Here is a 288358-nt window from a genome sequence, read left to right on the forward strand (position 1 = left end):
GCAAATTTTACCCAAACACATGACCTTGTGAAACAGTGGTGAAGGGTCCCGTGCAGGGCCTGTGGAAGGGGCCTGTGCAAGTGAAGGAACCCGAGCTTTTAGCTTCATTAATGTCACAGTAAATCTTCTGAGAACAGGGAGCTCACTAGCTGCTGCTCTGCTGAGACTGAGTCTTGTGTACCCACCTTAACTCAGCTGGTGAGGTGGCTACACGTCTGCTCATCTAAAGCAGAAGACCCTGACTCTGAAATAGTCATTTCTCTCTTATTATTTTGGCCACACTGCACAGCATGCAGGACTTTAGTTCCCTGACCAGGGATCAAACTTGTACCCATTGCAGTGGAAGTTCAGAGTACTACCCACTGAGTTGCCAGAGAAGTTGCTGAAAAGTCATTTCTCCATGAACAGTTATTTGCTGTGCACCTTCTCGCCCAGGCACTGTGCTGAGGGTCAGTACAGAAAGAAAACGTGGACCCCTGCTCTTGAAGGGGTCACTGTCCAGCCAGGTGGATTTCTGTACTCAGTGGCATGTGCCACATGTGAAAAATGAACAGCAACTTTAACGGCCCCCTAGAAGAAGCATGAGCCCCTCCAGATGTGAGGGTGTGGCCGAGGCAGGGAGGGAGGGATGGTGTTGGGGAAGGTAGGGGAGATGATGCCTGAGTTGAGTTTCAAGGTGAGGAGGGTGCAGGTGGAGATGCAGGATAGCAATGCCCTTCAGCCTTCTCCCTAGGCTGTGATAGGTCATCCTAAAGCCTGCAGGTGGATGGACTGGCCAGGTGGGTAAGAAGCATCCATTGTGCAGAAGGAAAGGGGGGAGTATGTTCACAGAGCCCTCACTACGGCCACACAAAGGAACTGAAGCAGTCCCTCCAGTCCATTTTCCCATGAACACACCCCTGCAGAGACCTGGTAACACATGTGCATTCAGACTAAGTGTTCACTGGCCCCAGGCTTTTAAGCCAGCAACTCTAATCTCACGAGCTCTAAACTTTTTATCTGCATATTTTATTTATAAATTTTGGAAAAGAGTTATAGTATTGATGTATTATGTACTTTATTAAATATATGCAGATATAGAAGTTAAAGATATGAGATGTCAGGAAGCATTTAACAGGAGGCTTCCTGTGTGCTGTTTTGGATCTGTCAGGAATTCTCTGTTCCTTATTAATTCTTGAATATTCAGGAATTAAGAGGAGAGGCAAGCCTTTCCTGGGGACTGAGAAATCCAGGCATTTCCTTCGTTAGTTTTTCTATATGGTGATAAGTACCCTCTTCCTTTTTCTGAACTATATGGTAAAAGTGATTATTTACAACTCTCTCTCTCTTTAATATGGATCGCCTATGTTTTGTAAGTCTGGAATTTTAATCTTTATCTTTGCTGAAAATACCTACAGTATATATGCCCACACCATGTTGATTAAAACACCTTTGCTCCATCAGAAGGAGAAGGCAATGGCACCCCACTCCAGTACTCTTGCCTGGAAAATCCCATGGATGGAGAAGCCTGTTGGGATGCAGTCCATGGGGTTGCTGCGAGTCGGACACGACTGAGCAACTTCACTTTCACTTTTCACTTTCATGCATTGGAGGAGGAAATGGCAACCCACTCCAGTGTTCTTGCCTGGAGAATCCCAGGGATGGGGGAGCCTGGTGGGCTGCCATCTATGGGGTTCCACAGAGTCGGACATGACTGAAGTGACTTAGCAGCAGCAGCAGCAGCTCCATCAGAGCTTTGGTTCCCGTGTCTTTCTTTCTTTCTTTCTCTCTCTCTCCCTGGATATTTTCTTTGGAGGGCAGAGGTCCTCTGTGTTCATTTTCCTGCCCGGGCTTCTAAGACCTTCTCGAGAAGGCGCTCTGCACCTTCACCCCATCGAGAGGGCACTTCGTGAACAGAGCAAGCCCGGTGAAGGGGCTTTATTGGCTTTCTGCTTAAACCAAGGAATATCAGCCTCTTTCTCTCTCCTTTACTTTCTTATCAGTCGATTCCGGACCACCAGGTTCCGGTCCATTAAAGGACCTCAACAATGAGATATAAAAAAAATGTGAAATTTGACAAGTTTAGTATTTCCCCTTCTCACCCACTGGGACCATCTTGCATACTCATGGGGTGTACTCATCATTTTGGAGCCTTCTGAAAAGCAGCGTGGTCAAATTGTTCTTAGAAGCAGTATCCAGAGAGTGGTTAAAAATGTAGATGCAGGGACTTCCCTGGTGGTCCAGTGGCTAAGACTCTGCACTCCCAATGCAGGGGGGCTCAGGCTTGATCCCTGGTCAGGGAACTAGATCTTACGGATAAATAGTATATTCAAAAGCAGAGACATTACTTTGCCAACAAAGGTCCGTCTAGTCAAGGCTATGGTTTTTCCTGTGGTCACGTATGGATGTGAGAGTTGGACTGTAAAGAAGGCTGAGCGCCGAAGAATTGATGCTTTTGAACTGTGGTGTTGGAGAAGACTCTTGAGAGTCCCTTGGACTGCAAGGAGATGCAACCAGTCCATTCTGAGGGAGATCAGCCCTGGGATTTCTTTGGAAGGAATGATGCTAAAGCTGAAACTCCAGTACTTTTTTGGCCACCTCATGCAAAGAGTTGACTCATTGGAAAAGACTCTGATGCTGGGAGGGATTGGGAGCAGGAGGAGAAGGGGACGACAGAGGATGAGATGGCTGGATGGCATCACTGACTCGATGGACGTGAGTCTGAGTGAACTCCGGGAGTTGGTGATGGACAGGGAGGCCTGGCGTGCTGTGATTCATGGGGTCACAAAGAGTCGGACACGACTGAGCGACTGATCTGATCTGATCTGAAAGGAACCCATGTGCCACAACTAAGACCAGGCACAAGTGAAAATGTAGACTCAGGGGCCAGCTGATCTTCATGCAAACCCTGGCTCCACCACTTCCTCCCTGTGTGATAATTTCGATATCCTTTTCTTTAAAACACAAATAATAAGAGTACACACCTCACTAAGTTCTTGGGAAGGTTAATTAAAACATTGACATCAGTGCTTGGCACATGGTAAGCACTTGTTAAATGTTAATTATTATTTTTCTCAATTCCCCTATTGAAAACAATTTAAAATATTTTGCTTTACATTGTCCTTAAAACAAAACAAAACAAAAAAACCCAGATGGGAGGAGAAGGAGAGAGAAGCCTGGAAAGACTTCCTGAAAAAGGTGATCTCCAATCTGAGTTGGAACTTTCAGAAGCACACTAGCTTGCTGGGTGAAGGTAAACAGGAGTCTGCTCAGCCTTTTCTTAGGTAAACTGTACATTTTATGGACACTTTTTCCATGGATGCTATTCTTGTCTCTTAGGTCTCCTTCCTGTCGTTCTTCGAAACTCCTCTTCAGAACTCTCGGTTGTTTCCAGGGGCTTTTTCACCTAGTGCCTTAGAGGAATGTCAACTTAGTGCCTGGCTTTTGCTCACTCTCCCTTATGCGTTCTTGATTAATTCCACAATCAAACAGTAAAACCAACCCCATTTCCAGCCTCCATAGCTGTCAGAGGATGGCAGTAAGACCCCTTTCTGTCCCAGAGGGGTAGGCAGAAGTCCATGCGCCTGCACTTCTTGTTTCCTCTAGCTCTGCCCTACTCTTTCTGCCCCAGTGAGCTCACAGAGCCAGTTAAGGTAATGCCCGTCTCAAAACCACAAGGATAAAAGGATCTCACTGAGGCTGAGAGGGAGCCTGGTTAACTGAGGACTTCCCTGAGCAGCTACACCAGCCCTGGACTTTTATATTTAAAATTTATACACTTCCCCACCTGCTGAAGAGCTGCTGTTTTGGGGGTTTGTATTACTTGCCGCCAAATACACTCACACGTCTGGATTTACCATGTCAATAAGGGATGTCTAATAGACATTAATGAATAAAGGCCTATTGGAAAGGATAGGCTCCTTGAGAAGTGGGTTAAATCCAAACCGTTTGAAACCCAGGAATTCAGACACTTCAACTACTCTGGTACTGGTTATTGCTGCCATCTAGTGGCAATATTTAGGAACTAAAATTCCTTCTGGCCATGAACTATTTTCACCTGCAGATTTTTCTTCTTTCCTCATTCAGTTGCTCATGTTCAGTCTACAAATATTTTATGAGGAAGTACTATGTGTGGTGAGACTTCTTAAATACAGTAAGGAATATGATAATGAGTAGAGGAAATCCGGTTTCTTGCCACTTTAAACATACACATCTGGGGGAAGATGGCCATTAATCAAATTTAAAGATGAAAAGGTATTGGGAATGGCTATAAGAGAAGACTCTGATGCTGGGAAGGATTGGGGGCAGGAGGAGAAGGGGACGACAGAGGATGAGATGGCTGGATGGCATCACTGACTCGATGGACATGAGTCTGAGTGAACTCTGGGAGTTGGTGATGGACAGGGAGGCCTGGCGTGCTGTGATTCATGGGATCGCAAGGAGTCGGACACGACTGAGCGACTGATCTGATTTGATCTGATCTGATCTTGTGAATTGTAGTGACCACAGAATTACTTTATCTGAGCATGAACTTTAAAAGGAATCAGCTAACACACAGGCCTGTTAGCTCCACCACCACAAACAGAATACATATTCTTCTTCTCAAGAGCACATGGAACATTCTCCAGGATAAACCATATACTAAATCATAAAACAAGCCCTCATAAATTTAAAAGAAATCATACCAAAGTATTTTCTCTGACCACAGTGGACTGAAATTAGAAATCAGTGGCAAGAGGGACTTCCTTGGTGGTCCAGTGGGTAAGAAGCCACACTCCCAATGCAGGGGGCCTGAGTTTGATCCCTGGTCAGGGAACTAGTGGAGAAGGCAATGGCACCCCTTTCCAGTACTCTTGCCTGGAAAATCCCACGGATGGAGGAGCCTGGTGGGCTGCAGTCCATGGGGTCACTACAAGTCTGACACGACTGAGGGACTTCACTTTCACTTTTCACTTTCATGCATTGGAGAAAGAAATGACAATCCACTCCAGTGTTCTTGCCTGGTGAATCCCAGGGACAGGGTAGCCTGGTGGGCTGCCGTCTATGGGGTTGCACAGAGTCGGACACCACTGAAGTGACTTAGCAGTAGCAGCAGGGAACTAGATCCTGCATTCATGCTGCAACTAAGAGTCTGGATGCCGCAATGAAGATCCAGTGAATCACAACTAAGACCCAGTGCAGCTAAAATAGATTTAAAAGAGAGAGAGACTAAAGAAGGAACAGATTTTTTTTAAAAAGATGACAAAGAGTTGGACGTGACTGAGCAACTGTAAGTGTCACTGTCTAAGGGAGAAAGGGTATTAAGTGCAAACAAATAGCAAATCAGGAGCTAAAGAAGGAATCACCGTGTTAAATAGATATAATGTGGAGGGGAGAGGGTGACACTTTTGAGTGTTTAATGAACGCCTCACAAGAAGATAACCTTCAGACAAATCTCCTGGCATTGTATCTTCTGGGGAAGGGCATTTCAACAAGTGTAGAGACAAGAGCACAAGAAAAAGTTTGGCCTGTTTCAGAAAGCGAAAGGAGACCGGTGTCCCTAGAGTGTGTTTAGCCTTGAGAATAATTTCATCTCAGGCTGAGATTTAGGTGCCAGATTTAGGTGCAGCACGAGACTAAGGGAAGGCTTTCTCCAAATATAGGGCATCATTTCAGGTTCACGTCTCTCTTTTGATCGGTAAACAGCATGAAAGAGCGTGTCTGAGGCTTCCGGAGGATACCAACTAATTTGAAGTTTATAAATCGACAGTTCAAGTCGACTAAGTTTATAAGTCCTCCTTGTTACTAATTTTCGTATAGGCTGGAGCAAGTAATGGTTGACCTCAACAAAGATGGCGGTGACGGCTTCACACCCAACGGCGACCCCGACACCATTCGTCAACAAGGGAGATAATGTAATTTAGTTCCGGCCTGCCTGTTTGACGTCACTTCCGGCCCCCGGCCGGCGCTGTGCGCGTTTTTCTTCCTGTTTTATGCGTGGATGTGCAGAGGCAAAGCAGAGGGAGTTTCGTGGAAGGAGTCGGAGAGAATGTGGGGCCAGCAACATGGAAGGGGCAGGCGGGAAGCCCACGGCTGTTGTTGCAGTTGTGACTGAGCCTCGATTTACTCAGCGATACAGGGAATATCTCGAGAAGCACAAACTCCTGGATAGACAGCACCGTGTGAAAAAGCTGCGGGATGGCACCGTGGCGCTACCGGTTCTGAGAGAGGCCCTCCTTGAGCAGCATCTGCGAGAGCTGAGGAATCGTGTGGCTCCAGGCAGCACCTGTGTGCCGACGCAGCTCCTGGATCCTGTTCCTTCAAAGAAGGCCCAGAGTTACTCACCTGCCCAAAGGCTGTGTCTTGAGGTGAGTCGCTGGGTAGAGGGCCGCGGAGTGACGTGGTCGGCCGAGTTGGAGGCTGACCTGCCCCGATCTTGGCAACGACACGGTGATCTCTTGTTGCTGAGTGAGGACTGTTTCCAAGCCAAGCAATGGAGACATCTGGAACCAGAACTCTGGGAGACGGTTGCCTCGGCACTTGGCGCCCAGCGTTTGGCCAAACGAGGGCGGGTGTCCCCGGATAGCACTCGGACTCCAGCGGTGAGTCTGCTGCTGGGCGACCACGGCTGGGTAGAGCATGTGGATAATGGGATTCGGTATAAGTTTGACGTGACCCAGTGCATGTTCTCCTTCGGAAACATCACTGAGAAGCTTCGTGTGGCGTCGCTGCCCTGCGCCGGAGAAGTGCTGGTGGATCTCTATGCGGGAATTGGTTATTTTACTTTGCCTTTCCTGGTTCATGCCGAGGCTGCTTTCGTCCACGCTTGTGAGTGGAATCCCCATGCGGTAGTTGCTCTGAGAAATAACCTTGAACTCAATGGAGTAGCTGATCGATGCCAAATACACTTTGGGGATAACAGAAAACTGAAGCTATCAAACGTTGCCGACCGGGTGAATCTGGGGCTGATTCCCAGCTCTGAAGAAGGCTGGCCCGTTGCCTGCAGAGTGCTAAAACAGGATGCTGGAGGCATTTTGCATATTCACCAAAATGTGGAGTCTTTCCCAGGGAAGACTCTCCAGCCTCCTGGAAGCAGTGAGATGGAGGAGCATTGGCCTTCTCCTCATCAGATTATCAGCAACCAGTTGAATAATGGAGCTACCAGTGATTCTAGGAGGAAAACGCTGTCAGTGGCCACCAAGCCAGAGTGGCAGAGGTGGGCCAAAGCTGCAGAGACTCGAATTGCCACACTTCTTCATCAGGTGCATGGAAAACGGTGGAAGACACAAATCTTGCACATCCAACCAGTGAAATCCTATGCTCCCCACGTGGATCACATAGTCTTGGATTTGGAATGCCGCCCCTGTCATCTAGTTGGCTAGAGGAGGTGGATCCTGAGATGGGAGGATCTACTTGTGAGTGACCCTGAAAGCATCAGCTCAGGCCAGGTCTCACCCCTCTTGTCTCCTGGTAATCTAATATTTTGTGACCCTGAAAGCAGGCCCTCAGTCAATACATATAATTTCAGTTGTCTTCCATTAACATGCTAACAGAATGAGCCACATCTCTGGGAGAAAGCAGTGTGGCTTACTGAAATGAGACCTGTCTGCGCAGTTACAAGGTCTGAATTCTGGCCTCGGTTCTGTCAAGTGGAAGACACAGTGCAGTTTTCAAGATCACTGCAGCTGTAATATGGAAACTTGCCTGGAGTGGTGCCAGAATGGAAGCAGGGAGATGGGTGAGCAGGGCTTCTGTGGTTATTGAGGCATGAGATGATGGTGGCTTGTACTATGGTGGTGGCAATGGGAGGAGAATGGACTTGAGAAATAAAATCTGTCTAAGCAGTGGTGTCCAAAGCAAGACAGAGTGGTGCTGTTTGGTTATTATGACTGACTAAATTAGGGAGGGATGAAGACAACACTTACTCCAGTGTACTGACTCCATTCCCTACTTTAGCATTCCTAAATGAGTGTGTGGGGAGCAGGGTGGAGAGAGTGTGTCTTATGTTAGGTTTATTGTGGCAGAGAAAGTGTTAAAGAATGACTACATTAAATGATAGGAAAACTAGATTTCCAACTGTAGCTTGTGCAGTAGCTGCCAACTGCTAGATATTTTTTAAAGTTTGAGTTAAAATCAAGGATCTTTACAGGCCCCAATTCCCTTTCCATCTTCCTTCCTGGCAACATGAGGGCCAACATAAGGAGCCCTAAGGAATGTCGGAAATTGTGAGTTTTCCAGGCCTCACCTTGGTTTACTGTTGAAATGACTAATTATAGGGAGTCAGTTTACCTTTGGGGTGACTAATAGTCAAGAATCACCTTTCAGAGCTTTGTTTTGGGGCACTTTGAAGCCATATGGGCCTGTTTGCCTGATGAAAGAAATACAGAAAAGTGTGGCTTGGGAATTCATGGTGGCCTAGTGGTTAGGATTCCAGGCTTTTACTACTGTGGCCTGGCTTCAGTCCTTGGTCAAGGAACCAAGATCTCAAGAGCTGTGTGGCCTGGCCAAAAAAAAAAAAGGCAAAGTGTGGCTTTCTCAGTATTGTGATTGTACCTGGCATTGGGCTGGGTTGCCTGTCCTTCTCTTGCAGCAGTGGCAGTAAGGACAGGATTGCTGCTATGTGTGTTATTCTGCAAATATTAAATGCCTGCTGTCTACATGAGCCACAGGAAATATGAAGAGACATTAGATGCTGTCTCTGAGGGTCTCCCAAGCTAGCAGCAGACCTAACAAATGGAGAGAGTTGGGACACAGTAAGTGCCACGTGGGTGATAGTTGTCGTCGGAATGTGAAAGTGGGGAAGAAAAGCTCTCTCAGGGAGGTCTTCAGAGAGGTAGTGTTTGAAGTGGGTCTTAAAAACTGGGTGAGATTTTGTTAAGTGGAGTTGGTGTGGAAGCAGGTGCTGCTTGAAGAGACTAACAGGTGCCAGTTTGCTCAGAGAGTGTTTGAAGCGGTGCCAGTAGATCAGTTTGGAACAGAAGCAGCAGTGAGAGGCAGGCTGAAGATGAGTGTTGACGTAAGGATTAAAAGGAACAGTGTCTGGTGCAGAGCAGACTGTCATGTGATCCTGCAGAGGGAGCCTGGGTTCCATTCCCATCCACAGAGCGGCCTTCCTGTGTTTGCCTTCATCATTTCCTCTTTCACACACTGGGTTTCTTCTCACATGGGTGCCTACTGCTTTCTCTCCTCAAGCTCAAGATGGCAGGCTGGGGCTTGAGCCAATATGGGGAGGAAGGTAGCAGGGGGGGACTGAGGAACGAGTCAGGGAGCCACATGTCCAGGGGCTGAGGCTGCCTTCCTGCCGTAAGGTGTGGGAGAGGCAGCTCATGTCAGGTGCGCCCAGGTGAATTCACTCACCTTGTCCTGCATACCAGGCCCTGAGTGTTAGTGGGGAAGGGAGACATGTGGGCTCTGCCTTCATGGAATTCAGGTTCATTCATTCAGTTCCTGGCAGGTCTACACAGAAGTGTGACCTGAGGCAAATCGTCAATCTCTATTTTGTTTCCTCATCTGTAGGTTGGAGTTAACAACTGAACGTGTCCTGAAAGGAAGATGTTTGGGTTTAAATGAGTTAACATACGGTAACTGTCATCACAGTGACTGGTATATCTTGAATATTTCCGTCAGTCTTTGTATGAAGGTAACTACCATTTCCCAGTTCGCCTGTGAGTGATTGCTACACATCTGCTTTACTTATAGCAGAAGGTCCTTATTTTGAAGGCCATTAACTGGATAATGAGGATGTTCTGTGATTTCTGCGCATCAGGCACTGGGTAGAGGGCCAGGGACACAGGTGAGTGAAGCTGAGTTCTGCCTACATGGAATCACCATCTGGTGACATAGACATGGGGGAAGCAATGTCAGTGCCATGTACTAAGTGCACATACAGAAACAGATGGGTATTTACAGGCACACGTCGGGAGGCACCACCCACATTTGGGGATCTGGGTTGTGGGAGGTGGAGAGGGTGACTGGGAAGGTGGGAGCAGGGATGCCTAGGCTGAAAGTTCCAGAGTGAGCAGGAGTTGTGTGTGAATGGAAGAAAATAAGGGTCCCTTAACCTTTTTCTCCAGTTGAGTATATCCATTTACATTACAGTTTTCTCCAAGCACTTGCCGGATGGCCTGACCCAGAAGAGACGTCTAATGAAACCAAGGAAAAAAGACTAAAGGAGTCAGGAGGCTCACTGAGTTCCTTACAGATTCAATCTAGGAATTTGTAGAAGCTCTAAAGCTTTCCTTCGTAGGTGTCAGTATTAGTTGCTGATTAATGCTCCCATTTGATGGAGAAGTTGTGATTAAAAAGCAATAATTTTATCAAACTCTTAACTGTAAGCTGTATTCATTAACTCCATAATTTTAATAAATTATATACTTGTATTAATATACCAGTATCATGTATAATTTTAAATATGCAAATTTAAAATGAGAAACTAGTTTATAGAAAAGCATTTTTTTTTTCCAAGTTAAACCATATCTTTAGTGGTTTTTTTTTTTTTTTTAAGAAAAATGGATGGCATTAGGTTTTTTTAATAATTATTACATTTTGCATAATACATTTGATATACAATAATGAGCTACATGAATCAGGATTTAACTGGCAGGATTTAACTGGAACGGAAATATAGGGGTTATGAGGTCATTTTTCTCTTAGAAAAAGCATTTTTAATTTCAGTTTTTCCCACCCTGAACACGTGTGAGAAGAAACTCAATATATGTCATTCTGAACAGCCTCAGGGTGCAGCTACTTCACATTGGACAAGCCATTAAAATAGTCATTTTCAAGCCGAACTATTATTTTAAATGATTAAAACTATTTTCATATTTCTAAAAACATTTTTGAGTTTTGTTCTGGAATACAGGTAAGTTACTTGGAAACAGTTTGATCTTTTTGAAACTTGTTTTGAGCATTTGTCAGAGCAGTATTTAGTCATTAATTTTTTTCCATCATGAAGCAAGACCGTTCTTCATTCTCTGACTGATGCCTTGTGAATTAGGACATTTGCCGCTCTTGCTGGTAGGAACAGGAATTATCCACACCCTGTGTGTGTGAGCTCTGAGTATTGTTTCCTGTAATCCTTTCGGATGGTTCTTCTGTTGGCCTTCAGTAGTTTCCTGTCACGTGGGCTGGCCATTACTCAGCTGAATGCTTTTAGGGCCTGGTCAGCAGATCTCTGGAGTTCCCTCTGTGTGTGGCTCTCTGCTTCCTGGCATTCTACCCTGTGAACTCCACAGTTACTTGGGCTCCCAGGACTCCCAGCCCCATCTCCTCACCACAGGGAGTCTGCTGGCCTCCCCTGGCCTCTTGTGCCACAGCCTAGAATGCTTCTCCAGGCAGTGGGCCGAAGCAACTGTATGGCTCACCTTGTTTGTTTTCCAGCTCTCGTGGACCGTTGCCCCCTTCATTGCCTATGTCCAGTGGCTTGTGTTGTTTCATAAATTTTGTCTAGTTTTTTAACTATTTAGAAGTTTACAATAATTGTTTTGTACATAAATGTACAGCTTTCACAATCATTGAAGAAATTCACTCTAGCAATAATAAATATATATAATGCACTTCAGTTGACATGTTTCAATGTGTAAAGCACATAAGAATTTCTTGCTACAGTTATGTTTTAGCAGTGATATCTTTCTGATTAGATATGATAACTTGCAAGATTTATTGACCAACAATCACACATGATTTCAGAGAGGCCAGAAACAGTAAGAAAACAGGTATCTGCCTCTGGGTATTTAAGAGGTCAAGGTTGAATCAAAAGTAAGCAGAAAATATTGAATATGAAGCTAAAACTGAATTTTGGTATAACATGTTTAGGCAGGTAGATATAGATGGATAGACTTAGTAATTGAGTTTTATTTTAAAATCAAAGCTATGTATACTTATGAAAAAAAAAAAAAAACAGTTCTGAAGCTCATTTCCCTTCACTTTGTCTACTTTCAACATTCTCAAGTGGGCCTATGTGCCAAAGGAGATTCAGGACCTAACCTAATGTACCAACAGGAACCATGAGTCTGGAACTGGGCCTGAGGATGTGGGGTCAGAAGCAACTGCATTCATACAGGACAGAAAACAGTACCCACCTACCCTCTGTCATAATATAGTCTGGAGAGACCTGGACCATCTGAACCTTCCACAGAATGTCACTATTACATTCATGACATCATTACTACTTGGGCCAGATAAGTGAAGTCGCTCAGTCGTGTCCGACGCTTTGTGACCCGTGGACTGTAGCCCACCAAGCTCCTCTGTCCATGGGATTCTCCAGGCAAGAGTACTGGAGTGGGTTGCCATTTCCTTCCCAAGGATAGGAAATAATCACTAGTAGGATAGGAAAAAATCACTAGTAGGAACCAGCATCCTTTTTAACATCAGTGAAATTTTAGGGTCCAGGGTGGTCTGCTTGAATGTCAAGACGTCTCCACAATAAAGAATGAATTTTTGCATCTCATTCATTTTATCAGTATTATTCTGCCACCAAGGAACCACATCAAGCTCCAGCCTTAATTCAGAACCTGGGAATACTGCTCTGATTCATACACTGGGTGACTGGAAGGCTGCCAGTTTTCAATGGGATGCAGAGCACATAAAGGCTATGTAGCAGGTACAGGCTGCAGTGTAATTAGCGTTAATGCATGAGTCATTCGATACAGGAGATTTTCTACAGGACAGGGGTACCTGATAAGCAAAGCAGTCAGAGTTTATGGCAAGACTCCAATTGGAGAATCCCAAGGTAGACTTCTAGTTTCTGTAGCAAGGCCAAGGAATCTGCCGTGGAGAACATGTCATTCACAAATGGCTCCTTGCATGCTGATGGGCCTTGGTAGGAACAGCATCTCGTGGGGCATTAAGTGACCCTATAGCCCAAGTTGCCCGTGATGAGCTGTTTTGTCAGACGCACCAATCAGTCCATCATAAGGTGGAAACAGTACACCTGGGGTTGATGACAAGTAGGCCGGGGGAAAACAGGTGCACAGGCAGGCGGCCCAGGCTCCCACATCACACTTACAACTCTGGCACCATGGTCCCTCCCACGACTCACAACTAAGGCTGCTTGAGAGGCTCTTTGTTTAGCTGATGGAGGCCAAAAAAGCCCAAGCTAAGTTCACAGATTGGTTTGTGGGGATATGGGTTCAAAACAAAAACAGACTTTTGCTGCCCTATAGTCCTACTCAGTAGTTAAATGACAGGGGAGTTTGGGGTAGTATTCCTGATCATCCATTTTGTGTGGAAAGGGAAGTGGCTTGAAGTAAAAATAGACCTTCTTGGCAAGTGGCAAATAAGTTAGGGGATTAGGGGCCTGGAATGAAAATGATTAGAAGACAGGGGACAAGGAAGCCTGGAGAAGCAGCAGTAGAGACATCTATGGGATTGGGCATGTGAGTAAAGAACTTTGGGTTGTATAACAATGCCTACTGGGGACTCCACCACAGTAGAGGCACTCAACAACCAAGAAAATGGGTGTGGCTAGTTAACCAGCAGCCGTGTCACCAGCTAACCCAGTACTGGGCTCATTTATGTAGTCATGTCCAGGAATGCAGGTGAGAGGCCAGCAACATGGCCTCCACTCACCCACGGGCCACTCCCTCATGTTCAGCCCTGAGCACTTCATACAACATCATCTGCTTGATAGCATGTTGACTACTCTGGACTTCTATCCTGAAAGGACAGTGATTGACCCTGACTAGAATCTTGCCGTCGCCAGGTATGAGTTTGCCTTTCCTGCCCACAAGGTGTTGGTCAGACTACTTAGCCAATGATTTCCAAGTGTTTGATCCATCAATGTGTCCTGCATAATACTGCCTTTGACTTAGGGACCTGATTTACAGCAAAGGTGGTGTTTCAGTGGGCACATGGCCATGGGATTCACTGGTCTTGATAAGTGTATCTGAAATTTAATGAGAAAAACTATAAAGTAATTTAGGATCAGAGATTATTTTTTAATTAATTCCCAAGGTCTGAGATAAAGTTATGATATGTATTTATCCTTTGGGGAGGGCTATCAATCCCTACCCTTCAAACTAGCATCCCCATCTTTCATTCAAAGGAAAAAATACATAATACATTGGGGGGGGGTAGAAATTCTAAGTGCTGGTTTCCTATTTTCTTCCACTAAGGAAGCTGCTTGTATCCACCCTCTGCTGCAGCTTCTGTACAGATGCCTGTGTGCTGACGGGTGTCTGACTCTTTTGCAATCCCACGGACTGTAGCCCCCTCAGGCTCTCTATCCATGAGATTTTCCAGGCAAGAATATTGGAGTGGGTTGCAGTTTCCTTCTCCAGGGGATCTTCTCCACTCAGGCATTGAACCTGCATTTTTTGCATCTCCTGCATTGGCAGGCAGATTCTTTACCACTGTGCTAACTGGGAAGCCCTGGGTACAGATATATAATACAATACGCTTGACCAACTGCATGGTCACTCTTGGAGCTTGAAATCTTGAGGACATAATTAAAACAACTCTCTAACAAAATCTTCTTTTGCTTCAGATAGCCCAGAATCAGTTCCTGTTGCATGTAACAAAGACTTGGCTGATGAAAATATAAACTGAAAATTCAAATTAAGTTTTACACATTTGACATCTAAGGGCTCTTTAGAGCTACTGAAAAGGCTTTTGAACCACTAATGTCAAATGAAACAGATTTGTATTTTTGAACACTGTAATTTATTAATACATAGACACCACATTATTTTTCTGAGTAGACTCAGTTTACTATATACATGAGCTGTGCAACATTCAAACCAATGTAGAAGCCAGAGAGATTAGATTCAGTGAATTGCAGCTGTTTCTTTGAAAGTTTATCTTTTATCTTAAAAATTCCTAAAATTTTTCTAAAAACTACCTCACTCATATAATTTTAAGGTAGTATTTTAAAGTCCTTACCAGGATCTTATTCAAACCTTCATTTTTACAGATGGGGAAAGTGAGAACTAGTGAGTTTAAAGAGACTTGCTTGAAGTCATATCTGAGTAAGACAAGAACAACTGTGCCACCATCCTGAAAGTTCTGGTCCCAAGGTGGTATTTAGTTTTAATTAGAAATTCTTATACTAATAAAAATATGTGCATCAGATTTAAATCAGAAACTGCTAAAACATGAATAAGAAAGTGTAGGAAAGAGACAAACGCCTTTTCCTAGGTTCTGTGGCTGGGGTCCTGGAAATTAAACTGATAAAATAAAAATTAAAATTAATTAACAAGAGAAAAAGAAGAGTTTATTGACTCAAGTGGTGCACAGACGCCTGGGAGAAGCTAAGTGTCGAATAACTCAAAGAGGTGGTTACAGTTTGGAGCTTATACAGCATCTTAACAAAGAACAATGTATTGTAGAGAAATGGATACAAGGAAAAGGGTTTGTTTAGGCTTTCAAGGATGGCAAACTCTGGGAAGGTAAACATTTGGGGGAAAACTAATGGAAGAAAAGGATTAGTTTAATAAGGTTTGAGGGTGTTTGAGCTGTCCTCTTGGTAAGGGGGCGGTACACAACTTTTACCAATAGAAATTTACGTCTGATTTTTAGGCAAATGGAGGACTTCCCTGATAGCTCAGTTGGTAAAGAATCCGCCTGCAATGCAGGAGACTCCGGTTTGATTCCTGGATCGGGAAGATCCCTTTGGAGAAGGAACAGGCTATCCACTCCCTTATTCTTAGGGTTTCCCTGGTGGCTCGGCTGGTAAAGAATCCACCTGCAGTGTGGGAGACCTGGGTTCAATCCCTGGGTTAGGAAGATCCCCGGGAGAAGGGAAAGGCTACCCACTCCAGTACTCCGGCCTGGAGAATTCCAGGCAGAGTCGACACAACTGAGCGACTTTCACGAAATTAAGATCATTTAAGCAAATGGAAGGGGGGAAGTGCTGAGGTGGAAGGATTTTTGTTTGTTCCTGCTGTGTCCCAACTATCTTCAGCTTAAAATAATCATGTCAAAATGTCTTATTCTGGAGTCTTATGTTCTAATCCGCTACAGAAACATTAAAATGTATGGTCTCTTCCGCCTTGAGAAGGGATTGCCTGGGTATTCTTACCTCAAAGATGTGACCCAAATACCAAGGCCAGAGGTCTTGTCCTTGACATCCTAATGTGGCCAACTAGGGTCCGCAGTTCTGCCCAATCGGGTAGGAGACACAAGGATAATGTGCAAAGGGATGTTTTTCTCGGTATCGCTTACCACACCCTGCCCAAACCACAGCGTCTGCTCCATAGCCCGCGAGCAGCGACGCCTCCAACAGAACCCCAGGAGGCCTGGTAGCATCTTTGCCGGAAGGTCGGCCGCTGAGACCCGGCCTGTCGGTGGAGTTGAGTAGCTCTGGCGGGCGGCGCCTTTTGGCTTTCCAACTCCAGCAGCTCTAAATCATGTTTATGGGACGTTTAATGGGCTCTAATAAAGCAACTAGTAATTCCCGTCCGCGGAAACAGGGAAACCCGCACTGCCCCGACGCTTTTAAGGGTGAGGCGGCTACCCGGAGGTTGCGCCACTGGGTGGCGCCAAAAGCCGTGAAGGCGCCGAAACCATGGTAACGAGAGGGTCATCTGCTACGCCGAGCGTGATGACTGCGCCGGATTATGACGCAAACGTCGGCGCGCGGGCTCAGCGGTCTCGCGTGACCGCGGGCGTGGCCTCCCGGTCTGGCAACAGCAGCAACGGCAGAGGCGGGCAGGCGAGGTCAAGATGGTGGCTCCGAGGGCGGGGGAGGCGGTGGAGGGAGGAGGAGCCAGACCGTAGCCTGCCGGAAACACCGACACCCGGAGGCCTCCCGGGAGCCGCCTCAGCCGCCGCCTCCGCCGCCTGCTCCAGCTCGAGAGACGCGAGCGGGCGGCGGGGCGGGCCGTGAGAGAGACACGAGAGGGAGGGCGGGGGCGGAGTCGCCTGCCTTCGCCTCCGCCCCCGGCCGCCGTCCCGGGCCCTGCCCCGCGCGGCCCGCCCAGCCCCGGTGTGGCAGCGGCTCATGGCGGCGGTGGGGCCCCCGCAGCAGCAGGTGCGGATGGCCCATCAGCAGGTCTGGGCGGCGCTCGAAGTGGCGCTCCGGGTGCCCTGCCTCTACATCATCGACGCCATTTTCAACACCTACGATTCCAGCCAAAGCCGGTTCTGCCTCGGACTCCAGATCTTCCTCCGGCTCCTTGGTGAGAGGGACGGGGTAGGATGCGTCCGGGGACGGCTCAGCAGGCCGAGAGGTGCAGGAGGGGGAAGTTGGCCGTGCGCAGGTGGATGGGGGTGGGGGCGTGTGTGTGTCAACTAGTTTCGTTTCCCCCCCGAGTTGGAGGGGGGGGCGGCGTCTTTGTGGGCCGGGCGGGAGGAGATGACACTTGTCTCGGAGTTGACAGCAGAGCGGTCCTTCCAGCGAGTCAGCCTCCTGTTGGTTTTTGCCTCTTGAGTGAGGGTGGGGAGGAAGCAGCGATGTGCGAGCATGTGGCCCTGTGCCTGCTGCTCTCTTGGGGAGTGAGTCTTGTCTCACCGCGTCCTATGCGACAGCCTTGGAAAAACAGCACCTCTGCTTACGTTTTGCCATCTCGCCGTGTGTGACCTTGGGCTCTTCGTGCCGAGACCTGGGCCTCAGTTTCCCCCTTTCCAAAATGCGCAGTATTCGTGTGTTGTCATCTGAATGACATCCACACGAAAGAGAATGTCAATCAAACCTTGAGACTTGGCCAAAGACCTTCATGAAGAAGATGATACTTAATAATGAGTCCTAAAATTTTCCGTGAATAGAGGAGAAGGTATTGAGAACGGTTATAAAAAGGTGGCTAGAAACTGATGAGATTTATGAAAATCAGTATCTTCGTTGTGTAAGAGTGGAGTGTGAAAAGCATCATGTACTTCATTCCCCATTTTCTCTTGCATTGCCAGAGTGAGAAGCATTTATGTTTAAGTTTTTAAAGAACTGAAACGTGGCAGATTTTGTTGATGAGGTAGAGTGTCAGGTTTTAGTGAGGTAGTGCCTTTGAAGTGTTGCGGAGGACAAGCGGATGGTGAGATCTTTTCTAAGCCTTTCTGAGTTAGAAGCCATCTGTTGCTACTTTATTCTTTTTAAAAATGATAATATTGAGTTTTCTTTTCAGCGATAAATAACAACACTTGACATTTTTTGATACTTTACTTTTGCAGCGCATCTTCACTGGTATTATCTAAGCTGATTTTCAAAAATCCCTCAAAGGAGATTGGGTGGTGTTATGAATAGTTTCATTTTACAGATGAGGAAACTGAAAGTCCTAGAGGTTGATACACAGCAAGATCCTAGACTTAACGTTGTCTTAAGACATCAGGTGTGCCTCATTTTCTTCCTCAGTACAGCTGTAATCCAGATACAGAATGGTATAGTAATGATCATAGCACTACATCTTAAAAACTAACAGATGTGAATGTGATGTTCCTTAGCACAAGACTTCTCAGTAACGTAATCTCACTTACCACTGCAAAAATGTGATGCCCTCATCATTTGTAGCAAAAATGGAGCTGTGTGATTTCCTGTATATAGAAATAGCAAATCATTATATTGGTCACCTGAAACTATTATGTTTTCTACCACAATATAAAAAGAGAATTAGCAACCTTAATGTTTTGTACTTAACATATTTTGTTTAATCCTGATAGTTGCGGGGGGCGGGGGATAAAAATGAAATTAGTTAAATAATGTTACGGTGAAATTAATAAGAACAGGAACCTGATGGGAAAGCATTTTTTTCCTGTCATTTAGAAGTTCCTCATCATAATAAGGCAGTTGCTTGTCTCATTATATAAATAGAAAGGTGGTCCCAGCTGAGCCCGTGACTGCCAACCCCTCCCCCCCCCCCATACACACACTCATCCACCTTAAATGATGACATGATAACATACATGCCTGCAGTCAGTACCTGTACTGATTCCTGGAGTGGGGAGACTGAGAAATGGAGAACATTGATCGTTTCTATTCCTGAACCCCATAGGAGAAGAGAAAGTTTGCTAGAGAGTAGAAGCTAACAGACTCCTAGAGAACTTCATGAAATTTGAAATTACGCAGTTCTGTTTTGGGCAATAAATAACAAATGTAACATGGACTTGAGGGTGGTAGGAGGGGCTTCCCCTGCTTCTGCTTTGAGAGGAGGCAGGAAGAAGCCAAAGTGGAGGAGCCAAAAAAACCCACAAAACTGGGTTTGAGAGGATTCACAAAGTCATTCTGGCAGCGGTGTAGCCAATGCCTTGAATGTTCTGGCCTGTATACTACAGAATGCAGGGCGCTCACGGTTGAGCTTCAGGCTGCTGTGGCTGCTAAGTCGCTTCAGTTGTGTCCGACTTTGTGCAGCCCCATAGACGGCAGCCCACCAGGCTCCCCCGTCCCTAGGATTCTCCAGGCAAGAACGCTGGAGTGGGTTGCCATTTCCTTCTCCAGTGCATGAAAGTGAAAAGTGAAGGTGAAGTTGCTCAGTCGTGTCCGACTCTTGGTGACCCCATGAACTTCAGCCTACCAGGCTCCTCTGTCCATGGGATTTTCCAGGCAAGAGTACTGGAGTAGGTTGCCATTGCCTTCTCCGGAGCTTCAGGCTAGGGAACTTTAAACGAGTATTTTCTTTGATTAACTCTTTTGTAATTCAAGAACACTGAACTAGTATTTTCTTTGTACTATATCCATGCTGCTTATTTATGTAGCAAATCATGGAAGTTAGTATTTGACAGGTTAAATAAGAATGTGACTCTGTCAAGTTACTTACCTGTTTTGTGCCTCTTTTCTTCACCTTTGTGAAGATGAACCATAATACTGTATTTCTCTTATAGAGTGTTAACGGCAATAAGTAAGGCTATAAGCTCTTATAACCGTATCTGGAATCTAGTAAGGAACATGTCATTGTAGCTACTAGTAAACATGGTATTAATAGCTTTTAAACAAAATTTTTATACTTCAGTTAAGACCATACTACTGTGTTACAGATATTTTGGTTTTTGGAAGTCATTAGCAAAATGTTGGTGCTGTTTATTTGAAAATTTTGATTGCAGAATGTTCTCTGGGTCAGATTTTAATGAAAAATACAAAATATTTTCCAAGTCTGTCTCTTGACTGCTCCTCACATTGTGTGTGTTAGTTGCTCAGTCATGTCCAACTCTTTGCGACCCCATGGACTATAGCCCGCCAGACTCCTCTGTCCATGGGATTCTCCAGGCTCAGAATACTGGAGTGGGTTGCCATTCCTTCTCCAGGGGATCTTCCTGACCCAGGGATTGAATCCAGGTCTCCTGCATTGCAGGCAGATTCTTTACTATCTGAGCCCCAAAGGAAGCTCCTCACATTATGACAATGTAATTATACTAATTTATCATATTTGTAAGAATAATAAAATTATTAAAAACTGGTTTTGGTGGGGGAAAATTTCACCCTGAATAAAAATAAATGTGCTAAATATTTGAGGATCATTCATTGAAGGACAGGAGAGCCTGGTGGGTTGCAAAGAGTTAATCACGACTTAGCAGCTGAACAACAAAACAATGAAGCATCTTGTTTATTATTCAGAGTGAGGGTTTGTGTGTAAAAGATACCCAAAGATGGTTGAAGTCAATTGTTCTCCCTGGGTAGTTTTTTAATAATTGTAGACCTCTCTGTACTACTGAATATAAATCTCAAAATTTGTCAATCTCACCTTTTTCTTAAAATGGAATTGTCAAGATGGAAATCTTTTCTGCATCCAGTTTTATTTATAGTGTCCAAAGAATTTACTCTCCTACAAGAAACTATTACTACTATACTTTTATTTGTTATTAAACTAATACGAGAATTCTGCAGATCAGAATATAAAGCATCTCACTTTGGAGATCCAAATTAGATCCTATCATAATATATATAATTTTTAAGAATATTAAGCTATTCTTAGGAGGTGTTAAGTGCTAAATGAAATGTAACCCAGTGCAGTGTAATGCTGAATTAGCAAATCTAAATCCAAGGCAGAAAATGCAAGCATAGGAGTTTGTTTTAATAGTATTACTCATATAATGACAATTCATCGACGTGGAAAGGCCTTTCTAAACATAGGAGAAAATCCGGAAATTACAAGGGAAGTTTTGATAAATTTGAGTACATAAAAATGAAATACTTCTTGATGACAAAATTCTTTTTTACAAAGTTTTTTTTTTTAATGACACACCAAGGGGGAAATATTTGTGTCATATTTAGTTGAAGTACTAGTAAGAGTTTTACTCTGCCGATAAGAAAAATATTTACTCCCGGAGGAAAATAGGCCCCAGGATAAGCATATCAGAGTAAATAAAATGTACAAGGTCAATAAGCAAAACAAAAATTACTCAGCCTCATTTATAATTAAAGAAATGCGGTTAAAATTTTACTTGCAAGATTGGTAAAAAATTCAAAGTTTGAATAAAAACTAGTTTGGCAAAGGTATGGGGAAATAGATGATGTTAAACAGTTTTGGTAAGCTGTTGTTTTTATGTAAAGCCACTTGGCACTGTCAACTGAAATAAAAATTCATTAGACCTTTTGACTCACAATTCTAGTTCTGAATATTTGTCCTGAAGATACAGTTTTACAGAAAATGTGGGCAAGAATATTCGTTGCAGCATTGTTGGTAATAACAAAACAAAAATTGTTAATCTAAATCTCTGTTGAAAGAGAATCTATTCATTGTGTATGTGTACTAGTTACAGCCATGCAGTGAAGTTGTTGAAAAAAGTGACTGACTTTTGGTGCTGTAGAAGGAACTCAGAAAACCTGTGACTGTAAAAACAAAGTGAAGTGATTGTAATGATTGACTGCATTGGGATAGCCTAGGGAGTCCGAGCAGATACCGTTGACATTTTGGAGGAATAATTCTTTGGTGGTGGGAGTGGCGGGATTGTGGCCAAATGATTGGTGCAAAATCTGATCCTGGTTGAGAACCACTGAGATGGACAAATAGACCAATAAACAGCATAGAGTTCAAAGCCCAGAAACAGACCACCTATGTATGTGGAGAAACTTGATGTGTTTCAGAGGTAGAATTGAAGTACAATTGAGGTAAATTAGATTATTCTATTTGTGGCCATTTGGTTACTTAAATGGAAAAAATTATATTGAACCCTACCTCACATAAGTATATAAATAGTTCAAAGTGGATTAGTATCTTAATGTGAAAAGCAGAACTTTAAAAAGTTAGAAGAAAATGTAGAACTTTTTTTTTTAATCTTAGAGTAAGGGAAAAGTTCTTTAAAACTATATAAAAGCAAGTGTATGAAATAATAAATTCAGTGATATTAAAATTAAAAACCTCTGTTAATCAAAGGGAGCATCAGAAAGAAAAAAGAGCAGTCCTACATCTGGAGAAGATGCTTGCATTACAGATAGCTACAAAGAGTCTGTAGTCAGAATATTTTTTAAATGACTATATTCAGCAAGGAAAAACAGCTCCATAAATAAATGAGCAAAAGATAAACTGGCATTTCACAGAGGAAGAAACATGAATGGTCAATAAGTAAGAAGATGCCCTCTTTGAGTATTCAGAAATGCAGTTTTTTGAAAAAGTTAAAAAAGACTCCATTATTATAATGGGATCTCCTTTGGGTAAAAAGCAAAAAGAAGTATTTATCCATGAGTGTGTTTATTTATGCAAAATTTGGTTAATTCTTCATTTAATACCTATGGGATTGGACTTTTTAAAAAATCATGTTCATATGTTTTTAATAAAAACATACTTGTTAAAATTTAAAAGCAATTTATCTTATTAATAAAGGACTTAGTATCATTTTTTTAAGTTTGATAGAAAAAATTTATCCTATAGTTTGTCAGGTACATCTACAGATTAACATTTCAAGATGTTTTATTTGTTCTACTTTTCATTGCATAGGTTTCCCTTGGGAGTAGTAAGGCAGTTATGACACTTATTTTAGTACTGTTCCATCTTTATTCTGTCAGGCGTTGAAATGTTTTTCCACAGCTTGCTTTAGGTTATATGTTATATATTAAAAGTATTTAAGGTACTTGGAGAGTTGTATTATTATTATTTCCTTCCAGTTTTTAGTCCCGAACTTCCAGAAAGGTTGTGAATGGACTTTACACAGAAAAGAGTTGAACATTGTGTTGTATAACGTACATGGTGGTTTGTTTTTTTGGTTTGGGTTTTTTTTTTTTTTTTCTTGTCTGCTTGTTTTGTTTGCTCACTTTTGGTAATCCAAATTGAAAAGGCCCTGAACTCTTTTATGAATTGAGTTCATATATATCTTCAGAGCGCCTGAATTGGCTTGGATTCCTGCCCCTTTTCCTGCCTTGAGCACTTAAGTAAAACTCGAATTACTGGAGAACCAGATCCCTAAATTGTGATGCTAGTTAGTTCTATTTGCCACTGTCCCAAGGTGCTTTTTCCTTGTAAAGCAGCATTTATATATAGCCTTGATTACTCATTGCAGGTCACTCTTAAATCTTAACGAGGAAACTTCTGTCTAGGAGCTAAATTTTCTTAGGCCTACAGGTTAAATATCAAGAGTTGAATGTCTGGAGTTGGGAAGATGAAACCAAACTTCGGTGTTATTGCCAACACTTCCTGAAGGCCTTGAGAGGGAAGAGTACTTGAGAGACTTGGAGAGTTGACTTACTTTTTTGCCATGAAAATGACAGCTGATTCTGTATTCCATACACAGGAACATGAGTATAAAGGAAAAATTTAAGGGCCTCCTATGCATACAGACTTTGGGTAGGAATTAAAATCATTTTATACTATTCTCAAAATGTTTGTGGTGGCATGCATGTGCTCAGTTGTGTCTGACTATTTGCGACCCCATGGACTGTGGACTGTAGTCCACCAGGCTCCTCTGTCTGTGGAATTTCCAGGCCAGAATACTGGAGCCGGTTGCCATTTCCTACTCCAGGGGAGCTTCCTGATCCAGGGATCAAACCAGTGTCTCTTGCACTGGAAGGTGGATTCTTTAACACTGAGCCACCAGGAAATTCTGGTCATTATCAAATCTTGGGAAGTGATTTTAATCAGGAAAGAGATAATAGTATAAGATTGTTACTTACAAGGAGATATCCAGTCTTTGAACTTGTAGTCTCACTGCCTTATTTGCCTGTCATAGTCTCTTTTTTTCTTTTGGTACATTTGCACAAAGCAAAATGGCAGTTTTTATCCAGAAGTATTTCTAAAAACCCAAATCATTCCTTAATCTGTGTGTAAAAATAAGCTTTAGTGGTGGGGATAAAGCTATTAGAATAAAGTCTGGTTATAAGTTATAGCAAAGTTCATCAATATTGACGGGTAAAGATTAATTTACCACTTTGTGAATAGCAAGTTAAAAATAATTTACAGTTCCTACTTAACTCTCTCCTTTTAAAAAGTGGCATAAAGTAGAACTGAAGTTATCTTGATTTAGTTTTGACTTATTTTAGATTAAATTTTGTCTCAGGAAAAAACTACTGACTTTTGTTTTTCTATTTAGAGAAATTAAGATTACATATGGCAGCTGATTAAATTCCATTTCCTGTTACCTTCCATGGAAGGGGTTTCTAATCCTGTTCAAAAAAAAAAAAAAAGCCCATTTTCTATTGAAAGGGCCATTCCCAGCTGTCAGCTTTTGGGGAGATTATTAGTGGCCCACTTGCTCAGAAAAGCAGGTAGTTAGTTCTTGCACGGAGGTTGCTGTATTTATATCTTCCAGGTGATTGTTTCCTTCTGTTCTGTTTTTCACAAATGACCTGACAGATTGGCACAAAATAAAATTTGTGGGCAGTCATCATTTGGAGGAACTTGGTTCTTGCTTCTAACTGCAGTGGATTGTGAAATGCCTCCATTGTAATGTGCATTATTGGTCTTGGTTACATACTGAAGTCACATGGGAAGATGGGTGTTTAATTTGGAGTTTGTCACTTTTTCTGTACTCCAGGGTTTCATTTCTCAGCTTTGTCTTGTCATAGTTTTTCATTTCCAAGTGGGCTGTGTTTCATGGATGCCTTTAAAAATATAATTCAGAATCCAACAGAAATGTTTATTTCCCTAGTGAATACTAATTGCACTTTATTTTCTACAAAATATTTTGGGATCCATAGACATAAAAGTTCAGATCCTTGCTTGCTATCAAGGACATATTACATAATCAGTTCAGATCAGTCGCTCAGTCGTGTCCGACTCTTTGCGACCCCATGAATCCCAGCACGCCAGGTCTCTCTGTCCATCACCAACTCCCAGAGTTCACTCAGACTCATGTCCATCAAGTCAGTGATGCCATCCAGCCATCTCATCCTCTGTCGTCCCCTTCTCCTCTTGCCCCCAATCCCTCCCAGCATCAGAGTCTTTTCCAATGAGTCAACTCTTCGCATGAGGTGGCCAAAGTACTGGAGTTTCAGCTTTAGCATCATTCCTTCCAGAGAACACCCAGGGCTGATGTCCTTTAGAATGGACTGGTTGGATCTCCTTGCAGTCCAAGGGACTCTCAAGAGTCTTCTCCAACACCACAGTTCAAAAGCATCAATTCTTCGGCGCTCAGCCTTCTTCACAGTCCAACTCTCACATCCATACATGACCACAGGAAAAACCATAGCCTTGACTAGATGAACCTTTGTGGGCAAAGTAATGTCTCTGCTTTTGAATATGCTCTCTAGGTTGGTCATAACTTTACTTCCAAGGAGTAAGCGTCTTTTAATTTCATGGCTGCAGTCACCATCTGCAGTGATTTTGGAGCCCAGAAAAATAAAGTCTGACACTGTTTCCACTGTTTGCCCATCTATTTCCCTTCTTTCACTCTCCACTTCCACCTTCATCAAGAGGCTTTTTAGTTCCTCTTCACTTTCTGCCATAAGGGTGGTGTCATCTGCGTATCTGAGGTTATTGATATTTCTCCTGGCAGTCTTGATTCCAGCTTGTGTTTCTTCCAGTCCAGCGTTTCTCATGATGTACTCTGCATATAAGTTAAATAGACAGGGTGACAATATACAGCCTTGACGTACTCCCTTTTCCTATTTGGAACCAGTCTGTTGTTCCATGTCCAGTTCTAACTGTTGCTTCCTGACCTGCATGCAGATTTCTCAAGAGGCAGATCAGATGGTCTGGTATTCCCATCTCTTTCAGAATTTTCCACAGTTTATTGTGATCCACACAGTCAAAGGCTTTGGCAGAGTCAGTAAAGCAGAAATAGATGCTTTTCTGGAACTCTCTTGCTTTTTCCATGATCCAGCAGATGTTGGCAATTTGATCTCTGGTTCCTCTGCCTTTTCTAAAACCAGCTTGAACATCAGGAAGTTCACGATTCACATATTGCTGAAGCCTGGCTTGGAGAATTTTAAGCATTACTTTACTAGCATGTGAGATGAGTGCAATTGTGTGGTAGTTTGAGCATTCTTTGGCATTGCCTTTCTTTGGGATTGGAATGAAAACTGACCTTTTCCAGTCCTGTGGCCACTGCTGAGTTTTCCAAATTTGCTGGCATATTGAGTGCAGCACTTTCACAGCATCATCTTTCAGGATTTGGAATAGCTTAACTGGAATTCTGTCACCTCCACTAGCTTTGTTCGTAGTGATGCTTTCTAAGGCCCACTTGACTTCACATTCCAGGATGTCTGGCTCTAGGTCAGTGATCACACCATCGTGATTATCTGGGTCGTGAAGATCTTTTGGTCAGGTTATTATAAACTGGGGCTTCCCTGGTAGCTCAGCTGGTAAAGAATCTACCTGCAATGTGGGAGATCTGGGTTCTATTGCTGGGTTGGGAAGATCCCCTGGAGAAGGGCATGGCAACCCACCCCAGTATTCTTGCCTGGAGAATCCTCATGGACAAAGGAGCCTGGCGGGCTACAGTCCATGGGGTCACAAAGAGTCGGACATGACTGAGTGTCTGAGCACACACACACAACTATAAACTACAATATTAGGTGATGTCTCAGTGTCTGTAGGATGGGTAGGATTTGGACAGTCAGGGATTTGGGAAGTTGAATGGGGCCATCCTGCCAAGCAAAGAGAAGAATGTAAATACAACTGTAATTACGGCAGAGAAGAAGGGGTGTGTTTAAGAAAGAAATCTGGAGTGTTGGTTCATGTGTTTAGAGGAATATTATTGATACTTTAAAGCAAATTGGGTCCTTGAATGTTAGAACAAGACCTGTAGATTTTAATCGGTAATATCAGAGCTGCTGCAGTATTTTGAGCAAAGACATGAAGAAAGGCAGTTTGGTGGCTTGTAGATGAATTTGAATGAAAGAGTTTTTGAGACAGACTAATAGATGAGTGTCACTGAGGGAAAGGGGAGGTATAGATATTAGTAGAATTTGTCACTAATTTTCAGAGTTTGAGGATGGGGGTCTAAAGGTACAGTTAAAAGAATAATAATGGTATCTCTTACTGAAATTGGAAATCAAAAGGAAGAGCTGTTTGAGGTCAGTTTAGGCTTAGGTTTTAGAAATTCTGAGTATAGTAGTTGCAGTGCAGAAGTAGAAATAGATGAATATTTGGATGTGGTTTCTATAGTTGAGACCTTGGATAATAATGTTTATTGTAGTCTCACTTAAAAATTTGTCAGAGCACCAAGAAAGAAGGTGCTGGATGCACCTTATGAGACCGTATATTGGTGCTTATAGTGTGGGAGAGGGGGAAACTTACTAAAATACGTTTTGGTTTTCTGAATGCTGTTTTAGTTTGAAGAATTAGAAGGATGACTGTTTGAAGAAAGGGCTTCCCAGGTGGCGCTAGTGGTTTAAAAAAAAAAACAAGAAACAATAAACCCACCTACCAATGCAGGGATATGTAAAGAGATGCGGGTTTGATCCCTGGATCAGGAAGATCTGCTGGAGGAGGGCATGGCAACCCACTCCAGTATTCTTGCCTGGAGAATCCCATGGACAGAGGAACCTGGCGGGCTACAGTCTGTGAGGTCACAAAGAGTTGGACATGACTGAAGCAACTTGGTACACACAAACATTTGAAGAAAAAGATTCAAAAGGAGAAAGGAAACGTGGAGGACATATTTGGTATCTGTAGGAAAGTATATACAGAAAAAAAGTGAACTTGGACCCAAGGGAGAATTCCCAAATTCAAGCAGCAGGAAAAATAAGAGCCAGCAGGAGTTCACAGTTTGAGTAAAAGGAGGAAATAGGGGTAACTATAAATGTAAAACTTAAACTTGACATTCTAAAGAACACTTTAAGAAAAATGTCAGATTTAATAGGAACAAATGTCCATTTTGCTTATTTTTAGTGTTTTTGTAATGAAGTAATCTTAACTTTTTTTAAGGTTTTCTTCAAAATTTTTTACATTATCAAAGTATGATAACACATATACAAGAGATTTGGAAAATACAAAACAAGGTTATATATAGTTCAGTTATATATTACAATTAATTTTTAAGTAGATAAATTAAGATTTTTAGTTGGAGTTTCAATATCAAACTCTCAAAAAATAATAGAATTAGTATACAGAGAAGTAGGATATTATAGACCTGAAAAGCACTGTGAACCAATTCAACATAATTCAGATTTATACAGTTTTCACACAATAACAGGATACAAATTCTATTAAGTTCCCATAGACTGTAAACTAGGAGACACTGGAACATATGCAGGGGCATAAAACAAGGTGCAAAAATTTCATGGTCCAAAGATATTGAGATCATATAGAGTCTGTTCTCTTATCATTGTGGAATTATATTAGAAATCAGTATGAAGGGATATTTGAAAATAACCCACATATTTTCAAGTGCAGTGTGACATTTACCAGGAGAGACCTTCCATCTACCCATTGAAAGCCTCAATAAAGTTAAAGCTGAAAAAAACACGGAGGGTAATTTCAGAGAAGAAAGCATTTAAATGCTTTGGTATCAAGATGAGATATTAATATTAAAGATACTTTAAACAAAATCCCATGTATTTGGAAATTAAATGTCTACTTTTAAATGACAGGCGTATCTAAGAAAACTAGTTTTGAATAACTGAAATTATAATATACATTCTTTCAAGTTTAAAGCTTGTTAAACTGTATTATCACAACAATCTCATCTTGGAAATATTTTAGTAATTTGGTTTCTGGAGATATAATGCTACTTGAATTACTCTGAAAATTAGAAAATAAGGGGTAAGATTTTAAGGATGTGTTTGATCTGTCCTGGTGAACTCTGATTTTACAAAACACTTACGGGCCTTTAAGCCTAAACTGTCTTGAGGCATAATGTTCATCAGTTTGAAAATGTTCACGCTTATTAAAGGAAGAACATCATAACTTTTAGTGGAAAAACATGCTTTAACAACGTTTCGTTCGAATGACCTCTTTCTCTCTCTTTTTTTAGGTATTTTTGTATCCAGTATTGTTCTGATCTTGTCACAGCGATCACTTTTCAAGTTTTACATGTACAGCTCCGCCTTTCTATTAGCTGCGACTTCAGTGTTGGTAAATTATTATGCTGCTTTGCACATTGACTTCTATGGTGCCTACAACACATCAGCTTTTGGAATTGAGCTGCTTCCTCGAAAAGGGCCCTCGCTGTGGATGGCACTCATTGTTCTACAGCTAACGTTTGGAATTGGATACATCACACTACTCCAAATTCATTCCATCTATTCACAGTTAATTATTTTGGATCTCTTGGTTCCTGTAATAGGCTTAATCACAGAACTACCGTTACACATCCGAGAGACTTTAGTTTTTACTTCTTCCTTGATTCTCACATTAAATACAGTGCTTGTCTTGGCAGTGAAACTTAAGTGGTTTTATTATTCCACCAGATATGTTTATCTTTTAGTGAGGCACATGTATCGAATTTATGGATTACAGTTATTAATGGAGGACACATGGAAGAGGATTCGTTTCCCAGACGTCCTGCGAGTCTTCTGGCTAACAAGAATTACAGCTCAGGCTACAGTATTAATATACATTTTAAGAATGGCCAATGAAACTGATTCCTTCTTTCTCTCTTGGGATGATTTTTGGGACCTCATTTGCAATCTCATAATTAGTGGATGTGACTCTACACTCACGGTACTGGGCATGAGTGCTGTAATTTCCTCAATAGCCCATTATTTGGGTCTTGGAATATTGGCTTTCATTGGGTCAACTGAAGAAGACGATAGGCGACTTGGCTTTGTAGCACCTGTTTTATTTTTCATTTTGGCTCTTCAGACTGGTTTAAGTGGGCTAAGACCAGAAGAGAGACTTATCCGCTTAAGCAGAAACATGTGCCTTTTATTAACAGCAGTCCTGCATTTCATCCATGGAATGACAGACCCCGTATTAATGTCGCTCAGTGCCTCTCATGTGTCATCTCTTCGTAGACATTTTCCTGTGCTCTTTGTTTCTGCTTGCCTGTTTATTCTTCCTGTTATACTCAGTTATGTTCTTTGGCATCACTATGCACTAAATACATGGTTATTTGCAGTTACAGCCTTTTGTGTGGAACTCTGCCTAAAAGTAATAGTTTCTCTCACTGTGTATACGTTATTCATGATTGATGGCTACTATAATGTCCTCTGGGAAAAGCTTGATGATTATGTCTACTATGTTCGTTCAACAGGCAATATTATTGAATTTATATTTGGAGTAGTAATGTTTGGAAATGGGGCTTATACTATGATGTTTGAGTCAGGAAGTAAAATCCGGGCTTGTATGATGTGCTTACATGCCTATTTTAACATCTACTTACAAGCAAAAAATGGCTGGAAGACATTCATGAATCGTAGAACTGCTGTAAAAAAAATTAATTCACTTCCTGAAATAAAGGGGAGCCGCCTACAAGAAATAGATGACGTATGTGCAATCTGCTACCATGAATTTACAACATCTGCTCGCATCACACCGTGTAATCATTATTTCCATGCACTTTGCCTTCGGAAGTGGCTGTACATTCAAGATACTTGTCCAATGTGCCATCAAAAAGTGTACATTGAAGATGATATCAAGGATAACACAAATACATCTAACAACAATGGATTTATTGCACCCAATGAAAACCCAGAGGAAGCTGTAAGAGAAGCTGCTGCCGAATCTGACAGGGAATTGAATGAAGATGACAGTACAGATTGTGATGACGACGCTCAGAGAGAAAGAAATGGAGTGATTCAGCACACGGGCACAGCAGCTGAAGAACTGATTAATGACGATACTGATTAAAATAGCATTTACTGATCATTGAGGTATTTGTTTAAAATTAAGTTCATCCAAAATGGAGTAATCTGCTTCACTTCGTGTGTAACCAAGCACAAAAACAGTATCAATGTTGAATCTGTGAATGGTTTTCCGTTTACTGTGATGTGCTACTGTAAATATACCTCTTTAATTACTTCTGGTCTCTTTGGTGACCTATTTAAATTTGTGTACATTATTGTACATAGAATAAAATGTTTTCACATTTTTATGACAAATTTGAACAAATAACTTTTTAATAGATGTAATAATATGGTGCGTCAACTGTGCCAAAGATTCCTCAATGAAAGTCTGTGATGTATCCAACTCTGGACCCTAGTTTTTTTTTAAAATGGGTGTGAGAGAATAAAAATGCAAATCAGGGGAAACTATGTTAAATCAAGGAAATAAAACAACTTGGACCAGAGGATAAATTCTATATGTATATAGAGTATTTTGCAATTAAGGGGAAAATAGGCTGTCAGAAGTGACTGAGACTTTTTTGACACTTGATATTAGCATTGTAGTTGAGCTGGGTTTGAAAGTAATGATTCAGATCAGAGACTGAGAGAGTTCAGAAGTAGGCTTATTTATATCAACTAAACTTTGGTATAAACCAGGATGTGCTAATGGTTTTAATTTTGATGTAAAAATCAGTATATTTATTAGCCATTCTGTGTTTGCAGCATTGTCATAACATTGTCCTTTTGAACTTTTAAAGAAATTACAAAATGAAATACTTTGGGGGGTTTTCACTATTTTAAACCAAAACATTAAGTGATTTTAAAAAATTCTGATCTGACTTCATGGGTGGTATGCAGTGATACGATACCTCTTTAGACAACTTCCAGCGAATTCCTTTATTGAAACTTCAGTTTATCATGAAATTTTATATACATGGTGGGAAAATGGGAGACATATCAATTACATATCAGGAAAAAATATTTTAATAGTGTTGTTATATAGTGTATTGGCTAGTTCCAATGGATCTTCATCTCTTACTGCTGACATTATCTCCAGTATTTGACTAAAACAAAACAAAAACAGATAGTTAAACTTCTAAGTACATATTCTGTTTTAAAGATATTTATCTTTTTCCACATAAATGAAAAGATACTGTTTTAGCATCTTTAGCATAAAAAGCCTAACAGTATGTATTAAACTTTTCAGCAGTGTTAACAGAAAAGTTTAACTGCTAGGATATTTAAAACAAAGCAATTACAGATAGATTTCTGGGACAATCTTGCATGTCACTAGAGCCAGGAACCAGGTTCAAGTAAATTATAAAACCAGCCCACATGTGTCCCACAATTGCGGAACTAACCAGTGGAAATGAAGAGTCCTTTTAAACTGGGGGGTCATTACACATTAGTGGGTCATAAGGAACTTTTAAAAAATTAAAAGTACATTTGCATTAGTAAGAGAAATAGTGTTCCATTTTTGTTCAGGTTATATTTATATATGCAAATATGTACCAAGTCACACTGTGGTATTGTGGGGATAGCAGTCAGTTTGAAAGCCATTGCTTAGAGAACTAGTTGTAAAGGGCAGCAAGAAACTGCCGCATCATCACCAGCACAGTGACAGCAGAGGAAGTTAAGAACACGTTACTTGGAAGTGTACGGTTATTGGGGGGAAGGGGGGAGGGCGGGGAGAGAAGTGCTTTCTCTTCCTGTAGGTTTTGCCCTGCAACAGAAAGGTGCCAATCTTTCACTTTCTTTGCCTAGAACGATGGTAATTATCAGTAGTATTTTCTAGCAGTATTGCAATGTAGACAGAATATTTCTTATGCATGAATCAGAAAATTCAGTCGAATTAAACATTAAATATTCTTTGTCTTAAGCTTTTTGTTTCCCTTTATGGGTTTTTAAAATATGAACACCTAGAGGAATCAGAGACAGAGATTAGAGATTAACTGGAACTTTTAAGTTCTATAATAGGGACAAATGCTTTGTTTAACATACACGAAATGAAGTGACTGAAACTTTTATCTGACAAAGTATGCTAAAAGCAAATCTATTAACATTTAAAGTGACACTAAAGACCCAGTTTTCTTAGCAAATTACAGAGTTTTCTTCTATTAACTACTTGGAATTGGAAATTGACACATAATACTGAGAAATCAGTATGATTCCTGCCACCAGTCTCCCTTCCAGTCTTTTCTCCATACGGATTGATTGATACCAGTTCAGTAACTTTCCTGCTTAAAATCCTTTGGGTCCTGGTAAAATCTAAACCACAGATGGTGGCACACGAGACACACTCTCTGGCCTATCCTCCCTATCACTTACTGAGCATCCTACTTTCTGCCACACTGCGGTCACTGTTCCCAGCTCTTCCCCAGCCTGCCTTCACTCAAGGTGTGTGTGTATCTCGGTCTGGCCTAACTCCCAGTCCAGCTTAGAAAACAGTTGAAATGTCACTTGACTTAAGCGCTCTTATTTCCCCTCAGGGCAGGCAGCTGCTCTGTCCTGTGTATGTTCCTACCCCTATAACAGCACTACTGTCTTGGGTTATACTTACTGACTGCTTATTTGCTCCAGGAGGATCTTTGTCAGACTTGTTTAATGCCTTACCCAAAGTGCCTGGCACAGTGTACCTACTTATCTGGTGGGGTAAGGGTGGGAATGGTCTTCATTCTTTCGTGTGGCCTCAGTAACCTGTATCTCCCCTCTGATACTTGACAAGAGCTCCAGAATGTATTTCATGGAATTTACAATCTAAAGTGTGTGTGTATGTGTGTGTGGGGGGGAAATCTCTATTCAAATAATTAAAACAAAACTGTTAATAGATGCTAATTAGTATTTAGCATTAGACCAGAGGCATGTTTATTTCTGAAATGTAGTCTAAAATTTTTCAGTTTGCAAATGTTGATTTTCCCAAGGAAATAAAATTCTATAAAGTTCTGCACTTTTTTTCAGTTGGAAAAAGGAAATCCTTTCTATGATTTGTCCTTTTGTTCAGAGTCTTAAAGAACAGTGTTATTTCTTAGGTTTATTCAAGCTGTGAAATCATTTGGGTCTCCTGCTAAGATTGTGCTTTTATAACCATCAGCAGGAAACCTGCAAGATAACAGAACTTAAGCCAGGTACGGTAATTCTATCTATGGATAGCTTTAAGAGCTTTCCCCCTCCCTACAAAATGACAAATGACCAGAATTACTTAAAAAGTTCTTACTGCTATAATAAAACCACTTTGGGTTGAGAGGGTATGAAAAAAAAAAAAAACGAGCTGATACAAATTCCTCCAAATCACTGCATTACAATGGTCTTTGATAACTTCATTTGGATTTCACCTTTAATTCTGTCCCTTGAATTCATTTTGTACACAGTATTGGTGATTGACTTTAATATTCTGAAGGCCATGAAAACAAGACACTTACATTATGTGGCAGGGTTCATTTCTGTCTTTCAAACAGTGCCCGTTTTCCCACTTCTTTTTGGTAGGAAATGAAGTTTTTATATATTTTGATCCAGCATGTGTATTTTTGACTCCACACCAAGGTGCATCTAAAGGTAAGCAAAGATTCTCAAAGATATTTACCTTTTTAAATTATTTTTTTAGTGAATATTATCAAACTATTATATAACCTCTAAAAAAGATAAGCCATGATTCAGCTTAAATGGTAAAAGGCAAGAGAAAACAGCTTTAAGAAAAGTACAAGAAGTATATATAATATCATATATGAAATGAGTCACCAGTCCAGGTTCGAGGCATGATACTGGATGCTTGGGGCTTGGTGCACTGGGACGACCCAGAGGGATGGTATGGGGAGGGAGGAGGGTTCAGGATGGGGAACACATGTATACCTGTGGCAGATTCATTTTGATATTTGGCAAAACCAATACAATATTGTAAAGTTAAATAAAATAAAATGTTTAAAGTACAAGATAAAATCTTGAACTGTACAAATTCTTTTAAAACTTTTATTCCTCTTCCCCCACTAACAATATGCTTTTAAAAAAATGATCTAAAGCTAACTAAAACAAAATACAGTAGTAACATGAAAACATTTAAAACTTTTTTTGCCTCCACTGAATGTAAAACAGTGGCTTTTTTTTTTTTGGCTGCACAGTGTGGCATGCAGGATCTTAGTTCCCTGACCAGGGATCAAACCCACGCCCCCTGCATTGGAAGCATGGAGTCTTAACCACTGGACTGCCAGGGAAGTCCCCAACTGTGCTTTGAATACTGGGATTATTTACTTACCTAACTCTCTAATAAAGGATTAAAATAGTTTACATATTTTACAACCATTAATAATTTTCATAACTTCCCTAAGGAAATATACCTGATTTCTTCAGAATGCCTCAGTCTTGACTTATTTAAAAACTCCATGTGTATAAGAAGAGCCTCGAGTTAAGGCTATAGACAGAATTTTTAGCTCTGAACTTTGTATTCCGAGGCAACAAATTTCTAAAATTCTTAAACCCAATTTGATTTAAATGTTTGCATTACTTTAAAAGTATTGTACAATTAAGCCATTGTATAAAAAAATTCTGAATAGTTTTTGAACCCATTCTTATTTAATAAAATACCTCCTTAGTTACCACATAATCTCACATTTTTAAATGCTTAGGCTTAGTCAAGCTTCTAAATTGGAAAAATTGCTTGCATGAATATTTTTCCATTACAACTCCCCAAAGACTTTCTGACAGTTGTTGAGGTTTGAGCATGCTTTTCAAAATAAAATATTTGTTATTACTTTTCTCTAAGTCTTGGGGGTATGGTTTAATATGAAAATTAAGTTCTAAAAGCAAACTTACCAGTCTCAATCATTAATTTTTCACTAGGTATTGACTTTAGAACTTCCAAATTAGCCTCAGTTTTCAGTGAGCTTTAAAAAGAAAAGTTACTCATATATAAAAGTGTATTTAATGAATAACAACTTTTTCATACTATAAACTTGTCTAAAACGGATTACAAAACTAACCCAAAATCCTGAAGGACTTTGGTTGGCTACAGTGGAAGTGTACTTTAGAAAAGTGTGTGCACATCCTGGCCTTATAGAATCTAGATTAAGATCTGTTCCAAGCAGATCTGACTTCAGGGGATGAAATTGTGTGTGTGTGTGGGGGGGGGGGGATGAAATTTTTTATGTTTATCAGTTGGTCATACAGTAACTTTCTGTAACAGTCTGTTCATCTTTTAAAGATTTTGAGCTGCACCCCTCACTCCTCACCCTCCCAAATCTGGAAACTTGTACGATCTTCCATTGCTCTAGACATTCTGAAACTTGATAATGTGTTTGGGCATGAAACTGTTTCATCCTTTTAGGCAGTTGGAACCTTCTGATTGAGATTTCCCCCATGCCTAACTCAGGGAAAACATTATGGAAAAACAGGATGTTTCCTCTTTCATTTTCTCTCTTCCCTCTAGGACTTCTATTAGTCAAGTTTAGGACTCCTGAATTGGTCTCCTAGGCCCTGCTTCTTTCATACCTCTTTTTCTGGGGGATTAATTTTCATTTTCTGACTCTGAGACAGACTGGATTATTGGTCCCAGTTCTCTCTCCTTTGACAGAATTATATATCTGCACCTTTGCCATGATTTCTTAGTAGGAAGAAGGAACCTGAATCTGGCCATGGCCTCAAGACTTGCTTTGACTAACGGGATGATACGGCCAGAGGCTTGGAATGCACTTTTGTGATTTACAGTGGCACTCAGGATCTTCTGAGATAAGCAAGCACTAAGTAGCTGTTACCCGGGTGCCTAGGTGTCCGGAATGAAAACACAGGGTGAAGATCTGAACCCAACATGTATCCTGTGGCAGAGAGCTCACATTACCAATTAAACCCCACCTGACTCAGACCCATGTGTTAAAGTTTAATGTAATATGCCAATGAGTTTTGGGATGGTTTGCTATATAATGTGATGATGACTAATACTTTATGTTGCACTTTGTATTTCAAGACCTGTTATAACTATTTATGGAGTTTCAAATAGATACATAACTAGAATATATAGAACTCTCTGCCTGTATTTATTATCTAGCCCCATCAATTATCAACTCCTGATTAATCTTGTGCATCCACTTATCCCTACTGTCTCCCAATAAGTAAAGTCCAAATGTAGTATAGATTCAACATTTTAACACATCTCTAAGCATAAGGACTTTTTAAAAAACAATACTATTATGTTAAGAAAAATCCAACTCTCTATCATATCATATCTAGTATTCAAATTGTCATACCTACTCCTTTTGTTTGACCTAGGGTTCACATGAGGGACAAATATTACAGTTGGTCATCAGTGTTCTAAATTTCTTAACCTATTAAGTTCTGCATCTTTTTTCCCCCCGTAAAATATGTTGAAAAAATCCAGTTGTTTGCCCTGATAATCTCCCCGTCTTGATTTCATCTGTGCATTGTCTTTTAACAGGGTCCTGTGTCCTCTGCATTTCTTCAAGGAGCTCTAAAGTGCAATCCAGAATCTTGATCGGATTCAAGTTGAATTTTATTTTTTGGCAAGATTTTCATATGTATGATCTTCTCTCCAGAAGCACATAATATCTAGTTGTCCTTTAAGTCAGATGTGGATGCCCACTGCCTAGACTGACTAGTTCATAAGGAGTTGGCAAAATGATGATACGATAATTCCATCAGCCTGTCATTAATTAGCTAGAATACCTGTATAAAGCGAAAGTTCCTGACTACTAGGTACTCAGTGGTAGAGGTAAATAAAAAAGTCTTTTAAGTGTGTTGATTCCCTAGCTTCCTCCAGTGGTGCTATTATTTTTAACACATTAATTTTTAATCTTTTTTAAAAATTAAAAATGTTTTAAAGTTTTTCTTAATCTTTAAGAAGATCTTCTGTATTTTTCCTGTAGCATTCTGTTCATATTTTATGGATGCAACATCTCAAATCTTTATAGGATCTCTTAAAGTGCTTTTCCCTAGTTTCCTCTAATGTTCATTTTTCTGTTTATCTAGGTCTCTTTCTTTCTGCTGGTTCACCTCATTTATCTGATGGTTCCCTGGTTATGTTTAAGGAAGCCTGGGTTGCCCATGTTGGGTTTCCTCTGCTCTTGTGTAAATAGGACTATTTTACTGCCAGCTCTCTGAATGGAGATTCTTCCTGGAAGCTCCTTGTGGGACAGGCCAGAAGTGGGTATGTTGACCCACAATTTCATTTAAGGGTGCTGCTGCTGCTGCTGTGTCTGACTCTTTGCAACACGATGGACTATAGCCTGCCAGGCTCTTCTGTCCATGGGATTTTTCTGGCAAGAATACTAGAGTGGGTTGCCACTCCCTTCTCAAGGGCATCTTCCTGACCCAGGGATCAAACCCTTGTCTTCTGCTTAGCAGCAGGATTCTTTACTACTGAGCCACCTGTAATGTACTATAAAATTAATTAAATCACTGGTTAAAATATGAAAGAAGCATCTAGGACATTTACTTAGGTCTTAATTCTAGAGCAAATAATTTCATGTTTCTATTCTCAAAAATGGAATTTAGTAAAATAAAAATAATGAACTAAAACACTGAAGAGGGGAAGGAAGTCTTACTATTTTGCAATTTATTTACTGAGCTACACTGATATCCTGAGAAAAGACACTGGTAAAAACTCGCCAAATTAAAAAACTCATTTGGAAGAAATTGAGCCCAGGGACCCAGCATGCTAGTGGACTGCATTGGGTGCCTGAAGTTTAAGTGTGTATAAAAGCAGGAAGGTCACCAAGTGAGGAAGAGCATAAAGTTCTCACACTGAGTGACTTTACACCTGTATCCTAACTTCTCTGTGCCTCTGTTTCTTGGCCTACAGAGACGGAAGACGACTGTCATAGCGTGACCTTTCCCTCACAGATGGATATCACTCATGTATATGCAATGCTGGGAACACATACATGTTTTAAAGGGATAAAATGATCTGAAAATAAACTGCATTGCTAGAGAAAGCTAGCTGCTGACCTCAGCAGAAAATTGTTTTCCATCACTGGAACACAGGATGGCAGTTTATAATTTTCGAGCTTTAATTTGGAATAGTAACATACTATTTAATTTCTTACATTTATTACTAAAATGCACAGACCAAGATCAATGCAACACAAATCTTAATAAAACAAATTTAAATCTTTATCAGCATTTCACTATAACACAATTTAAGGAATCTGTTTAATATAAAAGTTAAAAAAAAAGCACTTAAGGACCTACCAACCATTGAACCCTATATAGAGACCCAAGTCCATCAAAGCAGCTGCTGCTTCCTTGGTACCATCAAATGAATGCACCTAAGGACATGAAGGCACAATTTTATTATAACACTTTTTCTTTAAAATTCTTAATAACCTTAATAAGCCTTTCTAAAAAAAAATATAAATGCAATACGGATATTTGGAACATGGGATTTCAAAGGTGGCCACTACAGTTTTTATTTTCAAATCAAATTGCACAATTATAACCTGTTGTCTCCAATGTGATGAGGAAAGGAGGAGATGGTTGCCTAGAATTTCTGTCTGTGGCTGTGCTGAGGTCTCTGTACCTCTAGGAAGGGGACTGGAGGAGGGAGCCACATTCTAGGCAAGGCATAAGTTAAAGCGACATGTACACAACTATTTAAAATTTTAGATGTTCATTTTTCTGTTAGAGGATACTTTTCTCCCTAAGAGAGAATTAAGAGACAAACTTTAAGATCTATAGAGATTGTAAGAACATCATTAAATTGTAAATTGTTACATAGTCTATATCAGCTCAAGCAAAATGGATTAAGATGGTCTTTTTCTCCTTCAAAGATAAAGGTTAAAGCAAAAATTTTCACACTTTTTGATATATTTGTTATTTATGTAATCAAAACAATACGTGAAATGACTTCTTTAAACACTAAACAAGTGATGTCATGTTAATACAGAATCTAGAGTCTGAACACACTTGTGGATAATGTGTTTCTCAAAAATAAAGAAAACTTAACACAGCTGTTCAAAAGGGTTGGTTCTACCTCTCAGCATTTTCAGCTGAATAGAAAGAAACAGAGCCTCTGATAGCACCAGATAATTTGAAATACAACCCTCATAAACCACTGTAGATTAGTTCTTTATTTGGCAATTTTTAAAATAAATGTCAAACAGGTTGGATTTGTTGTTGCTGTTAATTTTTTTAAACTACATCTGACCCTTTAACAACACAGGCCTGAACTGAGAAGGTCCAATTACATCTGGTTTTTTTCAGCAGTAAATTCTACAGTACTACATGATCCTTTGTTGGTTTAATCTGCAGAGGCAGAACCATAAGGGCCATGCGCATACACAGGGCTGACTAAGTTATACACGGATATCCGATGCACCAGGGTCAGTGCCCCTAACCACCACCACCACACTGTTCAAAGGTCAACTGTATTATTGTTGCTGTTTAGTCACTAAATTGTGTCTCACTCTTTTATGACCCCACGGACTGCAGTCCACCAGGTTCCTCTGTCCATGGGATTTCCCAGGAAAGAATACCAGAGTGGTTTGCCATTTCCTTCTCCAGGGGATCTTCCTGACCCAGGATCAAACCCTTGTCTCCTTCATTGCAGGCAGATTCTTTACCACTGTGCCACCCGAGTATCCAACTATATTATAAAATCATCCAAATAAATTCTATTTACAAATAAAGAAAATGGTCTGAGAGGTAGAGCCTGAAGGTTCTAAGTGCCATTAATAATCTTAAGGGCATTAATGAAAGCCTCCCTCAATTCCCAAGGACAGCTTCTAAAGGACAAATTATAGCATCAGTAAAGTACAGATGATGATGGCATCTGTATAAAGTACAGGAGATGGCAAGAGTGAACATTGACATTTTAGCAATCAGTGAACTAATGACCCATTATATCTTCTACTGTGGGCAAGAATCCCTTAGAGGAAATGGAGTAGCCCTCAGAGTTAACAGAAGAGTCCGAAATGCTGCACTTGGGTGTGTTCTCAAAAATGAAAGAATGATCTCTGTTCGTTTCCAAGGCAAACCATTCAATACCACAGTAATCCAAGTCTATGCCCCAACCACTAATGCTGAAGAAGCTGAAGTTGAATGGTTCCATGAAGACCTACAAGACCTTTTAGAACTAACACCAAAAAAAGATGTCCTTTTCATTATAGGGGACTGGAATGCAAAAGTAGGAACTGAAGAGATACCTGGAGTAACAGCTTAAGTTTGGCCTTGGAGTACAGAATGAAGCAGGGCAAAGGCTAATAGAGTTTTGCCAAGAGAACACACTGGTCATAGCAAACACCCTTTTCCAACAACACAAGAGAAAACTCTACACATGGACATCACCAGATGGTCAATACTGAAATCAGACTGATTGTGTTCTTTGCAGCCAAAGATGGAGAAAGCTCTATACGGTCAGCAAAAACAAGACCGGGAGCTAACTGTGGCTCAGATTATGAACTCCTTATGAAAAATTCAGACTGAAATTGAAGAAAGTAGGGAAGACCACTAGACCATTCAGGTATGACCTAAATCAAATCCTTTACACTTATACAGTGGAAGTCAAATAGATTCAAGGGATTCAATCTGATAAGAGTGCCTGAAGAACTATGGACGGAGGTTTGTGCCACTACAGGAGACACTGATCAAGACCATCCCCAAGAAAAAGAAATGCAAAAAGGCAAAATGGAAGTCTTACAAATAGCTGAGGAGGCCTTACAAATAGCTAAGAAGAGAAGGCAAAAGGCAAGAAAAGGAAAGATATACCCATCTGAATGCAGAGTTCCAAGTAATAGGAAGGAGAGACCATAAAGCCTTCCTACATGATCAGTGCAAAGAAATAGAGGAAAACAATAGAATGGCAAAGACTAGAGATCTCTTCAAGAAAATCAGAGACACCAAGGAAACATTTTATGCAAAAATGGGCACAATAAAGGACAAAAAACAGTATGGACCTAACAGAAGCAGAAGATATTAAGAAGAGGTGGCAAGAATACACAGAAGAACTATATAGAAAAGATCTTAATGACCCAGATAACCACAATGGTGTGATCACTCACCTAGAGCCAGACATCCTGGAGTCCAAAGTCAAGTGGGCCTTAGGAAGCATCACTATGAACAGAGCTAGTGGAGGTGACGGAATTGCAGCTGAGGTATTTCAAATCCTAAAATAATGATGCTGTGAAAGTGCTGCACTCAATACGCCAGCAAATTTGGAAAAAGCAGTGGCCACAGGACTGGAAATGGTCAGTTTTCATTCCAATCCTGAAGAAAGGCAATGCCAAAGAATGTTCAAACTACCTCATGATTGCATTCATCTCACATACTAGCAAAGTAATGCTCAAAATTCTCCAAGCTGGGCTTCAGCAGGACATGAACCAAGAATTTCCAGGTGTTCAAGCTGGATTGAGAAAAGGCAAGGGAAGCAGAGATCAAATTGCCAATATCTGCTGAATCACAGAAAAAGCAAGAGTTCCAGAAAACATCTGCTTTATCCACTACGCCAAAGCCTTTGACTTTGTAGATCACGACAGACTGTGGAAAATTCTTAAAGACATGGGAATACCAGACCACCTTACCTGCCTCCTGAGAAATCTGTATGCAGGTCAAGAAGCAACAGTTAAAACTGTACACAGAACAACAGACTGTTCCAAATTGGGAAAGGAGTACATCAAGGCTGTATATTGTCATCCTGCTTATTTAACATATATGCAGAGTACATCATACAAAATGCCAGGCTGGATGTAGCACAACTGGAATCAAGATTGCCGGGAGAAATATCAATAATCTCAGACATGCAGATGACACCACCCTTATGGCAGAAAGTGAAGAACTAAAGAGACTCTTGGTGAAAGTGAAAGCAGAGAGTGAAAAAGCTGGTTTAAAACTCAACATTCAAAAAACTAAGATGACAGCATCCAGTCCCATCACTTCATGGCAAATAGATGGGGAAACAATGGAAAAAATGACAGACTTTATTTTCTGAGGCTCCAAAATCACTGCAGATGGTGACTGCAGCCATGAAATTAAAAGATGCTTGCTCCTTGGAAGAAAAGCTATGAGAAACCTAGAGAGCATATTCAAAAACAGAGACATCGTTGACAAAGGTCCACCTAGTCAAAGCTATCGTTTTTTCAATAGTCATGTATGGATGTGAAAGTTGGATCATAAAGAAAACTGAGCACTGAACTGTGGTGTTGGAGAAGACTCTTGAGAGTCCCTTGGACTGCAAGGAGATCAAACCAGTCAATTTTAAAGGAAATCAGTCCTGAATATCCATTGGGAGGACTGATGTTGAAACTGAAACTCCAATACTTTGGCCACCTGATGCAAAGAACTGATTCACTGGAAAAGACCCTGATGCTGGGAAAGATTGAAGGCAGGAGAAGGGGACAACAGAGGATGAGATGGCTGGATGGCATCACCAACTCAATGGACATGAATCTGAGCAAGCCCTGGGAGTTGGTGATGGACAAGGAAGCCTGGCGTGCTGCAGTCCATGGGGTCACAAAGAGGTGGACACGACTGAGCGACTGAACTGACTGAAAGGACAGATCAAAGTGTGCAGGATGGAAACAGCAGAGCAGTGCAGGAAACGTGCATATCACTAGTAGTATGAATGAGGAAGCAGAGGCTAAAACCTTGAGAAAATATACACAAAACTATCAAAGCAATGCAGTGTGGGCATACAGTATGCGCTCCTTGCCAGCTCCACCTCCTTTTCTGGCACAGTATAACTATGGGATTTCATACACCTGGGCAACAGCTTTGCTAGAGATCAGTGAGTCTCCCCTAAAATTACATGTGAAAATTGTAGACATGAGCATTTTTCTGAGGCAATTTTCAAAGGAGTCTATGATTCAAAAAAAAAAAAAAAAATGCTATGGATATCTGAGCTAAGTGTTAGATAATATTATGGAACTGAATGACCACAGCTCACAGAAGTGAACTACATAAATGAGAATATGTCTCTAATCAGAGTGACAACAAATACAGTTACAAGAAATTAATGCAAAGCTGAAAACAGTGCTGAAATATTTTAAAATATTAAATTTATATTTTTGCTCAAAATTTAAATGGAAAAACACTGAGGAATGGCTGAGGGAAGAAGCAGAGAAAAAGATCATGCAGACAATTACAAAGTGTAGAACTAAATTCATGGGATTTTCTTGTGAACAGAATTCTGTACTCATTCTTGTACTCTGAACAAAGTAAATGCAACTAAAAAACTGTGGTTTATATTTATACCTTATCTGGTCCATAGATTCAACAGTAAATTTATATGCCCTCAATTTAAGAGAGAGCAGAATCTTAGTAACTTTATTGCTGACATTTAAATTACTTTGTAGTGGCCAACCTTAATAACCAAGGTGCTTTTGTGCATCATTAAAAGTAATTTCTATACTTACCACTCCACCTACACACCGATCTCTATTTCTTCTCATTATGTCTGTGAATTTAAAACAGAAATACCTTTTAGCAAATAGTTTGATTTCTGCAAATTCTTATATGATATTAGCTTTAGCTCACCCAAAAATTCAGCATGTGAGTTCCGACAATGAAGAAACATGGGTAATTTCGTTTGTTCTGACAGTTCAAACTGTTTTTCAAAATACCTGCATGATGCAAAAAAAAATTTTTTTTCCTCATTAAGAATTTTATTTTAGCATGAGAAAGATAATTGCCAAATGATTTTTAAGTTAAAGGACTTTTATTCTCTAGAAATTATAGAACAGAAATAGTGAATTCAGGCATTTAAAATACATCAGACCTAGCCAAAGGCTTTTATAAAGACTCCCTAAAGCGATACTTGATTTTCTGGGATTACAAAATTATTTTCAGAAATGTCTGTTAGTTTTTCCATTATAACTGCCAGGTAATTAGGTAGTTCTTTACCATCTCATTGCTGGAAGTAAAGAGCTATATAAGGTTTAAGTTTACAGTGATGGGGACTGTTTTCCCCCAAATAATTACTTTTAACTAGCTTTCTGACTAAATCCCAACAAATGAGGTGGACACCCCCCTAATACCCATGGATCCCTTCCCCCAAAGCAGGTGCTGGTGGCAGAAGAGACACGGCCAGCTCCTTGTCCCCAAAGCTGGCTGGCCACCTCCAGTGGGAATCAACTCATCCCAGGGAGCAGCCAGGTGTTACACTCAGTGGTTTTCACGTGCTGTTATACAAGAAGTTACTGCCACTGAGCAAAAAGGAGGAGTCCCTGAAAAACAACGCAGAGGATTTATTAAACGAATGAGCACAAAAACTGCAATACTCTTTCAGAAAAATGAAAACTACATGATAAAGTGGCAGTCCTGAACATTTTAGAGGACTTTAGAAAAAGGTTTTTCAAGCGCCTCATACCATTATCTCGTCTAATCCTCAAAGTAACCCTAGAATAGGAAAGAGCTGATGTCAGAGCGGGTATATGACCTTGTCTAAGATCACAACACAGAAGAGGCTTTCATATAATGACAATATCACAGGACATGACAGGGTGGAAGTTCATGTCTCCTTTCATTTCAGTGGTGGTCCCTCTCGATTTCATTAATGGTCATGCAATTTAAGCTCAACCAGGAGTTGCAGACAAGGGTTTAGCTTTTATTAAGGTGTTTGGAAGAACAACTTTTCTATTTAACTTAAATCTCCTTTGCTGTGTTTTCCTATATCCCATCTCCTAGAAATGCCAGACAACTATTTTACTAGAGCACCTCCTTTGTAAAACTCTTGACAGTCTTCAATTTTAAAATCAGAAATAGAAATGTGCTTCTCAAAGAAACAGTCATCCTGAAGTTGGTGGTCTATGTATTATCCATCATTTTTTTGTTTTTTGTTTCAGATTCTGCTGGACTAGAATAAGTAAAAATACTTTCAGTTAATTATCATGGTGCTGAAACTTCACAGTGTAGGAAATATAAACAAACACTTGGTAATTACTAGTCATTACTTCCATAACCTCTAAAGTAATTCAAATGTCAGCAGTGAAGTGTTCTCTAGTCATTATGTAAACTTCACTCTGTATCTGGCTTCTGGCTACACACAGCCACACAACCAAGGCACAGATTTACAGAATCTAATGATCAGCTTGGAAATAAGCCTTCCTATCACAGAGGAGGCAAAAGCACAATTTATGAAAATAACAGATGCCCAATATGCTTACAGGGATTTTATATACTTTGAGGAAAGAAAGGTTGATGTGCTCAAGCTAATAACTAGGTATTATATAAGAAAACTAAGAGGTAAAACAAAATTCCTAATAATACAAATTGAGGATAATTGGTACTTAACATCCTATGACTACTGGCTTTAAAGGAAAAACAACCCACAGTGGTAATGGAATAACAGAAGCTAAAGGGCAGGAAGTGGCACCTATTAAGAGACTTCTCAGCTTCTTTTATTTAGGGTTTTTAAAAATTCAGAAATGGGAATTAATCTTTACTTCAGTTAGATTTGCTCTTTTTAGCAAAGTTTTAATTTGCTTCTGGTTGTAGTACTGCTTCTTTGATTTCAGGGTCAACAAAAGCTAAGGACAAGAGCTTGAAAAGTTCAACTTCAGAGTACCAGTAATTATTACAGACATATCTTGTTTTATTGAGCTTCTCAGATACTGTTTTTTTGGTTTTGTTTTTTTTTTACAAATTGAAGGTTTGTGGCAACTCCACATGAAACAGGTCTATTGGTGCCATTTTTCCAATAGCATTTGCTCACTTTGTGTCTCTGTGTCACATTTTGATAATTCCTGTAATATTTCAAGCTTTTTCATGATCATATTTGTACTGTATTGTATTACCGTATTTTCATGATTGGATCTGTGACCAGTGATCTTTGATCTCACTATAATTGTAGTTTTGGGGTGCCACAAACCTTGCCCATACCAGACAGCAAAACTGATCAACAGTGTGTGTGTCCCCTCAGCTCTCTTCCTCTCCTTGAGCCTCTCTATTCCCTGAGACACAACAACATTGAAATTAGGCCAACTAATAATCCTACAACAAATGGCCTCTGAGTGTTCAAATAAAAGGAAGCATTTCGGGTCTCACACTTTAAATCAAAAGCTAGAAATATTTAAGATTAGCAAGGGAGGCACTTTTAAAGCCAAGACAGACCAAAAGCTAGGCCTCTTGAGTCAGTTAGCCAAGTGGTAAACGCCAAGTTAAAGTTCCTAAAGGAAACAAAATGCTATTCCCCTGAATACATAAATGATAAGAAAGCAACACAGCCTTACTGCTGACATGGAGAAAGTTTTAGTGGTCTAGATATTAGATCAAACCAGCCATAACATTCCCTTAAGCTAAACGCCTGATCCAGAGCAAGATCCTAATTAACTTCAGTTCTATGCAGGCTGAGAGAGGTGAGGAAGCTGCAGTAGGAAAGTCTGAGGCCAGCAGAGGGTGCTTTGTGAGGTTTAAGAAAACCTCTGTGTTATCTCTATAACATAAAAGTACAAGATGAAGTTTGGGGTGGCTGCAGCAATTCTTAACCACGAAGTCTGGTTTAAAGGTGGTTTAAGAGGGAGGGGACATATGTATATCTATGGCTGATTCATGTTGATGCATGGCAGAAACCATCACAATATTGTGAAGGAATTATCCTCCAATTAAAAATAAATTTTTTTTTTAAAAAGTGCAAGGTGAAATATCAAGTGCTCATGTAGAAGCTGCAGCAAGGTATCCAGAGATCTTGTGAAGATAATTAATGAAGGTCACTATACTCAACAACAGATTTTCAATGCAGATGAAACAGCTTTATGTTGAAAAAAGATACCATCAAGGACTTTCATAGCTAGAGAGGAGAAGTCAATGCCTGGCTTCAAAGGATACACTCACACTCTTGTCAGAGGCTAATGCAACTAGTGACTTTTAAGTTGAAGCCAATATTCATTTACCAACGTGAAAATCCTAGGACCCTTAAGAATTATGCTAGGACTTCCCTGGTGGTCCAGTGGTTAAGACTCTCTGATTCCACTGCAGGGTGCATGGGTTTGATCTCTGGTCAGGGTAGTTCCTCATGCCACGTGATGTCACCAAAACAGTGCGGGGGTGAGGGGTGGGAAGGGAAAGGAGGAAAAAAGAACTATGCTAAAAATCTACTCTGCCTATTCTCTACAAAGGGAATAACAAAAGCCTGCTGCTGCTACTGCTACTGCTAAGTCGCTTCAGTCGTGTCCGACTCTGCGACCCCATAGATGGCAGCCCAGCAGGCTCCTCTGTCCCTGGGATTCTCCAGGCAAGAATACTGGAGTGGCTTGCCATTTCCTTCTCCAATGCATGAAAGTGAAAAGTGAAAGTGAAGTCACTCAGTCCTGCCCGACTCTTTGCGACCCCATGGACTGCAGCCTACCAGGCTCCTCCGCCCATGGGATTTTCCAGGCAAGAACACTGGAGTGGGGTGCCATTGCCTTCTCCGAACAAAAGCCTAGATGAGAGCATGTGTTTACAACATGGTTTACTGAATATTTTAAGTGCACTGCTGAAGACAATGCTCAGAAAAAGAGATCCCTTTCAAAATGCTACAGTTCACTGACAATGCACCCGCTCACCCCAGAGCACTGATGGGGATATACAATGAGATTCATGTTGTTTTCATGCCTGCTAACACAATATCCATTCTGCAGCCCATGGATCAAGGAGTAATTTTTACTTTCTAGTCTTATTATTTAAGAAAAACATTTTGTAAAGTTATAGCTGCCATAGATAATAATTCCTCTGATGGATCTGGCCAAAATAAACTGAAAACCTAGAAAGGATTCACCATTCTAGATGCCATTAAGAACACTCATGATTTGTGGGAAAAGGTCAAAATCTCAACATTAACAGGAGTTTGGAAAAAGTTGATTTCAACCCTCATAGATGACCCTGAGGGGTTTAAAACTTGAGTGGAGGAAGTAATTACAGATGTGATGAAAATAGCAAGAGAACCAGAATTAGAAGCAGGGCCTAAAGATATGACTGAACTGCATCATCTTATGATAAAACTTTAATGGATGAGAAGTTGCTTTGTATGGATGAGCAAAGAAAGTTGTTTCTTGAGATGAAATCTATTCCCGGTGAAGATGCCGTGAAGACTGCTGAAATGACATGACATAAACTGAGTTTGATTAAGTGGTGGCAGGGTTTCAGAGGCCTGACTCCTATTTTGAAAGAGGTTCTACTGTGGGTAAAATGCTCCCACACAACACTGCATGCTACAGAGAAACAGTTCGTGACAGAAGAGTCAATCAACGCAGCAAACGTCATCGTTGTCTTATTTTAAGAAATTGCTGCAGCCACCACCCTGGTCAGTCAACAACCATCTACGCTGAGGCAAGACCTCTATCAGCAAAAAGACTGGCTGAAGTCTCAGATGATGGTTAGCAGTGAAATGCTTAGCTTCATTTTTCAGCAATGAAGCATTTTTAAAGTCTGTATATTGTTTTTTAAGACATAATCCTATCACGTACTTGACAGACTACAACACAGTGTAAACCTAACTTTTATATGCACTGGGAAACTAAAACATGCCCGTGACTTGCTCTGTTGTGATGGTCTGGAACTGAACCCCTGATATTTCCGAGGAATGCCTGTAATTTGGCTTGATGTAAATCCAAAACCTAAGCATTCCAGCAGGACACCTTAATCCAGTGTTAATCCTGCCTCAGCCAAATGGGAGAGTAAGACACTCCATGCCATCAGCCCTTGTGTTCCTTAATGCCCCAAATGATTATTTTGAAATTCTGTCTGATGTCTGATTAAATATGACTGCACAGTATCAACATTCTAAAATCCCAAGAAAAATGCCCAAAGCAAATTCCTCCCACTCAAATGAACGTAACTCTTAACCTGCAACAAAAAAGGAGTGCAGCACCAGGCAAAGCAACCGAAAATGCAGGGTATGCTTAAAGGCTAATCTTTCCATATCTAAGTCAGGCCTTTTCCTATCTACTTGCTTTTCAAAAGCCCCAAACAAAAACTATAGCCAGTGTCTTCTTTTAGCATGGCAGTATTTCTAACACTTATTCAGTACTGACTCTCTGTCGGGCACAGCACAAGGGACTTTACACACCCAGTGTTAAGAAAGGTAGGCACAGTATCCCCTTTTTGAAGACGAGGATATTGAAATCTACGAAGGAAAACACCAAAAGGCAGGTATGATTCAAACATAAAGATCTGCTGACTCAAAAGGTCTTATTTTTAATACGACGTTATCTATTGCCTTTTTTTGTTTGTTTTTTCAGGTATTTTGTCTAGCATAGTAGCAGGTTTGTTTTTTTTTTTTTTTGATCTTGCCTCCTCCTTAATCCATTATACTAATTTATTTTCTATTTGTCTCTTCTCATACATCATTTTCTTGACTATACATTTTTACTTTAAACAGCAAAACAATGACAAATTGCACTCTAGTAATTGTGTCAGGTGGACAACTGGAGTATGTAAGCACAGACCAAAGTCTAAATTCTTCCAACAGACTCAACAGTAAAAGCTGAATTATAAACTTTTTATCCATGATGCTCTATAGGCATCAGAAAGATGCCTCCCTGATTAATAAAAATTCTGTGCCCATTTACATCATGCTCAGAGTACTGTGCTAGGTGGCATAGGAACTAGAACATGAGGAAGACTTGGTCTGTGCCTTTGAAGAACTCAGACGCTAATGCGTTGTGGGAGTGGAAGGGGTTAACACAAACCCACTTATTACAGTGTGAGAAATGCTGAAACAAGGACAGAGTGCTATGTGGCAGAGAATAGGGGTGATGCCGTCGGTACACCTTATGGGAAAGGAGGAAGCAAAGGTAGATAACATAGCTATCTGTTTCTATGACGACAATCCAAATACAATCACTACTGGTGAGTTTTTTTTTTTAACTGTCATTTGATGTTTTATAAGAAAATGAAATCTCAAACTGAACTGCCCATCTATTTAAAATTTCTACGGTACTTTAGTTTGTCCTTAGCTTCACCTGCTCTGGAAGAGGCCTCGGTCACATCCTGTCACCTCAGCAAAGCCATCTGACTGCCCCAGAAAGTGAGTCCTTCCCTCTGCTGTTCACATACTTTCTGATAGCTTTTCCAACCAATTTAATTATGTATGTCCTCTATTGTCTGTAGAGGCATAAGAACCAACTCTTTTTTAAAAATTTTATTTATTTTAATTGGAGGATAATTTACAATATTGTGATGGCTTTTGCCATATTTATTCTTCTTTGTATCAGACCGAGGAGACACTTGATAATCATTTACTTAACCAACGGAATTTAACTCTCTCTTACAGGACAGCACCTGGACAATTGGCATGTGTGCTGAAGCATAAACTATACGTTGTTGTTTAGTTGCTAAGTCCTGTCTGACTCTTTCTGACCCCATGGACTGTAGCCTGTCAGGCTCCTCTGTCCGTGGGATTTCCCAGACAAGAATACTGGAGAGGGTTGCCATTTCCTTCTGCAGGGGATCTTCCCAACACAGGGCAGCTCTCGAACCTGAGTCTCCTGCACTGGCGGGCGGGTTCTTTACCACTGACCCACCACAGGCGCCCATGAACTATGCACTGCTATACATATACTGTTTTTAAGTTCCAATCTCAAGATGATGGTGAAGTATCCACAGAGCTGATACTATCAGTGTTTTCATGTAACACATGCAAAAATCAGGTTTAAAGCATTTCGACTGCATATCAGAATCAGTTTATGTCATCTGGATAAAGTCAAGGGCAAGAAATCTTGGGGGACTCTGCCACTGCCCTTGATGATCACACCACATGATCTGTTCACTTCCTGAGGCTCATCTCGACCAAAAACAGCCATGAAAGTGGAGGTATTATGACCTGCAGGCTTAACCTAAGAAACTATTACAGACAACTGCTCCTCTGTTTAAGTGTGAATGTGTGAACTTCTAAGGTTAAGTGAACTGACCTACATGGTATTCAGGAGAGGTACAGAGATTTAGTAATCCTACCAGTAATCAGTCAGTGTCCCTGAAAAAACACAGCAAATAACAAGCTACCAACTAAACAGCTCTGAAAGGCTCTATTACCATGGAGCCTGAAAGGAAAGGTCCATAGAACATCACCCCATCGTGTCACGTGGCTATGGTCCTTCAGGAATTCTGGACCCTGGAGTCCAGGGTACGACAGACTCGCTGTCAGTCTGCTCCTCACTGCAGGCACTTCACGTGGGCCAGACACACTGGGGCTGTCGTGTGCAGGCAGGGGAGCGCAAGAGGAAGCACACTTCTGGCAGGCATAATTTACAAAGCCCCTTCAGGCCACCAAGCACTGGCTTAATCCAAGATCATATGACAAAAATGGCTATTAAATATTATGAGCAAGCTAGACAGTATCTGAAGAGAGAATCTGATCCAGACTCCTCTGTCTTGTTTGAGAACCTAAGCAGGATGAAGGGCTGTTTATTCTTAAATGCTTGAGGAGCAGATATTACACCTTATTTATAGTTCTGTATGCTATGAGTTCCCAGCAGGTTCTGGCACATACCACTCCATAAATATTCACTGAATAGATGAATACCTAAATTAGCCTCCTCCAGAAGCTCATTCTGTTTTACCATCTGATAAAACACTGTACCTGAAACTCAACAAAATGCTTAGGTCCTAAATTAAGCCCATGACACAATTTTTCTTTTCAGCCTTCAACACAACCCAACAGTCTGGCGACAGGAACTCCAACTAACAGCTATAGGCAATGGTATTATAGGAGGTCTCTGAAGCTTGTGAGCTTGGCGTTTTCTCACAAGACACCACTCTCAACATGGCTCCTACAAAAGGATTCGCAACTTCCAATCACAATATCCAAAGCCCAACAAGAGTGAAATATGCTTTTGTAGCTTTGGTAATTGACCCTATACTCTTTTTTAAAAATATCTTTTAAGTCATATGCCCACAACTGAATTTATTTCACCGGAATTGTTCATGTATGAATGCTCTTATTATCAAACAAACAAAAATCAAAAGTCTAGCATGTAAAAATCATCCCTGTTTCTAATAAATTAGATGGTTAAACCAATAGGGAACCGCATTCTTCCACCCCTCACAAATTCCATACAAGCGTGCATGGAATCTGTTTCGCTTAACTTCTTATATACAAAAGGGGGAAAAAAAAACTCTGAAGCTTAACCTAACTACATTCTGAACTGATAAAAACTGTTTAAAAACCACCCTTAAGATTTTACAAAAATTTCTAAAGACAATAAATTTCCTTACTTGAGCTGAGTATCTTTGGAACAAAACTGTAGTCGGTCAAAATCTTTAAAAGATAAAAAAGAATCAAGAATTACTCATGACTTGTAAAGAACAAATCAGCTATTTTCCTAAACTGAGTCACGCGAACGGGATGAGTTGACACTGACCAAGTCCACATTCCCCTATGGCTACAACTTTCCCCTTGTTGCTTTCAGCAAGATTCAGCAACTCCATCAGGTAATGATCAGGGTCATTCTTTTCGAATTCATCACATCTTGTAGGATGACACCCAACGGTGCTGAAAAACATATCTAGCACAAAATAATGCTTAGGATTATTTTCAAAGTATTTTTTCCGTATTTATATTTAATATGAAAAAAGAATATCACATAATTTCAACTGGTCCATTTTTAACAATACCCATAAACTAGTCAAACTATCAGAAATGCACTAGATTAATCATAAGAATTTTTGGAATACTAATGCCAATTTTGGACATGAATATGAAAACTGCTTTAACATGCAGAGGAGTGGAAGAACCGAGAACTTTTAAAAGCCTATCTGTTTGGGGATAACAAGGAAGGAAGGTACTATGGAAGTAATATTATGTATGGAAGGTAATATTCTTATACACATCAAAAGCCTCTGGGAAGATGTTTTTAGGACTTTAATCACTAAAGTGTCAGTGAATCCTAAAGTATGCATTTTCAAAAGATTTTAATAAATAACAGCTTTTAATGAATAAATCAGTATTTTGAAAAATAACATGGAATGCCTAATTCTTTAGTGTCAAGCACATGAAGTATGCTCCTGGCCCCTCCCCAGCAAAAACAAACAACAAAAAGGTTAAGTAAATAAACACCAGATAAAGGAGGGTGTTTTATATAACTAGGGTTCTTGTAGGAATCAACTCCAAAACTTTATGTTCATATGCCTGTATTTATTTAGCCTATAAAGTGAGCATATGAAGGGTTATATACTAAATTATTACTTGCATTCCTGGGGTCTTACACGGTGTCTCTGATCTGAATGATAAATATTTTAATAAATGATCTTTTGTAGCTTAAGTTAAAGAGCAAATAAAAAGCAACTCATATCTTAAACATATTACAGTATACACACAAAAATTCTGTATCGGGAATATCTGAGGTTAAATTCTATGCCTAGTGAACTTAATTCTCATTAACTGAAATCTTAAAATAATCCTTATTAAATACAAGAGGGCTCATCTGATATGACAATGGGCACTTTGAATCTTTTCATCTTAATCAGTCTATCTTCCTGCTGTGTCTACAGTCATGATCTGCTGTATCTGTACCTGAGGCAGTTCTCAGAAAGACTTCTTCAAAATAACTTAATTCACATTGTGGGAGGTAAAAGTAATATGAGGATACCATTTGTTTGTGCCAAATGCAGTGCATCTTTACTGTCTTGTAGATTTCCACCTGTAATCATAAACTGAAACAGAAAGGAATAAAATAAGTCCACTTTAACAGAGTGTCAACAAGTTTCCCAAACATGCTTTCCTGCTTTTTTTCCCAAAATGCTTCTCTCTCTTCGACTGTCACACACCAACCTGCAGAACTCAACTGGTCACTTTTTAAAACTGAGGTTTATTTAACTTACAAGCAGTAGCTACTAAGTGCCCTGATATCACACTATGGAACTTAAATCTTCATATATATATGTCTCTGTGTGTGTATATATATGTATATATATATAGTTTATTTACTCATTATTTTTATTTTTGGCTGGGCTGGTCTTCATAGCTGTGCGGGCTTTTTTCTAGTTGTGGTGAGCGGGGGCTGTGCTCTGGTTTTGGTGGCGGAGTTTCTCATTGTGGGGGAGTGTCTTGTTGCAGAGCCTGGGCTCTATCTAGGGTGTGTGGGCTCAGTAGTTGCGGCTCCCAGCTCTAAAGCACATGCTCATCCAGTGGTTTAGCTGCTTCACGGCATGTGGGATTTCCCAGATCAGGGATCGAACTTTTGTCTTCTGCACTGGCAGGTGGATTCTTTACCACTGAGCTACCAGGAAGCCTTATGGAACTCAAATCTTATTCCCTGTGCTCATGTGTGGGCTAGCTTGCTACTTTAAAAAATGCCAGTTAAAGAGAAATATCTATTCAAACAATTTGACACTGAGCTAAAATTCATTTGCTTAGAACTCTGTAAAAGTAGAATTCTCCTGATTATCAAATTATTACCACAAAAATTAAAGTGTTCTCACAGTTGCTTGAAATGTTGTACATAGTATAAAAGCTAAACACAGTGATTAGAGATATATCTTTTTGATGACTGCTTGCTGCTGCTGCTAAGTCGCTTCAGTCGTGTCCGACTCTATGCGACCCCATAGATGGCAGCCCACCAGGCTCCCCCGTCTCTGGGATTCTCCAGGCAAGAACACTGGAGTGGGTTGCCATTTCCTTCTCCAATGCATGAAAGTGAAAAGGGAAAGTGAAGTCGCTCTGTCATGTCTGGCTCCTAGCGACCCCATGGACTGTAGCCTGCTTACTTCTAACCAAAGCTAAATTATGTTATAAAATCTACTAATAGTTGCCCCTTAAGAAACCTAGTAATTCAGATGGATTTTAAAAAACTTCTTCAAGAAGACTTGGCCATTTACTAAATTTCTGATCACATGGAAGAACCACCCACAAGGTGTGTGTCACTTAAACTGATGAGAACATAAAATTTTGACATTTTATTTCATTAACTTGCTAATATAACAATACATATCACAAAATGCTAAGTGTGGCATTGGCTCTTTCTCATTGCAGTATTTTAACCAATATTTAGGTGTTTTTTTTTTTTTAAATCATAATAACAAAAATGAAACGTTACCTTTTTAACACCAATCTGAACAGCTCTCTCTATTACGTCCTGTAAGTCATCTGCAAGAGATGAAGCCCACATTAAAATCTGGTAAATAAAAACTCACTTACCTATAATTTAATTATCCTATATTGAATACATAGAAATCACAGTTACTAAATCCAAGTGAAATCAATACTATTTGATAAGTGCTTATCATATAATAAGACCTAGCAATACCTTAAGAAAAAAAAAAAGAAACCCATATAAGGCAAAATAGGTGAACTGTACTTCTGTTTTGTTGATCAAAAGGGCGAAAAGTCTGTTTGGGTTTACGGTTTGCTTTTTTTTATTTAGAAGCTTTTATTTCAATGATAGTAAATGGAAACTATACTGATTTATAATAGGCCTGCACCTCTACCTGATACTGCTGTTAGTTTCTAACTGGCCCAAATCTTAATTTTCTCATTTAGGCACATCTTTATAAACTTTTTTGGACCCTGATATTCAGGGTAAGTTAACTTCTTCCTTGGGGCAGTTTAGTATGAAAATTATGTTCACTGGCTAGCTTCCTTTAACTAAAGGCCTCTAGACTCTCAGGCAACCTGTCCTAGCTTGAGACCATACTTTATATAGATATTTAAGTGAATCACAGTATAAGGGAGGGAGGTAATCCAGCAAGTTGGAATGTACTGTATGAACATACCATACATTTCTGCCATCACACATAGTCAAACACTAGATAAGGAGGCCTACAGTTAAGTACCAAATTACTCTTCCCAGACTGCTGCCCTCAGACACAAAGATGTACACTGGTATCCCCAGAAATCTGAAATGAACCCACACAAAAAGCAAATTAACAGATTATTACCTATGTGGTCCCACTGTCAAATTATAAAGCAATTCCACTATTAAAATTATAGGAAGCAGTTAATGGGACTACGAGAAAAGCTTCGTCCCACATACAGTAATATTCATCTAGTTTTCCATTCATCTATCAGCTGTTTTCACAAGATTAGCATTAAAAAAAACACAACCCCAAACACATCTAACCCTCAAATCCCCGCCCACACCAAATACTGGTCTTTGTCCATTCTGAGAGGACAGGATGTCCCAAGAGTGACGGAGGTGGGAGCCAATTCCCCTACAGCCTTCTTCAACCACCCCATCAACTGCTCTTCATTTCTCGAACTACCTTTCTTTTCCAAAGAGGTAATGCTGAGGTCAGTCAGAAAGGCTTTCTGAGAAGCCTGCCCTGGATTTCTGCGTCTGCTCCAGTCGTTTCACGATGAACCGGCTTGTATCAATGAAGCGCTCAACGCAGTTCACGAGACAGGCCTCAGCCCGGCTGTCCAACCTTGGTCCAGGCTTGTCCACGCACTTCTCCCAGCAAAGTTCCGTCATCTGGTGCACCAGCTGCTGGAAGCGCTGCTTCTGGGTCTCCACCTCGATGAAATGCCGCAGCTGCGGGTCGACTGCGCCCATACCCAACGCGGAGGAGGACGACGACGAGGGATCCATCCCAGCGCCGCCCCGCGGCCGGAGACAGACGCCGCGCCAACTCACGTGCCTCCGCGGCGGAACCGGAAGCACTATGGCTTGCCTTTTATGCATATGGTTATCTCAATTTCTATGTTCAAAGTTTTATACTTTATAACATTTTGTGACAATAGCTAGTTTACACATGTTCATGATCGTGGTTTACCAATATAGCTGATATGGGTTTCACTTCGTTTACAGTTTTATCCAAGACGCACAATAAATCCTTTAATATTTCAATTTTAAGGGTGGGTTAAGCTTTTTATGCTCTTGAGTCAGAAAATGTCTTCATAAATAGCTTAACAAAAGAAAAGTTTACCTTGATGCTTTTGAACCCCCCTATAAATTCCTCTGAACATAGGATCTGTCAAGTTGATACCAATATCTGTGGAAAGCAAAAACAAAACAAAACATATAATCATGGAGGGCCTCTATTTGAAAGTTTTACTTTAAATAAAAGGTCCAGTTACTAACTTTTTCATTCACACAAAATCTAAGTGCCTATTTCTTGTCAGTCACTGTGCTAGACACTTGGGATACCAAGATGAAAGCCAGTAGTCCTGCTCTCAAGAAACTCACTGCAGAACTGGGAAGGCATACCCCTTAATAGCCAATTAAGACATTACAATTAGGGGACTTCCCTGGTGGTCCAGTAGTCAAGAATCTGCCTTGCAATGCAAGAGATGCAAGTTCGATCCCTGGTTGGGGAACTAAGATCCAGCATGCCATGAAGCAACTAAGCCCACCAGCCACAACTAGAGAGTCCAGAGATTCAGGGTGCCACAACTACGATCTGACACAGGATCTTAAATATTGAAATAAACAAGTTGGTTTTTTTAAAATAAATCACAAGAAGATACTAGCACTGTGGGACACACACGAGGACCACCCAACTTAGTCTGCTAGTTAGTCCAGAAGAAGCTTCCAGAAAGAAGGACTTCTTGAACTGAATCTTCAAGGATGAGTTGGGGAGTTACCCAGCAGAAGACAGGAAACTCCAGATAAGAGGAAGCAGCAGAAACAAAGCATCTGGGGTCTGAAATAGCACAGTGATAGTGAAGAGATGGGAGTGACCAGAAAAGGGCAGACTCAACCATGTTACAGATACTTGTCTTTAAAACACCAGATGCACCAAGAAGCGCTGATGGCTTCCAAGACTGGAATTCTGGACCTCTCGTTCTGGTGTCTTTGTAGAAGGTGGGATCTGAATGGGGCAAATGGAGTCAGGATAGTTCATCTGGAAACAGTCAAGAGTTCCTACTTGCAATGAAGAGAACCTGAATTAGGGTTATACAAGTAGAGATGCAGAGAGGGCAATAAATTATTGTCTTTATTCACCAAATAGTTATGAATACCAATACTATGCCAAATATTATGTAAAGAGTTAGGGGGTACAGAAATGAACAAGACCTGTCACTTGGTCCCAGCCTTCTAGGAATTTACAGTCTATATAGGAACTGCAAATAACATTTGTGATATAAAATAAAGTGGTTTGACAGAAAACAAAATTATGTAATACAATTATCCTTCAATTAAAAAAAAAATAAGCTGGACTGTAAGCAACATGAGGCGAGACGTGTTTATCTTCTTCAGTGCTCTATCCCTAGAACCTAGCATAACGGTTGGTATATAGTAGGAGCTTTATATACTTTTAAGCCTATAAATAATCACTTTACAGCTTTGTGCTTCAGAGCGCCAAGAAGGAGCATAGTTTTGGCAAGAATGATGAAAAGGCTCCACAGAAGATCGAGATCTTGTAGAAAGCTAAAGCTTAAACGCTGACAGACAGAAAGGGCATCCTGCATACAGGGGTGTGTAGAAGTCTGGAAGAGATTCACTGTGCTGTAGAGGTTCACAGTGGAGAGTGATTTTACAGTCCCTCTCTTCTTTTAACCTCTCCCCTCCCTGCCAACCCCTGCCCCCAACATCCAGCAATGTCTGTATTCATTTCTAGTCGTCACACTGAGGGGAGCGCTCCTGACAGTTCCTAAGAGCCCCAGCTGGTTGACCCCCCAGGATCAACCTGAGGTTGAGGTAATTGTTATTAATTACTGCCAGCTGCTCTCTCACTGGTTCATCTGATGGGAGTGAGCACAGAGGCTACTAGATGGGCATCTTCTAAACCTCTGCTTTTCAAACGAGGGGTATTCCAGAGTATGTAACACCCTGAGATTTCCTGGAGTATCCATTTTACTTTGGAAAATCTTGGGGATAACATAGCCTTTAATTTTAAAAGGGCACTATATTATTTCAAAGTTAAACACAAGACATCCAGAGAAGTTCTGTAAATGCATCAAGATTTACATACCACTGCCGCCACCCCTATCACCCGGAGGTATATCCTTCACTCTGGGTCCTTAAGTGACCTTTGGTGGGTGAGTTTTAGAGCAGGAGGGCTTCCCTGGTGGCTCAGCTGGTAAAGAATCCACCTGCAATGTGTAAGACCTGGATTCAATCCCTGGGTTGGGAAGATCCCTCGGAGAAAGGAATGGCTACCCACTCCAGTATTCTGGCGTGGAGAATTCCATGTACAGAGGAGCCTGGTAGGCTACAGTCCATGGGATTGCAAAGAATCAGACTGAGTGACTTTACTTTTTAGAGCAGAAACTCACCATCATTGAAAAGGGAGCTTCCACTCCATTCCAAATTTTACCACTTTGCAATGATTAAGCATAGATTCTTATTGCTATTCAGATTGAGAAGACGGTCACTTGTGGTATGATATGCAGACAATGTCACAGAAATTAGTCTCAAGTATAACCTAAGACACAATGTTGAAGTGTCTCCTAGGAGGGAGCAATATTTCCCATAAAACACAAATACTTCTGCTTCCTTCCCTCCTTCCCCAGATTAGAAACACAGGCAGCCATTGGTTGTGCAATTTGAAAAGGGGGTAATGTAGGATTACAACCTGGGGATAGTTAGCTGTCCTAAATAAAAATCTAAGGTTGCTTTTATAACACTGGTTTAATTTTTCTATTATTAAAAAAAAAAAAAAAGTTGGCCATGCCGTTTGGCTTATGGGATCTCAGTTGCCCAACCAGGGACTGAACCTCAGCCATGGCAGTGAAAGCGCTGAATTCCACCCACCAGACTACCAGGGAACTTCCTCCACGGGTGTAATGTTTCATGCAACTGCTACATGTAGAGCTTGTTCATGGAACAACTGTCCCTGGGTCTAACAGGTTGTTTTCCAAAGTATTGCTCATGAATACTACAGGCAGAAATTTGTGTAGTGGGTCATAGGCAGAACTTTTTAAACGGCATGGAATAAACTCACATAACAAAGACAGAATGCATAGTATGATCCCATTTTTGTTATAAAAAGACACATCTGATATGTTTGCCTATTTTTATGTCTCTGTATAAATTTAAAAATTATGGAAGGATATAAACTTTAAACATTGTTTACCCCTGGAGAGTGGAAATGAAGAGCATACAGAAAGAAATATGTTTCAATTAAACCCACCTTCTGTAAGAAGTCTTTTCTAGCTTATCTGGTTGAGATTCCTTTATCAATTTTCTTACCACCTATACTAAAATTACACATCTTTTACCCACTCATTCATACTTCCACTGAACAGTCACTGTACTAAATAAGCCCCTGGGAAACAAAGACAAATACCACAAATACCACCAAGTATCTGCCTTAAAAGAGTGTAGACTAATGGGAAAGGCAGATATATAAGTATTTTAATTATAAAATAATGTGGTAAAGTAAAGGGTAGGTAAAAATCAACCAGGCAAGAGGATGTCAGAGACAGAAGGGACATTATGGTCCCAAACTGCCACTCTAAAACCTTTTCAGAAGGAAGAAACAGCACCTCCAAGTGTTTACAGAGCATAAAAAGGATGCGGTTGGAAAAGCGGGCAGGCCCAGACCACAGAAAGGCTTTGTATGCTATTCTGTGTGCTAGGTCGCTTCGGCTGTGTCTGACCCTTTGTGACACCACGGAGTGTAGCCCATCAAGCTCCTCTGTCCGTGGAATTCTCCACGCTAGAATATACTGGAGTGGGCTGCCATTTCCTTCTGCAATGCTATGTTAAGGCACTTCAACTATGCTGAGGACAGTAACTAAAAGATCTGAAGCAGAAGAAACATGTAGCTGACTTTTTATACAGACCACTCTGGAGGCTAGAGAAAGGATTAAAGAGACATAACTCGAGGCAAGGATTAAGTTTTTATTACAAATGCAAAACTTTTAAAAAGTGTGTTTCCTTTTCTTTGTGGAGGGTTTCGTGGCTCTCACCCCATCTACCCCATCAATTATATCACAGATTGTAATAAAGAGGCTGAGAGACACTGCACCTGCAAAGTGTCTCCAACTTCTGAGGACCTACCTGTCCCCCACCCCAGGCTCTCCCACAGTATTTTAAGAAACCTCTTTCGTGGCACTTTAAGGTGCCACTTAAACACTCTCCGCTGCATTCACTTTGACTGTACATACCTCTCCAGCCTGAAAACTAACTGTACCACTAGATTCTTTATAATTCCACATACTTAGCACAATATCTTTGTAAAAAAAATGCTGCCCAAAACAACTCTTAGATCTAAGTTTATAATCCTAACCTCTTTGAATGCAAGACATTTCCAACTGACCAGTAACTGTCTCCACCTGATGTCCTGTAAGATTCTCACATTTACCTAATACAAATGGATTTCCTTACGTCTCCCACCCACTTCAGGCTTCCATTTCATATTGAGGTATTTATCCCAACCCTGAATCATGTTTACTCTCCCTTACTTGTAAACTCTCAGCCACTAAACGCTGCATCTGTACCTCTTCCCCATTTCTCTCTCCCTTTTCCAATGCCCTTGCTCAAGTTCCGATATGCTTCCCTGCCTCTCCCTGTGAGCTACCAAACCTACACAACAGCTGTCATTTTCCCACTTCAAGTGGCTAGAAAGTTCACAAAGAAGGCACATGCCCTGCTTTACCCACTGCTGTATCCCACAGCCCAAGGCTCCCAATGTGAAACTGGCATCCAATGATTTGCTTAAGGAATGCTCCTTGTCAAAAGCCTCCAGTGAACCTCCACTCTATACACAGTAAAATTAAACTCAGCAACACATTCAATTCCCAAGTCAGCTTTCCAATCCTAGCTCACAATATCCGTGCCCTCCCCTCGCCCCCGCCCCCGACCTTTCCTGAGTGCGTGGTACTAAATACGCGTACTCCTTTAGTTCCTGTCGAATTCTTCCTCTCTTGTTCTACCGATGCTGAAAGGTTAGTGTACTTGCCAAGTACACAACTTGTTTCTCTTCCCATTGTCTTCCAGTTTCCCCACCAGATGGTGATGCCAGCAGATTAAGGACAGATCTGTGTTCCTAGGACGATGCCTGGCCCACCAGAGGCGCTCAGTAAATGTTATATGAACTATGATACGAATACAGTGAGTGAACACGTCCCTCGAAGCCATACCCGTCCTCCTCTCCGCCAAACAAGCGGGAAGGGGTGGAAGGTGCACGTAGGCTAGAAGCGAATACAAAGTCTGGCTTTGAGTTTTTTAGTGGTTGTTCTTTTTTTCTTTTTATTGAATACAACAACATATTGGAAAGAGCACAAGTCATAACTGCGAAGTTCGTCAATTTTCACAAATAAGTACACCGGTGAAGCCAGCACCCAGACTGAGCACCAGAACATTACCAGCACCCAGAGGCCTCCCCGCGCCCTCTTGCGCGGAGCGCACGTTCAACCCGGCAAAGAGCTGGAGAGCTCACGTCCTGGGCCCTCTAGCAGCGGTGCGCGATGCCCGGGAATCGAAATGCCCCAAATCCTGGCAAACTCTTACCCACGAATTTGAAACGACTCATGACTGCAGCCCCAGGTTCTCCTCGGCGGAAGCGGAAAAGGCCCTCTACCGCCCCGCCCCCTCGCCGCTGACATCCGGTTTCCCGGGAGCCCCCAGGGCCGCTGAAGGTGAGCCGGCCATCATGGCATTTTTGTCGTCGGGGGCCTATCTGACCCACCAGCAGAAGGTGCTGCGGCTTTATAAGCGGGCGCTGCGACACCTGGAATCATGGTGCATCCACAGGTGGGAGATGGGGACCCAGAGTGCGGGGAGGTGACCCCGGGGGCTCCCACAGAGGCCGAGAGGCCCTGGTACCGGGCGGCTCAAGGACTTCGGGGACGGGGTGGGAACGCAGCTCCTCGCCCCCAAAGCCCGCCTCTAGACCCGGGTTCGAATGCGGAATTCATCGCCCACATCTGGGAGACCTTGAAGACTTGTTTATCTGGCTCGGGCCTCGGTTTTCTAATCAGGAAAACGGACGCGGTACCCACGCAGAGGGTTGCATAACAAGAGAAAGAAAGTACCACAGATGGACTGTGTTGTGCCTCCAGCGCTCACTCAATAATAGCTTCCTTCGTGACCGCGTTCCTAATATTGGCAGTCATAACAAGTGCGTTCTTTTCTTTAGTTCTCGCACCTCTGGGAGTTAGGGATGATTTAGCCTTATTTTATAGATGAGAAAAGGCAAGAGAATAACTTGCTCAAGGCCCTACAGCTGGTAAGTGGCCTAGCCAGGATTAAAACTCAGGTGTCTTAACTCTAAAGCATCATCACCCCCACCCCACCCCCATCAGCTTTCCTCTTTATAGCTTCATCCCACATAATTCTTTATCTCCCACATAATTTTTTTCTTTTCCTCTCTTGTCCATCTGGAACTAGTCTTAGAACACAATTTTAGAACCCAATCTTAAAACATGGATTTTTGTGATCTAAGTGCAGTGCCTGCTGGAGTAACAACCCAAGATGTATGAATGCAAGGGCTCTACTCCCTTAGCAGAATCCTAAGTCTAAGGAGAAGGGCTTCTGAGGAAAACTTCTAAGCTATAGGAAACTGAGTATGTCTGGAAAAGCTGTGAAGGGCATCCTTGAAGCCCAGATTTTATATATTTGGGATGATTGTAAGTCATCGGCTTACTTCTCTTTGCTAGGCAGCAGGATGGCCCGGTTCAAGGCTGTAGGGTTCGTTACTTTCCTGATTCTTTTTATTCATGTCAGAATTTGCCGTTCAGGTTCTATGCTGGCTGATGAATAAATAAATATTAACAAGGATTTTTTTCTCAGCTGTTGCAGTTTATGGATTAATGGGAAAGAAGGACATGTAAACAGCATAGAGAATTATCAGTTTTATAAGATGAAGGAAGTCAAGCCATCAAGAATTTAGGCAGTGCTGAACTACATCTGGGAATATTAATATTAGCTTTGGAGGAAAGGGTAAATGTAGTTACCATGATAACACTAACTCAGCGTTCCTTTAAATCTCCTAACGTCTCTTCTCTGTACTTTCTTGATTTTTTTTTTTATTCCATTTGCCCTCACAGTGCTATTTGTTCTGCATGGGTCCATCCTAGACGCTTGATTATTGCTGTATATACACTGTGCAGCCTCATCTATTGTTGGGACTTGTCTCTGGAGCTGTATTTCCAGCTATTTGTTAGATTACCTACAGTGCTCTGAAGCTGAACTTACTTTTATTTTCACTACCTCATTTTGACTCTTCCCAAATTCCCTGTCTCAGCTAATGGCATTACTAGTAATATAGTCACTCAACTTTAAGTCTTAGTATTATTTTCGGGTGCTCAAAACTTACCCCTCTGCCAGAGTCATACACATACATACTTATATGCCGTGTACAACTGGACCTTGATTTTTGTAAGTTCTCGTCCCACTGTAATAATATTAGTAGTTGACATTGAGCACTGAGGATGTACCCAGCACTGTGTGAAGTGTGTTTATATGTTTTAGCTTATCACATCTTTAAGGACAGCCTGAAGATATAGATAATGTTATTAACACTTTAATGGAGGAGGAACCCATGGCCTAAAGACTTTAAGTAATTTACCCTAGGTCACACAGCTAGTAACTGCAGAGCTAAGATTCAGTCTTAAGCAATCTGACTCCATAGCCTGCTCTCATAAATTTGTAGTCTAAATGTTTCTCTCCTGTCACCATCCGTCACTGTGGCTTGCTTCAGACCCTTATTATCTGTGGCCTGTATTATCAAAGCCCTGTTATTACTCAGCCATAAAAAAGACTGAAATAATGCTATTTGTAGCAACATGGATGACCCTAGAGATGATTATACTAAGTGAAGTAAGTCAAAAAGACAAGACTAATATGATATCACTTATATTTGGAATCTAAAATATACAAATGAATTTAATTACAAAACAGACAAAACAAATTTATGGTTACCAAAGGGGAAGTTGGGGTGGAGGTATAAATTAGGAGTTTGAGATTAGCAGATACAGACTATTGTCTATAACAAGGATCTACTGTATGGCACAGGGAATTATATTCAGTACCTTATAATAAGCTATAATGGAAGAGAATATGAAAAAGTATATGTATGAATATGAAGAGTATGTATAACTGATTCATTTTGCTGTACACCAGAAACTAATGCAACATTGTAAATCAGCTGTTGTTTTACAAATTAATTTAAAAAATTTTAAGCCCCATAAATGATCTCTGTATCTATAGCAGCCCACTCAAGTATCCTTGCCTGGAAAATCTCATGGACAGAGGAGCCTGGTGGGCTAGTCAATGGGGTTGCAAAGAGTCAGACACGACTGAGGAACAGTTTCACTAACACTTTCTAGAACCTGACCAGAACTTGCCTAAGGTCATGCAGCTAGTGTCAAATTCAGAATTTGAACCCAGGTGTGTTTTGAGCCACACTGTTGCCACCATGTTAATATCTGCCTTCCACATCTCTGTGTCCAGAGTTTAGATCAGTGTCTAGCACAAGGTAGGAGGAAGTTCAGTAAGTTGTCATTCAATGAATTGAATGATCCTCCTATAGAGGAGATGGGGAAAGAGGTTAGGCTGTGTTTATTAATAGGCTGTGTTTATTACTACAATAGTTTTTTGCTGCTGGTGTTTGGGGGGGACTGCCAAGAAAGCTGTCGTAATGATGCGGCCGCTCCATTGACAGGGTCCAGGGAGGGGTGGGAAGTTGCACTACTCACCTGGGAGGCATTAGTGGAAGTACCGCCTCTTGTCAGATAGTTCTACTGCCCGATTGAGTAGATTATATTTCTAATCTCCAAAACCATTTTGGTTTAAGGGATAAATACCGGTACTTTGCTTGCTTGTTGAGAGCCCGGTTTGATGAACATAAGAATGAAAAGGACATGGTGAAGGCCACCCAGCTGCTGAGGGAGGCAGAGGAAGAATTCTGGCATGGTCAGCACCCCCAGCCGTACATCTTCCCTGAGTCTCCAGGGGGCACCTCCTATGAGAGATACGAGTGTTACAAGGTAGGTGAGGACCACAGGTGTGTTGAATTTCAAACCTCAGCCCCGGAAACCACTCGCCTTTTTAAGAGCAGCTAGATTTCTTTTCTGACAGTTACACATTTTTTTCAGTGTTAAGTTTTCTCTCTCCCAGATGCCATCAAGACTTTTCTTTCCAAACTCAGAGCCAGGGTCTTGCAGTAAACTCTTTGACAAAGGAAAGTCTTTAAGGAATGGGTAAATAACTCATTTTTGGATCTGGAAGTTAAGCAGTTTCAATTGATGCTTCGTATTCTAAGTGGTATTTCCAAATAACGTAAAGCCACATTGGATGTTTAGAGAGCTCAGGTAGGGGAGGGACGATCCCAGTTCTCTTTGGACTGATCTTGCTGTTTTTCAGCCCTAGGTGGTTTCAGTCTAAGGTGTTCTCCTTTATTTTGGTCCTCTGCTGTATGGCTTAGTGTCAGAAGCAAGTCTGGTACTTAGAATTGTTATAAAAATGCATTGATTTTTATCTCCTGAGAAGGCCCTCCCTGTGACATGTAAATGTGTTCTGTGGAGTGATGCTGCGATTTCCCCTCCTGACAGGTTCCCGAGTGGTGCTTAGATGACTGGCATCCTTCGGAGAAGGCGATGTATCCTGACTACTTTGCTAAGAGAGAGCAATGGAAGAAACTGCGGAGGGAGAGCTGGGAGCGGGAGGTGAGTCTTGCCTGTACTTTCTCTTTCAGCTTGTGTTCAATACAACATTTACAGCCACCTTAGAAGTAGGTTAAACGTGTTTCCTGGCTTTTCTGTTCTTTAATTTTGCTTCTCCTCCTTCCCCTCCATAATCCTTTGCTTGACTTTCCTCTACTCTATAATCTTTTAATCTTCTCCACCAGCGCCCTGGGTATTTTTCCACTCATGATGACTGATATATATATGTATTTAAAACTTACTCATTTTTTGGCTGTGCTGGGTCTTCATTGCTATGAGGACTTTTCTCTAGTTGCGGCAAGCAGGGGATACTCTCTAGTTGCCACTTGCAGACTTCTCATTGCGGTGGCTTTTGTTGTTGTTGAGCGTGGACTCAAGGGCATGTCGGCTTCAGTAGCTGCAGCTCCCAGGCTCTAGAGCACAGCCTCGATACTTGCGATACACGGGCTTAGTTGCTCTGTAGCCTGTGAAATCTCCCTGGATCAGGGACTGAACCTATATCTGGTGCATTGGCAGGTGAATTCTTCACCACTGAGCCACTAGGGAAGCCCTGATTTTTATTTTAAAAAATTCAGTCTTGCTGTAGTGTGAAAAATAAATTGGAGAGGGCATGTGGAGAAGGGAAGAGACCGGTCTGGGTTATTGCAGTAGTTTTGTCCAGAGATTACACAGCTGGCACTAGGATGGGTACGGTGGGTGTGGAAGGAAGCAGCTCCAGGATATTGTTTGCAGGGATGTGATGAGGGATTGGATTGGGGTGGGGGGACTGTGTAGAGTGAAGGACAGGGGAGAATCAAGAATGATTTCCAGGTTTTAAGCTTCAGCATGTGGAGTTGCGTGGTGGTGTTTATTGAGATAGGGAAGAGAAGAGAAAACAGATGTCAGAGGACAATCAGGTGTTCAGTTTTAAATGTTTAAAAATGTTAAAGTTGAGAATGCTGTGAGACATCTGGTGCAGGTGTCAGAGGGTGACTTTGGATGTGCAGATTTGGAACTCAGAGGAGAGATTTGGGCTCAGAACAGAAATGGGGGCGTTATCAATTGTTTTAAAAGCCACAGCAGGGGGGGTGGGGGGCCTCTTCCCAGTTCCCTCTCCACAGCAGAGGAAGTGGATTAAGTGGAGGCTGGCGGAGAGCCACAGAAAGGTTTGAGATCCTTAGATCCAAGAGAAAGTGTTTCAGGAATAGTGGCTAGGGCCAGTCATCTTTGACGTGGACTAGAGTCCTGGAAATAATGTCAAAAGGTGTTAGTTACAGAAAAGGCATTAGTGGCCCTGACTTGAGCTTACCTGTCACACAAAGATTGATTGGAACCTGAGGAGAAAACGGGAGGGAGAGATGGCTCTTGAACATTTGCTGAGGAGAATGAAGAAATGGGGCAGTAACTGGAGACCGAGAGATTACTTTCTTTTAAAATAATAATGCATATGTGCTGGTGAGATTTGGGGTGAGGGAGAGTCTGGTAATGCCGAATTGAGATGGAACAGGTACAGAAGGAAAATTTTTAAGGATTCCGAGCCTGTGTGGGGGCCTTTGAAAGGAGAAGGGATTCTTCCTCCATTCTTATTGGACAGAAGCTGTAGGTAAATACTTTTGGGTTAGAAGTTTTGATAATGGGGAAATGACAGACTTTCATGTGCTGGCTTCTCTTTTTTAAGTGAAATAAGGAAAAGCCAGGGAGTGGGCAAAGCATGTTTGCAGAACATGGAAAGGGTGTGATAATTGTGGGCCAGAGATGAGCTGGCTGGAGAGGAGCAGGAAGATTGCCATGGGTTGCTGAAGGCCCGTGTGAGCCTGGGAATAGATGCGTTGTGACTCCAGTTTGTTGCAGATTTTTTTTTTCTCTTTAGCAATACTAAGCTGTACGGGTGCAGGCCTGCAGGTAGACGGTGTGGCTATTCTCTGTCAAGAGCGACAAGGAATTGAAGTTTACTCCATAGGGAGTGATTTTCGTGATGGAGTCTAGTCTAGCTGGATCAAGTAGGGAGGTACACAGGAGACTCATGCAGAGAAGGGCAAGTCATGTGGGAGAACGTGTGAACTGGTAGCCTCTATGAGTTCAAGAAGGCCCCTTATTTTCAAGGGGCCTTTAAGTAAATGAGCTGGAAGAGGCCACTGGTTACTGGGATATTGGGTTACTTGAAATCATGATTTTGTGATCAAGGAGGGCAGTGTTTTCCAAGAAGTATGTGAGCATTTGGCAACTTGAGGTGTGTTTGTTCATGGAGAGCAGCAGATTCGCTCTGCAGTTGACCGCTTTGGTAACCTCTCCCCAAAACCTTCCTCCTTTACTTATTCCATCGACATTATTAAACAGCACATGTCCTGTAGCCCAGGTTTGCCACAACCCAGAATTGGTTTTCTGTAGGGAGGTTCAAAAAATCATGGCTCTGGAATGTGGGTGCCTTGGGTCCCCTCCTCTGTTAGGACAGTGGTGGTCTCGGAGCTTCGCTGGAACAAGGGGTAGCTGGGCAGCAGAGGGCAGGACTGAACACGTTTGTACCTGATTGCTATTTGGAGGGCTTTTAAATTAACATCCCTAGTGTATTCAAATGGAGGTTTCTTAACAGTGCTTTTGGAGACCACTTTGCAGAGATAGGAGAACATGGAGGGTGGTCAGGTGAAGGGGCCATAACAAGGGGAACTTGGAGTAGTAATTGTCAGGGTTTCGCTTAATGAGTAGGCAGTAGGGTAGGAGGTTTTGTTCTCAGCTTTGCTGTTTTAAGAATGGGAAGACCTTGAAGGAGAACAGCTTTTGTATCCGAGTTAAAATATGGGCATAAAAATAATGCAGTTCTGTATAAACAACCCTTTTCTATAGTGAGGATCAGAGTGTCACGTGACACAGTAGAAACACCACTGACACCGCTCCACAGCAGAGGTTGGACCATCAGTTCGACTCCTTTTCTAATTGTTCTTCCTTACCCCTCTTCTAGGTGAAGCAGCTGCAGGAGGAAACCCCAGTTGGTGGTCCCCGAACTGAAGCTTTGCCCCCAGCCCGAAAGCAAGGTGACTTGCCCCCTCTGTGGTGGCATATCGTGACCAGACCCCGGGAGCGGCCCATGTAGAGAGAGGAAGATGCCTCACAGTCACACTCGCAAGTGAGATGAGTTAACGGGACACACACTTGCCCTAATAAAATAACTCCACCTGTATGACTGATGTGTTCTTCAGAGCAGTGACATGCCAGGCGACTGGGCCGCTGTCCTTTTCTTAGCGGTTACACATATAAAGAAAAGTATGTGAAATGTCGTCGGTCAGATGTGTTCTGTTCTTCCCCATTAAGTCATATTGATAAATATGCTATCAAGGGAAAACTACACAGCAGAACCGGATACAAGATTTACTTGAATAAACTTGAGTTGAAGGCTTCACTCAGCTGTAATGAGTGGAAGGCATAAGAGGCTAAGAGAAAGCACACCAGTAGTGAGGGTGTAAGATAACTTTTCTGTCCTAGATTCCACTCATGGAATTTTAGCTTTGATTAAGGGACCACTCTTAAGAAGCACACATTCAGCAAATAAGCATGCAGTTTATGGGGTTCTCAGGATTGGAGTTTGGTGTCTGGGGTTAAAGTGTTTGATCTGAACGGCACTTTTGTGACAGTCATTTCAAAGGCAGTTTCCCAGCTTTGCTTCCTCTACTGGAGCTTGGATTGTCTGCAGACACAAAGGTAAGGGTGGCAAAAACGAAATGAAGTTTTTTGGTTTTCTTCCTAAAGGTAAAGCCATTTTAGAAATTCAACCAAACCCTGCTAGTTGCAGTTCTTAGTAACTCACTGGAACTGTTAACATTAAACTCACTGGAACCTAACACTTAGGTCAGGCAACTAAATGTTCTTACACTTAGGTCAGGCAACTAAATGTTCTTAGGGTGCACAGAAATGTTTCAGCCCATCTTCTAACATTTGACCAAGACCTCAGCCTAAATTTTAATAAGACTTGAAATGCAGGGCTTTTTTTCTAGTGGTTCTTTATTTATAATGTAGGCTGAAGCAACTGTTACAAGGAAGAAGGGAGACACGTTACACAATTGTTATTTATACAAGTTTAGAACAAAAAACTGCACAGGGAGAGGTCAACTCTCAGTACAAACTAGCAACTAAACCACAATAATTTACCTTTAGAAACAATTTCTTTATTTTTAGCTGTGACACTGCTTTTACAATATGCAAAAACACAAACAGAACTACCCAAGGTGTTTTGTCACATTCTTTCTACATTGAATTTGGCAACATTTTATATTAAATTTATTCAGATTATACTAACGTTTAAAAACTAAACAAGTGAAAAGCTGTACCAAGGTACAGTTACATCCATTTATTTCAAAGGTTTAAAATACCACTTTTATCTAACGTAATTACCTTGCAGTGATTTCTGCTTTTGCAAAAACCATCTCAAGCATCATATGCACAATGCATCAGCTACTTTTAGTCATCAAGATTGGTGGGCTAAACCACAGGCACTACTGTTGCTTATATTCTGTAAAAGGAGCTTGTTTTTCAAAGAAAAAAAGCTTAAATAGTTTCTAATAATCATGCCTTTGCTTTAAAGCCATAACATAAAATGTCCTTGAGCGATCACAGCAGTGTTAAATGTTAATATATAGAACAGTGACTATACAGGTATGTTTCTTTCACATCCAATGCAGTTATGTATTAAAGCATAAGAGTATGTAGCCGAAGCTTAGCACCAACAGAGATCTGCAGGCCCTGGGGGACCTGCCAGGCTCTTTCTCCTTGAGAGGTTCGGTCCCAAATGAGCACTTTCAACTGACCCTACTAAGAGGCTGGCTTTTTTTTTTAAAAAAAAAAAAACACCGATAGAGTCCCCAGATGTGATCCCTTTAAATCTACAAATCTCTGTTGGCTTTAGGGGATGGGCATTATAACAAATTTAACTTTCACTTAAAAAAGAAAAGACAAATCCATTCCAAAAAACATTACCTAGAATACAAAAAAGAGGACAGTATAGTGGTCAGATTCCAGGTGACAAGAAAGAAATCCTCCTCTCCAATGTTTAGTATGAAGCCAGTTACTGCCACTTATTTAAAAGAAGATAAGAAAAACAAGCCCCCAGACTGGTAAACACATTGGCAAGTTGCTAGACTCCAAGCTGGTTACCCTTGTTAAATCCGCTCGAGTTTTTTCAAAATATTTGGGCTTTTCAACGCACCCAGCCTGCTGGGCACAGTTAAGTAAAAGGCATTTGCTATATCTAAGAATTCCCTGCTATCATTTTTAAATGTTTTCACATTTTTAAAACTGCCTTACCATTTTGGATGCATTTGGACTCAATGAAAGTGGGTATAACAGACGAGTAACTGAAGTGGGGGTTCTATGTCTACCCGGTGGCGGCCGCATGCACAGGACTGGAGGTGGGTGCTGTGTGCAGTCAGGAGGAATCGTGGGAGAAAGGAAGTCCTTAAACACCCTACAGAAACAAACACTGCAATCCAGTATGGCTTATTCGGATGCATTTACCATGAAGCTACTAGAAATTCAACCTACGAGGCTACCCTTAAACGTAACAGGATCGGCTATGTTGACAGTGTGCCCCTCCCCCGGCCCTCCCCCCAATCCCAACACAGTCTACCATTTCCAGAGTTACTTCACTCCAGATATTGCTCATCAACTGACTCCCGCATTTCTCATCCCGAAAGTAGTTTGCTTGGGTAAGGATTTTTACTCCTTATCCATTTTGTTTGTACATTAAAATAACTTGAATTTGCTCCTAAGCCAGACTACTACAATGCATCTACAAAAGCTTGCAGGAAAACAAAAGAAAAAAAGCTAAGTATAGTTATCCTTTCTTCTGAAATCACTAACTTTGTGGTTCCCCTGCCCGACCTCCCCCCGCCCTTATGCATTTAAAATTTTACAAAGACTTGTAAAAAAGTTAAATGGAATTTGGCACCTTCAGAAAAATCAAAAGGGAAACTTAAGATTAAAATGTGCAGAAAGAAAACTGTTGATATTTACAAATTAAAAGATCAAGGTTATGTCAGTTACGTATGTTGCTTTTAATTCTTATCTAAAGGTGTACTTTCAAAAGAGCTGTGTTCTGAGTTGCCTACAAAATCTTTTGATTATAGATTGGAATGGATCAAGACAAATTAGGTCTTATTAATTAGACAGTTCATTCCCCACTGGCAGCATTTCTTGTGAGCCTAAGAGAGCCTAAGAGAAGCGCGGGGCTGAGCGGTCATTTGTTGTGGTCTTCTTCAGTTTCACGCCCCTTCGGATGGCGTTCAGCATGTCTTCTCCTTGCGGGACGTCCCTCGGGCTCACATCTGCAGGGTCGCTCTCTGGAACCTGGCCTGGGGAGGCAGTGGCACTTGGGGGATCCCTCTCCTGGTCTTCGGCCTCACTTTCTGGAATCGCCTGTCTGTGCTCCTCGGGGATGCTCGGCTTTGGGCCTGGAAGAGGGGGGTTGACGGAGGCTTGGCCGCTCCACATTGAGGTGGGCACACTGGTGACACCTTGAGGGCTCTCAGCCACAGACGGCGACTCTGGGCTGTGCTCACCCCGCTCCTCAGGCCCATCTGGAGGGGCTGGCAGCACCCCAGGGAGGTCTGGGACCGTGGGGGTCTTAACAGGGATCACGGGTGTCTTGATGGGGATGGGACCGGCTCCTATGGTCCCCCGGCGGACAGAAGGCTTGGTGGAAGGGGTCCGTCGGATGGTTGCAACCCCTGGGGTGACCATAGCAGGTCCGAGGGTGGTGGGAAGGCCCGCGGTCGAGGCCGGGCGCTTGGCTTGGAACATCCTTCGATAGGACTGGCTGATGTCACTGTTTCTCGGGATGGTGGAGGATTTGTCAAACTCCTGCTGATCGGCCTCCTGGTCACCACTTACAGAGAAATAATCGTAATCTGAAACTGATTATAGGATCCAATTAGAAATCTCCGAGGTGGTGGCTGTGCTTTTTCATTCTCTGTGTTGGGAGGACAGAAGGCCCCAGAGGCCAGGGACTTCACCCGCAACTTCACCCCAAGCCTCCCTGGGTTTCCAGGCCCCCACCATCTAAGAACTCCTTGATGGGGATTGTCATTTTGTTCACTAAGGGAGCCCTGAGCACCAGAGAGCACTGGACACAACAGGCCTGCACTCAGATACCGCTGAGCTGGAAGGATGCAAAACTGGCTGCCTCCGAGAACCTCTGGGAGGAGTAAAGAGGGTGGAAGGAGGAAATAGCCTCTCCAGCCTAGAATGCGATGTGAGAAACAAACCCCACATGGACCATACAGACCTCCCCCATGATCAGCCCATTCGTGCAAAGACTAGAAAAACAACGGAACTGGCAGCGAGTCTCTGAAAACTATGCACAAGACAGGTTCCATCAGTGCAGTGTGCTCACTTCCTCTCCCAACACAGGGTCACATGGGAGGGGAAAAGCGTCCAGCCTGAACACCTCAGAGCACGTTTCTGAACAGCAGCACTCTGTCGTCTGGGCCAGGTCAGTTCTGGGGCGGGGTGCGGGGGTCTTTGGGCTGTATTATGGGATGTTTAGCAGCATCCCTGGCTGTCTACCAGATGCCAGTAGCACCCCCTCCAACTGTCACAACTAAAAATGTCTTTGCTGCTGCTGCTGCTAAGTCGCTTCAGTCGTGTCTGACTCTGTGCGACCCCATAGACAGCAGCCCACCAGGCTCCCCCGTCCCTGGGATTCTCCAGGCAAGAACACTGGAATGGGTTGCCATTTCCTTCTCCAATGCATGAAAATGAAAAGTGAAAGTGAAGTCGCTCAGTTGTGTCCGACCCTCAGCGACCCCATGGACTGCAGCCTGCCAGGCTCCTCCATCCATGGGATTTTCAGGCAAGAGTACTGGGGTGGGGTGCCACTGCCTTCTCCGAAAAATGTCTCTAGATGTTGCCAAGTGTCCTCTGGGGAGAAAGACGGTCCTCCACTGAGACCCACTGTCTGAGAGACCTGAATGAAGGACTGCCAGTGGGCTTGGCCAACTCTCACAGATCTCTCCTACTGGTTGGAATGCCATCGTGCTGGCCTTGGGCTGTCTGGGGAGAGGCATCAGAGAGGTGGGTTCATAGAAAATTTGGCTGGAACAGGTTAAGAATTTGGGTTTCAGACTCTTGACAGATCTTAGATTCAAACTCTAGCTCTGCTTATTACTTGTGTGAACCCTGGGCCTCAGTCTCCAAGTATGTAAAATGAGGATAAATATACACATGGGCTTCCCAGGTGGCGCAGTGGTGAAGAACCTGCCTGCCAATGCAGGACACACAAGAGACACAGTGTGATCCCTGGGTCAGGAAGATTCCCTGGAGGAGAATATGGCAACCCACTCCAGTATTCTTGCCTGGAGAATTCCATGGGCAGGGGAGCCTAGTGGGCTACAGTCCATGGGGCTGCAAAGAGTTGGAAACAACTGAGTGAGCATGCATACATGTTATATAAGTGGCTGTGACAAATAAATGGGACAATAAAGTGCTTAGTCTGTTTTTATCTAGTCGCTCAGTCATGTCCGACTTTGCAACCTTGTCTGTGGGATTTTTCAGGCAGGAACACTGGAGTGGGTTGCCATCCTCCTCCAAGGGATCTTCCTGACCCAAGGATCGAACCTGCGTTGGCCGGTGGATTCTTTACCCTCTGAGCCATCAGGGAAGCCCAGAGTACTTACTACAAAATGCCAAACACAAATGCTACAGTACCATTAATAGCATCTTGTGTTCATATGGGAACTGCCCTGAACCCTGAAGGTGAAGAACCAGCAAAGCTGTGAACGTCTGGCCACTTCCTTGGGTGGCAGCCACCTAACAATCACAGACGGATCCCCTCCCAAGAATTCCAAGATGCTCGATGGTGTCTGGACGGACTTCTGCCTCCTCCCAGCGGGGAGGCCCCCTGTCCTCACCTGGCACTGCTCAGGAAGCCCGGCTGGAAAGCCTAGGCTGCCTCCTACCTTGGGAGGGGATGGTGTCCTCAGAGCAGCAGGGGGTGGTGGTCTGGGTGCTGTAGCCACTGGAGCACTGAAGTGAATCCCGGCTGCTCCTCTGGGTGTCCAGCTGGAGGCCCCGAGACAGGGCCAATGCCAGTTCCTCACAAGCCTCCATCTCCTCCCCGGGCTGCAGGTGGGAGGAAAGAGACGAGATCCCGGGGCTATGAGTCCCTGTCTGATAACCCCAGAGCCTTTCTACTCTTCCAATGGGGCTTTGACTGGACTCCTACTCTGTTCCCATGACCACCACCGGGTCTGTGGGCCCAGGAGGCTGTCACCTTGCTTGGGCCCTAACCAGGCTCTAGAAAGTTCTAGAGTCTAACTCCCATATGAGACCTTCCCTGGGGGTCTTCTAAATGCCATAGACCAGGGAGTTGGGGAAAGGGGCTCAGGTCCCTCCAGCCGCTGGCCAGCACGTGGCCCCTGGCCAGGTGTGGAGGGCCCCGGCCAGCTGAAGAAAACAAGAGCGTTACCCTGGTGGCGGCTGATACGGTCATGCTCCTTGGCCTTTGGGCCTCCTCGGTAGCAGCAGGGGCACCTCCTGCTGCAGCGGGGCCTCCTCCGCTGGGGTCTGGCTCTCGCTTCTCTTTGCGGCGCTGAAGGGTGTTCACAAGAGGCTGATCATAAGGTCCTGGCTTGGCCCAGTCCTGAGTGGAGCAAGCGTGGTCAGGCACCAGGGCCTCGGCCTCCACTTGGAGGCCAGAGAACCCTCCAGACAGCTGCCCACCCACGGAAGGCGGCTGGTCCCCGCGGAGGAAGCTCACACTGGGACAGGCCAGCAGCCCCTTCTCCCCTCACCCAGTGCTAGCAGAAGGGAATGGACAGTCCTTTGGGGACCCCCTGGGTACCTCTCCTTTCCTCATATCTGCCCAAAGACAGAAAACACACAAACTGGGCATGGATCCTGGGGGAGACTCTTACAGCCACCAAACAGCTGACCAACTGCCTGCGGTGTCTAAAGGCACCAGCCAGTGGAAAGACATCTCCAGGGACTAGGCCTGATGTCTGAGGAAGACCCTGGCCTATGGGCTCAATTGATCGCACTTGCATAGCCTGGCCACCAGGGGGCACTAAAGGAACTTCAGACACTTTTCCTGAGGCTGAACCTCACTTCAGGGAAGTAGCCCCAAAGGGCACTTGGGGATGTGCCATCTGAGGTCCTCACAGAGGCAGGGAAGGCCCCTGGGTTGGAAGAAGGATTCTGAGGAGTCTGAGAGGTGTGCACCACTTGCTCAAAATGCAGGCTGCCTAGGGGCCTACTATTCCAGTTAGGGTCCTCTCAAAATATCCTCTGGGCATCTATTGTACTTGCTAGGAAATAATATAAAAACGTGTTTGTATATTTAAGCAATGTTTAGTGCTTTAAAGCAATGTTTATTGGTTTATATGTCTTAATATAAACCATTAAGACTAAAAATAAAGTCTGCATTTACTTTGAAGATTAAAAAAAAAAAAAAAAGCCAAAACCTATCTGGAGGCATGGTTCTATTACCATGGCCCGATAAGGGACTCAGGGGAACAGTCTGAGGTACACAGTCCTCTATATCAGCAACTCCCTCAGGAATCCCCCAGGAGGGCAGAACTGGGATGTACACTTTGGAACCAAACATCCCCACCGTGCTCCATCTGGGTCTACTGGGGTCTAACCAGGGTTAACTGGTGTCTCCTAAAGGCAGCCCCTCCAATCCCAGCTCCGTGTGGACATCTCTGTCTCAGAGCTGCCTGCTGGATTCTGGTTCTCCTCCTGGGAGAATTTACTCAGGGAGGAGGTGTTATGGGGAAGAAGGCAGAGTGTGAGAGGAAGGGGGTGAGGGAAGCATCGGGGTGAGAATTGTAGGGGGAGGAGGGGGGTGAGCACAGAGGCAATGAGGGAGGGGGGAGAGGGTGGAGAGACACAAACCTTCCAGCTAGGGATCTGAGATGACGGGAACATGCCGGGCCCAATGGTGTAATAATGAGCGTAGTCTGGAAGATGGACAGAGGTGACCCGAGGGAGCAGGCGGGAGGCGGGCAGGCAATGAGGGAAAAGGCTCGCCCCTACGGGCCCCACATGGGACTCACTTGATAAACTATAGTGAGAAAACCCGTTAGACAACTGGAAACAAAAAAAAGGGGAGGAAAAAAGGAAAAAAAATTAATATAACAGGATGAGTGTGGAGGTACAAGATGGCATTGACATTCAAGGGACAGGGGAGACCTGAGTATTTACAAATAAACATCAGGGACTCTGCTGCTCATGGACAGTCCATGATGCGAGAGAAGAGCTCCACAGTGCAAAGAATGCACGTTTATCTGACACCAAGCATTCAGTGGGGGAAAATACTGTATCTACTTTTAGAATAGTTTGGAAATGATCGGTGTCCCAGTGCTCAATGGTCTTCGATTATTTCACTAATAATTTCATAGTGATGGTGATTTGCTCATCTCATTATGCAGCTTTCAAAACTTAACACCATCAGCTGAAGCTGTTTGTTCCAGGTTTCCAAATCATCAGAGTGTTCAGGAGCAGATTCTAAATTGGGGCGAAGAAGTGGGGGGCTGCAAACGAAAAGGCGGGAAAGCACACAGCCTCTGACGCGGTGGAATGTCACATCCAACGACAAGGTGACGAGGTGGCCACGGTGGGTGGGGTGCGGGGGAGGGGGAGGAGGAAAGATGGATGACCATCCATGTCCTGGGAAGAAGCCTTCACACCTCCGAGTTCCCCATACCCCTTCCTCTCCCTCTTGATGACTGCAAGGTCACTGCTTCAGGAGCCAGGCACCCCTTCCCGAAAAATCCCTCAGTCTTGTCCCTCCCTCTGTCCCAAGAGGGTCTACTCTTGGAGATTTTGAGTTTCTGGGTTTCTGCGGCTGTGTGGGAAGTAGCTGGCAGAGGGGTGTTGGGGGAGAGGCTGGGACCCCAGCCGGTCACCTTCTCCGTGGACGCCCAGGCGCCCATGGTGGAGCCTGAGCTGACCGAGGTGGGCGAGCTGCACTCGCTCACCGACTGGCAGGTTTCCGAGGCTTCGGAGGAGGCCGAGCTGGACGAGTTCTGCAGCAGGGGAGGGACCACACGAGGGGACCACGTGCCACCAAAAAAGAACATCCGTAAAAAATAAAAAGATGGGGGAGGGTGGGGGCAGGGGGGAGGAAGGTCACGCAACAGAGAGAGAGAGAGACAGATGTGTACACAGAAAAGGGAAGGATGAGAGAAGCAGAGTTAGGGTTATTTTTTTCCCCCCAAAGCTGCGCCCACACAGAGGCTTCCAAGCCCTGGAAAGGAAGCGTGACACCCAGTGAGACCCAGACCCGCTGGACCGTGAGGCTTCCAGGACCCTGACGTTGGCATGTGTGTGGTGCACGGGCTGCGTGCCTGGCTCGGGGATGCCATGCCTTTTACACCTCTCAGGTGCCCGGATGTTATGACGTGAGGACTGACCCCCCAGCCCGGGCTTTTGCGCCACGTCTGCCTGTTGTCGTTTAGTCACTAAGCCATGTCCGACTCTTTTGTGACCCTATGGACTGTCGTCCGCCAGGCTCTTCTCTCCATGGGATTTCCCCAGGCAAGAATACTGGAGTGGGTTGCCATTTCCTTCTCCAGACGATCTTCTCCATCCAGATATTGAACTTGCGTTTCCTACATTGCAGGTGCATTCTTTACCGCTGAGCCACCACGGAAGCCCCTTGTCTCCTTAGAATAGCTCTAATTCCTGGATTCTCTCCCTTTATCACATGCAGCCTTTGGATCCCTAAGGGGTGGTTTCCAGCTGTGAAGCTGTATCTTCACAGGACATGATTTTAGGTCTTTCTGCCTGGGGGGTGATTTTGAGGCTTTGGGCAGTGAACTCCAGTGGTTAGGGCAATGTTTCTAGTGGCCATCATAGGGAGGGTGAACCATCCAGTGAGATCTGAGACATCACAGAACTGAGGTCTGCCTTGAGAAAACATCTCTTCAGGCTGATCTGATTAAACCTCCAGTCCCTACCCGTCTCCCAGTGCCAACCAGGCACCTGCTCCCAGGCCCTAACTAACCTTCAGCCGAGGCAGAGACTGCCTGTTAATTCAGCACTGCATCTTGACATTCTGTTCCTGTCCTGGCACGTGGCAGGTGCCTAACGGTGCAGAATGGATGAGTGACAATGACCATCTCTTCCATGTAACTGTGTCCTGCCCCCGCCCCCTCCCACCAGGGGGCATGCTCTGGGCCCACCCAGGCATGTGCTTTCCGTTTTCTTCACTGTTAACTGCAATCTCATCCCATCCGTATAAGCAAGTCTGAGCCTCTTTACTCTTTCCCTGGAAGTGTCCCTGTTTCACTGGCAAGGAGGCCAGATTCATGTTTCTGTCCCCCAGCTTTCACCCGCCAAAGGAAGGTTCCTCCAGCCTTGCTGTGTGTGTGTGGATCAGGCTGAATGAAGCAGGGTTTCAGCCTCCAGTTGTGTCGCGGGAAACAGAAGGTGGGCCTATTGGGACTGACTGAAATCTGAAAGCCAGTGAATCCTGCAACAGCAAGGAACCAAAAAGGCATTCCGTGTGCACGTGGCTCCTTGGAGCCAAAGCCAGGGCAGACCCCACAGTGGAGGTCCTGGCTGCTTCCCCAGCTCAGTGTTTGGTTAGCAGTCCAGGATCTGAAGTCTGAAAATTTGAAGTCCTTGTTCTGCCACTTCCCAGGCTAGGAACCATGGGTTTAATCTCTCTAAAGCCTCATTTTTCCTCCTCTTTAGAATAGGGATCAATAGTATCTATTGGATGAAGATTAAATGAGACTGTGTGTGTGTGTGTGTATCTATGTATGTAGTGCTTAACCAACTGTAAACAAAAGCCGGTTATCATTATAATTTACCAGAACTACTTATTGTGGCTCCTCTAATTAAAATAAGTTCAATCTGAAAAAGAAACAGTAAAGCAGCCCAGGACTACAGGTTCTTATTTCCTTTGACTTCTGCTCATTTTTTTCTGAAGAGCCCCTTGAGTGGATGGAGTGAAGGGTTCTAGGCAGGAGCCCCGTTGCAGACGTGGTCCCATCTCTCCTGGGCACACGTGGCACAACTTGTAAAGAGCAGAGTGGAGGACGCGGAGAATCCTGAATACATCCTGCCACGCGGCATTCATTTACACCCGTGCACCCGAGGGATTTCGCTGCTTATGGATGTGTGCTCCCTTCCTCCCACCCAAATAAAGGTAATAATACTTCCCCTAGAAAACCATATACCCTCTGGCCTGTGTGAGGTGTACTGCTGCTGCTGCTGCTAAGTCGCGTCAGTCGTGTCTGACTCTGTGCGACCCCATAGACGGCAGCCCACCAGGCTCCCCCGTCCCTGGGATTCTCCAGGCAAGAGTACTGGAGTGGGGTGCCATTTCCTTCTCCAATGCATGAAAGTGAAAAGTGAAAATGAAGTCGCTCAGTCGTGTCCGACTCGTAAAGACCCCATGGACTGCAGCCTACCAGGCTCCTCTGTCCATGGGATTCTCCAGGCGAGAGTACTGGAGTGGGGTGCCATCGCCTTCTCCGTGTGAGGTGTACAATCTCCTTAAATTTCCCCTCTGCCTTAGAAGTAGCCATAATGCCTTTTTCAAGAAAAACAGAATTCTCAATTAAATTCTGCAGCATCCCTGAGTTTACTCAAACTACCCTAGAGTTGCTTTGCCAAGCATTTATCTGAGGCACCAGCTTTCAGATTTAAGTAAATCCCAACAATCCCGCCTTCTGTTTCCCTTGACATGACTGGAGGCAGAAACCCTGCTTCATTTAGCCTGATCCACACATGCACAGCAAAGCTGGAGCACAAGGCCTCTTTTTTTAGAAAGGGGCGTCAGTGCACGATATTTTGTTAATGCATCAGTTGATTAAAAACACACACAGAATGACACTGCACATTAGAAAAGCCTTTGAGGAGCTGCAAATCCCTGCTCCCTCTCTACCACACTCACTCTAGGCTCACGAGACACACAGGTGCAGTTTAGTGCCACACAAGGCGGGACCTTGTAGAGAGTGAGTGAGCCAAAGCACCCAGCTAGGACAAGTAGAGGACTTAAAGCTGCAGCTCCCAGCTCCGAGCATTTCTGCTTAAAATTGAATCTCGACCCCAGGAAGAGAGAGAGAGGCAACAGCGCTCCCAGGGACAGCTGTGAAATGACAAAGGCGGGGCTCCAGGCTGAGTGGCTCTGCGTTCATCAGTGTCAGACGCATCACGTGAGTGGCTGTCTGGCTCCCAGAACATGACAGATGCTTCCTCGACGTGGAGTGCTCCCCAGAACACTCTGCTAGGGGCACCTTACGGCCAGGGTGGCGCAGAAAGGCCGCTGGACCAGTTGCTAGAAACCCTCGTTCCAGATTCCCACTGCAGGTCACATAACTGTGCCACTCGGGCAAACTGCTTTACATCTTAAACTGTTTCCCCCCAAAAAACAGGATAACAACACTCCAAGCGGCTGCTGGCCGGACTACAGACAACAGGCAGGAGATCCTAGGACGGTGCCTGGCACCCAGGAGATACTTGCTGACTCTCAGGCAAATTGGATACCTGGATGAACAAGACAAGCACGTGACCTTCTGAATCCAAAGGATCTTGGGCCAAAGTCTGTGACTGGTCTCAAAATGTATTATATTGGGTTGACCAAAAAGTTTGTAATGTCTTACTTTGGAAAAACCCTAATGATCGATCTTTTTGGTAAACCCAATATGCAATGGGCTCGCAGTCACCACGCTCCCCAGCAGATGGCGCTGAGGGGACATCCTGGATATTTCCTTGTTGCCTGTATGCTGTGCTTGCTAGTCTAGACGCCAACCCACTGACACAAAAAAGGGACACAGAGGAGCAGGTGAAGGGTGTTCGATGCCCAGCTCCTGCCTTCTGCTCTTCTGCAGCTCTTGGGCTGGGCGTTTAGTGCCATCTAACCCAATTGTATTCAAAGAGACTCAACACCTCCCCTTCTCCCAGGAGGAAGATGCCAACAGAATTACCTGCATGGGCTCTGAAGATACAAGAAGCTGAAACTGCCAAGGAAGGGCTCTGAGGCGTTGTTCAACAGCAGAATCTCTGTCCCCGTGTGCAAATGGGATAATGACTACATCATGCCAAGCCAGCCACAGGGACACTAGAGAGCAGCCAAGACTCTTGAGTCTGTCTACATACCTGTCTACACAAGTGTGAAAACTCTCCAAATCAATGGGGTGACAACCATCACCCACATGGTGATCATAAGCTTTGAGTGAGTGAAAGTCACTCAGTCGTGTCCAACTCTGTGAGACCCCATGGACTGTGGTCCACCAGGTTCCTCTGTCCACAGAGCAGTTAGCCGTTTCCTTCTCCAGGGGATCTTCCCCACCCAGGGATCGAATCCAGGTCTCCCGCATTGTAGGCGGATTCTTTACCATCTGAGTTACCAGGGAAGCCTGATCATAAGTTTTAACCCCCACTTATATTATCTCCCCCTAAAGGGAGATCAGCTCATCTAAAGATGAGAAATTAAACCAGAGGTTCCTGGTGTCAGACGACCAGGGTCTGTCCAAGCTCTCTGGTTCCCTCTCTGGTTCCAGCCATCAAGATTGATCCAGGGCCTCAGGTGTGGCGGCTGCTCCTGGGGCCAAGGACACCCTTACCTGGTTGGGGGCCTCGGGCGGCATGGGGGACGGCGACTTGGACTGGAAGGCGTCCTGGGAGATGAACCCTGAGTCGTGGGAGGACACGCTGGACAGCCGCACGGGTGCCTGCTGGGCCAGGCTGGAGCCGCGGTAGCGGTAGTGGGAGCTGGGCGAGTGCGAGTGGGAGCCGTGGGAGCCGCTGGACCGCGAGTCGCTGCTGTTGACGCTGTTCAGGCTGCTGCGGGGGCAGCGGGACAGAAGACAAGGGGGGACGGGGAGAACGGCATCACACAACCAGCCCCCAGCCCCAAGAGGCAGCACACACGGGGAGACATATTTTCAAAACACCCAATCATTAAGAGAGTAAACAAAAGGTCTTTTCTCTGTGAGCAAGGGGCGAAAACCAGCTATGGAGACGTGGTTCTCCAACGGCGCAATGAGGCATCTTTAGGATGGAAGGCTGTGATTTTAAAGAGTCAAGTGCTGCCCAGCTCTGCTGTGTCACCGACCAGCAAAGCCAGGGGACTCGATGTCTGTCTGAGGCACGAAAAAAGTTTATATCCTCTACTCACAAAAACCACAAGAAGGCTTTGGCATGACCTAGCTGGACCCAAGTGTCTTCCTTAGGTGAACCATCTGGGTCAACCTGGCCAACCATCACTTGGCACCAAGAGACTCCTCAAGGTGATTGCATCTTAAGTGTGCCTAATTCAAGATGCCCGTATGTGAGGCAACTCTGTCTGTGTTCGTGTATTTTACATTTTATTAATATTAACAAAGTTGGTGGTTTAATGAATGGCTTGACCCTGAACACAGGTACTTCTCTGTCCAACTATCTGTGAGCCCAGCAAACAGAACACCTGGCAAGAGGCAGGCAGCTTTCAGGGACTAAGGGTCGTCAATTGAAGCTGTTTGCTTCCAGGATGGAACAGTAAACAGGATGTCAGAAAATGACACTTGCCCTCTGGAGTTCTGCCTGTTCCGTTTCCAGTCGTAAGCAGTATGTCCTACACTCTGTCTCACCACTCAAATTACGAAACCCAGAAAACTGAACAAAGTCTCCTGGTCCAAACAGGCAGAGCTGACAGATAAAGGGCAGCTGTAGCAGCGTAAGAAGGCGCGAAATAAACAACCCAGACTGGGATTGGAAGATTTGTGGTTTCTGCTCCTAACTCTGCAAGAGATTCTCATCAGATTTCACAAACTCATCCAGCTAATAAGACAGTCAAGGGCTGACTACTGTGTTCTGGTGCTCTGTACTGGAATGATTTGGTGCTAACGTTCCAACAGATATAGCCAAGTGTGCTGGAGGAGATCAAGGATAATTATCATGAGTTTTGCTTCCCCGCCCCACCCGTCAGCCAGAACAGGGCATGTGGAGACTGACAGCAACGTTCATGGCAATTTCACTACAGCAAGCTCAGGGCTGGCGCTGTCCATATGACAGGATTTTCTGTTGACACTAAAACTGTAGTTTAGTGTCACGCAGCTTTGTTTTATACTAATGAGATAAAAGTTTTCTTCGTTATCAAACAAAAAGAAAAATCCTCAATAGAAAAAAACCTCAGATCAGAGAAATGCAAATCAAAACCACTATGAGGTACCATTTCACGCCAGTCAGAATGGCTGCGATCAAAAAGTCTACAAACAATAAATGCTGGAGAGGGTGTGGAGAAAAGGGAACCCTCTTACACTGTTGGTGGGAATGCAAACTAGTACGGCCACTATGGAGAACAGTGTGGAGATTCCTTAAAAAACTGGAAATAGAACTGCCTTATGATCCAGCAATCCCACTGCTGGGCATACACACTGAGGAAACCAGAATTGAAAGAGACACGTGTACCCCAATGTTCATCACAGCACTGTTTACAATAGCCAGACATGGAAGCAACCTAGACGTCCATCAGCAGATGAATGGATAAGAAAGCTATGGTACATATACACAATGGAGTATTACTCAGCCATTAAAAAGAATATATTTGATTCAGTTCTAATGAGGTGGATGAAACTGGAGCCTATTATACAGAGTGAAGTAAGCCAGAAAGAAAAACACCAATACAGTATACTAACGCATATATATGGAATTTAGAAATATGGTAACAATAACCCTGTGTACGAGACAGCAAAAGACACACTGATGTATAGAACAGTCTTCTGGACTCTGTGGGAGAGGGAGAGGGTGGGATGATTTGGGAGAATGGCATTGAAATATGTAAAATATCATGTATGAAACGAGTCGCCAGTCCAGGTTCATTGCACGATACTGGATGCTTGGGGCTGGTGCACTGGGACGACCCAGAGGGATGGTATGGGGAGGGTGGAGGGAGGAGGGAGGAGGGAGGAGGGTTCAGGATGGGGAACACATGTATACCTGTGGCAGATTCATTTTGATATATGGCAAAACCAATACAATATTGTACACTTAAATTAAATAAAATTTAAAAAAAGAAAAAATTAAAAAAAAGAAAAAAACCTTAGTAGACATGTCTCACACACACACACACACACACACACACACAGCACACAAAAGATGACTGGAAACCAACCACCACCCTCAGGCTGCAGAATGTCAGGCTGTAGCATCTCAAGTCTGAGCTTCCCGTTCCCTGTACAGTGCACAAGCTCAAACATGAAATGAAAGGCGCACACACACACGTGTGTAGAGAGAGGTTCTCACACACAGATTCGGCAGCTCCATCCTGTTCTTTACTCTCAACGCTAAGTCACAGGAAGAGGAAATCCATTCGGCTTTGAAAAGTCAAAGGAAAAGATAGGCAGGGAGAGTGTACCAAGAAGGACATGATGCATGAGGGTGTTTTTACCCTCACAGGAAGGGAATAATCAACTTGGCCATCACCAAGTCAAGAATGGTCTTGAACAGAATGCTGCCAGGGAACAGTGTTGCTGACCGACGGCAGAACTATTCCGATGGACCCTGAGTCACCAGGTTAACAATAACACCTAACAAAGCAGTGATGGTGGTGATTGTGGAGGTTAACAGACCAAGAATTCTATTCACTTTGTGAAGCCCTGAGACAAAGACTGGGGGGCGAATAGAGCAGGAGCCACGCTCACTGCCTTCATCTGTTCTGGCCACAGCGAGATGCGTCTGCACGAGAACCGACCCCGTTCACCCTTTGGGAGCCCATGTGGTTTCTACTCTGCTAAACAGGAAAATCCAGTGAGAATTCATAAAATGGGGAGATTTTGTACCATGTACCCTGACAGAGAAAGCTGTGTCCACCAATTTAAGGTGTGATGGGATTTTTCCTTCTAATCCAAAATTAATTCCAAAACTAAAGAGTAAGACCAAAATCATGAGGGATCCTTTCACCCAATCACCATTTCCTGTTTAAAATGCACTATTTCAGAGTCCAAGACTGGCTCCAACATTCACAATTAGTGTAAAGCAAAATGCCACTTCCCAAGGCAACAGCCCAGCCTGGCTTCACCTACCTGCAGACGCTTGACTTGCGGGACATGGTGGTGCTCGGAGAAGAGGGTGGGGTCTGGTACGACCAACTGTAATCAGAACCTTTCAAGTCCAAAATCACCTAAGGGGACAGAGCAGGAGGGTCAGCAAAGTGCTGAGAAGGGAAACATTATCCGTCAAATCTTAACAACTGTCATAACGTCGAAATTCCACCATCATGGAAGAGTGGGGATCAAAGAAAAACATGTTGTGAAGAAGTTTTCTTTTCAATGGAAGAATCATAGTACCAATCCATCAGTGTCATAATCCTTTTTCTGAGACAAGCAAAGACATAAATGGGGGAGAGGAAAACCACAACATACCTGTCAAAAAGAAAAAGATTTACAGTTATAATTCATAAGAGACATTTACACCAAGGTTAGAATTTATAGGGTTTTTGTTTATAGTACAACATAGATGATAATGCTTTTAGGATGTGTTGATTTTACACAATGGACATGAGTTTGAGTAAACTCCAGGAGTTGGTGATGGACAGGGAGGCCTGGCGTGCTGCAGTCCATGGGGTCGCAGAGAGTCGGACACAACTGAGTGACTGAACTGAACTGATCTTACATCTTAGTCACTTGATAGTTACTCATGCCCCCATCTGACCAATAAAACCTGACAGAATTAAGAAGAAACCAATTTTTCATAATTACTTCTACATCTGTCTCCCTTACTTAACAAAGAGCTAGTTGAATGTAAGCTCTACTTTCTATTCACATAGTAGGTGCTCAATAAATATCTGCTTACTGAGTGAATGCCTGCAGGCTGTAGTCTAATAAAGGCAATTTTGCAAGATGGAAAATATAAGCTCCCAAATTTGTCTGCTGAGCTGGCTTCCAAGGCAACAGTAAGAATTTTATACGGAAGGCAAAAGCATGTGATTTTTCAGCTGTTGCCCCACTGAACATAGTGTTAATGTCACATGAACCAAATGAATCAACATAAAGTCACCTTTTTCATAAGTGAGACCCTCATTCATTCCTTACTTAGAATGGGAGAAATCCAGAGAGAATGATTTACAGTGATGACCAAGACACCCCACCGTCATATTCCTAGAGGAGTTTATCTCTAGAGGGTCAGCGAACACATGATTAAGAGCATGGGCTGAGGAAACTGACAGCTTGGTTAAATCCCAGTTCTACCAGTAACTGCCTGGTTAAGTGACTCTATCTCTCAGTGCTTCAAGGTCCTCTGTAAAGTGCGGATATTGGTGGAGATTCACAGAAAATCTATGTAAAGAGCTCAGAGCAGAGCCTGGCACACAGTAGGTGCTCTGTGATAACCTGTGCGGATGATGGTCACATATCACAATGTAAAAGATGATACCATTTTAAATGAGAGATTACCGCAAGGAACCCTCAGGACTTTGAACCTTCGTCTCTTGGGTTTGTTGTCCTGAGTGCCTACCCCACGATGCCTACCTGTTCACTTGAGGAGGGCAGTTTGTGAGGGTCCATGGTCAGGCTTTTCAGATCTTCTGATATGGTCTGCAGGTGAGTGATTTCCCCCAGCATTGAGATTTCTTCTTCCTGAAAGTAATTCACAACCTGTTACCGTGCATGATTCACCTTACCATCTGGATCTGGCTGTTTTTATTAGGGAGACTATCTACACTTTCAACTTCTCAGAAAAGGAACACAGGAACTGGTTTATCTCTGCTGAAGCCATTTACCAACCCTTTCTTTGGGGAAATGGAGAACAAGGAATCAGCCATAACCATGGAGTGACTTGTGTGCTACACAACAAACACACAGGCCTTCCTAAAAGTGTCTGGGGGCCGGCACCCCTGCTGGGGGCGGAGAGGTCTGCCTGTGGGTGGGATCCTGCAGCACAGCCCCCTCCGCAGGCCAAGGCTCACCTGCCCCCTCCCCCTGGAAGTCAATCGACTTCAGCAGATGACACCATTTGGGGATATTCTGGTCCAGATTTGGCAGACCTAAGTGACAGCACATGTGTGTTCACTGGAGGTTCACTGCCCCTGTCTTTGTTTTTTCCATCAACTTAATCAATGGCAAGTGAGGCAAACTATGGGCTGCGGAAGAATGACATCACCAAAGCAGTAAGCTGGGGTTGTGGACCCAGGTAAGAAGGATTCACGGGAAAGCACTATGCTCAGGGGGACAACTCAGATCTGGGCATTTTGCCAGGGCTGAGGGATGGTAGCTGGTGCATTTTTATCAGCCTCAAGAAAAGCTCCAGCAGAACTTTTCAAGGCATTCAACTAACTGACTTCAAAAATAAGTCTGCGTTGATTCACTGAGGCTTTTCCCCTATTAACCTCACAGTCACTCCTTGGCACTCATCTCAGTCACTGGGTCTCAAAATCAGCTGGAGGACTTGTTTTAAAAGCCCAGATGACTTGGTGGGGTTCCCAGCCCCAGAGCTGTGGATTCAGTAGGTCTGGGTTGGGTCTGAGAATGCACATTTCTAACCAGTTCCCAGGTGATGCTGCTGGTCTGGGGACCAAATTTGGGGACAACTCTGTGGGGTCATCTTGAGGAGAAAAAGTAAGCGGAACCACCACTGCTCAGAACGCAGAGAGGGCCGTGTGGCCATCAGCAACTTGCAGACAACTACTGGTCCACAATCCTGACTCCATCATCATGATTCCTGACACACCGCAACTTCTCAGTGCCTCCAGATAAACAAGGAGGGTCTCCTCAGAACTGGCAGTTTAAGCCTTCTGGAACTTTCCACTGACTCACAATCACGGGCCGCAGCATAGAAATGAAGGTGCAGAACCGGCCGCGTTCTTCGATCAAAGCCTTCCGGACAGCCTGCTTCTCTGTTTCCTCCAACAGGAGATACTTGTCATTGACGTCTTGGAGCGCACTGTCCAGCTGGGGCTGGATGTCACCTCGCCCTGCAAGTGAAACAAAGCCCGGAGCTTGGCTTGCTGAAACAACAGCTCTTGGAAGCAGTGTCCTCCTCCCTCTGGTCCCTGCTGGACTGGAAACCACAATTCCCCAGGACTTCTAAAAAACCATTTATTTATACCCAGAAAGGATCTAAAAGAAGCTGTTTTTCTAGGATCAGCCATTTCCAATTTCTAGTGCCCAAAGGGGATGCTTATCCTGGTTTATTTATGACAAATAAAATGTTCTGGGGTAATGTCTCCTGACTTGCATTCTGAAGAGGCTAAGGTATGAAGAACAAGGTGAAGGCCTGTGGATGTTTCCAAAAATGGGCACAACCTGGTTTTGTTGGGTCATGCTCAATAAAAGAGCCTCTGTCTGGAAGAGAAGTATCTGTCCCAGAATACAATGGGGCCTAGCATCAGCTCTCCTGGCTCCGGGGAGCCCCCTGGGACTCCTTGGCAGCTAGTTTAACTCCCTAGTGGAGAGTCCTGAAGTCTCTTCCTGCAGGACAAGCTCAGCAACAAAAAGACCCGCAGTCAGAGCTCTGCTGGTGGAGGACTGAAGGGGGCCTGGGTATTGAGGCTGGCCCATGCCTGGGAACCACCTGGCCCCATCCACAGACCCCAGATACGCAGAGGCACCCATTTCTAGACTTTTCAACAACTCAAGAACTTGGTGAGGCTACTGTCTTTATAAATAAAGTTTTATTTGCACACAGTCATGCCCATTCATTTACAGGCTGTCTATACCCGCTCTCATCACAACTGCTGAGTAAAGTTGTTGTGACACACACCATTTGGCCCCTGGACTGAGAATATTTACAGAAGAAGTCTGGATAAACATGGATAAACATGGATAAACCTGGGCAAATAGACACTGTATCAGAGGGCGTGGCTATTGTAAATCTGATCTGAGGACAAGAAGGTGACCATCAGGAGACCAGCTCATGAGCTTCCACACTGGGCTCCCATGCTCACCTACCACCTGAACCAGAAAAAGAATCTCTAAATTCCTTCCGGACAGAGGCTTGGACTCTCCCAGCCTAGCCTGCAGTGAAATGCTGTCTGTGTATACAACAAGTACTCAATCGGTGTTTAACAGGTGTATACAACAGATACTCAATAGATGTTTAATAGGTGTATACAACAGGTACTGAATAGGTGTATACAACGGGTACTCAAAAGGTATTTAATAGGTACATACAACAGGTACTCAGTAGGTGTTTTAAACAGAATGTTAGCATGGAGGGGGCACTACGGGTTATCCAAACCAATCTGCTCCCAGTTCAGAGGAGGGGAGAAGGGGAGGACTGTCCAGGGCCATGCAGGAGCTGGCAGTCAGAGCGCACACAGCCTGACCCTCTGATGCTGGATTCCTCCTCCTCCTCCTCCTCCACCAGCTGCCTCAAGTCGAGGGACTGGATTCCACCCGCCACTTAGAAAGGGACCTGACTAGTCACCATGTACCCTCCTCTTTAAGAATGCCGCAGAGAACACTTAGATGCAATGTGTTATCTGGTCTGAAAAAGTACAGGGTCACGGAAAACTGCCTTGAACGTAGGAATATATTCTGTATTTTCTCACAAGCAGATGAGAAAGCTTCCTCTGGAGCCAAAAAGGCAGTCAGGCGTCAAGAACATCCAACTAGCAAAAGTCATTGGATTTTTGGCAGGGGTTAAGTTCTAAGTTAGCACAAAAAGGGAAAATCGGGGACAAAGGTCATCCCTGAAAATGCCTTAGATGGCATTCCAGTACAGTCAGTGGTCTGTACACGGAGTCCTCACTGGTCAGGTGAGCATATGTGCTGGGTGCAGCAAAACAGTGTTAAAGTCCATGCGGGGGGATTTTATCCAACAACTATGTGAAAATTTGCTCTGACAACTTTTTGGTGTTATCAGCCACCATCCCTCCCTGACCCCAATAATTCTACCTGTTCTTCCAGTTTCTCTGCCTGGGAGCCAGTTTCACACATTACCCGGCTGCAGAGTCATAGGTTTCATGAGTTTTGTGGACAAGAAACTTGTTAAAGCACCCTTCCATTCTCCAAGGGGACTTGCAGGGAGGCGAGTGTGCGGGCACTCCAGTCCCATGAAATTGAGAATTTTCCCTATTCTTTTTTTTTTGACTGGGTTGAACCGCAGGCAGGATCTTAGTCCCCCGACCAGGGATCGAACCCACACACCCTGCAGGGGAAGCACGGAATGCCAACCACTGTACTGCCAGGGAAGTCCCAGTGGTTAGGACGCTGTGCTTCCACTGCCAAGGGCCTGGGTTCCATCCCTGGCCAGGAAACTAAGATCTCAAAAGCAAGGCACAGCCAAACACTTTTTTAAAATAAGTAAACAAAATGCTGGCTTGGGCAGCTGAATCCACACCCACTGATTGTGTATATGATACAAGCCCTTTGGTAATGAAACTCCCTGTTTCTCTACCACCTGTCAAACAGCCTGACCAAGCCTGCACAGTGAGGCCATGTGGTTGTTTGTGGCTGGTCCCAAGGCCTTCTTGTAAGCCTCTCAATCTCTCCAAGGATGCTCCAACTAAGGGACCACGGAGGACCACGGACCAAGTCAGCATGTTCTTAACTCCAGAGACAAAAAGTTTAATTATGGTAGCAATTTCTTTCAATACTAGCCTATAATTATAAGAAATTGGGGAAATGGGTATCTTTACTTCCTTTCACAAGTTGTAAGGTGCACATCTATCTATGATTAATGACACTGAATTCTAAAAATACACTGACATAGGAAAGCAAAGTGACTAGAACCAAGTGTTACCTAATCTGGTAAATATAAATTTAAATCATTCTATGATTAGTCAAGTTATTTTAAATATGTATTATGTTATAATTAAAGGACTTTCAAATTATAGTACTCTAAAATAAGTATAATCTGTAAAGATTGCTATAATTATAGTCATAGTGAATACATTTCCATGTGGGATATATCATAACCTAGAAACACAATGTTTATTTCTTAAATTCAGTAACCACAACATATATTTATAAAAAAAAAAAAAACGTGGAAGAAATTATTCCATGTCTCAGTTGGATATACTGGTTCTTACAGTCATTTTTTTAGGTCCACAAATTTGGAGTTGTGTTAGCACTGATTTAATATACAAAAGCCCATTCATTTCCCTCCCATCAGCAATGTTGGGAGAGCCGCTGCCGATGACTGCAGCAGCTCCCGTGTGGACTTGACTCCGTCTCCTCTTTCGTCTCTGCTACTCCCACCCTTCCTGCGCCACCTTGATCTCTCACCTGGACGGCTCCATCAGCCCCTGATAGGTCACTCTGACCGCATTTGGACGAACTTGCCTGGAACAGCCCTGAATTACTTTCAAAATGCAAATCTTATCACTTTTCAGTAGCTCCCACTGCTTTCAAGAAAGTTCATTGGGGACTCCCTTGGCGGTCCAGTGCTTAAGATTCCACACTCCTAATGCAGGGAGCACGGGTTCGACCCCTGGATGAGGAACTAAGATCTTGGATGCCACCGCACTGTGCGGCCAAAACAATAAAAAGTCCAGCGTCGTGAACACGCCTCAGGCCCTCCCCCTCATCTTCCCTTGCTCCAGCGTCCGGCTCCACCCCCTAAACATCCCCTCTCCCTCCGCCCCAGCTGTCGGGCATCTGTTCATTCTCAGGTCACAGTTCTTCACAGAAGCCCTCCCTGAACCTTCTCACCAGACTAAATTCTCGTATTTAATTCTCAGAGATTCCTTCTACACAGCCTTCACGACACTCCTCCCAGTTCTCATTTCATCTTTACGCCTCCAGTTCTTCCACGGATGGCAGTCTCCCCTGGTGATCAGGAAACCCCACGAGGACAGAAACCACAAATATTTTTGCTCAGCACTGTGTCTTCTACCTCAGCACACCTGCCTGGAAGGCAGGTACTCAAATATTTGCAAATGAATAAGGCCTTGATAGGAGCTTCCCAGGTGGCTCAGTGGTAGAGAATCCCCCTGCCAATGAAGGTGCCACAGGAGACTCTGGTTAGATCCCTGGCTTGGGAAGACACCCACGGAGGAGGAAATGGCAACCTACTCCAGTATTCTTGCGTGGAAAATCCCATGGACAGAGAAGCCTGGCCGGGTATGGTCCATGGGTTGCGGGGGGTGGGTCACAAAGAGTTGGATGTGACTGAGCGCCATGAGGCACTTATAATAGCACAATGTGAGTTTGCTTACTGGTTCAACCATCATGCCCTTAAATGGCCTAACACTGGAAAACGAACAAATTCCAGGGCCGCCCATCAGCCAAAAGAAGAGAGGGCTTAAACAGGCTTTCCAGACAAAATTCCTCAGTAAAGCACTGCTTGTGGCCTTTTCTGTAAAAAGTCATCTCAGTCTCGAGAATTTTTTCCCCTGCGAGTTTCCAGGTTTTGGCTGGATTCATGCTGGAGAATTCTGGTGAATACAGCCAGCAGCTCCTTTACTTCCCCCAACAGGGGAAATCATATGATTATTCTCTTTACAAAAAAATGCTCCTGGGGCAAAAGCACTATTAATAGGCAGCAGGTCATGGACCAAAGCAGAACCCTCAAAGGAGAAAAAAAAATTTGATCAGTAGGTAAGGAGAATTCACAAAGCTTTCTGGAATGAAACCAAGATTCCATATTTTCCCAACATTTACATTTTCCTTAATCTTTACATAAACGTTCAAGGCAGGAATTAACACCCCCATTTGACAGAGGGGTAAACTGAGATTAGGGTGGCTTGCAAGAGCCCCTGAGCTAGGAATGGATGCAGACAGATGCCAATTCTCCATCTTTCCCATTCGGAAGCCTGGTTTCTTCTAGCTTCATGCTCATAGCACGCATAGGCCCTGCGATTAGAATCCCATAAAATGACTTCCATATGTCCCTGACACACTCATGCAAATACTGTGTTTCATCTGAAGATGCCTGATTTTTCATGTCTATACTTTAAAAATTAAGATATATCTTACAGTCAGTAGAAGTCATAGTTTACACGGCATTTAAAAAAATTTTTTAATCAGTGAGAAAATAATAATGCATCTTACCACTGATGGCATCTGCAGTCAATGCAATAAGGGATATAAATACTGAAATACGGGATATAATTTCAGAGACAGACATGCAAGGTGATCTGGAGATTAGAATTTGGAATGAAAAATGCCCCCTTTCCACCAAAAGGTAGCTGTCATTATTCCTACATACATCATCTTCTACTCTTAATATCCTGCAGCAGTTTTTGATTGATTTTTCCAAAGCAAAACCAACCAGGGATCAAAAGGAGGAGAGATTTCATCAGACAAGACTGGAAGCTTTTGGGCTTGAACACTTTCAAACAAACTCTATTTCTGCTATTCTTTCAACAGGCTGTGCCTCAGTTTCTACTCACATGGTTGTGAAAGCAGATGGATTCGTTCACATCACGCACTCAGCACCAGACCCAGCACGTAGTGAGCTTTAGGAAGTGTTAGGCGCCACTGGCAGGAACACAGCATCTTTAAAGCCCTCCTCTTAAACCCTGGGTGTCTCAGCAGGAGACAGCCTGCCTCTATAACCACTAAATGCAATAAAAACTCTGGAGCAGCGAGCTCCAATGAATACACTGACATGCCTGGCAGGGGCACGGAGACTGCACCCACCTTGCATCCTATGGAGCGCCTCACCTGGGGGTTCATTTCTTTCCTTTATAGTAAACCAGCAGCCCTAAGAAACACTGCTTTCCTGAATTCTGTGGGTCATTCTAACAAACTTGTCAAACCTGAGGGGGTTCATGGGAGACCCTAAATTTGAGGTTGGCTGGGCACACAGGTGGGTAGCTTGTGGACCCCACTTGTGGCTGGTGATTGAAGTGGAGAAAATCTTGTTCTTAGTGCATGGGGTCTAAGCCCACCCCAGGTAGTTAGTATCTGAACTGATGTGACTTGGTGGATACCCAGTTGGTGTTAGAGAACTGATGTTAGAACGTAGATGCCTTTGCCATCGTGGAAACGGCTTGAGGGCAGAGGCCACTTGTGCCTCCATAGCCGCCAAGGGGATCTAGCCCAGAGGAGGCCCTTGATACCTACTTCCTGAATGAGTGAAGACACGCTCAGCTCACCGGGCTCCTCTGTGGCAGTCATGGAGAATTTATGAATGAAAGAGAGGCACCAGAAGTGAAACAATTTAACCCTGTGAAAACTGTGACGGGCTCGCAACTCAAGAAAGGCAGGACTATACCCCCCTTTGCCCATCTAGCCCTGCACCACACCACCCACTCAGTGTTCTCGGGGTTAATCAACACCATGGCGTGCGGGGGATGGGTATTTCAAGCACATCCTCCTTTTTAGCTTCTGGCAAAACTAACACCAAGAAAAGCACTGGGCTCCTGCTGTGTGCTCCCCCTGCCCCTTAAACGCATCTTGCCAGCTTCTAAATGCAGCCACAGGGAAGCCAGGTGACTCACACCTTGACAAAGTCTCCTCGTGCACAGGGACATTTCTCCGCACCTTTTTCGACTCCTGCAATCAGCCGTTTGCAGCCAGAGTCACAAGCAAGACACCCGATGAGCTGTATCAGGCCAAGGCTTTCCCAGAGACCAGCTCTGCAAAGGAAAGGAGCGCACAGCTCTGGGCCTCGGGTGGATCTGCTTAGTCTGTTTATAACCCAGCATTCCCAGGTATGAAATAGGAATCCCCTGGCCTCCGAAGACTCCACACTTTTACCACATATGCAACAGTCCCCTGCAGGAGCTTCTTCAGTTAGATTCCCACATCTCTACTGACCACAGTCAGGGATAGGTCACTGAACCACATGGGGTCTAAAGAGGAAAGCCTGACCACTGCTGCTGTTGAGACGAAGAAGTCAGGCTGCCCCTTTGGTATGCTTTTCCTCATCAGCCTGTTAGCCCAGGATGGCACGGCTGGCTGCATCCACTGACCTCTCCCTTCTCCCTGCTCACTCTGCTGATGGCTTTACCTGGCATTTCCTGGGCCAGAACGTATGTCAGGCCGCAACTCTCCAATGATGACTCATTAAAAAAAAGTCCTCCCCTGTCCACTTGACACAGGTTGTCCCATTGAGTAAAACTGCACCCATTCAAATATTTCGCAGGCTCCTATCACACCTTTCCCAAGCGTGGAAAGCAGCAGTGACCCAACGGTCTTCCCTGCTGTGTCACGTGCACTTGCAGCTAAATGTCCAGAGAGAGCGCAAGGCTACACGTGGTCATACAAGCCCTGGAGCGTCTCAGTGATCACCTGTCTGCATTTACAGGCACCTCCTGCCCTCAGAGGGAACTTTTCCAGCTTTGGTTCCAACAGAGAACAATCACTGCTTTTTGCTCAAGGTACACGTTTCCCAATTGCACTGATGTGGCAATCTACCCCTTCCAGGGATGCTCACTGGAGGGAAGAGGAAGTGGAGAAAACAGCCTAGAACCATGGACCAGCTCTTTGAACCTCCTCATCTCAGCATTCAGGAAGGATTTTTCATTTTGGGGTGTCACTTTGCAGAGAGCTGACATGCATCAGAGGGAGGTGGTTAGAGAAAACATCCAGGGGAGACTTCTGGCGCTGCTGCCTCCTTCCAGGGCTGGTCTCGCAATCCGGATCACCAGCAATTCAGGGCAGGCCACCTCCAGCCCCATGCTCACTCCGGTGGCCCAGGAGGTCCTGGGGGGACAATTTCTGACCACACCTGGAGGCACACCTATGGCAGATGGGGTTAACCACTAGAAGGGTCTCTTTGTGTGGGCCACACCTCTTTCTGAGTGGTCTGCTCTTCTCTATCTCCCCTAACTCAACAAAGGGAACAGAGCCTCTGCACTATGCCCAGTGAGGAAGCCAGGTGACCCACTAACAGATAACCTGGACTTCAGATTTGTAGGTGGGAGGTCCCTCTGGGCAAGAGGGTTCTCAGGGCTACTCCTCTTTAAAAACTGAAGCACGGGGGTGGTTGGAGGGGGCTGAGACACCTCGGTTTTTATCACTGAGGCAGGGAGAACCATCCACTCAACGACTGTAGTTTCTGGGGCATCAGGGGTTTCTGCCAGTTTCATAAAGCATCGAAGAAACCAGCCAGGAAATGCAAACATTCACGCTGATGCGGCCATGGAAACCACTGAGCCAGTGAAAAGGATTCGGCATCACTCCAGCTTTCTGCTTTCTCCGTGTGGAGGAAAAGAACGGTGATGGGGGGAAAAGTCAGTCTAGAACGGGGTCTGATCAGAAATGGGGCTGAGTAATAGAACCATCTGGAGGCAGGTAGCCGAGGATGGGCAGTGGAGGTCACTGTGGCTCTCAGTTCACCCCTAAAGCTGACTCAGGGTCACACATTCCACAACCCCCACCCTGCAGCATGGTCACCCTTCCTTTTGGTTCTGATGCCCCGGTGTAAATGATGATGGCTCACACACTTCCCTGAACCTTGAGCAGCCCCTGCCCCATTCTCCACCAGCCAATCCCTTGTCATCTTCCTCATCACCTGCCCACACCAAGCGTAAACGGGTTTCTTGCGCCTTGCCCCACTGCTGCACCCTCTGCTGATACTCATCATGGCTCTGAGCACACCAGACTGAACTGCAGTTGACCCTTGAATAATATGGGTTTGAACACAGGTCCACCTGCACATGGATTTTTTTCAATAAATATAGAATTGGCATCCAAACTCATGGGTTTTGCATTCGCAGACTGAACCAACTGTGGCTCATGTACTGTTTACAATCCTTGGTGGAGTCCGTGGGTGTGGAATCGTGGATTTGAAGGGCTGACTATAGGACTTGAGCATCTCACAGTATGCGGCAGACCCTGGAACGAATCCCCGTGAATCCCGAGGGACAACTATAACTGGCTTGCCTCCACCAGAGTCTCCGTTCCTGGAGGGAGCAATGTACCCCTGTCTCAGTAGACTTCATTGAGTTATAAATGTCTTCCCTGTGGGGGCCCTCAGTTAATTGCTCAAGCAGGATTCAAGGTAAATACTTCTGAAGGAGTCAAGGTAAATATTTCTGACCTGACTGAAAGAAAGTTCCATATATATATATATATATTTCTTTTGTTAAACCAAGACATTTTAACTATCATGAAATGTTGTTAAAATATACATGTCCAAGTTCAAAAATGACTTAAAACTTGTAAAATAAAATTTAATAGGGCTTTAAGTCAAATAGCTTTCTTACATCTTTACACCCAAGTTCACTGTTATGATCCTATGTCACTGTGGCTTAGCTCTGGGAGCTGGCCCCTGCAAGAGAGAGAACTAGAGGGGGCTGCAGGGACTCTTCGTAGGATGAGCAGAATCCAAGTCACAGAGTCAAAAGGCTGTGTGGTTCCTTCACTCATCCCTAATCCCACTACCCATCATTTAAAACAAATAGCATGCCCCATTTATTCCATAGACAACTCACATCAAGCTTCCAAGCAAAGGTTTTAATAAAACTCTGTGTCCTCAAAAGGCCACGTATTATATGATTCCCTTTATAAGAAAGGTCCAGAATAGGCAAATCCATACAGACAGAAAGCACATGAACGGTTGTCAGGGGTTGAAGGGGAGGGAGAATGAGGCATGACTGTTTTAAATGGCAGGGGACGTCTTTCTGGGGTGATGAAAACATCCTGAAATTAGACAGTAGTGATGGCTGCACAGCACTGGGAATGCACTCAAGCCAACTAAACGTACGCTTTAGAGGGGTTTAAATGGTACATTTTATGTTATATGAATTTTATCACAATAAGCAGAAGAGGGACTGTCTTACCTTCCTCCCAAAGGTACACTAAGTTGTGTCATAACCACAGCATTGAAGACTGGAAAGGATTATCACTTTAAAAAAGTGGGGGACATTACCCCAATGTCACCATGACGGGAAGGAGGCAGAGTTGTGTCCCCCGAGACAGCAGGTCATCCTGGCCCCACCTGCTAGAGGGGACCCATGTGGTTTGGGTTCCTTGTAGATGACAGAATCCAATGCAAAAATCTCTTTAGAGCTGTTCAGTGCAAAGGCTCAGAGAACACTCAGGCACACTCAGGCAAGATAAACCACATGGACAGCCCACAGACAGACCTTTCTGAGACAGAGGGACAGCCACGAGACGCCGAAAGCGACCTGAAGTTTTAGCGCTGTTGCCCACAGACTGAGGGTCAACATTTAGTCAAGAAGAATCACTGTGATGATTGAATTTGAAGATCCGATACCCTCGAAATGAAACATTCCACAAACTCTGCTGAAATAAGAAATACTTTTGATTTTTTTTAAAAATAAATGATTGGTTTTGAAAAAACCAAATGGTCCTGGGAAGACTAAGTTAAAGATAGTTGGCAAGCTTAATAAAACCAAATCTGATTTGGGAATTATTTTGAGAAGTTATTAAGTATAGCTCTCCATGTTTTGTCTGTGATGTAAATACACACATATACACTTAGATATGTATGTATGCATGTATTTTTTTCCTGTGGAAATCAGGGTTTAAGTCACTCTGTATTTCTTTTTTCCATGAGTCTAATACTGAATTATGAGGATGTAAAGACTCTTAGAATGTTAAGCTAACCCGTTAAAGGGTCAAACTTGAAAAAAAAGAAAATGATTGGTTGAAACACACGCACACACAATTTTCTTAAAATTATGGAAAATTAAGTAGGCACCGTTGATTGTTCTGAACTGGGAGGGAAACTGGAGCAACTAGCGTAGGTCTGGACAACCACGGAAAGCCCACAGCAAGGACCACACCGTGACCAGCCACCAGAGATTCAGGATGACAGACTTACCGAGAGCGTCCACTGGCAGGGGGCACACGGTGAGAAAGTGCAGGATACACAATTGACACAAAAAGGAAAATAATAAAGTCAAACTGGGATTCGGGCAGCAGTCTTACCTGTGTTAAAACAGTCCATGGTTTGCCACGGAATTTTATATTAGGGCGATTAAACCCACAGCCACTGAGAGCTGCAACCCAGGTTCCCTCCCCTGCCTTGCTAAGAGTCTTTACTTCCCATCTAAACAGACATCTTCCTAGTTTGTAACTGTCAGTCCTAGAGAATGCAACAACGTTTTCTTTCCTTCTTCTTCTTCCTTAAAAAGAGAGATGAAGAATATATTCCTGTAAGAAGTCAATTAAGATGCTTTCACAAGAAAAGCTTTTAGGTGTAATTTATTGTAACTTGGAAAGTCACTAAGGAAACAAGAATCCAAAGTTCAAGCTGGGGTGAAAATGAAAAAAAAAAATTTAAAGACCTTAAAACTTACATATAACAGTGAATAATATGCTGATATGGGACTCTGGGAGTCTGTTTATTAGGTTTATAAATCAGCTCTGCAGTCTCGGGTGAAAGATGACACGTTCAACTATTTCAATGGTCAGACTCAAGGGTTAACATATTAAAATGTTCCAGCAGTTTCCTCCCTCAATGTCTCTGATCAAAGTAGTTATAGATGGAAACGGAAGGCTTTACCATAATTATTTAAGTGAAATTAATAACAATATGAGAATTAATTAAATGAGAAATAAGGCTGCTGACTGCATGGTGAGGGGGCAGAAGTGGGCAAATAGTACAAAATGTTTCCTATTTCTGATCCACTCTTACTTCCCCCAGTTGGGTTACAGCCAACTCTAGGACTTCAAAAGTCACGAGCTGATGCCAAGCAGCAGGGCCTGATGAGGGTTCAGGAGACTCCACTCAGAGCCTGGGCTTCGGGCCAGTCCCACGCTTCTCCACCCTCCCGCTACCTCTGTCCTGTCGCCCTGACCTGTCAGCAAGACTGACCCTGCCCCACGCATGGACCCCTGGCCCTCGCCTGGTCCCTCCAGCCCCCAACTCCCCACCTAGGTTTATGCCCCCTAGGTATTCAAGAAGCCTGCCTTCCACAAAAATAGGTATATTCACCCATGGCTGGAGCACATGTCAAGTTGTTTTAAAATGATTTTCAGATAAAGTCTAATCAAACTCCAAAAAACATTAAACACTTTTTGACAGTGATATTTAAATACCTTTAGGCTATAAACTACCATTATCTATAGGATAGTAAAAAGTGTCAAATACAGAATGTGGCAAAAGGTGATACAGCTGCAGAGTGAAATTTAAGGTAAAATTAGTCGCAAGTGAAAATCACATCCCATATGTGTCTATGTCAAAGGGAATGCCAAATCCACAGTTAAATGCATAAAGGCATTTAAATGTTGGAAAGAATAATCAGAAGAATTTTTAGATCAAAGATCACAGTTTTGAAAAAAGGAATGACAAGGAGCTGCTCAATAACCACCTGAAAACGCATTTAAAAGGAAGTGATTATTGGGCTGTATAAACCAAATTTAGTTCTATCAGGACCAAAAAAAAGTATTCAAACCATCCTAACACATGGTGCAAATCTCAGAAGGATCTACGAACACGTTATAAGCCAAAGTCTAGGAAGCTACCACTTGAAGGAGATGAACGCGATAGACAGGCATCTTAGCAAAAAGGGAAACTTCAGCTAACCAGACCCCCCCAAAATAACTGGGAGCCTCAAATAACCAGATTTCCTCCAGCCCTTAACTGGCAGCGCTTCTAGGCCATTCTCAGGCCATATACCTTCTAGAAGAGCACTTCATAATAAGAATTCACTCAGAAGGATGACTCTGGTACCTCCTAGGAAGCTCCAGTCACCCCAAAAATACACCAATGTGAGTTTTTAAAAGGCACTTACATAATTTAGAAGAAAAAAAATTTTATAAAAGAAATAAATAAAAATAATTTTCTAGTTGTTCCCTGGATGAACTAGAAAATCATCAGGAACACTCTAAGCTACTGATCTGACTTGGCTTGTAGACGTCAGAACACCGTCATGGCTCTCCTGTTTGGAAAGAATACGGTGCCCAAGACCATCAGCTATATGACTGGGGTTGACAAGATGGATGCTTCAGAAGCCCCTGATCACAGCCTCCACTGTCTCAGCCTTCAGGTCCAAGTGCCTCACAACCAAAAGCTGATTATTCCCCAGTCCCAGGACCAGCAGCGTCTTCTCACGTAATACAGTCCGGCACCCCATGTTTCCTGACTTTTTCCATCCGGCACCTTGATGGGGAGTTTGTTTCCCTCTCCAGACAGCCCAAGCAGTGCTGGGCAAGTCTAATTGCCAGAAACTTCCTTTTATGTTGCATTGCAATCCACCTATCAGGCATTCCCTGCAGGTCCAAATTCCGCTAACTGGACAATGCCAGTGACTTTGAGTGACAAAGACTGTTTCAGTCTCCAGGCAGAATTCAGATAAAAGGATTACCACTGCAGCCAAGAACTTAAGGCCTCTGAAAAGAAAATTCTGGAAGAGAGAAAGTAAAACAGCTACTTTTTTCCTTACCTCAAGCTTTCCACCAAACTCCCAAATCTTTTTCAAGTCCATAGACTTGGACCCTCTCTGAAAACCCATTCATCTCTTTTATCTCAAAGCTGGCATGGTATCAATTAGGTAGAGCTCAGCTCCAAATTTTTACCAGCCTGTTCTTCCGTGAAACCTCAGATACAATGGAGTAGGGTGGCAGTTTTATTTACATTTGCCTCTAGACTCACTAAAATGTTACTGGCCACAAAGCCTATTCCACTTGTGAAATGCTAGCTCCCAGGTGCCTAAGTTAGAATGTAAACTGCAGAAGCACCAAAAACAGGAAAACACCATCCAAAAGGAAAATGGGGGCCAATACCAATGGAAAAACTGATCGTGGGTGAAAGTCCTGCTGCCTTTATATCGACATGGTCTCCTGGTTATTATAAGAACTGGGGGGCGGGGGGTGGGGGGAGAGATGACACTTAGCTTGAAAAGTCTGTCCTATCCTCACTCCTCTTCTATCGACGTGTCCCATCTCTCCAGATGTTTCTTTTAATTCCAACTGAGAACCACTTGCTTAGGAAAGGGGAACTTTGGTTTTGGAGATGTCTACCTAAAAAAGTTGTCTCAAACAAACGCTAAAGACTACCCACCCACAGAGCATCCTGATAGGGGCGGAGGTCGGGGGGAACCATTTGCAAATTCAAAATCGGGTATTGAGAAGAAGAGTCTAGAGGGAATGTTACATTCTCAAGTTCAAGAAAAGAGTCCCTATATCTTGTTAGGTCTTAATAAAATGCTTCCAAAGTGGATGTAGCTAGATTTTTTTCTCTTCAAACTCCCAGTTCAAGCCGGAAGAGCAAAGCTGGCTAGCGGATCTGGTAATTAACTGGTCTGTAAATGATGATCGGCTAGGGGGAGGGGTCTTACACCAGCAGTCTCACTTTCCTTACCTGGCTCCCACCCTTAAGAACACCCATGAAAAATCTCCCTATGCAGGCATGATTTCCAGCTCCCACTGCAGGCTTTTCTAACATTTTCACAAGATTTAATAAAGGGTTTTGGAGATTATAGGCTATAAAGGATGGAGGAGAAAATTATATAATTTCTGCAATAATTACTATAGAACATTTGCATAGGGCTTTTATGTACTATCCCAAGGCTTCCAAGAAATTTATAGGTCTCATCACAATGCACAATAGACATGGAAACTGTCAAATTTTGGAGATCAGGTTGGGGGAGGGAACAAGTCAAGTACCACTTTGTATCTCAAATTAATAGATATTCTGCACTTGGGGACTTTGGTTCTGATAGATTCTATTAGCTCCTATCTGTTCACAGGACCATTATATGTAAGGAAGTCTGATTGAAGACTTTCTATTTCAAAGAAAAATCAAGCACGTGTTCATTTTCCCAAAGCAACATATTAATGGCAGAATTTGTACAGTTACCTTTTTTGGCTTTCTTCTGCAGTTTCAGTGTATCTGAGGACTTCTTTTTTATCTCTTGGCGAGCTTTTTTATATTCTAAGAGAGAGAAAAATATTGAACAATCTTACCACTTAGCTCAACAGAAAACATTTTAGCAACAGCCATTACTTTTATCGCTGAAAGCATAAACTCTGATGTGCAATAAATACCTTTATTGGAATATAAAATGGTAAAAAATCTTCTGATGCATTTTACAGCAAAGGGGTCATGAACATGAAAACGGACAAAATGTACCAGGGTCTTTTCCGCCAGCATTCATTCATACCAGCTCTGAGAAAAGATGGCACTTGGGAAGGCTTCAATAAAAATGTTAAAATTCACAATTTCTCAGTGTAAGTAACAGGAAATATTTCCAGTATTATCTACTTTCCCAAGGCCCAAATCTACAGGGCTTCACTCCAAGAAGAACCCACATGGTTAGATGCTGGCCAGATGCTACAATTCAAAAATGAGCATCTCAGACTACAGGAGAAACTAGACCACATGGCAGAGAAGTGCGAAAGGCCTGGCTGCCTTACATTCACATTAATACCGAGGCTGGACCCTGTGGACCCAGTGGCGGGGCAGCCCACATGGCCACAGCCCCACCAACACTTCTCTCTGCCCCCCTCAGCTCATGCCCACCCCAAACTTTCCCATTTCTGTTGCTGGCATTTCTGTCACCCAGGCACGAACATCTGAAATGACAGTTGGCTCTGATACTTCTCTCCTTTGCTACCCTCATAGTCGATTAATCACCAATTTGACCAGTTCCCACAAAGCCACCCCCATCCTTTCCCTCCCGCCCGCCCTGAGCCTATCAGAGCTCTTTTTATATGCTCCTGGCATCCATCAGAGCTCTCTTTTATATGCTCTTGGCATCACTGCCGGCCCACACGCTTTCCCTCCACCACATTCACTGCAGGTTGTACGATGCTGGGAGCAGGGTCTCCTGACCATTCCACACCACCAGCACCCCTACCCTTTGGTTCCAGGAAGACTGACGGGGTGATGTCCGTCTGGACCACTCAGTCCCTAGAGCCGACACGTGAGGTTTTGAGACCCACCGGTTGAAGGTATATACAAAGAGAATGGCCAGTTCTGGGCAGGAGACCGAAGGCTAACTTACATCATTAAAAGTCTGGTTTTCAAAATGTGCTGAAACGCCTGAAGTGCGAGTCTCTAGCATTTAAGCGTAAGGTTACAATCACTTTGAATTCAGCTGATCGCAACTGACGCCATGGGACAATGACGGCATCCACTGAGTGACGCTGCATGCCCCAAACCCAGCACTGAGTCCTGCGGTGGGATCACTTCCCACCCTTCATCCTCCAACACGTCCTCCAGGTGACACCAGGGACCCCAGCAGAGGCACAGGCAGCAGCCGGCGACCTGCCATCTGAGACTGACGTGCGTCAGCCACCTCGCCCCGTACCTTTCGCGTGGTCTTTATCCAGCTGGTTGGCCACTTTCTTCCATTCTTCCATCTGCTCTTGAAGTGGGTTTATCAGACAGTCGATTAAAGCACTTGCACAAAAAGACAAAGAGAAGGAGAAATTACACAGATATAATCTGTTGTCAAGGTTTACACTCGGTTGTCAAAACACACCCGAATCATAATTACCTGAAGCAGGACAAGGCAGCACCCTAAGCCCAAGTTCACCTCCAAACCCCCCAATTTCACAATGACCGTGTCCTCAGGATGCTTTTCAATGACTGTTAAGAAGCTGTACACGTGACTGGTTGGTGTGACCTCTTCTCATCGCCTTTTTAAAAAAATTCCAACACTTGTATTCACAATCAAGGTTGCAGACCAAAGGGGTCATGCCCCTCACTGCATAAGGGAACTGGCTGGAGAGCTTTATAAGAGAAGACACCTGGGCCTCACCTAATACTTGATAGAAACTTGGGGTGGGGCCCCAGAATTACTTTAAAAAAAAAGATCCAAGTGATTCTGATGTGTATTCAGGATAATGAGTCGTGACTGCAGATTGTGGACAGCCTAGAGAGGATCAGAGGGATGAAGGCTCTCCAGGTACACCCCTTCTTATTTTGTGCAGGTTCCCAAACAGATCGCGGTTAGACAAGTGGAAAGACAACACCCCATGGAGAGAAATCATGAGTCAGAGGACACAGGGTTTTCTGTACAATGGAAGGAAAATCAACCCAAGCCTACTTTATAGAGATGTTGTCAAAAAATTAGAAAATACCCATAAATTGTTTGAATGATGTTGGTGAGAACTATGACAAAGGCAGTTTTCAGACTGCTTTTTGATCCTGCTGCTGCTGCTGTTTCTGCTTCTGCTAAGTCGCTTCAGTTGTGTCTGACTCTGTGCAACCCCACAGACGGCAGCCTACCAGGCTCCGCCGTCCCTGGGATTCTCCAGGCAAGAACACTGGAGTGGGTTGCCATTTCCTTCTCCAATGCATGAAAGTGAAAATAAGTCGCTCAGTTGTGTCTGACTCTTAGCAATCCCATGGACTGCAGCCCACCAGGTTCCTCCATCCATGGGATTTTCCAGGCAAGAGTACTGGAGTGGGGTGCCATTGCCTTCTCCGTTTGATCCTGAGCCTGCTGAAAATCTCCAAATTCTAGGTATGACCTCCCTGCTTTCTTACCAGGGTCTCCTGGCAGCTCCCACCCTCATATGTCCTCCTCCAGCCTCACTCCCTCCAGGTCTCCACTCAGATTTTTCTTCTGAACAGAGATGCTCCCTGACCAGCCTGTATCCAGCAACCACCATCCACCCCACCCCAAGTGTTTCTCCTCCTGTCTTTCATTACTGCCTGACAGTCTGGCAGGTTTCTATTGTGTCTGCAGTGTAAGCCCTGTGAGTGCAGAATGTGGTCCTAGTCAGGGCTATGCTCTGTACACCTGAGATCGTGCCCGGCACATAGTAGGTGCTCGATGCACGGCGGCTGATGGAACTGGCGTCTCTTCATCATTACAATGGGATGAGGGTCACAAGACTGGCCCGAGGGTAAACAAGATGATGGGTGTGGGAAGAGGTGCGGGGGGCGGGGGGGGGGGGTGTGCCATCACAGGGCGGACTCCCCAGGGGCAAGGAAGGGAGGAGGAAGTTCGATTTCGTCACCAGCTCCAGTGAGTGCTTTCTGCTGTGTGGACACTGTGTACATCTGCACAAGAACCCTTCAGGGATTCCTACACCCATCTGCCAGGGGCCGAGACCCCAGCCCCATACTGTAGGACACTTATGGCCAGCCAGGGATTCAAACCCAGGCCCAGCTGACTTCAAGACAAGGCGTGTTTGCTGCTACATTTGGCAACCTGAGATGGCCCTGCAAGAGGGTCAGAGGGCTTCCACCTTGCCAGCCTCTTACGCAACTCGCAATTCACAAAGCAGACTGAGGACAACTGATAATTATGCTGATCTGTTTGGAAGGACATCCCACTCTCGCTGGAACACTGGTGACTCCAAATCCCCATGCCAGCCACTGTCATTTCTACCCATTGTGGACGCGCGTGAAACAGACAAGAGGCTGGCAGCGTGGAAGGTTCTGCGAGCCGCCAGTGCCCTCCTAGGTGGGTCTGGAGGATGCACTCAGGGCCCGGGTAACAGGAGAGCAGTGCACACCCCACTATCCAGCATGGCAGCTTCTCCTCCTAGGAGGTTCCTGTAGGGGTGGGGCCCAGAGGTCTCAGTGGGATGCCCGGCTCCCCACACTGATGAGACACATAGAGAAGATCCCAAGGTGGGGGGTATGGGCTCCGCAAGGCAGGGACCCAGGCCATCCGGTTCTCCACCATATTCCCAGGGCCCAGACCAGTGCCTGGCACACAGCAATGTTAGTTGCTCCGTCGTGTCTGACTCTATGCGACCTCATGGACTGTAGCACACCAGGCTCCTCTGTCCATGGGATTCTCCAGGCAGGAAAAGGAAATGGCACATAGAAGACGCCCAGTGAAATACTTCCTTGGGGACTTGCCTGGTGGTCCAGTGGTTAAGAATCTGTCTGCCAATGCAGGGGACACAGGTTTAATTCCTGGTCTGGGGAGATCCCACCTGCTACAGGGCAACAAAGCCTGTGCCCCACAACTACTAAAGCCTGCGTGCCTAGAGCCTGTGTTCGGCAACAAGAGAAGCCACCACAACGAGAAACCCGCACTCCACTGCTGGAGACTAGCCCCCGCCGCTGCGACTGGAGAAGGACTACGTGCAGTGACAAAGACCCAGAGAAGCCAAAAATAAGTAAATAAACAAACTCGTTCGGTGAGCGAGCAGCGTGACAGGCTGTGATGAGAGACGGGTTGTGGGGATTTCATGTCACCGGGAAACCCGCGCTGCTCGAGGCGAGTGATGCTCCTCATCAGCTTTATAACCTGAAGTCATCAGGGCCGTCTGAGATCTGGGAGAAACATGGTCCTCACCTGGAGAACTGCCTCAGCTTGGCTTCTATGCTCCGATGCCTCATGCACATCCTGGTCAGGGCGGATCCGATCTCCCTGGTGCCACCTGGGAAAGCAACAGAGGCAGACGTGAGGGACAGGAGGCAAGTCAGAATCAGGAAGACCCTGAAAAGAACGAACAAATGGAAAAACCATCCAGATTTCACTGTGCCATAACCCAAGCCACTGTCTTTCCAACTTCTCACCAGGCTTGTGCACACAGACATAAATGTGTGTGTGTGTGTGTGTGTGTGTGTCCACGCGTGCTTAGTCGTTCAGTCGTGTCTGACTCTTTGCTACCCTATGGACTGTAACCTGTCAGGCTCCTCTGTCCATGGGATTTTCCAGGCAAGAATACTGGAGTGAGTAGCCATTCCCTTCTCCAGGGGACCTTCCTGACCCAGGGATTGAACCCGGGTCTCCTGCATCACAGGCAGATTCTTTGTTGTCTGAACCAGCAGGATATATATATGGCTACACATCTTGAAATAATCACCAAAATAAAAGCTACCTTTACCATATAATAATATCCTCTAATATTTTCTATTGTTTTTTTATTATACTGACTGTGACACAGAAGTTGATTTTACAACCCACAGGGTCAAAAATACTTCTCAAGGAAGATGATTAAAATAGTATCTGATATTTAGGGAAAAGCTGTAGTTTTGTTTTGTTTTCCACTTTTGGCAAAATCCTCCTTCTAGCGTTATTCAGAACAGCCAGTGAAGCTACTGCATGAAGTCGCATATTCTAGAACGCAAGCAGTGCAGAGAAGGGCAGGGCTAAAGCAAAATGAAAAACAGGGAATTTTTTTTTTTTTGATGGGTTTGGGTAACACCAGTGTGAAAAGTCCTCAAACTCAGCCAATGTCAAAGTATACTGAAATACGGCTTGGTTTTTCCCAAAATTCTTGTCGTACTTTTCCCTTCAGGCACACCCTTCTCTAAGATTATTTTTGAAGTTCCTTTCCTTCCCCCTCTTAGAAACGTTTATATCAGCATTTACTTGGGCTTGGGGGAGGGGGGGGCAAATAGTAACTACAGATGGTAAGTCTGCACCAAGCCTGCACCAAGCACTGGAAAGCACAATTATCAATGTTATGAAAACACTGGGGCTCACGAAATCAGAAAGAAAAGTGTCCCAAAAAGCACTCTCTTTTTAAAAAAAGGAAGAGACAAGATCTTCAAGGGAAAGCCGCAGAAATTTATTGCAGGTTTAACCAAGTCAATTTAATAGGAAAACAATCCCCTCCCTCATTAGTACTCATGACGTTATTTATTATGGGCTGTATTTTCCGCTCTGCCTTCTCTCCTAGAAATGCCAGTGTGCTGCTTCACTTCCACCTATTTTCCATTTTATTCTGCAAAACTATCAGGTTTCCAGAACCAAAAAATAGCAGTGATGGTGATAAATATTTGATATTTCTATATTTTATTTTAGCCTGAAAAGAAGCCTCTGCAGCCATTCTTCTAAAACAGGGTTTCTCAGTCTTAACACTATTGATACACAGGCGCAGGTCCATTCTTTGTTAAAGGATGGTTCACGGCATTCCTGGCCTCAGCCGACCAAAAGCCTGTAGCAGTGGCCCCAGTCTGTGACATCCAAAAATGTCTCCAGACAGTACCGAGGGCTCCCTCAGAGCAAATTCTCCCCTAGCTGATTAAGTACTTCTGCAAAAGAACCTGAGTGAGAGTTACAGCTCATCTGAGGCTGACTTTCTAAATGGCCAGAAGGGTAAAATACTGCTCTGTAGTTCCTGGCATCTGAGTTAGTGCCAGTGGCAACCTGACCGTCTACTGCCGCTCGCGCTGCTCCACCAGGCAGAACCAGTAGAGGGCGCCGTTTTCACACGCGCCACTTGCCTTCTGGGCTTCCTTCAGATTCTTATGAGCATGGACTAGGAACACTTGATCCCCGGAGAAATCTCTCCTATTTTTCCAGGGCCTTCATTTGATTAAAAGTTAATAACTCGGCGACGCAAGGAAACTGGCGCACTCACTCACAGCTGGTAAGAGTGTAAACTAGTACTTTTCTGGAGGAAAATCTGGCGGCATTTATCAAGACATGTCTTACAAAAAAAAACAAGCTCCCATTTTGACCCAGCAATTCTACGCTGAAAATTTTACCCGAGGAAACAATTAAGGGTGAAAGCAAATCCTTACCTATGAGGATAGTCACTGAAATGTTGTTTACCATAGTAAAAACAAGAAACAACATCTTGTTCTAGGGAGCGGGCTGAATAAAACCCTAGGATGCAGCACATGATGGGAAAAGCATGCAGTCAGCCAAAGTGCTGGAGAGCGATGCTTCAGGTCCCAGGAAGGAAGTCGTTTGTTAGAGCTGAGGAAGTGCTGGGCCCCAAGATGACTGCTTTGCACATATGAATTCATTAAGTCAGCTCACCTGTTGTGCTGCCGTTCCTATCACCCCCGTCTTACAGACAAGGAAAGCACCTTTCGTAATCTGACCAGGGTCACACTGCTAGTAAGGTGGATTCCAACCCAGGCCAAACCTCCAGAGTCTGTGCATTTATCCATTCAGCACACGGCACTTATTACAGACAAGGGGAGATGGGAAGCAGAGCTAAGAGCCCAGAACATCCTGCTAAGCTAACTTATCTACACACTCTTACGGGTATCAGGGCTTCACAGTCCAGCTCTCTTATTTCAGTTCCCAAGCCTAGAAGTGTCCACAATTGAGACCACGGGGACTAAGCTCCAATCCTCGCTAAGCTGCTCCACATGTGACCGAGAGCTGTGTCACTGATTACCCATGCCTCAGTTTGCTCAAAATAGAATGCCATGGTTGGAAAAGATCACCTCGAAGCCTGGTTCCCTAACTCCATTTCTCTGGTCCTGGATTTCTGGTAGCTTCCCTGATATTTTCACAGGTCACCACTGGACATATATCATCCCCGGGAAAGCCCAAGGCTTCCCGGCAACAACTGAGCTGTGGTGTGCTAACGAGCAGCTCCACACAGACGTCGTGCACGGCTCCCCTGCTCTGCAGCAGCGGGTCCCAGCCCTTGGGCACCAGGGACTGGTTTCATGCAAGACAATTTTTCCACAGACCAAGGGCGGGCAGGGGGGTGGTTTGGGGATGAGTCAAGTGCATGACACTTATTGTGCACTTTATTTCTAGTATTATTACATCAGCGCCACCTCAGATCACCAGGCATTAGATCTCAGAGGTTGGGGACCCCCTGCTCTGTGGCACAGGGCTTCCTGTGAGAGGAGGAAATGAAGAACCACAGGGAAAAGTCCCAAAGAGCAGCTTCTCTGTCCAAGGGGCATGAGGGCAGGAGACAGGCAGCTAACCTCCTCCGTGGACGCCAGGACCCAACCGTCAGAATGACTGCGGATCTCCGCCACTCCGGGCCCCTAAAAATAGCTCTATCTGTGGATGTGCTTAACAATGTCTTCTGCTCTTCCTGACCCTCGCTAAAACTTAAAAACAAAAAAATCAGCAGGTCTGAAAAGCTTCAGAGGAAACTGGCTTTAGTTACAAAGCCAGAACAGACATCTGGACGAGCTCTGAGCTGACAGTGAGAATATTTATGGAATCAAATGACTGAGACGGTCTCGGCAGCTTGGGAGTGAGGACAAGATCTTACTTGTTTCTGCTTTCCCTGCACCCGGCACTGGGGCTGAATGACGGAACCAACACTGACCGTTTTGGAGGGCAAAATGGTAGCATTTTTGGCTAAGTAGAGGCAGGGTGAGGGAATGGGTTTGCCTCTTGTTGAATGCATAAATATTTGTGTAACTTCTCTGTGCATACAATAGAAGATTCAAAATCAATACAAGATTCTTATTATCTTACCAAAGGTCTATACTTCTATACTGATTCAAGGTCAGCCTGGAGAAACAATGGTGTATTCGCCTTTTTTTTTTTTTTTAAATTGGAGTATAGTTGAGTTACAATGTTGTGTTATTTTCTGGTGCACAGCAAAGTGATTCAGCTATGTGTATACATGTATATACATATATTCTTTTTCAGATTTTTTTCAATTATAGTTTGTTACAAGATAGTGAATGCAGTTCCCTGTGTGATACAGTAGGATTTTGCTTATCTGGTTTTCTACTGCTGCTCTAATAAATTACCACACATTTAGTGGTTTAAAGCAGTATCCATTTATTATCGTACAGTTCTGGAAGTCAGAAGTCCAAAATCAATTTCTCCAGGTTAAAATCAAGGTGTTGGGAGAGCTTCATTCCTCTGGAGGCCCTAGGGGAGAATCCTTTTCCTTGCCTCTTCCAGCTCCCACAGGCTGCCTGCACTCCTTGGCTCGTGGCACCTCCCTCCACCTTCAAGTCAGTAGTAGCGCCTTCACGCTTCTCTGACCTCTGCCTCCGTCCTCACATCTTCTATGATTCTGATCTTCCTTCTTCCTCCTTAGAGTTTTGTGCTGTACTGCTGCTGCTGCTGCTAAGTCGCTTCAGTCGTGTCCAACTCTGTGTGACCCCATAGACAGCGGCCCACCAGGCTCCCCTGTCCCTGGGCTGTATGGACCCACCTTAATAATCCAAGATAATCTCCCCATCCCAAGATCCTTAGCTGAATGATATGTGCAAAGCCCCTGTTGTCATGTACAGTAACATATTCACAGGTTCTGGGGTTGAAGGCATGGATGTCTTTTTTGGGGGGTGCATTATTCTGCCTACTAAAGATGAGTAGGAGTTGTTAATTTGGAGAATGTATGGGGCACTGGGTCCTCTGTCCAGAGTCCATTCATTCATCCTCAGATGATTAACTGAAACATGATCTCATTCCATCTGCTCTGGCAGTGGCTGGTTCAGGGACGAGACAAGAGACTGAGATGTTGCTGGGGAAGCCTTTGGGGAAAATATCCCTGATCTTAAGATCAACACCCACAAGAGACCCCACAGGGTGAGAACAGGAAGCAGGCTGCCCAGCTGCTGTGGTTAACCATCTTTACAGCAGTGGGGACTCCTGCCTTAGGAGACGGCACGTTCTGCGGGCGGAACCGAGAAGGAGCCCCAGTCTCCAGGTGAGCTCACAAAGCTGACAAATTAACACATTGGGAGCCTGCTCTCCTGAACCTGGGGCTCCAGTTCTGCAAATACACACAGTTCCTTATTTTTAAAGCCACTTTGATTTGGTTCTGTTTCTTGCCAGTTCAAAGAAGAGGGAAGGGAGCAACAGCCTCGTGCTTCCTCCCTGCACCAGGAAACACCCTGTGGCCAAAAGGCACAGTAAGTCCGCCACTCACTGCTGAGGGAGGCACAAACAGTTGATGGCAATAATTTTCATTCTTTTTTGTGTAATATGTCGAAGAACGTCCTCCCATAACAAGCAAAGGTTTTTTATTAAAAAGTAGCGCACAATCAGTAGGCGATTGAAACGGGGTGATCTGCAAAGGAGACAATCAGTGGAAAGAAGTTTCACACAACATGTGTGAAACAGATCACTAGCAGGAAGTTGCTGTATAGCACAGGGGGCTCAGCCCGTGCTCGGTGATGACCCAGGGGGTGGGCCGGGGCGGTGGGCGGGGGCTTCAGAGGAAGGGGATACATGTATGCGTGTATACATGTACGGCTAATTCACTTCACTGTACAGCAGAAACTAACACAACATCGCAAAGCCTCCTTTAAAAGCCTCCTATAAAGCCTCTAATAAAACATAAATAAAAATAAAATAGAAAGAAGTAAAACATCTAGAGCTTAGGCTATCGAAGTATGAACGTGGGGCACACGAAGACACAAATTCCACATTTACTCAGTATTGCCTTTGTTTCCTAGGCTGCTGTAACCAAGAACCCCACTGGTTGGCTTAAAACAACCAAAACTTACTGTCTCACCATTCTGGAGGGTAGAAGTCTGAAATCAAGGGGGTTGGCAGGGCCCTGCTCCCTCTGAAACTTGCTGGGGAAGGGCTGTTCCCTGCCCCCTCTGGTGGGTGCTGGCCCTCCATGGCAGATAGAAACATCACCCCAGTTTCTTCCTCCATCTTCACCTGGCAATTTCCCAGCATGTGTCTCTCCGCATGGGACATACGTGAAGGCACCCTCTTCTCTGTGTGTGTCTGTGTCCAAATTTCTCTCTTCTTATAAAGACACCAGTTGCACTGGACTAGGGTCCACCCTAATGGCTTCATCTTAACCTGAAGACACCTGCAAAGACCTCATGTCCAACTGAGGTCAGATTCACAGGGACCAGGGGTAAGAATGGCAACCTCTCTTGGTGGGATGGGGAATCACAACACATCCCCTAATAAGGATCTACCATGCAACAAGGATTAAAGTGACGTCAAAGATGCTAAAGGTGGACGGCCCAGCCTTGGAAGGATTCACAGACTGGCTGGGGGGGATAGCCATGAAATGGTGCAGGGAACGTGATCTTTGCAGCAATCCTAGGAAGTAGGTACTACTGTCTCCATTTTATAAATGGAAAAACTGAGGCTCTTGAGGGTGACAGGCAGACCCCAAGGAGCCTGCAAGCCCCAGCACACCCATGGCAGCTGCTTCCCACTGTAGCTGGTCTGGAGTCTTAGCACAATGTCCTTGCCGTCTCCAGAATTAGTGTGCGGGTCAGGAGGAAGAGCAATCAAGTCAAAGAGTTAAGCGCTCAGCTCCGAAGTCAGACAGCGCGAATTCAAAGCCCAGCTCCCCCGTTCGCCGGCTGTGTCACTGGAGAGTTTAACTTGCTTAGACTCAACTGTTGATGACTATATTCCCAAGAAATGATTCTGCCCACTGGTGTTTCCTGTCATCATACCCCAAATGCACCACCCATGGGTTCCAGTTGGGGCTTCTTGAGAAACAATGTGAGGTATCCTAGATTTTTAAAAATCATTTTTGTCCCTAATCTTTTACAACTGCCTCATCCCTACTTAATCTGATGGCGAGCTACATATTTTTTTGAAAAGCAACTTGCTTTTATCTTAGCTTTCCAAACATTCCACTTATTCAGAAACAACCAATCTTGATTTTTCACATTCATCCCAAAGATTTATATACCTTGTAATTAAATAATGTAACGCTGTACAACTGGCATATACAGGTTTTGGACACACATCTGACCCTTGGTCAAGCTGACAACTCAGGTAGAAGAAATGTATGTACCCAGAGAGAAGTCTACAATAAGTTGAGCTTATTGCAGGCAGAGGTCGGTACATTATCATAGAGAAAATAAAGAGCCCTGGTTACATCAATGGGCCACTTAAGCAGGGCTCTGATACAGCAGTAATCAGTCAAGTCCTACAAGAAGGTGGAGGCCAGAGTAATTACCTCAGCCCTGGCTGGAGTGTCCGCCCACAATGATGTGCTAGCCAGTATGTGACAGTCCCCAATTCTCCCACATCTAACATCATCCTTCTCCAAGGATCTGGCTGATGGATGAGGCACGGAAGGCAGGGTAACAGTACAAAGGAACAAAGCCAGAATTGTCCCATTAGGGCTCAGGGTGTGCCACCCCCAAACATGCCGTAAAGAACTTGAGAAACGGCGAATGCAAGAGGGACTCTCTCCAACTCTCCTTTCGGTCTCCCTGAACACAAGAATGGCATCTGCCCTGTGAAAGCTGTGCTCCCCACATCTGGAGATGGAAGGACACCCTTGTTGACAGAAGAGCATTCGGGCCAAGCCTGTTTAAACAAACCTTGTTACCTCTCTCATTAATTACCCCAACCCCAAACTCTGTTTAGATTCTTCCCTAATTGGGCACCAAACCTACATTTCTTTGTCCTGCCTATTTCTTACAGATGTACTGTTTCATCTAAAAGTCTACAAGCTGCTAAGTTTGACTATTTCCTTAGTCCCGTTTCTATGAGCCCTCCACACACAAGAATTAAAATGCGTCTTTTTCTCCTGCTCATCTGTCTTGTGTCAATTTTATTATTAGTCTGGCCACAAGAACTCAAGAGGGGAAGAGGGAGGAACCGCCAACTCCCTGACAGCTCCTTCTTCCCAAACATCTTCAAAGACAAAAGTTCAAAAGGGAGTGAGTGGACCAGGGACTTCCCTGGTGGTCCAGAGACTAAGACTCCGGACTTCCACTGCAGAGGGCATGATCGATCACCAGTTGGGGAACTAAGATCCCACATGCCATGTGGCAGAGCCAAAAAAAATTTTTTTAATAATAATAGTAAAAAAGGAGAGGTCCAGAAGGTCCGCTTGGGAAGGATCTCCTTGCTGTCAACAGTTATGCACCAACCAAGTGGTCGCTGGTAGAACTTGAAGCCGCGGGGCTGAGAGGTCCACCGGTCAACTGACTGCAGAGAATCTATCTCTTGGTGAACTATGCCTTCAAGACAGGGAGACAGGTTCCCCGGCTAACCAGCGCCTAAAGGTGTCTCCAGCCAGACATCTCTCTTTGCTGTTTATTTTTATGTCGCAAAGCTTGGGACAGTTGTGGCACCAGCCTTCTAACAGAGACTGGAAAGGAAATCCAGGACCGCTTCTGCAATGACCTGCAGCAGCTTGGAAAGCTGAGGGTTCAGTAAACGAGGAAACAGCGTGTCTCTCTCTCCTTCCTCTCAAGCCCCTGCTCGCTGAGCCCGGAACTGTGAAACGTCAGGTGTCTTTTCACCTTGAAGGCTGACTAGAGCGCTGTCTGAGCTTTGCACTACAGCAACTGCCTCAGCATTCAGTGGCCAATGCTCTGGCCAGCCCAGCGGGTGGCCCACCCGCCGTTCCGGGTGATGCCCACGGCTCTGCGCCCACCACACCAGCATCACAACTGACTGTGAAGCTTGGGTCACCCCTCCTGCACTTTCACTGCCATGTTTGGGACACTTTCATTTCACAAGTTTAGGTCTTGGTACAGGCTAAGAGGGCCTCCTAGGTGGCTCTGGTGGGCCCGCCTGCCAATGCTGGAGACCTAAGACACGCAGGTTCCATCCCTGGGTCGGGAAGATCCCCTGGGGGAGGACATGGCAACCCACTCCAGTGTTCTTGCCTGCAGAATCCCACGGACAGAGGAGCCTGGGGGGCTACAGTCCATAGGGTCGCAAAAGGGTTGGACATGACTGAAACAACTCAGTACACACACACACACACACACGCACACACACGGGCGTCAAAAGGGATAGTGAGAGTCCTGAAGTAGAACCTGGTTATAAACCCGAATTCCATATGCATAATTATACAAACTTGGGAAATAGAGATTTTTTTGTCTCTCCTTGTAACATTTTATTTCATGTGTGTGTGTGTATGTGGATATAGAGAAAGAGAGAGGTAATAGGCTATTTCTATAATATATACATTAAGCACAGCAAGCAAGGGCATATGCTCTCTGGGAAAAACTGAGTTCAGAACATATCATTTTATTCATACGTTTGAATGAAAATGGATATTGAATTAGTCAGGACCTGTGTCCCTTTTAGTTTTACAGGCGTCAAAACTAAAATTCTTACTCTTTTGTTAACGACAGATGTTTCTGTTTTGATCGTAGTGAAGCTTGAAAACTATCATGAGATTAATTTCCTCATATGCTGAAGTTTTAACCCTTCTTGTTGGGGTTTATGTACAATCAGAGGTACAGAGCATAAGCATCTGATACTTTTTTCATATTTTTCCTGTGAATTGGGATGTTTTACCTTTTTACTAGTCTTGAAGATGGCTTCTTTATTTGCAATTATGCTAACTGCACTCTGAGACTTTAATAAACGATTTTTTTTGGTTTTGAAAAAAAAAAAATTAAATAAACCTGAATTCTAAGAGGAAGAAGGGAACTCAATTCTGATGCCCAGAGAGGCTCAACTGTGATGCGCCAGCCAACAATGTCCATGCTTTATGCAAAGGTTCAGTCCAAGGAACCCAATCGGAAAGGCCATTAGGTGGACCCCTACTGCAAGATCAACAGCAGGGTCATCGGGGAGCCCTGGGGACCCCAGGCAGGGAGATCTCAGCTGGAAGTGGGCACACCTGCTTGGAGCTCTAGGAAGCATATCTTCCTGGTGACCTCCAGGCTGGATGAGATGACCCTCTTTACCATTTTAAGAGAAATGATCTTACAGCGATCAGGGTGCTGGAGGAAAGATTAGCAGCATCCCGTATTCCACCAGCATGGTGGAGACACTGCTGTGGTCTGACTCCTGTGCTGTGAGCAGAAGAGACAGCCCCCGCCCTCATGGGACGTGCCTCATCTAAACTCAGAAGCCACAGATTTCAGGGTGACCTGCAGGCTGGGAGGTGCCTTGGAAAGTTCAGGAAGCAACAAATATGCAGTGCCTTGCTGCTTGGCACCCAGCGCTTGCCTATAACAAGCAGAGAAGCCGCGGGCACCCCTCAGGAGTCCTGGCCTCGCTGCCATTTCTCTTGCTCAGAGACACGCGTCCGCGTCCTTCGCTGTGTCCTTGTGAAGCGGCCGGCTCCTTTCAAGGGCACCATCATTTCCACCAAAGGTCAAAGGGGGCACTCAGACTATCCGAACATCAAACCAACAAACTGTGCTTCTCCTGGCTTCATTAGCATTTTATTTTTATCCTTAGGCACGAAAAGATGGACCGACCACTGGGAGAGATGGCCTCATTTGATGTCCTGTATCTGTTTACATGGAGGGGAGGGTGAGGGATAAACAATCAGTTCCTGGTCTTACAAGTTACCCTGCAGACCATCTATCACTTACATCAGCCACATAAGGGAGCCCCACTCAGGGCAGGCACTGGTCGTCACAGATCACTGAAGACTGTCCACATACTTTATTATGTTAGTCCTGAAAATGGCTTCAGAACTATCCAAACATTCCTGTTGTTGTGCTCAGTTGTGTCCGACCCTTTGCAACCCTACGGACTGTAGCCCTCCAGGCTCCTCTGTCCATGGGATTCTCCTCTCCAGCAAGAATACTGGAGTGGGTTGCCATGCCCTCCTCCAAGGGATCTTTCTGACCCAGGGATCGAACCCACATCTCTGGTGTCTCTGCCATTGGTGGGCAGATTCTTTACCACTGCACCAGCTTTCTGAATGTGCTAAATCACCACAATATTCTTGCAACAAATACACAATCTGATTCCAAGGAAACGAACGAATGAGAAACGTGAGTAGTATTTTAAGCAGTGGAAGGATCTGACCCTTTGTCTTCACGAGGTGGCTTAGGTCAAAAGTAGAAAAACTTAAAAAGATTTTCAAAAATAAACCCTGAAAGCTCCCGGACAAAGGAAGTGTAACTTCCCTTTTGCTACAATGGCAAACCTAACATGCTTCCACCTTCAAGGAAGAGAAAAACACACAGTTTCCTGTGCAGAAACTGTATTCTTGGGCTCCTGTATGTGGCCGAGATATGTGGGACAATCCAGGTTGGTGTTCACGGGACATGCCATACTGCGCATGCGATAAAGGCCAAGGAGGGTTGGCAACACGTTTTGGGAAGACATCCTTGTGCCCATGTGTGGGTGGGGTGGAAGATACTGCAAACTTGTCAGCTGCCAAACTCACCTTTCCCAACTTCTCCCACTTCACGATTTTTCAAAAAGCAGAGGAAACAAGAAAAAAAAGAAAAAAAAAAAAAAACACACACACAGTCCCACCACCATCTGGCGGCTTGAGACCAGCAAGCACGAGATTCTGGCAGGCACGGTACTGGCAGCCACAAGGACCGATATTCCGCTTCCTTTGTTGCTGTTTTAAAAGCAAAGCGAGACTGGTAATGTGGGAACACAGCAACACGAACACACTCACACTTCTAGGAAAAACCAGAGTAGGAGCGAAGGCATTCCGATGGGGACTCTGCCCGCCTTCGTCTCCGATGGAGTGGAGCCTGGTTGAAAAGCTCTGGCGGGGGTGTCACTGGGAAATGCCTCTGGCTCCCCGACATCTATCACCATGCACGCCTGCTGCCAGGGTCTCCCTCTGGGGTATGGGCACAGAAAGATGCTCCCACCAGGGCCAGGCTGGAGGGACCCGAGGACACCAGCTCGTGCCAGCAAAGCAGATGTGGGCTGATGTGCAAAACCACACATCATTTTCCTAGCTCATGAAGCTGAACTGTCAGGCAGATAAGATGCTTGCAGCCGCTGATCTGAGCGTTATCTCTCAGGCAGTTTTTAGGTAAATCAGGGGGTCACTTGATGAATTTAGAAGCAGAGGAGGGAAGTTCATGGTTTTAGGGGTCAGAGCCAGAGTCTGAGGCACTCACTTCCTCCAAAGGGATGAGACCCCAGAAAGCAGGTCCATGATGCCACCCTCGGGCTCTACTGCTACTGCTGAAAACCTCCAGTATCTGGAATCAGGTTTCTCTTGAGTGTTGCTGGCCTAAGTACTATTCTGTTCCTTTAAGGGGCTTCTGTACCTCCCTGAACCACGCCAGAATGTGCTGACTTTACCATCTCTCAGGAAGCAATTCTGCTGCTTTCCAAATTATTAAGAATAGCTACCATCTACTGAGTGTTGGCAATCTAAGAGGCACTTGCAAGCACAATGTGTTCAATTTTAAAATCTCATTATACGCCTCCTGTAGGTATCATGGTCAGATAGGAATTATTATCCTCACTTTACAGATGAGGCCAAGGGCCTCAGAGAAGTTAAGCAACTTGCCCACAGTGGCACAGGAGAATTCAGGATTTTCATCCAGGGCTGAGTCCATAGTTAGAACCGTTCTTGAGAACATCTCGCTGTTGCGAATATGCACCAATGTATTTAGTGGATGAGAAGGTAGCTTTCTGCTCCCCATCCCCATTCTGTGACTGAAGGAAAACAACAACCTTGCCACCCAGACATCTGTGTCATCAGCCAGACTCAAAACACACTGCCACCACTTCCTGGCTGGACTGTGTATGGGTGGGCTGGTGAGCACGCAAGGCCCTGGGATCAGGTGGGCACAGACTGTCTTAGCACGCATCGCCCCCTGCCGGATTCCTGCAGCATGGAGGTACTGCTTAGTCAAGCAGGGGACCCTTCCCTACTGGCCACAGATCACCCTTTAAGCTACTGATCCATCCCAGGAGGGGCCGCTGCAGGACAGTGTCCCAGAAATGGCCCGTCCCTGCTTAGCTGAACTCAGTGTCCCATGGTTTTCAACACTGACATCTTGTAAAACAGCACATAATGGGATGTGTGCACATCTTTGGACATAGTAGGTGTTCAACAAACGTAAGTGGGACCTGGCAGACACACCAAGCTTTGAGTACTGAGCCTGTAACACCCTTTCTTCCCAATTCTCTTAGTCCATCTCCCTCCTCCCCACTCTATTCCACACCAACGAGGAACCTGTCAGGAGAAGCTAAGATTTAAGATTCTAAGGGAAAAGTGGTTCCATTTGGGCTGAGACTCCACTGGTGGCTCCATAAAATCCAGGCAGAGTTCCATTTTGCAGCTAACTTCCCAGCCAAATTCATCTCAGATCATTCAAATGGACTTATTACCATCTTAGTGTCTTCTTCCCCTTGATTTCTATCGGGTTGTACCTTTCCCAATGGTTCCTGAATGACTGGATAATGGTTTCTGATCAAACAGCAACTGAAATTCTAACCGTGGTATAGCTAGCAGGAGGCTGGCTCTTACAGCCAAAAACGAGAAAGCAGGTCTAAAGCTCTGGCAGGCAAGAAAGCAGCACAACCAAGGTGTCCTTGGCCAGCCCTCCCTCCCAACCTCCACCTGTTTACAAAGGGTGGTGCATGCGCGCTCAGTCGTATCTGACTCTTTGCAGCTCCACAGACTGCAGCCCGCCAGGCTCCTCTGTCCATAGGAACTTCCAGGCAAGAATACTGGAGTGGGTTACCATTTCATCCTCAGAGGATCTTCCTGACCCTAGGACTGAACCCACATCTCCTGTGGCTCCTTCACTGGCAGGCAGATTCCTTACCACTGAGCCACCTGGGAAGCCCACTTACGAAGGGCACAAACTGGTTTCAGTACCCAGTTTCCCAATGGAGTCTCAAGGTCAAGAAGTAGAATACAGATCCAAAAGCAATTAATTTGCCCAGTTTCCTGAGAAAGCCACCACCCTACAGATCAGATGAAATGCAGGCGGCCCCTGTGTCCTGGACTCGGAGGACTGTGTAGAATGTGACTGCTCACCATGTTCTATCTCCGTAGGGCTCGGGGACTTCGGCTGGCACAGGGTCCTGCTGGTGAAGCTTCCCCAACCCCTTCCCAGATGTCCTCCTTCCAGCAGAGAAAGGGCAACGCAGGATCCAGAGAAAAGAGGAGACTTGGGAGCACCCGACAATGTCTGAGTGCAAAGTGACTCAAAGGAAGCTGAGAGGGGGTCACCAAGTGGCCTGGGTGCCTACTGGCCTGGGTCTCGCCCCATGCCTGGGACCTAAAGAAGCCTGCAGAGAACTCAGTATGCAAAGTGGGCATGGAGTAATCTTTTTCTTCTGACTTTCAGAGGTCGAGCAGCTCAGAGGCCTCTTGAATTTGCATTTAAGGATGGAATAGTGGAGGGAAGGAGTGAATAAGGGGACCAGACAATCGCTAGCTCACCTCCCTGCTCCCAGGTACATATGTGCATTTTTAATGCTGTCCTGGGTGACTCAGCATGGGCTTACTACTTCTTGGTCTTTTGTCCCTCATTCACAGTTGGCCTCCAGTGACAATATCTGAGGCACCATGGAATTCCCAGCGTTGGGGAAGATGCATGACCCATCTCTGACTCAATAGATATTTGCAGACAAAAAGAAAAACAAAGTTTAATTGGATAATAACATAGTCTGAAGAGTTGGACTCAATCTGAGCTCCCAGGAGAGGGCGCTAAGAGGTTCTTTACAAGTAAGACTCACTTGTGGATCCACTTGCCCACCCCCTCCCACTGCCCCGCCCCGGTAAGAAAATAAAAGAAAACAGGACTTCTAGATCCACAAGCTGTGAGCTCTGAGAGGCTTGCCTGGTTTAAGGTTCAATGTCAGCAAGGGAAAGAGCATATCTAAATGCTAAGATGATAAAGAATATTCAGATCAATGTTTGGCTATTCTGCCAACCTTTCAACTGAAATATTTGAGCATCTACTCAATGCCTCTTCTTCCAGGCAAGAACACACACAAAAGAAAAATAAGGAAGGAAAACAAAGAATCAAGCCTTTTTGTTTTAAGATACGGGGCTGATAATGAACCTCAAAAATCCCCATTAGGATGGAAGAGAGCCCATTAAAACGCTTGCAATATTCAGAGTACATTTTTTTTTTAGAAGATAATTACTAACAATCTCAGGAAGCTCCAGATCCCCTCATATGCTGTTAGTAAAGCCTTTGCAGGAGCAGCTCTGTTGCCATGACAACAATCACTTGGCAGCGTGTAAAGGAGGACAAGGGACCTACCAAATGGTATTCTCAGCAGTCAGCCCCAAGATTTCTTAAAGCCACTTCCTAAAGGACCTTTGGCATCTCGGAGTCACAGAATTTACAAACTGAAGGAGGCCTTAGGAGTAACCCAGTTTTAGCTTGTCACCGTTATTTTTCTAGCCCTTGCCTGAGTCGCCTAGACTCAGCTGAAATATCTCTAGGGCCAGAGACCTTACTCTGCTCCACCCTCAGGGGAAGAGGGCAAGGAGCTTTCCCCCACCCCAAACCCCATAATCTGTGGAGTAAAGTGAGCACAGGATTAGGAAGAGAGGGGGTTATTTGAAGAACCTTTCCCTTCCCAAACAAAGGGCTTCTTTGGTAATGGCTGCCATTGTTCCATGAGGTTGAACAAAACAAGAGCAGCCATGGAAGGTGGCTCCTTGCAGGTCTTAAGGACAGAGCTGGTTTCTAATTCCAGCCACTGAATGCTACCTGCAGATTCATAACTGTCACCTACATAGAGCGCAAAGGACCCTGGTGGTGTTGTTAAGCCATTTGGGAGGTTGCACATGGCAAAAACACAACAACGTGCTTTGTGTTCACATGCTATACACACAGCGCACACGCATGCGTGCATGTACCCACAAACCCGCCAGGATGTGCCTCCCTCCTTTTTTTAAATTTTTGGCTGCACCTCACAGCATGCGGGACCTTAGTTCCCCAAACCAGGGATCAAACCTGCACCCCTGCACTGGAAGGTGGACTCTTAACCCCTGGACCCCAGGGGAAGTCACCATGGATATGACTCTGTAGTCACCCCTGCAGAGCATCATTAAGGATGGCTTCTCCCAGGGCCCTGGGCATTTTTTTTTAGATCCATGCACATGGATTCTTGGGCAATTCCCAGGAGGGTACATGTATGTAGCCCAGGTTGGGAGAGGGGGATGGGGTAAGCTGGGGGGATGGCTATCATAAAAGTGGGTGCAAGTCTGACTGAAGGGGACCCCCACACCTCACCCACATGTCCTGCTAGGAGGAGCAACCCGGCCTGCAGTGGAGGCTTCTAGATTCAACCGACATGAAAAGGCCACCTCCAAGTGTCTCTCACCACTTCCCAGGTGGCTTTGGACAGCATCTGCATCTTTCATCAGTCACTCTGGGCAAGGGCAGTGGTACCCAGGACCACCATCCTGAAGCAAGCTTAACTCATTTCATACGAGAAGGAGTCAGAAAAGTGTGAAGCAAAGAATCTGGTCCAGTGTGCTCGATGCCGTATAAAGAATCCCAAAAGCAGAACTGGAAAAAATGAAAAGGGTTTGCACAAAGAGATCGTGCCCTCAATACCAAACACCCAACTGAGGGCTGATTTTCCTTGGAATAGATGTGATACGAAGACAGCACCAATGAGCAAGGGTCGCCCCAAAAGGCTGCCACACAGCTCCCCAGGATTACCCAGTCTTTTTTTTTTAAACTTATTTGGCTGCACCAGTCTTAGCTGTGGCTGGTGGAATCTCGCTCTTTGTTGCAGGATTTTTCTTAGTTACAGCATGTGAACTCTTAGCTGTGTCACGTGGGAACCCAGCTCCCTGACCAGGAATCGAACAGGGACCCCCTGCACTGGGAGCTTGGAGTCTCAGCCACTGGACCACCAGGGAAGTAGCCCCACAAATGCTGTTAACCAGGAACCCAGCATTCTTTTGGGGAAGAACCTAGAAAACCATCTTAATGCTACTTCATCAGCAAACTCTAAAGTCAGAGGCAGGAATTAGCTCCAGGAAGAATTGGCGTCAGTTTGGTGAGCATCCCACAGAGATGGGACGGCCACTCCAAACCAGTGGTGACAACTGGGGGATGACAAAGGCAGAGAGCGGCTCCCCACCAGAAGGCGGAGGACGAGGGGTGGTGGGACTGGCAGGAGCAGGCTCGTTTCCTTCCAGAAAAGGAGCTGGCCCTCCCCCATCATGGGCCCGAGAGCCGCATTTCCAGATGACCGTGCTGCGCTACAGGAAGCAGCGCAGGCACACGGCCATTAGGCGAGCACGGCTCTGCATCCACAAGCTGAAAAGACCAGCTTCCGGCCCTGGAGAGGCTGGTTTATTTTAGGAGCACAATTACCAGTTATTACAAAGCTGAAACTGACTTTTCAGGTAGAAGTCTCGGCATCAGGGATCTTTTGGTCCCAAGTGAGAAAACAGGAAAAACAATGACATTTGAATGACCTCAAGGTGAAAGAGTGCATCTTGGTGCATCTGTGTCTGTGTGTCTATGAGAGACAGACAGATATGGACACGAGTGAACCCAAGGGTAGGGACAGATGAGGGCATCTGACAATACTAAACTACCAGATTAACAAGGAAGGCTGCTACGTATGGCTGCACAGGTCGTGCACTGCACAACTCCAGCGGCCACCATTCCCATTGGCAATGAGTTGTGGGCATCCTAGAGTCTGATTTCTACCCCAGTGAAATACGGAATGAGGTCTGAGTGGAATCTGAGTCATGGACTACCAGCTCTGCCACCCTCATCGTCTGTTTTGTCTTTTGGCAAACTAAAATAGACAAATTCACTCTCAGCAAAGGGATAGCCCCAACCAGATGGGTGGAGGACAGAATGGGATAATCATCTACTACTGAAACCTGGTTTAAACCGAGGCTAGTACCAATGGCCCAACACGTATGTTATGCTTTTAAAAAGTCATACTTTAAATTCTCAAGAATTACTCAACTAAGAATGAGTTTGCAACACCCTTTTCCTCTCCCTTCTGGGGGCATGAGTAGATTTCTTTTCCTGTTGGAGAGAGGACCACTCATCTTTGTCCTCATTATGGGGATGGAAAATCATCTCTGATTTCTCAACCAACAGCAGACCTCAACTTACCAAATAAGTGCACTTTTCAGAAAACTGTTTATACTTCAGTCGTTTTGGAAACAGACATGATTTCTTTACCCCCAAAGAAACAATGAGGTGAATGGTAATTAAGTCCTCAGAGTAGATGACAAACTGAAGGCATTCCATGTCTAAACCATGTACTACTGAACCTGACCACGTCCCATCACAGTGCTTCTACCAGAAAAAAGTACTCAGGTTTTTTGTTTTTTGTTGTTGTTGTTGTGCCACACGCCTTGTAGGACCTTAGTTCCCATACCAGGGATCAAATCCGTGCCCCCTGCAATGGAAGCGTGGATTCCTAACCATTAGACAGCCAGGGAATTCCTAAAAGTGCTCAATTTCAACTTGGGACATGGATTTTCATGGCAAAGAGAAAGGGGCAGAGGGAGAAAAAGAGGAGACTCCTGCATTTGAAAGGATGGCACTCCTCCTGTGCTTAATAAATATTCTACACCCGCCATGCACCGACAGTAAGATGAGTCAATAAAGCAGTCTTTGCTCTAAAAATAGCTCCCAGGCCATGGTACAAAATGACAGGTAAATGGGAATGGATGACACAATGTGGTAAGGTTCCAGATTTGCGAAGTCAAGACAAGCTTGTCTAAGCTGAGACAGAAGGGGACAGACAGGCTAAGGCAGGATACCCGGAGGGTCCAAAAGGTTGGGGACGAGGAGCATTCCAGACAGAGACAAGGCAAGAAGAGGCCAGGCAGCAAGAAGGGACATGGCGTGTCTGGGGGCCTCTAAGGAGTCCAAGGGACCACAGCATCACAGACATGAGGGTGGTCCAGACGAGGAGGCTGGAGGGAGAGGCCAAGTGCGAGAGGGAGCCAACAATAAGGTCAAGCTTTGTGGGGCAACTTCACCCCAAGGCAAACCAAAGCACAGAAAGGTTGAAAAGAGGCATGGTAGAAGAGGTGGAAGCAATGCACATCTGCCTGTGGACGACGGATAAACAAGATGTGGTGCTTACACACAATGGAATATAACTCAGCCTTAAAAAAAGGAAAGAGAAACCCAGTGACACGCTACAAACATGGGTGAACCTTGAGGGTATTCCATCAAGTGGAGTTAAGCCAGACACAAAAAGGCAAATACTGTATGAGTCTACATATATGAGGGAGCTAATATAGTCAAGCTCATCGAGAAGGAGAATGGTGGTTATAAGGACAATGGTCCCCCAGGGACTGGGGGCAGGGGGGGAATGGAGAATTTTTAATGGGTATAGAGTTTCAGTTTGCAAGTTAATAAAAGTTCTGGAGATCTACTGCAGAACAATATAGATATTCTTAATACTACTGAGCTGTATGTTTTAAATGGTTAAGATGGTAATTAATTCATTAATTTAAAAGTCAGGGGTGAGTGGCTGAGGTCCCAGATAAAATGGTAAGTTCTTGGCTACTGGTTTTTCTATTTTCAAAGTAACATAAAGTCAATCAAATCCATTGGAAGCTCTCTGATAGCAGGGCTGTTTCTCATGAAACCTTGGCCGGTGATGAAAGACGAGTAAATGAGATGTTCCTTCAGGAAGTGCCTGCTCTCAAGCCTGCCTGCAATAACCTACTTAATCCCTGGTCATTTCTGATACACACATCCCACGACCCTTCTGTGCATCGAATTAGTAATTTTGTTTCACCTTTCACCTGTGTTTCTAATAGAAAGCCCAGTTCTTGCCCAGGGCCCCTAAAGAACAGCAGTTCAAGGGCACAACCACCAGAGTCAGACCTGGGTTCAAAGCCCAGCTCCCCCAGTCCCTACCAGTCCTCACCTTTCCCAGCCTCAGTGTCTTCATCTCTACAAAGAGAAGCAACAGTATCAGGTTGCCGAGAGGACTCGGCAAGACAGCATCTATGAGACACAGGGCCAAGCATACGGTCAGCACGAGTGTAGGGGCTGTTCCACGTAGAACCCCTAACGCTGTACCCCGTGTAACTAAAAAATAGTTTTTAATGGAAACATCACTCAAAGGTATTCAACAGAATGGCAGCTGTGGCTTCCAGGCCCAAGTGAAGCACTGGAAAAACCTTTCAACAAATGTTAACAGTCGTATTTGGTTTAGATGAATCATAACACCTCTTAAAAGCAGAGGAAGTGGCCCAGGGGGCCCTCAGAAAAAATGAGCAATAGAATCTGGATGAGCTAAAGGGCACCCAAGTCCATCAGTCATTCTTAAGCCATACAAATACATACTCAAAGGAGCTCTACGAAAGGATGTTGTCAAACCTTAAGAAGGAAGGAAATCCTGACACAGGCGATGGCGTGGATGAACCTTGAGGACATTCTGTTGAATGAAATAGTCACAAAAAGACAAATACTGCCTGATTCTGCTTGCAAGGAGGTTTCTAGAGCAATCCAATCATGAAAACAGAATGTGGACGAGCCAGGGGCTAGGATAAGAGGAAGATGGGGAGCTGTCACCTAACGCGTACAGTTTCAATTGCGCAAGATAGGAAAGTTCCAGAGACTGGCTGCAAGACAATGTGAATATACTTAACACTGTTGAACTGTAAGGGCTTCCCTGGTGGTTCAGTGGTAAAGAATCTGGCTGCCAACACAAGAGATGCGAGTTCGATCCCTGGGTCGGGAAAATCCCCTGGAGAAGGAAATGGAAACCCACTTCAGCATTCTTGCCTGAAGAATCCCGTGGACCAGTTCATGGGGTCCCAAAGAGCTGAAAAGTTTAGTGAATAAAACCACCACTCTGAACTATATACTGAAAAATGGCATTTTAAAATATAAACATGGAAATTGTTATATTATGTGTATCTGTCCATTACTGAAAATGAAAAATGTCAAAGGATCTCAGCAATTTCACCTCAGCCTGAGTTTCTGCTCTGGGGATGGTTTGGGAGGAGGAATTGAGTCCAGCACAGGAATATGATGCCTTCACCAACCAGAGCAGTCTGGTGGCCTTAGAAGGAGTCCTTCAGGATCACAGGATGAACCTGCTCGGGCCCCCAGGCCCTTGGAAATGGCAGGGTCCCCTGTCCCTCCCCAGGACCACTTTCTCCTTTGCCACCATCAGAGGTGACAACATCAGGTCTTCATGACTCTGGGCCACATCTGCCTCCAACCAAAACAGGAATGCAATTTCACGTTTACAGATGCGGGCACAGATCTACCAGACCCAATATGAAGATGCTCAGCAAGTGCAGGGCACAGATCAACCAGACCCAATGGGAAGACGCTCGGTGTACAAAGAACAAGCCAACACTCTGCCGTGGCTGTGTCAGAGGCTCTGCACTGTCCTGCGCTTGAGTCTGCAACACGTGATTCCAGGGCCGTGAGCTACACAGTGCGGTGTTCCCATGCCTCTGGGTGGACTGGAAGCTGGTGGGGCTTAAGAACACGGGCTCAGGCACCTTCTCGGTCTGTCTGTGTTGCTGCTGCTGCCACTGCTACAAGTGTGCTTGGTCTCGGGCAGTAAAAACACCCCATCGGTGTTGCTCTGTTGTGTGGGCTTGGCCCACCTATATGCTGTTCGTTCTGACGTCCTGCCCACATGCCAGAGTTGTAGATGGATAAAAACAAGTAAGACCATGCCTGCATGAAAGAATCCATGGTTTCATGAGCATACATGCTAAGTCACTTCAGTCGTGTCTGACTCTTTGCGACCCTATGGACTATATAGCCCGCCAGGCTCCTCTGTTCATGAGATTCCCCAGGCAAGAATACTGGAGTGGGTTGCCATGCCCTCCTCCAGACGATCTTCCTGACCCAGGGATCGAACCCATGTCTCTTATGTCTTCTGCATTGGCAGGCAGGTTCTTTACCACTAATGCCACCTGGGAAGGTCTCATGGAAGCGTTAGATAAATACACAAATGGGCACCTGCTCGTCACAGGTATTAATCTTATGATGGAATAGGGGAACTGGAAAGGAAGAAGATGGAATAACTGGATCCAGTAAGCACCCACCCCCGACCCCTCATCCTCTAACACACTCCCTTTCTGAGTCTGAAGTGATTGCTACTAATGATAATATCCAAGAGAGAATTAAATTCTTTCTCAATTCACTCCTTGAGCAATAAGGCATTGAGCTGTTGAAATCTTGATTGCTTTTTCATTTCAGATTCTGAGCTCCTTTAGGAAAACAGGGATTGATTAGCAAACAATCAGATTAACTGGCATAAATCCACACCTAAGGACTAGCATTTCATCGGCTCTCTGCCTGCAGCAAATCCTAATGTCTTTCCAATCAGGATTATGTAAAGAGGAGACCCACAGCTGGAAAGGCTCTCGGCTCAGGGTGAGGGCAGGCTCTCTGTCTACCTCGGGACTTAAAAGTCTGCACTTAACGTTCTTTCCAGGATTCCTTCCCAGAATGCTGGTGGCAAAAAGATGCTTTGTAGGCAGCCTGGGTATCCAGTGAGGGCTTCTTCCCTCCTGGAAGAGGTGCTGATGTGGCTGCCACGCAGCCCAGAGTCACTGGGTAACCAGAAGCTGCCACCAAGAGGCAGGGACCCCACACCTCTCTCCTCCATTTGAAGAACAGGTACCCACCAGAGGGCCAGCGGGGTCCCGGACAGTCCCCATTCAGGTTGGGTGGGAGCAGATATTTAGATCCAAAGGCTATTAACCCCCTTAACCCATTTACCTTCATTTTCCTGGCCAATGATAAAAGACCTAAAATTCAGTTCTACTCTTCAGAAATGAGAAAACCAGAGGGAAAGTGAGAAGGTCCTTGAAAAACCATCTGGTCCTTCAGAAGGGATCCTGCCCAAACCAGAAATTTGCAAAAAAGAAATTTTTTTTAAGCAGCAAAATGCTATTTCAATGTGAGATATTTCGAGGGAGAAAAGAGATCTATATCTGGCTGGAAGGGGTGGGAACATAAAGGGGGTCTCAGCAGACACCGATCTCCACCCCAAGGCCCTGGGCACCCTCCAAGAATCTACTTACCAACTATACCACTCAAAACCAGAGCACACCCAAACTTTAGAGACTTCTGAGATTTAAAAAAAAAAAAAAAAAAAACAGCAAAATTTACGACCACAGATTACAACTCTTGCTTGGGTCAGCAATCTTGTGTTAGGCAATGAATGTACTAGATTTCTAATATTCATGTCAACATTATGTGCTGGGCATGACAATTCCCATCATGGATGAGGAACCTGAGGCACAGAAGCTGCAGGTATTCCAAAAGGTGGCCTAGCCCTTATCCTTCACCCTGCCCCCAATTCTGTTTTTGAAAGGGGGATTCTTTACATGTGCTATGCATATTTTCTCAGTCTTGCACAAAATATTGTGTGAAAGTATTCCTTCCAGATGGACTGGTATCTAACACGCCCTCAAAACATTCTCAACCTGCCTGTGCACAGAGAGAGTAAGTAACCTGCCGCAGATCACACAGCCATGCAAGGGAGCTGGCGGCCTGCAGATCAGGTCCTGTGTGTCCAAAGTCCATGCACCTTCCATCACACTCACCACTTCTCTAAGTAAACCACCCCCCCATTCTCCCACCAGGCTGCCGCCCAGGCTGCTCAGCAGGAGCTGAAGAGAACCAGTCGCCATCCCTCAGCTGGATCGATTTTTCACAAGCAAATGGACAAGTACTTAAAACACACTCCTCTGCTTCACCACGTTTCTGGCCTTCGCTCAGGTGGAGAGGAAGCCGCTGCTGCATCTTTCCACATTATCATAAGACAGATTTCCAAAGATGATGTCAACGGGACAGAGGATGAAGGCCAAGTTTTTCCTACGTGATCTGCAGTTGACAAAACAAATGCTTGGGCAGCTGGCAAAGCAGACGTGGTGGCCCTGCAGAAACCACACCTGCCTTGTACGCGTCGTGACCAGGCAGAAGGGCGGCAAGGAGGGGCAGGAGCCCATGGTCACTCCTTTCATTCCCAAGGGGACACCAAGTACAGGGTTTCCTGCCCATCCTTCCCTAGATCAGCTCTGTGGTTGATGACCCTGGTTCTCCAGGAGTCTCCAGAAGTCAGGAGCCCGTTCACCCTCAGCACCACAAACACAAGGCCAAGAAGAAGGGGCTTCCCCATACACAAGGGAAAAAGAAGGAAAAGAAAACCACCCCCCAAAGCATGAACTAACAACAAGCAGGCTGAGATCCGGTTCTAAGAACCAACATAAAAGGGAACAGATGTGAAGTCATCTCAGGCTTAACAAGGACTTCCGCACACCCTCAAAGTCATTCCACAACAACGGATTTACAACATTCAGGGCTGTGACGGCTGGAAAATGTAAAGATGCTGTGCTCTGCTCCAAATGGTTTGGACAGATGTTTGCTAAGATGGTTGATGGCAAATTTCCTTGTACTCAGTATCAGAGGTAATTAGTATTCACGGGAGGAGGATTTCACCTGCATCACATAGAGTTGACATCCATTCGAGTCAACAGACAAAAAGGCGGATAGCTGTGAATGTTCTTTTAAACTGGCACCTGAGAATCTTTGGGGAAAAAAAAACCAATCCGCACAAACTGCCAACACACGCACTCCAGACAACAGGCATCCTAGCAGCTTCCAAACATCTCGGCCTCCCTAAACCCTTGTCTCTCATCTTGGTACACGCTGGGACTCTGTGCCTCCATGTGACCCTGTTTGGGTGTCGCCAGGACTGAGCAGCGTTCCTGGAGCTCTGCCTGCAAGGGGCTCCCTCTTGCTTGATCTCTGTGTCCATCACATCTTGTCACACATCATCCTGCCATTGTTTCTTTACTCCGTCTCCTCCACCAAGAATAAACTTCCCGCAGGCAGGGCTCCTGTCCGCTGCACAGCGCTCAGCATGAGCAATACTCAGAAGACACCTGCTGAATCAAGGGGAAACGATGGGAGGAAAGGGAAGGTGGGGAGTTTGGGCTGGACATGGACACATTGCTCTATTTAAAATGGATAACCAACAAGGTCCTACTGTACAGCACCTGGAGCCCTCCTCAGTGTTATGTGGCAGCCTGGATGGGAGAGGAGTTTGGGAGAGAATGGATACACGTATATATATATAGCCAAGTCCCTTAGCCTTGTTCATCTGGAACTATCACAACATTGTTAATTGGCTACTCCAAAATAAAATAAAATAAAAAGTTAAAAACAAAATATGTTGGACAAAAAAGAAGCTGTGAAGTTGGGAAGGAAAAAATCACTTGAGGAATAGGGTAGGGTAACAGATGTCATTAAAGCCAATGGAAATGCAAACATATTCATACAAAATAGACTTGGTTTATCTTTTCCAACTTGTTTCAAAAGACTTTTGTGACATCTCTAGCTAGTTAAATACTTGGACTTCCCAGGTGGCACTAGTGGTCAAGAACCCGCCTGCCTGCCAATACAGCAGACGTAGGAGACACTGGTTTGACCCCTGGATCAGGAGGAATCCCTGGAGGAAGGCCTGGCAACCCACTCTAGTATTCTTGCCTGTGGAATCTCATGGACAGAGGAGCCTGGCAGAATATGGTCCATTAGGGTTTCAAAGAGTCAAACACAACTGAAGCAACTCAGCATGCACACACATACCAGAGTTTAGACTCTTGGAACTGGAAGGGATCCTTGGTCATGTGGCCCAGCATTCCTATAATGCAGGAAACATATGTCTGCTTTGCTCCTAGCACACCACTAATGCTCTGTTACCCTGGCGGACATTTCTCCCCGAAGAGCCATCAACTGCAGGCCAGAGAAAAACAGTACACAAACCACAGCAGATTTCTTTGCTTTCCACTGCTTCAACTTTATCGCTGCTTATCATCTTCATCAGAGGCAAAGAAACTTACGAGTTAGGGCTTGATATGCAAAGTTTGAAGTTTGTCTTTGGGAAAATGGCATGGGGCAGTCAGAAAATGGAGAGCTTCTGCTCAACTCGTCTAGATAAGGCGCTTGAGAGGTCGTCAGACCAACTCCAACTCCCAAGGGTGCCTAACAAGATCTTGGCGGGCAATGGAAGCTCAAAATATTTCATAGTTGATCTTATACCATCGTAAAACCCAATGTCAACCACACGCCTTCACTTTTGAGGCCCTCAATTTCTTCCCCAAAAATTCCCATCATGTAGAACAGGATGAAAAGCTTCTTAGGAGTCACCTAAAGCTTAATAAGGGCCTCCCTGGTGGCTCAGATGGTAAAGAATGTACCTGTAACATGGGAGACCCAGTGATTCCCGGGTTGAGAAGATTCCCCTGGAGAAGAGAATGGCTACCCACTCCAGTCTTCTTGCCTGGTAAATCCCATGGACAGAGGCCACAGTCCATGGGGTCACAAAGAGTCGAACATGAGTGAGCAACTAGCACTTTCATTTTCATTTTTTACTCTCACTGAAACTAATTAAGTCAGCCAGTTTTATAGCAGAGTAATAATGCCAGGGCCAGACCCCTGCGAGGACAGACATTTCAGCGGCAGGAACGGCAGCCTTGTGCACACAGCAATAACACTCTGAGAATCTCCAAACATCTCTTCTCTGCCCGAGTGCAAAATTAAATTAAAAAGCAGAACAATGGGATTTCGATGCCTCACCGAGCGCTGATAGGGCAAATGAAACACCGTCTAGAATGACCGGACAGGGAATACGGTTTCTCCTACTGAGCTCGGCGGTCTAGTTCAAAGGCCGTCCTCGCCCACATTCCAGCCCCTTCCTGGCATCCCTCCGGAGAACCAAGACAAGAGAAAGCAAAAGAAAAGTAAGCAGGAAAAGCACAGCCACCCTGATCACCTGGAATCCCTTCACCAGAAAGGAAACTCCTCACAAACCACCTCCTTTCAAACCAGCCCCTTTCTTCCCGTTCCACACCCAAACCCACGAGGAAAGAAAACACGGGCGCCACTGCCATCACCATGACTCTGACCCTTAAATGTTTAACCAGGGATCTATTTTTTAAGAGCTAGATAAAAAGGTAGGTGATTCATTTTTAACATGAGTCACAATATCCCCAACAGTGAAATAGTTTAATTAAAAATTTAATGGCCTTAGGTTTTGTTTGAGGCACCCTTGATGGCGGGGCCGTGTTCTCGCCAGTCATGATCTCACGGCTGAAGGATAGGCCCCAGGAAGGGAGGGCAAGATGCTCTACACCAGAGCTGGGAGGCAGTCCTGGGGGCGGGAACGTGGCCAGCATGGCAGCGTTATCTTTTGGTCACAGAGAAGCAGTGACCTCTCATCATCTAATCCCCATTGCTTTTCCCAGAAAATCCTCCTTAACCCTTGGAGACACAGGAGGATTCTCAAGGGGGCGCTTGGCATTGACCCGCAGGGTTCAGGATTTGGTTGGGTTTTGTTTCTCTTGGGTGATGTGCTACCATGAGCTGGCCTGAGTCTCTCAGTTCAAAAGACCCTCGCTGATTGGAGTAGCCAGAGAATAAGGAGAGGGGGCTACAGTAAGGTCAGAGTGCAGACAACTGCACCCCTGTACAAGAGTAAGAACAAGCTGACCTACTTGCTTTTATTGGCCCTTTCAGGAGCTGAATGAAGTCCTGGGGATTAGAGGAAACAGTCCAGTGACATCTAATCAGAGGTGGGTTTCATCCAAAGGATTCCACTAACAAGAGAATCCCCACACTACTCAGTGTAGCTGTCACAGGGTGTGCTTACCCTACTGAAAGCGTTTAACTTCATTTGTTGTCATCAGAACTCACACAAATACTTTCCTTCTTACAAAGAACACAGGGGACTGAACTGCGTGTATTTGAGTTCGTGCGTATGTATTCAATTTGTCATATTTCCCCCAGATAATTTCCACTAAGGTGCTGATCCATCAACTTCACAGGTGGCAAATACTGAAAGGCTAAAATTATTAGAAAATACAATGTGAACACCATATTTTCTTTTTCCCCCAACATAAATAAATCCAGAGATCAAAATAGTTTGGTGCCCTGACCTTCTCCCCAAACCACTCATCTGCATAGTGAATTTCTGTTGAATTAACAAATTGGCCAGAAAGAGTGAAGTTTATAATATAGACCATCCAATTTAACCATTTGGCTTTAAAAAATAAAGAACGTCTAAAACACAGAAACACCTTCTAAAATATGTTGCCATCTTGCTCTTCCCTGAGAACATAGGAAAAAAATGCCGCCTCTCTTGTCTGCTCATCAAAGCTAGCAACCATGGGATTTCCCTAGTGGTCTGGTGCTTAAGACTCTGTGTTCCCAATGCAGGGGCCCAGGTTCGATTCCCAGTCAGGGAGCTAGAGCCTGCACACTGCAATGAAGATCCCATGTGCTGCAACTAAAACCCAGCACAGCCAAATTAAATCAAAAAAGGCCATGAGCCATTGCTTCCCTAGGTGAATTGTTAACTGCAGGTTAAACCAGCTTAAAACAAAGGGGAGAGATTTCCTCCAAGGCTGCATTTAAACATGCTAGTCAGCGCTCATGCATGGATCTGAGAAGGCTCCTGGTGTGCAAAGACCTGGAAAGACAAAAGAGGAACAAGGCAGTCCTTCTCCCAAGGACCGGATCCCTGAATGGGAGGGGACAGGAGCCCGCACACACAGCTTTAACATGAGCTACAGAGGAGCTTCAAACCCACAGGCTGTGTTCAGACGCCAAGGGACCGCCATCTTCCTGAGCAGGGCGGGGTGGTGACCAGTCTGTCCAGGAGGGTTGATGAGAGGCAGGGACCACAGTTCAGAGAGGAGGGGACCGAAGGCAGACTCAGGGGGCGATATGACAGAGAGAAAGAAAGGGACGGGCATGAGAGGGTTTCAGGCAGCCGCACCTGTTCACCTTGAGAGCGGGGAGAGAGTGAGCAAGGCAGGACCGGGAATCAAAACAAGTCTGACGTCTGCGGTCCAGACAACCTCCACTGGGAGTTCCATGAACAGACATGGAAATCAAGAGGCGGTGGTTTGGTTTGGCTGAGTCTCAGGTGCCACTGACAGGGCCAAACAGCCCTGTATCATGCCAGGTGTGTCGATGGCACTGAAATAAATGTCTGTCCAGATAAACGGAGACCAACCAGCAGATGGCGGGAGGGGATTGGAGACTGACTCAAAGCAGTGGACACGCCCAGCGCGGGGAGGTGTGGGCACGAGAATGAATGAGCCCCTACACAAAGCTGTTCCCTTCCCGCCACATGACAAATGACAGATGTCTGGCAAATGCCTGGCAATTTCCTGATGCTCTCAGTTCACTGTACTTGTTTCACAGATGAATGCTATGGACGACGTGGCCACATGTCCCCCGCTACAGACCTCAGTGGCTGGAATAGCGTGAGGCCCCCAGTCTGTCGGGAGTTTGGGTGTGCGTGTTTCAGATCCAAATATGCAAATCATGCCTTTTCAGGGGGCCGGGGGAAGGAATGGCTTTCTGAGCAGGACTTGGGAGCCAGAAAGAAGAGTGAATGAGAAGACACGTATGAGTGGTTGTCCTCTTTGTCGGGAAGAATCAGGCTCACGTCCTGGTTCTGCCTCCCGCTAGGTATGGCACCCTGGGAAGGATTTTTTTCTGAACCTCAGCATGCTTGCCTGCAAAGTGGGCCTTTTAAGATTCTAGTTAGGGAACACAGAAGATAAACCATGCAGATAGCTCCACCAGGGCAAGAGTTTCTTGTCAAGGGGTAGGATCCTTCAAATCTTTGCAATTGAACCTATCACAATAATTCTGACTCATTCTTACAGGCAGGAGGTCTAGTCCAGGGAAAAGAGCGTGCGGTGGAGAACTCAAGGCTAGTCATAAAACCCCAAACTTGAGATAGATCGGTACTTTCAGACACAGACTTTTAGTTCCCCAACACAGGCGGCTTTCATGGCCAAGTTCAGCTGGTGCAGACCATCTGCTTGCGAGGCAAACTCTACCCCCAGAGACAGCCCAGTCTTTGCTCTGAGAGAGAGGGCCAGGCAAGGGACCCCACGCCCTGAATACACACACACACGCAGCTTTGAGAACCACTGTGAAAGGCACTCAAATGCCCCAGCTGCAAATGTGGCAATGCTGTCTTCTTTAAACACATTGAGTTTCTTTTTTTTTTTTTTTTAATTTCTTGATGAACAGACTCCCTGGCACTGCTGCAGAACAGGAAGGCTACACATCCATTTTCATGAGCAAACCCTCATACACAGCAGGGTATCCATCCAAGAAATCCAGATGACAGGATTACATGCAGGCGACGTCCCCAGGGCCCCTCACACCTTCCAGGAGGCTTATAGGGTCAATTTTCCACAGTCTGCACCTTCGATGTAAGCAAAATGAGCACCCACTACATGTAGGATACTGTGCAGAGTCTGATGAGAACAGGAAGGGGGAGGTTGAGATTCAAGCCTAAGTGTGACTACTCCAGGGCCAGGTGTCTTAAGCACAACACTGTGCAGACAAGGATGATAAAGATGAGAACGGATGAAGGGATCAGACAAAAACAAAACCACCGCCAATCAGAAGGGCTGTGGGAGAGGAAGTTAAGGTGCGTGAATCTCCCAGGAGTAGAGTAATTTCTCATCACATGGAGCATTTCTAACGTTTTGTGGGTTCTTTCCCAGAGAACATTCTACATGCACAGCACTGGGTTGGTCCAGCCCACAGACAGCTTTTCAGCTGCCTTTTCTGCCATGATGCTTGAGCTAGAAAACAATCCCATGGTCCAAGCAGACCCAGGCAAAAGGACCCTGAGAAGCCTGAAGTCCAGAAATGAGCAACCTCAGCCACTGAGCAGAAGTTCATAGGTGGAGATGGGGATCTAGTGGGATTCCATTCCCTGAGGCAGTGTCTGTTGGGAGGCACACCACCTGCCCTTAAAAAAAGAGGTGATGAAATGTACCCGATCACAGGATAGGGTGGTTAGAAATGACCAAAGCTCAGTGAGACCAGATCAGAGTGTCCTGCAAGCTCTGTCCGGGATATCCAGTTGCAGGTTTCTTCCTTTGGGCATGGCCCCAGCCTCTGTTCCAGCAGACAAGAGAGAAAGGAAGGAGGGATGGCATCTCCACGGTGACCATCACAGGGGCTGGCACTAAGAAAGGTCTCCCGAGGCATCTCCTGGTTACTGCGGCTGATGAGCCAGCGGTCTGCTCGCAGCCCCTGGTCAGCCTGCACAGCCGGGTGGGAAGTGAGCCTGTCACAGGGTGCTGCTCCATCCCTGGTGTCCTCCCCACATTTCTGTTTGCCAGGTCAAAGCTGGTGCAGAGAAAACCTTGCAGGGCTTCAAGAAGCTACCACCCAGTTCTCCAAAGAATACCCAAGGCTGTATTTATCATCTCTGGCTCCCTGGCATCTCTGACAGGGTCTTCGTGTTGCCTTGGGGCTGTCTGAAGACCCGGAGTCCTCGTAAGCTATCTAGAACTGGCTGCTCCATTAGGCTATTTAAGTGAGTGCTCAAAGGATGAGACTTGGAGATCAGGGAGAGGTTGGAGGCCAATCACTGCATGAGCTAACACTTCTGAGCGCCACTGCATGCACTGAGCACTCAACACTTCCCCTTCCGCACAACCCCACAAGGCAGACTTGATAAAGGAGGAGACTGAGCCTCACAGAGGTCGTATCACTTACTCAGCATCACAAGCGGAGAATGTGTTAGGGCCAGGATTCAAAATGGGGCTGTCAGGTACCAAATCCCCAACTTCAACTCCTCCTCCACAACAGAGCGACAGACGAGGAAAAGGGACCTGGGACCGGGAAGAAGTCACGGAGGGGACAGGATGCGGTCAGAGCCCAAGCAGCGCTCTGGGTCCCTCAGGGACCACCCAGTGGGTCAGGTAGGGAGGTGAGAGACCAGCCTGAGTATGTGAACTTCGTCAGGCCACAGGGACCCAGGGAAAGAAGCACTGGGAAGCCATGTGGGCTGCATTCAAGCAGGGGAAAAAAAAAAAATCACCATTTGCTTCACACAGAACTACCCAATGGATAGAATACTAGCTGTGATGCAAGGTGCGTAAGAGGCCACTAGAAGGAGCAGAGGCTAAACACCTGGCGGGGGAGGAGGCATGTTTCCCATCGCAGGAGCGAGCCTGAGCTCCACCAGCCTCCCACCCCCGTCTTCTCACTCCCCGATCGTGCTCCCCAGAACGCTGTACCAATTATCTCTTCCCATTAAACCACCACCACAGGACTCTAAATCCAGTGACACAAATCAGCTTCAGGATGCTCAGCCAGCCCTGGGCTGGCATTTATGACCCTGATTAGCAGGAGGGCTCCCACAGCTCACCTAAGAACATGGGCCATAGGTGAGCCCAGTGGGAGCCCTGCCTCCACGCCCACAAGCCCCCACAGGAGGTGCTCCAGAAAAGGGAAGAAGACACTGATAGCAGAACCTGGAGAAGACAGGGCTCACTCACCTTCAAGTCCACTGTCCTGCACCAGGAATTTATTTGGGGATTATTTATTTATTTGGGGATGCCGATGGCAAAGGCAATCAACCCCAATGGGGGTTCTTTCCCCACTGACAAAAAAAATTTACAGAACATCAAAGTTATAGGCATTCTGTTAGTTGCCCAATAGATTTCTAAGATCGTATGCCTACATTGGGACAGAAACTGCAAGAAGCACCTGATATAATTTCATCTAATCCTCGCTTATGGCAACCCTCTGAAACAAGTGTTAAGTTACCCACCCATCCCATTTTTAAAGGTGAGGAAACTGAGGCTAAGAGAAAGCTTCTGTGTGTGGGTCAAGCTAGGATTCAAATCCAAACAGCGTCCAGCTCCAAAGTCTGTACTTCATGCCCCATCACGCCATGGCACCCTCTGGAAGAAACACGCGTAGATTTTGTGTCATCCTGGACTATCTACAGGAAAGTTTTATCCACCAAGATAGTCCACGAGGCAAAGAGGGCAATGGGGAGCTAACATACATGGAATGCTCAAGAGCCAGGTCAAGGTGTAAGCTTTATATATATGCTAATTTATTTTTGTTCCTCCAGCAACCCCGTGAGGAGGTACTATTATCATGCCCATTTGACAGATGAAGAAACTGAGTCTCAGGGCAACTAGGTCATTTAAAGTGACACAGCTAAGAAATGCTCAAGCTGGGTACTGAGCTCTCAGGATACCTGACTCTGACACCCAAGATCTGACCACTGAGCTACACCACAGCTGTATTTTGTGTAAACTCCTCCCCAAAACAGACCCCAAGTACCTACACTCCCAGTCGCTGAGACAGACACAGTACCTCCAGCGTTACGTAGCCTCCTGTCCTGATGGAGGTTGGGCGGGCACTGTTTCCATCCCAACCCACAGAGAGCCTGCCCTAAGAGATGCTCTCTTCTCCGACAGCGCAGTGCAAGGTCTCCCCTGCACCCTGGAAGAATGAAGGGTTTCCCTTAGTGAATCATCTGAACAACTAAAATTCCCTCTGCGAGCATCGGTAAGTCTTCATTTTAACTGTGAGCTTTTAAAAAACGTATTCCACACATTACGCCATCCATCAACAGAGACACAGACAGACAAGCAGGCCCCCCTTAGAGAGATGGTGTCATTCACACGGGGATGAAAGGTGACGTGGAGCTGGAGGATGAGCAGAGCACAGACCTGGAGGACGAGGAGGAGAAAAGACTGGAAGAAAAAAGAGGACAAAGGATGCCACTGATATTTTTCATTATTTTGATTTTCAAAGATTTACATGATTTCTTTCTGCAATTCTAAGGAAGGAGGAGCAAACAAGACTTGATGTCCTTGGGTTACAAATAGTGGAAGTGAGAATCAAGGAAATCCAGCCACATACCAGGTGGTGTAGACACTTGCTATACAAGGGGACCCATAGCCCAGCAGCAAGACCTGGGAGCCGCCCACTCCAGACCTCTACATCACAGCCTGCATCCCACCAAGACTCTTGGTAATTCATAGGTACTTTCACATTTGAGATGTGCTCGTCTAGTGCACAGGCTTTGGGGTCAGAAACATCTGGGTTCCAATTCCAGCAACACCACTCACTGGCCATGTGACCTGGAGCAAGCTACCGAGCCCAACAGGCCTTCTCACTCTCATCTGTAAAGCAGGACTTATTTACAGGGCAGTTGTAAGAAGTAGACAAAATAATGCACGTAAAGCACTTAGCACAAAACCCGTACCCCACCTCCCCAAAACAGCAGTGGGCTCTGCTATTGCCAACGTGTAAAGGTACAACCCAAGTTAGCAGATACTGCTTCTCATTGCTTCCATCCTTCTGGAAACTTCTAGACATGGCACTTTGGATCCTGCCTGGTAGGCTGCAGCGTCCTGCCACTCACCACTGTGCTCTTAAATACACAATTTCACACAGCATTATCACCTAGATAAGCTGCCAACCACACTTGCAGCCAAAGATCCATATGTATAAGAAAAGGCAAATAGTGACCGATGGTGGTGGCACCAGACATCTCATCAGCCAGCACCCCGAGGCTTTGCTTTTGAGCCTAAAGCACCTCACACACTGGCACTGAGGTCAAAAGCAAGGAAGCCAGGGGATGGGACAGGCTGGCTCTTTTGGACTCCGATTCCAGGCGAGCTGCCTCAGCTGGGGGCCGGGAGGACAGCACAGGCCAACGGTCACTACCTTGACCCGTGAATCTCCTGACACAAAATGTCCTTTACTTTCAGAGCCAGCAAACACACCGATTTCACAACAGGGGAGACCTTTTGGACATCAAATATATGCATGCTCAGTCACTCAGTCGTGCCCAACTCTTTGCAACCCCATGGACTATAGCCCGCCAGGCTCCTCTGTCCATGGACTTTTCCAGGCAAGAATAGTGGAGTGGGTTGCCATTTCCTCCTCCACGGGGGGTCTTCCCGATGCAGGGATCGAACCCACGTCTTCTACATCTCCTGCATGGGCAGGCTGTCTTTACCACTGAGCTTACCAAAGGCACATATGAAATCAAGGCTGTCTACACAACAGGTAGACAACCTGTGCAGGTCAGAGCCTGTTCCAGGTAGTGGACATGACCCCGTTCATAACTCTGCTTTTCCTTTGAACCTCACCAGGCATCTGGTCTCAAGTCCTGGTCACCTCCACCCCATCCCTCACTCACCCCATCTGTGTCCCAAGATGTCCCTGGCTCCATCCTGTGCACTTCATGCCCAAAGCCCCCCGGTCTACCAGCGTCTGTCTCTCCACAGCTCAAACCATTTTCAGCACTACTCTCGTCCCTATCAACCTCCAACAATACATCCTGCCTGCCCAGGCCCTCCTGCTGACAGAATAAGACTCAGGGTTCCTCAAAGCCAAACACAGTTAAGCTAAGGCTCCATTACCGCCCACTCCCAGCCTTCTGGAGTACCCTGAGACAACAGATCTGGGGTCGGCTGGTGGTGGTGGTGGTTGGCTGTCTGGTTTGGTTTTTAACAACCCAGGAATATGGCTGTGGGCCCCAATATTTTGGAATACTTGGAGCTTCTTTTCTAAAAAGCTCAGCTATAAATTTACATGTAAATAGAGAAAAGTGAAACACTTGACACAGCCCAGCCAAAGGCCCTAACACCTCTGTTCCTTTAAAAATCCTCCATCTCCCTCCAGCCAGAGCACAGCAAAGTCCTTATCACCATCACCTCTTGTGGGTTAGCCCCCATCTGCTATGCTAAGCTGCTTGAGGCTGGACAGAGTGGTTTACTCATCTTTACACCTTCCAAAGCAATGCAAGACCCAGGAGACAGTGAGTGCTCAATCACTGCTCTTAGATGTCCTAGCTGTTCCTGTCTGTACTGGAATAGCCCTAATTCGAGGTGGACTCCACTTATTTTATGACCCTGATTTCACTCTTGTTCGATTGCTATCATGTTTTCCACCTGGTTGCTCAACAAAATAATGAGAAAGTTTATCTTGTCTAAACAGTCTCACCTAGGCCAAATATTGAATAAATGCCCTGTGCATACACCAAGTACTGAAAAGTCTCCAAGGAAGGCCCTGAACACAAAGGTGAGAGGGTCTGTTTGCCAGGCCTCTTGGGCTATGACACAGCAGCCAAAGCGGCCTCAGACACAGGTTCCTGGGTTTATTTGCAGTTATTGCCAGATTTCGTTTTTTTCCCCTCTTTTAATTTTTTAAATTATGAAAATATGATAACACATTTACCAGAGACTTGGAAAATACAGAACAATAGTTACATATAACTACTATATTATGTTGTTGTTCAGTTCCCCGGTCATGTCCGACTCTTTGCGACCCAATGGACTGCAGCACGCCAGGCCTCCCTGTCCCTCACCATCTCCCGGAGTTTGCCCAAGTTCATGCTCGTTGCATCAGTGATGCCGTTCAGCCGTCTCATCCTCTGACGCCCTCTTCCCCTTCTGCCCTCAATCTTTCCCAGCATCAGGGACTTTTTCAATGAGTCGTCTGTTAGCATCAGATGACCAAAATACTGGAGCTTCAGCTTCAGCATCTGTCCTTCCAGTGACTATTCAGGGTTGATTTCCCTTAAGATTGACTGGTTTGATCTCCTTGCTGTCCAAGGGACTTTCAGGAGTCTTCTCCAGCACCACAGTTCAAAGGCATCAATTCTTTGGCATTCTGTCCTCTTTATATAACTATATATAACAATAATATATAGTTCCACTATATATTACAATATTTAAGTAGATAAATTAAGTTTTTAGTTGGAGTTCAATATTAAACTCTCAAAAATTAATAGAATGAATATACAGAGAAGTAGGAGGATCCAGTAGATCTGAAAAGCACTGTGAACCAATTCAACACAATTAAGATTTATACAATCTTCACCTAACAGTAGGATGCAAATTCTATTCAAGTTCCCATAGACTATAAACTAGGAGACACTGGAACATATCCAGGGACATAAAACAAGGTGCAAAAATGTCACGGTCTAAAGGCACTAAAATCATACAGTCTGTTCTCTGATCACTGTGGAATTATGCTAGAGAGATTTCTTTCTTTTTTTATTAAACATGTTTTGAGACTCCAAATGCAAGGAAACTGTCACAAAGGTTATTAACTCAGGGAGCTTACCTCCACAAAGTTTTCCAGAGGGCAGCCAGTGTGACACGATCATTCTGACAGCTATGACAAATTAAGCTTTGTTTGCCCGAGAGTCCTCCCTGTTCCTTTAGCTGTGATCACTGAGTCCTCATGATCCTCGCTGAGGAAACACACACCCAGCTGTCACTCAGAGCTCGTAGATGGAGTCTCCGAGCTTCCTGCACAACCAATCCCTCTGAACGCCAGCACTCTTGGGGAGGGCGCTCTGGAGAGGCAGCTGTTTCACATCTTGGCACGTGGGACTCCTTGACCCATCCTGATCTTACGTGATGGCCTCAGAGTCTCTTTAGCAGACCCAACAGTCAGCATTTGCCAATGGCAACTGACTCTACCGATCTCATACCTTTCAGGACTTGTTTACATCATTTAAAAATTCAAAGGTATAAAACTTGGAACTAAGAAGAGACTTTGCTCTGGTGTGCATGGAAATGGCTAAGGAAGGATCTTTTATATTTCTTTTAACTTTTTATTTTATACTGGAGTATAGCTGATTAACAATGTTGTGATAGTTTCAGGTGGAGAGTGAAAGGTTGTTGCTGATACATGAAAAGACGCCGGGATTCTTGGCCTCCGGGGGAGGAGAATTCAATTCAGGGCCAGAGACGAGGCTTGATGGCTCAGAGCTTTTGTGTAATAAAGTTTTATTAAAGTATAAAGGAGATAGAGCAAGCTTCTGACATAGGCATCAGAAGGGGGCAGAAAGAGTACCCCCTTGCTAGTGTTAGCCATGGAATTATATGCTCTCTAATTAGTTATTACAGTGAATCAAAAGAATGTCTGGAGGTTGTAAAGACCTCACTAGACCCACCCCCATAATTTACATTTTAAGATAACAGGATTAGCCAGAAGGTTTTTTTCCAGAGATCGTCCTCAAGCAGGATACATTATTGTTATATAATCCTAAGGAATGGAGAGGGAAAAAAGTTTGTCCTTTCTTCCTCCTTGAGAATTCCAGACCCCTCTCCCCTTGGGGACCCCTGAACTTCTTATCAATCTGCCTAAGAATTGGCTCTCTCAAGAGCAAAGGGGCTCAGCCATATGTATACTTGTATCCATTCTCCCCCAAACTCCCCTCCCCTTCAGGCTGCCACAGAGCATTGAGCAGAGTTCCCTGTGCTACACAGTAGATCCTTGTTGGTCGTCCATTTCAAACAGAGCAGCTGTACATGTTGATCCCGAACACCCTAATTATCCCTTCCCTCATCAGGAAGGAGGTTTTAATCTTCTGCTGTGTGCCCTGTACCTTACATGCCCGGTACCATCCCCTACTCTGATATCACGACAAACCAGAGAATTAGACATTTATCCCAAAGACCAGGAAACCACAGTCCTGCTAAGACTACAGAAGTAAGTACCAGGCTCAGGACTGTCTACTCTGAAGCAAGTACATTTGCTTCTGCTTTTCTAAGGAGTCATCCTGCTCCCTCAAAACAGAGTTCAGATTAAGGTGGTTAGATTTTTAAATGAATTTATTAACCTAATCCCTCCCAAGTAAATATCCTATGAAATGCAATAGAACAGGGAAATGGGATGGTAACTACAGAAGCAAATAGAATCAAGAGAGGTTTAGGATGGTGACAATAAGAGATATGTTCACTAACAGGCAATCCCAAATGAGGGATGCACAGGGCTAAGATGTCCGAGAGGGCTGGAGTGGGTGGATAAAAGCCCAAGGAAGCAGTTCTCCTGAGACAGAAGCAGAGGACAGGGCTCTAATGCGAATGAGCTGGTGGGGCAGGGCGGGGGGAATGTGGTACCGGAAGATGAGCACTGAACACTTGTAGAACTGCAGGCACAAGGGGGTTAGAGCATTTGCAAACCCTTGGCCTTAGCCCAGCTGCTGTTTCACGCTGGGCCCTGTAGGAAACAGGTGGTCATTTCCATTCACATCCTGGCAGGAATGGAATTCCTATGTCACATTTGGGCCTCAGAGTCTTCACCCAAAGCAGTGTTCTCCCGATGAGTCTTTAAGTGAAGGGGTGATCTGCCTCTAAAAGTTTAAAGAGCTGGGTTTCAATAGCTACACTGTGGATGCAAGCACTTGTTCATTCGTTCATTTCATACAAATACCTACCGAGCCCAGGGTAGCTGCTACGGGAATGAATATGAAACCAAATCAGCCTAAACTTGCCCTCAAAGAAAGTCTGCTCTCATAGAAGACTTAAGACACAAGTTAGATAAATTAAGGAGGTAAAACAAGTTTGGGAATTTACAGAGAAGTTAGATTAATTTCAGTTGGGACTTAGGATGGTCCTTCCCAAGTCTTACTGCGCATAATAAAAATGGCCTGAGGAACTTCCCCAACAAGGTCTCTTATGAAATTCTGTGATTCCTGTATATTTTTATGGCAGAAGACAGTGACTGCTTTATGGTTATCATCCTTTAAGTCAGAGAATGTAGCCTTCCACTGTAAATCTAAAAAAGATGTTAATCATACATATATTTTTAACCTTAGAAAAACCCAAGGAAAGTTCAAATGTCATGACTACAAATGGTTTAAAGCTTGAATACTGCTGCCCTTCTATCAATGGAGAAGACAGTTAAGAAGCTGCACGCAAGCCTTTGTGATCAAATCCACAACCCCAAACTGGCCCCCCCCCCCCGCCCCCGTAGCACTAAGTAACGTTGCTGGACCGAGCTTCAAAGGAAGCTCCAGGCATCCAAAAACAAGCTTGGAAGGAGAAGAGTCCTGTCTGAAACAGGAAAAAAGATCACACTCGGACATTCCATTTCCAAAGTTCCTTCCCTGGCAGAGATCCGTGCCCTTTGGAGCACTGTCAGGAAACTGCAGGGTCCGTGATGGGATAAGCAGACACCTGCTGTCCCCACATCCTCAGGGCAGTTCTGGTCTCCCTGGGGCTCCAAGAGCACAGAAAGGGCCACAGAGCTAATTACCACCATTCAAGCATGAAGCTGAAATATCCCCCAAATGTCTCCCTCATAATAACCTAGGAGTTTTTAGATTAACTCCCCTCATAGACGTTATTTCCTGCCAGTTCAGTCAGGACGCAGGAGGGTGATAAGGACCCTGAGGCCACAAAAGAATGAGTAGGAGAGGACAATGATGCTTTTCTTAATCACTAATAATTATTGTTTTAATGTTAAAAGCAAACAAATGATAAATCATTTTCAAAACACAGAAACAGCCCCCACGAGGTAAAGAATTTTAATTAACTGGGAAGGCCACTTTGAATTCATCAAAAAGCTGAACTGGCAATACAAATGAGTGTATTAACTACACATTTTTAAAATCTTTGAGTATGATTGCTTTACGAAGTTGTGTTAGTTTCTGCTGTACAACAAAGTGAATCATACATTTTAACAACAACAAAAAAAAGACTTCATTTTTCAAATGTATATATAGAAATGAGCTAAGTTAAAAGGTGTTGGCAAGCAGAAATCCTAGAAACTTGTTTTAATGAAGATAAAAAATTCTCACAATGAAACTGTGTAAATAAACTTCTCCAAAGTGCCATTAAGAGCAGATGCTGTTAAATAGACAATCTTTGATAGTATTCACTTGCCCTATAGAGTTCTTTTCTATGCAGCGTTAAGACCGTTATGTCTAAATGTTCATAAACTTGGGATCTGGGAAGCCTAACTGAACCAGATTTCTGCTAAACTTCTTCCCCTCAAAACTAATAAACATAATAGTGAATAAGATAAACATTATAAAGACAGAGCAATACAATAAGCCTATCATGTTTATGAGCATCTACTATGTTGAAGGGATTCCCTGGTGGCTCAGATGGTAAAGAATCTGCCTGCAGTGCAGGAGATGAGGGTTCGATCCCTGGATCAGGAAGGTCCCCTGGAGAAGGGAATGACAACCCACTCCAATATTCTTGCCTGGGAAATCCCATGAACAGAGGAGCCTGGCAGGCTACAGTCCATGGGGTCGCAAAGAGTCGGACACCACTGAGAGCCTAACACTTTTTCTTTTTTTTAACACTATGTGAAAAGGCACTTTCACATATACCATTGACTAGCTGGATGCTCCTCAACTGCAGTGCTGGGCAAGAGCTGTTCATCCCATTTTACAGATGAAGAAACTGAGTGGTTTCCCTTAGGTCTCACAACTGGTCACTCTGGGTAAGAACCCTGCTCTCTAGACTCCCAGGCAGCCCCCTCACTGTTCTTTCACCATCTCACGCCTATTCCCCACCAATCAACCAGAAGTGATGCGAGGTAATGCAGCCACTCTGGGTCAGTGGAAAAACTGTCCTGTCTGATGAGATGGTTGCTTGATTATTTTAAGAATTCAGAGCAGGAAAGGACTCAGAAACTACATATACACCCCTTAAATAATTTACTTTGACTTAAAACATTCATTCCTCAATCTTATGATAAAGGGCGAAGGTCTTTCCTTAAAACATTCATTCCTCAATCTTATGATAAAGGGCGAAGGTCTTTCCTTTCACGTAAAGATCTGCTGAACGGGAGGTCTGTGATCTTTCTAGCAAAAAAAACCACACCCTGCAATGTCTGATTTCAGGTTCCTTTAAGGAGAGCCGTACTACTTGAAAAGAGAAGAATCCTTCTAGATTTTAACCACCACCATGCCCCCTCTTAATTTATACCAATGCAGCTCAACCACATCTAAAACACCAGGATTTTTTTTTTTTTAGTAAGTTGTTTTTCAAGTCTTTCCAAAACACACAATGGAGTTTTCAGAAAAACAAGTTCTCTTCATACTCAAGATTGTGTCCGTTAATATATGTCATTCAATGACATAATTAGAAATAGCAAGAACTTTGGGGGATAAAGTACAATTAAGCAGGAAGCAGAGAATTGGTCTGGAGGAGGCAGACATGGTCGGGCACAGAGAAGGGGCAATCACAACCCCACCGAGGGCAACAGGGAGGCACAGAGGGCAGCACCTCTGGCCAGCCGGCCCACTGGAGGCCAGTGAAGACAGGATCTGTCACACGCACCTGTAAGCACCATGGGACAAACACTAGAGGATTCCATGAGAAAGCAGAACAGTACTAGAGCAGGAGGAATGCTGAGACCCAACAAACACGGGTCCAAAGAACCACGACCTTAGCAAGTCCCAGGACCTCTCTGAGCCCCCTAACAAGTGGTCAAAAGTGTCTCTCTTGCAGCTGCTGCAAAAATTCAGTAAGAATAGATGGAAAGCATCCAGCCCCGGCCTTGGAACATAGAAATGTTCAATACACATGAGCTCCTTCTCTGCCTGTGTACTTCTCCCCCTCGGAGCCTGGCAACACGCTTCAAAGGGGAAAGCACTGCAGAGGGAGGGAGGGAGGGATGGATGGAAGGACGGACAGATGGACAGATAGAAAGGACAGCCGGGTAGACAACTGGATTGGTGGCAGAACTTTAAAATCCCTTCGTTTTTGTAACTTCTTTGGCTCAAACGGTCCCAATATATGAATCAAGAAGCTATATCCTGAAGGAGAGTTTTCCCCACCAGAAGATGAGTTCTAATTTTATCAACAACATGGACACAGATAAAAGGAAGAGAGGCAAGCAGAAAAAAGTTCAGAAAGTATCAATCACGCATTCCATAAATTTACGAGGATATTTTCATGAAAGATTGCCCTATTTCATTCTGGTTATTCCCATAAATGTCATATTTTGGATATTATTTAAAATTATCTTAAAATTTATTTTTCTATTGTTTGCTGGAATACAGAAATTCAACTTGATTTTTGCATATTTATTTTGTATCTAGTAAACAGGTTAAATCTATTAATTTAAACAAATCATCTGCACCTTCAAAAAGAAAATAAAAGAAAGTATAAGTTCCAGATGTTAAACAAAAGAACTGGCTCACTGGTGGACAGATCTTTTTTCCCTCTTCCTTCCAATTGTAGTTATTGAGAATGAGGATACATAGAATGCATGTGACTTTTTTCCAAAGGGCAGATTAAAGTACAGACAACTAAATTCAGTGAAAAGATAAATTATTCACCTTTCGTTGTCAATAAACAGCAAGTCTGAAACAGAAAGTAGTTCCAGAAGGACAACCATGTGGCTTGGTTTCAAGTACTCAGCATTGCATAAAATGCACAGTTAACTGGAAGGATGCTTAAGCTCTGAAATGAAACAGGTGCGGAACACATACTTTCCATGGTGGAAGTGATATGAATGAAAACACAGGCAGAAGGGAAAGCCCTGAGCTCAACACATCTTAAGTTTTTTTTTTAATGAATCAACCACTGCAAATAAGGCTTTCACCAACTCTGTAGACTTTTTTTAAACAAAAGTTCAAAGTGCTAACGAGACATACCCAAAACACCTTGGGAGGGGACACTACATTCTGGGGAGAAAAACATCTCAATTTTAAACAGTAGCCAAAGGCAGCTTACCCTTCTCCAACAGTTTCAGCTAATTCCCGTCTTCTTCCAACAACCCATGTGGGTCTCACTAAGCTTTAAAATACCCAGTATTTTCTCAGCTAGTAACATACGCATTAACCCACCCAATCTGGAAATATGAATCTCTTAAGGCAGCCTTACTTGTCTTCATTGTAACTTAAAGAAAATATGAAAACAGTCATTAGCCTCTGTTTCTCTAAGCCTCAGTGTACTCATCTGTGAAATGGGGATAGTAAAACCTATTCAGACAGCTCACCCACCATCCAGTAGGGAGGTATCTTGCCAAATCCTTCCAAAAGAAGCATCTGGCATTACAGAACAAAAGCCTTAAAAATGCTTGTGCCCTGACTCAGTAATTCAACCTTAGGACTCTAACCTAGGGAAATAAGATACGCAGAAAGATGCCCAGGAATGCTTGCTGTGGCATCATTTATAATACCGGATCCCTAGAAACAAGAAGGGTACAACTAACAGCCAGGAAATGGCTACAGAAACAGTTGTATGTTCACATGTGTTAATGTTTCTGTGGCCCAGAATTATCACAATATATATAATTTAAAAATTAAAACCTGTGCCCCAAACTTAGAGACTTTATATGTAATATATAAATATATTTAAAATAGTATGCATTCACACAGTTAAATTATACACATATGCATGTATATATGTATATCCATATTTATGGAAAATATTAGAAGTACAACAAAATATTATGTTAGGTATTTCCAGATGGCGAAATTACAGGTTATTTTTATACATTTGTAAGAGGAAGACTGCTTCCTGTTTTTAAAATTCTGTACAAAGAATTTATTTTAAAAATCAAGAAGAACGTTACTAAGTTTGTGGGAGAGAGAAGGGGGGGCAATACAGGGGTAGAAGATTCAGAAGTGCAAACTATTTACATAAGCCACAGGGGTACATTTATTGTATAACATGGCTATATAGGCAATATTTTATAATAACTATAAATAAAGTATAAGCTTAAAAAAAAGGTTTGTGAAGTGTGTGTGTGGGATGGAGAGAAAGTACTGAAAGAGAGATCCCACAGTGTATTTTCATGAAAACCAACTGGAAGGACACCATTAGTAGCTGATGCTCGAGCACACAGAAACAGGGCACAGAATATGATCCCCTGAGGCCCACAGTTTGAGCTATACTAAGCCTGGGGTCATTTCCTTGAAGACCTAGGCACATGGGCATCACCCCTTTCCACATATGTATCATCATTTGTGTGTGTGTGTGGGCGGGAGCTCCCAAACCACAAACCACATTGAAATGCATAAGTAGCACGTTAATTCTGCAGTATTTTGGTTTCCCTGGCAACCTTATCTCTGTCTTCTTTGATCTCAGCTACAGATGAAATCATCTTTGTCCTCCAAAGTCCCTGAGACCCACTGCCAGCACCAGAGTGGCCGACGGTGGCAGAACACTCACTCGCTAAGAAGTTCTAATTAACAAAATTGTTCACAAATGCATACATTTGTTCATAACACAACAATCATAAAGAGCAGAATCTTGATATATTCACTATTTGAGTTCCAAACTGTCTGACTTTCACATATTACCAAAATTTAATTTTAGCATCACATAAACATAATTAATCTTTTTCATAAGGGGAAGGAAAAACGAAATTACACTTAAGTCTCCAACTTTGTTAAACAGTACTGATGTCTAAACATTTACCTACTGTCTCCACCTGGTGTCAATTGAGCAGCCAGTGAGGTGTTTCCCAGACCTAATTTTAACAAGTGAAAGTCAAAATGAGGAAAACAAAAACCTGCCTTGCTGTGAGCATGGCTTTGACATCTGAACATTATGGACAGAAACTTATGGAGCGACCAGGAGATAATTTCAAAGAGGGGGATGAGGAAACTGAAGTCATCCATTTATGACCTGGTAACTGTCCGACTCTTTGAGATCCCATGGGCTGTAGCCTACCAGGCTCCTCTGTCCATGGGATTTTCCAGGCAATAGTACTGGAGTGGATTGCCATTTCCTTCTCCAGGGGATCTTCCCGACCCAGGGATCGAACCCAGATCTCCCGCATTGTAGGCAGATGCTTTATGGTCTGAGCCACCAGGGAAGTCCAACTATTAATATAAAAGGACTTAAAATGTTTTGTGGAAATGTGTCCGCTCCTTGAGTCATTTTTGAGGATGGCTCTGGCTAGATAAGATGGATAAAGTTAGGCATGTCATGCACAGTCATTTAACCATAAGCATCTAGTGGGGGTTGACCATTAGTCTGGCAGTGTGATAAGTACTGGAGACCCAAAAGTCAAAAAAATTCACCTGACTCAGAGACCCCCTCACATTAGTCAAAATACGTCTTTCCGTGAACACAACAAAACAGGGGGTCCCATACACACAAGGTGGCTGGTGGAATTATTCTTCCCCACAAGAACCCCAGACACTTATCTGAGAGCAACTACAATAACATGTATCCACTGTGAAATCTCAAGTGGAAAGCATACCCCTTTACCAGATTGTTTTGTTTTTTAACTATTTTCCCCAAATCTCATTTTCTCTGTTACAGCTCCCCATGACTTCTAATTTCAAGCCTAGGCCTTTGACTTCAACCCCTTATCATGAGTGCCCAGAAAGCAATAATGACCACACGCATCTTACTATTCTGAGCGCTTCTAAGCCTTCAATGGAAATAGTTGTCCATGTTCCCCAACAGACAAAACCCCAGCTTCCTTCTCCCTCAGCCCAGGTGGTAACACAATGACCTTTGCTCTTTTGGGTCGGAAAGGTCAATGAACCTCACTTGATTTCAAAGAGATTGTGGTACCACCAGGAGCTGCTAAGGCAGCTAAAGGCAAATGAATCCCAATCAAGCCTGCTATATGTCTCCCCCTCTCTCCAGGGTTAACTTAGAAAAAGTAATGTTAAGTACTTTAAATACACTTAATGGACAGTGGAGGTTTTTTAAAATTACATTTAATTCATTTTTTAGAGGCAGTCCTGGGATATCTTGTTTCAGCTCCTTCAGGAAACCAGGAATTCATTTTCTCCTGTATTTTCTTTCCTTTCTCCCAAGGTAATATTACTAAGGCTGAGCTCACAAGCTTTAGTCCTTTAACCTAATGGATGGGTCATCTCATCTCTAGTCAATTACATATTAAACAGTTTATGACCTGGAAAATGCATACTAAATATAGCTGTCATCAATCAGCATTTCTTTGTAAATAAATGGAATAAATAAACAGATACTAGAAAAGTTTTTGAAGCTTCTAAACATATTTTCCTGGATCACAAAGAATAAGTACTGGAGTTTCTCAAATTATCTTTAGATAAGACATCTCTTACACATCCACTGGTTTTTAAAAGCAAGTTAAATCCATACTTTGATAATTCAGACAACCTGCAAGAAATCCAACGGCAAGATCCCTCAAAACTTTAACTACTACTGAGAAAAATCGTATGCAGTATTTGGATGCCACAGAAATAAGATTTTCAAAATGCTCTAAAAGACTAAATGCCCCCCAGTTTTTAAACCTTTCAGATTGAAAAGAACTATTAGACAGCTATTACCCAGTACCTTAAAGGAAATTTTCACTTATTTTCACTAAATAAACATGTTATATTACCTACTGGATGATAGCTAATAGCTATCTACATGGTTAAAAATAATCTGCTGCATTTCACAGACTTTTTTAAAATAAAAGAACTTTACCTACATCTTCAAGAACTACTCAAACTACAAATTCATACTATTTATGTACATATTATGTAATTTGTTTGGATACAGCCAAGATTCTGGGACCTTTGTATAACAATTTGCTTTGGGCTTTTATTAGACATCAAAGTTTCATGTTTACCAGTTTTTATCTTTAATAAAGTGAGCTCTAATAAGCAAAAATGAGTTGGTGTGTGTGCCTTTTGAAGTGTTCCCATTCCTTCTACCCTCATTATCATGTTTTTAACTAATTTCAAAAGTACTACAAAATAATTTCTCACTTATTCCTAGTGTTGTAGCTGGTCAGGGGTAGAAAATAGGACAATTCCAGCTTTTTGAAATATAACTATGTGGTCACATCTCTGATAACAGAACCCAGGATCAAGGCTAAGGTCATGGGCATGGAAATCTAGAACTCCTCTGCCTAAAACCAGAGGATAAATGAGAGCTCCTGGAGTCACTCACAGGTCTCTGGTGTGACCCAATCCATCCCAGATGATGGGACATGACTCCAGAGACCTCCATCTTGGAAATAATTGTCTCCAACTCACCTTACGTTTCAAGAACAGGAAGGCAACCAGGTGGGTTACAGGACCGAAGCAGACTTCTTCCTTCAGGGCTAGAATCCTATTTAAGGTAGGCATGGACCATCAGGTTCTTTATTAACATCTGAAATCAAGAGGGCCAAGACTCACCCCATCCCAGCATCTCAAAGCCTCTTACAAACAGAGGAAAACACTGAGGATAAAAGAACGCAGAGGAGCTCCCAGAGCCGATTCAGAGATGCTGCGCTGCTGCGTGGGGGTGGGGGAGAGATCCAGGCGAGAGGGTTTTGTTGTTGACACTGTTTAGTTTGGGGCTTTGTTTGTTTTTAAGTATTTCAAAGCACCCACCATGGGCTCATTAGGTCACCCCTGACAGTGACTTTCTGCCATTTTAGCAGTCGGGCCACGCCATGAAAAATTGCTTAAAAAACCTGATACACACCAAGCAGCACCAGACAGAGACTGCACAGCCTCCCTGGACACTCACCTCGTCCTCCTCCTTGAGCTCCTCGGGCCCACAAAAGCAGCTCATTGAGCTCCTCAGCCAGGTGAGGAGACTAGCACCCATACGCGTGCATCCATTTTCAGATAATACGTTAACTCGGAAAGGTCGGGGGCCCTGGCACCAAAGCTGGTGGGAAGTTCAGGGGCATTTCCAAAGGATGTCCAGCAGCCACCCAACACCCTGGTGTCAGATTCAAGAGGCAGGAAGCAGAAGCCACCCTCCACCCAAACTGCAGGTACGCCCAGAGGTATTTCAATGCAAAGTCAGTGAGATTAAGTGAGACTCCAAGGCTGCAGGGCCTACCACGAAACAGATGTGAAAAAGCTGTGAATACACCAAGATGAAAAATGCCTAATTTATCCAACACCCGTGGGTTCCATGTCTGCATTCACCAAGCCGTGGGGTGCATACAGCCAGACCTCATGCAGCTTCTACAATATCCAGACTCTGTGAGAAGCCCCCCAAGTAAGAACGGATCGTGATTTAATTACCTCCAAAAAAAAAGTGACCCTTTCTGTCTTTGGTGAGCTCATCTGTTGTCCTTCTTCCAAAAAGTCAGGAAATAATAGTCCTAATAATAATAGCTATTTCCGTTCAGCCAAAAACCTTAAGTCAAGAGTTGGTAGATCACACCCCGCAGGCCAAATCTGGCCCACTGCCTGTTTTAGTTAAATAAAGTTTTATTGAAACAGAGCCAGGCCCACCCAATTACCTATTGCCTTTGGCTGCTTTCACTCAACAATGGCAGAGTTGAGCAGCTGCGACAGAGACGCTCTCAAAGTCTGAACTATTTACCCTGTAGCCTTTACAGAAAAAGTCTCCCGTAACTGGCACAAAGCATTTAAACCTCTAGGATATACATATCATTATCAGCAGGAAGCAGCCCTCACCTAAACAATGCTCTGGTGTGGACAGAGGGCTGGGGGCCCTGCTTCTCACCAGCTTTTGAGACCACATGACACTGGCAGGCCGCAGTTCCTCTGCCTTACAATTAGGGCTGCGATACCGGCTTTACAAGGCTGTTGTGAGGCTCAGACATGAAGGCATATATAAAAAGCCCCTAGAACCAGGCCTGGTTCTTCAACTCTATCCATACTAATGACCCACACCAGGGCTCCTGGGGTAAGAATTTAGTGCTAAATGTGAATCACCGAGAGCAACTCACTTCTATGAGTCACGAAGGCGCTTCTCACCGTGATCTCGAAAGGATCACGGACTCAGAGCACTATAATCCAAGGAAAGGGTGCAATGCTCTTTGCTGAGTCACAGAAAGTTAAAGGCTCTCGATTCTGTTCTTGTGTTTGAAGGAAAATACTGTGAACTGTTTGAGGGTGGACTCCAATACAAAATGGAAGGCCACCCTCCGGATCCAAGACTTAGCCAGCAGCCCAGAGTCCATCCTCAAACACTGCGTGTGTAACCTTATTAACAGGCGGCAAGTGGAAGAGCGGATACCCAGAGGGTGACCAAAGCACGCTGCGGGCCTGCCAGAGCGGCAAGGAGGTGGCATTTTAAAGGGCTGTGAAATCAATCTCCTGTTGCTTCACGCTGAGGGGTGTGACTCCGGCCAGAGCACACGGCGACGTCAGGGAACCAGATCATCAGGAATACGGGGCCAGCTGAGTGCCCAACACGACCACATCATGACCACATCCCGGGAGCCTCTCCTCCACCCTCTCTCCTGCCCTCCCATTTCCACTCCATCTTCTCTGATGTTTGCAAACCAAAGCCATGCACGCACACAGCCTTCAACCACCTGAGACTGCCTCCAAACACTAATATGACACAGGGCAATGGAGGCTACAAAACACATCTCATGAGGTAGGGAGGGCAGAGTTTAGGTACCAGTATTAGAGTTGGGATAACTGAGGCTCAGAAATTCAGTATGACCTGGCAGCAAAGTCTCATCTATCAGACTTGTTCACCACTCCATATCCATCTCGAGGCCCAGCAAGACGTTGAGAGTTAACACAGGTGACCAGTTCATTGCTTAGGACCTAGATTCAAACTCCAGCTTTTCCATCTACTAGCCTTCGACTTTGGGCATGTCAATATACCTCTCTCTGCCCAAGTTCATTCCTCTGTGAAATGGAAATAACATTAATCTAGCACACAGGGTCACCATAAGGCCTAAGTGAATTAATACACAAAGACTGCCCAGGACAGCGCTTGACACTAAGTACAAGTCCACTAAACGCTGGCCACTGTTATCTGCTGAATCGAATCTATCTGACTTAAACCCAAATCTTTGGACCAGTTCTGCCTTCTCATTCATAAATCATTCCCCAAACACGCCTATGGCAACTTTAAAAATTATGATCCAAGGGGACTTGCCTGGAGGTCCAGTGGTTAAGACATCACCTTTCAAAAGCAAGGGCTGTGGGTTCAATCCCTGGTCGGGGAGCTACAATCCCACATGCTTTGGGGCCAAAAAACCAAAATATAAACCAGTAGCAATATTTATAATAAATTCAATAAAGACTTTAAAATGATTCCCATCAAAAAACTTTTTAAATAAATTAAAAATATAAAATTATGAGTTAAGAAAGGCCAGCTCTCAGGTGGTATAAAAGCACCAGGCAACAGGAGCCTTTTTCCAAAGGACATCTGGCTTAAGCTGATAACATGCCACAGAGCAAACTGATAGCACCCATCGGTCACGCGTGTGAGTCTAAAATGAGAACTTGAGCGTGGCACGCCCGCTTGAAGAGCCTTTGTCACACACGCACATACCATGCTCACAGAAGCAATATCGAACGGCTCTGCCTGCTTTGAGCTACTAAACATGGTCCTCGCTGGCATTTTTTGGCCAGACGTGACTACAGTTGGGAACACGTCACATTAAAAACATGTCTCTAGGGTTCTGCCCTCTAAATAAAGGCCCCTGACGATTCCTGACTGCAGAAGGGCTCATTTCTGAAACCACAGGCCAGATAAAGAACAATGTGAAAACCTTCAGAAGCAAAGCTGTCATTTTCAGCTGTTCTGGGACCCGAGTCCCCACTGGGTGGCACAGTCCCCACCGAAAGCCAGCAGGAAAAACCCCTCACTCAGGAAGAACGTGCTACATCACCGAGGGGCACGGGGACAGGAAAATCACTGGGCTTGGGTCACCCTGATCCCCAGATTAGGGGACCAGTGATGCCCTATTTCTGGGTTTCAGCTTTCTCATCTCCAAGCTGCTGCACGTGCCATCCTAGAGGGACAGCTTCTTTTGTGCTGACTCCCAGACCCTCCTTCCTCCTCCGGGGCAGAGGGTGGGCCCTGCCTTATCCGTCAGGGGGAGCCCCATGCAGATTCCTTTCCCCTGAAGAATCTTCACTCCCCAACTTCAAAACTCATCTAACCGCCAACTGCCTCTGAAGCCCTTTCCTGCATATTCCACCCATTTCAACCACCCCTGGGGGTTCCTTCTCATTTTCCCTCCCCTTCTGTTTACCCAGTCATAAACTCTTTAATAACTGGATGAGACCCAGAGAATACCCATTCTAATTTCCTACCCACATTTTCAAATTTCTAGTAACCACATTAACATAAAAGAGATGGGAAAAAATAATTTTAATATATTTTATGTAACCTATCTACAATATTGTCATTTCACTATGAAACTAACATACAAATTATTAAAGAGCTATTTTAATTCTTTTTATTTCCCATAAGTCTTTGAAATCCAATGTGTGATTTCCACTGGAAAGTACATCTCCATCGAGACTAGTCACATTTCCAAGTGCTCAACAGCCAGACGTGGCCAGTGGCTACAGTATGGGACAGGGCAGTTCTACACCATGGTCTGTTGGCATTCCTACATGCACAAGGGCTTCCCTGGTGGCTCAGACGGTAAAGAGTCTGCCTGCCACGTGGGAGATCTGGGTTCGATCCTGGGTTGGGAAGATCCCCTAGAGAAGGGCACAGCAACCCACCCAAGTATTCTTGCCTGGAGAATCCCATGGACAGAGGAGCCCGGAGGGCTGTAGTCCATGGGGTTGCAAAGAGTCAGACATTACTGAAGCGACCTAACACTCAAGCACATCTGTAGTCTACACATAATTTAAGACCAAAACTGTTTTAGAAGGCAGCACAGCTCTGCTTCCTCCGAATAAGCCCTAAATTTCTGAGATGTAGGAAATTCAAGTTTCACCAATTCAGTCCAATGTTCCCCCTCCCACCCTTAACTGGAATATGAGGACTAGCATAAAGGAAAAAAAAAAAGAAGGATAATTACATGCACAACAAGCATTCCTCTTAAAAGTACAAAACAAGCAGTATTTCTCTTGTCTAGGGGCCTTTAAGACACACCCAGTTCCTCCTTCCACCGCCAATGGATACAGTGAGACAGTGAACCTTTGTATCTTTCAAAAATGGATAGGAAGCTATAATATTTGTCATCAAAAGTGCTTCCAAACATCGACCCCATGGGTTCTGCTTTAATGAATAACCACCTAAAACACCCTGAAGTTCTGCCTTTGTGGGAAATACCTGTGAGGAGTTAACCTCTGCAATCTTATTCACACCTCTGCCTCACCTGGACCACCTGTATTCCAAGCTATCTGTCCCTTTGGGGGCAACATTCAAAAGGGAGTGACTGGGGACTTCCCTTACAGTCCAGTCATTAGGACTCTGTGCTTCCACTGCAGGAGCTGCTGCTGCTAAGTCGCTTCAGTCGTGTCCGACTCTGTGCAACCCCACAGATGGCAGCCCACCAGGCTCCGCTGTCCCTGGGATTCTCCAGGCAAGAACACTGGAGTGGGTTGCCATTTCCTTCCCCAGTGCATGAAAGTGAAAAGTGAAAGTGAAGTCACTCAGTCGTGTCTGAATCTTCCCGACCCCATGGACCGCAGCCCACCAGGCTGCTCTGTCCATGGGATTTACCAGGCAAGAGTACTGGAGTCGGGTGCCATTGTCTTCTGCAGGAGACATGGGGTCAATTCCTAGTCAGGGAGCTAAGATCCTGCAAGCCACATGGCACGGCAAAAGAAGTGACTGATTTAAAGCCAAGACATATTCAGTCCTGTGCCCAGACACATGAGGGCTGGCCTTTATTTGGAATGCCCAGATGGGGCACAAGTACAAGGCAGATGTGAGTGGGGGGGGGGGGGCGCGGGGGGAGATGAGTAGGGATTCAGAAAGGTGGACCTGACAGGAAGTCCAGACTGGTTCCCTATGCCAACAAGGGGGTAAAAACTGGCGTTGGGGCTTCTAACACAGCAGTCCTCTGTGCAGTGACAACTGAGACAGTACAGAAAGGCTTTGGCTCAAAGTTATGCCAAGTATACTGTGTGGTTTAGTCCACCACCTTGAAACAAAATGGCCAGCTAATAACTTTCCACAAGCTTTGTCTTTTATAAGTTTTTATTCATTACAACTATGTAGGTAGAACATCAGGGAAGAGAGATATGTGCTTTTTTTTTTTTATTTTATTGGAGTACAGTTGATTTCTAATGTTGTGTTAATTTCAGGTGTGATTTAGCAAAGTGATTCTGTTATATATATACACGTATATTCACTCTTTTTCAAATTCTTTGCCCATCTAGATTATTACAGAATACTGAATAGAGTTCCCTGTGCTATATACTAGGTCCTTGTTGACTGTCTATTATATATATAGTAGTGTGAGGACGCTAATTCCAAACTCCCAATTTATTCCCCATCCCAACCACATCTCCCCTTTGGTAACCATAGGTTTGTTTTAAAAATCTGTGAGTCTGTAAATAAGTTCATTTGTATCAGTTTTTAAGATTAGATTCCAAATATGAGTAATATATGTGACATCTGTCTTTCTTTGTCTGACTTACTTTACTTGCTATGATCATCTTTAGGTCTACCCATGACACATGCTATCTTTAAAAAAGTACAGAACAGGTCTTCATAACATTACTTGCATAAAATACTCCTTTTCCTCCTAGGACTCACAACACGTATGTTGTGAGTGACAATGTGAGTGACAATGTGAGTGACAACATCTGTGACAATGATGGGGAAATTCTACAGTCCACAGAACCTCTAGAAGAGCTGCTAAGTTGTGTCTGACTCTCCATAACCCCATGGACTGCAGCATGCCAGGCTTCCCTGGCCTTCTCTATCTCCCTGAGTTTGCTCAAACTCATGTCCATTGAGTCAGAGATGCCATGCAACCATTTCATCCTCTGTCACCCCCTTCTCCTCTTGCCCTCAATCTTTCCCAGCATCAGAGTCTATTCCAATGAGTATGCTCTTCACTACCCTGGAAGAATGGTGAAAACTAAAAAATCTTAACTCACTGATTCCCTGAGTGCCCATTGGGAGGCAGATGGAGGCTTTGGCTACAAAAAAAAAAAAGGCCTCTTTCCTATCACAGATTCAGGCAAAGCAGCCACGTCTCAGGTTATTTACATTCCAGAGCACCCAGTGCTGGGCGGATGCTTCTGGAAATATCTTACCACTCCCCTACATGAGGGTAATGAGGTATATCAGCATCACTAACTGGCCAGCTAATAGCAGGCTCAACTCCAAAGAAAGAAAGGACAGTCCTGAGGCATTTCTGAGGACAGTTGCCAACAAGACCCTGAGGAAGAGAATCTTGGCCAGATGAATTATTAACCTATTTTTAAGCATTTGACCCTCTTCTCCCATCCAGTCTTCATTTAAAAGAAATGCATCGTTAGCAAAGATTCACTGTCTTGCAAAGCATAACAGAAGCAAAAGTTCCCACCTAGCCCTCAGTCTCTGCCATTTTCCATGGTGATGAACAGCATCTGTAAATTCAAGGCACATTTATAAATTATATAGCAGAGATCAGGAGAAAAGGATAAATCAAAATTATGAAGAGTTTTAAGAAAAGCAAGAGTTTTATTAAGTATAAACATTCAAAGGTTCACACTAAACCACATGAAGCATATTCTTATGCCAACACCACCAAGAACCTTCACCCTAAACCCAGCTTGGTCACTACTAACAAGGTAAATGTAACCAGCGGGGAATCTATCTAGGTCTCAGATGCTGTCCTAACAGACAGAGGTCATAATTCATACAATTACTCTGCGAGGAGCAACATGTGACCCACCTATTCGCAAACCTGATGACTAACATGAACAGCCTTTACGGTTTACTTAATATCTCATCAAAGAAGAAGTATCTTCTGCTCATTCTAGAAAAGAACAAGCAGAGGCTCAAATAACAGGCACAACTCATTTTACTGTGCTTTGCTATAGCGCACTTCACAGATACTGCTTTATACACACACACACACACTGAAGGTTTATAGCAACTCTGCATGAAGTCTACCATTTTTTGAGCAAGGTGCCATTTTTCCAACAAAAAACTGCTCACTTGTGCCTCTATCTCCTATTTTGGTTAATTCTCACAGTATTTCAAACTTCTTCATTATTATATTGGTTAGGGTGATCTGTGATCAATGATCTTTGATGTTACTATTGCAAAAAGATGAATCATGAATGATCAGAGATGAATTCCACCATCTGCCGTAAAAATGATTTTTCTGCCTGTTCAGAACAGCTACTTCTGACATTGTTGGTGTTATTTAGTAGCTAAGTCGTGTCTGACTCTTTTGCAACCCTATGGACTGTAGCCTGCCAGGCTCCTCTGTCCCTGGGATTTCCCAGGCAAGAATACTGGAATGAGTTGCCATTTCCTTCTCCAGGGGATCTTCCTGACCCAGGGATCGAACCCATGTCTCCTGCATTGGTGGGCGGATTCTCTACCACTGAGCCACTAGGGAAGCCCACTTCTGACATTAGGGCAACTTTAAATAAATAATAGCCACATGGTATCAATTACCACACTGATTTAAAGCTCAGATTCTGTATAGCTAAGAGTAATCACTTATTAAAACTTCCCCATTAGTCTTAATCCATTTCAGTAACTTGAATCTCAGGAATGATCATAGATATGGCAGGCCTTTGTTTGATAATATCAGGAAAGTTTCCCTTTAAATAAAGCAAAATGCTTGGATCACAACACATGGATCACCACTCTAGGCTTATTCCAGAAAAGCTACCTAAAAATCACACGGAGCTACTCAGCTCATTTCTCAGGAGATTAAGGCTGAGAATTATGATTTGACTTCAGAAAAAACCAGCCAACACACTTAAATCATACTGTTCCCACTGATTAAATTATGAAGTCCGCAGAAATCCTTGGGAGGAAAGAGACCAAGCACAATTGTCACAGCATCCAAAGAGATGACATAAAAGTAGCTGGTCATCACCCAGAGCCTCTCCCTAAGCACACTGATGGGACAACACCGGGACCATTCTCCTCCCACCTGGGTGCCCTCCCTGCCCTGTTACAGATGCCCCTCCCAGCCTCTGATCCCATTTCCCCAGGGCTCGTTTCCCTGGAGTATGTCCATCTAGACCAAGTCCCTGAAGGAGAGGATTGTCACTCACACATCTTCTAATCAGCAGCATCAAGCACCGTGCCGGGCACACTGCTCGCACTCAAATGCCTGCTGAGTGGATGGCAAGTGGGTAGATGGATGAGTAGAGAACCCACTCAATCTAGCCTGAAAAATGAACGAAATGTTCAGAAGAAACAGGATGAACTAAAAGTACCTTGAAGACATTAGAGAAAGGAATGGGTATTTATATAAGGAACAGTTAAATCAACTTCAAGCAGTGAGAGCTTTCCTGAACATAGAATTAAATGAGAGTCCAAATAAAAATCACTACGTATGTAGAAATAAATTAATATATACACCACTAGAAGGAATAATGCCTCCTCCTGACTCTGTGTCTGTTAAAACCAGACCTTGTGACCAAGGAATTGAAACAACAAAAGCTACAGAAAATTAGAGACAGTGTCTATTTCCACAGACTCAAAGGCTCTGTCTGCCTCGCTGTCCTCTCTCAAATGTGGCAGGTGGGACGGTCATTCTAACCAGGCAGACCTCAAAACCACACAACTGTCCCGATGCCATCTTGTACTTCAAGACAGTCTACCCATGGACATTTTCAGAACTTTGAAAAACCCTACTCTTCTCTGGGCTCAGCTATGGAGGATGAAAAGGCACCAGGAAGCCCTGAGTTAGGTTTCAAAACAGCACAACCATTTGAGCGATTTAGAGTAGACTGGGCCAATGGAAACACGAGCCTCAAACAGAGGAGCATTTAAACCCAAAAAGTCAACAGCGGAGGGGAGGGGGCAAGGAACCAACGACACAAGTTTATAATTAGAAGGCATATTTTGGTATTTAGAAAGAAGCACACACACACATATCCTTGAATGGGGGAGGCAAGATCAAGGCAATAAATCAGCAAATCCCCCGCAACGGCAGGGATCACTGCCCTGCTCCTCCAAAAGAAAGGCATTTCCTGGGTCAGAGCTTAACCGGCTCCCACACGCCTGGGCTGAGATACCTCCGCTACTGGCCAAAAACGAGGCCAAGCCTTCGTGTGGGGATACGTGTGGTCACGACACTTCTGTGAAGCGAGTTCTCCACGCATATGGCACCGGTGGTCCTGAAATTCTGAATGTGGTACAACCTCGTGCTAGCTCAGCCCTGGAAGCCCCCACACTCTTCCATGCCTCCCTTCCTCCTGGGTCCACCACTCCCCCCAGAAATCCGGGGTCTCCCCCTTGGGAAGGGGCTTCCTACCGTGTCCTCCTCCCCCAGAGGGGGCAAAAGGATGAGGGATCAACACCCTACAGGCACTGCTGAACTCATGCACACACAATTAATTTGGATCACAGTCTAGCCTCTGAAAAGTTTCACCTCTCAGCCCTGAGGCCATTTTCAATCTACAGAGAAAATGGGAGACAAGGAGGCACCCCATCTGTGAACAGGAAAAACCAGAGCCAGCCACCAAGCAAGATGCCAGAGGGCAGGAGGATGAGCCTGGTCTTTAGAACACTCATCACTCAGAACCTTCACCCTCCGAGGAAAAAGAGCTTCCGTAAGAAAAACTCACTAACCCATCTATGTTTTTAAAAATACAGCTGACTGCTTTTTCCAAAACCAAAGGGGAACAGTGCAAAGTAAAAAGGCTGGGACACTATCACCCATAAAACCTACCACCCAGAAACAACTTGAAAATTAGATGTGTCAGCTTATTTCCCCCAGGTTTTTTGTTGCTGTTGTTCTGTAAACAGATGGATATTTGCAAACAGTTCCTGCCTGCACAAGCTGGTTATTACAGTATCTAGACAAAGGGCAAGCTTCATGATCCCCAGTTCTCACCAAAGCGCTCGTTCTTAGAAACAGAAGCCACGATTGTCTCAGGCTAGTTCAAAAAGAACCATGCAGTTGGGAATATGCATGTGACCATCACTCAGGAAATGGTTAGGTAGTGGGATCCTAGCAAAGCCACTGGGGCAGAGACATTGCTGAGCGAGAACACAAACCAGAGCCTCTCCTGGCCAGGTAACGAGTGCAAGGTGCAAGCCTTCCTTCCTGGCCCAGCCTTGCCCTTCACAGACGGAGCTGGGGGTCGTGGCAGGGCACCTGGGCATCAGCAGACACACGAAGGATTCTCTATTCATTGAAACCACCAAAGATGTTTTAGTGATAAGCCTGTTCACAGTTTGCACAACACACATTCAGAACCTGTTACACCTTTTTTTGGCAAGTGTCAGTTTGCACATACGCCTCCCAGCTTAGACTAAGCAATCCCTAGGGTTTGGGGCTGTGTTTCATTTATCTTTGCATCCTCTGTGTCTAGCTGGTGCTCAGGAAATGTTTGCCGAGTACATGGGCAAACCCATGAATACAAGGAGTGAGTGGAAGGGGTAAGCCATGAAACTTCAGTTTCCTTTTACATTAGAGAAAGGCGCAGGCTCCATTCCAGTCTTGTCTGCAGGTTCTATTCTTTAGTCTCAATGGGAAGGTCAGGGTTGCAGTTTTAGATCTATTTATCCTGTTTGCTAACACTGACAGTATTCCGGGGGTCCCTTCTGGGTGAGTTGGGTTCCAGGTGCATGGTGGGGAAGGGATAACCTCAATGCTGTTGCTACTGGGTGTCTTTTCTATGGCACCTGGGAAGAAAACCAGGATCCAGTGATGCCTAAGAAGGAACAGAAGTGGTCTCCACACTTTCTAGGATCTAACACAAAAAGGGCACCCCCAGGGGGGCGATTCCAGGATGACCAACACCAGCGGTGCTCAGCACTGTATTCTGGGGTCAACCCCACAGCAAGTGCTCAATAAACACTTCTGAGTGAAAGATAACAGGTGCAGGGGACCCCAAGATACACGGAACTCCACCTCTGCCCCGAGGAAGCTTTCCCATCTAAGGCAACAAATCTTGATCTAGGCATTCATCACAATTACCTGGAGATGGCGAGCCTTCCCAAAACACTCAGGAGCCACGCTCTCCCCTGGACCTCCCGAACCGCCTCTGAAGAAGGGGTCTGGCAAGTGTTCAAAGAGCTACCCAAGTGATTCTGACACACGGTTAAGAACCTTTGCTCCAGAGATTGAAACTCAAGCTATTATTATTTTTATAAATATTGGAGGGCAGGTACGGGGGAGGCGCAGGTTAATTTTTTTTTTTTTTTCCATTTGTAAGGACCAACATCTCCATTCCTGCCTTCAGCTTTTCTAAACCTGACAAGTACCCGCCACGATACAGAGCACGTAGAGATCAAGGGCATCTCCCCAAGGGTCCAAGTGACGGAGCTGTGATCCTGAGCCATTTCAGACCCCAGAGGCAGCAGCCCTCTTTAGCCAGATGAAGACAGCGGATGTCAGGGCCCCTACCCGATATGCCTTCTGGGGCCGCTGTGGCAGGAGCTGACCACCTGGTCTTCAGGACACAGGCTGACCTACACCCCGAGATCTGCAAGCATGTCTCCTCCACCCACAGCCCCAGACTCCCTCTGGGGAGTTAGCAGCACGCTAACTGCGCTTGCAGTTCTTCTCAAGTCACTCACTCGCTCAAACCTCACCAACAACGCATATCTATTGAGAAAGTCATAGCCTCAGGTGCCCTCTGCTTCTAGAAGCCTCGCCACAGAGAAGCCAAGGACACTCGTCCCTGGAGTGAAGAAAACCCTAGCAACTGGTGCTCGCTGGCGGGTCCAGAGCCCCCTCCTCCCAAAGCCTCTGAGAGCAGGACTGGGGACTCAGACGGCCAGTGGGAGCCTGAGCTCCTATGGGCACGACTGGCCCCGAACCATCCACTGGCCCAAGCTGTGACTCCGTCAAGGTCAAGAGTAGGGCTGTCTCGACCTCCCCTGCCCCCATGCTCCTTAACGCAGTGGACTCTGTGCGTTCGTTTCCTTTCCTCGGCAGGGCCCATGTGGCCCCCTGTTCATCCACATTCAAGAGCTGCCTTCCTCCTCCGACGACCCTCAGAGTATCACCTTTGCTCTCTGCTCTGCCCAGTGCTGTTTCGTAAAGGACCTACTATGTATAAAGCACAGGAGATGGAAAGATAAATGAGATGCAGCCCCATTCTCCAAGGGCAAAGACAGAAAACAGAAAAGTATGGTAGAAAAACAGGACAAAAGAGATAAGCCAGGGAACCGGGGCTGAGAGAGGATCAGAGGGTGCCCAGTCTGGGTCCAAACTTAAGGACGAGTTGCTGATGGCCGAGTGGTGTTTGCAGAGCAGGAGCAAAACACAGAGGGAATCCTGTTGGTCTGTGGGAAGAAATCAGACACCTGAGTGTGACCTGTAGGTGCGGTGGAGATGGCAGACAGGGGCTAGCACTACAGGGCCACCCTCTCTTGAATCCCCCAGGTGCCACCCACGCTTTTGCTAGGCTTTTCCCAGGGGTGGTTTCATGCCATAGAGTCGCAGACCTTATTTCGACCTGTCATCACGGGGCAACCAAGTTTACAGCTCTAATTAAAGTCGCCTGAGACCCGGGCGTGGCCCTTTCCTCCCAGCAAGGCCTGTCACTACATAAAGGCTTCTCGACCACAAGGGCCAGAGTCCAGGTTCTCCACGCAGCTTCCCATTGGCCTGTAATCTGGGAGCACCCAGGCACTCTAGCCTGCAGCCGACCATTTATGGTTACAAAACGTCTCTCTAATGGTTGGGAGCGTGGAGATCAGAGTGCAAGGCTAAGGAGAGATTAGAGGCCAGGCTCTGCAATTGAGCCCTTTGCCCCTCTCGGGCTTGGGAGAGGTCGATGGCCACTGGGTTGCAGCGTGCCTAAAAGCACCCACGGTCACAGCCCGCAGTAACACAGAATTACAGGCAACAAGGGCTCCTGCCTGTTCAGTCTGAACAGTCCCGACCAGTCTGAAATCTGCAAAATCTGCAGAAAGAGCACTTCCCGGAGAGCTTTTGCTTACATCAAGCCATTAGTCACTGCAGCCTCAAGGCCTGCTTCCTTCTGTGTGTTAACACCGCCGTCACCATCACCACAACGATCTGAATTACTGCTGTTTGTCTGGCACTGTCCACAAGAACCCTAGGAAGCAGAGACTGTATTCCATTGATTCCAGAACAATCCTAGACTCAGTTCTGTGGCCAATCCTTTTTTGTCCCACACTTTTAACATCTCTGAAAGGCATGTCACAGTTTCACTGGCAGGATTTTTTCCTGAGTGGTACAAAAAAATTAAAGTTGCAGCTTAACTGAAGTTATCTTGGGGTTGAGGAAGTATCTGTTTTTATCCTGTTCTTCCTGATACAGACAGTGAGAAGGGAGAGGGTAAATGACTCACCCTAATGCAAAGTTCTGTTACCAGGTAATCTGCTGGGTGTCTTGCAGCATGGAAATCATTTGAATGTGCATAGAGCCAAGAAGCAGAGCTGCCTTTTAACACTAAAAACAAATATTAGCCCCACAAAGTCTAAGGCATTTTTCTCTCTCTAGGATTCTTTAAAGATTCCTCTGCTCAATTCAATAATCTGCACACGAGTTAATTCTATTTTTCCCCCCTCAAGCTACTCAGGGAATACTGCCTTCCTCCCCTTTCCCAGCTCTACAGACCTTCGTTCATAAAATTTCATCCAAAGTTCATTCACTTACTCAGCCTCATCTTTGGGCCTCTGCTTACTTTGTCTCTATACTGCACCCTCCTCCAGGAAGCCTTCAGGGATTTCTTTCTGGCTACACTCTCTCTCTACTCCTTGTCTCCAGCCTCCTTGTAGGGTCCTGTCTTCCTGCTTGATGAATGGGGAGAGCTAAGGGAGAATGAAGGGAGTCACACATTTCAGAATGAACCCAGCAGAGGGTTAGAAGGCCAGTTGGTAGAGTTTGAAGTTTAATTAGTAGCAAAGGGGAGCTATGGAGGGTTTTCAAACAGGGAAGTGGAGTGATCAGATCTGAGCTGCTGGAAAGAAAATCCACCAGCACATGGAGGTTAAGTAGGAGAGGAGGAAGAAGACCGGCTGGGATACCACTGGTGGAGTTCAGGAGAGAGAGATGGAAAAGAGGGTGAGAATACGAACAGAGAGCAAGATTCCCATTTCAGGAGCAAGGAAATATTCCGGTGAACCACAGACAGAAATCAAGTCTTGAGAGCTCTATAAAAAGGAAAGAACAACTCGGGGAGCAGGCTAGGGGGAGAAGACCACCTCCATCTCCTTCCCTCTTAGAATTTGATTTTAGTTTGTACGTTGGAGGTGTGGACAGGACATCCGTGGGTCACTCTTCCCGGGAAATCTGGAATGTACTCATCACTGATGAGAACCTCAGCGGAACAGAACAGGGAGCCTCATTCACCCAGACTCTTCATCCACCCTTAGCGACAGATCCACTGAGAAAACACATTTCTGTAGGTGGTACCAATTAACATAACAGATTCTTAGGAGATGTCCAATATTTAGGACAGCAAGCCCTCTTGAGGTGTGATATGGTAGAAAAGATGCCACGGAGCCCAAAGTCCCACATTCAGACCTGTTCTTTGGTGGGGGGATGCAGAGAGAATGGGGAGTTATTATTTTGGGTATAGGGTATCAGCTTGGGAAAATGAAAAAGTTCTGGAGGTAGATGGACAGCAAAGTGAACCTACTTGATGCCACTGAACTGTACACTTAAAAATGGCAAAAGTGATGGGAATTCCCTGGCCGTCTAGTGGTTAGAGCTCTGTGCTTTCACTATAGGGGTCACAGGTTCAATCCTTAGTCAGGAAATTAAAATCCCACATGCTGTATGGTACAGCCAAAAAAAAAAAAAATGGTGAAAGTGGTAAATTTTATGTTAATATATTTTACTTCAATAAAAAATAATAGCCCTGCAAGGTGTTATTTTCATTTCTCAAGAGAGAAAACTGAGGCTTAGAAAGGTTCTGTAATTACTACAAGATTGCACAGATGCTAAGCTGCGGAGCTAAGATCCAAGGCTTTCACCTCCACTGGCTGACTCTACAACCAAGACGGCGGCAGCACAGCCCGGTGGGTTCCCACAGGCCGCTGAGGGGGCTGGAGGAGGGTGACATGATGGTGTCTCTACTCTCTATCTGTGTTTTCTTGCAAGCACGACCAACTCCACAAGTCACAGCTTGTCAGTATCGTTTTATTCTGGCTCTCAACCTACAAACGTCTTCATGGAGAATGACACTGTAGACAGGAGGTGTCCTCAGACCTCCTCGATCCAAAAGACACAAAGTTAGGTTGCCACACCTCAGTTAAGAGCTACAGCAAGAATTTCTCCCATCTCTTCTCCAATCTCAACCTCCCCTTTCTCTTGCCTACCCCTACTACGTCTGCAGACAAAGTCCTCATTCCATGAGGAAATTCCTCCCCATAGGCCATTCTGTTTCAGCCTTCTCTGTTTAGACCTAAAAGGCAATGGCACCCCATTCCAGTACTCTTGCCTGGAAAATCCCATGGATGGAGGAGCCTGGTAGGCTGCAGTCCATGGGGTCGCTAAGAGTCCGACACGACTGAGAGACTTCACTCTCACTTTTCACTTTCCTGCATTGGAGAAGGAAATGGCGACCCACTCCAATGTTCTTGCCTGGAGAATCCCAGGGACGGGGGAGCCTCGCAGGCTGCTGTCTATGGGGTTGCACAGAGTTGGAGACGACTGAAGTGACTTAGCAGCAGCAACATATATACTGACACTTGTTAACAGCATGCCAGATTTGGTTGGGGGCGGGGGTGGAAATCAATACCTTTGAATGTGACCAGAAAATCAAAATGTAAAGATGTCTAAAGCAGTTAAATTGAAATCCAGGTCTCAGTGTATTCAACCAATCAGTCAAAACTAACCACCCTTTTGAAGACAATTCCTTTACCCAGAACCCAAACTCCATTCTTAGCTTTATCTTCAGATCTCACCTGCTCTGAGCTTTCATGCAGCAAATTCTACAGAGCTTATCAACGTGTGACTCACTTTGTGCCTATGACGTAGAAGAAAACACCTTTTGGTACACATGGGCCCTTCCCTATACAGCCATGGGCCTTCAAAAATGTCCTGAATGTACCAGGTTCCCAGTCTAAGCTGCTGAATGCACACAAGCCTCATGGTTGAGACAGACCAAGTCTATCTGGCTTTCAAACCTTGTTTCAGAGTGGGTTTACTGCCACTGGATTTAATTTTGCTGCCCTTGAAACCTTCAGCAGAATCTCTTAGCAAACACCAGCAACAAAATAAGACCCTCACCACCCACACACTCCCAAAGTGCAATCCTTAGGAGATGGTGATAACACGGTACAATTAGAGAAGGTTTCAGCCCCACAGTTTTAGATTTTCCCTATAAATACTTACTCATTTTCTAATTAAACAAACAATTAGTAGAAAGCACAGCCTGAGAAACTGCGTGGGTGTCACTGTCTTACTACTTGGAGACTGGGTGACAAATGACGCTAGCCAAGGGGCAAATAAAACGTGTTTGGCTCCAAATGTTTGCACAAGCTGAGATGACCCACTCGGCCTGGCTTTTAAAACACAGCTTGCTCCAAATCTGAAATATACACACTTAATGCTAGACATCCTAAGTGGAAAACAGTCCCTTTAGATATAGCCTAGATTTCTTGGAGTGGGCGGGCGGGGGGGAAAAAGAGCTTGGCTAGGGAATATATTCAAGGCAGGTTTTTTATTTGTTTTATAGGATGCTACAGTAAGTACTACAAAAGGGGCTTCCAAGGTGGCTCAGCGGTAAAGAATCCACCTGCCAGTGCAGGAGACATGGGTTCAATTCCTGGGCCAGGAAGATTCCACTGGAGAAGGAAATGGCAACCCACTCCAGTATTCTTGCCTGGGAAATCCCATGGACAAAGGAGCCTGGTGGGCTACAGTCCATGGGGCCGCAGAGTCAGACACAACCTGGCGTCTAAACAACAACAGTACTGCAAAACGTACCAGCCAGAAATGAGTCAAAGAAAATGAATCATATATTTTTGGCTCTTTTGGTTTTCTTTACAAATGTTCAATGTCTCTGTCTACACAAACTCAGGGATACAAGGCAAAGTGATGACCTTTCTAGCTCATGTGCTAAAATGCGTTCATTCCACTCGACTAAACAAAGTTAATATTTGTTCTCCTTGGTTTAGTTCTGGTAAAAGAAAATGGATAGTTACAACAGGAGAGCCTCCTTCCACTACATAAAGGCAGATGGTAGGAGTCTCCCTCATGCTCTACTAATAGTATCCAAATATCACTTCCACAGAAGGATGTGTCTGCAAGCACAAGCTATTTTTAAATTCATTCATTCAAAATTCTGATCCATTCATTCATTCAATAAATCTTTACTGAGTGTCAGGTACTGTGAACACAGATATACATAAAATTTTGCCCTCAGAGCTTACATGCTAGTGTAAAAGAAAAGAGATAAAAAGAGGTCATGCAAAATAAATTAAAATTCCATATAATTACAAAACATGGAAGTGAACCAGAATGACTGGGGAAAGGAGAGTGCAGAGGAAGGAGGGTGGAGGTATTTTATCTGGACTGGTCGGAAGGTCCTTCCAAGATTACATTTGAGCTGAAACCTACAAAAGTCTAGGGAAGGACATTTCCAGCAGGAGGACTGCAAGTACAAGGATCCTGGGATGGAAAAACATTTTGCCAGTATGACTGAGCACAGCAAACTGGAGTGGATCAAGAGATGGCGGGGAGGAGGGTGGAGATCAGGAGGGACGGGGACACCCCATGCAGGCTTGCAGGCTGTGGTTAGGAACTTCTGACTGTGTTCTCAGGTGGCGCCAGTGGTAAAGAACCCGCCTGCCAATGCAGGAGACGCAGGTACGATCCCTGGGTCAGGAAGAACCCCTGGAGGAGGGCATGGCAATCTACTCTAGTATTCTTGCCTGGAGAATCCCATGGACAGAGAAGCCTGGCAGGTTACAGTCCAGGGGGTCGCAAAGAGTTGGAAGTGACTGAAGCGACTGAGCATGACTGTGTTCTACCTGCGAAGGAGTCTCAGATACCAACAAGGAGGTACTACTTAAAATGCAAATGTACGGGTGCTCTCAGCAAACTTACTACATTTAGAATTGATTATTTGAGAGGATAAAAATAAGAAAGTGGGCTTATGATAAACACCATTTATATAACACCCCAGGGCCTATCAACAGCATTCACCGCATCTCATTTGGACAGTTATACTGAAGGCAGGGCACAGCAGAGGTTAAGGACCAGCTCTTAATTACTTGAAACCAACTTGTCCCACCTCTAAAGTGGTTAAAGAAGATAACTCCAGAGACTGTAGATGAAAGAAGGTGGCTTTACAGCTCTTCTCCCACTGAAGACTTCAAATGATTTCTTTAATACGGCTTCAGATACAGACCCATGAGTCCAAAAGGCCTGGTCATCAAAAAACTAAAACAAACAAAATCCACATATGTCATATTAAAATACAAGACACAGACATCCTTCATTTTCCCTGTTGATCAGTTCCACTGAGACCTTCTGCAACCTTTGCCTTTTGGGGGGTTTGTGTGTGCGTTTGTTCTTGAAATGCCTTCTCATCCCTGTTGCTAAGTTCATCAGCTCTGGGCTGCCCCTACCACCATCTTCCTAAACTAGGCTCCCTTCCAAGTGTATCTAGACCTCCTTAGACACTTCTCTCCCACTATACTCCTTTCCCAAGAAATCCCACCACGTCAACATCCATTTGCTTTGTAAACATAACTTAGGAAGAAGAGACTGAGATCCTCCATTCATAAACATCATGATCAAAACTATTTGTACAGAACAAAAAGAAGACAAACACAAGCTCAATTTCTGCTCTCTTCAGTGACTTTACAGGAAAAATCCCAACTGACACAACACACGCTAAGGATACATGTCTCCACACCTAATAAGCACCATTATGCAGAAGTTTTAAGGGAAATTAAGCAGCCAAAGCCCCACTGCATCTTTAGAGATGCCACCTGGAATTCATGCTTTATAATTATCATAGGGAACACAAATGAAGATGCATTTTTTAAAAAAACACATGTGTGGAGTAACAAGATGCACCCAGACTGTAAGGAACACAAAGGCAGCATTAAATCATCATATTATTTTCTTCCACTTAAAATTATGGAGAAGGGCATCGTGAGAAATGAAGCCTTTCATTCACTGGGAAAGAGAATCAAGCTGACTTCTAAGGGATTGGCTAAAAAGTTTGTTCAGGTTTTTCTGTAAGCTCGTATGAAAAAACCCAAATGAACTTTTTGGCCGACCCAATACTTCCTTTCCTCTTAAGTTAAACCTCAAGAGCCCAGTCCATGCCCTTGGCTCTAGGAGTAAGTAGTCAGGACCTCCTTCAGGGACTCTCCAAGCTTGAAATGAAAATCTCCTCGCTGGACTGATGTGTTATGTTAGTGAGGCGAGGTCGGCTTTAAAGTGGTTCTCAAATACGTAATGACAGCTCCAGAGAGGTGAAGGAGGGCAGGCCGGCTAAAATGAAACAGCAAGAGGAGACCACACACATTCCTCCTGCAGAAAAGCACCCCTCAGAGGGCTGCAAGGGGAGCCAACGCTGATCACGAGCACACGCATGACCCAGAAACAAACATGCAGAGTGAGCCCAACACATGCCAAGATGCCAAAATCCTGCGTGAAAGTCCCCAAGGGAGACGAGAGAGAGGGGGCTGCTGTCAACCCCGCCACCCTGTGCTATTTTAAGCACCATGACTTCACTCTTGTTTGTTCTGAAGCAGCACAGATGGGCTGCATCAATTTCTGTTACTACAGGAAGATAAGGACACTGAGACTTGAAGAAGCATCTTTCTCTTGCCTCCTGTTCGGGCATTAAGAAGCTGGAACTGTGACGTGTCAGCATAGCTGAAAGCACTGTTGCTTTTCTTTTCTTTCTCCTTTATTTTTAAAGTCTAAGAGCATTTCACAAACATTGCCATATGTCATGGAACCAGAGACCAGATCCAGCTGAAAAATGGCTCAAGGTGAACTGCTGGTAAAGCACTTCAGTCTTTCTGGTTTTGTCAAAGCTATCCAACTGCAAGAGCAGCCCTAGACACAGGAAGGCTGGTCCTCGTCAGAGAGCAGAAGGGGAAATGCCCGCAATTCAAGCTGGAGCGCCACTTAAGGTCACTGAGCCTCCCACACCAACTCTATACAAATATACCTCTAAAGGCACAAGGCTTTTTCCTTGAAGCGTGCCAAAAAATTTAATGAACCAGACTCTATTGATACAAGGGGCAGGTACATATGTAACAGATAACATTCATTACACCTCTCCCAGGCACTGCACATCTTATTAAGAATTCCTAATGATCCTCTTCTAATTCTTAATAATTCTATTTTAAAGTAAACAAACCAGCTCAAAGAAGTGGGAAAGAACCAGGCCAAAAAAACAGAGCTAGTAAGAGTCAGAGCAGAGACTAACCTGTCTGCTTCATGGTGGAGGCTGTCAAGAAACTTTGAGAGAGGCAGACTTGAAGCTGCAAGAGGAATTCTGATCCTTCCCTCGTCTATCCAGTCTTGTCAGCTTCTGCCACCCTGCCAGCAAGCATCATATGGGAACAGCGAAGACAGGAAAACCTAGGAGCCAGTTCTACGACTGCCGCTTCCTAGCAACGTGACCTTGATCAAGTCCTATCAGCCTTGGGCTTCAAGCTCCCCATGTGCAAAGGTGTGTGTAGCTCTCCCTCTGTTACAGCCTGGAAAACAAGGATGCCGGGGACTGACAATTCCTGGCCATTCAGCAGGTGTACTACACACGGTGGCATTGATGCCAGTTATGTGTGTATATATGCATGTGTGTGCATATACGCTTTTATTGGAAATGAAATCATGACTTAACATAAAATTATGCTTTTTAAGTGAAACTGATGTAACATAAAATTAGCCATTTTAAAGAGAACAATTCAGCGGCATATGCAAAAACCACCTCTATCTAATTCCAAAATATTTTCATTGCCGCAAAATACACTCCCATGCTCACAGGGAAGTCAGTCTGTTTCCTCTTCCCACCATGGACCTGTTTTCTGTCTCCGTGGATTTACCTATTCTGAAAAATTTCACATAAGTGGAATCATATGAGACCTTTGTGCCTGACTTTCGCATAGTATAACGTTTTCAAGGTTCATCCAAGTTGTAGCAAATACCACATTTCATTCCTTTTTATAGTTGAATAATATTTCATTCTGTGGATATACCACATTTGTTTATCCATTCATCCCAGGATGGACAGCAGGGCTGTTTCCACATTTTACCTAATGTGAATAGTGATGTGAAGAATATTCGCATAGTGGGCTATCTCTTAAAGCACTTCTATAAAACATTGATTCTGACAAGTTTGTGAGGCAGACCTTGGTCATATGAATAATATTTGACGTACACTGCTTTCATTCATTTATTACACTCAATATCCCCACCCCACTATTTTTTTAATCAATAAAAAGGACTTCTGGGCATACATCTAAAAAAGATGAAATCTCTAAATTCAACAGATACATGCAACCCCAATGTTCACTGCAGCACTATCCATAATAGCTGAGACTTGGAAGCAACCTAAATGGCCATCAACAGATGAATGGATCAAGTTGTGGCATACATACACAATGGAATACTACTCTGCCATAAGAAAGAATAAAATAATGCCATTTGCAGCCATGTGGATGGACCTAGAGACCATCATACTAAGTGATGTAAGTCAGACAGAGAGACAAATATTATATGATATCACATATGTAGGATCTAAAAAAGTGATATTTACAAAACAGAAATAGACTCACAGACATAGAAAACAAACTTATAGTTACTAAAGGGGAAGGACTGAGGAAGGATAAATTGGGAATTGGGGATTAACAGATACACACTATCATACATAAGACAGATAAACAAAGATCTACTGTATAACTCAGTGAACTATATTCAATATCTTACAATAACCTATAATGGAAAAGAATCTGAAAAAAAGATACACATATACATGTATAACTGAATAACCTTGCTGTACATTTGAAACTCACACAACATTGTAAATTAGCTATACTTCATTAGAAAAAAGACAAAGAAAAATGGCAAAGGACTTCTGAGGCCAAGCAGACACACAAGGACTCTGCGAGGCAAGGAATGAAAAGCTGTAAATTATGATTTGATTTTTTTTTTTTAATTCATCATAACTGAGCGTGTGTAACAGGAAGGGACTTACATACCTGGACATCATTCTTAATGTGTGGAAAACATAAAGCCTGTGAAAAAATTAAATTCTTTAAAGAGTAAAGATACTGCAGTAAAAAGTAGATTAAACCCTTTAGAAAGTAAATGTGAGAGAACAAATGTCATCCCGGCTCAGCCCTTCCTCGCCATCTCATTCAGGGCCTTCACTCGAGCAATCACACTGACACTTCCACTCCTGTCCAGAGACTTTCAGCTCAAAACCCTAAGCGAGGCAGACAGCCCGTGGGCAACCGTGAAAGCATGGGACCCTCACAGACCCTCACTGCACTTGTCCAAGGCTGGTCCAATGGAAGGACAATTTGCCCAGATCTAAACAGGTGGCTCAGTGGTAAAGAATCGCCTGCAATGCAAGAGACGTGGCTTCAAGCCCTGGGTCGGGGAGATCCCCTGGAGGAGAAAATGGTAATCCACTCCAGTTTTCTTGCCTGGAGAATCCCATGGACAGAGGAGCCTACAGGCCACGGGGTTGCAAAGAGTCGGGATACGACTGAGGACTGAAACTTTGGCAAATTAACATGGTCATTGTTTGACTCCCAAGACCACTCCTCATTGAGACAGAGAGACCCAACACCTTGTCAGTGTTAACACGCTCAAGTTGTCAAGAAATAAGTCTCAGTGCCTTTTAATCCTCTGTTCATCCAAGGTTTGGGACTTTGGGTGCCGTGTAAAGTGAACCTCATCACAAGAAGGGTAAATGCAACCTCACTCTAGGAAAGAACCCTGCCTGTTGCAGCCCCCTGCCCATGTTGATTAAGTGAGCACTGCTCACTATGTCATGTCAAGCACTCGTCATTGTAGCCATAATAAAGTCAGTCAGATGAACATTCTCATACTGTGATGCAAAGAAAAAAGCTGGCTGTTCAAACTGTTAAAGGTACTGGGTTGAGACACAGAAGGGAAGGGAGTGAGAACCATAAGAATCCTTTCGCTGAACTGTATCAGAACCTTCCTTCTCATGGGGGTTTTCCTGGCAATGCAGTGGTCGAGACTACCACTGCAGGGGGCGTGGGTTCAATTCCTGGTCAGGGAACTAAGATCCTGCGTGCAATGCAGTGCGGCCAAATTTTTTTTTTTTTAATATTTTAAAAAGAACCTTTTCTCTTGCTGTCTCCACAATCGCCACTTCTTAATTTTCTTCTTTCGTCTTCTTCTCCAGTCTAGATTCCGAATTTATGGATATGCAAATCAAGAGGGGGAGATTTTTTTAAGAGATTCAAATTTTACCCAAAGCAGGGAAAAAGTAAAGAATAATATTTTCCACCTTTATTCCCATCCCCTACCCCTTCTTCCCAAGCTACTTTGCTTTCAATCAGGGATTAGCAAACTTGTCTGCAAGGGGTCATTTAGTACATATTCTAGGTTCCGTGGGCCGGTCAGTCTGCTCCTTCACTCTACTGAGGTCACACAAAAAAGTAGTCACAGATCAACCGTGGACAGAAAGGAGCTGGCTGTGTTCCAATAAAACTTTATGGATGGACTTCAAAATTTGAATTTCACATTAACTGTCACATGTCACAAAATATGACTCTTCACATTTTTTCCAATTATTTCAATTATTTAAAACAAACATCCTTAGCTCATGGGCCAGCAGCAGGCAGGATTGGGCACACAGGTTACAGCCTACCAACCCTTTAAATTATTGATGCCAGCTTTTTAGGGATGCAGTGTATATGATTTTCTCGCTTTTCTTTTTAAGAGGAGAGGGAGGCTCAGAGATTCATGTAAAGCAGGACAGAACCAGGGAAAGAGAGGATTACAACAGTATATTTCAGAAAGAAACCACATACCTCTGTTACATAAATCCCAAGACAGTTTGAAAACTCTTTTAATCACCTCTTGGCAGAGGACCACGAATTTTAAAATGTGCCTTCTTCTGGAAGTTAAAAGTTTCACTCCCTTCTCTTTGAAAAAGGAATGTAAGAGATATTATATTATCTGAATCAGATCAGCAGGCACTCACTAGATGCCTCTGTGTGTTCACTGGTCACACTGCTGGATGTGAAGGACATCAGAAAATATCTCTCCTCCTAAAGGTCTTTGGGAGCTTAGCTGGTGGCTCAGATGATAAAGAATCCGCCTGCAGTGCCAGAGACCCAGGTCTAATCCCTGGCTTGGGAAGATCCCCCGGAGAAGGGAATGGCTACCCACTGCAGTATTCTTCCCTGGAGAATTCCATGGACAGAGGAGCCTAGCCGGCTATAATAGTCCATGGGTTCACACTTTCACTTTACTTTCAAAGGTCTTTGATCCCCAAGAGCTTTCAGGGGTACAGCCCCAGTACGGAGGTGACAGATTAGGGTTGATCCCTCCCAAACCATGATACGAGTTGATTCTCCCTTTGATCCACTGCAACCATTTTAGAGATGATGTTAGCTTAGGGTTAGCAGCATACATGTTTATAAAAGCAACAAAGTTAGCATAGTCCTGTAGGAACAATTCCAGCTTTCAAAATACTGACTCTGCCATAGCTCTGTGACCCTGGGGAAACTACTGAACTTCTCCAAATCCTTCATCCTATAAGAACAGACATAAAAGCAAGTTTCTCAAATAATCCCAACACGCTGGTGCAGGGTCTGGTAGGTACTAATTCATCCTCTCATTCAACAAAGGTTCAATGAGCCCCTACAATGTACAGGGTCCCCGGCACACAATGAACAAGGCAGATCCAGTCTCCAACACTGGGACTTACAGACCAGTGGTAACGCATTGGTTTTTTTCATTAACAACAAACATGCATGCCAAAAACACTCCTTAAACTATAAAATGCCTATCCTTCCCTCACTTTCTCTCCTTTTAATTCCACTTCAACCTGCAATTCTGAGAGTGACACCAGCTTTGGAACAATCACAGACTCAGATCAACACATAAAGCCTGTCAGGTATCTGCCATTTTTGCATGATTTCAGGAGACCACTGACATTCTATGAGTTAAATGTCCCTAGGGACTTCCCTGGGGTCCAGTGGCTAAGACTCCGCCTTCCAGCACAGGAGGCTGGGTTCAATCCCTGCCTAGGGAGCTGAGACCCCACATGCCTCACAGTCAAAAAACTGAAACAGAAATTATAAATGATATCGTAACAAATTCAATAAAGACTTTAAAAATGGTCCACATTAAAAAAAAAAAGTCTTAAAAAAATTAACATTCCTGATTGAGGCTATTCTTAAGGAATCCTACAGCAAGTGCTAACTCATGTTGTGCCAAGGCAAAGTGTGAATCCCTTCCCGGGATCATGATATGCTGCCCTCCAAGATGCCACTTTCCCGTCAGAAATATTTTAAACCAAAGGGATTTGAGAACCGGCAGGTGCAGGAAGGACTCACTGACCTCGGAAGGAGGCCAGGAGGGATCCAACCAAACAGACCTTGCTGTGTTTCCCCAGTAACTACCCTTTGCCCACTCCCTTAGGGCCCATCATGTTTTCCCACGACTTTCCACTCTTCATCAAACTAACTATAAAAACACTCAGGTTTAACCGTTTCTCAGGGTCTTCATTTCCCTACAAAGTCTCTCGTGTCACATAAAACTTACATTAAATAGATTTGTATGCTTTTCTCTTGTTAGTCTGTCTTGCGTCAGGCCAATTTACAGGGCCCCAGCTGGAAAACCTGAGAAGGTAGTAGAAAAAGACATTTTTCCCTCCCCTAGAGAGGCAAGGGTGGTTTGGGAGGGCCAATCGTTTGGCTAGTGAGTAAGCCAAGCTGAGCACTGGCATCTCAACCCACGTTTGTTCTCCTCACTTAACAAATGGTTGTATTTAATCCCTGCAATTGCTCTAAGTCAGTATAACCATATTTATTGACCATGTGTAGAACCTGAAAGTAACTGCACACTGGAGACTTTTTTAGCATTTCAAAACCCACAAGGATCTTGTGCTATCAGCCTCCAATGTTCAGCGGTAAAAGCAGTGGTTCCTGACCTCAGCTGCAATCCAGGTGCTTCAGAAAATACTGATGCCCAGGCTTCGCTTTTGATGAGTTAAATCAGACCATCTGGGAGTGAGGCCCAAACATTAGGATTTTTTAAAGGCTCCTCTGAATCTTTGGGTAGAAGTTGGAAGGTGACAGCCCATGGGCCAAATTTCATTGGAAAACTCTTGAAAATCAGAAGCTCTCCTGTAATTCTCAGATTTTGGCTGCATCCACAGCTGCACTGCCCAACATGGTAGCTGCGAATCACCATGTGGCTCTTTAATTAATTCAATTAAAACAAAATTAGGAATTCAATTCTAGCCACACTGCAAGAACTCAAGGGCCACATGTGGCTGCCATATTGGATAACGCAGACACAGGACATTTCCACCGTCACAGTGCTGTTCATAAAAATCCAAGAATCAAGGCCCAAGTTCCAACAATACAACCCTGGTCAGAGGGTCATTTGTCTGCTTCAAACAGGGTGCACGCTCTCTTGTTGGCAGGCTGGCTACATTCATTCATTTACATGCCCTTCCCATCCCTTAGACATCATATGGAAACCCTGCCTAGACATTACCCTGCTAAATAAAACCTGCCCAAGGGCTTGATTAGACAGATTCAAAGTCTTCACCTCTAAAGCCTAACACCATGGGTTGAGTGTTTCCTTTCTCCTTCCCTCCCTCCATCTCCTGGTTTTTGCTAAGCAGGAGGGTTAACCAGTATGACAACAGAGTCTACCTGACAAGTGGCCTTCTGGCTTTTGGAGTTGGCCTCTGCATGCTGAATGTACACTTGTCTTACAAGGTTCCCTGTGCTTTGAGAGACCAGATTCATCCCCCTGTCTACCAGAGAAGATTCAGGAATTCATACTCCAACACCCATAGAAACAGTCCCTTTCTCCTTTGAGAGACAGGTGTTAAGGGACATGAATTCTCTCCCATTCTGGACAGTCAGCCCTTCTGGGCCTGAATCCTTGTCTAATCTGCTTTAGCAGCTCTTTCCAGAAGCTGGCCCTGTCCTCCAACCATGGAACGTGCTCAGACTGTGTTGGCTGAACCAAAGAACCAACTGCCATTTGGTAACAATGGAAAACCTGGATGCAATGCAAAACCCCACGGTATCAGTCAACTTGTAACTCCTCCATATCCAGGCTCAAAAACAAACTTCAGAGAATGCCAACAGACGATTTACAGATTGTGAACATCTCAGAATTACCCACACTTTCACAACAAGGCTTAAGTGAAAGAGCCTGGAAAGCTGTGTAACTCTTCAATGGGCGAAAATTCATACAACACTTTATACCTGGATTTAAGCAGGACTAAACCCAACAGTCATCCTCAAAAAGGGAATTAAAACCTCACACACCCACTAATTCAAGATTTAATTAAAATCTCCTCTAACCACTGCCAAGACATTCTTTACATTTAGTCTTTTATTATCCTCTCCAGAACTTTTCTTTTTTAGGATGTAGGGTTAGCAAAACAGTGAGTCGGGTTTTCCCGATTGCTATTTATACACTAAGCCTGGGAAACACACAGGGAAAATGAAGAGTCCTATGGGAGTTTCAGTTTTCAGTACATAAAGCGTGAAAGACAGAATGGGCCCCTTGGAGGGGGGTTTTGAATGGCAACGTTTTTCCCACTGGCTCAGACTACATCCTAGAACATGGTGCTTCTCCCAAGCAGAACAACTCAGTCCCCAGCTCAGTCATCAGGCATCGAGATAGAGTACCAGGACTCTGTCTCTATCTTTCTCTATTACAAGACTCAAAGTCAGGCGGTCTGGACCAGGAGGGGAATAAGCCACCTGCAAAAGACCTTCATCCCTCCAGACATCAAACCTGCAGGAGCCTGGGTCACCCAGCTATGGCCTCCGCTCTCAGCTAAAAGTGACAAAGAAGGAAGACTTGTGCAAGGATGTGCTGAGAGAGGAGGCCCTTACTCCAAGATAAAGGTAGGAAGGAGGATTATAAGAAAAAACAAAGGCTATTTATACGCCAGAACTAGGGCACTTAGCTTCCAGAATCCAATAACATTTCTATTGTATTAATAGTGTGTAATATACCTATTACACTGATAGTATATTATCACAATACTTCTGTTACAGTTATGTCTTTGAAAAGACACCCAGGAACTGACCACCAAAGTACCGAAACTTGACAACCTGTTACATGCCTCAGAGAACAAGAGAACATTCACTGGGGCCAGGCACAGGTTTCTACCGAATGAATGAAGGGCACGCCCCTCAGCCAAGCAGGAGAAGCTGCAGGAACTCCAATCGCCACCCTCACTGCCTTTAACACCCCACCATGGTGGTGGGATAGTCGCTAAAATGCGTCCAACTCTTTCTGACCCCATGAACTTTAGCCCACCAGGCTCCTCTGTCCATGGAATTCCCCAGGCAAGAATACTGGAGTGGGTTGCCATTTTCTCCTCCAGAGGATTACCTGACCCAGGGAATGAATCTATGTCTCCTGCATTAGCAGGCTGATTCTTCACTGCTGAACCACCAGGGAAGCCTCCAATGCCTTGCTATCTGCATTTGCTCTTATCCAGCCCTCCTTCCTATGGGCTTCCCTTGTAGCTCAGTTGGTAAAGAATGTGCCTGCAGTGCAGGAAACCCAGGTTCGATTCCTGGGTTGGGAAGATCCCCTGGAGAAGGAAATGGCAACCCACTCCCAGTATCCTTGCCTGGAAAATCTCATGCACAGAGAAGCCTGGTGGGTTGCAGTCCATGGGGTCACAAAGAGTCGGCATGACTGAGCAACTAACACTTAACACTTGGCCCTCCTTCCTACAGGAGGAAAGTTAAGCCAAGCCACAAAGACCCTCGAGGCCAGAGTGGTGGTTTCCCTAAACCACAGCAAAGGAGCTCCCGAATCACAGGAAAGCAATCCACGATCTATTCAAGGCCACCTGGGGATGCAGCCACAGAGCACAGAGGAGGAAGGTTGCCCCCACACCCGTGCCCACCCCACCTGCAGTGAACTCCAAAGGTCAGTGTTAGAAACAAAAGGGAGGATTGTCATGTTCAGCCTCCTCCCAAGTGAAAAGCTGGACTTTGGAATCCTTACAGACTGTCGAGCTCAAAACAACACAGGGAAGTGGTGTCATTCTTTAAAAAAAAAAATAAAACAAATGATATACTCAAGTAACTAACCTTCCACGTGGCATCACCAACCCTCTCTCAGTAGAGAGAAGAGCCGGCCCCAAGGCTCCTGCACATGGTTACATTGGAAAAGCTGTTTCAGGCCTGAAAGGGACTCTTCTGCACCATTCCCAGTTGTCGCACTGTTGGGGTGTATGTTATTTAAAATATCCACAATGAAAATGTACACATCCTGCATATATTTCATACTGTTTCAATGACAGGCAATCTGACCACTGTTTAAAATCAACACCGCCTATCTAAGAACAACTCTCCATAAAGATTAATTCATACAATCTACACCAAGCACTCAGCACAGTGCCTGGCACAGTCATGTGTCCTGATACACAGGCACAAGTGCAACTGTCAGGCTCTCAGTTGTGTCCAACCCTTTGTGTCCCCATGAACTGTAGCTCGCCAGGCTCGTCTGCCTATGGAATTTTCCAGGCAAGAATGCTGAAGTATTTCAAGAATACTGAAATACTGAAGGGCTGCCATCTCCTTCTCCAGGGGATCTTCCCTAACCGAGGGATCAAATCCCAGTCTCCCACATTGTAGGTGGGTTCTTTACTGTCTGAGTCACCAGGGAAGCCATTGATACATAGGAGCTCTCCTTATTTATAACAGCAGCATCCGAAGGCGACTGTGGACCAGGCATTGAACTCTGCCCTTTACACACAGTCTCAAAGACTCTTCCCCACAACCCTGCATAAGTGCCCTTATCAAGCCAATTTACAGATGAGACAACCAAGGTACACAGAGGTTAAACAACTTGCCAAAGGCCATGTGGCAAAAAAAAAAGCAGCCTGTGATTTAATTCAAATCGAAGGTTCTTTGCCAGCGTGCTATGCAATTTCTTAACTCTAACGACAGGGCAGCATACACACCAGGATAATTTACTGTCTTCTCCATTTCACGCTGCAATGATTTTTGTGGTCATTTTCATGTGGAATGAAAGCAGGATGGGGAAGCCATTTATCAACGTGTGCCCATCACCATCAGAGGCCATCAGCAGCCAAGAGCAGCCTCCCTCACGCTGGGCTCAGCCCTACTACATGATAGATTTTCCCTGCAGCCTCAATTCTTGCAGGCTAAGAATATACCAGAGAGTAGGCTGGCATGGCCAGTCTTGGCCCCTGTGATGTAGAAGGAAGCAAGTGAGGACATCAGAAACTGTCTCAGTGAGATGGTCAACCAATGGCTAGACGGACACACTCAGGACTGAAGCAATGGAACATGGTGGAGAAAAGCCTGAAGGCTCGGGAATCAGACCCCAGCTCACCTCCTGCAGTGGTAGGAATAGAAGCTGCCCTGTGACTACAGTGAGTCAGCGAAGCCACACAGTGAGGGCTCAGCACTCGGTGCCCACCCGATAGCAATCCCATCACCTCCAACCCCAACACCTCCATGACCAAACCAAGAGTGAGCTTCAGCTCCTTGGAGGGCGGGCCACAATGTGACCAAAGCTTTGGGTTTCTCAAGCACTGATCATCCCAACAAATGAAATTTTGCACCTGCCAACGGCAGAACACTTAGAGAATGGAAATGATCTTTTGGTTTGCAGCCATGGCCAAAATTTTGAGACCTCAAATGCAATCACAAGGGTAGAAACAGCCGCAATAAAACCAAAACCTTTCATTATGTTTGGTTTTTTTTCCTAGACAAATGAACTGTAAGCTATTTTGCATTCTTTTCAGCTTTTTTTTTTTTTTAGTATCTGATATGGCTATTAAAAACAATCTCTAAAAAGTCTTTGTTTGAGCATCAAAATGAGACAGCTGGGATACTGGCATGAGGAAACGTTCAATCTTGTCATTCTGCAAAAGGATTCATATTCATAATTAATGACGCTTTTGTCTATGCCAGAAAGAAAATCTAGAGGCTCAACTATGCTTAAGTAAATTCTACCCAAGCCAACTGCAATACAATTTTATAAATTATAGAGCAACAAAGAAAAACAAGATTTTGTGACTTGTGAGCATAAAGAAAAGGATTAACAACAAGGCAGCCATTCTTCAAGGACAAAATCGGGGTAAAAATGTTGATTTCTGAAAGGACGGTTACATTTACTTTCTCCTCCGTGTAGGAAAGAGGAATCCAAAACTTTAGCATCCTAAGACATGACATCATTACGTGTATTTGAAAGACTCAACACCTCTTTGTTCCCAAGAGCACCAGACGAGCACACCACCAGGTACAGGACCAGTCCCCCATTATAGCCCAAAATGTAAACTGAAAAATAACCAAGACGAGCAGATAAACTACCAATTACCTTTGGTTTTAGAGGCATTTCTATGGCAATATCAGTAGAGAAGAAACCCCTTAAATGAATTTCCTTAAAGATAACTTTTCCTACTTTTCCCATTAAAGAGCCATTGAAGAAATATACAAAGACAAATCAAAGTTAGAATAAAAGCTCATTTCATTCATTCAACAAAGTTTTATTTAGTAATAACCATGTTGTTGTGTAGTCCCTAAGTCACGTCTGATTCTTCTGTGACCCCATGGACTTGTAGCCCATCAGGCTCCTCTATTCATGGGATTTTCCAGTTGCTCAGTCATGTCCGATTCTTTGCGACCCCATGAACTGCAGCACGCCAGGCCTCCCTGTCCATCACCAACTCCCGGAGTTCAAACTCATGCCCATCAAGTCAGTAATGCCATCCAGCCATCTCATCCTCTGTCGTCCCCTTCTTCTCCTGCCCCCGATCCCTCCCAGCATCAGGGTCTTTTCCAGTGAGTCAACTCTTCGCAGAGCATCAGTCCTTCCAATGAACACCCAGGACTGATCTCCTTTAGGATGGACTGGTTGGACTTCCTTACAGTCCAAGGGACTCTCAAGAATCTTCTCCAACACCACAGTTCAAAAGCATCAATTCTTTGGTGCTCAGCTTTCTTCACAGTCCAACTCTAGTAAGATGTGGACTGGTCACAAAGTTTTATGCACAACTCAGCATGGTGGTCATTTCCCAGATGAAACCATGCATGGACCATCAAATTTCTAAAATCCTAACTGAGTTATAAATAATTAAAAGCCTAGCTTAAATGAACCAAGCTGTCCGTGACTGCCTTAAGAAAAAGCAGAACCACAGGTCCATTAAGCTGTCAAAGAACACAACCTAAGCGGTCTTGCTCAGTGGTTCTCCACCAGGGTCATTTTGCACCCCAGAGGATATTCAGGAATGGCTACATATTTTTGACTTTAATAACTGAAGGGCTGAGATGCAGTGATGTTGCTGAACAGCCTTCAACGCACAAGTCAGCCCCACACAACAAAAATTTACACAGCCCAAAATGTCTACAGTGATAGATTGAGATTCTAAATTCCCAAGTGATTCCAAAATACAACTGATCTCGGAGATGGAAAGAAGGTGGATTGATGGGTCCCAAGGAGGGGATACACACACACCAGGCTCTGCTGCTGCAGAATTGTGTGGCATTTTAACCAAGGCACTTCAAGTCACCAGCCGGTTTCCCCTGTTTGCAGAATGAGGTTCTTACTACCTTCTTCAACGACATTGAGCAGCTGAAGGGCTAGTGGAGAGCCTCAACAGATAGAGGGCCCTCAGAAGACCCTCAAGGTCAAGGCTGGACTAAGATCTCAGCCGCCTGCAATAGTCAAAGACTCCAAGGTACGTCACTGTTTCTAAACAGAACGCACTCCTGATATTTGCTTTATACAAACACATTTGGAAGAACAAACACCAGAGCACAAAGGCATCCACCTAACAAGGTTGGAGGCAATTTTATTATCCTTCAATCTCTGGAAACAGGAGTTGGTTGACAGGCAGTGGGAGCCTGGCGCCGGGGATCGCTGTGTCTCCTGCACAGACATGCTGTAAGCCCACCTGTGGCCGCTGACTGGCAGGACCGCCACCACCCCTGGGAGGTCAGGGGGTGTGTTTACATGGCTCATTATGTCCTCCGGTTCCAGTATAAGCGACACATCTTGCTTTAAATCATATTATCCGAATGAAGTACTACTCTCTCGTAATCAGCATCCCCTTTCAACAAGCACAGATGGCTCTCACGTGCTTAAATGGCAAATCGAGGGGTGAAAATTCAGACGAGCTCTCCAGGCGCTCAGATCTGGTTCTCCAGGCGGGTTCTGAGAGAGAGGAGGATGAAGCAGGCACACGCCAAGAGGTGAAGAGCTTTTGTCTGCCGTCAAGCCCCCTGGACAAACTAAATGGGCTCAACCAGAGTCAGTGGGAATAAAGCCGAGTCAGCCTTACACGCCCCAGAGAGAAGCCTGCAGGTCAGCAACACAGGAAGAAGGTCTCCCTTTCACTATCTCCTCCACAGTCTCTTTGTATTTTATCAGGTACCTTTGGCCATATTCAGGGAACGGTACTGCCCCACTATAGATCACATTAAAAGGGTACATTTTAAAGATCTCATTCTGCCTTAGCTAAAACAGTATTTTCTTTTTTATTTGTAATCACTCAGCTTTCCCCCTCCCCTAATTTCAAAGGTGGTGGGGAGTGGGGAAGAAGCAGCATTGCGGCTGACGGTGAGATGCACTCAAATGCAGCTCTGAAGGCAAGCACCACCCAGCGGCTCCATATTGGTTTCCATGGTAACCGGGGTCCCTGGGCCCTGGTGCTCACAGCAGGAAATGCTGCAGATTTCCAAAGCAGTATCTTTTCACTAGACATAAGACGTCCCATGGTGATTTTAAACATTTGGGAATCGAAAAACACTCCGTGTGTGTGTGTGTGTGTGTGTCTGTGTGTGGACTGTACGTGTGTGTACGCGTGTAGGTGCGCACGTGCACATAGAAAGATACAGTCACAAAACTAAGACAATGTAGATGAAAGAAGCCGAGCTATTATTACAGATAAATATGCTTCTGTCAAACATAACAAATTATTAAAACACAAGAAAACAGGCTGTCACACACTTACACACACATACGAGTTTAAAGGAAAACAAAATCATCTTTAATAGAAAAAGAACTGCAATGGAAGTGGAAAACTGCTTTGGAAAACCAGATGACCAAGGATTCCACATAAAGAAGCCAACAAAAATCTTGACTAATGATAACCAACTGAGAGCCCAGGACAGAGCTTTTTCCCATAGCTCATGATCTTTCCTACTTGAATGGTCTCAACAGGCGAAATTAACAAGTGGGCCAGGAGGCTTTCAGGGAAAACATGGGACAGAAGGCCCTGCTCTAGAGTGAGAATCCCACTGTCCCTCCGTGAGCCGAGCAGCCTCAGGCAAATTACTTCAGCTCACAGCCTGCCCTGTGAAAACGAAAAGGTTGCACTAGATACTATATGGTCTAGAACAGACCTCTCCACCTTCTAAAAATAAAAGACCAAAGCCTTATGTTAAACAAGGCAACAGACCCCAGGTAACTGCCATGTCAGGCCACAGATATGTTTCCAAAAGTAGTGTATAAAAATCAAATTTCTTTAAGATGTACCAGGAGAATTCACTGCCAGATTCCTAGTGACAGAAGACCTTTTGAATATTCTTTCTCTCTTCTCTGAGCTATTTTCCAACACCAGATCTTTCCTCCTGCAAAGCACACAAAAACAGCTAAGGTGAAAATTTTAGTTCATAGCAGCTTTCACATTTTGTGCATGTTTTCAGGCTGGGGCTTTATCAGAGCAGAGGGGAGGCAGCTACACAATCAGGCAAAATAGACTCAGCCTAGAAAAACACTAGTTTGACAAGTGCAAGGGTCTTCCAATGCACATTTACACTCCAAATGGTTATTTTTACAACAGGCAGAACAAACCAAGTTCACAACTCTATGGCAAACAATCTTCCACAAGCATTGTTTAAAAAAACAAAAAATGCCTCATGTGTATGAATTGAAATAACTGCACTTTTTCATGAATGGTAATTTATGTTTTACCAAACATGACTGTGTGTGTGGTTAGCAGGATGGGGTGAAGGGGCATTAGTTATTTTAAGCCAAAATGAAAAGCAAAGGGAAAGAGCTAGGGTGGGGAGGAGGGTGGGAGAGTCCCCACTGCCCCAGGCAGACGGCCCTGCAAGCAGCTGGAAGGATGGAGCTGCTGAGTAAACCACTTCATTATGCAAACTGCCTAACGACACAAACAGCCCTGCGCACAGACCAACTCAGTCACCCATAAAAACACACATCCCCAGCACGCTCGGACCTTCCTCCTGACTGCCGCCGTGTAATTCACCAGCGTTTATTAGGGCTGCTGGGGTTAAACGGCACAGTACGCAACATAATTCAAGCATCGCCAGGGAAAAGAGGAAACACTACTGACTTCAGGCAGAGCAAATGCTTCTCTTGGTTAGTGGGAGGATTAGCCTTAAACGGACACTCGGCCATGGGTGTGGGATTCTTCCATCCTGAGCTCTCCCTGATAGAGGATTTTAGGATTCTGGGGACATCCTGCCCTGGACAACGTAGGAGTCAGGTTAGTGCCCTTCTCGTGAGCACACAATAACTGTTCGAGTGTCATTTTGAGAAGACGCAGTGAAAAGTCAAATCCCACCTAGGCGGGACACAAGGAACCACAAGGAAAGAGCCCATCTCTGGCAACTGTTGCTACCCAACCAAAGATCAACAATAATAACCACTTGTAGAGTGGAGACCAGTGCTGCTGTCAGGGATCAGTTTTAACGTCAATATCAGTGAGGACGGAGAGGAGGGATTTTCATTTCAGCAGTAGTGATGTCAGTTCACTATTCCAAACTTCGTGAAATACACAAATTGGCCTATCAGATACATAAAGTCCCCATCTCCCAACTCCTTCGACCCAAAAAATAAGGGGGGACAGAAAATAAAATTTTCTTTTAGAAATTTATTAAATAAAAATACTTAGTAAATATGTGGGTTCCTTTGTTATTTCTAGTCCTTACCTATAGTGTGATCTGTAAAAGAAAAAAATGTTTAAAATACACATGCCACCTTACTGTGCTAGACTCAACACCAAGTCTATCATATAAAACAAACCAAAAAATAACTTTAAGAAAATGGAAAATGGTTAAGACAAACTTGATATTCATAGTGCCATTAAAAAAAAAAAAAAAAAAAAAACTTGTTTTATCCTAAACAGAATATGCAGGATTAAAGGTATTGTGCTAAACAGTTAAAATACTCAAGGTCTATCAAAGTAGACTTGCCTGCAATGCAGGAGACCTAGGTTAGATTCCTGGGTGGGAAATATCACTTGGAGAAGGAAATGGAAACCCACTCCAGTATTCTTGCCTGGAGAATCCTGTGGACAGAGAAGCCTGGCAGGCTGCAGTCCATGGGGTTGCAAGAGTTGGATATGACTTAGTGACTAAATCACCATCAGAGTAATAAAACACCAAAATAATGAAACTCAAAGCAAAATGTACATTTATCAACTCATTTTAAAAGGCATTAAACCTTTTTATGTCACCACTTACTAGGTCAATGATAGCTCCTTGAAACTGTATTTACATAATAGGCATACAGTTTTAGCTAGGTTATTATTAGAAACAGCAATAATCTACAAAAGTTTTTTCACACTTCATATGATTGAAACTCATAGGTATTCAGTATAAACATAGATGTACATATACATACTCAAATTTGGAGTGGCTTGGGGGCTTTAAGGAAATTAATGAGGCTGCTCAGTCTCATTGTTTAGTCGCTCAGTCGTGTCAAACTCTTTTGCGACCCTATGAACTGTAGCCCTTCAGGCTCCTCTGTCCAAGGGATTTCCCAGGCAAGAATACTGGAGTGGGTTGCCATTTCCTTCTCCAGGGGAACTTCCCAACCCAGCGATCAAACCCACATCTCTTGCATCTCCTTCATTGGCAGGCGAGCCACCAGGGAAGCTCTGTTAATGAGGCTACACTAAAGCTATTCCAGGTTTTGGTCCCCCCCAGAGCCCTCAGCAAAGTCGTAAGCATATCAAGGATGAGCCCTGCATAGAAACCAGTCGTCCTGGAACACAGAATTTGTGTCTCTGTCATTTTAGGCAAGAAACTGCTAAGACCAATCTAATGCTTTAATTCTTTCAACTAACAACATACACACACACACACCTATGTGTGTGTGTGTGTATATATATATATGTTATATACACAGGTTGTTATATGTTATAGATATTGGTTGTACAGATACTATGTGTACAGACAGACACAAACGCACACATCCTCACTAAAAGGTTACAGCTATAAAGCCCAATTAATAAAAGACTGTTTGATACAACCCAGCATTAAAATTGTTCTCTGCATCACGGTTAAGAACAAAGAGTGAATACATAACAGTGAGGTGGACACTCAGTCTTGGCTGCCTCTGAATCCACTTATTATTCAACACTAGGTAACTTTTTGATGAGTCTACAGAGTCTGTTAATATGATTCATTTTGCCAAGTTATTTCAAATAAAGGAGATATACCAACAGCAATCACCTTCCTCAAGTTCATGAAAATTACTTAAATGCCCTTGGAAGGAGGCAACAAGCAAAAAGGCTGACCTAATGTCTTAAAACTTAGACTTCATCACAAAATAGTTTTGTCAAGCTTGTCCCTTTTTTCTGCTCCCATAAAGAGCCTTTTTGGACACATTCCTCCTAATCAGCTCCCTTCCTCATAAAATGTTAATTTCACAGATGTGTGTATGTTTGCATATGTATTGTATGCATATCTGTACCTGATATATAAAAAGGGTAAGACCGCCTTCCCTTCTTAAGAACCAATTACCCCCTGCCCCTTTGGAACGATATCTTATCCATCGTGAATCCATGAAACAGATGAAACAGACATGCTATAAAAACAAGTGGGAAGCACTCACTGTTGGGAATTATTATTGCTTACATGCCTGTCTAAATTCCTCTACCACCCACTGACCCAATGCCTCAGAAACAGAACCTCTTTGCATTCTTTACCAGGTACCTAGTAAACTCTCAATATAGCAGATATAAAACAGAATAAATCAGGTGACTCATAAACTAGTACATTTACTGTTAAAAGCAAAATAAGCCTTTCTTTGTAGCCATTGTTATACCCCTTACATCCATGCTGTGTTATGTGGTAGCTACTAGGTATATGCGGATATTTAACACTAAAATTTAAAAATCAGACATTCAGTTCTTCAATTATACTAACCATGTTTCAAGTACTTGATGACCTCAGGTGGCTGCTGGTTATCATACTAGACAGTGAAAATATGTAACACTGTCATCACCATAGAAAATTCTATCACAGAGAACGGCCCTGGCCCAGCCTAAAAGCTCCAGGAGGCCAGGACCACATTGGGGTCACTCACCACAGCGCACGCAGGACACGTCAAGTTCTGGCATAAAGCAACACAATTAAAAAGAGACAAACAAGAAATTGTCTTGGTCTTGCCAATTTCCCACTTTAATCAACTACAAATATTCTTATTTTTCATAGCTTTGTTCTTACACCCCACACCCACCTAGAAAACAGCAATGAGAATTTCAAAATGTAACTACCAGCAGAGCAAAATTGGCTTCAGGCTTCCTCGGAATAATTCATGTGAATCAAAATCAAGAGGTCAAACTCAAAACCGCGAAAATGAAAGGCAGTAGAGTTTCTAGGTCACTGTCAATACCATCTGCTCAGATTCATGTTCTAAAATGTCAGAGAATAGAGCTGCTGGTCCATCCACTCTGTAAGCAAGATACAAAGTACTTCACTTTATCAGTTTTTATTTAACAAATCAGCAACAGCTTCCTGGGCATCTATAATGTGCCAAGGTTCCAGAATATTAGAGCTTGGCATTAATTTTACTTAGAGCCTGTGTAGGGTTGTCAAGGCAGCCCTGTGAGAACCATATCCAGAGTCTGAGTAAAATTCACACCAGCCAGTTCTCCGTAATACTTTGAGGCTCCTGATGCTTTCTGCAAGGTTCCTTTTGCTCCCCAATACTTCTAAAGCCTCAACTGGAATAAGATCATCAGAAAAATGAATACACTATCCTTGAATGTTTCAAAACCATAAACTTGGCTTTTAAAAAAAATTACAACAGAGCTGTTTCCTTAAATACTCATAAGGGCTCTCCTCTTTTAAGAATAGTTAAGGACAATAACCAAAAATGATTAAGGAACCTGAACTGGCCTATCTGAGTATAAAACCATTTTAGCGATCAACAGCCAGATCTAGAGATCAGTAGATTGCAGTTTTATGCCTTTTTCTTTTTAATTAAGTGAATGAAACTGTCCAGGTTTCTTTAAGGTCATCTTCAAAGAATGTGCAGCTCCAGGCCTGTGAAAAAGTTTTTTTATGACCTATTTTGGGGCTTCCCTGTTGGCTCAGCAGGTAAAGAATCCTCCTGCAATGCGGGAGACACAGGAGACGCAGGTTTGATCGCTTGGTCGGGAAGGACGATCCCCTGGAGAAGGAAATGGCAACTCACTCCAGCATTCTTGCCTGGAAAATCCCCTGGATAGAGGAACCTAGTGGAGTACAGTACATGGGGTTGCAAAGAGCTGGACAAGACTGAGCAGGCACAAGCACAATGACCTTTTTTATTGTTATTTTTTCAGTTTGTGGCTGAGCAGCTTCCTAGGTAGAAATCCTGCCTTAATTACATGAAAGAGAGTTCAGGTCTGAAACACTGAAGTCAATCCAGAAGTTAAGGGTCAATGAAGTCTCAGTTAAACAACCTCGTTAAAATAAAACTTGTAGGCAAACGAAACCAAGTATGGCTGCCTCTTGGAAATAGCTTGCTGGCACCTCCTTCCCAAAAAGGAAGATTTCCCCTTCTTTTCCAACTCTAGCCAAGAGCAGACAGCTGCCATCCATCCACCCGCCCACTTCCTGTAACCCCCATCACAGATGTGCTGGGCCCTCTTGGGCAACAGTGAATTATGAAGTCACATAATCCAGAGACTCAACCACTGAGAGGGGTCCCAAGATCTGAATTCTGAACTCCCAAGTGGAATCTGGCCAAAGACCCCATGTTACCAGGCTCCTGCCTCCAGAGATGACAGCCTTCCTCACCCAGATCCACCAAGGACTGCGTGCAATGTGGTCTGCACCTTCCTAAATGCCAGATACTTATTAGCACTTGGGTACCTGAGTTCCTCAGAGAGCAGCAGGACCCAGGCCCTGCCCTGGAGGTGGCTGAGTCTAGCAGGGAAGATGGTGACCACACAAGGAGGCAGGGGAGTGAGACCCCATTTACTCTGGGGACGGAGGAAGGGGGTGGTGAGGGCAAGCGTTTCACAGGTAACCTGACTCTTAAACTGGCTCTAGGAAGATAACCCAAAGATCCTCAAGCATCTAAAGGGGGTGGAGAGGGGGTGGGCTGGGAAGCGCACCCTAGGTCTGGAATGCACAAGTGCAAGAAGAAAGGGATCAACAGTTTAAAGGGATTCAGGGAGCCAAAGGCATTTTTTGTGGGTGGAACTGCCGGCCGTGGGCAGAGATGTCACTGGGCAGGTGGGTGACAGCAAGATGGCGAGAGGCCTTATTCTTCTGGGAAGCCTTTAAAAAATCTAAGCTCCACTCAATTCATCAAGAACCACAGGTATAAGGCAGGACTCTGAAATCTTTTTAAACTTTTTATTTTACATTGGAGTACAGCTGATTAACAACTTTGTGATAGTTTCAGGTGGACAGCCAAACAACTGAGCCAGACATGTACACGTATCCTTCAAAATCTGTAGTTTAAAACAAGCTTCCCAAGTAATTAAGATCCATCAGTGACGTAAGGAAAGCATATCATTTATCAAACTCTAAAGTAAGGGCTTCCCTGGTGACTCAGATGGTAAATAATCCGCCTGCAAGGCAGGAGGCACCGATTTGATCCCTGGGTTGGGAAGATCTCGTGGAGAAGGGAATGGCAACCCACTCTAGTATTCTTGCCTGGGAAATCCCACGGACAGAGGAGCCTGGCGGGCTACAGCCCATGGGTCACAAAGAGTGAGAGACGACTGAGTGACTAAGCACATACTAAAAAACATCACGTATTTTTATGAACAACACTGCTCTATTCAGTTTGAGTCCTGGAGACTGTCTTCATCAGTTCACAGAACGTCAGCAATCCGGGCTCACTGATTAAAGTCCACCTCGACTGTCTGGACCTCACTGGGTGTCCTGAAAGCTCCAGCTTCCATCTGCCCTCCTCACGCACACCCTGAGGGTCTCTTCTAAACATATTTCTCACCTAACCTGCTCACTCTTTATCCTCCGCTTGCCCCTGCTTCCTTTGTCTCCCAAGCAAAAATCAGAAACTGTAAAGATAATACAGAAAAAGAAAATTTAGACTGTCCAACTTAATTTGTATTTTAAGATTTAATAGGGCCAAAGAGAGATTTTAAATTATAGAGTATTAGAGCCAAAAAAAGATTACTTGCAACTATCTAAGGCTCTACTAGATCCTGGGAAAACCCCTTTTACAAATGGGGAAATCAAAGCCTGAAGAAGTGAAACAAAATTACTCAGAGTTACAGAGCTGGCCAAGCAGAAGACAAACACAGCATCCAACCTCTGACCTAGTCGTCACTTCAAGGTGCTACGTAGATTGGTTTCTTTTCAATGCAATCAGGATTAATAAATTTAAAAGCAAACTTAAGGGACTTTGTTGATGATCCACAGGTTAGGACTCCACACTTTCACTGCCAAGGATGTGGGTTCGAGCCCTGGTCAGGAAACTAAGATTCCCACAAGCCATGCAGCCAAAAAAAAAAAAAAGCAAACTTAAGTTTATACTAAACCCAGCAGCTTCTTACATAAAGCATCATAATTTAGTTGTTAAAATCCGGACTCTGGGCCAGGCTCCAGTCTCCCCACTTCCAAGCTATATGACCTTGGTTGGTTTAGATAAGCTCTCTTCACCCAGACTTCATCATCTAGAATGAAGATCACAAGCACTGATCTCAGAGAGCTGTTCTGAGAATAAAAAGACTCACTGCATGTAAAGCACGTGGGACAGAGCCTGGCCTGTGTTACGTATTCTACAAAGGTGATTAGAGACCATCTAGTCGGCCGGGATCCATTTCCTTCCTTCTTAGAATCTTAAACTCCTCACTCTGGGTCTGGTGCATCGTCATCTCAACATCCCAGAGATGGCTGTTCAAAGCTATAAAGCGATTACAGAAGCAGACAGAGGCAGCCAGAAATGAGAGTCACACAGCAGTATGCTCTCCAAAGGCCCTTGCTGACACCAGCAAATGATGCAGCGGCCACGAAGGCCAGTGCTGACTAAGACGGAGCATCTCATCGCAACGTGCCCCTGCCTTGCAGTGAAAGGGGGGTAAGGCCTGGCGGGCACCGGGCTGCACGCTTACGGGTGGAGGAACACTGCTCCCCAGACCGACCACCAAGGACTGCGAAGCCTCCCCGCACCTTTGTGCTTTCTCTTAAGTAACTCAGACAACTGTGCCCCAGTCAGTTCAAACCACTCCCATGACAGCCCATGTGCTCGTCCATCACGGCCACGAGGAAAATGGAGACCCTGCTTCACAAAGTCAGGCATTCTTTGTACACCAAATGCCAAGACACTAATTCTTTGTGGCCAGTAACACGCAAACAGGTGTACTTTCATACTGAGCACAAGCTGTATATTCATTCCAGAATGCAAAGATCAACAAAATACTGAACTGTATGTATTACGGTGTTAACTCTTAAATTCCATTATAGTTTAATTATTAACCTAAACATACACATTACAGTAGCAGCTTATACTCTTAAAAAAAAATAAACAAAACAGCTCGAATTTATTTCCACATTCATAACTACTTAACAATAGTTACAGGACTAGATTGACTTTGCTGTCATAATGACTAGCGTTTAAAAGATTTTTCTAAATAAGTTATTTTCACAGCCAGTACAAAATATTTGCTAAAAAGGACAAAAAACCTTTCAGAGCCATTTCCTCTGGGAAACAATATGGAATGCTAATATTTTGGAAACCAGAGACCCGCTAGTTTGAGATTCTGGATGCCTGTCCAAAAGAGACACACATAAGAATAACTGTTACTCCCTTCTCTTACTTAAAACAAGGGCTCGAAAAACATTACATCAATAGGCACTAAGCAGGCTTCTCTGGCGGTCGAGTGGTTAAGAATCTGCCTGCCAATGTAGGGGACATGGGTTCGATCCCTGGTCTGGGACGATCCCACATACCACAGGGCAATGAAACCCCTACTGAGTCTGTGCCCCCTAGAGCCCACGTTCTGTAACAAGAGAAGCCACTGGAATGAGAATCCTGAGCACCACAACTAGAGATAGCCTGCATGCAGCAACAAAGACCCAGCGCATCCAAAAATAAACGAACTAAGCAAGAGACTGGACTTTCCAGAGTGTGTAGATATCAAACTGCAAACTGTATTAGAGCTGCAGCCTGTAATGACTGTGAGCCAAAATATATTCGCTGCTGACCAAAACAGCTTGACGCATTTTTTAACAGATTCTTCATTTCCCTGGAGATGCATACAACCGTTAAAAAGAGATTACCCATAGATCTCTAGAAGCATGTACACATGGGTATTAACTGCAGTGTAGTGTGTAACAGTGAATAAGTGGAGATAATCTAAATATCCCCGAAAAAAAGAATGATTAAACTGTGCTATACCCACACAAGAAATTCCATTTGGTGGCTAAAAAGAATGAGGTAGATTCTCTAGGCACTGACATAGAAAGATAATTATAATATACTGGGAACTAAAAGCATGGGAACAATGTTTCTCATGGGCCACCTTTTGAAAAAGATCTTAAAATATATTTTATTCTATATATCAATTTACATGTTGTTCTATGATTAATTTTTCCTGCTATATATGTTTAAGAATGCAAAAAAAGTCTATAAATGTCACTAAACCCCATCTCTGCAGAGGGTACTCGGAGGGTAGACTTTATATACTTTGTTACATAACTTTTTTAAACTAAGGCGCATGTTCTGCATTTTGCACTTGTTAAGCAATTGTTAAGTAAAAAATTAACTTAATAAAACTAATTTGACATTTAATTGAACATCAGATGTGCCTTCAAGTTTCTCTCTTATTGCCATAAAATATACCTTTCTTTGTGTCAACCATACATTTTTTCGGTCATGTGAGTTCTCACACTCCTACATTTAATAGAAAGTTACTTCTTTCAAATACATATAGATTCTAGACATCTCGAGATGTCAAGTACTGTGGTATCGCTAAAAAATGACCTGAAATCAGATGGTTTAGAAATAGATCCAAGTAGGGATCTTGTTCACTGCAACATTATTCGTCTCCTGTCAAAGACATCGCTTCCAAACTCCTTTACCTCCACCAGCACCACAGAGAGGTTAGTCCGGTTTCTTTTCCCACAAACAATGGTTTTTCCTCCCTTCAACCATGAGAATTTGCAGGCCCTTCAGTTTCCCACCAAGAACCCTTCTCAGCAGCAACTTCTGCAAAAACCCAGGTTCCTGTTGCAGGAAATTATGGACAATCAGAGAATACCTTTTATTCCATCCTCTAGGTTCCACTGAGTAATTAAACACTAAAACTTAAACTTATGAATCACAGAGCCTCAAAAATGCAGCGCCAGATACTTAGGTTCTTATAAAATAATAGAGCAACTCTTTAAGAAAGACACACTGTGATGGTCATTGTAGAAAGACATCCTCATGACTGGTGAGTCCAGTCCCAAATGCTGCTGCAAAGAAAATATGATAAAACAGACCCAATAGCACTAACAGCAGTGAACACTGGCCTGAATATCACATTCCTCTTTATACTTGTATATTCTAAAGATTTCATAACAAACACACATTGGTATGTAGAAAGTTTTTTTAAGGTTCTTAAAAAGATACTGGTTAAGACCCTGGTCAAGCTGACAAACCAACCCTCTGGGTCTCCAACACATTCTCCCAGGGAACCTTTGAAAACTCCACTGGCATCTTGGAAATGAGGAGAAACATTACCTCTCCTGGGAGAACTTCGACTCCCTGAGCTGAGCTAATTGCTCACTTTTCCATATTCCCTGAGCACTCTGTCCTACCACTATTACCACACCAAACATGTTATTTCTACACTGAGATTCTTGATTTGCAGGTAGCATTCCAAGCCCCTCCAGGATGCAGAACATGCTGATTGTTGTGGTCCCAAGATAGTGCCTGAAATATCAGTAGTTTTCAAGCATCTTGAATGAGAAGAGTCCTCATTGCAAATTTATCTCAATATTTAATTAAGCACCTATGATAAATAAGGATGTACTGAAGTCCGCTAGAGGTACATACTCATTGTGGGCTTCATAGGTTAACTGTTGGGAGCAAATCCACCCAACACTGGCCCCCGACACCTATATTTTCCAATGTTACCACGATGATAACAAGAACAGACCTGTAGCTGTTAGTGTACAAGGAGACCCAGAAAGAAGGCAAAAAAAAAAAAAAAGCAGCAGAAGAGATTCTCTGTCTCGGAATGAAATGGGAAGCACCCCTCTTTGAACGGGGGCCTCTAGATTATGGGCAATGTCATACTTCTAACGATGGTGCTGGGTAGAGAAAGATTTACTTGCTTCTCTACAGACCTTTCACAGGTTATAAATATTCTTTTCCATGATTCAATAGTCACTGAAACCAATACAAATTTTCAAAAGAATTCCCTCTGTTCACTGATTTAATAAACACACTTTAAACATCTACTGTGTGTGAAGTGCTATGTTTTGGGAAAGTTCAGACACGCACCAGTCAGTCTATACCTTGAGGGCTTTGAAGTCAAACGTGGGACACACATACAACACGGTAGGAAGCTATGTATAATGGTTTCCTCATTTTATGGGAACCCAGGAAAAAATGGTCTAACCCATCATCCTCACTGCTTCTCATTCCACAAGGGAATGAGGAAAATCTTAAGACGACACGTATGAGGAGGGAAAAGCAAATTGCAACCAACACACAGCTCAGGACTCTGCAACCAGCACGTCGTTAAAAGTGATGACAAGCACATCAAGCCATCTCAGGCACAAACACTGGTTCCTTTGGTTTATTTTTCCTTCTTCTCATGCGCTTTATTATCTGGAGAACAATTTGCAGCATCTACTATGCAGAATCCCCCAGAGTTAAAAATATATATATTTTTAAATATGAGTCAGCCAAGCTCTGATAACTTGAGCTCTATCTTCGTGTGAAGCCAAGGGTAAGAGCCCACATGCGGAAAGCCATCCCTCCATCTGCTTACCACGTGTGTTGGTGGCCATGTCAGCCACTTTCTGGAAGGCGTCCAAGAAGGCAGCTGCTGCTACGACTGTTGTCCTAAAATGCAAACAGATAACAAAAGCATGAGGACTGTCTCACACCAGCACATGCGTGACAGCAAAAGGGCTGGAATCCCTGCCAGGGACAGAAATCACCCTCCAAGAGGGAAACCCTGACTGGATACAGACAACCATTGGCTTAGTGGACTCTTTTTTTTTAATTGGAGTATAATTTCTTTACAATGTTGTGCTGGTCTCTGCCATACAACAACATGAATCAGTCATAGGTATGTGTGTGTGTGTGTGTGTGTATCTTTATATGTATGTGTGTGTGTTTCCCCTCCCTCTTGAACTTCCCTCCCGCCCCCTACCCCATCCCACCCCTCTAGGCTGTCACAGGGCACCAGGTTGGGTTCCCTGTGTTATATAGCAACTTCCCATTAGCTACCTGTTTTGCATACGGTAATGTATATGTTTCAAAGCTACTCTCTCAATTCATCCCACCCTCTCCATCCCCCACTGTGTGTGGACCTACTTTTTAAAGACTTTCTCCTACTGCACTGTACCCCAATAAGGTATGGCTCATGCAGTACTAATCAACAAATGCTAACTATTCTTCCTACTCCATTTCACCTGATGGTATAAAATTATTAACAAGTAAAACTTCACAAAGAAGGAAAAGACAGGTGTTTCTACCTAAAAGGAAAAGCATTTAAAAAAAATATATATAAGTGGTATGGCTGAAAGATACTTTAGAGCAGGAAAACAATATAGCTACATGAATTGGTAGAAGGGATCCTGAAGAGATCTACGTTAAACAATTCATCTTAGAGATGGGAAAACTGAGATCACCAGTTCCTACCACAGCTGAGACTAGTAGCCCAGCATGACTTACAATCCCATGTTCATCCCAGCTATGTGACTTTCCCCCGTAAATCATGACTATAGTGAAACCAACATACTATTTTTTCAACATTAGAATGCTATCTCAACAGCATCTCCTGAATTCCTAAAAGCTGAGACCAAGGAGGGGTTACTATCTCATTTACTTTCCTAGAGTTCTCTTGAATTCTTCCCATTCTCTTGAGCACTGGGAGATGCCTTGAGCACTTTGTGATCTACTGGTTCCTAGAATCATGGTCCAAGATGTCATTCAACAAAGTAATCACCACTGCATCCCAGGGCTGTGAACAACCAGGACAAGCAAGCCAGCCCCAGGCTCACTCACAAGAACACGTACAACAGAGTTTACAGCCTGATGTTAATGTCCAAGTAGTTCCCATATGAATACAGTCCTTATAGAGCATCCCTAATAATTCAAAGTTGGGAAGGAAGAAGATGAGAAAAAGAAAAAGGACTAAAAAGGGAAGAAGATGAGAAGAAGGATTTAAATACAAAGTTCAAAATGGAGGAGGAAAAAAAAAAAAAGAAATAAATGACCTTTGAGCCTAAGCAAGGCAGCTGCGAAACAAAAGGCTCTTGGAAGGTGCTAGAAGTGGTCCCCAGGAAAACCTGGGCAACAGTCCCTTAGAGCCAAGCTTCAAAATGAGGCCTGATATTTTCCAGTAGAGCAGGAAAACATTCTGGTCAAAACACACACACAGACATACACACTAAACAAAAACAAAAACCCTCTTCAAAGCATATTTCTTGAAGAGTTGGCACCAACTGCAAACCATGGAAAAGTTAGCTTTACGCTCTGAGATTTATAAACAACTCATTCAAATTTATAATTAATATCTGACCCAACAGCTGTATTTACTCTCACTCAAGTCAAGGCCGATCTTCCAAACGAGCCAGCTATAGAGGTGCCTCAAGTATTACATGGTCACCAGGGCTCCCGTGAAAACAAAGACTGTGGTCAAGTGTGAGGAATTAAGAGCTTTTAAACACCGCCTTCCGATGAGCCATATTTCACGGACTGCTTTTGTCACAGGACATCTTAGCCCTCTCTGATGGTGCAGAGCAAACATGCATCCATTAGCAGGAGAAAGGAGTGATTCAGTTTACACGCTCCAAGAGTCTGCCTCTTCTCTGGTCTTATCCTTACCCACTCTCTTAACACAGAAAATTAAACCACAGGCTTGAGCTTCCCACGGTGCTCTCAACCAGGTACTAGTAGCTTGACAAAATAAAGTAATGGTCTCTGCCTCATGGAGCCTATTGTTTAACATATATGTACACACACATGCACACATGTGTGTACATATATGTTATGTACATATATAGCTTGACAAAATAAATGGTCTCTGCCTCATAGGACTTATTGTTTAACATATATGTACACACACACACACACACACGTGTATGTGTATGGCTTCCCTGGTGGCTCAGAAGGTAAAGAATCTGCCTGCAATGCGGGAGACCTGGGTTCGATCCCTGGGTCAGGAAGATCCCCTGGAGAAGGGAATGGTAACCCACTCCAGTTTTCTTGCCTGGAAAAACCCCATAGACAGAGGAGCCTGGCAGACTACAGTCCATGGGGTCACAAAGAGCGGGACATGACTGAGCAACTAACACTTTATATATATAATATGCATATTATATCTATATAGGGCTGGCCAAAATGTTCATTTGGGTTTTTCCATAAGCTGTAACAGAAAATCCTGAATGAACTTTTTGACCAACCCCAATATATTATAATGTACTTTGTACCAGTAGGGATAAGATTGCTTTAAGTCTTATTCTGTATGTTTAAGACAGCCCATCAGTTAATTATTTTAAGTTTTTGCTGCTTCATTGGTAAAAGGAGAAGAGCATCTTTTCCCTGGTCAACCCTGAAAACCTGCCAGACAATTAAATGAGGCCAGATAAGAAGAAGCGTAGCAGGGAGGGGTTGTACTTACATGTTTTACAACAGGAGGCGACCTCCTACAGGATGGAGACTAACCTATTTGAAATGAACCATGATGGGGGCAGAGTTGGGGGAGAGGGCCTCACATTCTGAGAAGAGTAGGTTGGATCTGATCCAGGACAAAGTAATCATAGGTTCTCAAGCAAAGAAATGGCAAAAGGACTCAACAAGCAGCAAAAGGGCCATATTCTGAAGCCCATGGTCCACCTGAATGCCCACTCATGACTCTGGAAATCCCAGGCCCCACGAAGCTGAATAATGGACTGGGAAATTTCCACATCTCTCAAGTTCTCTCCTAATCTACAGGGGAGCCAGGGAATGCCCAGTTCTGTGGCCAAAGTTCTGGGCAGGAACCCCTGGGGTCAACAGGCAAAGTCCTAAGAACATCATGTTACTCCTCCCACCTCTGTCTGTCATCCATATGGTTTCTTATCCTAGAAAACACCTACCTGCTTCGTTCTCTGGAAAACCATCCCCGTACACCTTAATCAATCCATGTCACCCCCACAGCCATGACCAGAGTCATGAAAACAACCTCTTTTTCAAATGTCCCAGCTCTCTTGAAGCACCCACTAAGTGCAATCACAACCCTCTCCCCACTGATTTTAAAAGCATATGGCTTTAACAAGAAGATGTTGCCATATTTTCTACTGTATGTCAAATTATGTATTAACAAGCACATGATGAGGCAATAATAATAGCCCCTTAGAGCAGATCAGCATTAGATCTCATTGTTTTAAAACAGCTTTATTGAGACATAATTTGTATACCATAAAGTTCACACATTTTAGGTGTGTAAGTTAACAATTTTTCAGTAAATTCAGAGTTATGCAAACACCACCGCAATCCAGTTTTAGAATATTTCCATCACCCCAACAAGGTCCCTCATGGCCATTTGCAGTCAACCTCCTTTCCCACTCCTAGCCCCAGGAAACCACTAGTCTCCATCTGTCTCTATAGATTTGCATTACATAGACAATTCATGGAAACGGAATTATACAAACTAAGCTTTAAACTCTGTAAGGATAGGCAGGAAGCAGAAAGAACTGTGGAGCCAGACTGCCTCAGTTCAATTCCCTGCTCTCTCATTTACTAGCTGCGTGAATTTGGGTAAGTTATTCTCCTTATCTGTGCCTCAGTTTTCTCATCAGCAAAATGGGATAACAACTATACTTACCTTTTGGGGTCCTGAGATTTAACTGTTACCATATACCTGGCATGTAGGGAACACTCTTTATATATCATCCATGGCTACCTTACATATAACTGACTTCATTTGACCCTCAAAATTCCAGTGGAAGGAGGCAAAGCAGATATGAGTTGATTTTACATACAGGAATCAGTGGTCAGGACACATGGCTAGTAAGTGGCATGCTTCTCCACCTGTAAGACTTCCAAAAGTAACCCTAGTTCAACTCTTGGGTCCCTGTTCTTGCATCCTTTGTCTAAGGCCGCTGCCGTTTTCTTGGAGATGACGTGCTTCTACTTACCGAAGCTGGGACTGCAGCTTTCCGGCTTTGTTAATGAAATCTTCCCAAACCGGATAACTCCCCTACAACAAAACAAAGCCATTGATCAGTAAGTCCAGCTGTGACAGATATCTGATGAAGACACTGGTAGCACACCCAACTCCAATGATAGGTGGGTCCAAATTCTAGATATGTGGAACATGTAGGACTCTACCCTGAACCACCTGATGATGCCTCTGGCTGTTCCCCTCCTTATCCCAGAAGGCAGGGAGGAGGGAACCAGAGTGTTTGCAGCTCCTCTCCAGGACAGGAGGCTACTGGCAAGCATTAGATGGTAAGGAATCCTCCTACAATGTGGGAGACCTGGGTTCGATCCCTGGGTTGGGAAGATCCCCTGGAGGAGGGCATGGCAACCCACTCCAGTATTCTTGCCTGGAGAAGCCCCATGGACAGAGAAGCCTGGTGGGTTACAGTCCATGGGGTCGCAAAGAGTTAGACATGACTGAGCAACTAAGCAAACAGCACAGCATTAGTCTAGCAGAATCTCAAGGTTGGGAGGTTACCTAAATATAGCTGCTCAGCTGATGGCTTGAGGCCAGCATCTACATACTACATGGTTATAGGTGGTTCCCCAGCGTATTGCAGCTAACAGGACACTTGTCACCCTCCATGGCAACCTACCTACATCAGCCAAGCTTTCCTTTCTATCCACGCAGTCTTACTCCTAACCTAGGAATCCACAGAGTTAAATTGATCCTGCTTCCATATCCATCTTTTCCAAGAACGAAGGACAACCAGCACATTCATTCACAGCATTCCTTCTTTCAGCTCCCAACTGCAACTCCATTTCTACACGGGACCCTGTCTCACATCCCCACAGTGTCTTGGGGATATTCCATTACGTGTCTCTACTCTTCTAAGTATGGTATGTGTGTGTGCTTAGCTGCTCAGTCGTGTCCGACTCCTTGCGACCCTATGGACTGAAGCCCACCAGGTTCCTCTGTCCATGGGATTCTCCCGGCAAGAATACTGGAGTGGGTTGCCATTCCCTTCTCCAGGGAGTCTTCCCAACCCAGGGATCGAACCCAGGTCTCCCGCAATGCAGATGGATTCTTTACCATCTGAGCCCCCAGGGAAGCCCTCTAAGGTGCTTGAGACAAACCCTAAACCGCAGGTGCAGTTCTGGCTGGGGCAAACCAGAGTGGGGTCTGACACAGCACATTAAACGTATACTAAGAAAAAAAAAAGAAATGTATACTAAGATCAGGTAACCAACTAAGAGTCCATGCAAAATAAACCCAGACAAGAGGAAACCATGGTTAGAAAATCAGTGTCTGGCATCAGATCATTTAAACATAGAACTCAATGGACACGAATTTGAACAAACTCCAGGAGACAGTGAAGGACAGGGAAGCCTGGCATGCTGCAGTGTATGGGGCCACAAAGAGTCAGACACGACTTAACAACTGAACAACAAGATCAGGTAACCAACTAAGAGTCAATGCAAAATAAACCCAGAGAAGAGGAAGCCGTGGTTAGAGAAGCGGTGTTTGGCACCGAATCATTTAGACATAGAACTAACTCTAAACACCTGGCAGATTATGGTTGTAGGATAGAATATAAATGTTATGAACCTTCACAAGGTAAAAATAACATATGACACCTCTTGATTTTGTCATTAAGGAGAGAGGATGGAGAAACTGTAATACAGTGAATCATCTCATTTTTTATTATAGAAGCCCCATCAATCCCCAGGCAGCAGGAAGCACAGAACAGTGGGGCCTTCTGTGGGAGCTGTGGACTTCTGTAAATACACTAAAATCTTCCAATTAAAGCTATGCCCAGGAAAAAAAGGAAAAAGTAAGTCCCATCAAAATAGACTAAAACTGAAACTGAGTTAAAACATAATGATTTCAGCTTTCTAATTTTCCCCTAATAATTTTAATAATCTCTTCCCCCCTTACTCTTTATTTCAGTTATTATTTATTTTATTGAAATATAGTTGATTTATAATGTTGTCTTTTAAAAAATTTTTAATTTATCTTTTAATTGAAGGATAATTATTTTACAGAATTTTGCTGCTTTCTGCCAAACATCAACAAGAATCAGCCACACGTATACATATGTCTCCTCCTTCTCGAACCTCCCTTCCACCTCCCACTCCATCCCACCCCTCTAGGTTGTCACAGAGCCCCAGTCTGAGTTCCCTGAGTCATACAGCAAATTCCGACTGGCTATCTCTTTACAGGTAATGTATGTTTCCATGTAACTCTCTCCATACATCCCCTTACTCTTTAAGAGCATACTTTCTGAACCTTGCCACCACTGACATTTTGAGCTAGATAATTTTTTTTTTTGTCAAGATGGAGGTGGGGGCCTGTCTTGTGCATTACAGGGTGTTCAGCAGCTGCTCCAACCTCCATTCACTAGACGTCAGTAACACTCACGGATGTCACTGGATGTGACAAAATGCCCAGACATTGTTCCTACAGGGCAAAATCACCCTTGGTGAAGAACCACTGCTTCAGAGGAATGTCTGGGAAATGAGTTTCTTCTGGTGAAGAAACAGTTATCTGAAGCTCAGCAATTTCTTCAGTATTACTTCATTTCAATGTCAGTTTTTTAAATAATTATTATTTTGAAAATATCTTGCACAGAACATCTGTTCTAAAAGTGTGTTCATTTATATATTTTGAGTCTTCTGGACAGCAAGAGGATCAAACCAGTCAATTCTAAAGGAAATCAACCATGAATATTTATTGGAAGGCCAGATGCTGAAGCTCCAATACTTTGGCCACCTGATGCAAAGAGCCGACTCACTGGAAAAGACCATGATGCTAGGAAAGATAGAAGGCAGGAGGAGAAGGGGGTGACAGAGGATGAGATGGTCAGATGGCATCACCGACTCGATGGACATGAGTTTGAGCAAGCTCCGGGAGTTGTTGATGGACAGGGAAGCCTGGCGTGCTGCAGTCCATGGTGTCACAAAGAATTGGACATGAGTGGCTGAACAACAATATATTTCTTGAGCTATCAAGTCTGCCTGAAAATGTGCAAGATGTCAGGAAAACCATCTACCCAACATTAAAATGGAATATTCCTGGGAGCTGAGATTTGGACCAATGTGTTGTGTTCTTGTTTGTACTTTCCTCCATTGCTATAGCTTCCTGTTGTTGTTGGTTTTTTTTTAAAATAAGGGTCATACATCATTTTTATGAAAACAATGTAGTCACCACTACACTTAAAAAAATTTAAGATCAAATTAGCGGTTCTGGCAGTAACAGCACCTTGAATTTACAATCCATACAGCCCCTAAAATCTGTTTCACCCAGGCTGCTAGATCACATCCATCAATTCTGCGTCTGTGCACTGGGGACCTGCTCGGCCCAATTGCACACTCTGGATTTATTCCTCCAAGCGGCAATGTGCTCCCATGGGACACTGAGCTGCACCAGGCCAGGGAGTCTGCCTGACTGGCTCCTGGCAGAAGTCCTTTGACAGCTACATCTGAGCTACTGACACCAACACTCATGCACAGGTCTGGTCATCATCTGCTAAACCACTTAGCCTCCATCCCATCTCTGTGCCCCAGCAAGTCTCTTTAACCCAAGAGTGCAACTTTGTTTTTGAATGAAACCTCTAAGGGCTCAGGCTACCTTTCCAGGTCCATTAAGACATTATCGGGAATCCCACCTATAGCATTTACCATTTTGTTATCAAAACCAAATATGAACATGCCTTCTATTAAAATATCTACATCCAGGTAATAGAGGTATGGACCAAGATCAGAGTCCTCTGGCTGGGCACTAGAGATCTCTGTTCAGATGGACTTCAGCATCCCTCAGAACATGAGAGCGTTACCAACCAATTACAGCCTCATCTAGCCAGTCCTTCTCTTTCTGGTCGACAAGACAACATGAGAAGCTTTACGAAAAGCCTGAGGATATTCACAGACACTGAGCATCAACTTCCAGTCAAAGGAACTAGCATCTCCCATCTGCACACAGGACATGAGAACCAGGCCCCCTCTCTCCAGCACCAACCACTCCTATCCACAGAACCCCTGCAGAAGGTCACCAAGATGATCCACAGTATTTAAGAAAAAGGTGAGACACATTCAGGGAGAATACACCAGAATGGCGGGAGCACCAAATCCTGAGTTCTAGCCATGGCCCTGCCAGTGAACTATGTCGGGGGCGGGGGACGTCACTTGATCTCTCAGGCCAGCTCTTTATAATGGTCAACAATAAAAAGGTATAATTCCATCACCATTATTGAACACTGACATCACGGAACACTGAAAGAATGTAGGAAAGAAATAAGGAACACAAACACCGGGGCCAACCTGCTGGCCAGAATCTTAGCTCTCCCCCTCTGCCACGTGACAGCGGGCAGGTGGTCTGACTCCAGCAAGCGTCAGTCACCACTGCCCCGGATTGGTTCAAGGAGGAGATGAGGTCAGTCATCCCAAGTACCCAGAGCAGTGCCAGGCACTCTGTAAGGGCTCAATAACCTTTGACAGGTTTGATCCGAGCGTCTGCAGGCTCCCAAGAATCTCCTTCGGGATGCTGGGAGAGATGTTTACAACTCTCCAGGTTGGGACTTCCCTGGGGGTCCAGTGGTGAAGACTCTGTGCCTCCACTGCAAGGTGGGGTGGGGGTTCAATTCCTGGTCTGGGAACTAAGATCCCACAAGCTATGCAGTGCGGCCAAAAAACACTCCTGAGGTCAGACGGTCCACCCAGGCTGGAATCCCTCATTCTCAATGCTAAGAACAGAGCCAACTGTGCATCCTGAGTTCCCCACAGTTAAAGCAGACATGGAGAGAGACAGCAGGACGCACAGCGTCTGCCAGTGTCTCTGCGGCTCCTAGTACAAGGTGGATGAGTACTCAAACCCCAGATGCGTGTGCCTGAAAACAAGTGCTAGAGCCACTTTAAAATGACTACCTGCCCCCACCTGGAGCCTCATTTCAGTCTTTACCAAATTAGCAACAGAAGGAGGGTCCCCGCTGCAATTAGGGGGTACAGCACCCAGCTCTCCGCCTACGAACACCCACTCTGCCAGAAGAAGGCTGCCAACAGCCACTCTCTCCTGACTTAATGATATTTGACAGTCTAGATATTTGACAGTCTATCAAAGAGTATCAGGCCCACCTGTTTTAGGCAATATATAATTTAATGGATTCTAAAAAAAAAAAAAAACTTCTAAGAACAGAAGACAAAAATCTCCTTGTTGAGAAATGTAAGTGTGTAAACGTTATTAAAATTTAAAAGGCAAGGTGATGTTGGGTTGTTCCAGATTTTTTTTTTTTTTTAAGTTTCTTTCAAGGAAAAAAAAAGTTGAAAATCATTTTACTACAAAAATTCAAAAGCTTGGAAGGAATGAAGAAGGGACTTGGAAAATGAAAAGGTTACTGAGAGAAAAAAGCCCTGGGTTGTTCTAGACAACAAGGCTGGGTGAAGGGGAGCAGACTCAAATTTCAGAAGAAATTTGCCAATCAAGACACCATATGCACTGAGAGGCCTTTTAGAAAGCAAGTCCAGTGTGGTCCTTAATTTTCTAATCCGCGCTACCCACCAAGAAATCCCAGAAAGCTGTCTCTTGACATTGTGTCTGGCGGGGCTCTATTCATGTTTAAGGAACCCCCAGGGACGCATCCTCAAAACTACGAGGAAGTCTCAACACAGACCCCACTGTGGCGCTCACCAGAGAACACAGGTTTCACAGCTTTCCAGACAGACCAAAGTCAAGGAAAACAAGACTCCTGCCGAGCACGTGGGTTCCACCAAGTCCAAAGTCACGGGCAAAGGGAAACGAGACTCGCCTTCTGGATCTCCTTCTTGAATTTCTCTGGGGGTGCCGGGGGACGGGGGGAGGGCAGGGAGGTTTTGAAGCCTTGGCAGTTTGTTGAGAATAGAACTCAGATCACACCAGGTTCTGGGAGAAAGGAGAGACCCCTGTTGCTGGAAACTGCTGTGTTTGCAAGCATGGGGAGGACTCTCTTTAGCAAGCTGCCTGACCTTGCCCAGTTCCTACAGGGAGAGAGACGGGGCCTGCCTGAAGACAGGCTCTAAGTCTGCAGCCACAGGCAGGGTGCCCACCACACAGACCCCCCACCCCGAACCCCCACCCACACCGACTGTTCTCTCTTCTAACCTCTGGGGGGCATTCAATAATCTGGAAAACTCCTACTCAGCCATCAGCACCCAGTTCAAATGTCACCTCCTGCAGAGCATCCTGGGACCCGCCCCCTGCTTCCCTCACATCATGCAGTTCACTCTCTGAGCCTAGGTTTTCCCCACTGAACTGTGGGCTTGAGGACAGAAAAACAGAGGGAAGAAGGGAAAGTATTTCCAATAACAGGGACAAAGACAGGGAGACGGGGAGGACACATGTGGACTCCTCCAAGGGACACCAGAGTGCCACACTGATGCTGGGAGAAGCAGGAGATGGAAGGACAGACAGGGAGAGCGTGGGCAGCTGTCTAGGGCAAGATCCAGGGTTGAACTACAAACGGGGCTTGATTCAAATGGCGGGTGACTTGAATCCCAAACCAGTACAGCGACAAGAGAACCTGGCGACCCCATCACACACCTGAAGGCAGCCTGGTCCCTTGGAGGGTGGGGAGGAGAATAAAGTCATCTTCTTACTTCTGAGAGAAAGGCCTACCTATCTCGGTCAACTCCCCAAGAGGCTGGTGGCCACTTGAGCAGACAGACAAGCAGGCTGCCCTGGGTGTGTGCTAAGTTGCTTCAGTTGTGTCCAACTCTTTGTGACCTGGTGGACTGTAGCCAAGCTCTCTGTCCACGCGATTCTCCAGACAAGAACACTGGAGTGGGCTGCCGTTTCCTTCTCCAGGAGATCTTCCCGACCCAGACTTGAGCTCTGGGGATACCGAGTCCCTATCGTCTCCTCCACTTATCCCACAGCCAAACGCTGGGCAGGCCACTTGCTGGCTTGGGGTTCTCTTTTGCTTTGTATTAAACAGATGCCCGGGATGGCATCCCACACAAAGCAGAAGAAAAAAACTGTAACTTACCAGCCCGGCTAGTTCATAGTGCCCCATAAATAATGCAGCCACCGCCTCTCCCAGCCCTGCCCACGTGACAGCGGAGCCTCAGGGACAGCTGAGGGAATGAGACACCAGGCCTGCCGCTTGGGGAACACAGAGGAGCCCGGAGCCTGGGTCGGAGGAAGGGCCATTTGAGAGGAGCCAGAGACTGAAGAGGACTCCCAGGAGGAAGGAGGATTTGCCTAAGCTGAAAAAGAATAGGGACCAGCGGGGACAGGTTACAGGAAGTGAGGTTCCAGAGAAAGCTGGCTGACCAGTGGCTATGGCTGATGAGAACCCAAGTTCTAGATATATGACTGGACAGGTCATCTCCCAAACCCCTCTTCACCTTGATAAGCATCACTGTCACCACCATTACACATCACCATGTTCTGAACAGTTGCTAGATGCCTCATTAACAGATCAGCACGTCCCCAACATTAACTGACAATACTAACATCTGGAGATCTTGCAAAAATGCAGTTCTGAATCTCTTGGTCTGAGGTGGGGCCTGGATGTTGTATCTTTCATCTGAGTGGTGCTGAGGCTGCCGGTCCATAAACCACACTTGGAGGGGCACAGCTTGATACACACTCTTACTACGTGTTCCAAAAACCCCATGAGGCAGGTGCTGCTGTTACCCCACAGCTGAAGAAACCCAGGGCCAGAGAGGCTGCATCCTAGCAGTCTAGGCTAAGCTAGAATGTGATCCCTGATCTGCCCCTCCAAGCACTACCCTGACTCTGGAAAGAGCAAGCAGCAAGATACACAGACCTGGCCCTAGGCTGCAGGAAGCCCAGTAGGCAGGCTGGATCCTGCTTTATATCTGGGTTCAGTAGAAGCCAAAGAATTGATGCTTTTGAACTGTGGTGCTAGAGAAGACTCTTGAGAGTCCCTTGGACAGCAAGGAGATCAAACCAATCAGTCCTAAAGGAAATCAACCCTGAAAATTCATTGGAAGGACTGCTGCTAAAGCTCTAATACTTTGGCCACCTGATGCGAAGAGCTGACTCATTGGAAAAGACCCGATGCTGGCAAAGACTGAAGGCAGGAGGAGAAGGGGACGACAGAGGATGAGATGGTTGGATGGCATCACCGATTCAATGGACGTGGGTTTGAGCAAACTCTGGGAGATTGTCAAAGGCAGGGAAGCCAGGCATGCTGCAGTCCATGAGGTCACAAAGAATAGGATACAACTTAGCAACTGAACAACAATAAGAAAACCAGATAAAGTAGAATGGCGAGCAAGGGCTCCCCAAACAAATAACCCCCGATTACAACTGCAAAGGATCTGGGCGAGCTGTAATGTCACCTTAGAAATGGTCAGGATCCAGAACCATGTGAAAAAGAAAACATAAAAGAAAAGCCCTTTGTGCAGAAAACATCACACACCAGATAGACACACACTGGAAATGTTGAGTCACCACCATCAGCGGTGTGATTATGGCTGATTCTGTCACATCTTCAGGTTTCCTGTGGACACTGGAACTGATTGGCTTCTACCAGGAGGTGGGGGAGCCTGTCCCGAGCATCTCTCCAGGTTTCCATCCCCAGCCCCGCCACCAGGTCCCTCCCCAGGGTGAGTGTGAGGGGTACAGTCCACAGCATCCCTCCCCTTCTTCCAGGGACACCCCTAGGTGAGTTCAGCCTTCAGGGAAACAAAAACAAAGCTTCAAGAGGAAGTTTCTGACCAAAGCAGGAGCACCACTGGACTCCACGCTTCTTAAAGCATGAGGCAGGAATCTTCGACTTCCAGAAGTGGGTACCTGTCACAGCTTTGTCCCCAAAGCCACCTTTCCCCACCCCATCCAGCAAGATGAAGGGCTCCCAAGGTCCTCTGATGAAAGGAGCTGCGTAAACCCCTCCACCATAAAACAATTCCTGGGCTTTTATTTTCTGATTGGAGCTTGCCTAATCCACGAATTACCCCTGTCCGTCAAGTGGATGACAGCCTTGAGGATAATCAGCGGTTGCCTCCTTACACGCCCACCCTCACCCACCTACCCGAGCTCACCAGCAATAAAAATGCCTATGAAAAGAACCTTACAGCTCTGTGTACACTTCATGGATGCTGGCACCTCCCACTTCAACAGATTTTCCCTCCCACCAAACTCCACAAGCCCCAAACCCCACCCAGGCTGCTAGGAATAACACCTGGGCAGGAACCACCAAAAAGGGCTGTGCCTGTTATGTCTACAGTCATTACTCTTTTTTTAGAGTCTTTCCACTGAATGTCCATCTCTTTGCCTGGATAGAAGGCCCTGATGAGCAGCCATACCCAGTGTCTAAAAGGATCAGTGTGGTCTAGTGGGTGGAGTCAGGCTGCCCAGCTTCAGATCTCCCCAGACCTACATGACTCAGTCATCTGGTGACACTTTATCTTCATCTGTAAACGATGACCATGGTAGTCCCCTCCTCAAAGGATGCTAACAAGGGTAAGTCAAAGAAAAGGAGGGCGCTGAAGGGTGACTAGCATCTTGCAGTCCAGAAATGCTAGCAACTGCCATTTTAATGAGTCACGTACAAGGCCACCCAGACTCGGACGTTTCATGAGCACCTACTATGCACAGGTTGCGCTTCCCTGGTGGATCAAATGGTAAAGAATCTGCCCACAATGCAAGAGACCTGGGTTCGATCCTTGAGTCAGGAAGATTCCCTGGAAAAGGGAATGATTGGCTACCCACTCCAGTATTCTTGCCTAGAGAATCCCATGGACAGAGGAGCCTGGTAGGCCACAGTCCATGGGGTGGCAAGAGTCGGACACGACTGAGTGACTAACAGCAGTATGCACAGGCACCGGGTGGGGCTTAAAAGAAGCCAAAGTATTGAGGAACGCTGCTGTGTAAGCCACTGATCCCGGAGAGCACCACACTCTAGAGATAAAGCCCTGGAAGGTGCAATTGGTACAAATTTCTGGACAGAGTGATTCCTCACCGGGGTCTTAGATGACTGTAGCCCACCAGGCTCCGCTGTCCATGGGATTCTCCAGTCAAGAATCCTGGAGTGGATAGCCATTTCCTACTCCAGGGGATCTTCCTGACCCAGGGGTCTAACCCACATTTCTTGTGTCTCCTGCACTGGCAGGCAAATTCTTTACCACTAGTGCCACCTGGGAAGCCTGGAAGAAGAGGGGGAAAGAAAGGAAGGGAGGGAGCATTCCCTGCAAAAGAAAAAGAATTAGCCAAGGATAGGAAGCACAGGAGATCATGCTACATTCAGACATGAGTCACTTTGTTCACCTGGAAGACACCCAGGGAACGTGTGATTTGGGGGATGAGAGTGGGGGGGAAGAGCAGGGAGATTCCACCCACTCCACAAGCTGCAGAGGAGGCTTGTGGTGGCTCAGGGAGACCCAGGAGCCACCCCCACCTCTTCTTACCCAAGGAAGACTCCCAGCACAAGCTCCCAGAGACTCACCACCAGGGAATGCCTGCTAAACCTACAGATGCCTGCACCCAGCCCCAAATCAACACGACCAGATCCCTGGGGGTGGGGCCCAGGGGTCTGCACTTAACACATTCCCCAGGGGACACTCAGGCTCTGATGGCCGAAATTACACACAGATCTGAGACTTATCACTCTAGACAACAGGCCACAGCCATCTCAGGTCTTGGATACTGTGGCCTCAGCGATTTCTCAGTCCTGATGTACAGGCCATGCTTCTGTAGGAGTAATCCCCAGTGATAATCACCTGCGCAGGGGAACGTGAACAGACACACATTTTCTGAAAGGCATTCGGCAATGGGTTTCAAAAGCCTTGAAAGTATGTGCCTTTGACTCAGGATAAATCTCTGTGGGGAAACCACCAATGTAAATCAAGGTGTAACTGCAAGGATCTATTTGCTGAAGAGCTGCTCATGGTGAAACACTGGACACAGCCTGATCACAAATCACTATGGAACTGGGCTCCTGACTCAGGGCCTTTGCACATGCTCTTTCCGTGCCTGGAACATTCATTATTCCTCTGATGTCCACATACTTCGTAAGTTATCCCCCAAATGTTACCTTCTCTTTGAGGTGAGGCTTTCCCCAACCACCCTATTTAAAAACAATGACACGGAGCCTGCTTTATCACACACACTCCTAAAATACAACACAACTGACTTATTCAGTTTGTGTGTCCCAGACGCCCATCCCTTGTCCACTAGAATGTAAGACCCAAGAGGACAGAGATCTGAGTTCATCTGGTTAACTGCTGGGTCCTCAGCACTTACAGCTTCCCAGGTAGCTCAGAAGGTAAAGAATCCACTTGCAATGCAGGGGACGTGGGTTCAATCCGTGGGTCAGGAAGATCCCCTGGAGAAGAAAACGGCAACCCACTCCAGTATTCTTGCCTGGAGAATCCCCATGAATAGAGGAGCCCAGTGGGCTACAGTCCACGGGGTTGCAAAGAGTCAGACAAGACTGAAGTGACTTAGCGCACACACATCCCTCAGCACTTAACACAGAACCTGACCCACAGCAGGTCCTCCAATAGGTGTCAACTAAATCAATTAACCATGAACAAAACAATGCACCACCACACAGCCATTAAAACTAACCCGGCTTCTAATTACAAGCACAGAAAGTGTTAAGTGAAAAGCTAAGTGGAAAAGGAAATTTCTGACAGGGCAAAAGCTGCAATAGCCTTCCTCTAAAAGGTGTGTCCATAACCCACTTTGGAATCAAGTGGTTATGGGTGACTTTCATTTTTTACTAACCTGAGGTCTTCAGGTTTTTTTTTCTTCCATTAACTTTCAATTACTTGCATAATCTTAGAGAAGTAATCCCTCGAGAAATGCTCTCAAAACATTTGCTAACTCTTCATGCTAAATGTAGGGGAAAGCTTCCTTCTCTGTGATTTAATTAGGGTGTCCCTAATTAAGGCCAGCCCAACATCAAAGAGGCCAGGTTCCCAGGGACCCTGACTCGAGGTCTACTCCTGGTGGCAGGATGACCCCCGCCCCCAGCAGTGGCTGGAAGTCTCCCAGGGCCCGGATGCCAAGGGCTTGGCCATCAGCTGTCTCCTCCTGGCCCTGCTCCCCGCTACTTGCTTCCTATTGGGGTGCTTCATCCAATTATCCAGGCCCCAGATCACATCCTGCTGGAGAGTGAGCTTTGAAGGTTCAGTAAACAATCACTTCAAAACAAAAAGGGACCATTAAACCAAACTCAAAGACTTCCTTAATGGCCTCTCGCTCAGCTGCCGGCCGGGCTGCAGCAAGCCAGGCCTCAGAAGTGAGACTTAGAGGTCTTCCTGGGAACTAATCTTGCCGCCATTCCAACCGCCTCCCCTCCCCGGTCCCCTTTCCTGTTGTGCAACCCTGTGGGCTGCAGAGCTGTTACTGGGGAGACCCTGACAGAGGCGGGGTTCTCCAGCAACACAAACATGTGTCATGCGGTTGTCACCTCGGACAACCACGTCAGACCCTTGTGAACCGCACCCCGCCTGCGCCCCACACACTTCCTTCTGTGGAAGAGTCAGCGGCCCCCCAGCAATTTCACGTTGTTGGCTGGTCCAACTCCCTCCTGAAATAAAGGGAGGCCCTGCTGAGCCTCTTCAAGCAGCTCAGAGGAGGGCCTAGCTTTTTACTGCTTTATCTGGTTCGTCCTGAGTCCTAAAGTTATCAGTAGGATGATGATCAAAGTGATCACTGACATACCCACTACGGAATCTGAAAAGGAAATACTAAAATGCTGTAAGAGACAGCTCAGCCCTGTGGATTAAGGGCACAGACCCTGGAGCCAGACTGCCTGGGCTCAACTCCCACTGTACCTCTCCTAAGTTGCATGATGAGGGCAAATGGCTTACCCACTCTGCACTTCAGTTTCCCATCTGTAAAATGGGAATTATGGCAATAACTCCGTCACTGATAGATGCATTTGTAACTACCTTCCTGGGTTGCTGGGAGGATTAACAGTCTCCATAAAGCACTAGTATAGTGCCTGGTTGTACCATACAAATGCTTGTTAAGTAAGTAAAATAAACCAGGGGGAAGGTTTTGTACTTGTACCAAAACCTTCCCCCTGGTTCTGTCTCCCAGCTCTAAATGAGAATCAGAGGTCTTCCCCTGACCCCTCTCAAAATTTCATGCTGACGTCTATTAAGGCACTGATCATACTGATTTCCAGTTACTTGTCTGTGACTCCTCTAGACTAAACAACTTTCAGGCAAGGTCATGGATGTATTTCTACCCGCCTCCCCCGCCCCAACAGTGCCTGACAGAGAGCAGGCGCTTTGTCATATCTATTGAATATGTGTACCGCATTCTCTCAAATTATTTACATGCTGAAAGTTGAAAAGCATTTCACTCTTGTCTCTACTGCATTATCAAAGCGAAGGTACAGGTTTCTTGTATTTTCTGAAACATCTGAGTACCACTGTGGGCAGGGTACTCTGCTAGAAATTACCAGCAGATTTCTGGGTTCCCTTGTGGCTCAGCTGGTAAAGAATCTGCCTGCAATGCGGAAGTCCTGGGTTCGAACCCTGGGTTGGGAAGATCCCCTGGAGATGGGAAAGGCTACCCACTCTAGTATTCTGGCCTAGAGAATTCCATGGACAGTCCATGAGGTCGCAAAGAGTCGGACACAACTGAGCGACTTTCACTTTCAGACATAAGACCATTTTATCTATTCATGCTAAACCCTTTGCATATACTTTCTCTTTTAATCCTCCACAACTTTAATAGGAGACTATTACTCCACCCATTTTACAGGTAAGAAAATCAAGGCTCAGGGAACAAGAGTGACGTGCCCAGAGTAATAGAGCTAGGAAGTGGCAACCTAGCTCCAAGGGCAACCACTTAAGGCAGCATGCAATGAGTACAGGTAGAATCAACATGCATGTGGAAAAATGCCCAAGAGTGCCTGATGTGATAGAAAGAGGAAGATGGAGAAATGAGCGACCTTTCTGGTGAGGCCTTAAAGGATGAGAAAGATCTCAGTAATGCAAAACATGGCAGAGAAGGTCCTCCAAGTGGGACAACAGCAAGAACGAAGAGCACGGGAAGTGTTCAAAGAAGCCAGGGGATCCAGGTTGGGGGACACTGGGCACAGAGCAGGCCACTCCACTACAGTCAATCACAGGGAGGCCCGGAGGCCTGGCTAAGACAGGTGGGCCACAGACAGTTAGTAGGCAGATAGTGAAAGTTGCTCAGTCGTGTCCGACTCCTTGCCACCCCATGGACGATACAGTCCACGGAATTTTCCAGGCCAGAATACTGGAGTGGGGAGCTGTTCCCTTCTCCAGGGGATCTACCCAATCCAGGGATCGAACCCAGGGCTCCCTCATTACAGACAGATTCTTTACCAGCTGAGGCACCAGGGAAGCCCAAGAATACTGGAGTGGGTAGCCTACCCCTTCTCCAGCAGATCTTCCCAACCCAGGAATCGAACTGGGGTCTCCTGCATTACAGGCGGATTCGTTTCCAGCTGAGCTACCAGGGAACCCCCAGTAGGCAGGTAGGAAGAACCCAAACATGGCCAAGTCTTGGGAAGGGACAGAAGCCAGTACAAAGCTGTTGGTAAAATGGAGACTAGAGGCAAATGAGACTGCATCTCCTGGTGCTCACTCCAGAAAAAGAAGCCGCAACTCAAACAAGGTGGACGGGAAAAGACGGCCGGTACCAAGCACCCGTCTCTCCTCACACTGGTGTAAACATCTCTAAAAGGCTTTTTTTTTTTTAAGCATTAAAGGCCCTGAGGACCTCAGCCAGGCACCCAGGCCTTCCCTACCTTTATCTACAGAGGATTTGCAAACAGAGAAATGCCAATAGGCCCTGCTGAGCCAGATGAGGTTATAATGAACTCAGGAGTGACTTATATACTTAGTAAGAAGAAGAAGAAGAAGAAAAAACTCAACTTCTCCATTTCCTGCAACTTCATTTGCAAGTTCTAAATACAGCTCAGTAAAGGGTGGGGTCTTGTTTGCCCTAAGAAGTGGTGGAAATAATTATTGATTTCAAAACTACAGAACACTTCATTCCCAAATCTGCAAGACAGAATATAACCGCAGCAAACATCTTAGTCAGGCATGGTGCAAAGCCCTTTAACAAATACAATCTCATTTCAGAATCCCCCCAACAACATTGTAAAGATGGGCATTTTATGAGACCCATTTCACAGAAGAGGAAAATGAGGCTCAGAGAGATGAAGAAATTGGCCCACAGGATTTAAAACCAAATCTCTCTGCCATTTCCTTCTCCCCCTTGGAGAAGGAAATGGCGACCTACTCCAGTATTCTAGCCTGGAGAATCCCATGGACTGTAGACTGCCAGGCTCCTCTGTCCATGGGGTCGCAAGAGTTGGACATGACTTAGCGACTAAACCACCACTCTGCCTCCAAGCTCAGCAGTAGCTCCAGAATTTCCATGGAAGGGGTTTGGGGGCAATGGTGTGGCCGGAATGAATAAATAGGATGTGGGCAGGGAGCTGTGCTGCTGAGAAAGCACTGTTTTCACTTGGATGCCATGTTATAGATCCGCGCTGTCCAATACGGTAGCCACTAGCCACACAAGACTATTGAAACAAATTGCAAGTAAATAAAATTTAAAAATCAGTTTCTCGGTTGCACAAGCCACACTTCAAGTGCTCAAGAGTCACACGAGGCTAGTGCTTAGTGTATCTGACAAATTCCATGATAGTATAAAATCGTACTGGACAGGGCTATTACGGATCAACTAAAAACATCCAAGGATTCTAAAGATGCTTTTTGTCTGTTGCTATTTTTTTTAATTTATTCACTTTAATGTTTCACTATAAATTTATTTTTATTAATTGTAGTAAATACACAACATTGCCCATCCTGAAGCCCGGTAGTGTTAAGCAGATTCTCATTGCTGTGTCACCATGGAAAGACACTTTTACTCAGGCAAGGTTGAGAAAACATGTCAAGGGTGCTCAGACTGTGTATAGCTGGGGGTACTTTTAAAAATCCTAAAGCCCAGGGTGTACCCCAGAGGCACTGAATCAGACCCTCTGTGGAATAGGGTCCCAGGTATCAGTGTCTTGTTGCTCCCAAGAAATCCAATGCATTCATCGCTGTAACCACGTCTGTTCTACCAAAAGGGGCGCAGAACCACCTCTTCCTCCTCTGGCCAGACCCACCCCTCCGGCTCCCTGAAGACCCCTGCCTGGGGGAGGTGTCGGGGAAGCGAGGCCCAGGCAAAACCCACTGTCCACCTCTAGGACTTGGGAGGCGGCTGCTGCTGACCCAGCTAATACTTTCACTGCTGTCCAAATTCTTCAAGGGAAAGAAAGCAAATAAAAAGACACAGAGCTCAAAAGCCACTCCATTGATTTTTTTTTTCTTCCACCCACTTAAACTAGACAGGAAAAGAAAAACACTTAGACACTATGATGGAGGTCATATTGCCAAGAAATCGGCACAGAAGGGAGGTTTTCTTGGTGAATTCCATCAACTTCCCCCAAACACAGTCTTGCCATGGCTCGACTGACTCAACCCAACTGGAGGGTGACAAGGAAATAATTCAATACAGAAAGTCCTTTTACAAGAGAGTTCCAGGGCTGGACACAAAGTGAATTCAAGGCAAGGTGTTCTCATTGAGGAGTTACTGAACTTTGGGTGAATTTACTTAATTCATGTAATTGAGGGTACTGACAAGCATAGTCACCCAACCTCAGGGCCCAATGGGCTCCACAGACATATAAAGGCGGCCCTCTGGTCAGTCATGGAGAAGACCATAGGGGCTTTGTATGGGGACAAGGACAGAAGCCAAGGTTGGGGGTGACTTTCCCTTCTAGGAAGCCAGGAGGAGGGGAGGAGAGAGAAAGATAGGCTGTAAGTGGTAAGTAGGAGGAGCAGGGAAGCCACAACATGTTGATATATTATAAATTAAACCATTTCCACAAAAGTGACAGCCAGATGGGAGCCTCCCACCCCCATCTCCACTCCCCCTGCCCCAAGTCCTCCCAGAGTCTTAGCTCAGGTTCACACCCCCAGGCTGGCTCTGGGCTGCAAGAGCTGCGATGTGACCCCGATTCCTTGCTAGGTTCTCCTGCGGGACTCAGGCAAGTGAAATGCTGCCTTCTAAAAACTCATGCACAGCCCCCTCTCTACCTTAGTCATGCTCTAAAGAGCTCCAGCTGCTGCTAAGTCGCTTCAGTCGTGTCTGACTCTGTGCGACCCCATAGACGGCAGCCCACCAGGCTCCCCCGTCCCTGAGATTCTCCAGGCAAGAACACTGGAGTGGGTCAAAGAGCTCCAGCTTTAGGGGTCAAACAGACCAAAGTCTGAATGCCAGTCTACCTCACCAGGGCGTTAAACAAATGATCAACTCAAAGCCTCAATTTTCTCAACTTTAAAGTGGGGGTGATGTGAGGACGACAGGAAATCCTGGCACATAATAGATTTTCATTGAGTCCCTTCCAGCCCCCTGTTCACTACATGCAATAAATACAGTTGCTGTTGTTTAGTGGCTAAGTCATGTCCGACTCTTTTGTGACCTCATGGACTGCAGCCCTGCCAGGCTCTTCTGACCATGGGATTTCCCAGACAAGAATACTGGAGTGGGTTGCCATTTCCTTCTCTACGGGATCTTCCCAACCCAGGGATCAAACCTGAGTCTCCGGATTGGCAGGAGGATTCTTTACCACTGAGCCACCAGGGGAGCCCAAATAAATACAGAGCACCTGTATGCCAGGTGGCACCCCAGAGCATCTTAAATTGGGAAGCAGCAAATGACACAGCCCCATGCCAAGGTCTTCCCTGGGCTAAGAGGTAGGAAACATTGATAATGTTGGGGAGGGAGTTGGTTTTACTTTGGGGGGAGGGTTGTAACATGTATGTGTGTACGTGACACAGACTCAGATGAACCCTTCCACAGTCTCCAGCTCATTCAAGGAAAAACCTTGGCAGCCAAATACAATGCGCTTCCTCAGTGCTCATCCAATTAATTTATTCCATTTGTCTCTCCAGTTTGCTACTTAATAAGGACATATCAGCAGTGCGATCTGAAAATCTGAGTCAAATGGCTTCAGGCATCACGGTTCCCTTTCAGGGTCCCAAATGTGTCCTGTCTGCTGTCCTACGCAGCTGAACCTGCCCTGTAGCTTTTGTTTGGCTCAGGGAGAGGTATTTCTCTGTTTTTGCAAAGATGTGGGTTTTAGGGGAAAGTGTCCTGAAGGCAGTTCCGAGAAGTAATGGCAAACTCAAAATGATCTCATTTTCCCATACCCGACTGGAATATCTAAATGGTCTCACTATAGAAGGAATCTGGCCAGCTCTTGCCCATCCCTGGGAAAATGGAAAGGGCCTAGATGAAAATTACAGATAAAGAGCCTAATGAATCAATAGTTTCAACCTTTTCACCCTCCAAGCACTTTAAAGACCTCAAGTGAGCCGGCCAAATTGACACTGTTTTAGTTTTTCCTTTGTCTCTACCCCAAGAGGCAAAAAGAGTTCGAAGGCTAAAAGGTCAGCAGCAGAGTATGCATGGGACACACTTGTACTAAAAAATTGTTCACACTTGCTGAAAATACAGCATCAAGCTCAACACTTGTGACGACACCGATGCTTGATCAATACTGCAGGACTGTGAGTACACGTTAGTCTCATAAGAACAAAATGATGGGACTTTCCTGGCACTTCAGTGGTTAAGTCTCCACACTTCCACTTAAGGGACATGGGTTCGATCCCTGGTCAGGAATATTCCGCATACCACATGGCATGGCCATAAAATAAATAAAATTACTCTCTTAAAAAATATAAATAAAAATTGGAAAAAAGAAAGAACTAAGTGACAGCTGAACTGGGCAAAATTCAAAGTCAGCCTACCTTCCACGCAAACTGTGACTAGGAATGATCTTCTCTCAACTCTTACCAACTAGGATCTCAGAATACAAAGATTCATAGAATCAAACAAGTTCTAAACAATCTGCTTAAATATGATGTATAAGGGATTCTCCCCACAGAGACACTGAAACCAAGACAAAAAAAAAACTTCTTCTCAAACTGAGACAAGAAAAATTATACCTGAAAACCCTCGAAAATTGATCTACAGAGAGCAAACCCTGTATCTCTGAACAGGCACCATTCCCGGCAGTTCCCTGCTGCCGGTTTTATGACATCTTCACTTCTCTTCCTTCTCCCAGAGGCCTATACTGAGGAAGCTGTAAAAGCCTGGGCAAACACAGCCATTTGCTAAGAGAAAAAGCGACGTGGGGCCCATCTGTACTTTACAAGGGCTTGGCTTATCTGTCTTTGCACGTCACCATTTACAGAGCAGCCCACCTCCCTCAGAGCCCAGGCCACTGGCGGAGGCCTTGGCTGGACTTGCAGTATCTTTCTAGAGAAAAAAAATTTTTTTTCCTTCTTTTGAAAGAGTCAAAAGGAAGTCCGACAAGGGCTGACCAATGTCCTTCCCCAGGCTGGACTACCAGCCCCTCCTTCATGGCCACCATATTGAATTGAACTGGACAAGCAGCTCTCCAAGGGCAGCCTTGGCTCCTCACCGCCCAGCAAAAGGCCTTCCACACAGCAGGCCTTCAACAAACCCTGAGGAAGTGAACCTCTTGTCTGACAGCAACCCCAAAACAAAACAGTAAGGGGTGGGGGCAGAGAAAACCCTGAAATCATTATTCAGCCCTGGATTCACTGCTCACATTCTTGATCTTGTGATGAGTAAGGGAAAATATCATGATGTGTCTTCGAACCACAAAGATTTCCATGGAATTCAAGAAGTCCCTTTAGCAGGTCTAATTTTAGGTAGAATTTAGGAGGGGAGGATACTGGTGGCAAACAGAGGTGGGGGGCAGCGGAAAAAAACTGAACAAGGCCCCTATTCTGCTCGGCACAGGTGCTGGTAACAGGACACCCTTGCCTAAAGTGAGGCGTGGGGTGGGGAATTCAAGGTGGGGTTGGATATTCTTTCACCCCCAGTCACATTATATAACCCCAAACACACTTTCCAACCCAGTACAAAGTTCTCCCTGCATTCGGGCCCCACACAGCTCCTAACATGCTGACTCTTGAGCAACAAGGCAGAGGAAAATATGTGATTTTAGCCTCCAACTTCTTGTTTTTTTTAACTAAGTTAATTATTAAAAAAAAAGACAGGCATCAACAGGGTGAACTGACCTCAAGTTTGGCCAGGGTCTCCTGGTCTTAGAAGCTTTCCAAACATCACCGAATTCTACATGCCGGTTCATTACTTAACTAAAAAGATTTTCAAATACAAATCTTAGGTCAGTATGTTGTACACCTGAAACCAATGTTATGTGTCACAGCTCAGTTTTAAGGAAAGTAATGGCACACATCTGCTGTTTGAAGCATTAGCTGTGTTTCTTGGGACTTGGAGAGAAATTCCAAAAAGATTTCAGGGTCATCTAATGTAGTCAACAGGGTTGAAACACCAGAAGTCAGTCATCTGGCCTTCCACAGTTGCTTCCAAGCTACAGTTCCCCTAGACGAACCGCGATGGGCCCGTGCCTCCAGCCACATGAATCCTTCCCTCTGGGACCAGCTCACATCAGACGACTTGATTTACGTGGAAAGGCAGCCAGTAAGCGATTTTGCACACCACCATTCATTGGTGACCACCACAGTAGAGTGGAAGAAAGGGAAAAAACACAAGGTTTCCTCTCATCAAGGAATCAATAAGTTATTTAACAGCTGCTGTGGGATCCCAGTGGAAGAAAATGAGGGTTTCTTCACTGCTCCAGCCCCCCTGAAAAGGATACAACACACACCCTGACAGCCCAGGACTTAGCCAGATGAAGGATCGTTAGAAGAAAGCAGAAAGAATCCTCCCCAGCTTTTCCATGTCTTGAGGTTCTTTGGTTTGGGAAGATGGATGGGGCTAAGCCTTGAAATTACTCCATTTTTTGTTGTTTTCTTTTTTTTTTCTCCAAAGAGGAAATTGACTCCCTTCCTGTGTTGCTGTACATTTTGGAGAATCAAATGCTACTTTAAAACAAAATTTTTTTTCCTTACCCTTTCCTCACCCCACTTCAACATTACTTCTGAGAAAATAATCTAAAAATGTTCTCAAGATGGCATTCCAAATGAGCTTCCAAAACATACATGTGTCCTTCACAGCAAACAGAAAGGGGACCACAAGCGTCGTAAACTATCGTGGGAGTTCAAGAAAAAAGGAGGATAAGCAGGTCCTTAGAAAGACAGCTCACTTCAGATATTAAAAAGTTGACTTTTATTGCTGACAACTTTGTGCATAAGCATCCCACACAACACTACATGCCCAAATTTTAAAATTCTCCTTTAAAATGTCACTGCCTTCTAATCCACGAAGTCTTTTCCAAAGAAAACTCCAGGATAAACACTCTGCAACTTAGGCATAAACAATCATGGAAATTAGACACCCCCCCCTTTTTCCCTTATCTCTCTACTCCCCAAAAGTCTGAAATTCTGCAGATCTCAAGGCATGTTTTCATCTTCCTCTCCACTTTGAAAACCTTTGACTGCCAAAACAAAATAAACCTTTAAAATAAATGTCTTCCCAACAGGATGTTAAACAAACCCGACTCAATTCAGAGAAAGAGCTCAGGAACCACAAACTATAGATCCAGCACTCAAAGGGTATTAAACAAGTCTTTATTTTTAACTGGAATCTTGTGGAAAGAGAAGCATACCACCTTAGCACCCACAAATTGGCCTCCCCAGCCAGAAAGCACTGCAGGGCAGCCAGGAGACACCAGGTGGAAAGCATGGGAGCCCGCCCTGAAGTGGGTTACTTTCTGAAGGGCTTGGGGTTCCAACCCATGAGAACTGAGCCTGGATTCTGGATTAATGAACAAAGAGGAGAAAAAAATCAGGTGTGAACGCACTGAGACTGCAGTGGGGACATGGGTTAGGTCACTGGGTCCACGTTATACAGAGGGACTAGAAACATCCATTTCTCTCCTCCAAAATGCACAAGCAGTTCTCCCAACCCATCTCAAAATCTTCCCCTGGTGATCATAATCCACGTGTGCCTCCAACCAAATCTTGTTTGATTACAAGGCCTGTAGATTTCACTTAAGAAATATCCCAGAGTCTACAGAGGGAACCAAGCTTTGTCTCAATTATTCAATGGGGGTTGGGGGCAAAGGAATGAAAGGGCTGTCTTTGAACAGGACATAATCCATCTAATTCCAAGGGGCTGGATTAGAGGCATTCCTGGGCAAGCCGGGTCGCTGAACAGAATGCTCCACGAATGTCAGTTTCTGACAAAAGGCACAGGCTCTGCAGGAGGATTTCAAAATGGACCAGACCAGGACGCAGGCACCTTGGCAAAGTTCACCCTGGGTGAGGTGGCAGTTGGTGCTTAGAGGAGAAAACAGGCCATGACAGCTGAGCATTCCTTCCCAAAGTCCATCTCCCAGGCGGAACCCTCTCCAAACCTTACATTTCAACAGACAAAAGCACCTCCAGGCGTGCAGGCAGCGGCTGAAGAGGGGCTGTCCACACCCACTCGCTGCACAGCTTTCCAAACCTGCCCACTCGTTTTGGAAGCCGAGCTTTTAATTAAACACCACCTCCCCGGATCTGTTGAGGCAAACTGGGGCTGGGCTAGAGCCAAAGAGAAGCTCCCTAAATACACATGAAAAAAAAAAAAAAAAATTCCCCCCATCGCCCCCAATTCCCACCTCCAGCCAGCTCGCGCGGCTGGTTATATTTCCTTTAGATTAGTAACACAGGGCCCTGGTCTATCTCTATGCACAGAAAATCCACATTCAAGGATCAGGTTATCCCCAGTCCCACCCTTCGCAGGAAAAAGCCTGGGTGTTGTTCCCCGCCCCCATCATACACACTCACGCGCCCGGGGGCGGGCACGCGCGCACACGCGCGCACACACACACGCACACACAGTCTTCACAATCCTTCCAAGAGAAAACCTGGTGTCTGTGCGTGTTAGGCGGGTGGGGAATACAGCTGTTTAAGGTGCCCCAGTCTCGCCTTCGGGCTGGGAGCCTCAGTCTGGGGACGTGGGGTCCCCCGCAAGACTGCTCTGGGAACTTCTGCTCCACGCCCCAGGGGAGGGCCGAGGGGAGGCATGCAAACCCTTACCAGCTTTGGAAGAGCCTAATTAATACCTAATTTGCTCAGATAGCCCCCAGGTGGACCTGAAAGCCCACAAGGGAGAGGGATATCTCCCTCCCAGTCTCTCGGGCTGGGGGGCTCCTTCTCACAGCTGGGCAGAGCCCCTCCCCTCTCCCCACCACCGCGCCAGGCGCCCCCTCCAGTACCCCGGGGAATCAGGTGTCCGCCCAAGCATCCACCCTCTGCGGGTCGCAGACACTCAGACCAGCGACAGACAATGGAAAACTTGGAGCCAGGGCCCCGGGCCCCCAGGGAAATGGGATGATGCGGTCCCCTGGGACAATGAGCGGGAGCGGGCAGGGACCATCAGATACCGCTCCCCAACCCCCGCTCCCACCAAGAGAAGCCGCCCGCTCAGTGACCCAGCAGAACCCGGAGCGGCGCCCCGGGTGAGCAGGTGACACCCGGGCCGGAGCGCTCTCGCAGGTGGCCGGCGGCCACGGCGCAGGCAGGGGCCGGGCGGCTGGCCCGGGGCGGAGGCGAAGCCGCGCGGCGAGGTTAGAGCGCAGCAGCGGCCGCAGCCGCTCACCCAGCGTCCTACCTTCATGTCGCTAATGATGGTCTGGAAGAGGCCTCCGAGCGCGCTGCATTCCTTCTCAATCACAGCCTCCATTTTCCCGGCGCGGGCAGGGGCAGGACACACACTCGGAGCCGCCTGGACTGTGCGCGGGGCCGGGGATCGCTCACCCCGGGAGGAATTTCACCCTCCGAGTGACCCACCTCCGACTCGCAGCCTCTTCTGCAAAGAGGACGAAATGCCCGATATCAACTGTTCTCTGCCCAAAATAATACTAAAAATTTTAAAAAGCCAAACCGCTCTGTAGGGCGCCTACAGGCAGCGCTCCGCTCCTGGCCTTAAAAATGCCCGGAGAAGACTGACAATCAGGCCACCACTGGTGCCCACGACAGAAACGGCAAAGCCCATCTCGAAGCAGAGAAAATCGCCCGCTGACCCGGGGCCAGCGCCATTTCAAAATGCAAGATTTTCTAATTTAACCGATGTTTCTGAAATGAAACAAAAAAATCGCCCAAGAGCAGAGCGGGTCTGCTCGCGGAGCCCTGATCTGTTGCTCGCAGCCGCGGCCGCCGCCTCCTTTTCTGTCCTGCGCGCCCAGCCCCGGCGCTCGCTACAGCTCGGCTCTTGGGGACGTTCGCAGGGGCGCACGCGCGCTCGCGGCCTTGCGTCCGCGCGGAGGCGCGGGGAGGGCGCGCGTACGGGGCCGCGGGGCCGCCGCACGAGGGCGGGGCTGGAAGCGCGTGCCCGGGAGGCGCGTGGGGCGCCGGCCGCAGAGAAGAGCCGGCAGGCGCGCGGGCGGTGCGCGGAAGATCCAAACCCCGCGGGAGCCTCCTCCGCTGAGCACCCGCCCCCCGCCTCCCCTGGGCCGCGGGTCGCAGAACCGAGAGGGAGTGTCAGCACGCGGCTGGTCGAGCGCCCACACCACAATGGCTGCGAGCGCCCGGCACAGAGGGTGCAGCCGTCGGCCTCAGGGACTTGCACGGTGGCACGATTAGCGCAGTACCTTGCAACTAGGGAGCGCTCGGTAGGGCGGGAAAACTGCCGCTACTGCTGTTGCTGCTGCAGGCTTCTAAGAGGCCCGTTCTCTGCTATCAGGACTGCAGAGCCAAGTCACGATTGCAAGCAGCCAAATACGTAATTAGGGAGAGTTCGGGGGCGTATCCTGCAGCGAGATGCCGAGTTCAATAAGTTGCAGGATTATGGGAAAGTGGATTGATTTTGCTATTGCAAAATAAATGGCACTGCGCTTCTGTGTCCTGCTCATCAGTTTATGGAGATTGCTGACTGCCCCTGACTTGGCGGTGGTTTTTCAGGCGCTCTGAGGACTTCCGGGTGGTGGTGTCACTGCAGAGAGCCCCGCTGGGAGTTTTAACCTGGAAATAGCACCAATGGACTCAGGTTAATTTGGGAGCTGGTGGTTTGTTTTCCCAACTCCACCGCCTAATCACGCAACCAGATCTGTCATTTAGATCAACACCAAATAGACAAGGAGGAGGGGAGTCAAATAAGTAGCTTTGCAAAGACCTGAAAACAAGCCCCCAGGCCTGGGCTGTTCCCTTGACCCTTGAAGCGCAAAGCAGGAGGAAAGGAAAATAGGTGGGAGAGGATAACAAAAGAAACTGTGTGCAAAATGCTGTACAGGCTCCTAGCAGACTCAGAAATAGGAAAAGGTCTGGCTTTGAAAACTGCATAAACCAAAGCGACGCATGGAGCTGAATATCACAGCTGTAGAAGATAATTTTCCTCTGGGCCACCCTGCCCCATTCTTAGTTATCGTCTCCCTCTCCACCCCTGTTCCCCAAGTCATGAGTGTTACTGCTAGAATTAACTCATCTCTTGGGCAATCCCCTGGATCCTGTCCCCAGGGTCACTTGGACGCATAACTCTCATCTTCACCTTGCCAATAACCTTGACACATAGTTTGCTTTTGATCATTATCATTATTATGATTTCAATATTATCAGTATTATAACTATCAGAATCACTGCTTGTAGGGCCAGATTGCCTGGGTTCAAGCTCCGGGTGAAAACTGATTCATGGTATGAGCTTTGGCCGTACTAAATGGGTCTGTTTCTTCACCTGCAAATGGGGATACAGGGAGCATCAACTTCATAGGGCTGTTCTGAGTTTTTCCTGCACTATTATACATAAAGCATTTAGACCGGTTCCTGGCTTATAGTAAATAAGCACTCAATAAATCTCATCAACAGAAATAGATTCACTGCAGCACTGTTCACAATAGCCAAGATGTGGGAACAACCTAAATGTCCATGGCAGTTAAATGGATAAAGAAAATGTAGTCTATACACACAATGAGACATTAACCTTAAAAAGGAAGGAAATCCCAGGATTTCCCTGACTCTAAGCTGCCAATGCAGGGGGTGCAGATTCAATCCCTGGTCAGGGAAGTAAGATCCCACATACCTCGAGGCCAAAAGATAAAAATAAATAAACCTTTTAAAAGAAGGAAATCCTGCATTATGGGACAACATGGATGAAACTGAGGACATTAGGCTAAGTGACAAGGCACAGCTAAGTCAGAGGACAAATACTGCGTAATTCCACTCATATGAAGTGTGCAAACTTGTCAAGCTCATCAAATTGGAAAGATAAGAACGCTGGTCACCAGGAGCTGGGGAGTGGGGTCATGGGGAGTTTCTAATCAATGATCATGAAATCTCAGCTACATGAACAACTTCCAGAGGTCTGTTGCACAACACTGCTTATAATTAACCATGCCATATTGTACACTTTAAAGTCTGTCAGGAGGGTAGATCAAATGTGAAGTGTTCCTGCCACAATGAAATAAAATTTGAGAAAGAACTAGGGACCAGGTCAAGGGTCATTCTCAGCCTGGTCCCAGAGTGCATGTCGCAAGCCTATAGTGTTGGCATGCTGTCCCTCTGACATGGCTGAGGGCCTACTGTATACAGTCCTGGTGTTTTACCTGTGTTATATCTAAATCATCACCACAGACTTGAGAGAAGGTGGTCAATCAAGCCTTTATTTTACTGTTGGAAAGTGGCAGGCAGGACTCCAGCTGTGCCTGAGGTGTTCCTTCTACCCAGTCTCCAACCCTCCTGGGCTGGAGCCCCAAGCCTAAGCCCAAGGACCCTGCGGCCGGCTTTCCTGCCACATGCCTGCATTTAGATGCCCCCAAAGCCCCAACTTGAGCGGTGTTGCCCAGAGCTCACTTCTTTTGCCTCCTTATTCTTGGCTCTGCGCTGGCCTCAGATCTGAGAGGCAGGCCCTTGTCTTTCACAACTAAGTGAAGCATCCCAAATCACCTTGAGAGGGAGTCTGGGAGTTTCCACAAGGCAGGAAAAGACTAGAGGTAGATGACAACATTTGGCATTTTTAATAAGGTGAGTTTGAGAAACAGAGGGATTATGAGCAGGAAAATAACAAAGTCAGACTGACACCCCCTACATGTCATGCTTTCCCCCATGTTTGAGCATCCCTCTAAGTTTTTCTCTCTTCAAAACACCCAACACTCACTGAGCAGGAATCAGGATTTTATTAACATGCAATTCGTCACAGGAGTATTTGCTTGTTTTTTAATAACTCTTAGGAGGAGGAACATAAAGTAATGAATCTACTGGAGGAATTTCAACTCCCCTGATCTTGGGAAGGAGACTTAGGAAGGCAAGGAAGTCTTCCCCAAGCAGTGCCCATCACCCTCCTTGCACTAGGGTGGGCATCACCATCTCCTTGCTCTGTGACCTCGGGGACACTGTATGATCTCTGCAGCCAGCCTCTTGGGAGTTCCTAACCCATGGGCCTATTACCCTGTAATGCCTCACACTGCAATTCCCTTCCCTCCCCAGATGTGAGTCCTAGCTTTGGGTGCATGAGCTGCACAAGGGCCTGGCGTGGTTCTCAAACTTGGCAATTGACATGCCGTGGGGGAATTTTAAAACACCCATGCCTGGGCTCCACTCCCATGGGAGCCTGACTTAACTGGTCTGTGGCCTGGGCCTCAGGACTTTAAAGTCTCCCAGACAAGTCTAATGTACAGCAAATTTAAGAACCCTGATCTAAGGAAATTGAACAGAAGATACCCATGCCCAGGTCCTACCTCTAAATAACTAAAAGAGAGTCTCTGGGGACTGGGATCCAGAATTTTTTTAATGTATCATACAGATTTCATTCCATCTTCCTAAAAGGATGTATAGGCATGTGTGTATGTGTGTATCTTGTCACTATTTGCGTTACATAAATGAGATCACATCACACACACGCACGTTTCTGGATCTTGTAAGTAACACTTTTATTAGCACCTCTTGCTAACAATTCCTGGAGAAATCCCTCCAGGTCAGCTAATATTGTCCTACTATGTTCTTTAGTTACTTTCACTTTTTAAAAAAAAATTTTGATGAAACTTCAGAGGTACAAAAACAGTACAAGGAGAGTGCAGGGCTTCCCCATCACTCTTCATTCGAGTCCCCAGATGATAACCCATTATGGTGTTTGCTCCAGGCCTAGGTGTGCTTTACAGCCTTCTCAACTGGTTCTAATGTGCGGCTAGATTGTGTGTGAGGCCCCCAGTTTGCTGCGAGACTTCTGGCAATGTTAGTAAAACTCCTGACCCTTATGAGGGGTCTTTGCATTAGAGGGAGCTGTGCGAGGTGGTTGAGTGGATAGGCTCAGAATCAGACTGCCTGGCTTTGAATTCTGGCTCATCCTCATCCTTTTCTGTGCCTCAGTTTCCTCATCTGTAAAACAGATCATGGAAATGCAAGGCATTAAGGCTATATGAGGAGAAGGCAATGGCACCCCACTCCAGTACTCTTGCCTAGAAAATCCATGGATGGAGGAGCCTGGTGGGCTGCAGTCCATGGGGTCGCTAAGAGTTGGACACAACTGAGCGACTTCACTTTCACTTTTCTCTTTTATGCATTGGAGAAGGAAATGGCAACCCACTCCAGTATTCTTGCCTGGAGAATCCCAGGGACGGGGGAGCCTGGTGGGCTGCCGTCTATGGGGTTGCACAGAGTTGGACACGAATGAAGAGACTTAGCTTAGCTTAGCTTAAGGCTATATGAGGCCTGAATGGCATTACTTAGTCTAGTACTTGGTACATAGTAAGTGGTCAATAAAGGCTAGTTATTAATATTTTAAAAAATATTTTGGCCAGGTAGCATGCAGAATCTTAGTTCCCTGACCAAGAATCGAACCCCAGGCCCCCTACAGTGGAAGCATGAGCACATAAGCACTGGAGCGCCAGGGAATTTTCAAGTTATTAACATATATTAATCATTAGCACAGCTCTTATATGAAATAAAATTGGTTTAAGCTCACTCTCATGACCTCTAAGCAGAACTCTTTATAAGCCCAGAGCCACCAAATCCCTTGAAAAACTGAGGAGTTGTCAGTACATTAAGGGCTTCCCTGGTGGCTCAGTGGTAAAGAATCCACCTACAATAGAGGAGTCGGAGATATGGATTCAATCCCTGGGTCAGGAACATCCCCTATAGGAGGGCATAGCAACCCAGTCCAGTATTATTGCCTGGAGAATCCCATAGACAGAGGAGATTGGCAGGCCACGGTCCATAGGGTCACAAAGAGTCGGACACGACTGAAGGAACTCAGCACGCATGCGGTATACCAAACTGTCTCAAATGCAGAGACAGAGCCCCTTTTGAAAATGAAACTAGCAAGAGTCAACAAATCATATCTGTGGCAATGACTCACCTTGAGATGTTTGGGATGTGTTTGTGGATGGTGGCCTGGGAGACACTCAAATATAACCTCAGTGTGCAGAACATGTCACAGGGGCAGGAAACTCATGATAGAAGGTATCACTTCATGAACTGATTGGCTGCCAGGCCAAATAATGCTGGAACAGTAGAGTCACAGGCCCATGCCCACAGGGTCAGGCAGCACACCCTGAGTGAAGCAGGCCAGGTGCAAGCTCACCTGGTCAGGGACACTGTCCAGCTCTGAAGAGCAAGTTCTTCTTCTAAGTCCAGCTGCTCCCCAGTGCAAGGCCAAATGGGAAGGTGGGCCCTGAATTTCCACATATTCCAGTCCTTCTGGTAGAGCTGAAAGCTTGGACCTTGATGAGAAGTTTGCCCAAATCAAAATATTTTAAAATTTCCCTGTGTTTAGAAACTTGCCTGGAGACCGATGTGCAGCTTCTGGTCATGGGAATCAAATACAGTAATTCCCCTACATATGAAGAAGCTCTGTTCTGAGAGCACATTCTTTTTCTTTTCTTTTTTTTTTTAACATATTTTTTAAAAATTATGTTTAACTGAAGAATAATTGCTTTACAGTATTGTGTTGGTTTCTATCAAACATCAGCATGAATCAGCCGTAGGTTTACCTATATCCCCTCCCACTTGAGCATCCCTCCCACCCCTCTAAGTTCTTACCGAGCCCTGTTTGACTTCCCTGAGTCATACAGCAAATTCCCATTGGCTATCTATTTTACATATAATAATGTCTGGAGTTTCTCTCTGCATACATCCCACCCTCTCCTTCCTTCCCCCTACCCAGTCGTGTCCATAAGTCTGTATGTTCTTAAGTCCAACTTGTACATAAGTCCAGCGAAGTAAGCCTGGGTACCCAAGTCACACAATCGGCTCCATAGTACCATACTGCAATAGGTTAGTAATACTTTTCACAAAAATAATATGTACATAAAAAAACAAACAAACATAAAAAATACAGAAAATGCTTTAATAACTGGCACACAGGGGCCTCTCACATCCTTCTCCTTATTTACATTCTCCCAAATGCCTGCTGACTACCAACCTGGCTTCTGAGGAGCCTCGATATTGAGAACGGCACTCCCAGGGGAGTTGATATCCCCATTGCATTTTTAGAACAAGAGTGTGCCAAGCCTGATCGCTTCTTCTTCTGAAGCTTAGCTTTTTCTGTTCCACACAACTCTGATGAGACAAAGGAGCATTTTGTACGTAATATATGAGTTCTGGTTAGAGTAGCAATAAAAGAAGATGAAAAGCATATTATTTGAGGACACCCTACCTTTAACATACCATGCGAAGCAATTGAAAAACCATCTAGTTATTTCTAATCAATCAGAGGCATCTGAGTTGACCTAGAAATGGAAAACATTACACATCACACAAAACCCAACATTTTGTGATGTAAACAGTCTGAAAAGGAGACTTCCAGTTTTCGTAGAGAGGCAGATTCTATAACCTGGAAGCCCTCCAGCTATAGCCATGAAGACATTCAAGGTACAATGTAACCAGAATCCTTTCAAATACATGGCAGAGCGGGCATGAAAGAAAGGAAGTCCTCAGAAGCTGGAAGCAAAGAGGAAGCTGACAACCAGCAGAGAATATGTGGAGCTGATGCCTCCATTGCCCTGGGAGGAGCCCTTGGTTTCAGTAATCCAGGGGCCCAGATGTTCACCCACAAAAGGGTGGGTGAACATCAGAAAAAGAGTCCCTGGACCAATACATCCTCCACGTATGAAGGATGCATAACTGAGAGCCCTCTGCAGAGTCAGGAAGCCCCCTCCCTCCTGCAAGCACCCCCCACAATGGCACAGCTTCAAGGACAAGTGGACCATGAAGCACTGTGCCTAGCAGGACAGGTAGCTGATGTGGAGTGTGATAGCCTTGGTTCAGGCTCTGGGTAGGGGGCCAAAAAGCGTACACTGAGAATGTGCAACCAGAGGCCTGCATCACCACTGCGTTTGGAGTTTGAATTCCTTTTACCTTGAATAGATCCAAAATGCCCAACATAAGAATTAATGTGAAAACTTGTTACTGGCCTAAAATAATCCTGAGTAGCCCAGCAGAAGCAACAGAGAAATGGCTCGGAGGGGACCCACTTTCAATCAAGTCTTCATAGGCCCACAGATAAAGGCCCTGGAATGAGTTCAGAATTCAAAAGTATACATTACATAAAGGAATAGATCAAGAGTCAGCAGACAGGGACTTCCCTGCTGGTCCAGTGGTGAAGAATCCACCTCGCAATGCAGGGGACATGGGTTCAGTCCCTGAGTCGGGGAACTAAGATTCCAAATGCCTCAGAGCAACTAAGCCCAAGAGCTGAAACTCCTGAGCCCACACAGCACAGCTAGAGAGTGTGTGCCACAAGGAAAGAGCCCACATGACTCAGCAAAGACCCCACGTGCCGCAACTAAAACCAGACACAAAGAAATAAAATTGTAATAAAAAGAGCCAGTGGACATAACTAATATCAAGATTTAACCCACAAGAGTTAAAGATAATCCAAGAGTCTGAGCGATAAGTATATCTAACACGGTTAAAATAAAGGAGGAAACAAAAGCACAACACGCTGTGAAAAGAGGAAAAGCACTGCGGAAGAATTACGCTGACTGCTTAGTAATAAAAACTAAAATCATTGAAACTACCATGTGTATTTGAACTTTGTATGGACAGGTTAGGAAGCCTCCTCATAGACACAGAACTGAAAAGAGAATTTTTGATCAGAAAGATCAGAAGAAAGCACATAGAAATAAAAAAGTAGAAAATAGAAAAAAAGAGGTTAGGATACAAGGACATAAGGAGAATAAAGCTTAATGTTAGAGAAAGAGGAGATGGGAAAACAGATATTTCAAGAGACGTTGGGTGAGAATTTTGCAGAGTTGATGAAATACATAAATCCTCAGATTTAGGTAGCATATTACATTCTGAACAAGATAAACTCAAAATATATATATTCTCATACTGAAAAATTATAATTTATGCTGTATACTCATTTCCTTCAAAGTGGTTTAAAAAAAAAACTTACAATAATAATAAAAAATAAAACTGTTTTTACTGAACATCCTTGCTCCTGGAGAGTATAATAAAATCACTTATTATCAGAACTTACTATCAGGGTTAACCACCATCTGCAGAAACTGAAGGAGGGTTGGTGCAACGGCCCTTTGGAAGAGACAGCGGTATCACTGTGCTGACCACACTTTTCCTTGTCAAATTCTCTTTCAGGCTGTTTATCTGGAGTTTTGTATCAGCAGGGTACTGGCAGGAAACAGATGGCCCAGTGCAACAGAAAATGGAGGAAGTTTAAGAAAGAGACACGGGCAGGGCTGAAGGAAACCAGTGGGACTGTGTGGTTCCGGGGGCCGAGGCAGGATGCCATGGCCACTCCTGGTACTGAAAGGCAAGGAGGGCTGGAGCCTGCAGCCCAGAGAGGCAGTGCACAGAGAGGGCCACCTGGTAGGAGCTGTCGGCTTCAGCAGAGTGAGGCAGCCAACCTCCCCTGCAGGGACCAAACCCCAACAGAACCAGGACCCCTGGTTTGCCGAGGAGAATTTGTTCACCTCCATTCTTCTAGTCATAGCAAACACCCTCTTCCAACAACACAAGAGAAGACTCTACATGTGGACATCACCAGATGGTCAACACTGAAATCAGATTGATTATATTCTTTGCAGCCAAAGATGGAGAAGCTCTATACAGTCAGCAAAAACAAGACTGGAGCTGACTGTGGCTCAGATCATGAACTCCTTATTGCCAAATTCAGACTTAAATTGAAGAAAGTGGGGAAAACCACTAGACCATTCAGGTATGACCTAAATCAAATCCCTTATGATTATACAGTGGAAGTGACAAATAGATTCAGGGGATTAGATCTGATAGACAGAGTGCTTGAAGAACTATGGATGGAGGTTTGTGACACTGTACAGTGGGCAGGGATCAAAACCATCACCAAAAAAAAGAAATGCAAAAAGGCAAAATGGTTGTCTGAGAAGGCCTCACAAATAGCTGAGAAAAGAAGAGTAGCTAAAGGCAAAGGAAAAAAGGAAAGATATATCCGTTTGAATGCAGAGTTCCAAAGAATAGCAAGGAGAGATAAGAAAGCCTTCCTAAATGATCAATGCAAAGAAATAGAGGAAAATAATAGAATGGGAAAGACTAGAGATCTCTTCAAGAATATTAGAGATACCAAGGGAACATTTCATGCAAAGAGGGACTCAATAAAGGACAGAAATGGTATGGATCTAACAGAAGCAGAAGATATTAAGAAGAGATGGCAAGAATACACAAAACTATACAAAAAAGATCTTCATGACCCAGATAACCATGATGGTGTGATCACTCACCTAGAGCCAGACATCCTGGAATTCAAAGTCGAGTGGGCCCTAAGAAGCATCACTATGAACAAAGCTAGTGGAGGTGATGGAATTCCAGCTGAGGTATTTCAAATCCTAAAAGATGATGCTGTCAAAGTGCTGCATTCAATATGCCAGCAACTTGAGAAAACTCAGCAGTGGCCACAGGACTGGAAAAGGTCAGTTTTCATTCCAATCCCAAAGAAAGGCAATGCCAAAGAATGCTCAAACTACTGTACAATTGCGCTCATCTCACGCACTAGCAAAGTAATGCTCAAAATTCTCCAAACCAGGCTTCAACAGTATGTGAACTTCCAGACGTGAACTTCCAGACGTTCAAGCTGGATTTAGAAAAGGCAGAGGAACCAGAGATCAAATTGCCAATATCCGCTGGATCACTGAGAAAGCAAGAGAGTTCGAAAAACATCTATTTCTGCTTTATTGACTACACCAAAGCCTTTGACTATGTGGATCACAACAAACTGCAGAAAATTCATCAAGAGATGGGAATACCAGACCACCTGACCTGCCTCCTGAAATCTGTACGCAGGTCAAGAAGCAACAGTTAGAACCGGACTTGGAACAATAGAATGGTTCCAAATCGGGAAAGGAATATGTCAAGGCTGCATATTGTCACCCTTGTATTTAACTTCTATGCAGAGTACATCATGAGAAACCCTGGGCTGGATGAAGCACAAGCTGGAGTCAAGATTGCTGGGAGAAATATCAATAACCTCAGATACGCAGATAACACCACCTTTATGGCAGAAAGTGAAGAACTAAAGAGCCTCTTGATGAAAGTGAAAGAGGAGAGTGAAAAAGTTTGCTTAAAACTCAACATTCAGAAAACTAAGATCATGGCATCTGGTCCCATCACTTCATGGGAAATAGATAGGGAAACAATGAAAACAGTGACAGACTTTATTTTTTGGGGCTCCAAAATCACTGCAGATGATGACTGCAGCCATGAAATTAAAAGACGCTTGCTCCTTGGAAGAAAAGCTATGATCAACCTAGATAGCATCTTAAAAAGCAGAGACATTACTTTGCCAACAAAGGTCTCTCTAGTCAAAGCTATGGTTTTTCCAGCGGTCATGTATGGATGTGAGAGTTGGACTATAAAGAAAACTGAGCACTGAAGAATTGATGCTTTTGAACTGTGGTGTTGAAGAAGACTCTTGAGAGTCCCTTGGACTGCAAGAAGATCCAATCAGTCTATCGTAAAGGAAATCAGTCCTGAATATTCATTGGAAGGACTGATGTTGAAGCTGAAACTCCAATACTTTGGCCACCTGATGCGAAGAACTGACTCATTTGAAAAGACCCTGATGCTGGGAAAGATTGAAGGTGGGAGAAGGGGATGACAGAGACTTAGATGGTTGGATGGCATCTCTGACTCGATGGACATGAGTTTGAGTAAGCTCCAGGAGTTGGTGATGGACAGGCAGCCTGGCATGCTGCAGTCTGTAGGGTCACAAAGAGTCAAACACGACTGAGCAACTGAACTGACATACTGATTCTTCTTTCTCAGAGGTGTCCCAGTTTAGACAGTAAATTATTTGATGGCTCGCATTAGGGAGTTTGTTGGTACAATCCATAGCATCAGCTTCCTGGGGAACCAGGCAGAGTAGCCAAAGATGGAGAAGCTAGTGAAGGAATGCAGGTTGAGCATCTGCTACTTACCAACTTTAAGAGCAACTTTATTATTGGACTTCCCTTGTGGCACAATGGATAAGAGTCTGCCTGCCCATGTAAGGGACACGATGTAAGGGTTCAATCCCTGGTCCAAGAAGATTCCACATGCCACAGAACAACTGAGCTCATATGCCACAACTACAGAGTCCACACTCCAGAGCCTGTGAGCCTCCACTTCTGAAACCCACATATTTAGAGCCTGTGCTCTGCAACAAGAGAAGCCACCACAATGAGAAGCCCGCACATCTCAATGGAGAGTAGCCCCTGCTCACTGCAACTAGAGAAAGCCTGCATATAGCAACAAAGACCCAGTGTAGCCAAAAATGAAATAAAATAGCTTTCGTATTCACATACCACTAAATGTGCCCTCTTCAAGTATAAAATTTCCTGATTTTTAGTATATTTACAGAGTAGGGCAACATTCGCTACAACCAATTTGAGGACATTTTCATCCCTTCTCAAAGTCACTCTCTACCCATTAGCATCACTCCCCATTTCTCCCCAACCTCCCTGAGCCCAGCCTAGGGGACCACTCATCTACTTTTTTGTCTCTATAGATTTGCCTATTCTACACATTTCATATAAATGGAACCATAAAACATGTGGCTTTTTATGTCTGGCTTGTTACGTAGCATATGTTTTCAAGGTTCATCCACGTCACAGCACACGTCAGTACTACATTCCTTTTGATGGCAGAATAATATTTCATTATGTGGATATACCACATTTTGTTTATTCATTTATCAGTTGATAGATATTGGAATTGTTTCCACCTATTGGCCATTATGAATAAAGATACTGTGAATAACTGTAAACAGGTTTTTTGTGGACATATATTTTCAGTTCTCCTGGGCATCCCCCTGTGGTGGAATTGCTGAGTCATATGCAAAATCTATCTGTAGTCTTTTGAAGAATTGTCTGTTTCCCAGTAAGTAGATTTATACTCCATATAATTCATAAGGTTTTTTCACAACATGAATTAGCTCTGATGGAGTCATTGTCTATTTATAATGGTGACATCATCCGTCCACATTGAGATAGCTTCCTGCTATGTCATCCCCAACTAGTCACTGATGGAGTGCTAACCCATTTACCCTGCATTTCACTCATAGTAAATTGTTTCATGAGGGTTCTAGAAGCATAATTTTAGAGATTTAAACAATTATTTTAGAAGAATCCCATTGCTAAAGTGCTTCTAGCACTGAGTCCCAGGTAAATAGAATTCTACTATAGCCAATTCTATCTATACTTCTGTCTCTTATAAGTTTGGCGAGTGGGAGTCTATCACTAAGTCAGTCAATTCTGGATTCACTGGCAAGGCCAAGATCCTGGATCTACAAAGCTCATTCTGATGTATTTGGGCAGCAGAGTATATAAAGTGGCACAAGAATTAGACAGACCTGGAAATAAGAGGCTGAGCCCTAGGAACTTAGCATCAACAGTCTCTGTTCCACCCACTTCACACATTTAAGTGACATCGGTGGTCCAGGGCTCCCTCTTCTTGGCAACCCCACAAGCATACCTGCAATTTCAGGAGGTTTTGCCAGGGCAGATGCCAGTTTCCTTCTCCTATGCCTGGAGCTTTTCTTTGAAATTAACAACAAAAACAGGAGCACAGGAGACCTGTCTTTAATGTGGAGACATGCTAGGATGGAATGGGTATGGGTTTTGGAATCATGGAGATTCAAGTTCAAATCCTCATGGCTTTGTATCTCAGCTGTGTCCATGAACAAATTACTTAACCGGTCCATACCATCATTGGCATAACACAAAATATAATGCTAACTACTAAGTCTTACAGATTGGAGATAATGTGGTTCTTGAGCCTAACCTGTAACAGACACTTGGAAGAGGGGACACTCTCCTTAACAAGACACTGCTGGCATTCCCCCCTTTAGAGTCCAATAAGGGAGGCTTTGTTTGGGGTAACAGAGGTGAATTTCAGCCTCTGAGCCAGGAGAGATTTAATCAATTGTTGCAAAACAGTTCTGCCTGTTTACTTTTAATAATGGGTTTGTTTGCTTTTAATAATAAGAACCAGACCCAACCCTCCTATTTTCTGAAACTTGTGAGCAAATGGATGCTTGTGAGCTGGAACTCGGTAGCAATCTTTGCAGCCACAAGTGGCCAGTGGCCGTAGGCAACAAGTGAAAACAGGTTGTGTACAGGGAAACTTTTCATTTGCAGAGGTAATGATATTTACCACTGATCCTATCCAGCAGCTTCAAAGGTGCTGGCAAGCATTACCCAACTAATGAGCCCAACACCCCCGGCTCCCTGTCCCCAAGGCAGGAATGATGCTCTGTAGTAATCTCCCCAGTGATGCCCATCAGGAGACAGAGGCAGAGGACTTTGTAATCCTGGGAGAGTTACAGATCCTCTCTGGGTCTCAATGTCCCCATTTGAAAAGGAGAGACTTGGTGGCTCAGACGGTAAAGAATCTGCCTGCAATGCAGAAGACCCAGGTTTGACCGCTGGGTCGGGAAGATCCCCTGGAGTAGGAAATGGCTACCCACTCCAGTATTCTTGTCTGGAGAATTCCATGGACAGAGGAGCCTGGTGAGCTACAGTCCATGGGGTCACAAAGAGTCGGACGTGACCGAGTGGCTAACACCACTACTACTGCTGGTCCCTTCCAGGTGAGGTTAAAGGTGTCTGCCATGTGAATGGCAGACGGAACTTAGGCTCTCTCTGGATTCTGCGTCTGCTTTAGATATAGGTATAAATGTCTGTCTCTGTGGATATGTGTCTTTTTGTTTGGGAAACAGCTGGAAAAAGAATTAGGGAAAGGATGGGTGCTGTTTGCTCCAGGCAGTGACTCGGTGAAAGAAGAGAGTGACTTCTTAGTCTTAAGGCTTCCCCTGCCCCCAACCTTGAACATATAAACGCAAACCGCTGGAGTCCACCCATCACTGGACAAAACAGGACAAAGGCCTCCCACCTCCTCATCTTCCCTACAACTGGGGTACTTCCCCCTCCATTGCTGTGATGCGTTTTACCCTAAAGCTATTTTAACCTAAACAGATTGAAGTGGGAGAGGCCTACCCATCTCACATCTCCTATATCTGTGTTTTCTAGAACAAATTCCAACCCAATCATCAAATGAAAACACATTTCCACTAAGTTAGTCTCCATAATCTAAATTTGTTTCCTGATAGGGAGGTTAATACTGTAAAATGGCAATCTCTTCCCTTGTTGGTCATAGCTATTTGAAATATTTCCTTTACCCTGAGTTGGAATCTTTTCCCCTTATTGAAATGAATCTCTTAGGGATTTATAATCAAGGCACTACCTTTCCTTAAACATTGTCTCTCAGAGGAGAAACTTAAATAGACACACAATTCATGTACTCTTTGGCCACTATCTCAATAGATGTTATTATTATAAAATTATATTCAATATGTCACATAGAATATACCATCTTTTATTTATATATCTATATATTCTATACTATAATTTCTGTTTATCCTTCAATATACATTATAATATATAATAATAATTTGAAAGCTAGATTATAAAAATTCAAAGTTACAGAAAGCACTTCTATCAGGGGACTCATTCACGAAAATGGAAAGATCCTTTATCAAGTAATTCCCCCCAGGGGCCCTTAAATAGCAATCTCCCCCCATCCCCACCCTGCATTTCCATTCGATCTGTAGCAATCCCATTTAGCTAGCTGCATTACTGGACCCCCTCATTGTGTAAAGGAAGGTAAATTGTGTTGGTAACCATTTGGCTCTCTCTTTTTTTTTCCAACTTGCAACTAATTCATTTGGCCATTAATAGGGCTTTCCCCCGAGGCCATTTGATCTGTTTGGAGGATGAGCAGGGAGTTAGGACCCCCTTCTCCAGTTGCTGTGCTTTCCAGAAGCAGACAATCCAATGGGACAGGGTAGATACGACAGAAATGATTAACTGAATAACTCACTTGAAAATTGTGTATCGCTTAAAAGACCTAATAGCTGATCAAGTAAGACTCCACGCTGTAGCCTTACTGAGAACAATGCCAGCAGGGGGCAAAAAAAAAATTCTTGAAAGAATCTCATTAATGGATTCCTTAAAATGCTGGAAAGATGATTTCAGGCAATAACATTTCTTTCATCTTTGTAATATCCACTTACATTTGCATAATTCTGCACAGTTTACAAAGCATTTTCCCAAATGGTGTTGCCAGGACGATGGCTGTGGAAGAACTAAGCTGGACTCCAGAAGTGGATGCGGGCTTGGAGCTGCTGACTTGCCAAAGGCCCGGGGCTAAGAAGAGGCAGGAGTGACACCAGAACCCAGGGCTTCTAACTCAGAACCTCCTTCCATGGCACAACAAACCGTCTCCCTGGAGTGCCGCAGCTAAAACCACCTCACTGAACTCTCACCCGGGAGAGAAGGGCATGCCGACTGAGTACTCCGCTCCAAGCCTGGGGAACATCTGGTCTTTGTGGGGGCACAAACCTACAGACAAAATTGCTACCCACAATAAGGCAACTAAGTCCCAGGACACATGCCAAAAATATTTTTTGACATTTTAGAACTAAAGATTCTTTTTGTGGCCCGTGAATTTATTGCAAGGGGTCCATACATCCATATGAACCACCGTGCCTCAAGTATTGAGAGACTGAATATACAAACAATGGTCAGAGCACATTAAAAAAAAAAAAAAATAGCACTTTGACCTGCAACCTGCCCAGGAATCCAACCCTTTATCTAATAAATGACTCAGGTAGTCAGCCTGTTATAAGTCAAACTTTTGCAGGCAGCCAGTTTGCTCTTTCCAGTGACAATCCAGGAAGCTAAACACTAATTCTGTAAAAAGCAGCCCCAAATGCCCAGGACTTGATTAATAAATGACAGCTTCTGTAATTTTTTGTCCCTGCTTCCAACTCAGGACCAACCAGAGAAAGCTACATATGTACCCCTAACAAATAGGATAGGCTGATTCCAGTTAGCCTGGAGCTGCTGCAAGCCAACAGTGTCCAGTCAGGGCATACCTGAAGCCCTCCAGTTCTTCCACCAGAAAGCTCCTCCACACCTGTGCCTGCCTTTCAGTTTCTGCAAAACGCAAGTGACCATGTTGTCTCTCCCTTATTGTAAACAACCTTTGCTTTTCTCATTTGGTTGGTCTTCCTGAATTTCCAGAGATACAATGTGGCTCATTTGTACACATATCACACCCTTCGAATAGCTGTAGCTGCTGTTGTGACATGCAAAGCAAAAATGCATTTAGAATGCACAATGCCTATTATGAGGCGTCTCTGAAATGTTATGTTAAAACGATGAAGTCTGTCTGTAAGTACTAGCTTGAAAAAATACTAAGTCTAAAAGCAAGTTGCAGAACAGTGTGTATGTATGATCCCAATTTGCAGACATAATAAAAACTGAATGATTAAGAAATGTCCACAGTAAATTGGACGTGAAATTTAACAACAGCAGCAACAACAAAAGCTATTTTTGAACATCCAGCCCTCACAATAACCCCACAATGTGGGTTCTATCACTAACCTCACTTTACAGGGAAAAGAACCTGTGGAGCCCTGTACCAAGGTCACAGGTGTGGAGCCCTGTACCAAGGTTACAGGTCAAGAATCTCTGGAACTGACCAAGCCCTATAGCAACTGTTGCCATGAGCCTCCAGATCTAAACTGGCCAGTTCCCTGACTATATTACATAAAGTGAAAGCGAGTCACTGTTGTGTGACTCTTTGCAACCCCATGGACTATACAGTCCATGGAATTCTCTAGGCCAGGATACTGGAATGGGTAGCCTTTCCCTTCTCCAGGGGATCATCGCAACACAGGGATCACACCCAGGTCTCCTACATTGCAGGTGGATTCTTTACCAGCTGAGCCACAAGGGAATGTATTTGATATTACATAAAATACCCACCCAATTACCCACCCTATAGCATCTTAACTCATCACGTAATGCCACCATTCCAATGGGAATTTTCTGTGTCATTAGGCTATAAAAATTGGCTACTAGACAGTGTCTCCCACTGTAACAAAATTTATTCTCCTCTCATTCTGCTTCATGTCTGGAAATCCTTTTCCAACCCATGCACAAACCTTGACGGAATAAAGTTTAGGAGAAGCTAAGTAGTCTCCTTATGTTCATGAAACGAGCAAGTGGTGGAGCTAGGGAGTGAGTTCTGGTCCATTGGACTCGACAGTTTGCCTTCTGACTCACTGGTTTTTAATTCTGGTTGCCGTTTGCCCCTGTAAACTTTTGTGCCACTTGGCCATGCTATGCGTGTAGAAGCTCAGTCATGTCCGACTCTTTGTGACCCCAGGCTCCTCTGTCCATGGGATTCTCCAGGAAAGGATACTGGAGTAGGACGCCATGTCCTACTTCAGGGGATCTTGCCACCCCAGGGATCGAACCTGTGCCTCATATCTCCTGCATTGTCAGGCGGATTCTCTAGCGCTAGCACCAGCTGAGAAGCCGGCCATGCTACAGGGGAAACTGTTACAATAGCGCACTGGCTTTTGTATTTTAGTTTGAGGATCACAGTCCCACTGTAGTTGTGCTCTGAGTAAGTGTCCATCAGGAAAAAAGAAGCTCAATCAGAACCTGGGAGCCTGGGTCCTAGTCTAGACTCTGCCACCAACTGCACATCCACCTCCTAGATCAGTTTCTCTAGGTGTTTCCAATATATGCAGCCCTACCCGTCTCCTTCCTAGTTCTCAGGCATTTGTCATTACTTGCCCAAGGCTAGCCTGCTCAGCCCCTCTGCCTGCAGTAATAAAAACAACAAAAACAGCTAAAGCATGCTGACTGGCAGGCAGTGTTCTGAGTACATCATGTCTATTATCTCATTTGATCCTTACCCTGACCCCCTGAGCTAGATGCCAGTAGCACCTCCTTTCTGTAAATGGGGAAACTGAGGTATGGCAGTGTTAGACCTTATTCAAGATCATGCAGCTGGTGAGATGGAATCAGGACTTTTCACAGGCGATTTGAACCTGTACTGCTCACGGCTACAACTCTACCCTCTGCAACGTCAATTTTATACAGATGGGACTTCGCTGGTGGTAGTCCGGTGGCTAAGATTCTGCGCTCCCAATGCAGAGGGCCCAGGGTTCAATCCCTGGTCAGGGAACTAGATCCCACATGCCACAGCTAAGAGTTCTCATGCCATGAGGAAGATCAAAGATCCTGCATGCCTTGACTAAGATCTGTCATAGCCAAATACATAAATTAATAAATAAATATTTTGATAATCATATGTGGGTAGAGGCCACAGCCACTTGTGCCCCACTGAATTCCCAGCATCTGCTTCAAAGCTGAGTGCCTAAACTGGTCTTCATGGAATGAATAAAGATTGGATGAATGGCTTCTATTAATATTTCATCTGTACAGGGCCTAACACAACACCCCATATACACTGGGAGTTAATACTGTTCAGTGTCCCTGACTGAGTTTATTCCAAGTTATCATTAACAATCTAAGAGAAAGACTCTACTACACACAAACAGTCGTTAGTTCACCCTTCCCCCACCAGACTTATGGTTGTATTTACCTACGGTGTAATCATGTCTTTTGTTATATGTGGACGTCCTGTAGGATGGAAAGGTACATTTGTTTCAACAGGTGCTAGAAAAAAAAAGTAAAGAAAGATCATTTGCTTACTTCCCACTCAGACCTATATCCATTATTCACTCCTCCTTCCCTTTGGATGTGTTGTTTTTATTTCCCCTTGTAAGTGACTCTGTGGAGAACGCTTCCAAACAGCCATTGCCCGAGGGTCCCCTTGGCCACCCTCGCTCTGCAGATCACCGCTTCTCCTTGACACCATTTACAGGCAGCGGTGCTACGTTTACAGGCTTGTGAACAGGCTGCTCTAGGAACCCAATTCGCACACAGTGAATGCAGCGGGATCCTATTCATTGCTGGCAGCTTTTTTTGGATTGCTCATTTCTCCAGCACGGCTATAATAGCTTTTACAGACATCTCTGGGGATGTGGACTATTTTGCATTTGTAAGCCACCTTTATGGAAAGGGCCTCCAGGTTTGAAGTGTCCTGTGACCACTTACTCAGTTGGAGATGTGTCAAGGCCACGTTCATCAGAAAGTGAAAGCGTGAGGCCAGTGTGACATTGCAAGTGTCCTTGGGGTACTGGATATTCACATGGGACTTCGGTGGGGCTGAAATAATGTTGGAAAAAAAAGTTGAATTAAAAAAAAAAAAATTCCCCTGCTATCGCTTTAAAGCAGGGAAGGGGGTTAAAGGGAAGTACAGTTGTTTGAGGGCCGGTTCAGAATAGCAGAAAGGAAGGAAGTGTGAGGTTTGAAGGCTGGAAGATTTTGCACTTCCAAAGCCAGGGATCCACCCAAATCCCAATCGCCATTCTGGCGCCTCTGTCTAGATGGCCAGGATGACACGCAGAGATGTCTCTGAACTATTATTTGGGCCCCTTCTTTAAGCTAGGCACTCTTTCATTATTTAATTTTCAGAAGATTGCTGTGAGAACATTGTTATTCATTTACTTTGTAGTTGAGGGAACTCAAGGACATGACTTGGCCAATGCCATACTGCTAAGTGACTGAATCATTGCTCAAGTTCAAGGTCGCCTGATGCCAAAGCCAGGCTTTTCCCTCTGTGCCACCCAAGTACTGACTTGTAAGGCAAACAAATCATGACATAAGGGCCTGTTACATTTCCTCAGTCTATTAGACGTCCCTCTTCTTGTGGTTTTGGGGGTTCTCCAGGCTGCGTCCCCTTGGTGTCTAGTAGTAAAAACCCCTCTCCAACAACAATGAATTGTGCTTTCTCTTGCAGAAAACTGAATTCTCCATAACAGATAATCTTTGTGCGGAAGGATGCCCCAGAAGATAAAGTAGTTGATGGAGGGTACCATAAAAGGAAAGTCCCTTGTGGGAGGAAGAGTGGCAGCAGGAGGAACTGGCCAGACGCTTGAGTCATCCGGGTGCTTAACCTCTGAAAAACCTGAGGGGGCCCTGGTGTTTGTTTGTTTCCATGACTCCCCACCCACCCCCGGGGAACTAATTTCCTCCGGGGTGCTCCTTAATGCTTTGGGCATTCCTTTCACTTGTCAAATATTTGTTGAGTGTTTCCACGGGTTAGCACACAGATAAGATTACGTTCTACTGCATATAGTAATAGAAACATACGTGGTAGCTTGCACAAGACAGAAGCTTATCTCTCTCTTGTCCAGATCTACACGTTGGCCATGCAGGACAAGTGTGGAGGCTCTGTGGTGTCATCAGGGGCTCAGGTCCCTATCTTTCTGCTCCTCCCTCCTAGCTTGTGGCTTCTTCCTCAAGGCCACCTCATGGTCCAGGACAGCTGCTGGAGCCCTTCGTAGGATGGAAGGAGGAGGAAAAGCAGAGCGGGCAGGGGGCAGAAAGAGGCCCTTCCCAAATGAACCAGTCCTTTGAAACAGCCTTCCAAGAAATCCCAAATAATGTTTCCACCTGCATCTCATTTGCTAGAACCTATTCACATGGCCACATGTGGCTGTAGGGGAGGCTGGGAGGTATCGCTGTGTTTTGGAGATGGTTAAACAGAAAGGTGCATGGCTAAAAGTGAGGGCTTAGCAATGGAAGAAAAGCTATTATAATAGACCAGGAGTCAGCAAACTACAGGGCTTTGCTGGTGGCTCAGTGGTAAAGAATCTGCCTGCCAATGCAGGAGACGTGGGTTTGATCTCTAGATCAGGAAGATTCCCTGGAGAAGGAAATGGCAAACCACTCCAGTATTCTCGTGTGGGAAATCCCGTGGACAGAGGAACCTGGAGGGCTACAGTCCATGGGGTTGAAAAGAGTCAAACGTGACTTAGCGACTAAACACCAACATCAAACTATGGCCCACAGCCGAATCTGGCCTACTGCCTTGGTTTGAAAATAAAGTTTTCCTGGAACACAGGTTTGATCTTTTACATATTGTCTATGGCTGCTTTTGCCCTACAACAACAGAGTTTGTGATAAGACACGACCTGCAAAGCCTAAAATATTTACTATCTGACACTTGACAGAAGTTTGCTGACTCCTGAAATAGACAAATAGCAAAGAGGAATAGTGGACAAATAGCCTACAGCCAGGCACTGGGCTCTGTACATAGATGTGGGTTCTGTTCTCAAGCAGCTTACAGTCTAGGGAATTCGAAAGCCAGGTAAATCCCTCATTATGGTACGATGTGGTGAGTGGAATAGTAGAATTCTCTTCAGGGTGCTATGGGACCACAGAGGAAGAACATCTAAAACGGACCATGGAGATGGAGGTCAGGCAAGCATTCTAGATGTACCAGAGGATGAACAGCTTGCAAAGAGAGAGAGAAAGGACTCTGAGCAGAGGGGATGCAGGAGCAAAGATGAGAAATGAAATCCCCATCATAGGCATCATCACACTGCAGGTCAGAGTTGCCTTGAGTCTGTTGACTTAGCTGTGTGCTACATCTTTGCTGTGTGTTGCATAGGTGTGTGTAGTGTCTTGCTGCTGCTGCTAAGTTGATTCAGTAGTGTCCGACTCTGTGCGACCCCATAGACAGCAGCCCACCAGGCTCCCCCATCCCTGGGATTCTCCAGGCAAGAACACTGGAGTGTGTTGCCATTTTCTTCTCCAATGCAGGAAAGTGAAAAGTGAAAGTGAAGTTGCCCAGTCATGTCTGACTCTTAGTGACCCCATGGCCTGCAGCCCACCAGGCTCCTTCGTCCAAGGGATTTTCCAGGCAAGAGTACTGGAGTGGGGTGCCATCGCCTTCTCTGGTAGTGCCTTGCAGAGGCTTCCAAATGCTCTTTAGTTAGCTGCTTATATTTGCATCACCTGTGATCCTGTTAAACTAATTCCTGGGGGCCCTGGCCCACTGAACCAGAATTTACCGTGGGCGAGGGCAGGGTGGAGAGACACTGTGTTCCATTTCCAAGACTGGCAATCACTAGGTAAGAGCAAGTTCTTTGGGTTAAAACCCCAGCTCCATCCCTCCTGAACTTGCTTGAGCCTGGACAACTTGTTGAGCTTTTCGGATCTTCCTTCTTCATTCATAAAGCAGGGGCAACATCGTGAGTGTGTTTTCTTCCTTAGTTCTGCGGACACTGAGCAGGATCACTCTTTCCTGTGAGGGACTGTCTCGTGCATCAGAGAGTGTCTGGTAGCATCCATGACCCCCCACACACTGGGTGCCAGGAGCAATCCTAGAGTTGTGACAACCAAAACTGTCTCCAGACAGTGCCCAGTGTTTCCCAGGGAGGCAAAACTGTCTCTACTTAAGACCTGATGAGCTAACATAATGATTAAACGAGATAAGGTATGTAATACATGTAAATAGTTAGGAAGCATGATCACGGTTACCTTTATTGTCATCAGTGCTCAGAAAACATTAGTTGAAGAAAAGATTTGTCTCAGGTTAAAAAAAGAAAGAAAAGAAAACATTAGTTGAAAGAATGAACGCACGTCATGGAAGAAGAACAAAAATCTCACAGAAACTGTGTCTGGTTTTAGGTTAGCAAATGCAGGAGAGGACTTCTGAGCCATGACTAACAAGCTTTTCTGTGAAACCCACCTGTTGTGAATCCACGTTATTTTAGGAATGTTGGCCGAGAGGCATTTTCAAGTGAGCTATCAGGGACATCTGTTGTTTTGTTGCCTCTTTCCCCAGTTGCTTGATTTAGTTTCAGGGGAAATACCCACTCCCACTGTCGGCCACATGCTTTGCATGGAGTTGACCCTCCAGCCATGAATCACGGGGAAGATCACTCTCCTGGTCACAGGGTTTGGTCTACAAGTGGGAACAGGGCTCAAGCCAAGGCCCAATCAGAGACACCACCCCCCCCCCGCCCCCACCCCACCAGGAGTTTGCTTAGACAACTGCAACGATGTGGTCTCCAGTTCTCACTGGACTTGACCATGAGAGGTCCTAAGAGCTAGATTGCAACTGGAAAGGAAGTTGGTGTCTGAGGACAAGGCTGTCACATGGAGGAGGGCAGAGCTGAGCAGAGAAATGCGGATAAACTGAGCTCCGTTACTTTGTCTGAACTCCTGTATTCAGCTTTGCCTGAAGCCCAGTTTCTTCACTGACTGTGTTCTTGAGCTAATAAATTCTATCTCTGCTTGTTAGTTTGGGCTAGTTTTTCTGTCGTAAAACCAGAGGACCCCTCCCTTCCCAATGGATACTTGATCTTGATTATATTAGGAGTAAAACACTTTGTGAGTATATCTGTACATTTTGAAAAACAAACTTCGAATCAGCTGGAATGCTTTGGTGACAAAAGAAAACCCAATCCTAAATAGCTAAAGCAATCAAGGCCTTAAAGATGCCCAGAAGTGTGTAGGCTGCGGACCTGGGCTCCAGCTCCGTCTCCGTAGCTCTCTTGGTTTAGCGGTCCTCCTTGTGTGGTCTTGCTTTAGGCTAGCTTCCCCAGGAGCAAAATGTGGCAGAGTTTCCCCGCCTTGTGGATAAGTGTCACCAGAAAAAGACAGAGGAAGCGTCTTCTCAGCTCGAAACCAGCAAACAGAAGTCCTGGCTTTACTGTGGTTAGATCAGCACTGATTGTGTACTCAGCTTTAAACTGGGGTGATGGGCAGGGGATCTCCTGGGTCTGTGGCCAGGACCTGAAGCTAGACCTGGGGATTGGATCGGCACCAACCAGAACTCAGAGCTGATACCCAGTGGGGAAGGGTCATGGATGCTGGGAGGCATGCCCACTGCTCGATTTAAAACAAGAAAATAATATTACATGTTAACTAACGTCATCTTTTAGTGACACCTTTCAGTTTTACCCTTGAATATTAGCATTTCTTCTTCTGGGCTCTTTCAAGATTTGCTTGTTGATATATTAGCACTTATATCACTGCTGTTAGAGTTGCTTGTCTATTTTCCCCCCAGACCAAATCCAACATCGTTTCTTCAGTGCAACCCTGTACTCAGTAGAGGTTTTTTGGGTTTTTTTTTTTTTTCCTCTCTCTCTGTCATAAGCTTTGACTTTATTTTATTTGCCAGTTCTAGGAAGAATATGTCAGTAGTGATCTTCAAGGCACCAAGGGACTCTCTTCTGAATCAGACCCACAGCTGATAGTTGGCCCAGTAATGGAAGCTGATGTTTGTGAGAAAGAGCTCTTTGATTAGCAACACAACTAACCTATCTTCAATCCTCTGTCCATGAACTTCAGTCCAGTATTAAAAGTCTAGACCAGAACTAAGGGAGAAGTGCATTAAGTTAGTCTAGCAATTGCTTTCATTTAACAGGCGTTTTGTTTTGTTGTTTCTATTTTCCTCAATCCAATTAAATTTGCTCCTCCACACAGCAAGGACAAAGAGTTTCAAGCTCAGCTTGCCAAGAGTCTAGGATCTCTGAATTGCAGTTCTATGACTCAAGTTCAAATCTGTCTTCCACACTGCTAGTTGTATGACCTTGGACAAGTTTTCAACCTGACTAAACCCCAGTTTTCTCATCTGTAAAATGGGGACAATTGTATTGCCACCTTATAGAGTTATTTGGAAGCTTAAATAAAATAATATCTGTAAAAGTGCTTAATGCAGGCCTAACTCATGGGATGAGCTCAATAATGGTAGCTGTTAATTTACCAGTAACTGATAGCTTTTTCTTTTTTTAAATAATTGGGTGTGTGAGTTTGGGCAAATCAGAAAAATCTCCCATGGCAGCAGTTTCTTCATTTGGGAAACTAGTACAAGCGTCCCTCCTTACAAGGCTATTGTAAAGAGCATACAGTAGGTGTTAATGAAACGTTCTCCCCAGTTCATTTCTGGCCATGCCCATTCCATCACCGAAAAGGAAAGAGCATGCCCTGCCCTCCTCCCAACCCTCCCATCCGTGGAAGAGGCCTTTGAGAAACTAAAGGTTTGTTTTACAAATAATTAGGAATTTAGGGCAAAGAAACCCTGCCTGGCTTAGAGTGACATTATGGTTGAGATCTGATCATCACGGACTGAGCAATCCAGGCTCTGTGGTTCCTGTTTCAACCGCTGTCAACCCTACTGGGCTTTCAGACAAACCTGCAGACAGTAAGACCGAAACTTCAATCGGAACAGGAGGGAAATATATTTGGGCAGCTGCAGAATGTTCTGACTTATGTCCACGAAACACAATGCTAGTCCCTGCAGGGAAACCCTGCTGCATTTTTTTCCAAGTTAATGAGTTTCTTCTCTCTTTGGATGCTTCCCATTACCTAACTGGGCTTATTTTTCCTAGGACGCAGACCACAGTTGAAGATGGCAGTTGGCACATTTGGAACCTACTAGCCCAAAAAAAGATTCCCAGCCTGAAATACCACTTGATTTCCAGACAGTGGTTTATGCACTAGAGGGCATGTTTGGGGATGGGGGGGTTTCTGTTCTCTCCTGTTATTCTTTTCCATATTCCAGGCCCCTAGCACAGTACCTGACACAGAGGCCGGGCTTAGTAGATGTTAGATGAGTGAGTCAGAGGAGGAAGTCGGGGACTAAACAGGTCAATGTACAAACAGTGAATTCTGACCAAGTTTATAGCCTATTGATGACTAAGACTTTCTAGGTTGGCCAGAGGCTTGTTTTGACATTTACTGACTTGTGTTTACAACAAGACCAAGGGGGAACCTGTTAGGGCCTGTTGGTCCTAGCTTTCAGTTAGGATAAGGGGCGGTGTCAGCCGAGGCAGAATGACCTATGAGCTTTGGGTGTAATTAGTGTCCAGAGCCAGCCGGTTCAGCTCAGGGACAGAACCACAAAACCACTGCTGCTAAGTGCCTGTAAGGTCACAGCATTCAGGTTTGGGATCATGACATTATTTCCTGGACTTCTAATCATCCCCCACTCACAGCATGCTGGGGTATAGGTTCAGAGGAGGTTGCACCTAGAAGGGACCAGTGTTTTATCGACGGGCCTGCTGATTACAAGCATCAGAATTACCTGGGATACTGATTCATCTTACATGAGAAAAATGAAGCCCAGAGAGGGTGAGTGATTTCCCCAAGGTCACACAGCTAGTTTGCAAAAGATGATTATACTGTGGTATCATTAGAGCTGTATTCTGTTTTATATGTCATCACAAAGTGTTTTCATCTCTATTCTCCTATTTGGTTTTCTCATCTACCCTCCATATGAGAAAATGGAATGATTTGCTTTCATGTTAGAAGGAAATGCAGTTTTTATTTATATTTCTGTGTCAGTAGCCAGACACGACCTTCTCAAGGAAGGTGCCACTAGCCTGTATAGCACCTTTTTGCAATGGCACGGGTCTGACCCATGTGACAGAGTGCAGGCTGGACTTGAGCCCCTACTCTGTCTTGGTTAAATGGTTTGGGCAGTTTCCAACCTGCACAACTGTGCATGGCAGTCCTGCTCTCCAGGAGAGGAACTTGTCTTATATTTTCCTTTGCACTCCGCAGCATCTAGCACGGAGCTGGACTTATACACATTGAAGAAAGGTGACTGATTTGTTCAAGGGTACAAGGCAGAGGAACCAGAGATCAAATTGCCAACATCCGCTGGATCATCGAAAAAGCAAGAGAGTTCCAGAAAAACATCTATTTCTGCTTTATTGACTATGCCAAAGCCTTTGACTGTGTGGATCACAATAAACTGTGGAAAATTGTGAAAGAGATGGGAATACAGACCACCTGACCTGCCTCTTGAGAAACCTATATGCAGGTCAGGAAGCAACAGTGAGAACTGGACATGGAACAACAGACTGGTTCCAAATAGGAAAATGAGTACATCAAGGCTGTATATTGTCACCCTGCTGATTTAACTTATATGAAGAGTATATCATGAGAAACGCTGGGCTGGAAGAAGCACAAGCTGGAATCAAGATTGCCGCGAGAAATATCAATAACCTCAGATATGCAGATGACACCACCCTTATGGCAGAAAGTGAAGAGGAACTAAAAAGCCTCTTGATGAAAGTGAAAGAGCAGAGTGAAAAAGTTGGCTTAAAGCTCAACATTCAGAAAATGAAGATCATGGCATCTTGTCCCATCACTTCATGGGAAATAGATGGGGAAACAGTGGAAACAGTGTCAGACTTCGTTTTCTTGGGCTCCAGGATCACTGCAGATGGTGACTGCAGCCATGAAATTAAAAGACGCTTACTCCTTGGAAGGAAAGTTATGACCAACCTAGATAGCATATTCAAAAGCAGAGACATTACTTTGCCAACAAAGGTCCATCTAGTCAAGGCTATGGTTTTTCCTGTGGTCATGTATGGATGTGAGAGTTGGACTGTGAAGAAGGCTGAGTGCCGAAGAATTGATGCTTTTGAACTGTGGTGTTGGAGAAGACTCTTGAGAGTCCCTTGGACTGCAAGGAGATCCAACCAGTCCATTCTAAAGGAGATCAGCCCTGGGTGTTCTTTGGAAGGAATAATGCTAAAGCTGAAACTCCAGTACTTTGGTCACCTCCTGCGAAGAGTTGACTCATTGGAAAAGACTCTGATGCTGGGAGGGATTGGGGGCAGGAGGAGAAGGGGATGACAGAGGATGAGATGGCTGGATGGCATCACTGACTCGATGGATGTGAGTCTGAGTGAACTCCAGGAGTTGGTGATGGACAGGGAGGCCTGGCGTGCTGCAATTCTTGGGGTCGCAAAGAGTCGGACACGACTGCGCAACTGAACTGAACTGAACCTGCTTCATCAGTAGTAGGACTGGAACCTCTGATTCTAGCTGAGGCCTCAGGCAGTATCATGCAGGAGAGAGTAAACAGTAAGCTGGTGGGCTGCCTGTATTCCATCTCTCAGGGAATCGGCCAGTATAATTCAGTTCACTAGAAATAAAGCACCTTGGGGTGACCCCTGAAAACCACTGCAAAGGCCGGATTTATAGTTCTCCACCCCAGATGTGAGTAATGGGAAGTGTACTCAGAAAGCAACTCATGCCCTCAATCCTTCAAGAATTCAAATTCCATCCTCTGTGTTTGGCAGAAGCTAAGAAAAGTGTCCATATCAGGAGCAAAGCCTCCCCTGGCCCTCCATTCCTGTCTCCACCCCTTTGAAATGTATAAACACTGGAGGAAGGTTCCTGGGCAGAATCATGGTAGTAATAAGCATACCCTCCTTAGCCTTTACATTACACTGCTCCATGCTATCACAGAGGAGTGACCAATCTCCTCTCCAGGCTGTCCCTGGAGAGAAACTTTCCATGGCTCAGGAATGGAACCTTCTCTGCTTCAGCTATACATAGCAGCAGTCGCCAAGTTTTATCAAACTCTTCTCAGGGGCCAGGCCATGGGTTCAAGGCTTTACTGGGTCATCTTATCTCATGCCCACAATAGCCCTGTGAAGTAGGCATTATGATGCCCATTTTACAGATGAGGAAATGGAGAGTCAGAGGATTTAAGTAACCTGCCCAAGGTCACACAAGGAAGTGGTGAAGCCAGGACTCGAACTCACAGCCCAGGGTGTCTGACACCAAGCCTGTGTTGCTGACCCTAGTGTGACACTGCCCTCAGTCTTGTTTGATTGTGCACCATCCTAGGGTGCTGGGGAAGACCCTGTCCTTTGTAGGTGTGTGTTTGCTTGGCTAAATTTATTGGTGTCTTTTGTATGCCCAACACCATGCTAAATAGCTCTCGTGGATATACATACTTTTCCTTTAAATCCTCAAACCAAACCTATGAGTAAGCACCATTGCCACCACTTTCCTTGTGAGGTCAAGTTATTCATTCAAAGAAAAGGTGGAATTCCAGGTCTGCTGCTGCTGCTAAGTCGCTTCAGTTGTGTCCGACTCTGTGTGACCCCAGAGATGGCAGCCCACCAGGCTCCCCCGTCCTGGGACTCTCCAGGCAAGAATACTGGACTGGGTTGCCATTTCCTTCTCCAATGCATGAAGGTGAAAAGTGAAAGTGAAATCGCTCAGTCCTGTCCGACTCTGAGCGACCCCATGGACTGCAGCCTACCAGGCTCCTCCGTCCATGGGATTTTCCAGGCAAGAGTACTGGAGTGGGGTGCCATCGCCTTCTCCTCTAAAGCATGTTTTCACTCAAAAGGCTAATGGATCTTGAAGTACAGTCCACGGGCCACCATCATCTAAATCTGGGACGTGGGCAATACATGCAGAAATGCAAATTCCTAGGCCACACGCTAGGCCTACAGAACCAGGATCCCTGACAGTGGGGCCCAGAAATCTGTATTCCCACAAAGTACACCAGGGTTGAGTTTTTTCCCCTTAATTTTTATTTTTTAATTTTTTGGCTGTGGCACTTGGCTTGTGGAATCTCAGTTTCCCACCCAGGCCCTCAGCTGTGAAAGTGCAGAGTCCTAACCTCTAAACCACCAGGGAATTCCCCGTCACAGGGGTTTCTTATGGACATCTACGTTCAAAACTCATTTCCCTATCTCGGTGCTGTTAACATGTTCGCTTTTGAAAATTCATGGAGGGACTGCCCTGGTGGTCCAGTGGTTAAGTATTCTCCTTTCAATGCAGGGGATGCGGGTTCTATCCCTTGTTGGGAAATTAAGATCCCACGCTCCCTGGGGTAGCTAAGCCCACAACTACTGAGCCCGCACGCTCTGGAGCCCATGGACCACAATTAGAGAAGGCCTGCAGTACAGTGAAGGCACAGCGCAACCGATAAATATATAAATAAACAAATTCACCCTTTAAATAGAAAATTCATGGAGTTGTATTTCTGATTTATCACTTTTCTCTATGTCTGTTATCTCGTAACAAAAAATTTACTTAAAAAAAGCCCCTCCCGTCTAAGATCTCACCTCTTTCTACGAGCACGTTGTCGCCTCTACTTGTCCATCTCACACATTGTCACGTTGTCATATCAATGCTGGAAAGCATTGATTCCCATGGGGCCCCTCGGCGCACCGGGCCAGAGAAATCAGGCTATGAGTGTCCTGGAATCACCCTTTCCTGCCTAAGGCCGTCACACAAAGGTTACCAGGCAGTTCTCATTTTCTGCTCTCCAGATAATTCCTCCAAAATAGATCACCCAAGTGCCTCACTCTGAAAACTTCCATCATGTTCCTTCAGCCCCGAAACCCAGATCAGTACAAGCTGGTCCCCTGGGGCCTCCTGCTGCACAATCACGTTTCCACCACCAGCTCGTGGTGGGAAGGGGGTCCTGAGACACCTGTTTGGGGGCTTATTCTGTGTGAGTCACTCTGAGATTAACATGCTCATCTATTCTTTTTCCCTTAAGACAGGGTGAAGGTTTTCTCTTCTCCTGGCCTCCGATGTCTTCTGGTACTTTGACAGAACCCCCTCCCCCCGTCTGAAATTCTCAACCTCTATTCATTGATTCAGTTATTCTTGCATTTACTAGCTTATTTCTAGACCTTTATTAAGCATCTATGGGCTTCCCTGGTGTCTCAGACAGAAAAGAATCCACCCACAGTGTAGGAGGACCCAGGTTTGATCCCTGGGTTGGAAAGATCCCCTGGAGGAGGGAATGGCAACCCACTCCAGTATTCTTTCCTGGAGAACCCCATGGACAGAGGAGCCTAGTGGGCTACAGTCCATGGGGCCACAAAGAGTCGGACACTACTGTGCGACTAACACTTTCACTTTCAAGCACCCATACATACCAGGAAGCCTGCTAGGGACGAGAATTTAGAAAATCAACAGGACAGGGCCTCTTTCCTCAAGGAATGTAAAGAGATGCCAGATCACTCCTGCAGATTCTTCTGGAGCTTCTTCCTTTAATAATAATAATATGTGTTGATGAGGACATTGATGCTAAGAGGAGGAGAGGGGGAGGGGACGGTGAAACTTTTCTCCATGGCAGATCCTCTGACAATCATTTTGGATGTATTGCTTAATTCCTGCCACACCCCCATGAGGTTGGTACCATTCTTACTTTCATTTCACAGGTAATGATATGTAAGGCCAGAGAAGTTGAGTAATTTTCTCAAGGTCACACAGTTTGCAAAGGCTAAACCAGAGCTAATCTGACAGGCCTCTCTGATAACCTCTTTGAGACCTCAAGGCCATGAAATGAGAAGCAACAGAAGTGCAAGGAAAATGGACTGAAAGCAAGAAGACAAAGGAGAGATGAGAAACCAGAACCCAGTGGGAACATGGGTTCACTCTGGTTGGCTCCGGACTGTGGGAGTCTGAAATGTACGTTGGCTGTAGAAACGCTGGCCCAGTGGTCCTGGATCTGTCCTGTCCAAAAGATAGAATTTTCCCCAAATCACAGAGCCGTAAAATCTCAGGGTTGGGGGACTTCCCTGGTGGGCCAGTAGTTAAGACTCCATGCTTCCACTGCAGGCGGCACGGGCTTGATCCCTGGTTGGGGAACTATGATCCCATATGCTGTGTGGTGCTGCCAAGAAAAATAAGAAATAAATAAAAATCTTCAGGGCTGGGAGGGATGTTGATGTGGGATCATCAAACCCCACCAGAGGCCGAATCCTTTCAGTTTTGTCAGCAGGTGCTCATCCTGTCTGTCCAGAATTCCTCCAAGGATGAAGATATCACTGCTTCCTGAGATCGCTTCGTCCATTCATTGTGCATTCTAAGGCGCTTCAGTCGTGTCCAACTCTGTGCAACCCTATGGACTGTAGCCCACCAGGCTCCTCTGTCCATGGGATTCTCCCGGCAAGAATACTGGAGTGGGTTGCCATGCCCTCCTCCAGAGGATCTTCCTGACTCAGGGATCGAACCCACATCTCCTATGTCTTCTGCATTGGCAGACGGGTTCTTTACCACTAGTGCCATCTGGGAAGCCCTTCCATTCATTATACGTTTTTTAAAAATAATTGTATTTATTTGGCTGTGCTGGGGCTCTGTTGCTGCTCGGGCTTTCTCTGGTTGCAGCGAGCAGGGGCCACCCTCGAATTGTGGTGTGAGGGCTTCTCACTGCAGCAGCTTCTGTTATTTCAGAGTGCAGGCTTTTGTGTGTTCAGGCTTCAGTCTTTGCGGCTCCCGGGTTCTAGAGCAGAGGCTCAGTAATTGCGGCTCCCAGGTTCTAGAGCAGAGGCTCAGTAATTGCGGCTCATGGGCGTAGTTGTCCCACAGCATGTGGGATCTTCCCAGGCCAGAGATTGAACCCGTGTCTCCTGGATTGGCAGGCAGATTCTTGACCACTCAGCCACCAGGGAAGCCCTCCATTCATTATAAATGCATGTAATGAATGGCTTGGTTTTGCCTGCTCAACATCCCTTCCTCCTTTGGTAACAGCATCCCAAGTTTCCTTTGGGCATCTGCCCAACACCATTTCAAGTGATTTTACTAGAGGCTGTCAGTCAGCAAGAGGATGGGTATATGATCCCCAACTAGGCCAGTGTGACTGCTTCTTGCTGGAATCTGTGTCTGGTACCAAGAGACATAGGGCCAGAAAGCTGATGAAGCCGAGTCACAGCACAGAGAAGCCACCTATGAGGGCTCCAGGCAGCCCCAGGACTCCTGACCTTCTTCAGCCTTCCCTTCATTTCTGTGAGCAACTGCATCCTTCCATTAAATCCCTTTTTTCCCTTGTTCTGCTTAGAAGCCAGAGTTGGATTTTGACGCTTGCACCAAAATGCCTTAGCTGGTAAATCTGTTTGATTTTCCTTTCTGTTATGTTGCATTATTAAATTAGTTTCTTCATCATAAATGTAATCCATGCCCTTGGTTTAAAAGCATTTTCAAATGCAAAAAGGGTAATTTCAAATGGTGCATCCTACTGGTCCCTCCTCCCTGGAGGCAATTCAGTTCAGTTCAGTTGCTCAGTTGTGTCTAACTCTTTGCAACCCCATGGACTGCAGCACACCAGGCTTCCCTGTCCATCACCAACACCCAGAGCTTGCTCAAACTCATGTCCATCTAGTTGATGATGGCATCCATACCCTGGAGGTAACCACGGCCCAAAGTTTCTTGTGCTCCCTCTAAAATTTCTGTTTGATTTATTAGCAGCTCTGATTGTTAGACAGTTCTTCCTTGGACTGACTTGAAATCTCTCAGCCTAAGGCTCCCATTCATTTGTACACGTCCTGGGTTTGGGGAACCACAGAACAGGTTTCATCAACAACCTTTTGGGTGGTTAGTGATTCTCAGACCACAGGCCCCAAGTCTCCCCCAGACACTGTCAATGCCTTTAGCCATCAGCCATGGAGCACCATCAAGGGGACCCTTCCTACCCTTGCCCCTCTTCTTCTCGGTTCACACTACCTTGCTGGATCTTTCCAGAACTAGGGCACCCAGAACTGCCTGTGCTACTCCGCAGCGTTCTGACTCAGGAGAGCCGAACTCCCTATGCTGCCCACGCCTTGTTCGTTCTCCTGCTCTAGGCAGCCTGACACGCCCCAAGTTACTTCTGCCTCAGCCTCGTTACCCCATCGACCTTACTGTCCCCTAACACACACACACACTAGCTGAATCACATCTCCTTGATTACGAATTTCTTCTATTTGTTTTTTGAACCCAAGTACTGAAAGCGATACATATCCACATTAAATTCTCTCTAGTGTTTAGATGCACATTAAAATTGTAGGCACTTGCCCTATTTTGGAAAAGACTCTGATGCTGGGAGGGATTGGGGGCAGGAGGAGAAGGGGACGACAGAGGATGAGCTGGCTGGATGGCATCACTGACTCGATGGACGTGAGTCTGAGTGAACTCCGGGAGTTGGTGATGGACAGGGAGGCCTGGCGTGCTGCGATTCATGGGGTCGCAAAGAGTTGGACATGACTGAGAGACTGAACTGAACTGAACTGCCCTATTTTTATTAAGATTTTTTTTTATTCATATCGTTTTTTTAATTTAAATTTATTTTAATTAGAGGCTAATTACTTTACAATATTGTATTGGTTTTGCCATACATCAACATGCAGGTCATTTTTAAAGTCTTTATTGAATTTGTTCCAATATTGTTTCTGTTTTGTATTTTGTTCTTTTGGGCCAGGAGGAATTGGAGTCTTAGCTCCCTGACTAGGGATTGAACCGGTACCCCCTGCACTGGAAGGCAACGTCTTCATCACTGGACCACCAGGGAAGTCCCAGGTCCTCAGTCTGTGATGTATTCCTGATAAGGTCCCCGTCCCCGAGAGAGTCTGTCGTGAAAGCACAGTCTCCCTCTGTGTAAGCTGAACCTCTGCACAATGAGATACAGCACCAACGTCAATGTGGGAAACCAAAGCCTTAGGTTTTGGCATACCTTGTGGCTCACCACATCTGCTGGAAGGTTCTTTGAAACATTGTTCAAAAAGTAACCCCAAGCTGCAAACCCACAAATAGGGACTTCATTAAATAAACTGAAAGATGATCATATGATGAAATATCATGTGGTTATTAAAGATCAGGCGATGATAACGTTAGAAGTCATTGATGCTGTATTGTTAAGTTTTTTGAAAGATTATAAATCTCTTGGGGTAATACAGTCCCATTTTCCTGGCTATTTAAATGCATAGAACAAAGACTGGAAGGATAGACACGAAAGTGTTAACAGAGGTTACCCGTGGGTAAAGAGATTCTGACTGATTTCTGTTTTCTTTTTGTCTTATCTGCAGTTTCAGGTATTTTACTATTAGGAATACTACTTTTACTAAAAAATTGCTTCATAAGGAGAAGCATGGCATTAACACTGCATAGAATGATCCAGGTACTCCAGGGAAGTCCCTAGATTTCCCCCTTTCGATGCCTCTGACAACAAAGCTTATTTGTTGAAGGTATATGCTCAAGTGTGTAATCCTTAAATACATTTTAAAGCAGTAAAAAAGAAAGTTTATGGAAAATTGATTCTTTTTTTAAAATTAATTTATTTTTTATTGAAGGATAATTGCTTCATAGAATTTTGCTGTTTTTTGTCAAAACTCAGTATGAATCAGCCATAGGTATACATATATCCCCTCCCTTTTGAACCTCCCTCCCCATCCTACCCCTCTAGGCTGATACAGAGCCCCTGTTTGAGTTTCCTGAGCCATACAGCAAATTCCCTTTGGCCATCTATTTTACATATGGTAATGTAAGTTTCCATGTGACTCTCTCCATACATCTTACCCTCTCCTCCCATCTCCTCATGTCATAAGTCTATTCTCTATGTCTGTTTCTCCATTGCTGCCCTGCAAATAAATTCTTCAGAACCATTTTTCTAGATTCCATATATTTGCGTTGCTGCTGCTGCTAAGTCACTTCAGTCGTGTCCGACTCTGTGCGACCCCATAGACGGCAGTCCACCAGGCTCCCCCATCCCTGGGATTCTCCAGGCAAGAACACTGGAGTGGGTTGCCATTTCCTTCTCCATATATATGCTTTAGAATATGATATTTATCTTTCTCTTTCTGACTTACTTCACTCTGTATAATAGGTTCTAGGTTCAACCACCTCCTTAGAACTGACTCAAATGTGTTCCTTTTAATGGCTGAGTATATGTACCACAGCTTCTTTATCCATTCATCTGTCAATGGACATCTAGGTGGCTTCCATATTCTAGCTATTGTAAATAGTGCTGCAGTGAACAATGGGACACATGTGTCTTTTTCAATTTTGATTTGCTGAGGGCACATACCTAGGAGTGGGATTTCTGTCATATGGTGGTTTTATTCCTAGTTTTTAAGGAATCTCCATACCATCTTCCATAGTGACTGTAAAAATTTACATTCCCACCAACAGTGCAAGAGCGTTCCCTTTTCTCCACACCCCTCTCTAGCATTTACTGTTTGTAGACTTTTTGATGATGGCCATTCTGACTGGTATGAGGTGATATCTCATTGTAGTTTTGATTTGCATTTCCCTAATAATGAGCAATGTTGAGCATCTTTTCATGTGTTTGTTAGCCATCTGTATGTATTCTTTGGAGAAATGTCTGTTTGGAAAATTGATTCTTATAACAGCAATTATTTTCTTTGTATACTGTGTCTATAATTTTTACCTAAGTAATCTTACTGATTCAGTTCAGTTTGGTCACTCAGTCGTGTCCGACTCTTTGCGACTCCATGAATTACAGCACGCCAGGCCTCCCTGTCTATCACCAACTCCCGGAGTTCACTCAAACTCACGTCCATCAAGTTGGTGATGCCATCCAGCCATCTCATCCTCTGTCGTCCCCTTCTCCTCCTGCCCCCAATCCCTCCCAGCATCAGAGTCCTTTCCAATGAATCAACTCTTCGCATGAGGTGGCCAAAGTACTGGAGTTTCAGCTTTAGCATCATTCCTTCCAAAGAACACCCAGGACTGATCTCCTTTAGAAAGGACTGGTTGGATCTCCTTGCAGTCCAAGGGACTCTCAAGAGTCTTCTCCAACACCACAGTTCAAAAGCATCAATTCTCCGGCGCTCAGCCTTCTTCACAGTCCAACTCTCACATCCATACATGACCACAGGAAAAACCATAGCCTTGACTAGACGAACCTTTGTTGGCCCATTAATGTACAGTTGACAATATTGTAGAAAGGTTGGAGTCATCAGTAGGTGCAAGTTCTATACTCAACTCTTTCAAGCTGTGTGATCTTGAGAAGGTAGTTAATCTTCATGGGCCTCTCTTAGTATGTATCTCCCTGATGGCTCAGACACTGAAGAATCTGCCTGCAATGCGGGAGACCTGGGTTCAATACCTGGGTTGGGAAGATCCTAGGAGAAGGGAGTGGCAACCCACTTCAGCATTCTTGCCTGGAGAATTCCATGGACAGAGGAGACTGGTGGACTACAGTCCATGGGGTCAAAAGAGTCGGACACGACTGAAGGACTAACACTTTCACTTTGTCACTTGTAAAATGAGAGCATCTTGAAGATTCTTCAAGAAAGAGCAGAAAAAGAGGTCTTTAAATCCAAGCCTTCATTATTCTCAGGACTGCAGGTAAGTCTGTGCTGTCTTCAAGGAAGTCATTCTGGTCACTATCATCTAAGGGTCCATGCAATAGTTAACGTTCTGGATAGGCTAATGGCTTTAATATGTTCTGTGAATGGAGACTACAAGGTAAAAGTGCTTTACCTGCCCCCCCTAAAAATAATCCCATTTCTTTAGATGAAATTTGAAGACATGACCTGTCAAACCTTCCTGAGAAATATCCCACCAATGCTGCATCTTCATCTCCATCAGAATGACCTCAACCTAAATCTTTTTGCTGATTATCCGTCCTTCAGTTTCTCCTCTCTCAGAAGTGTTCTCCCCAAATTCACGGGCATCTCATTCTCTTGATGGAAAACCAGTGAGCTGCCTGGTGCCTGGAGGACCAAGGCCACATTCACACTAGGTGCCCCCATCTTCTGTCTTCTTCCACCACAGACCCTGTGCTCAGCCAAAGGGAACTTCTTATTGCTGTGCAAGGAAGCCATACCCTCTCATCACTGTGCATTTCCAAATGTTGCTCCCTCTGCATGGATTGTTTATTCTCATCTTGGCAACCCACAATCCTCTTTCTAAGTCCTGGGGACTCGATGGTATATTTAAGAGAGAACTTGTTCCTGTCCGCACACTATCGCACTGTGCCTGACAAATGGCCATAAGAAGGTTCTCAATGAATGTTACTTTAATGGAAGGACGGATGAACAAATGAAGGAACAAATGGATGAGTCTTTGAATAAATGCATGAACCAACGAGTGAATAAATCGGTAAGTAGATGGTTGGAAGGATGAATGAAAGAGTGAATGAATAAATATGCAAATGTAGGTAATTAATTCATAGAGTTGTAACAAAGTCAGGCTCAGAAGTCAGAAAAGAAAACGGAAGTGGAAGATGAAAGACAAGTTAAAGACAGGGGCTGGTAACTGCTGCTCTCCTCTCTCTCTGCAGCTGCTGAAAGAGGGCTGATGTTGCCTTCGCTTCTCTCTGGCCTCAAGCTCAACTCCCCTTCTATCTTAGGTGCCCTTGCTCTTGGCAGTCTGAGAGGAAGCCAGCCCTTTTCCTGGCCACGTCCTGCTCTCTCCTCCATGATGTTCTCAGCACAGGCATGAGAGCACTTGCCTGCTGTGACTTGCAGGAGGGAGCAAGGAGGAAGATGCTGGGCAGATGAGTTCCAGGGTCTCACACTAATAAACAGAAGAAAGGCAATTGGTTTTCTTTCCTATTAATATTGTGAAAGTCTTGCAACCACTCCAAGGGAGCCAAGGAAGCTTGGGATGTCGTCCTGCTGGTCTCTGGAAGGCTTTCTTCACTGATAGCCTGTTCTCACTACAGGAGGCTCCAAGCCTGTGTGCATTTTCACACTTACCTCCATTTGCAGCTTAAACTTGACCCCCTTCCCTATCACAACACTAATCACTGCCATTTATTGTGTGCTGAGCATTTCCTGTTTATCGTTTCATTTAGTCTTTATAACCACCTATGCAGTACGGACTCTCATTTTCATCATACAGGTGCAGAAATTGTAGTTCAAAGAGTTAAAGAAGGAACCTGAGATCAGTGACCTGTATGTATTGAAGCTAAGATGCAAATACAGTTTTGTTTGACTCCAAAGTCCATATTGTTAAGTGGTATATTGTACAGCTATTAAGATTTCTTCAAGGGTGTATCTGAGGATCCCAGCACGAAACAGATGCATGCTCTACAGGAGTTACAGGACTGTTTGTATGTATTGTCTTTTCTCTTTAAGCAATTTTTAGACAGGGTCACACTTTCTGTTTTATATGTACGAATTAATTTTGGATAGTATCCTTGACATTGTGACTGATACGTTTTAGAAACTCTGGACTTCACTGTGGTTTCTTTTTAGCCCGGCTGTTGAGAAGTCACCCTTGTGTCTCCATAATTTAGTCATCATCAATAATCTGGGCAGAGGTTATGCTCAGACGCCTGAAGCCTATGAGCCTCCCACCCTCTGTTACTCCCTGTATTTACTGGGTCAAAGTCAGTTCTCAAGGTTCCCTGGCTTTTATTTCAACCTTTCAGAGTTCTTACATACCTCTTGTAGGAGCATAAAGTTGAATTTTGTTTTTCTTTTTATCAAAATCTGAAAATCCTTGCATTTTAATTGGAATATTTAACCCATTTTCTTTAATATGGTTACGGAGGCTTTCAGGCTTAAATCTACCATGCTTTTCCTTTCTGCCAGATTGGCTCTTGTCTCCTTCAGGTAGGAGTAGCTCCTCATTCAGTCAGGGATGTCTGGAGACCTTATCTCAGCTCTTCTATAACCCTTTTGTTTCCAGGTTCTTCCCTACTAAACCTCTAGCTGCTCCATTGCTTGCCTTGAGCCGGGACAACAAAGCTGTGGGTTTTCCTGGCCCACTCTCACCCAATCCCACCACTTTCAGCTGGGAAAGCATTGCCTCCTCATTCAAATCCATCCTCTGCTGGCATCAAAATTGCTGGTTTCCGTGGCCAGTTCTGGGGTAATAAAACTGTGAAAGTGAAAGTTGCTCTGTCAAGTCCAACTCTTTGCAACCCCATGGACTATACAGTCCATGGAATTCTCTAGGCCACAATACTGGAGTGGGTAGCCTTTCCCTTCTCCAGGGAATCTTCCCAACCCAGGGATCAAACCCAGGTCTCCTGGATTAGAGGCAGATTCTTTAGCAGCTGAAACACAAGGGAAGCCCAAGAATACCAGAGTAGGTAGCCTATCATTTCTCCAGCAGATCTTCCTGACCCAGGAATCGACCAGGACTCTCTTGCATTGCAGGCGGATTCTTTACCAACTGAGCTATCAGGGAAGGCCTGATAAAGCTATATTTCCCCCCTACTGAGCTGAAAGTGTCTTGAATAGGAGTAGCCCGGGTAAGAAGGCCAGAGACTTTTACCATTTTCATCTGTAGTGCTAGTAGCTTTTCAAGAATAAATACTTCTCAACATTTTTTTTTTTGCCTTTAGTCACCTTCCAGTGCCCCTCATAATTTTGCCCAGTTTATTATTGCTTCTTTGTGTGGAGGAGATTGCTTCCTTACTCTACTGTTATTAGAAGTCCTTTCCCTCTTTATCTTTAATAACACATTTGGATCTGAAGTCTCCTTTGCATTGCTCCAGATTTCCTTAGTTATATCTTCTCCAATCCATTTCCTTCCAACTTTTCAGAGTCCTTACATACCTTGTGCTCAGTTGTTCAGTCATGTCCACCTCTTTGTGACCCCATGGATTGTAGCCTGCCAGGTTCCTCCATCCATGGGATTTCCCAGGTAAGTATACTGGAGTGGGTGGCCATTCCCTTCTCCAGGGGATCTTCCTGACCCAGGGATTGAACCTGGGTCTCCAGCATTGCAGGCAGATTCTTTACTATCTGAGCCACCAGGGAAGCCCTCGTAGTAGCATAAAATTGAATTTTGTTTTCCTTTTTATCCAGCCTGAAAGTCTTTGCATTTTAATTGATATATTTAACCTATTTCTTTTAGTATGGTTTCTGATGTGTTCAGCTTTAAATCTGTTATGCTATTATTTGTTTTCTGTGTCATGTTTTCAGTTTTTTCCTCTCCTTTCTTCCTCCTTATTACTTCATTTTCCCTCTGTCTCAGCTTGTTCAGTTACATATCTTTTTACCATTCTTTTCACAGTCACTTAGATATTTCAATGTACATCTTTGACTTATTACTGTTAATATAAAGGACACTTCCACATAATGCACATTTTACCACTTCCCAGAAAACACAAAGACCTTAAAGCACTTGATTTCCATTTCCCACCCCACCCCCGCCTTTGTGTTCATATTATTCCATCAAAACATACGTACATGACCCAGAGCACATGCATGTGTGCGTAGCCGCTCAGTCTCTCAGACCCCGTGGACTGTAGCCCACCAGGCTCCTCTGTCCATGGGGTTCTCCAGACACAAATACTGGAGTGGGTTCTCATTTCCTTCTGCAGGGGATCTTCCCAATCCAGGGATCGAACCCATGTCTCCTGCCCTGGCAGGCACACTCTTGACCACTGAGCCACCTGGGAAGCCCATGATGGAGAGAGGGCATGTACCAAAAAGTTAACATTATTACCTCTGGGTGGGGATTGGGGCTGATTGATTTTTTTTAATGTATATTTTGCTTTTTCAACAATAAACCTGTATTTCTGTCAAAAAAATTTTAAGAAGAAGAGTATTTGTCACGCAATCGCATTAAGCCAGAGCGCTTGCTCAGCTGCTCAGCAGACTCCCGCGTCTCCACTGAACAGCAGGGTGAATCAGAAGTGGGTTGGGCTGTGAGTGAGGGGAAAGCCTTCGGGCCTGTGAGGTTGTGCAGTTCAGTCAGGATGAGGAGTCGGCGTGGCCCAGTTGAGGCTTGCTCACCAGAGCTTATCAGCACGGATCACTAGACCCAGGGTGATGAGCAGCCTCTGGTTGTGGGACATGACAGGATGTTGTGCAATGATTGGGCAAACCCAGAGCCCTCTTTTCTCAGAACCAGTGAACGCTGCCAGCAGGGTTGGGCCCATATGAAAGAGGGAATCAGGCACAAATCCACGGGAGCCTCTTTTTCTTCACACTGCCTTCTCAGCCCTGGCTTTGGTCCAAGTCATGAGCAGGTCAAGCTCAGGGCTTCAGACCTCCCCTGCCTGCCTCTGATTTCCTGCGTCCATCCTCTCAAAACCCAGCTGTCTTCAGGTCTCAGTTTGTTATTCAGAGCTCCACTCTGTGCTAGCTGACAAGGGGTTGAAGAAGTGAGAACACTGCTTTGTGTATCTTGAATGCTTTTGAAGTACTTCCATCCTAATTATATTTCCTGAGTCGTACCACAAGAGAATATAGAAAACACCATATGTGGATGCTTAGAGCTCTGTACCATCACACTTATAAAAGGATCTGCATCTGTACCCATCCTCTATTTCCTTCCTGGCATCACGGAGGAAGGATCTCTTTTGCAAGAACTTCCTTCATATGAGCTCTGGATCCTCTCCTTGCTGATCTTCTCAAGAACCTACTACATTTACCTTCACTTTCATTGTTCCCCTACATTTCCCACCCCTCCTTTGGCTGGATCCCTTTTCCCAGCATTCAGTTATATTATAGTATCTCCAATGTTTAAAAGCAAGCCCCATCAATCTAATCAAAAGGCAGAAATTGTCAGATAGGACTTAAAAAAAAAAAGAATATTCAATGATATGCTGTGTATAGGAGACAAACACTAGTTCAACATAAATGCTGAAAGAAAAGGTTGGAAAAAGATATATTATGCCAACAATAATCATAAAAGAACCAGAGTGGCTATACTGATATCAGACAAAATAGACTTTTTAAAAATGTCACTGGAAGAGGGAACTTTCATAATGATAAAAGGGATGGTACTCAATAAACATTTATTGAATAAATGAATATACATGACAGAATGGAATCTCCTTTCAGAGGTGAGAAAAACAGAGACCCAGAGAAGCCTGGCAGATATTGAGGTGCCAATAGATAATTATTTGGTGATCCAGGTCTGGGACTTGGATCCTTTTCCTCTCTACTAGACTGCCTCTCTAGCAACAGTGATGATGACAAAAATAACTCTGTACTGGCATTATGTGCTTTTAATGTATTAATGCATTTAATCCTCAGAATTAGTCCACAAAAATATATGGGGAGGGTACTCTTATCTCCATTTGCTATATGAAGAAATCAAACCAAAGAGGGTTGAGTAACTTGCTCAATATCACCCAGCTAATAAGAGGCAGAACCTAGATTTGAACCCAAGCAATCTGGTTCTAGAATCTATTGATTAACCTACCATACAATACTGTGTCAATAAATTAATCCTGTTAATAGGTTAGTTCAATAATGTGTAATTACCTCTCAGAGAATGACATCCAGCTCAGCTCAGATTAGGAGTTAGTAGCTGTTATTTAGTCGCTATGTCAAGTCCGACTCTTTTTTGGACGCCATGGTCTGTAGCCCACCAGGCTCCTCTATCCTTGGGATTTCCCAGGCAAGAATACTGGAGTGGGTTGCCATTTCCTTCTCCAGGGGATTCCAGAGAAGGTAACATTTAGGCAAAGTCCTAAGGATTGGTTGGAATTAGCCAGCCACAGAGAGAATTGTATGCTTAAAGGCTTGGACAAAAGACACAGCAGGATATATTTGAGGAACCAAAAGGAGAATGGGGCATGAAAGCCTCGCGATCAAGTGGTAAGACACCACGTGGCAGGACAAGCAGGCACCGTGTAAGAAGGCCTCAGAGTGTGTATAACCATTATAGTGATTTTGCTGCTGCAGGTTACAAAAGCTAAGCCCAAACTGACTTATATAATAAAGTTTATGATCTAACATTATGAGAGCTTCAAAGTTGGGTGGCTTCAGAGTGGAGCCAGAATCTTTAGTTCATTGCTTGGTCATTCTCAGCATGTTTCTCCTCATGGTCACAAAGTGGCTGCCAGCAATAACTGAAGCAACAGACTCCCTTGCTGATTAAGGATCATTGATAATTACCAGAGATTGCCATGCATTGGAGGATTAGACAGTTCAAATCTCCTCTGAAATTAGGAGGTAAGTGTTTACACGAACAAGTAGAGGTGTTGTTGGGAAGGGGAGAATGAATATTATTTAATATGTAAGCAGCAAATACTATCCACTACATGATATTAGAATTTTGAATTTTTCCTACACTCAGTGGAAAGCTCCTGGAGGATTTTGAGCAAATCTTTGCTCAGTAATGGTGTGGTGGAGGAAAAGATGGTTTCCTGATTTTCTCACTTGTAGGGACAAACCAACCGTTTCTCACTTCCTCTCTTCCCTCCCTCCCCCTCCCCTTCCTCCTTTCCTTTCTCTAAATGGATGTTTATTGTCATTTAGTTAGTAAGTCACGTCTGACTCTGACGTGACCTCATGGACTGTAACCCACCAGGCTCCTCTATGCATGGGATATCCCAGACAAGAATACTGAAGTGGGTTGCCATTTCCTTCTCCAGGGGATTTTCCCAACCCAGGGATCGAACCCAGTCTCTGACAATGACAAGTGAATTCTTTACTACTGAGCCACCAGGGAAGACCAAATGGATGGTTAAGTTGTGTGAACTCTCCTTTTTTCTTAAAGATTCAGAGCCAGATTTCCCTATTGGCTTCTTATTCAGTTTAGAAATATTCCATTTCCTTCAAATTGAGAAGCACTATAACTCTGAAAATCTCATGACTCTTATTTTATAGCTTTAATACCAAAAAAGATTAATTTGAAACTTTAAAAAATGTGTTGCCCTTGCACTTTGTTAAATGCTTTGTTACATGCCTGACACATGGTATACGCTCAATAATGAATGAAGACAACGAAACTGTGCTACGGTCTCGTCATCCTAGCTACAAGAATATAAGCTTTCTGTAAGACTTAAGATGGTGGCATCAAGGTTCAGAAAAGTCCAGAAAATTCATATTATTTAAAACATTTCATTCCTTAATAAAATATTTCTCTCCCAAAAAACACTAGACAGGCAAAGTTTAAACAAACACTATAACATTCTTAGGGACTTGAAAATATGACTAGTGAGACACGTATTTCAATCTCTTATCAGTAACTCTAGTTCTCTTAATTCTTTGCCTTTGCCTTCTTTTATGCCCATAAAATGATAGCTTTGCTATGTGCCCTGCACTGTCTATGTATGATCCTTTCCCTAGGAGATTTCCCATGAAGTAGGTTCTAATAAGATCTCCCTTCAGAGACACAGGAACTAGGACTTCTACATGAAATAAAGATGCTGGCTTTTCCAGCATCTTACAGCTAAAGAGTGGAAGATCCAGCCTTGGAACCTAGGTCACGCTCAATCATTTCTCTTTATTTCCTTGGTTTATTTATTATAGAAACTGTGTACAGACCATTCACTTACCAATCAAATTTTGGTCAAAAGTAAATTTTAAATGATTTGCCTTTAATCTCATCCAAATTCAACATCTATGCATTGAATAGCTACTGAGTACAAAGCGTTGTGTCAGATATGGTGCAGAGGGCATATAAAATGCAAGAACTGGGCTCCTTCCTGCAAAGTCTCTAGAAAGAAGCTGAAGATGGTATGAAAATGGTCTATATTACTTTAATGCAAGACAAAATGATCCAAGGTATAAATTAACAGCAGGTGAACATTCTGCTATATGCCAGGATACTTTATTTGCATGATCTCATTTAATTTCCTGATTAAAGACTCAGACTCCTTGATAACTTAACCAAGGAACACATGTAGAAAGTGGGAGACCCCAACAAACCAGGGTTTGAAAAAATCTTTGTCTCTAACTCCTGCCTCAAGAAAAAATGGAAGCTGCAAGAAATGAAAAGGCCCTTGAATTTTAGGGGATGAGCAAAATCACAATTGAAGAAGAAATGACCTTTGGAATCATTCTTAAGGGAAGGGAAGACTGACGAGGGGATCAAGGAGAGAAGACACAGCAGTGGAGGGAATAATGATGTGAGCAAGGAAAGAGTAGGACTCGGGCTGTGTGTTTGAAGGGTGGCACGTGGTCCATTGAAGGGAAGATGTGACGTGCAGATGAAGGAAAACGCTTACGAAGGTGGCTGGGTTCCATTAGGAGGACTTTCTCTTGACAGGTGTTGTGAAGATGAAGGCGTGGGCAAGTTAGTGATGTTAGAGCTGAGTTTTCAGAACATTAACTTTATGAGCTACAGGCTGACTCATAGCTGATGTTACTTCTGCTGTTTTGGCCTCCAAGCTGCTTTTTCTCAGCTTCTCTTTCTCCCAGGCAGGGAAAGGAAGAAACCTCCAAGGATGAAAACAAATGCTGTTCAGCGTGGATCCCCACTGTTCCCTCCTTGAACAATGTCTGTCTCTCATTCTCCCCTTTAAGTTGAGGAAGGAACATCCTTCCTTAGGGAAAATGGCTAATGAGTGTACCAAAAAATGTTTAGATCCACTAGTAATAGAGAAATGCTAATTAAAATCAAGCAAGTTAGCACCAAATTACTAATGACTTTTAAAGCTGATAATACTCAGTTTTGTGAAGATGTGAGGTGGATGCTAGCATGCCATGCTTGGCAGGGTGTAAATTGATGGACATTGAGAATTCCACTTGTAGGAATTCATGCAAAGCAAATCACCAAACATTAAGACAGATTTGTACACAGAGAGATTCATCACAAAATTATTGAAAATAGTTAAGAATTTGATAAATACTTTTTTTTTTTGGCTGTGCCACACAGCATGGCAGGATCTTGGTTCCCTGACCAGGGATCGAACTTGGGCCCCCTGCGTGGAGAGCATCGAGTCTTAACCACTGAGCCACCAGAGGAGTCCCTAGAATTTGACACAATTCTGATGTCTCATCTGAAAAGAAAGTTTCAGTAAAACAAGGTGCCGCCACATAAAATTAAACAATATAATGAAGACTACCATCTGGTCCCACTACTTCATGGGAAACAGATGGGGAAACAGTGGAAACAGTGGCTGAGTTTATTTTTCTGGGTTCCAAAATCACTGCAGATGGTGACTGCAGCCATGAAATTAAAAGATGCTTACTACTTGGAAGGAAAGTTATGACCAACCTAGATAGCATATTAAAAAGCAGAGACATTACTTTGTCAACAAAGGTCCATATAGTCAAGGCTATGGTTTTTCCAGTGGTCATGAATGGATGTGAGAGTTGGACTGTGAAGAAAGCTGAGTGCTGAAGAATTGATGCTTTTGAACTGTGGTGTTGGAGAAGACTTTTAAGAGTCCCTTGGACTTCAAGGAGATCCAACCAGTCCATCCTAAAGGAGATCAGTCCTGGGTGTTCATTGGAAGGACTGACTCTGAAGCTGAAACTCCAATACTTTGGTCACCTGATGCGAAGAGCTGACTCATTTGAAACGACCCTGATGCTGGGAAAGATTGAGGGCAGGAGGAGAGGGGGACGACAGAGGATGAGATGGTTGGATGGCATCACTGACTCAATGGAGATGGTTTTGGGTGGACTCCAGGAGTTGGTGATGGACAGGGAGGCCTGGCGTGCTATGGTTCATGGGGTCGCAAAGAGTTGGACATGACTGAGCGACTGAACTGAACTGAACCGTAGAAGTTGGAGAAGGAAACAGCAACCCACTCCAATATTCTTGCCTGGGAAATCCCATGGACAGAGGAGCCTGGTGAGCTACAGTCCACGAGGTCGTAAAGAGTTGGACATAAGTGAGCAGCTGAGCACATAATAAAGTTTAACTGAAAAATAATTTCAATTATATATGTTATACTTAAAAACTTAAAATTCTCTCTCTTCTTTCAGCTTGAGCATTGCTGGTATAGCTAACGTCCCCTGTTTTCCTACATCTGTCTCTTTCTTCCTCCTCTCCAGAGTAACCACTACTTTGAGTTTGAAGTGTGTCCATCAGAGCTTTACAAAAACACTTTCCATGTGTGCATAGAAAATACACATCATTATTTTGGGTACTGTTTTTCCTGGTACTAGGCTAAATGTGTCAGAGAAGGCAATGGCACCCCACTCCAGTACTCTCGCCTGGAAAATCCCATGGATGGAGGAGCCTGGTAGGCTGCAGTCTATGGGGTCGCTAAGAGTCGGACATGACTGAGCGACTTCACTTTCACTTTTCACTTTCATGTATTGGAAAAGGAAATGGCAACTCACTCCAGTGTTCTTGCCTAGAGAATCCCAGGGACGGGGGAGCCTGGTGGGCTGCCGTCTATGGGGTCGCACAGAGTTGGACACGACTGAAGTGACTTAGCAGGCTAAATGTGTAACGCTGCAACTTGCTTCCCTTCCTGATAATGTGTTTTTAATTATGTGGGAAAATACTTGTGGCATACCAAGTGGAAAAACAAAGGATGGTATTATACAAGCAGCACAATCTCAAGGATCTACACCTGACCTCATGCTTAAAGAAGAGACTAAAGAGAATGTGCCAAAAACATTGGTAGTTTATTATCTAGCAGGGGGTTGGGATTTAGAGAAATAGTTTTTTTCTTTATATCGGTCTGTTTTCTTCCCTCAAATTTAGCACGGATTAATTTTATAATCAGAATAAAGTTATGAAAAACATGTTGTTGTTTAGTCACTAATTAAAGTCAGATTCTTTTGCGAGCCCATGGGCTACAGCCCGCCAGGCTCCTCTGTCCATGTGGTTTCCCAGGAAGACTACTGCAGTGGGTTGCATTTCCTTCTCCAAGAGATCTTCTCAGACCTGGGATAGAACTCATGTCTCCTGCATTGGTAGGTGGATTCTTTACCACTGAGCCACCAGGGAAATCCCATGAAAAAAATATATAATGGATCAAAAATGTTCCTTAACCCATCTCCCCCACATCCATGGAAGAATTTTTCCACTTTATTTTCAAGAAGAGAAGGAAATATAAAACATGATGCCACAAAACTCCTAGAAGAGATTATAGGCAAAACATTCTCTGACATATAGCACCGTTTTTTTGGGTCAGTCTCCCAAGGTAATAGAAATAAAAACAAAAATGAGCAAATAGGATCTAATCAAACCTACAAGCTCTTGCACAGCAAAGGAAACTATAAATAAAACAAAAAGATGACCTACAGAATGGGAGAAAATATTGCAAAGGATATAAATGACAAGGGTTTAATTTCCAACATTTACAAACAACTCTAAAACTCAACAACAAAAAACCAAACAAACCAATTGAAAAATGAGCAGAAGATCTAAACAGACATTTCTCCAAAGGTGAAATACAGATGGCCAATAGGCACATGAAAAGATGCTCAGCATTGCTAATTATTAGAAAAATGCAAATCAAAACTGCAGTGAGGTACTACTTCACACCTGTCAGAATGCCATCGTTAAAAAGTTTACAGATAATGAATGCTGGAGAGGGTGTGGAGAAAATGAACCCTCTTACACTGTTGGTGGGCACATAAGGTGGTACAGCCATTTTGGAAAACAATATGGAGGTTCCTCAGAAACTAAAAACAGTATTACCATGATCAGCAACCCCACTTCTGGGAAGACTTCTAGACAAAACTATAATTAAAAAAGATACATGCCCTCTTATGTTCACTGCAGCACTATTTAAAATAGCCAAGACATGGAAACAACCTAAATGTTATCAACAAACAAATGGATAAAGATGTGGTACATATATACAACGGACTATTACTCAACCAGCGGAGACATTACTTTGCCGACAAAGGTCTGCCTAGTCAAAGCTATGGTTTTTCCAGTAGTCACGTATAGATGTGAGAGTTGGACCACAAAGAAAGCTGAGCGCTGAAGAATGAATGCTTTTGAACTGTGGTGTTGGAGAAGACTCTTGAGAGTCTCTTGGACTGCAAGGAGATCCAACCAGTCCATCCTAAAGGAAATCAGTCCTGAATATTCATTGGAAGGACTGAAGATGAAGCTGAAACTCCAGTACTTTGGCCACCTGAGGCAAAGAACTGACTCACTGGAAAAGACCCTGATGCTGGGAAAGATTGAAGGCAGGAGAAGAAGGGGATGACAGAGGATGAGATGGTTGGATGGCATCACCGACTCAATGGACATGAGTTTGAGCAAGCTCCTGGAGCTGGTGATAGATAGGGAGCCTGGCATGCTGCAGTCTATTGGGTCGCAAAGAGTCAGACAAGACTGAGCAACTAAACTGAACCACTCAGAGAAAGGAATGAAATAAAGCCCCTTGCAGCAACATGGATGCAAAGAGATCATCATACTAAGCAAAGTATAAGTTAGAAAGAGAAAGACAAATACCACACAATATCACTTATATGTGGAATCTAAAACATGCCACAAATGAATCTATCTATGGAGTAGAAACATAGAGAACAGACTTGTTGCCAAGGGGGAGGGGGTTGGGGGAGAGATGGAGTTGGAGGTGGGGATTAGCAGATGTAAGCTTTTAGGTACAGAATGGATAAACAACAAGGTCCTATTGTATAGCACAGGAAGCTATATTCAATATCCTATGATAAACCGTAATGGAAATTAAAAAGTGTGTATGTGTATATACATATATATATAAAACTGAATCACTTCATTGTATAAAAGAAATTAATACAACATAGTAAATCGACTATACTTCAGTAAAAATATTTTAAAAAATATTTAAAGGAGGGACCCTCCCTTCCCCCATTTCCCTCCATGTGTCTCATAGATGGTGGCACAGATTTGTAAGCCTTTTACCTAGAAAAGCTTTAGCATTTTTGCTGTGAGAATTTCAACTAATCATGTTTAAATAGAACATCCTGAACTAGAAATCACCACGCTGGATGCCGCTGTGTAAACAGTGCTTACGTTTAACCAACCTCCCAAGTAGTTTTAAAAGGCATAGTTGCCTGGTCCCGAGTCAAGGCAGATAGGGCTCAGAGCACGAGGAAGCACATCTCAGGTGCCCAGAGGCCTCCAGGTCTCTTCTGACACCCTCCATCAGAGATCTCATCTGGACCATGTACCGGAGTCGTGCCTGTATTCCTAGCGTCCAGAACAGTGTGCAGCTCACAGCAGGTACTCGGATGGAAACAGGAAGACAGTAAGGAAAACTGAGAGAAAAAGAAGAAAGACCTTGAAGTTATTACCATCCCCAGGAGGCCTTTAGGAAAAGGTACATTTGAAATTTAAAGGGCATTTATAAGACAGGCAAAAAACAAGGCCTTGAGAGCAGAACCTAGGCCTTCAACAGGAGCAGGGATTCATCCATCCATCGCACAGTGAAGAGCTACAGAGTGCCCACCATGTGCCTCTGGCTGTGCCAGGGCTGGGGGAGAGTGGTGAGCAAGGCGGCAGGTCATGGAGCATGGGTGCTGTCATGGAGCAGCTGAGGGAGGGGCCAGGGTGGGGGCGACAGAGGACGAGCAAGTCAACAGATAACAGAGCAGCCAGTGAGAAATGCCGTGGAGAAAACCAGGCAGGGTGATGTGCCAGTGAGCAGCCAGGCAGGAGCCCGCGGATGGTCTGGACCAGGTGGTCAGCCACTCCTCTGCCTCAGACCAAATCCCTGAATCCCGATACCCCATTCTGCCTCTGTCTGTCTGGGTCAGCCTCAACTGTACCATCTCGACTTCTCTCATTCATTCATTCTAGGCTTCCTTGAACTCTGTTGTCAGAGACCATGCTTGGCGCTGAGGCTACAAGAATGAAACAGCATTCATTCTGGTCTCTGAATGGAGGGGCAAGGTGATACCCGATGGCAAAGTCATGTGACCTGAGCTGTAAGGAGCCCAGGTAGTGTGACGAAGGTGGAGGGTTTGGGGTGGAAGGAAGCCTGCAGTGAAGGTTTTCATGGAGGAAATGTGGGCCTGAGGCTAAGGGTTCATGATATAATGAAAAAAAGAAAAAAGAGAGAGAGAGAAAGTGTCTAGGAATTGCCTTTCTTCTCAAAGGATCTAGAAAGAGGAGCAGAGACCCAAAGAGCAGTCCCCTCTATGACTCCCCCTAGGCTGAGAATGTGGGCTGCTCCCCGCCCAGCTCCCCGCCCAGCTCCCCACATACACAAGTTCTTTGTACTATTCTTGGAACTTTCCTGTAAGGTAGAAACTATTTCAATATAGTATGTTTTTTAAATTTTATGACCAAAGATAAATAACATTGTAATTATCTATTTTGAAGTAATTAAAGCTCAGCTGCAAAGAAAGGATACCTGCAACTTTATTAATCTCAGGTGATTCTTGCTTACACCATCAGATCAGATCAGATCAGTCGCTCAGTCGTGTCCAACTCTTTGCGATCCCATGAATCGCAGCACGCCAGGCCTCCCTGTCCATCACCAACTCCCGGAGTTCACTCAGACTCACGTCCATCGATTCAGTGATGCCATCCAGCCATCTCATCCTCTGTCGTCCCCTTCTCCTCTTGCCCCCAATCCCTCCCAGCATCAGAGTCTTTTCCAATGAGTCAACTCTTCGCATGAGGTGGCCAAATGGTGGCTATCAATACAGAATTGTTTTTCAAAATGCACCTAAGCCATCAAAAAAAAAAAGAAGAAAAAATCAGATTTAAGCAAAGATTTGTTAGTAAAGCAAAGTATCACAGTGGTTTTCCTTGATACACACACAATTTATAATTAATCATAATTATGGACATATTTATCATTATTTTGTATTATTCAATTACATAAAAGTGCTTCACTTCTTTAATCAACAGCTGTCAAGTGCAGGTTGCTTCCAGCTTTCCCTGTTATTGAGTTATATGAACAGATCTTATCATATCTAAGGACACGTTGCTTATAAAATATATTATTGTTATTTTAAGGATCATTTAAGAAAGAAAACCACATCCCAGTTTCTGAGATGTTGGAAAACGTGCTTTAGGATTTGTGAAGTAAGTCCTTTTTCTTAAATGCCAAGGAGAACTGTGATCTGATGGCTCAGATTCAGGTCAGAAAATGAGGCTGCTGGGGCCCTGGGTGATGGGCGAGTTACTTAACCTTCCAGGATGATTCGCAAGTTCTTTGGGACATTATTAAATGGAGATAATAATACCTTTCCCAACCAACTTGTTTTTCACTTTTACTCATGTTTACTAACCGCTAAGGTTCTGTGTCATTCATGGTGTCTGCACATGAGAAGCTTGCATTTTAATGGGGAGACAAGCAAATAATTGCTCTGCCTGGGGGAATCAGGTCTGACTGAGGGAGAGGAAGGAGGGTGGTGGGAGGGAGAAAAGGAATGGGGTGGGGGTTGGGGAGAGAGAAACTGGATTTTGAGGGATTTATTCACTGAGCAAATATTTATTCATCTTCTAACTATGCTAGATGCTGGGGTAGAGTAGGAATTTATAAGACAGGAATGGGAAAGGGGCATCCCAGGCAGAGAGAGCAGCAGGAATGGTGAGGCAAAGGGATGGGAATAGAAGTGTCTGGTGTGTTTCAGAAACAAGAAGTGATCCATAGGATGTGTGTGCCTGCTCAGTTGCTCAGTCGTGTCCAACTCCCTGCGACCCCATGTCAGGCTCCTCTGGCTGTGGGATTATCCTGGCAAGAATACTGGAGTGGGTTGCCATTTCCTCTTCCAGGGGATCTTCCCAACCCAGGGATCGAACTTGAGTCTCCTGCATTGGCAGGGGGATTCTCTACCACTGAACTACCTGGGAAGCCCCCCCTAGGATGTGGGATGCTGGTGCAGGACATGAAGCAGGAGATAGGATATTATTTTCCCTATTTGGTTGGTGAGGAAACAGTTTCAGAGAAGGCATGCAATGTTGTTCTAGGGTCACTCAGCCAGAATGCTGCATTGTTGAATTTATCTGTTTGTCTGGATAAATCATCTTTCCCCAGTGATGAGGTCCTTAAGAGAAGGAGTCATCATCGTTTATTCCAAGTTCCTAGTGCAATGAAGTCCCATCATGGATGTTCAATATCTGTTTGTTGGATGAATGAATGAGTGAATGAATGGCATGAACCACACAGAATGGATGACAAACCCCTTCCCATAGCCCCTGGGGCTGGGTGAGTCTAGCCTCCTGGAGCTGTTTACAGCATTTCTGTCCAGAATGAGGTATTTTCTAAAAACCTCACTGCCCAGTTGCCCATCCCTCCTTGCCCAGGTTGTGTAAGGAGGTGGCTTCACTGGTTTAACCACTCTCGCTCTTGATAAGAACCCCTGCTTCTGGGAAGACAACCTGATTGGGAAGGACAGCCAGTGCCTCCTTGGATCTCAGGGTAAGCACAGGCAGCCATGCTCCTGCAAGTGCCCCCTCCTGCCAAGACTTCTCAAGCAGTGACTCTGGGGAGCTGGTCCAACCATGTAGGCAAATCTTGTTTCCAAGGCAATCTGCTTAATGAGAAGGATGAGTAAGGGCTTTATGAACTGTAAAAGCCTGTGCAAACAGGAGTGGTTACCAGTTGGCTTTACTACTGATTTCGTGGAAAGAGAGTTTTAATAGGTACCTTAGTCATCGTGTCATCTGTCCCCTGGCCTTCCATTCACAGATGAGGCCAGCACAGCCCAGAGAGAAGTGATTTGGCCAAAGTCACCCAGGGGCAAGGAGGTGCAGGAGAGGTGGCACATGAGTAAAGAAGCTCAGATGCCAGGCTAGCCCAGCTGGGTCAAATTGCCAATTATTAGCTAGGGTGGAGGAGTGGTGGCTTGGGCAAGTGAACTGACTCCTCTAAGCATCAGATTCTTCCTCTGTAAAATGGAGGGGTGTGTGTGTTAGTTGCTGACTGCCAGGCTCCTCTGTCCATGGAATTATCCACTCAAGAATATTGGAAAAGGTAGCCATTCCTGTCTTCAGGGAATCTTCTGTCCCAGGGATTAAACTCAGGTCTCCTGCATGGCAGGCAGATTCTTTACTATCTGAGCCTCCAGATAAAAACCAACATGGAGGTAAGGATTATTATTTTAAGGGTTGTAGGAAGGACTGAGTTAGGTAACAAAGGCTGGAAAGAGCTTGCACGTACAGCAATGCAGAATTTGGTGAATAAATGTTAGCTCTTATTCTATTATTTGTATCATCATCATTACTACATACTGGCAGAGCTGGGCTAAGATACAAGATCTTCCAACTTCTGCCTGGACTCCTCGAGTTCAGTGAGAGATCAGGACCCCACCCCCTAAAGCTTACCCTGGTTTTATTCCTTTATCACATATTGAATGGGCACCTCTTATGTGTCGGTCAAAATGCTACTTGTGGAGTGTACCTGTGTGTGGAGAGGATGGGCCAACAATAGGCAGGGGTATGAAAATGAAACAAACATAGTCTCTATTGCCAAAATGAGTGTGGCCTCATTTGGAGGGAGGGGGGTTCAGCGGTGGGAGGGAAAGAGGGAAGAGCAGCTATCTGTTAAGCATAAGAGGTGAACAACCTTAGAAGATGGAATCAATTCTGGAAGCCATTTTTGGAAACTGAGGAATCATTTGGAAAGCTAGGTGGATCTAAGATGGTCCAGGATCTCCTGGGGTCACTTCAAAACCCCTAAACAAGGACAAAACCTTCACTCACACACACATCTATATATGCACACACACATGTGCACCCAGCTCTGATGGTAGGAAGCCTTGGTCAGCCTGTTTCATCCTCTAACCCGGGGATTGGCAGACCCAAATGGTCATGTGTGGGGAACTCAGGGAACCCAGGGCCATCCCATTGCTGACTTCAGCTCTACAGTGTCACCAACTCCGTGCTTCATTGTACAGAACAGCGGGTGTCCATGAAGAATCAGATCAAGACAACTCGCCTCTGCCCTTGTAAGAAGGGAGATAACATCTGTGCAAGGGCTGGAAACAAGGTTTTAAGTGAGGGCCCTGGGGCAGGTATCTAGGAATTCCAGGTCAAAATCAGGTAGCATCCAAGTCAGGGAAGCCTCCAAAAATGAACATGCAGCAGGGTTTGCTAAAAGCGGCAATGAAAAATGACTCAAAATCAAGAGAGATGGAGCGGAAATAGTTTAACGGGGCTGAGACCCAAGAACTTTCATGGACTCATCTAATTTAGTCTTTACCACAATCACATTTTACAGATGAAGACACTCAAACTCAGAAAAAGTAAGAAACCTGCCCCAGATAATTGAGGGTGGAACAAAAACTTAAACCAATACCCAGAAGTTTACACACATGAGAGCAAGGAGGGGGACTTCCCTGGTGGTCCGGAGGCTAAGACTCTGTGCTCCCAATGCAGGGGGCCTGGGTTCCATCCCTGGTCAGGGAACTAGATCTCATTGGCCGAAACGAAGAGTGCATACGCTGCAACTAAGACCTGGCACAGCCAGATGAATACAAATAATTTGTTTATTTTTTAAAAAACCAAGGGGTTCTGAGCTGATGATCCAAAGAATCATGAGAGGCAAAAAGCAAGTTGTCCACAAATCAAACTCCAGTGGGTGTCACTCAGAAGCCTGCGCTAATCTCAACACCTTCTGCATATAGTGATCAATAAACGGGAGCTGATTTACAACAAGAACCCTCTTCTCCCACTTGCAGTGCTGACTCTGCTTCGTCTATATTCTTAGGCATCCTCCTCACCCCTCAGCTCACGCTCCTTCCCACTCATCCCAGGCTTTTCCTAGCGAAATGGCCTGAGCCCAGGTGGTCACTTGGGGACCCCTCCTTGTTGGGGGACCTCCTTAAGCCTTGCTCCAGAGGAGCAAACTTCCTTTCCCAAGAGGCAAGATACATGTCTCCTTTGCCGGAGGCTTCT

At 44.7% G+C, this 288358-nt stretch overlaps 5 protein-coding genes and 1 pseudogene across 86 annotated transcripts; 3 read left to right on the forward strand and 3 right to left on the reverse strand.

Annotated features, from left to right (window-relative positions):
• The first annotated feature begins 5928 nt into the window (after positions 1-5928).
• Positions 5929-10343, forward strand: TYW2 (tRNA wybutosine-synthesizing protein 2). 16 transcript variants are annotated; one of them, XR_015140936.1, is made up of 4 exons: positions 5929-7696; positions 9475-9598; positions 9679-9751; positions 10057-10343. XR_015140936.1 is itself a non-coding variant. In XM_086337158.1 (2 exons), the coding sequence occupies exon 1, from the start codon at positions 5952-5954 to the stop codon at positions 7338-7340; it is 1389 nt and encodes a 462-aa protein (XP_086193284.1). In that variant the 5' UTR covers positions 5929-5951; the 3' UTR covers positions 7341-7373; positions 9475-10343. The 16 variants fall into 16 exon arrangements, 1 of the variants encoding a protein (XP_086193284.1); XR_015140935.1 differs by having other exon boundaries at positions 9475-9561; positions 9658-9751; XR_015140933.1 differs by having other exon boundaries at positions 9475-9539; positions 9658-9751.
• RNF139 (ring finger protein 139) lies at positions 5929-31231 on the forward strand. 8 transcript variants are annotated; one of them, XM_086337155.1, is made up of 5 exons: positions 5929-6326; positions 9475-9598; positions 9679-9751; positions 10057-17075; positions 29164-31231. In XM_086337155.1, the coding sequence occupies exons 4-5, from the start codon at positions 16898-16900 to the stop codon at positions 30978-30980; spliced, it is 1995 nt and encodes a 664-aa protein (XP_086193281.1). In that variant the 5' UTR covers positions 5929-6326; positions 9475-9598; positions 9679-9751; positions 10057-16897; the 3' UTR covers positions 30981-31231. The 8 variants fall into 8 exon arrangements, with proteins under 8 accessions (XP_086193281.1, XP_086193278.1, XP_086193276.1 ...); XM_086337152.1 differs by having other exon boundaries at positions 9475-9561; positions 9658-9751; XM_086337150.1 differs by having other exon boundaries at positions 9475-9539; positions 9658-9751.
• Positions 31232-31827: 596 nt separating this feature from the next.
• LOC147359596 (mitochondrial import inner membrane translocase subunit Tim8 A pseudogene) lies at positions 31828-63252 on the reverse strand (annotated as a pseudogene). Of its 7 annotated transcripts, XR_015140954.1 has the most exons (13): positions 63199-63252; positions 59714-59834; positions 57062-57790; positions 55897-55946; positions 54451-54514; positions 53224-53367; positions 53078-53120; positions 44423-44508; positions 44302-44342; positions 39146-39222; positions 35759-35829; positions 34375-34501; positions 31828-32019 (listed from the first exon to the last, which is right to left on the reverse strand). The product of XR_015140954.1 is annotated as a mitochondrial import inner membrane translocase subunit Tim8 A pseudogene, transcript variant X5 (transcript). The 7 variants fall into 7 exon arrangements; XR_015140955.1 differs by lacking the exon at positions 59714-59834; XR_015140950.1 differs by lacking the exons at positions 59714-59834; positions 63199-63252 and having other exon boundaries at positions 39150-39222; positions 57062-57480.
• TATDN1 (TatD DNase domain containing 1) lies at positions 31828-63252 on the reverse strand. 20 transcript variants are annotated; one of them, XR_015140946.1, is made up of 13 exons: positions 63199-63252; positions 59714-59834; positions 57725-57790; positions 55897-55946; positions 54451-54514; positions 53224-53367; positions 53078-53120; positions 44423-44508; positions 44302-44342; positions 39150-39222; positions 35759-35829; positions 34375-34501; positions 31828-32019 (listed from the first exon to the last, which is right to left on the reverse strand). XR_015140946.1 is itself a non-coding variant. In XM_086337161.1 (13 exons), exons 3-13 carry the CDS (start codon positions 57762-57764, stop codon positions 31917-31919), a joined length of 846 nt encoding a protein of 281 aa, XP_086193287.1. In that variant the 5' UTR covers positions 57765-57790; positions 59714-59834; positions 63199-63252; the 3' UTR covers positions 31828-31916. The 20 variants fall into 20 exon arrangements, 15 of the variants coding, with proteins under 15 accessions (XP_086193287.1, XP_086193291.1, XP_086193297.1 ...); XM_086337161.1 differs by having other exon boundaries at positions 39146-39222; XM_086337165.1 differs by having other exon boundaries at positions 39146-39222; positions 54375-54514.
• Positions 63253-63282: 30 nt separating this feature from the next.
• NDUFB9 (NADH:ubiquinone oxidoreductase subunit B9) lies at positions 63283-70506 on the forward strand. Of its 3 annotated transcripts, XM_086337177.1 has the most exons (5): positions 63314-63441; positions 63669-63808; positions 66485-66677; positions 67242-67355; positions 70288-70506. In XM_086337177.1, exons 1-5 carry the CDS (start codon positions 63427-63429, stop codon positions 70417-70419), a joined length of 594 nt encoding a protein of 197 aa, XP_086193303.1. In that variant the 5' UTR covers positions 63314-63426; the 3' UTR covers positions 70420-70506. The 3 variants fall into 3 exon arrangements, with proteins under 3 accessions (XP_086193305.1, XP_086193303.1, XP_086193304.1); XM_086337179.1 differs by lacking the exon at positions 63669-63808 and having other exon boundaries at positions 63283-63326; XM_086337178.1 differs by lacking the exon at positions 63669-63808.
• Positions 70507-71466: 960 nt separating this feature from the next.
• MTSS1 (MTSS I-BAR domain containing 1) lies at positions 71467-232470 on the reverse strand. 32 transcript variants are annotated; one of them, XM_086337147.1, is made up of 16 exons: positions 231907-232470; positions 208298-208359; positions 203938-204011; positions 109318-109402; positions 106363-106454; positions 104910-104984; positions 100929-100940; positions 90059-90216; positions 88775-88882; positions 87332-87429; positions 83894-84113; positions 79223-79342; positions 78210-78404; positions 76783-76956; positions 76274-76436; positions 71467-74230 (listed from the first exon to the last, which is right to left on the reverse strand). In XM_086337147.1, the coding sequence occupies exons 1-16, from the start codon at positions 231976-231978 to the stop codon at positions 73530-73532; spliced, it is 2409 nt and encodes an 802-aa protein (XP_086193273.1). In that variant the 5' UTR covers positions 231979-232470; the 3' UTR covers positions 71467-73529. The 32 variants fall into 32 exon arrangements, 31 of the variants coding, with proteins under 31 accessions (XP_086193273.1, XP_086193274.1, XP_086193252.1 ...); XR_015140929.1 differs by lacking the exon at positions 231907-232470 and adding an exon at positions 231222-231335 and having other exon boundaries at positions 78210-79342; XM_086337148.1 differs by lacking the exon at positions 100929-100940.
• Positions 232471-288358: the final 55888 nt, after the last annotated feature.

The sequence above is a fragment of the Bos grunniens genome, chromosome 14 (genome assembly GCF_055505025.1).
Source record: "Bos grunniens cultivar Pamir isolate PY7600 chromosome 14, Bosgru_T2T1.0, whole genome shotgun sequence".
NCBI classification, from domain to species: Eukaryota; Metazoa; Chordata; class Mammalia; order Artiodactyla; family Bovidae; genus Bos; species Bos grunniens.

Coding starts and splice junctions, on each gene's coding strand:
- TYW2 (XM_086337158.1), top strand. CDS start 5,952: ATGCGTGGATGTGCAGAGGCAAAGCAGAGGGAGTTTCGTGGAAGGAGT.
- RNF139 (XM_086337149.1), top strand. CDS start 16,898: ATGGCGGCGGTGGGGCCCCCGCAGCAGCAGGTGCGGATGGCCCATCAG. Junction 17,076..29,163: donor GATCTTCCTCCGGCTCCTTG/GTGAGAGGGACG, acceptor CTCTTTTTTTAG/GTATTTTTGTATCCAGTATT.
- TATDN1 (XM_086337160.1), bottom strand. CDS start 63,220: ATGAGTCGTTTCAAATTCGTGG. Junction 35,830..39,145: donor TATATAGGGTTCAATGGTTG/GTAGGTCCTTAA, acceptor TTCTTTTTAAAG/CTCACTGAAAACTGAGGCTA. Junction 32,020..34,374: donor AATGAACCCTGCCACATAAT/GTAAGTGTCTTG, acceptor GTTTTGTTTTAG/TCAAATACTGGAGATAATGT.
- NDUFB9 (XM_086337177.1), top strand. Junction 66,678..67,241: donor AGAGATACGAGTGTTACAAG/GTAGGTGAGGAC, acceptor CCCTCCTGACAG/GTTCCCGAGTGGTGCTTAGA. Junction 67,356..70,287: donor GGGAGAGCTGGGAGCGGGAG/GTGAGTCTTGCC, acceptor CCCCTCTTCTAG/GTGAAGCAGCTGCAGGAGGA.
- MTSS1 (XM_086337147.1), bottom strand. CDS start 231,978: ATGGAGGCTGTGATTGAGAAGGAATGCAGCGCGCTCGGAGGCCTCTTC. Junction 109,403..203,937: donor CATGGCCACCAACACACGTG/GTAAGCAGATGG, acceptor TTGCTTTCCCAG/GTGGCACCAGGGAGATCGGA. Junction 78,405..79,222: donor CCTGGGCGTCCACGGAGAAG/GTGACCGGCTGG, acceptor TTTTGTTTCCAG/TTGTCTAACGGGTTTTCTCA.